Consider the following 273,221-nt stretch of genomic DNA (forward strand, 5'->3'; position numbering starts at 1 on the left):
ATGTTAACCTTTCTGGTGAGAACTTTTTTTGGCAAGACATCTTCCAAAGGTGGTGGAGTGGCAATCTTTACCAAGGAACACCTTCAGTGCTCTGTGTTTCCACCAAGTCTGTCCCCAAACAATTTGATTTGCTAGTTTTAAGCAATAAGCTTTAAAATAGCTCTTTGTTGACTGTTATCGTCCACCACCAGCACTGACCTGCACCCTACCTGCCCTAAGCTCTCTCCTGGCCCCTTACACGAAGTCTGAATTTGTCCTGCTAGGTGACCTAAACTGGGACATGCTTAAACCACCTGACCAAGTACTAAAACAATGGGACTCCTTAAATCTCTCTCAGATTATTACCAATCCCACAAGGTATGACTCCAAACACCCAGAAAAGGCTACTCTCCTTAATGTTATCCTCACAAATAATCCTGATAGGTATCAGTCTGGTGTTTTCTGTAATGACCTTAGTGATCACTGTTTTACAGCCTGTGTTCGTAATGGCTGCTTAGTTAAACGACCTGTCCTGATTTGTCATAGACACTTGCTAAAAAACTTTAATGAGCAAGCCTTCCTTCATGACCTGGCCTCTGTAAATTGGTTTAGAATCAGCTTGATCCCCTCTGTCGAAGACGCTTGGACCTTCTTTTTTGATATTTTCAGTGGTATTGTTAACAAACACACCCCCATAAAGAAAATGAGAATTAAAAACAGGTTCAGCCCCTGGTTCGACCGTGATCTGACAGAGTTACTCCACCTCAAGAACACCATTTGGCGAAAGGCTTGGCACACAAATACTCAGGCTGACTGGCTGTCATTCAGGCAAATGAGAAATAAGTGCACTCAGGCTATCCGGAAGGCCAAAGTTAGTTACTTTAAATAGCAGTTCTCTCTCTCTGTGGGTCTAACCCCAAGAAGTTCTGGAAAACGGTGAAAGACCTGGAGAATAAACCCTCCTCCTCACAGCTGCCTATGTCCCTTATTGTTGATGATGGGGTTGCTACTGACAAGGAGCGTATGGCTGAGCTCTATAATCACCACTTCATTAAGTCAGGATTCCTATTTGACTCAGCCATGCCTCCTTGCTCGTCCAACACTTCCTCATCTCTCAGCCCTTCTAACGCGATTAGCCCCGATGCTCCACCCTCTTTTTCCCCTGCCCCGCTACACAGTTTCTCCCTGCAGGCGGTCACTGAGTCTGAGGTGCTAAAGGAGCTCCTTAAACTTGACCCCAAAAAACCCTGGGTCAGATGGTTTAGATCCTTTCTCCCTTAAGGTTGCAGCCCCTATCATCGCTGTAACGCACAGTGGTTTGCGAAAGTATTCACCCCCCTTGGCATATTTCCTATTTTGTTGTCTTACAACCTGGAAATAAAATGGATTTTTGGGGGGGGTTGTATCATTTGATTTACACAACATGCATACCACTTTGAAGATGCAAAATATTTTTTCTTGTGAAACAAACAAAAATAAGACAAAAAAACAGAAAACTTGAGCGTGCATAACTATTCACCCCCCCCAAAGTCAATACATTGTAGTGCTGTACAGCTCCTTCAAGTTGGATGGGTTCCACTGGTGTACAGCAATCTTTAAGTCATACCACAGATTCTCAATTGGATTGAGGTCTGGGCTTTGACTAGGCCAGTCCAAGACATTTCCCCTTAAACCACTCAAGTGTTGCTTTAGCAGTATGCTTAGGGTCATTGTCCTGCTGGAAGGTGAACCTCCGTCCCAGTCTCAAATCTCTGGAAGACTGAAACAGGTTTCCCTCAAGAATTCCCCTTTATTTAGCGCCATCCATCATTCCTTCAATTCTGATCAGGTTCCCAGTCCCTGCCGATGAAAAACATCCCCACAGCATGATGCTGCCACCACCATGCTTCACTGTGGGGATGGTGTTCTCGGGGCGATGAGAGGTGTTGGGCTTGCGCCAGATATAGCATTTTCCTTGATGGCCAAAAATATCAATTTTAGTCTCATCTGACCAGAGTACTTTCCTCTATATGTTTGGAGAGTCTCCCACATGCCTTTTGGCGAACACCAAACGTATTTTTTTCTTTAAGCAATGGCTTTTTTCTGGCCACTCTTCCATAAAGCCAGCTCTGTGGAGTGTATGGCTTAAAGTGGTCTTATGGACAGATACTCCAATCTCCGCTGTGGAGCTTTGCAGCTCCTTCAGGGTTATCTTTGGTCTCTTTGTTGCCTCTCTGATTAATGCCCTCCTTGCCTGGGCCATGCGTTTTGGTGGGAGGCCCTCTCTTGGCAGGTTTGTTGTGGTGCCATATTATTTTATATTTTTTTATAATGGATCTAATGGTGCTCCGTACAAATTTGTCCCTGACCTGTTTGGAGAGCTCCTTGGTCTTCATGGTGCCGCTTGCTTGGTGGTGCCCCTTGCTTAGTGGTGTTACAGACTTATAATATAATAATAATATGCCATTTAGCAGACGCTTTTATCCAAAGTGACTTACAGTCATGCGTGCATACATTTTTGTGTATGGGTGGTCCCAGGGATCGAACCCACTACCTTGGCGTTACAAGCGCCGTGCTCTACCAGCTGAGCTACAGAGGACAGAGGGCCTTTCAGAACAGGTGTATATATACTGAGATCATGTGACAGATCATGTGACACTTAGAGTGTACACAGGTGGACTTTAACTAATTATGTGACTTCTAAAGGTAATTGTTTGCACCAGATCTTATTTAGGGGCTTCGTAGCAAAAGGGGTGAATACATATGCACGCACCACTTTTCCGTTATTAATTTTTTAGAATTATTTTGAAACAAGTTATTTTTTTCATTTCCCTTCACCAATTTGGACTATTTTGTGTATGTCCATTACATGAAATCCAAATAAAAATCCATTTAAATTACAGGTTGTAATGCAACAAAATAGGAAAAACGTCAAGGGGGATGAATACTTTTGCAAGGCACTGTATACACTGGGAGTCAAGAAGCAGGTGCAGAAGGTGAGTTTAATGATAAGAATAAGGCAGATTAACAGAACAGGAAAAGCGTACTGAACGTGACCAAAACCAATACTGCCTGATGACTGAGGCTACTAAGGGCTAAATAAAGAGAGAGTAATCAAGGTGATGATGAGGTCCAGGTGTACGTAACAATGGGGAACAGGTGTGCGTAATGATGGTTGCCAGGACCGGCGGTTAGTAGAACGGCGACGTCGAGCGCTGGAGCGGGGTAGAGGGAGTACTGTGACAATCGCTGAGCCTATCTCTCACCTTTTTAACCTGTCTCTCATCTCTGGGGAGGTTCCCAGTGCTTGGAAGGCAGCCACGGTGTGTCCGTTATTTAAAGTGGGAACTCAAGCTGATCCTAACTGTTATAGGCCAATTTATTTCTATCTTGCCCTGTTTATCAAAAGAGTTGTCAATAATCAACTGACTGGCTTTCTTGATGTCTACAGTATTCTCTCTGGTATGCAATCTGGTTTCCGCACAGGTTATGGATGTGTCACTGCAACCTTAAAGGTCCTAAATGATGTCACCATTGCCCTTGATTCTAAGCAATGTTGTGCTACTATTTTTATTGACTTGGCTAAAGCTTTTGATACGGTAGACCATTCCATTCTTGTGGGTTCGGCTAAGGAGTATTGGTGTCTCTGAGGGGTCTTTGGCCTGGTTTGCTAACTACCTCTCTTAAAGAGTGCAGTGTATAAAGTCAGAACATCTGCTGTCTCAGCCACTGCCTGTCACCAAGGGAGTACCCCAAGGCTCAATCCTAGGCCCCACACTCTTCTCAATTTACAACATAGCTCAGGCAGTAGGACGCTCTTTCATCCATTTATATGCAGATGATACAGTCGATACAGTCTTATACTCAGCTAGCCCCTCCCCGGATTTTGTGTTAAACCCTCTACAACAAAACTTTCTTGGTGTTCAACAAGCTTTCTCTGCCCTTAACCTTGTTCTGAACACCTCCAATACAAAGGTAATGTGGTTCGGTAAGAAGAATGCCCCTCTCTCCACCGGTGTGATTACTACCTCTGAGGGTTTAGAGCATGAGGTAGTCAACTCATACAAGTACTTGGAAGTATGGCTAGACGGTACACCGTCCTTCTCTCAGCACATATCCAGGCTGCAGGCTAAGGTTGAATCTAGACTTGATTGCCTCTATCATAATCACTCCTCTTTCACTCCAGCTGCCAAACGAACCCTGATTCAGATGACCATCCTACCAATACTAGATTACAGAGACTTAATTTATAGATCGGCAGGTAAGGGTGCTCTCAAGCGGCTAGATGTTCTTTACCATTCCGGCATCAGATATGCCACCAATGCTCCTTATAGGACACATCACTATGCTCTATACTCCTCTGTAAACTGGTCATCTCTGTATACCTGATGCAAGACCCACTGGTTGATGCTTATTTATAAAACCCTCTTAGGCCTCACTCCCCACTATCTGAGATACCTACTGTTGTATGTGCATCCTCCACATACAACAACCGTTCTGCCAGTCACATTCTGTTAAAGGTCCCCAAAGCACACATCCCTGGGTCGCTCCTCTTTTCAGTTCGCTGCAGCTAGCGACTGGAACGAGCTGCAAAAAACACTAAAACTGGACAGTTTTATCTCCATGTCTACATTCAAAGACTCAATCATGGAAACTTTTACTGACCCTTGTGGCTGCTTCGCGTGATGTATTGTTGTCTCTAACTTTTTCCCTTTGTGCTGTTGTCTGTGCCCAATAATGTTTGTACCGTTTTTGTGCAGCTACCATGTTGTGCTGCTGCCATGTTGTGTCGCTACTGTGTTGTTGTCATGTTGTATTGCTACCATGCTGTGTTGTCATTTGTTGCTGCCATGCTGTGTTGTTGTCTTAGGTCTCTCTTTATGTAGTGTTGTGGTGTCTCTCTTGTCATGATGTGTGTTTTGTCCTACTTTTTTTTATTTTTATCCCAGCCCCCGTCCCCGCAGGAGGCCTTTTGCCTCTTGGTAGGCCGTCATTGTAAATAATAATTTGTTCTTAACTGACTTGCCTAGTTAAATAAAGGTTACATCATTTTTTTATAAAAGTAAAGCCAGATTGCTTCAGTTATGCTCTCCATGATAAATCAAAGAATCTCTGCAACCCTAGATGGACTGTACTGATGTTTGTCAAATTGAATTATTAATAGACCTAAAAGCACCCACAAAATTAGAGTGATCACGATGACAAAGCTGATAAATGGAAAATAATTATATGAAACAATGGGTCTCTGCCATGAGCCTGTGTCTCACTCATTGTATTCATCAGAGAGCGCTACTTCAGGGCTGCTCACTCAGCCTCAAGCATACACTCTGGGCTGCACAACCACGCATAGTGGCCTTGTGCGTATGAGCCTCTACCACAGACCTACGCAGAGGATCACTCACTCATAAACATTATGCATTAAGTGTCTCATGATAATGAACACACACGTTGAATATCAGTGTAATTACAATAAGACAGTTGTAGGGTTGACAAAACATAAACTTCATTATGCAAAGACAATAATAACCTTTACATTTTATGGAAGCACAGTATATACTTGTTTTTTGTTTTTGTGTGTATTTACTGTCCCGTGTCCATTGTTTTTACTATGAGCTGCCTCCCGGGGGTTAAAAAAACTACTCTACAACATGCATTCACACGTGTTTGACCAAGAAGATGCATCACAAAGCAATTGGGGGCTAGCACATTAAATAATAAAAATGTGATTTGAGATCCATAACAGACAAAGTACCAGGGAGGCAGAGACCAAGTGTGTGATGGATCTAACTTAAAAGGAAAGTGAGAGAAAAAAAGAGTGCGTGAAGTTGGGTGTCTTTTTGGTGTTCTTCCTCATTTTGTAGTTGAGGTTACTGCATAAGTACTGATATACCCTCACACAGACACTACTTTTCCGGTACCTACCTCAGACTGTAAAGATCAGAACAGCAGATAATTACATTCTCATAAGAAAGAGAGAAGGAGAGAGAGAGAGAGACAGACAGACAGTAAGAGAGAGAGCGAGTGAGGGAGAGGGAGAGAGATTATAAATGTGAACCTGAGCAATAATATTGGAGACCTAAAGTTCCATTAGAGTTTGACAGACTGCTATTCTGAGTGAGAGACACTGTAACCAGGCAATGGATTGTGCAGCAATGGATCTAACTCATGGAGCAGAGAGACAGAGTGGACCCCCAGTGTTGCCTATCAAACAGCGCAGGTGAGGCAAAAACATACAGTACAGAAGTTGCATAGCACTTACATAGACTCTATGCAGTGTCTTGACAGTTTCTCTGAACCTTTAAATGTGAGCTTTATCACAAAACTATCAAGACTGCATAGAGTCTATCTGAGTGCTATGCAGCTTCTGTACTGTATGCACTTATTTTAGGTAATTAGGTCAAAGGACAGCAGATCAATTAATGAATATGATTGTGTGTGTGTGTGTGTGTGTGTGTGTGTGTGTGTGTGTGTGTGTGTGTGTGTGTGTGTGTGTATGTCTGTGTGTGTGTATGTCTGTGTGTGTGCGTGCGTGTGTGCGCGTGTGCTCAGAAGTCTCTACTCGCGAGGCTCTAGTGTGGGTTCCAGTGTGGACCTGGAGTTGGATGGGAGTGTCTCTAGCTCATTGGGACCCCATCAGCACCAGGCCTCTACCTGCACAGATGTGTTCTCTGCAGCCACTGATTGCCATGCACTAAAGTGTCCCATACACCAGCGCTATGGTGAGTACAACACACATCTAACTTTATCAGACACTGTAGTATTATATTATCCAGTTGATTTCAAAGATTAAATATAAGTTCTTTAGACATTTGCTTTTTCCCACCTGAAGTAAAAAATAAAATAAAAATAGAAGGCACTTGTATTTTAGTCTCTCATTTTCCTTCCTTGCCTTGCTTCCTTTTTCTCATGTGAAATGAATGCGAGGAAGTGACACCTGAAACCAGGTCTGTGCTGATAGAAACCGCCATAGCCACAACATTTACGTGTCCACGTCTGTCACAAGCTCAACTAAATACAGTAGCTCCTGTCTACACATCCAACAACAGTTTGAGACAAACATCGGCTGAAATGTTCTTTTTTGTGGAGTTCAGTATTACTCTTCTGTAATTTCTCTTCCTTATTCGGAAGAAGTTCTCGATAATCATAGAGTCAAAGCGTGGAACTAGGCAACGACTTCTCTGGAAAGTTTATTACATGTTTTGTATTTCCCTTTATTTTTTAGACCCCTCTTACTGTCATCAAGAGAGGTTTTTCTCAGATAGCACCACCCCACCACCAGTGCCCAAGAAGAGGCTGGCTCGGACCCTGTCCCTACCAGGGGCCTATCTGTGTCCCCTTTCCCCACTACCCTGCAGTCACCAAAACTATGACAACCCTCTCTACATGTTGGTCCCCATCACAGGCACTCAGCCCCATGTAGAGAGAAACGAAGAAAGACAAGTCCAGAAAAGCCCTCTCCACTTGCAGCCCCTATCTCAACTGGACTTCGATACACCTGACGAACAGCTTACCTACTTCTTCAGCAGTTTCTACAACCAGGGGGACATTTCTCAAGGCATTCAGCATCGCCACCTACTATTCCTGAGGAGTGTGGCACAGCGCATGGAGGCTGGGGTTCTCCTGATGAGAGAGTCCAGTGAAGGCATTGGTGCATTTCAGCCCCAAGATTTTCTGCTGTGTGAAAACTACCAGTCCAAGCAGATAGCAGGTTCACTGTACTACCGCCTGCATAGCCCAAAGTTTCCAGGGAGGATGCTCGCAGCTAAGGTAAGGTTATGCTCATAATATATGGCCTATTCTCAGGGTATTAGCGACATAGGGGGCCCTCGACCCAAATTATTTTAAATGTTTTTAGGAACTCTGTTGAGAGTTAGAATAGTAGAATACACAACGTGCAATTTCGCAATTTGGTTGTTCAATAGATTGTAAGCTAGTCTAGCCAGCTATCTAAACTTGTAGCTAGTAATCATGGTTGAATTACCGACAGGACATGTGCCCAGGGACCCTGACCTCCAGGGGGCCCCGATTAATTTTGTTAGTCACTCTCACTCAGATATCATAAGCCATGGCAAAATGTGCAGGAATTTCATTTTTAAACTGCTCACATATCTCTACACCCTATGGTAAAATTTGTAGAATTGCAGGAAGTTAGCTGTAAAACTGCTAATTTTGCTCTCCGCCCCATGGCAAAATTGTTAGAATTGCATGAAATGAGTTAGAAAATTGTAAAATCTTCTCTCCACCCCATGGCAAAATGTATAGAATTGCAGGAAATTAACAATAAAAAAATCTCTGCCATCAAGAGGGGGGGCCACTTAAATGTTTTACCCCTACCCCCAAAAGGCAAGGGCCAGCCCTGCCTAATCTATGTGTAAACCAGTTTGTGCATCATGCTCAAGCAGTATTCATACTTGAGTTATGTGCACAATGCAAAAGTCAAGCAGAATACAAACACAGCTGCACCAAATGCGAAAAGCCACGATAAGGCCAAAAGTAAAAGATAAGAGGGCACATTTCTATGCTCTACCTCAAGCAACAGTCGTGTTCTGCACCCTTATATGGCAAGTTTGGCAACCCCCAACTCCAGTGACACACATTTCCTCTGAACTGCCAAAAGGTGTTGAGCAACCCAACAGACTGCAAAGATAACAGCAAACATCCATGGCTTAGAAAGGCTTTATAGCCTTAACTTTAAATGTGACTAAGCCTTGTTTAGGAAAGGAAAGGTTTTTGGATGTTCTAATTTCCTCCCTGGTTTTATTCCCAGGTAAACATTGAACTTGGCCCCTTGTCTCAACCTACCTCAGTGCCGCCCAATGTCAACATCCAGCAGGTCATTGCATCTTTCCCATCATGCCCAGCACAAGAGAAAGAACTTGGAACCAAAAACACAATCACTTCAGACTCCTCACAGTCTGATCAAACAATGACAGAATCACCAGATGGGAGCAGAATTGAGGCAGATAAAAGTCAAGCGGAGTCTGGGGAGAGCAGTGGGCCTACAGTTGTTTCACTATTGCTCAAGGGATATGCAGTGACTATTGAGAGAGACTTACCACAGGCTACTTTGGAAGACTTTGTACAAGAGGGAAGGTTCATGCAGAGCTTTAAACCACTTGTGTATGAGAGGCGACTGAGTATTCTGCTGCTACAGTTAGCCTTTGGGTTACAACACCTGTGCAGTAATGCAGCCACCTGTCCTGTGCTGAAGGCTCAAGGCATCTTACTGGTATGGCCGATGGAGAGGGGGGGGGGAACAGAGGCAGACAAAGCAGAAGAAAGTGGAAGAAGTGAAGAAATTGAGTTATTGGAGAATGAAAAGGAAAAGATAAAGGGAGAGATTCAGGAGCTATGGAGAAAGTGTGGAACCCCTCGTGTGGCATTGACCAATCACCCCAGTCACAGTGACCCCAGTCTCTTTCAACCTGCTCATGCTGCTCCATCCATACAGTCTCAGTTCGGAGCGTTGCTAAAGTACTGCCTGTACCTCCCTGACAATGCTTCCTCTCAACATACAAAGAGTTCAGATGGCGTTATCCAGAGCTCCCCATATCTACCAGGGCTTCTCCAGCTAGCCTCCTGGCTTCAGGATGGGGGTAGTGGGCTACAGATAGCAGACGTAGTGGGGGTCCTGCAGGCTCTGCTCTGGGGTCCACGTGCTGAGCTCTTCAGGGTAAATCCCACTGTGCCTTCCACTCTGCACAACTGGCTGTCAGTCAAGCAGGCCCTCATGTTGCTGAAGCTGGCAGAGAGAGGGCTGATCCAGGACCTGCCCAGTCTGGACTGGGAGCACTGCCTGTGTCTACAGTACCTGTCCTTCACTGACTCTGAGACAGTGATGAGGACCACGGCACTACTAGGCCTCCACAACACAGTGGACTGGAAGTTGTGATTACTCGTGTCTGTTTCATATCTGTTCATTGAAGTCCACTCCCCCCCCCCCCCCCCGGTTGCACGTTTTGTTTTTTGCCCTAGCACCACACAGCTGATAAAAATAACTCATCAAGCTTTGATTATTTGAATCAGATGTGGTGCTAGGGCAAAAAACTAAACGTGCACCCAGGTGGGGCCCCAGGACAGAGTTCGGGAAACCCTGCTCTAATCGAATGTACAATGTGGAAGATATTAAACTTTGTTGACAGAATCTATCTAGAACAGGGGTGTCAAACTCATTTTAGCTCAGGGGCCACATGGAGGAAAATCTATTCCCAAGTGGGCCGGACCGGAAAAATCATGGTATATATAACTTAAAAACAACAACTTCAGATTGTTTTCTTTGTTTTAATACGATCAACATACAACATAAAGCTGGAGCCTGAGGACAGTGTGTCCAAAATAGTACAAGCACAACATCACTATTAATCATAAAACACGTCAAGTTTATTTGAAAATTCTAAAGAAAAAGAACACACAAACACACAATGCCTCAGTGATTAACAGAACTGTTTCACAGATCACAGAACTATATCAGGGTGTCATTTCTCAGGCAGAAATGTAGATAAAAATAATGAAATCCTGTTCCCCAAACAAGTGCAAGAACCACAGAGTCAAGAATAGGTTAAATATACAAATAAAATAAAAACAATTAAAAACAATAGCACATCAACATAAAAACATATAAACATAAAGCTGGAGCCTGAGGACAGTGTCCAAAAGCACAACATCACTATTAATCATAAAACACCTCAAGTTATTTGAAAGTTCTGAGGACAAAGAACACACAAACACACAATGCCTCAGTGATTCACAGAAGTATATCACAGAACTATATCAGGGTGTCATTTCTCAGGCAGAAATGTAGATAAAAATAATGAAATCCTGTTCCCCAAACAAGTGCAAGAACCACAGAGTCAAGAATAGGTTAAATATACAAATAAAATAAAATCAATTAAAAACAATAGCACATCAACATAAAAACATATAAACATAAAGCTGGAGCCTGAGGACAGTGTCCAAAAGCACAACATCACTATTAATCATAAAACACCTCAAGTTATTTGAAAGTTCTGAGGACAAAGAACACACAAACACACAATGCCTCAGTGATTCACAGAAGTATATCACAGAACTATATCAGGGTGTCATTTCTCAGGCAGAAATGTAGATAAAAATAATGAAATCCTGTTCCCCAAACAAGTGCAAGAACCACAGAGTCAAGAATAGGTTAAATATACAAATAAAATAAAATCAATGAAAAACAATAGCACATCAACATAAAAACATATAAACATAAATCTGAAAGCGTTGCTCAAACTTCCGTAACAGTCCCGTTATTTTATCTTTGAACCGCTTCATGTCTGCCACATGTTGGGTCGCGCACACATTTTTCAGACAGGGGAAGTGAGCTGCATCACCACCGGCAAGTTGCGTCTCCCACAATGACAGCTTCAACTTGAAAGAACGTATGCTGTCATAATACTGCGTGACAACTTTGTTGCGCCCTTGCAGCTGTTTGTTCAAGTTATTCAGGTGCTCTGTAACATCCACCATAAATGCAAGGTCCTGCATCCATTCTGCGGAATGAAATTCTAACACTGGTTTGCCCTTTTCTTCCATGAACTGTTCAATTTCTTCTCGTAAATCAAAGAAACGCCTCAGCACAGCACCTCGGCTTAACCATCTTACCTCAGTGTGGTATGGCAGGCCATAGATGTGGTCTTTCTCTCTGAGAAGGCTGTCAAACTGACGGTGATTCAGGCTTCTGGATCGGATGAAATTAACAGTTTGGATGACCACCTTCATGACGTTATCCATCTTTAATGACTTGCAACACAAAGCCTCCTGGTGCAAAATACAGTGAAAAGTCAAAAAATCACATCCTCCATTTGCAGATTGCACTTTCTCTCTGAACTTTGTCACAACGCCTGCTTTTTTCCCGATCATTGAGGGCGCACCATCTGTAGCCAGGCTGACAGCGCGGGACCAGTCCACTCCGACCCTGTCCAGCGCGCAGACGAGTGCAGTAAAAATATCAGCTGCTGTCGTTGTATCTGTCATCGGCACCAACTCCACGAACTCCTCGGTGACGGTCAATGTGTCATCAACTCCGCGGATGAAAATGGCCAGTTGTGCAACATCTGTAATGTCCGTGCTTTCATCAATTGCAACCGAACGCAATAAATGACTTTACTTTTTGCTTCAACTGGCTGTCCAAATCCACTGAAAGATCGGAAATCCTGTCTGCAACTGTGTTTCTTGTCAGGCTGATATTTGCAAAAGCCTGCCGCTTTTCAGGGCACACAATCTCCGCTGCCTTCATCATGCATGTTTTTACAAATTCACCCTCACTAAATGGTTTTGAAGCCACTGCGATTTCATTAGCAATGAGGTAGCTAGCTTTCACTGCAGCGTCACTGATGTCTCGGCTGTGAGTAAACACAGACTGCTGTTTCTTCAGACCCGCCAACAGTTCATTCACCTTCTCTCATCTCCGCTGTCCTTGAAAGTTGTCATATTTGTCGGCATGAAGACTCACATAGTGGCGACGAAGGTTATATTCTTTCAGCACTGCAACATGCTCTGAACACACCAAACATACAGCTTTCCCATTCAATTCCGTGAATAAATAGGATGACCATTTTTCTTGGAACACTGCACTCTGCGTCCACTTTTCTCTTTTTTGACAGAGACATATTGGGGCAATGAGGGTGCCAAAGCACATAATGTTAAAAGTAGAAGCCGTAATAAATATCGCGGGCAAAACAAAGTAGCTCATTGGCTGCACGTGCTTGACCTACTTGCTCTGCCCCGGTATAAACAGTTTGCTTGCTTAACACAATTGCTATTGCGCCATCCAGTGGACGCAATTGGAACAGCAGTTTATTTTATTGAAAAATTGCAGCGCATTTTTATACTTTACAAAATTATTATTATTATTAATTTTTTTTCAAAATCATCTCACGGGCCGGATTAAACCCGTTTACGGGCCTGATCCGGCCCGCACGTTTGACACCCCTGATCTAGAACATCTGGAATTCATAAAAGGTTTGCTTTTTTTGATTAAATGTTTTTCCACAGCATCGCTTTCCAACAAGGATATTGATCAAATGTATACGCACTATGCTCTATCATTAACCTTTCATGGATGCAAAGAGCCACATTAGATCACAGTAATGATTATAAAATATCAACTTACAGTACATTAGGTATAATTCAACATCGGCTGATCAATTTTAAACAGATGCTTCTACAACTCTGGTATATCCCGCTGGTCTGCGTTCCCACAAAAATGCAACTTCTTATAAATCTTTACACATATTTCAAGGCCCTTTCCCCAATCCCGACACGCAAAACCATAAGGCAAAATCCACTTGTTAAGGTGAGCACTTTTATTTGCGCACTTGTTACAACATGCAGATTTCAGTTAAGTGAATCAAAACTAGAAATCAAAGTTCATGCACACATTAAAAGAAAGTCAATATAAAACATGAAAATCAACTTGAAATAGTCAAGAAACATAACTAATTACATGAATATGCAGCATGGACATTTTCACCATAAATATTACATCCTAGTGATGATCATTGTGGTGAATGGGGAAAGGGGAAATCAGCACTAAACATGGAAATTAATACAGCGGTGAGGAAACATTTCCCAGATTTTATAAGGGTACATTCTTGGTTTAACATTACACACTAGTTAAAATGTTGTTGTAATACATCACATCAAAGGAAATAAACAAACTATTTCACAGGAAACCTCAACCTTATTGAGTTTTGATATTTATTTTCCCTAAGTGATTAAGTGGATGGGGAAGGGTAGGTAAATGCTAACATGTGTGTTTGTGGCATGTGTGTGATCCATTATTCATCGTCGAAGGAGCCTCGTTCGATGCTGTAAGCCATGAAGAAAGCATCGGGGCGGGTAGGGACGAGTGGATGACCTGGTCTCACAATCTCAAAGCCCAGGAAGCTGAAGGTACGCAGCAGAGATGCTGGAGAGAGAAAGAGAGAAAAGGACAGTGAGAGAACTGCCTCATAACAAAGCATTAACAGAGGGGTTGACTGGAAGCAGACGCAGACACACACATAGGGACTTACCTCTGTCGTCTCGGTTCTTGTGGAAGCAGATGAAGACATGGTCAACCTGCAGCTTCTCTTCCGCAAACTCCAGCAGGAGAGCAAAACTGGAGAGATGAAGTCAATGAGTTATGAAGGTAGTGCACTGCAGTCAGCAAGCAATAGAAACAACAATGTCAAACTAGTAGAAAGCGCAATATGTATCTTTGTGCGCGACCTGACCAAATTCACATAGAAATGTGAGTTATAGATCTGTCATTATCATTGTAAGAAAGTCTGATAAGCGATAGATCCATTCTATGTGTGCTATTTCTATGCTTCCCCATCCCAAATTTTCATTTCTTTGCATCTTCTTACTTTTGGTTTTGTACTCCAGCTTCAAACAGCTGGATATACTATATTTTTGGTTATTGAAAATATATTTCACAGCGGTTTAGATGGTACAATGAATCTCCACACTAGTTGTCACCTGAAATTTGACAAACATTTCGAATTTTAGCAACCAGGCAATGGTGGAGTGATTTCTGCATATTGCGCCTTTAAAACAGTCTAAAGTGGAACTAAAGGACAACGAGAGGTTGTACTTGCATTGGATCACTGACCTGTCTTTGCTGCCCTCGGGCAGAACTCCAGGGGGGATCTCGATGTAGATGTTCCCCCCTTTCAGTGCCCCCCTCCAGACACAGTGCTTGCCCTCTGAGCGACGGGGCTCAAAGAGCAGGAAACGTACTCTGCCATTGGCAGGGGGCGGCTCCTCAAGAACCAGCAACCGAGCATCCTGCAGGAGAACGGATAAATTAGCAGGTTTGAAAAGAGGTTTGATACAGGTAGCTTAACACCAGAGGATGTGAAGGACAAAGATAAGAGAGTGGACTCACAGAGTAGAATAGCTTAGCTGAAAGATTGCGATCCCGCTGGTCATCCCCTCGCCCACCTGGGATCTTTAGGGGTGGGTGAGGGGCATCAGGAACACCACAGAGGCCCCGGACACGGGTTACTGCAACAGTGGGAACACCGCCTCGGACTGGAGGTGCTGGAGGACACAGAAGTACGGAGCCATTATTACTCAAGGATTCACTGACTATGAGCTGGCCTAACTGGAGACCAGGGAAAATGTCCCTTTGGATGTTAATGTATCGTCATTCCAGTCCATGTAACTCACATTACTAATATGGTAAAACATTGTCCTGGTTAGGGTATATATTCAAATAACAAAGGGTTGAAGTTCAAACTATTCCGCTGACTAAATCTTTACACGTCTGAATGGAACACTTTGCTCGAGGCAAAATAAGTAACAGGCAGGAGACATTTTATTTCCTTTGTTGGCAACAAAGCGCATTGGGTAACAGGATGTCCCAATGAGTGATGACAAACAAAATGACTGCTTTCACACAGGTTGATTGCTCCCTTTGTGATTGATTCACAGTTGACGTCACACTGATTAGTCAGAGAGAACTGTCACAGTAGGAGTAGCCTATGGGGGAGAGATGACTGCTGCTTGTGGGCAAAAATTTGGCAACAATGTCAATGGAAAAATACTGAGAACATTTTCAGCTACCAGGCAAAAAATTAGGGTGGTAAAAATAGTGTCTCGTTTTTGGCCTAATACAAGTCTGCACTAAGGACAAAAACGCCAACCTCTTACATCACTGAGACGTGCCGGATTACCCACTCTACCGATCAGCCATTTTGCTTAAGCCACAACGTGAGTGTGTGTTCTAGTTTAGATTCAGAATAAGCTTTTGTGTGGGGGTTGCGCTAGCAGAGCAGAGTATGCCTATTCTCAAAGCTCAAAAAGTGAATAACCCCCATTAGGGGTGACGTTACTGCTCACGGACGCTCTCTTACGCAAACACCACTCCAGCTTTATATGTGGAGCAGACATGTGAAAGCAAAGTAAGAAGCATTGTGTCAACCTTGGAGCTCAACCTCAGAGTAACAGTGATATACCTCCTAGCCTCATCACTTATAATTTGTGCGGCATATTGACTGGAATCCCTAATAAGTGGTTCTAGTGAATAAGGTTCCTTTGGAAACTGCATGATCAGATTGCAAATAATATCCAACTAGCATCCTTATGTCAAATCCCTGTCCGTTTGCATTCCACCTGCATGTTGTTCCTGCAGATTCAACGGCACTGCTATTCTACGCCATTCACAATACTCCTTAAAATCCCCATACACTCTGCTACACAGTAGGCAATATTCATGAAGAGGCTTAACTTGTGACAGCTGGCTTAGTCAGGTGGGAGATGAGTCTCCACCACTTGCGTAACAGCCTTTAACAGTTGAATGAATCTGATGTGGAAAAATACTGTCTCGCAGAACAATACACTAGATATTAGGCCAAAGGGGAATCATTTTGAGGCATTTATGGACACCTAACCTCTCCTCAAAGCACTTAAATGGTGGGGCCTCTTCCTCTAGTAAACAGACTGCTCCTCAATGCCCCACCAACATAACAGACCATAAATAACACAGCATTGGGCACAGACTTGACCAATAAAAAATGTGCAAATAGTGCTGCGTCTGTGTCCCTTCTGATAGAATACTATAACCTTACTACACAAGAATAGTTGTATTCAAGATGATTTGCAACCATTGAGAATAATCAATGAAAGAGACTCCATGGTGAGTCTACTTGTGTTAGGGGAAGTTTTTTAGTGTCGTCTAGGCTTTATTGGTCTACACTTCATTTTACACTGCTCAAAAAAATAAAGGGAACACTTAAACAACACATCCTAGATCTGAATGAAATAATCTTATTAAATACTTTTTTCTTTACATAGTTGAATGTGCTGACAACACAATCACACAAAAATTATCAATGGAAATCAAATGTATCAACCCATGGAGGTCTGGATTTGGAGTCACCCTCAAAATTAAAGTGGAAAACCACACTACAGGCTGATCCAACTTTGATGTAATGTCCTTAAAACAAGTCAAAATGATGCTCAGTAGTGTGTGTGGCCTCCACGTGCCTGTATGACCTCCCTACAACGCCTGGGCATGCTCCTGATGAGGTGGCGGATGGTCTCCTTAGGGATCTCCTCCCAGACCTGGACTAAAGCATCCGCCAACTCCTGGACAGTCTGTGGTGCAACGTGGCGTTGGTGGATCCGAGCGAGACATGATGTCCCAGATGTGCTCAATTGGATTCAGGTCTGGGGAATGGGCGAGCCAGTCCATAGCATCAATGCCTTCCTCTTGCAGGAACTGCTGACACACTCCAGCCACATGAGGTCTAGAATTGTCTTGCATTAGGAGGAACCCAGGGCCAACCGCACCAGCATATGGTCTCACAAGGGGTCTGAGGATCTCATCTCGGTACCTAATGGCAGTCAGGCTACCTCTGGCGAGCACATGGAGGGCTGTGTGGCCCCCCCAAAGAAATGCCACCCCACACCATGACTGACCCACCACCAAACCGGTCATGCTGGAGGATGTTGCAGGCAGCAGAACGTTCTCCACGGCGTCTCCAGACTCTGTCACGTCTGTCACGTGCTCAGTGTGAACCTGCTTTCATCTGTGAAGAACACAGGGCGCCAGTGGCGAATTTGCCAATCTTGGTGTTCTCTGGCAAATGCCAAACGTCCTGCACGGTGTTGGGCTGTAAGCACAACCCCCACCTGTGGACGTCGGGCCCTCATACCACCCTCATGGAGTCTGTTTCTGACCGTTTGAGCAGACACATGCACATTTGTGGCCTGCTGGAGGTCATTTTGCAGGGCTCTGGCAGTGCTCCTCCTGCTCCTCCTTGCACAAAGGTGGAGGTAGCGGTCATGCTGCTGGGTTGTTGCCCTCCTACGGCCTCCTCCACGTCTCCTAATGTACTGGCCTGTCTCCTGGTAGCGCCTCCATGCTCTGGACACTACGCTGACAGACACAGCAAACCTTCTTGCCACAGCTCGCATTGATGTGCCATCCTGGATGAGCTGCACTACCTGAGCCACTTGTGTGGGTTGTAGACTCTGTCTCATGCTACCACTAGAGTGAAAGCACCACCAGCATTCAAACGTGACCAAAACATCAACCAGGAAGCATAGGAACTGAGAAGTGGTCTGTAGTCACCACCTGAAGAACCACTTCTTTATTGGGGGTGTCTTGCTAATTGCCTATAAGTTCCACCTGTTGTCTATTCCATTTGCACAACAGCATGTGACATTTATTGTCAATCAGTGTTGCTTCCTAAGTGGACAGTTTGATTTCACAGAAGTGTGATTGACTTGGAGTTACATTGTGTTGTTTAAGTGTTCCCTTTATTTTTTTGAGCAGTGTAATTCCCACAGAGGAGAAGGGATGGGAATTATGATAAGGTTATGTCAAAATATAAGTAAGCCTCAACATGTACACTTCTGTCCCTCTAGCTAGGTTGTTTTTAACTAAATTACCTACTTTTAGAGACTGTACATATCCTGTAGTTTGGTTTTTAGGCACACTAGCTGTCACTCATGTTCTTCTTAAACTAGGATAACAGTCAGTCAAGCCATCAAGGCTTTTAATTGGCAAAACAAATATTGGTTAATAAATCACATTGAGTGAACAGATATGATCTCGATACCTGCAGGTGAGCAGCTAACAAGTGTTTAAGTGTTGAAAGTAAAATATTTGCTGCAATGGCTAGTACCTAGTATCCTTTTCATATACAGACAAAAATCTGTCATTAGTGAGTCCGCCAGATCAGAGGCAATAGGGATGACCTCTTGATAAGTGGGTGAATTGGACAATTTTCCTGTCCTGCTTTCAAAATGTAACTAGTACTTTGGGGTGTCAGAGAAATGTAGTTTAGTAAGTGGTCAAAAATATAATCAGTCAAGTAAGGTACAAGATAACCCAAAAAAGTACTATACACCACTGGTATTTTCAGACCCTGTGACCAAAATACATGTATCTTGTCTGTGTGAATGGTTCTCTGCTTTTTTCCCCAGGTAAATTAATTAATAATTCCATTTTTTAACACCTCCCTCATTTGAAATGTAAACAGCTGACTAAGTAGTTAATAACTAACGTCTCCTAGAACATTCGACGAAATAAAATGTGTCAGTCCATTTATTCCATCATTATTGAGAAACATATTGCAGTAGTTAATTGGTTTCTTAATCTGTCACACATGAAGCAAGTAAACAGTACTTTGACAAAGCTAGTTAACTAGGCAGAGATCTGGCTAGCTAGCATTAGCTAGTAAATTGGCGAGCTAGTGTAAACAGGCTAGCTAGTTAGTTACCTTAGCCAAAAACATCCGCAGAATGCGATATAAACCGCAGCCAACTGTAATAACCAAAATTATACAGACTTCGATTAAAACTAAATATACTTAGTCAACTTTGAGAAAAATAACGAAAGTCAGTTTAGCACAATATTGTTCCACGGACTTGTTAGATACATAGCTAATAACCCCTGTAAAAATAGTAAACAAGTTAGCAAGCTATGCTAACGTTAGCTGCGTAGGCCTCTGTGGCTAACTAATTAGCATAGCCCTTCTGGGGTTAGCTAGCTATAAATTAACTCACCTTTCACTTTCTGTGTTATTACTGGGCAGCAGTTCGATAACTGGCATTGTAGAAATGGTTTTCTCTTTTTCTCTTACAAAACAGTGGCTATTTAATATCGTCTTGCGTTTGGATTTAACCATAAGGCCAACGTCCAAGCCAGCAGATCCCTCTTGCTTCTTTCCTCACCAAATGATTTTAAGTAGGCTCAGGCTGCCAGAGCACAAGCGGAGGGCTGCTCGAGACAGCAGTCCCAAAGGAGAGGGAGTGTCCCAAATCCATGACGTTTGATGAATTAAAGGTCCAATGCAGCCGTTTTTATCTCAATTTCAAATCATTTCTTGGTAACAATTAAGTACCTTACTGTGATTGTTTTCAATTAAAATGGTCAAAAATAAACAAAACTAGCTTCTTAGCAAAGAGCAATTTCTCAAGCATTAATTTTGCTAGGACTATCTGGGAGTGGACTGAGTGGGGAGGGGAAAACTGAAAACTAGCTGTTATTGGCAGAGAGGTTTGGAACTCTATTTCTTATTTGTCTGTTAAAGGTAGCCTAGGCAGCCGATAGTGCATGGGCGCTAGATCTGCACTATTGTCTAGGCTTGATGTGCATTCCCAGTAATACACCTGTGTCCCCGTGGACCGGCTCGTACATAAAGCATCCTCATTATTTCCCTCCTTAACTAGCTTTAATGGCAAGAAGGAGAAAAGAACGGGGAAAATATGCGTACTTTATGAGACACCATTTACCATCAGCATATTCACATTTTTTGACAACTAAGGTTCAGAAAGGAAACACCAAGTGTACCTTTAACCATTTATTATAAATGTTACAATGCATTGTTTTGGCGTTAGGGCTCTGCTCTTTTAGGGTAGCTCATATAAAGATGATAAAATAACTACAGGCAGTGAGCACGATATTCTATACCAAATCCCCTGAAGGAAGAAACACAGAACCCAGACAGGTGGAAGCTGGGGTGGTGGGATATCAGAAAACAGCAAGCATAGTGAGTAACACCTAGTTAGAGCAGCAACGCAATGGCAGCAAGAGACACCAGCACATGCGTGTACATGATATAAGGCATTGAGGAAGCATGTGTAGAACTGGTCAACTTAAATAGACTACATCAGCATTTCCCAAACTCGGTCCTCAGGACCCCAAGGAGTGCACGTTTTGGTTTTTGCTCTAACACAACACAGCTGATAAAAATGATCAAACCTTGATGATTAGTGTAATATTTCAATATGCTGTGTAGTGCTAGGGCAAAAACCAAAACATGCACTCCTTGGGGTCCTGAGGACTGAGTTTGGGAAACCCTGGACTACATGTAAATAGAGTGAATCGAATTCCTGTTGAACGCAAAATCAGGGAGAGCTCGGTTTGTTGTTTTGGAAAGTTTGTTGTTTTGAAAGTGTATTGAAAAGTTTCTTATTAGCTTGCTAACTTTTACATTTGGATCCCGCAATGCAGTTGGCATCAGTTGCTGGGACTGCTACTCTCTGTTCAGTGATCCTGCCGACCAAGGCCGGGTCTGAGAAGTTATTTGGCGTAGCAGCTAGCCTAGCTCTTAGCTAGCTGCCTATCAAGCTAGCAGGGTTTTCTTGAGGGCTTGAACGCAGCCCGCGACACGGTTAGCCATTGTGGCTGGGACCGCGGATTGTCCCAGGTTTGTGGCTGTCTAGATCTCTTCTGTTTGTTGTTGTTTTCAATCTTCCCTGTGACCTGCCCTGTCTGGAACTGCGAGAAGTAACAGCGTAACCTACGTTGCTAGCTACCATGACAAAGACCAAAGCCGGCGGGTGTAGTTCTACAAGCAGTTGTTACAACAACAAGAAAATAGCTTCAAGTGTCTTTGTCCAAATATTGGTGGCGTCAACTAATAAAAGAATGGACGACCTGATCAGAGAGGTCCAGGACCTGAAGAACAGTTTGCAGTTCTCCCAGGGTCAGCTCGATGAGTTGAAACAGGAGAACGGCAAGATGACAGCAATCTGTAAGTCATTGAGAGAGGACATCAGTTCTGTGTGTGAATCCATGATAACAATGACGGAGAAATCAGATTATCTCGAGCAATCAAGGCGGAACCACATGGTTGTGGATGGAATTGCAGAATCTCCACGAGACCTGGATGGAGTCTGAGGACAAAGTGTGGGGAATGGTATTGGCGAAATTGAAGATGGACCACAGGAAGATTGAGGTGGAGCGTGCCCACAGAACTGTAAAACCCATCACCGGCCCAGGTGACAGGCTCAGGCCGATAGTGGTCAAGTTCTTGAGGTTCAAGGACAAGGTAGCTGCTCTGGAAAGAGCCAAGAACTTGAGAGGAACGTACAGTTGAAGTCAGAAGTTTACATACACTTTGGTTGGAGTCATTCAAACTTGTTTTTCAACCACTCCACACATTTCTTGTTAACAAACTATAGTTTTGGCAAGTTGGTGAGGACATCTACTTTGTGCATGACACAAGTAATTTTTCCAACAATTGTTTACAGACAGATTATTTCACTTATAATTCACTGTATCACAATTCCAGAAGTTTACATACACTAAGTTGACTGTGCCTTTAAACAGCTTGGAAAATTCCAGAAAATGATGTCATGGCTTTAGAAGCTTCTGATAGGCTAATTGACATCATTTGAGTCAATTGAAGGTGTACCTGTGGATGTATTTCAAGGCCTACCTTCAAACGCAGTACCTCTTTGCTTGACATCATGGGAAAATCAAAAGAAATCAGCCAAGACCTCAGAAAAACAATATAGACCTCCACTAGTCTGGTTCATCCTTGGGAGCAATTTAAAACGCTTGAAGTTACCAAGTTCATCTGTACAAACAATAGTACGCAAGTATAAACACCATGGGACCACGCAGCCGTCATACCACTCAGGAAGGAGACACGTTCTGTCTCCTAGAGATGAATGTACTTTGGTGCGAAAAGAGCAAATCAATCCCAGAACAGCAAAGGACCTTGTGAAGATGCTGGAGGAAACAGGTACAAAAGTATCTATATCCATAGTAAAACGAGTCCTATATCGACATAACCTGAAAGGCCGCTCAGCAAGGAAGAAGCTACTGCTCCAAAACCACCATAAAAAAGCCAGACTACGGTTTGCAACTGCACATGGGGACACAGATCGTACTTTTTGGAGAAATGTCCTCTGGTCTGATGAAATATAACTGCTTGGCCATAATGACCATCGTTATGTTTGGAGGAAAAGGGGGGTCCCTTGCAAGCCGAAGAACACCATCCTAACCGTGAAGCACGGCAGCATCATGCTGTGGGGGTGCTTTGCTGCAGGAGGGACTGCTGCACTTCACAAAATAGATGGCATCATGAGGAAGAAAAATTATGTGGATATATTGAAGCAACATCTCAAGACATCAGTCAGGAAGTTAAAGCTTGGTCGCAAATGGGTCTTCTAAATGGACAATGACCCCAAGCATACTTCCAAAGTTGTGGCAAAATGGCTTAAGGACAACAAAGTCAAGGTATTGGAGTGGCCATCACAAAGCCCTGACCTCAATCCTATAGAAAATGTGTGGGCAGAACTGAAAAGGCGTGTGCGAGCAAGGAGGCCTATAAACCTGACTCAGTTACACCAGATCTGTCAGGAGGAATGGGCCAAAAATCACCCAACTTATTGTGGGAAGCTTGTGGAAGGCTACCCGAAACGTTTGACCCAATTTAAAGGCAATGCTACCAAATACTAATTGAGTATATGTACACTTCTGACCCACTGAGAATGTGATGAAATAAATAAAAGCTGAAATAAATCATTCTCTCTACTATTATTCTGACATTTCACATTCTTAAAATAAAGTGGTGATCCTAACTGACCTAAGACAGAGCATTTTTACTAGGATTAAATGTCAGGAATTGTGAAAAATGTATGTATGTAAACTTCTGACTTCAACTGTATATCTTCCTCAACGAGGACTATCCTGAAGCTATGCGCCAGAAGAGGAAAGAACTTATCCCAGCCATGAAAGCTGCCAGAGCATGTGAGGACATTGCTTACATCCGCTATGACAGGCTCATTGTCCACCTTCCCTCCCAGAAGCCTGGATGGGATGAGAGAGCCAAGTCTATGGGTTCGTAGCTTCAACCCTGCAGCACACACACAAACACACACCAATTGATTAATGGACTGCCGAATGTATATATTTTTATCTTGCTTTGTTTGCTCTTTTCCATATTATGCCTATCTCTAATAAGCTACCCAGGAAAGGGCTGAAAATAGCCCATATTAACATACAGTGCCTTCGGAAAGTATTCAGACCCCTTGACTTTTTCAAAATTTTGTTACGTTACAGCCTTATTCTAAAATGGATTAAAAATATATATATCCTCAGCAATCTACACACGATACCCCATAATGACAATACATAAGTATTCAGACCCTTTGCTATGAGACTCAAAATTGAGCTCAGGTGCCTTCAGTTTTCATTGATCGTCCTTGAGATGTTTCTACAACTTGATTGGAGTCCACCTGTGGTAAATTCAATTGATTGGACATGATTTGGAAAGGCACACAACTGTCTATAAAAGGTCCCACAGTTGACAGTGCATGTCACAGCAAAAATCAAGCCATGAGGTCGAAGGAATTGTCCGTAGAGCTCAGAGTCAGGATTGTGTCGAGGCACAGATCTAAGGAAGGGTACCAAAACATTTCTGCAGCATTGAAGGGCCCCAAGAACACAGTGCCCTCCATCATTCTTAAATGGAAGAAGTTTGGAACTACCAAGACTCTTCCTAGAGCTGGCCGTCCAGCCAAACTGAGCAATCGGGGGAGAAGGGTCTTGGTCGGGGAGGTGACCAAGAACCCAATGGTCACTTTGAAGGAGTTCCTCTGTGGAGATAGGAGAACCTTCCAGAAGGACAACTATCTCTGCAGTACTCCACCAATCAGGCCTTTATGGTAGAGTGGCCAGACGAAAGCCACTCCTCAGTAAAAGGCACATGACAGCCCGCTTGGAGTTTGCCAAAAGGCACCTAAAGACTCTCAGATCATGAGAAACAAGATTTCTACCAGCATGTTAAATGTGCAACCAGAGGGAAAAAAACTCTAGACCACCTTTACTCCACACACAGAGACGCATACAAAGCTCTCCCTCGCCCTCCATTTGGCAAATCTGACCATAACTCTATCCTCCTGATTCCTGCTTATAAGCAAAAACTGAAGCAGGAAGCACCAGTGATTCGGTTAATAAAAAAGTGGTCAGATGACGCAGATGCTAAGCTACAGGACTGTTTTGCTAGCACAGACTGGAACATGTTCCGGGATTCTTCAGACAGCATTGAGGAGTACACCACATCAGTCACTGGCTTCATCAATAAGTGCATCGATGATGTCGTCCCCACAGTGACCGTACGTACATACCCCAACCAGAAGCCATGGATTACAGGAAACATCCGCACTGAGCTAAAGGGTAGAGCTGCCGCTTTCAAGGAACGGGACTCTAACCCGGACGCTTATAAGAAATCCCGCTATGACCTCCGACGAACCATCAAACAGGCAAAGAGTCAATACAGGTCTAAGATTGAATCATACTACACTGGCTCTGACGCTCGTCGGATGTGGCATGGCTTGAAAACTATTACAGACTACAAAGGGAAGCACAGCCGCGAGCTGCCCAGTGACACAAGCCTACCAGACGAGCTAAACCACTTCTATGCTCGCTTCGAGGCAAGCAACACTGAAGCATGCATGAGAGCACCAGCTGTTCCGGATGACTATGTGATCACGCTCTCCGTAGCCGATGTGAGTAAGACTTTTAAGCAGGTCAACATTCACAAGGCCGCAGGGCCAGACGGATTACCAGGACGTGTACTCCGAGCATGTGCTGACCAACTGGCAAGTGTCTTCACTGACATTTTCAACATGTCCCTGACTGAGTCTGTAATACCAACATGTTTCAAGCAGACCACCATAGTCCCCGTGCCCAAGAACTCTAAGATAACCTGCCTAAATGACTACCGACCCGTAGCACTGACGTCTGTAGCCATGAAGTGCTTTGAAAGACTGGTCATGGCTCACATCAACAGCATAATCCCAGAAACCCTAGACCCACTCCAATTTGCATACCGCCCCAACAGATCCACAGATGATGCAATCTCTATCGCACTCCACACTGCCCTTTCCCACCTGGACAAGAGGAACACCTACGTGAGAATGCTATTCATTGACTACAGCTCAGCATTCAACACCATAGTGCCCTCTAAGCTCATCACTAAGCTAAGGATCCTGGGACTAAACACCTCCCTCTGCAACTGGATCCTGGACTTCCTGACGGGCCGCCCCCAGGTGGTAAGGGTAGGTAACAACACATCTGCCACACTGATCCTCAACACGGGGGCCCCTCAGGGGTGCGTGCTCAGTCCCCTCCTGTACTCTCTGTTCACCCATGACTGCATGGCCAGGCACGACTCCAACACCATCATTAAGTTTGCCGACGACACAACAGTGGTAGGCCTGATCACCGACAACGATGAGACAGCCTATAGGGAGGAGGTCAGAGATCTGGCCGTGTGGTGCCAGGACAACAACCTCTCCCTCAACGTGACCAAGACAAAGGAGATGATTGTGGACTACAGGAAAAAAAAGAGGACTGAGCACGCCCCCATTCTCATCGACGGGGCTGTAGTGGAACAGGTTGAGAGCTTCAAGTTCCTTGGTGTCCACATCACCAACGAACTATCATGGTCCAAACACACCAAGACAGTCATGAAGAGGGCACGACAAAGCCTATTCCCCCTCAGGAGACTAAAAAGATTTGGCATGGGTCCTCAGATCCTCAAAAAATTATACAGCTGCACCATCGAGAGCATCCTGACTGGTTGCATCACCGCCTGGAATGGCAACTGCTTGGCCTCTGACCGCAAGGCACTACAGAGGGTAGTGCGTACGGCCCAGTACATCACTGGGGCAAAGCTCCCTGCCATCCAGGACCTCTATACCAGGCGGTGTCAGAGGAAGGCCCTCAAAATTGTCAAAGACTCCAGCCACCCTAGTCATAGACTGTTCTCTCTGCTACCGCACGGCAAGCGGTACCGGAGTGCCAAGTCTAGGTCCAAAAGACTTCTCAACAGCTTCTACCCCCAAGCCATAAGACTCCTGAACAGCTAATCATGGCTACCCGGACTATTTGCACTGCCCCCCCACCCCATCCTTTTTACGCTGCTGCTACTCTGTTAAGTATTTATGCATAGTCACTTTAACTCTACCCACATGTACATATTACCTCAACTACCTCAACTAGCCGGTGCCCCCGCACATTGACTCTGCAACGGTACCCCCCTGTATATATAGCCTCCCTACTGTCACTTTATTTTACTGTATATATAGCCTCCCTACTGTCACTTTATTTTACTTCTGCTCTTTTTTTCTCAACACTTTTTTTGTTGTTATTTTATTCTTACTTTTTTTGTTTAAAATAAATGCACTGTTGGTTAAGGGCTGTAAGTAAGCATTTCACTGCAATGTCTGCAGCTGTTGTATTCGGCGCATGTGACCAATAAAATTTGATTTGATTTGATGAAACCAAGATAGAACTCTTTGGCCTGAATGCCAAGTGTCACATCTGGAGGAAACCTGGCACCATCCCTACGGTGAAGCATGGTGGTGGCAGCATCATGCTGTGGGAATTTTCTTCGGTAGCAGGGATTGGGAGACTAGTCAGGATAGAGGCAAAGATGAACGGAGCAAAGTACAGAGAGATCCTTGATGAAAACCTGCTCCAGAGCGCTCAGGACCTCAGACTGGGGCGAAGGTTCACCTTCCAACAGGACAACGACCCTAAGTACACAGCCAAGACAACGCAGGAGTGGCTTCGGGACAAGTCTCTGAATGTCCTTGACTGGCCCAGCCAGAGCCCGGACTTGAACCCGATCGAACATCTCTGGAGAGACCTGAAAATAGCTGTGCAGCAACGCTACCCATCCAACCTGACAGAGCTTGAGAGGATCTGCAGAGAAGAATGGGAGAAACTCCCCAAATACAGATGTGCCAAGCTTGTAGCGTCATACCCAAGAAGACTCGAGGCTGTAGTCGATGCCAAAGGTGCTTCAACAAAGTACTGAGTAAAGGGTCTGAATACTTATGTAAATGTGATATAAATTAGCAAAAACCTGTTTTTGCTTTGTCATTATGGGGTATTGTGTGTAGATTGATGAGGCGGAAAAACCAATTTAACAAATTTTAGAATAAGGCTGTAACGTGAGGCAAGTATGAAAATGTATGCACTCACTAACTGTAAGTCGCTCTGGATAAGAGCGTCTGCTAAATGACTAAAATGTAAATGTAAAATGTAACGTAACAAAATGTTGAAAAAGTCAAGGGGTCTGAATACTTTCCGAAGGCACTGTATATAGCCTTAGAAATAACATCAGATAACATTAATATATTAGCCATTTCTGAGACTCACTTTGATAATTCATTTGATGATACAGCAGTAGCAATACAAGGACATAACATCTATAGAAGAGACATAAATGCTTATGGGGGAGGTGTTGCTGTATATATTCAGAGCCATAACCTGTAATGCTTCGATTAAATCTTATGTCAAGTGTTATTGAAATGTTGTGATTGCAGGTTCACTTGGCACATCTAAAGACTTTACATTTGGGGTGTTGCTGTAGGCCACCAAGTGCTAACAGTCAGTATCTAAATAATATGTGTGAAATGCTTGATAGTGTATGTGATGTAAACAGAGAGGTCTACTTTTTTGGGGACCTGAATATTGACTGCTTTTCATCAAGCTGTCTGCTCAAGAGCTAGCTTCTCACTGTAACCAGTGCCTGTAATCTGGTTCAGGTGAGAAATTATGTGGCTAAACTCAACAAGAAGAAGAGGATGAAGCCAAGATCAATGCTATAAAGAATGATGGAAAAAAACTTGAGTACTTTAAATGAAATTATGGGCAGAAAGACTAATTCAACTCCATCTTTCATCAAATCAGATGTCTTATTCATCACAAAACCTTTTTTCATTTTTTTTTTGTCATTTAGCAGACGAGCGACTTACAGGAGCAATTAGGGTTAAGTGCCTTGCTTAAGGGCACAGACAGAATTTTCACCTAGTCGGCTCGGGGATTAGAACCAGCGACCTTTCGGTTACTGGCACAACGATCTTACCCACTAAGCTACCTGCCGCCCCATTTGATGTTGCCAATTATTTTAATGATTACTTCATTGACAAAGTGGGCAAACGTAGGCAGGAAATGCCAACAACGTACAGTGAGCCATCGTATTCATGCATAAAAAAAAGAAAGAATGAAAGAAAAGCATTGAAAGTTAGAATTTTGTAAAGTTAGTGTTGGAGAGGTGGAAAAGTTATTGTTATCGATCAATAATGACAAACCTCCTGGCATTGACAACTTAGATGGAAAGCTACTGAGGATGGTAGCTGACTCTATAGCTACTCCTATCTGTCATATCTTTAATCTGAGCCTAGAGGAAAGTCTTTGTCCTCAGGCCTGGAGGGAAGCCAAAGTAATTCCGTTACCCAAGAGTGGTAAAGCGGCCTTTACTGGTTCTAACAGCAGACCTATCAGCTTGCTGCCAGCTCTTAGCAAACTGTTGGAAAAAATGGTGTTTGACCAAATACAATGCTATTTCTCTGTAAACAAATGTGTTATGGCTTTTCAACCTCTGCCATATCGTGGATTCAGAGCTATATACAGTGGGGGAAAAAAGTATTTAGTCAGCCACCAATTGTGCAAGTTCTCCCACTTAAAAAGATGAGAGAGGCCTGTAATTTTCATCATAGGTACACGTCAACTATGACAGACAAATTGAGAAAAAAAAATCCAGAAAATCACATTGTAGGATTTTTAATGAATTTATTTGCAAATTATGGTGGAAAATAAGTATTTGGTCACCTACAAACAAGCAAGATTTCTGGCTCTCACAGACCTGTAACTTCTTCTTTAAGAGGCTCCTCTGTCCTCCACTCGTTACCTGTATTAATGGCACCTGTTTGAACTTGTTATCAGTATAAAAGACACCTGTCCACAACCTCAAACAGTCACACTCCAAACTCCACTATGGCCAAGACCAAAGAGCTGTCAAAGGACACCAGAAACAAAATTGTAGACCTGCACCAGGCTGGGAAGACTGAATCTGCAATAGGTAAGCAGCTTGGTTTGAAGAAATCAACTGTGGGAGCAATTATTAGGAAATGGAAGACATACAAGACCACTGATAATCTCCCTCGATCTGGGGCGCCACGCAAGATCTCATCCCGTGGGGTCAAAATGATCACAAGAACGGTGAGCAAAAATCCCAGAACCACACGGGGGGACCTAGTGAATGACCTGCAGAGAGCTGGGACCAAAGTAACAAAGCCTACCATCAGTAACACACTACGCCGCCAGGGACTCAAATCCTGTAGTGCAAGACGTGTCCCCCTGCTTAAGCCAGTACATGTCCAGGCCCGTCTGAAGTTTGCTAGAGTGCATTTGGATGATCCAGAAGAGGATTGGGAGAATGTCATATGGTCAGATGAAACCAAAATATAACTTTTTTGGTAAAAACTCAACTCGTCGTGTTTGGAGGACAAAGAATGCTGAGTTGCATCCAAAGAACACCATACCTACTGTGAATCATGGGGGTGGAAACATCATGCTTTGGGGCTGTTTTTCTGCAAAGGGACCAGGACGACTGATCCGTGTAAAGGAAAGAATGAATGGGGCCATGTATCGTGAGATTTTGAGTGAAAACCTCCTTCCATCAGCAAGGGCATTGAAGATGAAAAATGGCTGTGTCTTTCAGCATGACAATGATCCCAAACACACCGCCCGGGCAACGAAGGAGTGGCTTCGTAAGAAGCATTTCAAGGTCCTGGAGTGGCCTAGCCAGTCTCCAGATCTCAACCCCATAGAAAATCTTTGGAGGGAGTATAAAGTCCGTGTTGCCCAGCGACAGTCCCAAAACATCACAGCTCTAGAGGAGATCTGCATGGAGGAATGGGCCAAAATACCAGCAACAGTGTGTGAAAACCTTGTGAAGACTTACAGAAAACGTTTGACCTGTGTCATTGCCAACAAAGGGTATATAACAAAGTATTGAGAAACTTTTGTTATTGACCAAATACTTATTTTCCACCATAATTTGCAAATAAATTCATTAAAAATCCTACAATGTGATTTTCTGGGAAAAAAAATCTCATTTTGTCTGTCATAGTTGACGTGTACCTATGATGAAAATTACAGGCCTCTCTCATCTTTTTAAGTGGGAGAACTTGCACAATTGGTGGCTGACTAAATACTTTTTTCCCCCACTGTATCTAATAGAACTCTAAGGGTTTTCTTGAATGGAAACTTCTCTAATGTCAAACATGTAAAGTGTAGTGTAGCTCTCTACTCTTTTCTATTTTTTACCAATGACCTGCCACTGGCATTAAACAAAGCATGTGTGTCCATGTATGCTGATGATTCAACCATATACGCATCAGCAACCACAGCTAATTAAGTCACCGAAACCCTTAACAAAGAGTTGCAGTCTGTTTTGTAATGTGTGGCCAGTAATACATCTCTAAAACTAAGAGCATTGTATTTGGTACAAATCATTCCCTAAGTTATAGACCTCAGCTGAATCTGGTAATAAATGGTGTGGCTGTTGAACAAGTTGAGGAGACTAAATTACTTGGTGTTACCTTAGATTGTAAACTGTCATGGTCAAAACATAGTCATGGTCAAAACATATAGATTAAATGGTTGTAAAGATGGGGAGAGGTCTGTCCGTACTAAAGAGACGCTCTGATTTTTTGACACCACACTCCAAAAAGCAAGACCTGCAGGCTCTAGTTTTGTCTTCTTGATTATTGTCCAGTCGTGTGGTCGAGTGCTGCAAGGAAAGACCTAGTTAAGCTGCAGCTGGCCCAGAACAGTGCGCCACGTCTTGCTCTTCATTGTAAATCAGAGGGCTGATATAAATACTATGCATGCTAGTCTCTCTTGGCTAAGAGTTGAGGAGAGACTGACTGCATCACTTCTTCTTTTTATAACAAACATTGTGTTGAAAATACCAAATTGTTTGCATAGTAAACTTACACACAGCTCTGACACACACACTTACCCCACCAGACATGCCACCAGGGGTCTTTTCACAGTCCCCAAATCCAGAACAAATTCAAGAAAGCGTACAGTATTATGTAGAGCCATTATTGCATGTAATTCCGTTCCATCTCATATTGCTCAAATGAACAGCAAATCTGGTTAAAAAAAACAGATAAAGCAACACCTCACGGCACAACGACTCTCCCCTATTTGACCTAGATAGTTTGTGTGTATGTATTGATATGTAGGCTACATGTGCCTTTAAAAAATGTTTGATGTAGTTCTGTCCTTGAGCTGTTCTTGTCTATTAATGTTCTGTATTATGTCATGTTTTGCCTTTTCAGCCTGAATGGAGGATGCTTTATGTACAAGCCAGTCCACGGTAATGCACATCAAGCCTAGACAGATCTAGCACCCATGCACTACCGGTTGCCTAGGCTATATTAAAGGTAGACTCAGCGATATGACATAGATGCAGAAAGTAAACAGCATGGTGGGTCAATTTCCGCAACTACTAAGAGAGTGTTGAAGCGCGAGGCTCAACTTCTCCGCTGTTTTGGTCCCGTAGCTACCATGCTCTAATAGCGTGAAGTGAACCCATGCGCATAAGCAGATACTGTGTGTGACTGTGTTTGAGCGAAGTCTTGCATCTATCTCATCTCAATATCTGCGGTACTCATGGCATCGTCATTTCGCTGAGTCTACCTTTAACTAATTTACCGCCTGGTGATGTCACACGGCAGGCCAAAATTCCATCCCACCAAAACAGGCTGAAATTTCAGGCACGGTTATTTCCATGCTAACAGACAAATCACAAATCTACAGCCATCAACATATTGTTGTTCTGCACATATAATGTGCTTCCTTGTGTCTATCGTCAGATACTTACATTTATTGTATTTTGTACTATTTTTGTCATTGTAATGATGGTTTGATTACAAAATACCCAGTCTGATAATTCATGCAAGCGACATGTAATGTCCAGTAATGAAAACATAGTTATCACATCTCTGGCATACAAACTGTAGCTATACTGCCTATTTCACCTCACCATAGCCTACAATGACACACTTCAAAGATAGGCAACATATCAAAATGGTATGGTGTTTATGAGGGTGGCCAGGCCATAGCATACAGGGTGTATAGCTGCTATAGTCTGTAGCAGCAATCAACAGTATAAACATCCCTCCAGTGATGTATTTTTATTTTTGTCAAAAGCGCTCAGCTGTGCCTGCCTGTCAGGGACCATGGCAGGCTATAAGACACTCTCCAACACCAGCGAACAGAAATCAATTGCCTTCGAAGGTCAACCCAGGTAAGACTCATTCTGTCATGTATGGGTTTTTAAAGGTTTGCATTATAATCTAGTTTGGGAATAATTTATTTGACAATCTGTATATTACTCTTCCTCTGTTGATACAGCCAGATGTCTATTTCTAGCAATGTTATATTGGTCTATGCCTCATGTGCTTTAAACCGGACTGAACATGTCCACTGCCTCAGCATAAACATGCAATGTAAGCCAATGCATGTGTGTACTCTGCTCTATCCTTGTAGCTATGTGGTTTTAGAGTTCATTTTCTGTTAAAAATGAGAGATTTAGTCATAAACTTCACTGGGATGTTGAATACACAATGTGTTAGTTTCCTCTTTAAATACCGCACAGTAGCAAAACCTCAATATTACCTAACTTTACAGGACGCAACAGATCCAGAGCATTATCATCTGAGCGCCTCAGCAGTAATACAATCATTTTCCAATATATTTCCATTTCTACATTCAGTAATAGTATTTCTTGTCCCATGTTGACTTACTACTCTCTCTGTTTACTTCTAGTGTCATATGAACGCATTTTGTCCATCCAAAGTTTGAGTGAGGTTGAGAACCCATGGAAAAGCATTACTCTGAACCGTTGCATTGTGTTGGCCATCATCATTGTGCTTGTGAGCTCAGGTGTGAATGAAATACATGGTGAGTGTTGAAACATTGTGAAACATTTGTCAATTTCTCATAACCTCAATGCACACAGACTAGCTCATGCACTATCTGTTATGGTTTAGGTGCTCTTGATGTATTTCTAGAGAATGATCTTACTCAGATGGTACTTGGAGGCACCGGTCTACAACCAGACAGCATAGCTCAGGTACTGGGCCTTATAGCTTATTTTCTTCACATGTCCCTCTTATAACTAACACAGTGAATAACAAATAATTAAGTGCTCGGCTTTGGAAGCTTATGTTGTGACCCTGGGTGTTTCCTGTTCTCTCCCTGCAGCCTGCAGCCTCTCTGTGGGACAGCTTGCTGAGTTGGGGATCAGACGATGGAAGAAAAGGAAATCCAAAGAGAAGAGGGGGAATCTTGAGGATCAGAAATAGAGATGTGTCTGACAAAGGGCTGTTAAAGGAATGATAGAGATAACATTATGGAGAATGGTAAAGGAGGGGAAAGAGGTTGAAGGAGGATAGTAAAACAAAATAGGCAGACATTTTCTGAAGGAATAATCAAAGATGTCAGTATGTGTTTATTATATCAAAATATAAGGATATATTGTAGTTGTACAAATTTTACTACAGTAAAAAAAAAGATTTACTAAACATACAGTACATCACAATGATCTTAAATGCACCATACAGTCTTATCTTCAGTCTTATCTGATCATGTATAATCTGTTTGCATAAATGTTTTTCATATTTAAAGGGCATACAGAAATCAATACAAATTAATAAGATTAGCTGGTTCCTATCTCGTATTTGATGATCAATATATTATTTTAGCCTTCAATATGATCATGTGGTGCAAATTGATAATGAACAAATTGTATTTGAAAGATCCAATATGTGCACCATGCCAATGAGTTTTCTATTTATATAGATGAGTGACAAAAAGTGTATTAAATCAGCTAATATTAGGCAGAACATAATTGAGCATATGTGGAGAACTATATGTGATGATGTATTTACAATAAACAAAATAAATGCACTCCATGAGCTAAAACATGCAATTCTACTTGACTTTTTCTGAGTAATAGTGCATCAATGCAGGTGCCCTTTAATACCAATCACTGAACCACATGGAGGAGTCAGCGGCATCCACACTCCTTGGCCACCATGTCTGGTTTGAAGGAGATCTTGGTTCCATGCTCATCCAACTCCACCACCTTGAGGTCCTCATAGTCCACAGGCACACAGCAGGGTGTGCGCTCCAGGGCCAGGCCACTCTGGACCTGGCTGTTAAGCAGGAAGGCATGGTTATTACCGTTGGTCAGGGGAAAGCTGCAGACTCCCTGGCAGTTGTAGATGGTGGCCTCAGGAGGAGACAGCAGGTATTTCTCCAGGGACACAGTGAGTGTGTGCAGCCGACAAAGGTGCCCGTTCCCTGGGCCCTCCTGGCCTGCTCTGGTGGCCCGCTGCCCCCTCTCCACATCCCAGGCTCCCACCACGGTCTGCAGGGCCTTCAGCAGAAGCAGGGCTCGGTACTGCATCTCACTGGGACTCCCAACACCTACATGAGTGAAAGAAAAAAAGGTTTAAATGACTTAACAATTAACTTAATGCACAGACATTTATCATGAATTTACATTGAGGCCTGCTCACCTGCTGGTGGTTCCTCGCCCTCTTTGGGAAGGACACTGAGTTCCTGGAGTCTCCTCAGTCTGTCCATCCCTGCTCTGCCCACCTCCTCTGCCCTCATCTGGACCACAACCTCCTCCAGTCTCTGCCTGAGCACCTCCAGTAGGGCAGGCTGCAGGGACAGCTCCCCTTGATGCCCCTGGAGCACAGAGCCCTGTGTGGGGAAGGAGAACAGGGTGGGAGCTGAGGAGTTGAGCAGCCTGGCAAGGAGGGTCTCACTGGACGACACCCCAAGGGACAGGGGGGGAAGAGAGTGCAGAGAGTACAGCGGGACCGAAGCAGCCCATAGTTGTGACTGCGTCGGTGGTGGCAGGATGTCACTGAGGAACTTCTGCAGCTCACACAGAAAAGTGTAGGTCCCAGAGGGCGCAGGGGAGGGACTCTGATTTTCTGTCACTCTGAGGAAGACAATTACACTCATTTAAGAATCTCTATGGCTTCAATCATTTAAAGAAAAAGAACAGTAATAGATGCCGCATTTGAAGAAAGACAAAGCTAACTGACCTTTCATCAGTTCCTCTATCCATTGAGAAAAGCACCAGGGGAATGACACTGACATCACTTCTTGTTCCTTCACCAATCAGGATACCTCGTAGCTCAGACAGCTTTTGTCCTGCGAAAGGTGGATAAGCTTGATACATGCTGATGGAAGGAAAGCATATTAACTTGAACACGATAAGCTGTACAAGATGTTCTTACCTGTATCTGGTGTTTTTGTGTCAACATTGAATCTCCATTTCAGGTGACTTTCGCCCTCTGATTGCTTTCCTGTTAGGATGAGGAACTGGGTTCCCTCTGAAATACATACTGTCTGAGAGAAGTGGGAAAAGGTGGGAGTCAGATAATAGCAGAACATCAAAAACCAAAGAAGCAAAGTGTCACCAGCCACATTATCATGATGAGAAATACATCATGATGACGATGTGGCCGGTGACACTTTGCTTCTTGAAAGCACAATATCTTGAAAACTTGACTGCTGACATACAAAACAGGTTGGGACTGTATCAACAGTGGACTAATGAAAAAAATACCAAAAGACCGTTTTTGAGTAGAGTTTTCCTTTAATGGTCTATAAACATCATGGTAAGACAAGACTTGTAAAAAGTGAAAGACAAGTAAGACGTTCAGGAATGTTGTTCTTGAGCAGGTAATGAGTTCAAACCTGTTTGTAAGGCTGCAGAGAGTGACTGGTGAAAGTGATGGCACCGAGCGCTCCTGTTCTGGGGTTTCTAAAGGCAAGGAGCAGTATGGGCTTGATCTTGGAGAGGGGAGGCCGGGGGAGGTGGAGGGTCAACACCAGACCCCCTCCCTCCACTTCACCCTCCATGAGCTCTGATAGACAAGACATAACATCCCATTTCAGTATATTCAGAATCAGATCCATATCTGCGCCATACTTTCAAAGCTGAAATCTGGAAAGAGACAAAAGTGTACCTTTGGTTGGGTGCCAAACATGTAGCCCATGTTTCTCTTTGTTGGCTTCTTCAGCTAGTGTGGATAAGGCAGGTATTGGAGCACCATCAGAGTGTGAGCAAACGCCAAACCGAGTCAAATCCTCCTTTCTCAGCTCGCTTTCCTGGCCCCAACCTTCAAGAAGTGCTGAAAACATATCCTCAATAACCTCTCCATGAGACAGTGTCCTTCCAAAACATGGAGTGTCCCCAGGTAGGTGATGAGGAGCGGTGGGATTGGAGTTTATGGTCCCATTCACTGTTAAGGCATTCTCTCCCAAACCTTTTCCAACCTCCATTGAACTGTTGTCTCCTTGGATGAAAGAACAGACTATATGTAGTCACAGAAGGCTGTATTCCCATAACCATTTTTTGACTAATTTATAATTTGATGGCCGAAAGAAGATGACCTAATTCAGAGATTATATTGCATCATTCAGAATTTGCAAAATAAAGTTACAGAAAATTCTAGTAAGGAGTTAGTTAATGTAATTAACAAATAGAGCATAAAGTAAGCACTGTGCATTACAATGCATACAATATTTTCTTGCAAATGCTAATGAATAGATTGCATCCATGTTTGGTGAAAGCTATGGCCAGGTCCCAGGCATACACATTCATATCAATACAACAAGTTACAAACAGCAGTACTGACAGTGTAATTGGGATGGTGAATAGTGTGACTGACCTGGCCCTGTTCCTGGGTGGTCTGGCGTGGGGTCCTCCTGACTCCGGCCAAGCAGGCTGTCACTCAGTGTGCCCTGGTGTGGCAAAGTGACCACAGTGCTGGGCAGCAGCAGTATCAAGCAGAATATGCACCACAGTCTCATGGCGACCCGGTCTGTCCAGTCACGTCTGGATCGAATCCTTGTTTTGGGTCAGGTCAGCGAGGGAGATGGGTTTTATGTAGTACACCGCCCCTCTCTCAGCTAAGGGGGACAGGCTGCCAAATACGCAGCTCATACTATGTGATGTGTCCTTGGGAAACTATCCTATCCTATGTTGTAAGATGTGGAGGAACAGTGAATGCTGTGAATACTACGGTGGGTTGAGATAAGGCTAGGGAAAGGAAGCGCAAGACAGACAACGGAGGGTTTTGTGTGTGGCAGACAGACACCTGCCCTCCCTGTGGGTGAGAAAATACTGGTGATTGAAGCACCTCAAAAAGGAAGGGAGGATGCTTGAAGGAGACAGAAAAAACATGCATGTAATGACATTTCTATAAAGGCCTTTCATAGGTAACGTCTGGTCTACTACAGTATGTCAACACTTATCTTATTGCTTCTGTCTCTTGCCATTTGTTATATACAGTCTTCTACATCAGGGATAATCGACTACAATCAGCAGCGAGACAATTTTTTTTGTTGAGCGGATGGTCAGGGGGCCGGAACATACACTAATTACAAATAACTTGACTGCAAATTACCCACAGAAGCCCAAACAGATATATTTGACTAAAACATAATTTCAAACTTTCCGTGGGAATACTTTACAGATTTCCAAAATAATCAATAAAATAAATTGCTTATGAAACTTGGGGGGCCAAATGAAATCACATGCTCGCCAAATTGGGCCCACCAGTTGGGGAACCCTGTTCTACATTGTCTTTTTTCTTCCACACAAACACTTATTGGAATGTTCCTCATAAAAGTAGCCATTTGTGATGCAATTCTAAGGATGTGATTGCAAATTGACGATTGATTCCCGACACATTGACTTTAGAAGGTCCTCTTAGCAGTTATTGGACTAAAGACAGTTGGTGGAGTATGGATATGCTGCATGCCAGATAGATAAGACAGATACAGAAGAAGTGTCGGCTAAATAAGAGCTCTTGACGGATTTAAGGATCTATGGACAGGCTATGAGATGCTGCTGTTGAGACCTCTCGGGTTGAGAAGTGCCTCACGGCCCTGGTTTCATGGAGAAATCCAACAGCTGCAGCCTTGTTTTGCAGACGATCAAGGTCGTTCAGTTCAGTCTGTCCTGCTTGGTGGACAACAGTGCCAAGTGATAAAGTCAAGGTTCCTTTACTAATTCCTGCAAGGATTCACAAATTATCCGCTAAAAATTACAATCATTGTTTATCATTTCTAATGGCTTGAAAACATGCACGTAACATTGCAAAACACTATTTCAGAGAGTATTCATAGAAGAGGACATTGAATGTTGAATTATTTCCCAATGGTGGACATTTTGGACTGTAATGTGCATTCCCCACTACAGACAGAACTGAAGAACAATTCTCAAAACACTACTGTCCATCTTTGGTCAAAACCATGATAAGCTTTTGTACAGAATGTACCAAAAATACTCTAATGATAGTATAAAATGGTACTCATCCCACCCCTACATAGTATCATTGTCTGACTCCTTCACTGAAAACAAACTAATAACTAAAATATCATACACCATAAACAAAGCCATTTTTTTTTGTTGTTGAATAAAAGTATAAATAAAATCACAGTTTCAACATGCAAAATATCACCAATAAGCAGAGATGCAAATGAAATACTTTATAAAAAACAATTTTATTAATAATTATCATAAAAGGCAAAAAAAAAAGTAAATTTGTCATTCATCATATTTAAGATAATAGCACCAACACCAAACAGCAAGAGTTCCCATGACAACCCAGGGCGTTTTGGAAAGTAGGTTTGCCGTTATTGCACCTCAAACCCGCCCTTAGCTTTACTGATCAACATACGGAGTTAAAATTCAGTCCAACTACACAGCATTCCCCCTATGTAGGGATCACAACACTGAACAAAGGACATGATTTCCTTTTCAGAGAGAGAGGGAGTGAGCGAGATTGAGACGAGGCATTTGTGAGAGTAGGAAGATGATTTTCCATGACATCCTCAGACTAGTCAAACACAAAACTGCAATCTTTTGCTGGAGTGGCTGGATGTGTGCGACAGTGAGAAATTCAGACAAACATACATCTCTGAGGAAGTTTGTCAACTCAAAGCACCAATATGAATGTTCAAGTTACATCAAAATATAAGAGAGGTCCCTGGTCCTGAGTTAGGAAAAACAATTATAAAGTCACAGTTTATAGATAAGTGTGACGTGTACAGTAGTTTAAGTGCTATATCATTTCAAGATATCTGATAGGTTCCTGAGTAAGACCTTTGGCAAGATTCAGAGTCTTATGTGAAACAGTCTTAACTGTCAAGTAAATAGAGCAGTATACTGCACTGCGGTGTTAAATATGTATCCAAATTTGCCAGAGATCATATATGTGTACTTCTTCAGGGGACATATTTTAAAATGGGGTACATTGAACTGTTCAAACCTGAAGTAACAATATTATTCTCTCTCCCACACACATTGCCACTCCAGCCAACTAGAAAGTATATTTTCAGATGGGACATTAATAAGTCAACAAGTGAGCTTGTGTTGAAGTTTATTAAATATTTTCCCTCCTCTAGCACAACAGGAGAGGAAGTGTATTAATCAATAGCTGCATTTTCCTTGTTTTAAGTGTAGGAGAGCACCATACTGTCTAAGAGTATTCCAACTTGATCTGAATCTTATGTCATAATAAAATAATCATTGATACCAACTGCAATTATATCAAACAAGAAAAAAAACAATGAAAACATCAACAACAGTAGTTACAAAATACCTGTCAGTACTGGTAACAGGGGACTAGCTTCTCTGGTCATGTCCGACATGAGCAAATCATTGTCCTCATTCCTGGTTACAAAGCACTGTTGTCTACTGGACAGCATTGTAACTATAAAGCTGTGATGTCTTATTTCTCCTTAAGGACACAGATTAAACAAACAAAACAATTAAGATAACTTAATGTCCTGCTTCACGTCCTCAATTAGTAAGGACTGCCAAATGACAATCAGATCAAAAGGAAGCCTGGTTGTTGCAAACCCACGTAACACATACTAGTTATTCTACTACCAGTTATATTGGAACAATTAACTTGTAATTACAACAGATGTATTATGTTCATACTATGGGAAGGAGGCGGCTTTAAGACATCTCCCAGGACAGGCAGTTGAAGTGAAAGATGAGATTTGGCTTTTGGATGCACCCAGAACATTTTCTGAAATAAGTTTGTATGGTTGAAACAGCACCTTTTCTTTTCTAGTTTAAAACCTTTTTTACAATGACTGAAAGGCATGGTGTTTCACAGAGTAGAAGTTTCTCTTTAAAAAGCATGAAGTAAATCTGATACAATCCAGAACAAAATCTCTCATCATCTATATGTGTTAACCACATAATAGTTCAAGCATTGAGTTTCTGTCTGTGTATATCAGAGGAGACGATGCCATGTGACTGGCATGCCCTCATTGACACTGAACAGTCATGGTGTTTCACTCACTCTATTAAGGCCCTGGCTTAACAACTCTCTGTACTGCTGTTTCCCTTGGGTCAAAGCCCAACCTGTTTGACAGGCTGTAGATGTGAGTCACACTTCAGCACCAACATAAAACAACAAAAACAAATATATATATATATATATATAATACCCCAAATCATTCTAGGCATTTCTTATTCACCTACACACCATTCTTAACACAAACGTATCTGTACAAAACAGTGTCACATGCATTTACAAATAGTCCTGAACAACTTGCAAGTTTCTGAAAGCAAATGGGTGTTTCGCAGTATGCCAAAAACACTGTGTGAAATCACATCTAATGAGAGCGTTACCGGTTTTCTTAACTCTGAGTCAGCCGCATGTTGAAAATAGCTTCATCAAACCGTGCAGTGTCTACAGTTGTACACTAGGCTTAAAACAATTCAATTGGATAATTAAATTTTAAATACGAGAAAGAATGCCAGAAAATTGCATTAAAATGTCCCTGGGTACAAGAAGCACCAAGTATTGACAGTTATTGATGTTCTTAATATTGTATAAATAATATTAGGCACAGTCCAGAGTTATAGAAATTGTAGCACCATTGTTTTCAGACTGTGAGTCAAGTACACACAAACCTATTGCATTCTACACTTTTACACATGTTTCAGGAGAACAAAAACTAAACTTTACAAATGGAGAAACTGGACAGCATAAATATAATAATCTACATTATACACAATTATACAGTCAGAGAATGTCTCCTATTCACAGTACAATATTGTTTACAAAAAGGATATACAAAATGAAATCAAAAGATGTGAAAACAGCCCAGTAGTTTTTGTTGTTATTCATGCATTTCCCAGTGTGTGAGCGATGTTTGTACAGTGCCTTGCAAAAGTATTCATCCCCCTTGGCGTTTTTCCTATTTTGTTGCATTACAACCTGTAATTTAAATTGATTTTTATTTGGATTTCATGTAATGGACATACAAATTACTCCAAATTGGTGAAGTGAAAAAAATAACTTGTTTAAAAAACATCTAAAAACTTAATAACGGAAAAGTGGTGCGTGCATATGTATTCACCCCCTTTGCTATGAAGCCTCTAAATAAGATCTGGTGCAACCAATTACCTTCAGAAGTCACATAATTAGTTAAATAAAGTCCACCTGTGTGGAATCTAAGTGTCACATGATCTGTCATATGATCTCAGTATATATATATATATATATATATACACACACACCTGTTCTGAAAGGCCCCAGAGTCTGCAACACCACTAAGCAAGGGGCACCACCAAGCAAGCGGCACCGTGAAGACCAAGGAGCTCTCCAAACAGGTCAGGGACAAAGTTGTGGAGAAGTACAGATCAGGGTAGGCTTATAAAAAAATATCAGAAACTTTAACATCCCATGGAGCACCATGAAATCCATTATTAAAAAATGGAAAGAATATGGCACCACAACAAACCTACCAAGAGAGGGCCGCCCACCAAAACTCACAGACCAGGCAAGGAGGGCATTAATCAGAGAGGCAACAAAGAGACCAAAGATAACCCTGAAGGAGCTGCAAAGCTCCACAGCGGAGATTGGAGTATCTGTCCATAGGACCACTTTAAGCCGTACACTCCACAGAGCTGGGCTTTATGGAAGAGTAGCCAGAAGAAAGCCATTGCTTAAAGAAAAAAATACAAACAGGTTTGGTGTTAGCCAAAAGGCATGTGGGAGACTCCCCAAACATATGGAAGAAGGTACTCTGGTCAAAATTGAGCTTTTTGGCCATCAAGGAAAACGCTATGTCTGGTGCAAACCCAACACCTCTCATCACCCCGAGAACACCATCCCCACAGTGAAGCTTGGTGGTGGCAGCGTCATGCTGTGGGGATGTTTTTCCATCGGCAGGGACTGGGAAACTGGTCAGAATTGAAGGAATGATGGATGGCACTAAATACAGGGACATTCTTGAGGGAAACCTGTTTCAGTCTTCCAGAGATTTGAGACTGGGACGGAGGTTCCTTCCAGCAGGACAATGACCCTAAGCATACTGCTAAAGCAACACTCGAGTGGTTTAAGGGGAAACATTTAAATGTCTTGGAATGGCCTAGTCAAAGCCCAGACCTCAATCCAATTGAGAATCTGTGGTATGACTTAAAGATTGCTGTACACCAGCGGAACCCATCCAACTTGAAGGAGCTGGAGCAGTTTTGCCTTGAAGAATGGGCAAAGATCCCAATGGCTAGATGTGCCAAGCTTATAGAGATACCCCAAGAGACTTGCCGCTGTAATTGCTGCAAAAGGTGGCTCTACAAAACAGAACGCTCAAGTTCTGTTTTTTTTTTCTTATTTCTTGTTTGTTTCACAATCAAAAATATTTTGCATTTTCAAAGTGGTAGGCATGTTGTGTAAATCAAATGATACAAACCCCCCAAAAATCCATTTTAATTCCAGGTTGTAATGCAACAAAATAGGAAAAATGCCACGGGGGGTGAATACTTTCGCAAGCCACTGTATATCAGTGTGTGCAGGTTGAAGTGGCTGCAGAAAGCGCCACTACAGTGTTAGTGGACAAAAGGTGACACGTACAGACAGCATTTCTACCCAACCCTGTGAACTCAGTGAGATATGATTCCAGAGACTTGCCTGAATACAACACAAACAACATTTGAGTCCCAAAATTACACCTGCATTTTCATCATATCAGTGTTTCGGAAGGGACATAAAACATAACAAAGAAGCTTAGGTTAAGAGTAGTTGAGATTCCTACTTGTGAAGAATGAACATTGCGTTGCAGGTCCCTACGCCCTAACACTCTCGCTGGCTCTATAAGTAGTGATTATAAACGGACTGTCTCAGTAACTGAATCCTGTTTCCGCTTTATATCCTCCAGTCTTTCTGCTGTTCACATCCATACGTGTTGACGCACAGCTCAGCTGGCAGCACTTAAGTGAATGAGACAACACCCTCGAGGCGTACTATTTCATTTCCAGACACTTTCGTTATTCACAAATGATACTTTGACTTGACACGGACCATGATTACACCAATATAACTAATCACTTTTTACTCTGGGCTGACAGCTTACTATAGTGCTGTCCCTGCACCAGGGATATTGTCACAGGGTACACATATGTTACCCAGTGTGTTTGAACCAACAACTTCCCCCGTTTTATACTGTAGCCAAAAGCTAATGTAGTCAAATCATATTTCATTCACTGAACAAATGATCAGGGTTCAAGGTTTGGTATCAGAGCGCTAGAGATGCAGTGAGGCACAGCTGCATGGTCCCTAGTCCTGATCAGAGCTGGGTTAGACTGGTCTAGCGTGTGTGTGATGGTGTGTGGGGGGGGATGAGGTCTAACATAGCACCTGGTGGTCAGATAATGACAGAACAAAGAGGAGAGTGCTGTCTACTGGGATGATAAGACCCACACGAATCTCCCACTATACACACTGTCTGCCTTTACTAATATAATGGCATCAGTAAGATGTAAAACTACACTGCTAACTGTGACGTCTTCTGTAGTCAAATGTGTGAATTGAGTCTTTAACAAATAACTATCTATATTGAATAAGTCTTATTAGCACCACGTTACATTGTGACAGTGATGTACCTATACAAGTTACTGCCATGGAAACAGTGCGTTTCATGTGTCACTATAATCTTGAGAGCAGGCAGCATACCAATTCATTAAGGATGAGATGTACACAACCCAGTGAATACCTTCAGCCTCATCCCATGACACAAACACCCCCGTGACCGCTCAACTCTGCTCAGGTCGCCATGCTGTGAGTGTGTGTCAGCGTGAGTGGCCGAAGCAGTGTGTGTGTGTGTTTGTGATCAGCTCTGTGTGTGTGTGTGTGTGTTGAGTCCCAGTACAGTGGCGGTTTAGCAGGCTTGGGAGCACCAGTGAGATAGTAGAGTTCATTGGTCCACACCTTTCCATTTGCATAGTTACGTTGGGTTGAGGTAGATATTCTTCAGTTACCTGCCAGGGAGAGGAAAGAGCCAGGGTCAGAAAAACAGAGAAAATTCAACCAAAACAAAATGCTGTCAATTAGCATATATAAAAGCATGACATGAGACTGCTCCTGAAGAGTGGATTTGTCAGAGTTAAAAAAGTTCTGCATCAAAAACATATGTGTAGATTTTAACAGGTTTCCTTAGGATTTATTCACAAACCTACAATAATAATAATAATAATAATAAATGCCATTTAGCAGACGCTTTTATCCAAAGCCAATTCTCTCCAAAGCATGCATAAATTTTTCGTATGGGTGGCCCCAGCAGGAACGAGGAGTATAACTTACCTTGTTAGAACTGAATATCAGCTTTGAAAGCACAGGAAAACCAGGTTGCCTGTGTGTGTCTCTCCCTACGAGTCTCTCCCCCTTATCCCTCTGATTGACCCACACCCGCTCTACCCCATCCCCCACCCGCCCCTCACCCCATGCCCTATCTAGGCCGGGAGCCGGGGTGCTGAGAGGACGACGTGTAGGAAGCAGGCAAGCCCAGAGTCCTCCACATGCTGACCCCACCTCCTGAGCTACTGGCCTGGGTTGGAGGGGGCAGGTGAGGGGGGTAGTGCACTGTGAAGCTACGAGAGGAAGAAGAGAGGGAGACAGAAGCAGCAGCAGACACATAAGCAGAGGAGGAGGATACCGTGAGAGCGGAGGAGGAGGAGGACTGTGCTCTCTGGTGCTGGAGGGAAGAGGGGACCAGTCGGGAGGAGAGGAAGGCCTCAGAGCGAGACGAGGGACTGGGGTCAGAGGACGAAGAGGGGACTGAGGAGGAGACATTGAGTAATGGTGGTGGAGGGGGCAGGGAGAGCGTGAGGGGTGGTTGGGTGTGCAGCACTGTCTGGGTGCGGCTGTGCTGGGCCTGGGAGAGGGGCAGCGGGAGGGAGGAGGATATGGAGGCAAGGAAAGAGGAGCCTGACTGGGGGGCAGTGTGTTGGTGCTGCTTGGAGGAGGAGAGACTGAGCAGAGAGCTGAGGCCTCCTGAGGCTGGCAGCGCAGCCCCAAACTGATGGGAGGATACTGAGGGCACCACATGGTGAAAAATACCTGTGGATTAAACAGCAAGAGACAGAGAGGTGGGGGAGGACACAGAGAGAGAGAGAGCGAGCGAGAGAGAGAGAGACAGAGAAACTCAGCCAGGATTTGCATAGCGCCAAGCGAGTCTTACAGACAGGCACACAGAAAGCAGACAAAGACATTTCACTATAAAAGGGTAGACTGAATCAGCTGTTATAGACTAAAGGCCATTCCTCTGAAATTAACTAATAGTTTTGTGCAAATAAAACAAGTCTAATCATAGTGAAATGTCTCTGAATTACACACAAGACCAGCAGCAGTAACACCAACACCCAAAGAAAATGCTGATCAAGTTTCTTTGATTAATTACTAATCACAGTAATTTCTCAACGTTTCAGAGATTTACAGTATAGCTAACCAACACAGAAAACAGTAGGCTATATCACAGTATACAGATTGAAGGGCATTGTCCATGCGCGTGGCCATGATTGCATTGACCAAGTACATAATTCTTAGGATCTGCTCTCTTCAAAATGTTAGGCATTTTCCAAGGGTGTCCAACTCAGCTTCTGTACAGCCAGTCCATGGCAAAGCAAAGCAGCGAGGGAGTTCAGACAGGCAGCAGGACAGGGCTCCCACTTACCTGTGTCCATCAGTAGGCCTCTCCCATTGACTTCCTCTGTACCACTGTCTAACACTCCCAATCTACCCCAACCCATACCCAATGGTGGTGTTGAATGGAAGGAGACTGTTTAGAGTGTGTGTGTCAGTGGGCCTCACCTCCAGCTGCTCCACCTGCCAGCCCAGCGCTGGAGAAGCTCCCCAGGGAAGAGTGTCCATTGACCAGGCGCGGGGCCCCGCTCACCGAAGTTCCGGGAGACTGGGCTCCGAACAGGGACTGGAGGACAGAGGCCCCCCCAAGGGGGAACTGGGACCCCATGTACTGTCCCACAGAGGCCCCTGAGGCTGAAGATACAGGGCTGCCCCCCACCTTGCCGCTCAGGATACCCCCGCTGGCGGCAGCAGAGATGAAGAGGTTCTGGCTGTTGCCCATGCTGCTGGATGTCTTAAGCTCCCGCTCACCCCGGGGCTTCTGTTTGGGCATGGCCTGCCTCTCAGAGCTGCTTCCTCCCTGGGCCCCTGCCCCCGGCCGTCCCCCAGACTCCTGGCTGAGGAAAAGGTTAAGGGGGATGTCCTGAAACCCTGAGGGCTCACCCCCGGCCCCCTCACTCCCCCTCCTCTGCTGCTGCGGTTTGTGATCAGAGTCTGAGTCCGTACCCGTGCCCAGGCCCCGCGGCTCTCTCCCCGTGCCGAAGGGGGAGCCCCCCTGCCTCAGCTCGGGCAGGGGCTGCTTGAGGTCTGAGATGGGGGAGAAGGTGGATTTCCACTTGCTGTTGGATGAGGAGGATGAGGAGGAAGATGAAGAGGAGACCTCACTTCCTGTGCTGTTACCGCTGCTGCCTCCTGACTTCCTTCCTGTTAACCCAATATTGAAAAAGTGAGATAGAAAACAAAAATAGAGCGAAGGAAAAAGCACAGTAGATAGCTGACAGTGATATCATGTTAATTATGCAGCTTCAGCATTTTTGGACGTTCCTTACCACGCTCCCTGTCCCCTGATCTGCCTGGTCCATCTCGGCTCTCCAAGGAAATAGTGGCAATCTTCCTTTCAATTCTAAAACAAGACAAATTAAAGAAAATGTACTCTGCTGTAGAAATGAGTCAGCAGCCACATGGCTTTTCGCTTCACCGTTTACTATACCTTGAGCTGGAGCTGTCAGCAGGGTAGCCAGAGTCGTCGTCAGAGCTGGGTGCGGAGGAGTAGCGTCCTGAGCCATTCATCTCCAGAGGGCGTTCTCTCTTCAGTACGGGGGGCTGGTCCATATCTGGACCACAGGAGCTACGGCCAGACTGCTCCGGGGAAGAGATGGCAGCGATCTCCAGAGGCTGGTTAATGTTGTTCACCTGACACGACAAACACAGAAAACAGGGTTAGCCCTAACCATGGGTTTCCCTAACTCGGTCCTCGGGACCCCAAGGGGTGCACGTTTTGGTTTTTGCCCTAGCACTACACAGCTGATTCAAATAATGAACTAATCATCAAGCTTTGATCATTTGAATCAGCTGTGTAGTGTTAGGGCAAAAACCAAAACATGCACCACTTGGGGTCTAACCCTAAAGCTACAATATGTCACTTTTGGGGCGGCCTGACAAAATTCACATGGAAATATGAGTTATAGATATGTAATTCTCATTGAAAGCAAGTCTAAGAAGCTGTAGATCTGTTCTATGGTCGCTACTTCTATGCTTCCTGTTTTGAAGTTTAGTTTTTTGCGTCTTTTACTTTCGGTTTTGTACACCAGCTTCAAAAATTCAAAAATACAATATTTTTGGTTATGGAAAATATATTTCACAGCGGTTTAGATGGTACAATGATTGTCTAACTCTATACTTGCTTGTTTTGTCACAAACTGAAATTAGGCAAACTATTAGAATTCTAGAAACCAGGAAATGGCAGAGTGATTTCTGCATTGTGCATCTTAAGCCAACAGTTAAAATATGTATTCAGTAGGGCCTAGATATAGAAGGAATCAAACATACAACTCTTGTAGCAAGTACTGCGCTGCAACCAAGCCATTGTAGCCGTGTACTACGTTTTAACGAACACGGAAGCAACCTGAATGTGGCTTGACTCACCATGGAGTTGATGTTGAGTGGGGATCCAGAGGGGTGATTGGTGGAGCTAAGCCCAGGAAAGGACCTCCTCTTTGGGGAGCCGCTGGCAGGTTGAGCCCCCGTTGAGCTGCGCTTCCTCCTCCCACGCTTGCGTTCCTCCTGAGACCCATGACTGTGAGAGTTTGTATGCTGGGAGCCCGGCGAGCGGTTGTGGTGGTGATTGTTGTGGTTACTGTGGCTCCCGTGGTGATGCTGGCTCTGTCTGGCCGAGCAGAGGTGGAGGCGAGACGCGGCGCCCCCAGAGGAGGAGGAAGACGACAAAGAAAAGAACATGCGGCGTCTGGACTCGCTGTCCTGGGGCTCCGAGTCAGACTCGCCCTGCCGCTCGGTCGCGTCCTCAGGGAGGATTCTGGGGGGGCCGTCAGCATACTGGAGGACCCCTCCGGTGCTGAGGGGGGGGCTGTGGCCTCGTGTTGGTCCCATAGGAGGGGCACCGTGAGAGGGAGGGGAGGGGGCAGCCCCATCCTGGTCCTCAGAGTGAGAGCCTCCATTCATCAGCCCTGAGCTAGAGGAGTACCCTGAGGAAGGACAGAGGGGGTTGGACACTGGCCAGTCATGATATGTTTCAACACATTGAGGATTCACTGGATAAGATCAATATGGTATACAAGGTAATAGTGTTTTGGGAGCTGCTTACCGTTGGTCTGGCCTGTCTGGGACACAGGACTTGGTGTGCTCCTCTACAATAACAAACACAGAGAGTTTGAGTCAACACAGTGGTTTATTACAGCACACATGACCTTACTACCCAGTCGGAAATCAACCTGTAGCCATTCTCTAAGCCAGTGGTTCCCAAACTCAGACGGGCTTTCAACCTAATCTTGAAAGTTGTAATAGTAGAATGCACAAGGTGCAACTTCGAAATTGGATAGTGAATCAACAGTTTTCCTCATCATGTCATTTATAACTTGTCAGAAATATCCAGATCAACTGTCCAGAGTGAAAATGTTTGGGAACCACTGCTCTAAGCCAGAGTTATATGAGCCATATGTACCCACCAGTCTCTCTGCTCGGCTGGGCAGCACCACACTGGCCAGGGGGATGCTAACGGGGAGCTTGCTGGGGTGCACTGTGCTGAGGGGGATACTGATGGGCAGGCTGGTGATGGCGTCACCCTGACTCCCTGCTGGACTCTTCTCCTTACCCCCCTGGACATCACACACACACAGACAGAGACAGGAGGGCAGTTAGGGAGGACCAGTCAGACAGACTGAGTACATACTGTGTGTGAGTCAGCAGGGTAGGCTATGTGTCATTGTTTGGGGATGTAGCTCAGTTGGTTGAGCATGGCGTTTGCAACGCCAGGGTTGTGGGTTCGATTCCCACGGGGGGCCAGTATATAAAAATACAATAATGTATGCACTCACTAACTGTAAGTCGCTCTGGATAAGAGCGTCTGCTAAATGACTAAAATGTAAAAATGTAAAATGTTTGGACAGACAGTTACCCTCTCAGCACTCCTGGGTGTGTTGTTCTGCTGACTGTCTGATGAGTTGGGAGACAGGCAGCTCAGTTTAGCACCTAATGGAGAGGTGATGGCACCCATATCCCCCCTGCAGGAATAGAAAAACACAGTCAGGAATACAGTACTCAACAAACATGTAACAAATCTCCATGTTTTCAGGACAATCTACTATGTCAGTCTGTTGATAACTAACCTGAGACTAGAGTCCTGCATCGGGTCGGATACCCACGGTTCCTCGCGGATGACCCGCAAAAAAAATCAGCTGGCGGGTGGAATGAAAACATTCTTTCAACCCGCGGGTCGGCTCGCGGTTCAGAACAATGATATTGCGTTTAACGTTTTAAATCAAGATCATATTTTTTAGGAGCTTGTTCTGTTGAATTGTGTTGCGAATTCAATTAGGCTATGTGAGCGGTGAGGCAGACATAGCCTAGGCTACCAGCCACGCAGCGAGAGTGGAGCAGGGAACTGTCCATTTCTTGTGTGGTGCTGAAACATTCCTAATTTGTCCACGTGCAGAGCTTATGTTCCCTTCCGCCACACAACAATACATTGGCAAGTTTATTTTCCCTGACTCATGGGAAAATGGCTAACGTAACAGGAGAAATAAAAAGGTTATGATGAATACACCATCGTGGAAACAGGTGCTGCACGAGTGAAATCCCCAGTTTTGGAAGGCTTTTGGAGTCAGTGTGGACAAGGAGGACAACAACCCAGTAGATGGATACACAGCCTGCAAAAGTGCAAGCAGGTATTTGTTTACAATAATTCAGTTAATTATTACATTAATTCAGGCTTTCGTGCATTTAGACCATACGCAGGCAATATAAAGTTCACACCTGTGCGGCTGGTAAAAGTTTGAGTAGCCAATAGCCTATTAGATTCTGGGAAATTTGTATTTAAGTTTCAATTACGGTAAACTATTTGATTATTGAAACAATATTGAATGTAAAGGTATTGTTTTGTTATGTCGGCTATAGGCTTTCATTTGTTAAGGAGGTTAATTAGAAGGCTTTTTTTCAAAGCGATTTGAGTTGTCAATGTGCCGCATCGCATTGCGCATGGTTTCCTTTTATCAACATTTTTAATAGACATAAATAGACAAATTAATTCATGCAGGGAATGGGAATACCCTACTACTCTGGAGTCATAAAAACTATTAAATAAATGGATGTTATTTGGCGGGTCACGGATCGATTCTCGGAACAATTCTATGCGGGTGGGTCGGGTTGCAGAGAAAAATCTGTCCTGATGTCGGATATCGGGTGGGGCTCCGAATTGATGTGGCCAGCGCGGGGCGGTTGCGGCTCCAAAAAACGGACCCGTGCAGGACTCTACCTGAGACCAGTGAAGCCCAAGCCTCTGAAGTGTGCAGTGCTAGAGTCCTGGTTCAGGTGTCTGCGCAGGGCGATCTTGGCCGGGGAGAAGCGGGTGTAGTCAGGGAGGGGGTGACCCAGCTGCCTGTGCCGGATGTCCGGGGTGGGGGGCACGATCTCGTGGTCAGGCGAGATGGGCAGGTAGCGGGAGAGGAGCTCTCCCTTGGTGCCCCCCCTGTCGAAGCAGGGCGAGGCGGTGCCGTTGATGGACAGCTCTGGGCTGAGGCCGGCCACGGCCAGGCTCAGTTTGGGGGTGTCGAGGTCCAGGCGAGGGAGGCCTTCCAGGCCGGGGAGGCCCTTGCGGTAGGGGGAGCCCTCACAGGGACTGTAGGACTTGAGCTGGAGCAGCTCCTGTTGCCTCTGACTCTTCTCCAGCTCCACGATGCTGATCTGAGAACCAACACCAGGGGGAGTCGTTACACAAGGTAAGGAATAGGAACATCACTTTGCTAACAAAAACCTGTCACAAAGTGCTTCACAATAACAGTAATGACCGATTCCTCCACTATTTCTAATTTTGTAGGTAGAGATAGGGGGAAGAGAGAGAAAGGTGCACAGAGAGGTGTGTACCTGTAGCTCGAGACAGCGGCGCTGTTTTTCTGAGATCTGTCTGCGCAGGGCCTGCTTCTCCTTCAGCAGGCTCTCAAGACACAGAGAGCTCCAATCCAGCTTTAGCTCTTCACACCGAGACTTCAACTGAGACAGACCGTTATAGTTAGTTACAGGTCACTGGCCTATATGTCTGACAGAATGCCCAACATGCAGATCAAGCCCAATGTGAAAAAGGCCAGAGAGATGGCACCCAGGAGTAGCGAGGTTGTCTCACCAGGAGCAGGCTGTGGTCCCTCAGCTCGGCCATGTCTCTCTCCAGCTGCTTGGTCTGCTCCTTCAGCTGATGGTTGTGGGCTGAGATCTCCTTCTGGGCCTGCAGTAGGTCCTCCACAGTCAGGGCCTTCACTCCCAGCTGAGGGGAACACAGACATAGCGTAAGACGTTTGGGGATCGAGTACTCCCCACCACTTGCTTCTCATTACCAACTGGTTTCATTAGACATTCACCACGTTACCACTGTCTGCCTACCTCATCAAGTTTGGTGTGGAAGAGCCCTTTGATCTTCTCTTTGTGGGTCTGACACACAGTCTGCAGCTGCTCCGCCTGCCCAGAAAGCTCTCGGTGTTTGAGCTGCAGAGGTGGAGGAGAGACAGGGAGAGACGGAAGGAGGAACACAAGAGAAAAGGGAAAGGTTTAGAGGTCGAAGCTAAATCAGAGGCAACATTCCCAGGGGGTTAGTCTCCTTCAACATGACTGATAAAGGGAGGGTTGAGAGTGGAAGTATGAGCCTAAGGGAGTGAATCTGAATGCAGTAATTTATGAGATCATCTATTACTCTTTAAGGAGGTGGCAATAATGTTGTCAAATGGATTATTAGCTTTTACAAAATGGATTGAGTGATTTGGACATTCTATTTACCTTCTCCTGCTCCAGGACTTGCTGCAAGTGAATACGGTACTGAGGTGTCTTCATGTAGGCCATGAACTGGAGGTACTGGACTTTAATGTTGTCTGTGGGTGGAGAGACCGAGAGGACGGTTATCAGGACTGGCCTTCAGCTCTGCTGGCTGTGACTGACAGACAGGTCTGTGTGATATCTAAGGGTGGGGTCAGGGTAGCGGGGCTCACCTAGAAGCTGTTGCAGGCCTGGAGGAGTGGGGCCCAGAAGCAGTTGCCCAGACGCATAGTGCTGAACTTTAGGAGGTAGCTGGTAGAAGGGACTTTGAGGTGACCTGTATGCATCTGTAGAAACAACCCAGAAAGTCAACTAAAAACATGGACCAAAATGTGTAGTTTAGGGCTAAATAAAACACAAATGCACAAGGGTATATGGACACAGCCCTCGGTAGGAATGTGTGTGAGTGAGCAGGTGGCTCACCCTGAGGGGGTGCTGCAGAGAGGGTCTTGGCGTGCAGCAGCTCCAGGGCACTCTGGCTCTTCTTGCTCTTGCGTTCGGCTGCGGTCACGGCAGCCTTCTTGGGACGCCCGCGCTTCCGAGCACTCAGCTTGCGGCCCTTGCTGAGGAGTTTGGCGCGGCGTGGTTTGGGTGACGCCTTCACGGCTGCCAATAGCCCCGGTTGCTCATCCTCCCCGCAGGAATCCTGAGACACACACAGGGAGAGGCCAGAGTGAGAGCGAAAACAAACCAAGATAGAGAGGTGATCTCATAGGGAAAAAGAACTGAGCATAGAGACGTGAAAGACGATGTAGGGATAGCAAGGCCACTCGTGGACAAAGGGACTTACCTTGTGCTCCTTTGCCTTGGTTGGGGTGGTGGTGTTGCTTTTACTGTCTTTACTGTTCTTTTCTTGTCGACGCCTAGCTGCTTCTTGCTCCTCCTAAAACAGATAGGAACATCTTAGTGTTGTTTACCATATGAATAGTTCAGCAGGGCATATAAACTGGGTGCAACTGCAAAGTGACTAAGATTGTCATTACTCGTACTCTGCGGGCAACATAAAATATAGTGACCAAGGGAACATAATGGAGCTTACCCTGAGTTTAGGATTTTTGAGACTATGAAAATAGTTTTCAAGCTGAAAAAGAAAAGAAGGTATCAAGTATTGCACAAGGACACAGAGGCATAGATAGCACACTTCACTCTCCCCTCTCTCTCTCTCTCTCTCTCTCCTTAGTGCAGTCACCTTGTGTGACACTGTCCATAAGCCCTCCAACATGTGCATGTGAGTGAGGAGATACAGAAACAATGCAGCGATGACCTCACCGTTTCCACTGCCTCAAGTGAATGGATAGGGAAAAAAATAACTTAGCCAGTTGTTTCACTTGCGCTTGACTCAGTGCTTGAATGCGCAAGTGAAACAACTGGCTAAGTTTTTAAGCAGACTGTTACGGACCGGTATAGACAAGGATCAAGACAAAACATAACCAAAGAGAGAATATTCAAGGTTCTATTGGCAAAATATGCCCCCCACAACTGACAGGCAGAAAGGTTAAGATTTTCTGCTTGCAGTTAGGCTAACTGTTTGCAAAAAAGTACTAAGTCTCGTTTTCAGTGTTTCTAAACTAGTTGAAAACACTCATGGTACAACATGTAGTAGTAATGCTGGTTGCTCCATCACCTGTCGCTGTACCACATCTCCTCTGTCCACTGCAGGGCTATACCAGCAGTTGCAGTTGTTTCCTGCAGGGATATGTCCGACTAAACATGTTCTGAGTACTGCTACCGTACGCATTTTCAGAAAATATCACGTGGGTGTGTTATTTACCATGGTATTGGATACACATATAGAAAAAGGACAGATGAACTGATGGAGACCTTTGAAGCGTGGGCCATTCAATTCAGTTCAAGGTTACCCTTCATTAAATGGAGAAACTGCCATTGCAACATTGTGTGTTGGACAGAGAAGATGTTTTGAGAGTATAAAAGAGGAAAGCAGGACTCACTATGGTGCGGTCTATCGTATGCAGGTAGTAGGAAACTGGCTTCCCTGTCCAGGACACTGAACCCCTCAATGGAGACAGCTCAACGACTCTCATTATTGTTCCAATGTCTAAAGGGAGAAACAAAGGAAATCAACTAAATGTTTTAGTTCATTGAAATACACTCTAGGATATGTAGCCCAAGGGCCACCCACCAAAAGATTTCTCAGAAAAGGTGTTTTGTGACCCAGGTAGAAGCGGAAATGCTAAATGTCAGCATCATTTGTTAACAGTTTATTTGGATAGTGCATCTGTAGACACACTACATCTTCAGACTATCAGTAGCCTCTCCAGAGTCCCCAACATCCGGATGTTCTGGCTTTCAGGGGAAATGGAAAGAGACGTTAACAAGGCGACACTCCATCTTAACTCCTCCACATTTACTGAATTGGTTGAACGGTGCAGAAGAGAATCTCCCCAGACAGTATTTTCTTCTTATCGTCAAGACCAGTAGGTAGGGGATCTACACTGAACAAAAATATAAACGCAACATGCAACAATTTCAAAGGTTTTACTGAGTTACAGTTCATAAAGAAATCAGTCAATTGAAATACAATCATTAGGACCTAATCTATGGATTTCACATGACTGGGAATACAGATATGCATCTGTTGGTCACAGATACCTTTTTAAAAAAGGTAGGCGCGAGGATCAGAAAACCAGTCAGTATCTGGTGTGACCACCATTTTCCTCATGCAGCCCGACAGAGTTGATCAGGCTGTTGACTGTGGCATGTGGAATGTTGTCCAACTCCTATTCAATGGCTGTGAGAAGTTGCTGGATATTGGCGGGAACTGGAACACGCTGTTGTACACGTCGATCCAGAGCACCCCTAACATGCTCAATGGGTGACATGTCTGGTCAGTATGCAGGCCATTTTCAGCTTCCAGGAATTGTGTACAGATCTTTGCGACATGGGGCCGTGCATTACTATGCTGGAACATGAGGTGATGGCGGTGGATGATTGGCATGACAATGGGCTCAGGATCTTGTCACGGTATCTTTGTGCATTCAAAATGGCCATTGATAAAATGCAATTTTGTTTGTTGTCTGTAGGTTATGCCAGCCCATACCATAACCCCACCGCCACCATTGGGCACTTCATTCACAACGTTGACATCAGCAAACCGCTCGCCCACACGACACCATACACGCCGTCTGCCATCTGCCCGGTACAATTGAAACAGGGATTAATCGTGAAGAGCACACTTCTCCAGCGTGCCAGTGGCCATCGAAGGGGAACATTTGCCAACTGAAGTCGGTTACAACGCCGAACTGCAGTCAGGTCAAGAACCTGTTGAGGAAGACGAGCACGCAGATGAGCTTCCCTAAGACGGTTTCTGAGTTTGTGCAGAAATTCTTTGGTTTTGCAAACCCACAGTTTCATCAGCTGTCTGGGTGGCTGGTCTCAGATGATCCCGCAGGTGAAGAAGCCGGATGTGGAGGTCCTGGGCTGGAGTGGTTACACGTGGTCTGCAGTTACAAGGCCGGCTGGACGTACTGCCAAATTCTCTAAAACTATGTTATGGTAGAGAAATGAACATTACATTCTCTGGCAACAGCTCTGGTGGACATTCCTGCAGTCAGTATGCAGGCTCTGTCGCCTGCAGTCAGTATCCAGGCTCTGTCGCCGCCGGCCGCGACCGGGAGACTCATGGGCGGCGCACAATTGGCCCAGCGTCATCCAGGGTAGGGGAGGGAATGGCCGGCAGGGATGTAGCTCAGTTGATAGAGCATGGCGTTTGCAACGCCAGGGTTGTGGGTTCGATTCCCACGGGGGGGCAGTATAAAAAAAAAAAATGTATTCACTAACTGTAAGTCGCTCTGGATAAGAGCGTCTGCTAAATGACTAAAATGTAAATGTAAATATGCATGCCAATTGCACGCTCCCTAAAAACTTCAGACATCTGTGGCATTGTGTGACAAAACTGCACATTTTAGAATGGCCTTTTGTCCCCAGCACAAGGTGCACCTGTGTAATGATCATGCTGTTTAAAAATCAGCCACACGTCAGGTGGGTGGATTATCTTGGCAAATGAGGAACGCTCACTAACAGGGATGTTAACAAATTTGTACACAAAATTAGAAATAAATAAGCTTTTTGTGCATATGGAACATTTCTGGGATCAACACTTTACATGTTGCGTTTATATTTTTGTTCAGTATAGTTTCAAGCATTTATTTTATGCCTGCTACATTAGGATAGAATATCAGTAACATTTCAACTAACTATGTACTACCCTTAACCCTTATTCTAACCCTAACAAGCAGTTGCTTATCAACAGATAATTTGTTAATAGTATGACCATCTGTAGAGAAAGTGTGACCCATCATTTTCTAAATAATGTTTTGTGTTCTACAACTTAAAGGTGCACATTAATTAAATATTATAAATCAAAAAAAGGTACAATTTTGAAATAATAGCACATTTTGGGTAATTTGGGTAAACCTCAACATTATGGAGGTTGCCATGTTATATCTTGGTTACAATTGTTACTTCTGTTGTCCATGCTTGCAGAAAGCAACACATGTACCGGACGAATTCCAAAATAATATAAGATAAGAAGCTGTTGAAACATGCTAAATTGATTTTTCTCAGATGCCAGAACAGTGCTTTATTTAGTTGTCAAGACCTTGATTGTTTTGAGAGCTGTGCTAGCTAGCAAACGTTGTGCGGTCTGTAGTTTGGCTAGCAGGCAAAAGCAATGATGGCCCTTGTGGGCTAAATAAAGCTGCGAAAACATCTTCTATTAACTGAGAAAACCACTATACATGGTTAAAACATACACTATACATTCAAAATATGTGGACACCCCTTCAAATGAGTGGATTCGGCTATTTCAGCCACACCCGTTGCTGACAGGTGTATAAAATCGAGCACCCCGCCATGCAATCTCCATAGACAAACATTGGCAGTACAATGGCCTTACTGAAGAGCTCAGTGGCTTTCAACGTGGCACCTTCATAGGATGCTACCTTTCCAACAAGTCAGCTCGTCAAATTTCTGCCCTGTTAGAGCTGCCCCGGTCAATTTTAAGTGATGTTATTGTGATGTGGAAACGACTAGGAGCAACAACGGCTCAGCCACAAAGTGGTAGGCCATACAAGCTCACAGAACGGGACAGCTGCTGAAGCGCGTACATAACGTCTGTCCTCAGTTGCAACACTCACTACTGAGTTCCAAACTGCCTCTGGAAGCAACGTCAGCACAAGAACTGTTCGTTGGGAGCTTAATGAAATGGGTTTCCATGGCCGAGCAGCCGCACACATGCCTAAGATCACCATGCGCAATGCCAGCGTCGGCTGGAGTGGTGTAAAGCTCGCCGTCATTGGACTCTGGAGCAGTGGAAACGTGTTCTCTGGAGTGAAGAATCACGCTTCACCATCTGGCAGTCAGACGGACGAATCTGGGATTGCCGGATGCCAGGAGAACGCTACCTGCCCCAATGCATAGTGCCAACTGTAAAGTTTGGTGGCAGAGGAATAATGGTCTGGGGCTTATTTTCATGGTTCGGGCTAGGCCTCTTAGTTCCAGTGAAGAGAAATCTTAATTCTACAGCATTCAATTACATTCTAGACGATTCTGTGCTTCCAACTTTGTGGCAACAGTTTGGAGAAGGCCCTTTCCTGTTTCAGCATGACAATGCGCCCGTGCACAAAGCAAGGTCCATACAGAAATGGTTTGTCGAAATCGTGTGGAAGAACTTGACTGGCCTGCACAGAGCCCTGACCTCAACCCCATCGAACACCTTTGGGATGAATTGGAACACCGACCGCAAGCCAGGCCTAATCGCCCAACATCATTGCCCGACCTCACTAATGCTCGTGGCTGAATGGAAGCAACTCCCCGCAGCAATGTTCCAACATCTAGTGGACAGCCTTCACAGAAGAGTGGAGGCTGTTAAATCAGCAAAGGGGCGACCAACTCCATATTAATGCCCATGATTTTGGAATGAGATATTCGATGAGCAGGTGTCCACATACTTTTGGTCATGTAGTGTATTTCCTCGTTTCGGGGTTCATCTGGATCAGTGAAGGTAACATGTTATTTGAGCTGGTGCAACGACGAACACCGAACGCCAGTTTGCAACAAAAGTAACCAAGGTTAAACATAGCAACGTTGCAAGGGAAATGACCCAAGATGCGCTGTGATTGATGCTAAATATCGCAACGTTGATGAAAGAGAAAACATTTATGTGCAACTTTTACAAGTTTTGAATCAGACAGTGTTCATGTTAATAACATTATCTACATAAGGCTGTTGACATTTCTGTAGTTCCGTTTCCGGGGTCTGCCCAGAACATGCTCCATGATGAAGACTTACCACTCAAGTTTCGACTGTTGATTCTAAAATGTAGAGGTGCAAAAGGTTTTGACGATACAATTTTCGCACCTAAAAGAGAGAAACAAAGATGACCTTTTCATGAAGGCACACAGATTAAAACTAAACAATACAAACACTGATCTATAATCAGTCCCAGATCAAACCATTGATCTATGTGTGTGTCTGCTATACATTATCAATGGTAGCATAGATCATCCTCTCATGTCTGTCTTTTAAAAGACGGGGTCATGTGGAGGAAAGGTCACACAGCTGAGGGGTCAGAGGTCAAGTGTGTGGTGTTGACACAGCTGCCATTAGCTACAGCATGCTACCCTCTCTCTTGTTTTTACTAATGAAAGCAGCTGAATCAATAACCTAATGAAATGATCACAGGTTCTTAATTTTCTGTAACAACAATATGGCAGGGTGTCCTTGACACTGGGTAACAAAAGGGCCATTTGCTACCTACCTTCCTTCATGTTAGCAAAGCGCTCCTTCAGCTGGTGATCCACCTCTGGACCAAAGGCAAAGTTGTTCACAAAAATAACACTGCTAGACAAACGGTGAACAGGAGAAAAGGGAAGAGGGTAAAAAAAGATTTAGACTTGAAGATGTGCAGATGTTTCTCCTCATGTGTTCAGACGTGTGTAAATACAAAGTGACATCTCAGTGAGAGTGGAAGCGTCCAGTCTATATAGAGGTACTGCACCTTGTGTTGGCTATCCTGTCCTTCCACACTTCAGACAGGAAATCCCCCCTCTCCAGCTTTAAAATAAAGAGGAACACGAGTTGCACATCGCTGACTCACGGACAATTTCTGAGTGACACGTCTGTCATTACAATACCACATACCGTGTACTCCCCGTGTTTCTTCCCATACCACTTCATCCATCTCTTAAATTCTTCATCCATGGACTTAAAGGAAAACAACATACATTAGTAATTCTAAAATATGTTCCTTCTTTGTTGACTGACAACCATCAAGATTACCAAGACCCTTAAGCTAGATGTGGGAACTTACCTCAGCATAAGTGGCTGGAATGTCTGCCTTCTCCACACCAAAGTAGTGTTTACAGTTTGTTGCTGCGGCGACCTGCAGCACCACCTGTCCCACTCCTGCAATTACAGATGATTACGAGTCAAAAATAGCACCAACCTGCTCATTTAGACACATCAACACAGAGACTCACATTGAGACTGCTTATCTCATTCAAAAGTAAACATAGACGTCATAAACAAACACAGACCGCTGCCGAGGTCTACAAAGGTGTCGTCCTCCATCATCTCCATCTCGTTGATGATCTGCGCCACCAGGTCGAAAGAGGTCTCGCCGTACACCTCGGGGGAGAAGGGCTCATAGTTGTTGAGCTTCTCGGGGTCCGTGACCGAGTGGTTGTACACCTGCTGCAGGATGTGTCTGAGCAGCCCATTGGACGGCCGCTTGTTCAGCTTCAGGGGCGGTGTTGTGCCTTTCCACTGTGACACACACAGAACAGGAGGTTTAGAATGAGTACATTACATAGCTAGGATATAAACATATTGCTGGGCTCAAGTGAGCTAGGTTTTACCCATGGTGGCAAAACATCTACAAGAAAGAAGTCTGTTTGAATTAATTGTGCGCACAAATAAGCTTTCGACGCAACTCCTCTGGAGATATTCCAACTCACCAGCTGGTGGATGCTGTCGATGGCTCTGTTGTATTTGTCACAAAGTCTCTGCATACTCTCGAAGCTGTAACAAAAACACACATAGAAATAAAGAAACAACATGGCTGGGGATGACTTCTATCAACATCTTATGACAAGAAACATGGACAAGGAAACCAACAGCCCATGACTTCGTTTGTGCTGATGTTTGTGAGTTTGTCCAGCACCGTGGACACAGGAATGCTAATTGCATATCAGTTTTACTCCCCTCTACAAGACTCCTTCTCATCTCTTTTGGGCTGCTGCCACAGGAAACAAAAATATTTCTAAATGAGCATCGCTGCCATTAATATCTTTATTACCTTCTGGGAATAATTATCCTTCAAATGTAAAACTGGATGTCTAAGTGTTATGTTATTATGGTATTTGACTGTGACTACAGGTGCTCTGGTAGACTGTGCTTCAGAGCAGCATCATAGTTCTTGTTCCTCATTGTCTGACCCTCAGCTCACCTCTTGGTGTCGTAGTCGATGAGGACATAGTTCTCCATGGCCAGTTTAAGGTCTGGGATCTCCTCACACACCCACCTGAGAACAATGGTCAATACAGTGTGAGTTTACTTAGATCTAGCCTAACTCAGTCAAGAAGTGCAGTCACTCACTGCACAATGCTTTTGAGATTGATAGGAGAAAGTTGGTAGTTACTTACCGAATGGTCTCAATGATTTCATGAGCAGCATCATGGTGTTTATCCTGGAGACAGAAAGTGAACACAGGAGAGAAGAGAGATTGAGTAAACTCTCAGTACGATTTGTTTATGCAAAAAGCATTTATTGACAGGCAATAAAAATACCATAGACTTATTACTACAGTATATAACAGACTGGCAGTAACCAAAAGCTAAATACGGATATCCGAATAATGTACACAAATATGCTAACAGCTACCAACACGAGTTCAGACAGCCGGGTCAGATAAGGCCAGCTGCACTCAATGACTTAATAATCCACACACAGTGCAAACCATAGTAGTTAGTGTGACACACTCAGTATGACTGCCAGCATAACAATTCAGGAGACACCACTGTGAGTGTATCACTTTTATCAAGCTAACATTCTCTAACTGGATGCGGTCTGGGAGACCATGTGCATGTGAAGCTCTCTGTCACTTAGGTTAGCTGGGTTTTGTCAGGGCACTGCTGCTACTGCTGCAGCATGGGAAGAACTGCAGGATTTCAGTCACACTGGCTGCTGACCCAGTGACCCACTTTCTGTGTCCTGCTCCAGCGCGGGGCCTGGGAGGGGCTCGGAGAGAGGGAAGGAGGGCGGGAGTGAGGGAGGAAGGTAGAGAACGAGCTCCAGCCAGCCAGGCCCAGCTGCTTTCAGCTGGACTGGCTTTGGCACAGTAGCAGCCTCCAGTTACTAGGCTCAGCTCTTCCCGCTCAATAGCACCACAACTCCCGCCATGGCGCCGCTGCCAGTAATACCAGGTCTGAGATTATAGCACCACATGAAATATGTATGAAATAAAATCTCCCGCCACAAGGGAAGCAAAGCGTTTCACAAGAGGAGCAAATGCTGCTATGAATAGCCTAGTAATACAACAACCACCAAATAAATGCAGCCAAAAGGAGGGCCCCAAGAAGCTTACTGTGCTACAATTGTGTAAAGGGTTAACGCGCTAGTCCCAGACAGACAGCAGTGTGTGCACATACAATCAGCCTCTTCACAGTGCGTGCGTGAGTGTGTGTGTGCGGAGGCGGTGGGAGGGGGGGTGTTCCTGCCGCTCACAGACGGCACGCAGCAACAACCACGCTGGTGCTAAAAATAAACTCTGGCTGAGAGAAAGAGAGCGTGTGGCACGTGAGAGAGGAGCTCTCAGCCAACCCCTGCGCTCTCTTCTCCTCCGCTCCTCCTGACCCCCTGCTGTGGGCACAGTGACTGAACTGACGCACCCACCCACTCTCTCCTTCCATCTCACCTCTCTTTCACACTCTCTTCACCTCACCATGACGCACGGCCGGGGCATAACGTCCGCTCCACTACGTATTACTAATGGCCAATAAAGGAATAACTAACCGAGTGCAACAGTGATCTCATTACCACAGAGAAAAATAACTGACTCCATCAAACCCCTTTTCATCAAAGCGCTGCCTGTCCTAGAACATGGTGACAGGCTTCTATAGCTGTTGGACTATGGTTCAGTGACGTATTGTCCTTATCAGTATCCGTTTTCACCCACATGTTTTTCAGTAGGTGAGGGAGGCGGGTGGAACTGCCTTATACATAAATGTCAGCTTTATCTTCTTCACTGATAACAACACAGGTCACGTTTGTCCAATGAGTGCTTCTCAAGACATTGATGAATGGTTATTGGCTTGTTACAAAGTTGAAATTCAAACACACTTGAGAAGAAAAAAGGAACACCATTAGCTAGGCTATCGACAACACAAACTAGGCAAGAAGACATTGAATCAAATAGTGTCTTGTTTAAAGGCATTCTGGCTTTAGTTAAAGCAACAAGAGAAAAAAAATCACAAAAGCCTCTGCAGCAGAAGAGGTGTACTTCATATGGAAGCAGTTACAGATGATTTAAATACGCAGATGGTGACTGTGTGTGAGAGAGAGTATTCAAGCATGTGGTGGTAACAGCTTCGGCGTGGGGAGACATGCAGGCGGCATATATTACAACTCTGTTGTTGTTCACTGCACAACATAAGAGAACAGTGTGCGTTGTTTCTCTGTGGGTGAATGGAGCGATTTGGGTTGCACTTCGGGAGTCAGAAGTATTGGAATATGTGTGATGTATCTTTGGTGGTGGAGAGCAGTGGGCAGCATTATTAATGACAATGAGCAAACAAAATACAACTCAATCTGAATAGTGACATATTGCACAGTAACACTCATGGAAATGAAGTTGTCTGCTCAAGAGTTATTACAGTCAGACAGTCCTCTTCAATAGATCAAACTGTGCAAAAATAGCCACAATGAAACATCCCAAGGGCATGTGATTTGCAGACTCAAGTAGAATCAAGTGCTTTTTAATCCTAGTCTTATTTTATGCCCCTCCCTGTCCTCAAAGTGCATATAGAGGAAAAGTGTAGGAGGTCTTTATTGAAAACAGGGCTAGGACTCCACACACACAGATAATGAGCACTGGCTGCCTCTTTACTCAGTGCAGGACATGCCTATGATATTCAAGTCTATATTTATGATATCAAGACACCAACTTCTCAACAGAATAACTGGAGGCACCAGCAGCTCTAAACAGTTTGCAAATGCCTTTGCAAAAGCCAGTCTCTGGCGTAATGGAGTGAAGTCAGCCAAGTCCAACTGTAGAGGATTGCGTCAGCAGCAGCACTGCCTAGTTCCTGTACTCTGACGTAAAGGAGCATTACCCAATGTGACATAACACTCCAACGTTCAGTTCTGAGAAATTTCGTTTCAGTTTTTTTTTGCACAGTCTCACCACAATTGACTATAAAATGAGAAATACACCTGAAACACACTTCAAGCCACCAGAGAAACCGCAACCATTTCATCTGCTTCCATTTCTGTTCCCCCTTGAACAACCATCTGCTAAACTTGAGCATTCAGCTAAAGGATATCTTCAAGGTATGCTGCACATTCAAGGACTAAACACAGTCAGCTCTGCCAGCAAATGTATTGTTGGAGTTGCACTATGGCCCAAACTAGGACAAATATTTTCAACATATGTCTAGTAAGTTCCACATAGGTTAAAATATTACAGCAGCATGTTGTGCATGCAAAAAAAAAAAATTGTTGATGCAAAATCTAAAGAGGCTTGGTCATGGTCCTAGAGCTGGGTGATATGGCCAAATGATGGTATTTCACGGTATTTTATGTTTTTGAATAATAAATGTTCTACATTTGCTTTATGAGTAGTGCGTGACCCTAGGGTGGCAACACATACATTCTAAGTGATTTCAATGGGTCTTTCTCCATTCTGATTGTTTTATACTGTTCAATTTAACATCAACCAAATATTTTGTTTTATACTGTTCAATTTAACGTCAACCAAATATAATTGTCAGTATTTTCTGAAATGTTACTTGCGATTTAGAGCAAAAAACTTGGGTGAACTGTTGGAATCATGGAAATATGATTATTCTAATTCTATAGTTAGAATATAATAGTGGGCACTTTGAATACAGTGTTGTTTGACATGACAACGAATGAAAATGCTAGGGAGGAGTTATTGTGACAGGGTAGGAACCAAAGTGTTGATAAGTGTTTCCTAGGGGACCCTATAATATTTGGCTACATTTAATGTTCTCGCTTAGCTACTTCATGTAGCTAACATTCATGCTTAATGTATTCCTCTATGATTAAGAAGATACTGTTGCACAAACAAAATGCTGATTTAGGTTTACACCATCACTGGTATTATCAGGCGTGGAAAAAGTACCCTAATAGAAGATACCTTAACAGAAAATGACTCAAGTAAACGTGAAAGTCACCCAGTAAAATACTACTTGAGTAAAAGTCTAAAAGTATTTGATTTAAAATATACTTAAGTATCAAAAGTTAATGTAATTTCAAAAATATGCCTAAGTATCAATCATTTCAAATTCCTTATATTAGGCAAACTAGACGGCACAATTTTCTGTTTTTATTTTATTTATGGATAGTCAGGGGCACACTCCAACATAATTTACAAATGAAGCATTTGTATTTAGTGAGTCCGCTAAATCAGAAGTAGTAGGGATGAGCAGGGATGTTCTCTTGAGAAGTGCGTGAATTGGACCATTTTCCTGTCCTGTTAAGCATTCAAAATGTAATGAGTACTTTTGGGTGTCAGGGGAAAAAATATGGAGTAAAAAGTACATTATTTTCTTTAGGAATGTAACGTTAGTGGAGTAAAAGTTATCAAAAATATAAATAGTAAAGTACAGATACCCCAAAAAACTATTTAAGTAGTACTTTGAAGTATTTTTACTTAAGTACTTTAACGTTACACCACAGGGGGTCTCGCTAAAACCATCCCACTGGGTCTGACCCACACGTTAAAAAAAGATTACTTGCTAGCTAGCTAACATAGATACATGGTTAGTAGTTAGCAAAGAAACTTAACGGTAACTAACCCATTTTTATGTATGCGCTAGTAAGTAGGTCCAGGTGCTAAAGTTAGCGAGCTAGCTAACGTCAGTAAAATTGTTTTGCGTAAGACAGAATTATAACGCGAGTCAAATAAAACTGTTAAAGCTAGCGTAACTAGCTAACTTAATGACCTAACAAAAACCAAAAATTGGAGTATTAGCTAACGAGTAACCGATGTAGTTAGCTAAGTGTGCAATGTTTATCGTGTGATTTGTCAAATCATCCTATCTAACGATGTCTACAGTAACGTTAGCTAGCCTTGGTTTTAGGTTCACAGTAGGCTGGACACAACATTTTTAATCATGAGAATCTCCTCTTTGTAGTTATAGAAGTCTGGGCAGCGAGCTCGGTTGTCATCAAATGCTAGGCCAAGAATAATCTTTGCCCTTGGAACCCTGAACTCCGCCCATTGTTTTCCTATGGAGAAGCATGCCGGTCTATTTGGCCAAATATCTCTCAATGTGTATATTTTGATTTTTTCAAGTCGGACACCATTTTTATCAGAAGAATCTCCTCTTTGTATTTATGTAAGTCTGGGCAGCGAGCTCGGTTGTCATCGATCACTAGACCAGAAATAGTCCGACGTTTTTATTTTTTCCCTACCTCCTCATAAGCACAGTTGACACCATCGAGGTGCAGATGTTTACTTTCTACACGAGTTTTTTCTTCTTCTTCAATTTCGTCCTAAGAACAGATTGTAGGGGTAATATGAAAAGTGATTTATTTAAATGGTGCCATTTAGGTGAAATTGAATTCTAAGCATAATTCCAGTCAAAATAGGCTCTGCGAACGTTCGATTCAATTCATTTGCTATGGGCTCGCGCTAGTGTTCCAGTTTAGCCAACGTTCTATTGCAGTTTTTCAACCTTGGGTGAATTTTGACTCGTTCTATTGTCCAGCCTATTCACAGTCAGTGTGGCCACATGAAGTGTCTATCCCACTTAGTTGATGGATATACTGTAATGCAATATCCACTTTATCACTTCACATCTGTCGCTTCTGGATAGCTCCGAAAATGAATTATCTATAATCTATATGCTAGCTCAGTGGTGGTGCACTGGTGGGCGGTCTGACTTGCATGGCTTGCCTTAGTAAGTAACCTTTGCTAGCAAGCGCATATTTAGCTAGTAGCTACCGTTAGCTAGCTACATTACACAGATTAATACATCCAGTACTGACTTGCTTGGCCAAGTTATACGTTAGCTGGCAAATTGTTTGGTGTGATTAAATACTTACGTATACTGGTAATGGCCACGGATAACCAGCCGCTTCGGCTCCAACCGGCGACTTCAGCTTGAGTTCTAGCTTCTCTCCCATTCTACACTTTCTCCGGCGTTTGCTACGGTGGTCGGCTAGCTAGCTACTACATTGTGATCATTTTGTCCGAAAAAAATGCTTAACACAATAGAGAAAATGATATGTCGATTAATGTAATGGAGTGAGAAGTAGTGCACGCCCCTTGTAGTCCGATGTTCAAATATTTCCGTTTGATTTTAATCAATTTATTTCAAAAATAAATGTTCATGCCGAGCGGCTGCTACACCTCGTCCTCGGCAGTACAGCCGCCATCTTGCTCCGCTCGGCGTGAAAAAAATGCAAAGCGGCCTCTACTAAAGTGACAAAAACGTCAGGGAGGAGGGACTCAGAACATGGGAAGTATACGGTTACCAGGAGTGTACAACCGGATTGTTTCATTTCGAACGATGACCATGACGAAAACAATGAGTCATTCTCTTCTGTAAGACAGTTTGAATTGGAATTTCCCGGGAGCAATAACGGCCAACTGGCGGGAGATACAATTTTACTCGATAACGAAAGTAATGTTTTTGTTGTTATGGAGCGGAGGGGCAGACCTCGAAGTAGTTTGCGTTCCTTCTTATTTCACGTTCAGAGGGGGTGATGAATCTTGTACAAGGGACACACTCTCAATGGGGTGCCATCCCACTTCTAACACCAGTGTAGCAAATTCGGGGTGGGTGGTGGGGAGGGCTCAACCATGGTCTCTGTCACAAAAGATTATACTGTATCTGTGCTGAAACTGCAAATTATGCCAAGAGGTCCAAACCTCTTGATGATGTCGCTTGACTTTAGGCGTTGTAAGGTACTACACAAATGCCTATGCAGTTTTATTGCTGCCGTTTACCACCATTGCTATTTTATTTTATTTAACCTTTATTTTAACAGGGATTCAAAACTGAGACCAAGGTCTCTTTTCAATATGAGCCATGTATAGCACAGACAAAATACACATCAATATACAATAAACACATTAAACTACACATTAAACTACACATTAAAATACACGTTATTATACAATACACGAAAAGCAAAACACAATCATTAAAAACACATTTTTCAGTAAAAAGGTCCCCTAACAACCATCTGAAATGCCCTAGAGGCACCAATTTCTCCAATTTTAAAGTGCATTGTAGATCATTCCACAAATAAGGCGCAAGGAAACCAAAGGCTGATCTACCTAACTCTCTAGACACCAAAGGAGTCTCCAGAGTTAACCAACCCTGTGAACGAGTTTGATAACTTGTCATTTTAAATATTAACAGTAATGTTAGGTAAGTCAGAGGTTTGTGGAGCAGGGCTTTGTAAACAAAAATAGCGTAATGATGTGATCTACGTGACTTCAAAGAGGTGCAGCCAACCTTTTGGTAAAGAATACAGTGATGAGTAATAAAACTGTCTCCTATGATAAAATGAAGGGCGCTATGAAAAACGGCATCCAGGGGTTTAGGAGTAGAGACATCTGCACTTTAATAAATAGTATCACCATAATCAACAACAGGTAGAAAGATTGACTGCACAATCTGCTTCCTGCTGACTAGAGAGAGACAAGATCTGTTTCTGTAAAAAAAAAGGCCACTTTAAATCTTAGTTTCTTAACAAGCCAAGTTATTGTATGCTCAGACTCGTTCAATTTTAGAACCATCTGATAGTGAAGATGTAATCCATCTGAGACAGTCTTACGAGAACTTGAAAACAACATGTATTTACACTGAACAAAAGTATAAACGCAACATGTAAAGTGTTTCATGAGCTGAAATAAAAGATCCCAGAAATGTTCCTTACGGACAAATTGCTTATTTCTCTCAAATTTTGTGCACAAATGTGTTTACATCCCTGATAGTGAGCATTTCTCTAGCTATAAAAAGTGATTGAGTAGACTGTATAGATTTCATGACTAGAAGCTCAAAGGACAAAAACAGTCATTTTCTTTTTTGTAAAAGGAAATTTGCTGTCGTAAATGTTAGCAACACCTCCGCCTTTGCGGGATGTGCGGGGGATATGGTCACTGGTGTAACCAGGAGGAGAGGCCTCATTTAACACAGTAAATTCATCAGGCTTGAGCCATGTTTCAGTCAGGCCAATCACATCAAGATTATGATCAGTGATTAGTTCATTGACTATGACTGCCTTGGAAGTGAGGGATCTAACATCAAGTAGCCCTATTTTGAGATGTGAGATATCACAATCTCTTTCAACAACGACAGGAATGGAGGTCTTTATTCCATTGAGATTACTAAAGCGACCACCGCCATGTTTAGTTTTGCCCAACCTAGATCGAGGCACAGACACGGTCTCAATGGGGAAAGCTGAGCTGACTACACTGACTGTGCTAGTTGGAGACTCCACTAAGCTGGCAGGCTGGCTAACAGCCTGCTGCCTGGCCTGCACCTTATCTCATTGTGGAGCTAGAGGAGTTAGAGCCCTGTCTATGTTGATAGATAAGATGGATGGAGTCCGTCACTCCTCAGTAGACCAAGCTTGGTCCTGTTTGTGGGTGAGTCCCAGAAAGAGGGCCAGTTATCTACACATTCTATATTTTGGGAGGGGCAGAAAACAGTTTTCAACAAGCGATTGTGTTGTGAGACTCTACTGTAGAGCTCATCACTCCCCCTAACTGGGAGTGGGGCAGAGACAATTACTCGATGCCGACACCTTTCTAGCTAATTTACACGCTCAAGCTACACTACCGGTGAAAAGTTTTAGAACACCTACTCATTCAAGCGTTTTTCTTTATTTAATTTTTTTTTTACATTGTAGAATAATAGTGAAGACTTCAAAACGATGAAATAACACATATGGAATCATGTAGTAACCCAAAAAGTGTTAAACAAATCAAAATATATTTTATATTTGAGATTCTTCAAATAGCCACCCTTTGCTTTGATGACAGCTTTGCACACGCTTGGCATTCTCTCAACCAGCTTCATGAGATACTCACCTGGAATGCATTTCAATTAACAGGTATGCCTTCTTAAAAGGTAATTTGTGGAATTTCTTTCCTTCTTAACGCGTTTGAGCCAATCAGTTGTTTTGTGACACGGTAGGGGGGGTATACAGAAGACAGCCCTATTTGGTAAAATACCAAGTCCATATTATGGCAAGAACAGCTCAAATAAGCAAAGAGAAACGACAGTCCACCATTAACTTAAGACATGAAGGTCAGTCAATACGGAAAATGTCACGAACTTTGAACATTTCTTTGAGTGCAGTCGCAAAAACCATCAAGAGCTATGATGAAACTGGCTCTCATGAGGACCGCCACAGGAATGGAAGTCCCAGAGTTACCTCTGCTGCAGAGGATACGTTCATTAGAGTTACCAGCCTCAGAAATTGCAGCCCAAATAAATGCTTCACAGAGTTCAAGTAACAGACACATCTCAACAGCAACTGTTCAGAGGAGACTGTGTGAATCAGTCCTTCATGGTCGAATTGCTGCAAAGAAACCACTACTAAAGGACACCAATTAGAAGAAGAGACTTGCTTGGTCCAAGAAACAATAGCAATGGACATTAGACCGGTGGAAATGTGTCCTTTGGTCTGGAGTCCAATTGGAAATGTTTGGTTCCAACCGCCGTGTCTTTGTGAGACGTGGTGTGGGTGAACGGATGATCTCCACATGTGTATTTCCCACCGTAAAGCATGGAGGACGAGGTGTGAAAGTGTGGGGGTTCTTTGCTGGTGACACGGTCTGTGATTTATTTAGAATTCAAGGCACACTTAACCAGCATGGCAGCATGGTTTGGGATGAGTCGGACCGCAGAGTGAAGGAAAAGCAGCCAACAAGTGCTCAGCATATGTATAAACTCCTTCAAGACTGTTGGAAAAGCATTCCAGATGAACGTGGTACCTTCAGGCGTTTGGAAATTGCTCCCAAGGATGAACCAGACTTGTGGAGGTCTACATTGTTTTTTCTGAGGTCTTGGCTGATTTCTTTTGATTTTCCCATGATGTCAAGCAAAGAGGCACTGAGTTTGAAGGTAGGCCTTGAAATACATCAACAGGTACACCTCCAATTGACTCCAAATAAATTCATAAAAAATCCTACAATGTGATTTTCTGGATTTTTTTTTCTCATTTTGTCTGTCATAGTTGACGTGTACCTATGATGAAAATTACAGGCCTCTCTCATCTTTTTAAGTGGGAGAACTTGCACAATTGGTGGCTGACTAAATACTTTTTTCCCCCACTGTATATCCACAGTAAAACGAGTCCTATATCGACATAACCTGAAAGGCCGCTCAGCAAGGAAGAAGCCACTGCTCCAAAACCGCCATTAAAAAGCCAGACTACGGTTTGCAACTGCACATGGGGACAAAGATCATGCTTTTTGGAGAAATGTCCTCTGGTCTGATGAAACAAAAATAGAACTGTTTGGCCATAATGACCATTGTTATGTTTGGAGGAAAAAGAGGGTTGCTTGCAAGCCGAAGAACATCATCCCAACCGTGAACCACGGGGGTGGCAGCATCATAGCTGTGGGGGTGCTTTGCTACAGAAGGGACTGGTGCACTTCACAAAATAGATGGCATCATGAGGAAGGAAAATTATGTGGATATATTGAAGCAACATCTCAAGACATCAGTCAGGAAGTTAAAGCTTGGTCGCAAATGGGTTTTCCAAATGGACAATGACCCCAAGCATACTTCCAAAGTTGTGGCAAAATGGCTTAAGGACAACAAAGTCAAGGTATTGGAGTGGCCATCACAAAGCCCTGATCTCAATCCTATAGAAAGTTTGTGGGCAGAACTGAAAAGCGTGTGAGCAAGGAGGCCTACAAACCTGACTCAGTTACACCAGCTCTGTCAGGAGGAATGGGCCAAAATTCACCCAACTTATTGTGGGAAGCTTGTGGAAGGCTACCTGAAACGTTTGACCCAAGTTAAAATTTTTAAAGGCAATGCTACCAAATACTAATTGAGTGTATGTAAACTTCTGACCCACTGGGAATGTGATTAAATAAATAAATACTCTCTCTCTACTATTATTCTGACATTTCACATTCTTAAAATAAAGTGGTGATCCTAACTGACCTAAGACAGGACATTTCTACTAGGATTAAATGTCAGGAATTGTTAAAAACGGAGTTTAAATGTATTTGGCTAAGGTGTAAATTGACCAATTCGGATAATGTGGGAAAACTCCTGGCAGACTTGATACAAAATATTGTGTAGTAATGTAATTCTTGACTGAATCAGTCTGAAACGTTGCACACACAATGCTTCCATCTTGTGGACAAAATTTAAATTACACCTAGATTCCTACATCACTGTCTGGCCTTTCTCTTGGATTTCAAAGATGATGCAAAAAAAATAGGAAGAAAACGCATGTTTTTTTGTTTGTATTATCTTTTACCAGATCTAATGTGTTATATTCTCCTACAATAATTTCACATTTCCACAAATTTCAAAGTGTTTCCTTTAAAATGGTACCAAGAATATGCATATCCTTGCTTCAGATCCTGAGCTACAGGCAGTTAGATTTGGGTATGTCATTTTAGGTGAAAATTGAAAAAATGGATCTGTCAGAGCTAATGGTGGGAGGCTTCGGCGGGTCAGACCCCGTAGCGGGTGGAGGAGAGACCTGAGAAGGCTCGGCCTCTGACTCCGAATCGTTGCTTAATGGGGAGAACCGGTTGAAAGTTTCTGTCAGCTGAATGAGCGACACCGGTTGAGCATGCTGACAGCATTTATTTCCAGAAGCCTTGAGAAAATTGTCCAGCTGTGGGGACTATGCAGGGGGATTTATATTACTATTTGTACTTACTGGTGGCACAGATGCTGTTTCATCCTTTCCTACACTTAAATTGCCCATGCCTAACGATTGCATCTGAAGGTCACTCTAAAATGTGCAGTTTTGTTACACAACACAATGCTACAGATGTGTCAAATTTTGAGGGAGCGTGCAATTGGCATGCTGACTACAGGAAAGTCCACCAGATCTGTTGCCAGGGAATTCATTGTTAATTTAGTTGTTTTAGAGAATTTGGCAGTATGTCCAACCAGCCTCACAACCGCAGATCACGTGTAACCACGCCAGCCCAGGACCTCCACATCCGGCTTCTTCACTCGTGGGACCAGCCACCCATACAGCTGATGAAACTGTGGGTTTGCACAACCAAAGAATTTCTGCAAAAAACTGTCAGAAACCATCTCAGGGAAGTTCATCTGTGTGCTTGTCGTCCTTACCAGGATCTTGACCTGACAGCAGTTTGGCATCGTAACTGACTTCAGTGAGCAAATGCTCACCTTCGATGGCCGCTGGAGAAGTGTGCTCTTCACGAATGAATCCCGGTTTCAACTATACCGGGCAGGTGGTAGACAGCATGTATGGCGTTGTGTGGGCGAGCGGTTTGCTGATGTCAATGTTGTGAACAGAGTGCCCTATGGTGGTGGTGGGGTTACGGTATGGGCAGGCATAAGCTATGGACAACAAACACAATTGCATTTTATCGATGGCAATTTGAATGCACAGAGATACCGTGACAAGATCCTGAGGCCCATTGTCATGCCATTCATCCGCCGCCATCACCACATGTTTCAGCATGAAAATGCACAGCCCTATGTCGCAAGAATCTGTACACAATTCCTGAAAATGTCCCAGTTCTTCCATGGCCTGCATGCTCAACAGACATGTCACCCATTGAACATGTTTGGGATGCTCTCGATCAACGTGTACGACAGCGTGTTCCAGTTCTCGACAATATCCAGCAACTTCACACAGCCATTGAAGAGGAGTGGGACAGCATTCCACAGGCCACAATCAACAGCCTAAACAAACCTTATGCAAAGGAGATGTGTCACGCTGCATGAGGCAAATGGTGGTCACACCAGATACTGACTGGTTTTCTGATCCACGCCCCTACCTTCTTTTAAAGCTATCTGATCATCAGATGCATATCTATATTCCCAGTCATGTGAAATCCATAGATTAGGGCCTAAGGAATTTATTTTAATTGACTGATGTCCTTATATGAACTATATCTCTGAAAAATCTTTGAAATTGTTGCGTTTATATTTTTGTTCAGTGTAGTTTTGCCCGTATTAAGTACAAGTTTTAAATCAGTAAGGGCTTCCTGCACAACTGCAAAATCGGACTGTAGTCTTGTCACAGCCAGGTCAGCAGTCGGGGCATTTGAGTACATAATAGTATGATACGCATATAAATGAAAAAATATATTTTTTAAACAGATTGACCAATAGCATTTATATAAATAATGAAAAGAGCAGGTCCTAGTATCGACCCCTGCGGAACACCTTTATGTACTTCAAGAAATTCTGACTTAAACCCATCAATCACGATGGTCTGAGTTCTGTCACTAAGATAATCATGAAACCATGAACAGGTGTCAGAGCTCAGGCCTATCGAGGACAATTTATAAATGTATGAAAAAATGTATGCACTCACTAACTGTAAGTCGCTCTGTATAAGAGCGTCTGCTAAATGACTAAAATGTAAAATGTAAAAATAAAATGGCATGATCAACAGTATCAAAAACGTCACAATCAATATTTTTCACATTAAGAATTTCTGGGTCCCAGGTGTAGGCCTACAGTATTCTCCATGGGACCATTTCTTCTTTCAACCTTTTTGACAGCCTCTGCATAAAATACTCTCTGAACTGCCCTTACTTTGGCAACCTTTCACCCTTACCTTCTTAAGGATTTTGTTTCATGTTCTCTGCCACAGTTACAACACTTTGCTCCTACAGTTACAACACTTTGCTCCTTGTCTATTCTCTTCTGCTAAATAGTCTCCATCATAGTGATCTTTCCCACATATCCCACAGCTTGGCTTCGCCTGTGTGCAGACACTCGCTACATGTCCAAACATTTTACAGCGGTTACATTGTAAAGGCCTGGATATAAAGGCTCTCACAGGATAGTACACATATCCCAGCTCCACTCGGGTAGGGAGACACTCGGGTAGGGAGGCCATTTACCACATGATTCATCCTTCGTGCATCAACAACTCCAGGAACGTTCTTCAGTAGAGCAATGTTGACTTCTTCCTAGACTCCAGAAATTACTCCTTTGACAGATGCCCTGCTCTGTAGATCAAAGCAAGACAAGTAAAATTCATCAATTCGGGTGAGACCCAACACGCGCCTTTTCTGATCCGCAGAAACACACGAAATGACAACAAGCCCACTTCTCGTGATCTTCACCGATTTCCCTTTACCCAAAGCATTCTCCACCATTTTAGATGCTTCAAACGGATTCACCAAGTCTGGCATACATTGATTTTCCAAAAACCGCACTCCTACCAGATATGATGGTGTATGATCCGAACTTGACATATTTTCCACAGCAATTTGGCTCCTTTTCCCATCATTTTGGACAAAAGTCGACTCATCCTTTTCCCACCGCCATCCGATTAAAGTTCCACATCTGCTTCCGCCATCCCATCCTACCCATTGCTCCTTGCTTGCAATTAGGCTCAATTTAACTTCTTGTTCACAGTCACAACACACAGAATCAGGGTCTGAGTGTCAAGGCCAGGGTAGCTGGGTGTCCAGGGCTCTAATCCTGACTTTTACTGCTCAGGTTTTACTGTGAGCCTCACTGTAATTTCAATCAAGTACAGGCTTAATTGAATGAACAACAAAGACGGAATGCAATATGACATTTTATTAAATAGTTTTGGGAATGGCGTCATTTCCGAGGGAAGATCCTCAGAGCCAGATGATGTGATGGTAGGTATCCATCCCTATGCGGGGCTGCTGGCATCGAAACTGCCCTGCTGGGTGAAAGGTGTTCTAATGACGGGCCTTAAGGTTATAGCTGGTGGTGGTGGGGTTGTCTAAAACTGTTGCTGATAATCAGCAAGTGAGAGAACAAGGGTAAATTGACATATAAATACATCCCAAGATTTACTCCTATTGGTTAAGAGTGAGGAAGGTGATAATTGCCAGAGTGAGCCCATAGGTTAAACAGCAAGCGTGAGGAAGGAGCATTATTGTGCCGTGCTTATAGACTATAAGGTAAAAAGGTGACATTCCACACATAGCTAACAGGAAAGAGGAGAAGAAACAAGATGCTATGCTGATGATGATACGTTTGTATTCATTCCCACTATGCCCCTAGAATAGGAAACAAAGTGAATTATGATATGCTTACTGGATGAAGTTAAGCGAGCTTTCAGACTTCCTTATTGAACTTCCATAAACTACATTACATTTTACATTGTAGTTCAGTGTATAGCCATCTATGTCTACATTGGGACTTAACAGTTCTCAATCACTGTTGAGTTGTTATATCACAGCATTTCATCATGGGAGAGCCAACAGAGATACCATGACCCAGTGCTTTTTGACCCTCAAGGTATACTTGTCATAGGAAAGAGAAGGATATTAACACCCAATGACAGTGACAGGTTAGTTATTTGCAATATAATAATTCATTTTAAACAGAAAAAACAATTACATAGTTTAGAGCTGCTAGACAAGTGCTCCCAGTGTCACAAGCGCTTCATCCGAAATTCTGACCTCATCAAGCACAGACTGGTCCACTCTGACCAACGACTATACTCCTGCCCCATCTGTGGCAAAAGCTTCAAGTTGATGTTAACAAGCATCAGGTGGTGCATGAAGACATTCTTCCCTTCGTCTGTGCCCAGTGTGATAAAGGCTTCAAGCAGGCAGCCTGCCTGACAAAGCATCAGAAAGTCCACTCCACAGAATATCCCTTCAGGTGCACCATTTGTGTGTGCAACTTTAAATGGGAGGTGTCACTAAGGGACCGTGTGCAGGTCCACAAGGAAGGGTTGAGCTTTATCTGCCCAGAGGAGGGCTGTGGAGGGAGCTTCACCCATCGTTCAACCTACCTGCAGCACTGTCGCACACACAAGAAGTATGAGGAGTACTCCTGTCAGTTCTGCAGCCGCGTCTGTAGTGCTGAAGCATGAACGCACATACACTCGCAACAGCACAGGGGCGAAATCTAGTCTGGCTGATACCAAACTTGAATTCTTCCTGACTTCAGAGTCTGGAAAGGCTCCTTGATGTTGTAGGCACAATGCGTCGATAATGAAGAGGGTTGTGCTTTTTTACTGATTGGTTCACATGTTCTCTTCTGTGTCTTTTTCTCTCAAGCACCCACATGGACAGCCACACACAGCCTCCGAGCATCGCATCCTTCTAATACAACTGTTGGACGTTCAAATCCAGACAAGAGGTCTCTCAAACCCCCAGAAAAAAACACAGCAAAGAACCAATCAAAGCTCTACCAATTTTTGCTAAAATATTGTACTAACAAAATGACTCCTGTCCAGACCAGTGTGTCACAGCTCTCCCTCGCTGTGTACCACATGAGTCGTGTCAGCCAGGCTAGGTGAAACCTGCAACTGAGACACATTCTAGAACAACATAGGACATGACTGTGTTCTTGATATTTTATTGTATGGAATATGACATTGTATAACAAACTATCAGGGACTTTTTGTTAGTGGAAATTGTCTTTACAGGGCCAATTATTTGAATTAATTTAGTTTGTTTAGCTTTTGTAAGACAGTCTACATTGTAAATTAATGTATATATCTCAGCAATGATTTATTAGATAATTTTTCTTTGGTAATCTAAGAGGCTTTAAAATTATTTGTTGATCATTTTTGGATGGCAATTGGGAGTCTATATGGTATGACGATGCCAATTAAAAAGGCCTGATAGTTGTTTATGAGAAAAAACTTGTTAAACTATCTTGCACTCACTGTAAATTATGTATTATTATGCACAATGTAAATAGTACAAATCATATACAAGATGCAACCCTTTACATTTAATATCCAGCAAAAATCATGTTTTCTGTCAAATTCCAACTCCCCAAAATCAGGTAGGCACATTCCTTCATATGATGTGGAAACGCACTGTGAGGTTTTTTACATGACACCTTTGTCGTGTATGAAGATTATGACTATTCTAGAGGGACAAAGGAAAGATGTTTATCTTAGTTCAAAAGTAGCCAGTGGTAGGGTGACGCTCCAGGGGGGATAGGTGATTGGACGGAAGAGGGAGCAACCCATATTTTGGCATTGTTTATAAGTATGAGCTAGACAAAGAGCAGAAGCATTCAGATTATTTTGGGACAGTGCTTCTCCAGACACTGCGGGTCTGTAAACTTATGCTGTAAACTTGTGATATGAATAAAACTTCTAATCAAGGTGCAGCCTAAGCGGACTCTTTGTTTGACAGCAATAACCACCAGCAGCCGACGCGACACGACACCTTGCAGTTAAATGCTTCTGGGACAAAGTTACAAAATAAATGTTGAAGTGCACAAATGTAAATATTCAATGCGTCGCGTCTACATATGTTACTTAACGATAAAAGCGAATTGAATCTCTCAATCAGAAACGATTACTTCTGGCAGGCAGCACTGCCGCAAAAATGGTGTTGGCTCTTAAATGGCAATCACCTCACTCTCTCCCAATTCGCCAATGGATACAGTTAGACGTTATAACATTAGAATTATGGACAGAGAAATTGAGACCTGGACATTCAGAAAGTATTCAGACCCCTTCACTTTTTCCACATTTTGTTACGTTACAGCCTTATTCTAAAATCGATTAAATAGTTTTTTCCCTCATCAATCTCATCAAGTATTCAGACCATTTACTCAGTACTTTGTTGAAGCACCTTTGGCAGCGATTACAGCCTCAAGTATTCTTGGGTATTTTTTTTACATTTTTAGTCATTTAGCAGACGCTCTTATCCAGAGCGACTTACAGTTAGTGAGTGCATACATTATAATTTTTTCATACTGGCCCCCCGTGGGAATCGAACCCACAACCCTGGCGTTGCAAACGCCATGCTCTACCAATTGAGCTACATCCCTGCCGGCCATTCCCTCCCCTACCCTGGACGACGCTGGGCCAATTGTGCGCCGCCCCATGGGTCTCCCGTTCGCGGCCGGCTACGACAGAGCCTGGATTCGAACCAGGATCTCTAGTGGCACAGCTAGCACTGTGATGCAGTGCCTTAGACCACTGTGCCACTCGGGAGACTTGGTATGACGCTACAAGCTTGGCACACCTGTATTTGGGGAGTTTCTCCCATTCTTCTCTGCAGATCCTCTCAAGCTCTGTCAGGTTGGATGGGGAGCGTCGCTGCACAGCTATTTTCAGGTCTCTCCAGAAATGTTAGATCGGGTTCAAGTCCGGGCTCTGGCTGGGCCACTCAAGGACATTCAGAGACTTGTCCTGAAGCTACTTCTGCGTTGTCTTGGCTGTGGTCTTTGTCCTGTTGGAAGGTGAACCTTCGCCCCAGTCTGAGGTCCTGAGCACTCTGGAGCAGGTTTTCATCAAGGATCTCTCTGTACTTTGCTCCGTTCATCTTTCCCTCGATCCTGACTAGTCACACCTACTCATTCAAGGGTTTGTAGAACAATAGTGAAGACATCAAAACTATGAAATAACACATATGGAATCATGTAGTAACCAAAAAAGTGTTAAACAAATCATAATATATTTTATATTTGAGATTCTTCAAAGTAGCCACCCTTTGCCTTGATGACAGCTTTGCACACTCTTGGCATTCTCTTCACCTGGAATGCTTTTCCAACAGTCTTGAAGGAGTTCCCACATATGCTGAGTACTTGTTGGCTGCTTTTCCTTCACTCTGTGGTCCAACTCATCCCAAACCATCTCAATTGGGTTGAGGTCGGGGGATTGTGGAGGCCAGGTCATCTGATGCAGCACTCCATCACTTTCCTTCTTGGTCAAATAGCCCTTACACAGCCTGGAGGTGTGTTGGGTCATTGTCCTGTTGAAAAACAAATGATAGTCCCACTAAGCCCAAACCAGATGGGATGGCGTATCGCTGCAGAATGCTTTGGTAGCCATGCTGGTTAACTGTGCCTTGAATTCTAAATAAATCACAGACCGTGTCACCAGCAAAGCACCCTCACACCATCACACCTACTCCTCCATGCTTCACGGTGGGAACCACTTGAAGCATTTATTTGAGCTGCAATCTGAGGTGCAGTTAACTCTAATGAATTTATCCTCTGCAGCAGAGGTAACTTTGGGTCTTCCTTTCCTGTGGTGGTCCTCATGAGAGCCAGTTTCATCATAGCGCTTGATGGTTTTTGCGACTGCACTTGAAGAAACATTCAACGTTTGTGAAATTTTCCGGATTGACTGACCTTTATGTCTTAAAGTATTGATGGACCGTCGTTTCTCTTTGCTTATTTGAGCTGTTCTTGCCATAATATGGACTTGGTCTTTTACCAAATAGGGCTAACTTCTGTATACCTTGTCACAACACAACTGATTGGCTCAAACGCATTAAGGAAAGAAATTCCACAAAATAACTTTTAACAAGGCACACCCGTGGCAGCCCACATAATTTGTATATGGTATCTGTAACCCCTCCCCCAACAAAGAAAATGACTAAATGAAAAGAATTGGTCAGAAAAAATATTCTGCCTCTGTGGTTCCTGGTTCCTTATGCTGTAAAATTTAAATCAACGCGGTACCTGTTGCTAGGTAAGCACTGCTATTATTTTGTCCTGATGGGTTGTGTACTGCCATGGATGCTGTTGTCAGGGGAAGTCAGGCATCCATTCTGCACCTCCTTCTTAAAATGGCCTGATAAACCATCCTTTCGCAGCAGCATTTCTATTGAATAATCAAACAGTGTTGAGTCTGTGCATATGCATGGACCTGTTGTGTAATGATGATCAAATATGGAGGTGTATAGAGGTAATTTTAATCAGCCAGTTACACTCAACCATGACCTACTTTCCCAAATTAGGGTGGTGATCTGTGCTTCAAGTCTACAGAATCTCTCAGCCCTATCTTTAGGACTGAGACAAATGAGAGGATTGTGCCTTACTGGCAGACCCATCAACACACAGGCAAAGCCCTTAATCTCTGGTGTGGTTGTAAACATGTCAGAGGCTCTGTGGAGAGGCTGAATAGTGTGTGGTGGTGTTGTATGTTGAGAGGAGGGAGGGGGCAAGCCTGGAGTCCACCAGGAGCAGATGGCAAGCTGCCAAACTGAACTCGCTGACACCCCTCCAGCTCCCTGAGCTGAGGCCAACATTCGGACGGGAGCCAAAGGCAGCTTAGCCTGGCCAACTGGAACAATGTATGGATTTCTGAAATCTTTCACACAGTGCGTCAGATTGCTGCCCTTCTGTTAGCCACACAGAGCAGTCTTCTGTACCACACAGCCATGCCAATGCCTTTTTTGGAGCCAGATTTCAAGTGTGGCAGGCAGGAAAACAGTAAACATTCCTGTGGGATATAATGAAGCTCAACAGAACCATAAATACACAGCATACATACAGCCTATGGAATGGTATTCTGATAAGTACATGATTGTGCTTTCCTGGGCTTCGCCGACCCCTGATATTGAACAGATTGAGATTGTGGTATTTTGTATAATGGAACCTCTCACACTAATGTAGCCTCAGTGTTCGCTCCAAGGCCGAATATTCTTGATGCTGCACATAGAAGCTTTCTCCTGGTTGACAAAGTCATGGACACAAACTGCAATCTATAAATAAAGTACTACTGCCCCCTAGAGGATTCTGAGGCAAGACATCTGGTTTCACTGTTGACATCAAGATCTACAATTTCTCATCAATGTCTACAGGGCTAAATATAGGCTTCCCGGCAGATTATCATGGGGAAATCATATTTAGAAATGGGGCAGGAAATACATTACAGTTACCAGTAAAACAAATGATGACCCTGGGCAATTAAAGTACCAGGAAGGAGGAAACATTTAGAACAGCTATAGAAAGTGACCTTTGTTTTCTGTATTCAGTAAAATCTCAGGGTAAGGAAAATCATGATCACTAATGTTTGGGATTTGACGGTTGTAATATTTAACAAATCATCCCTCAAACTCAATTCCTATTAATTAATGTGTGTGGTTTGTGTGTTTCAAATGCTATACAATAACAAAAGTGCAACAACTGCCTCAGAACATGACCCAAAATAAGGATTTGAAATAATTTTATTCAAATAAAGATCAATTTCAGTCCTAATCCCTTACGGTTTCAAAAAGCGTGCTTTGGGTTTAAGCGCCAACATCGCAGAGTCTCCTCCAAAGCCATCTCTTTGCTAAAACAGCACCATTTGTAGTCATATGAAAACCTATACAACAGGTCATTTGGCACATTCAACTCATACCATGGGGTTCTGTACTGGCAATTCATACTTAAACACAACTTAGCTCCATATCTGAGCCAATAAATGCCTTTACCATCTTTATTGATGAAGAGAATGGCATCAACATAGATTTGACCGCAAGAGAAATGTATACAGTAATCCTATCAGAATGTCTCTATAAAACAACTCACCCAGAGACCAGTGAAAAGTGACTTATTTAAAGGGTTCCACAGTAATGGGTGATGCTGAGAATTGATTCTGGTCACAAAACATTCATAAGACTGCAACGTCCTCTTTCCAGATGCAATCTCAAATCAGCCCCAATAATCAGCATTGTGATAAATGAATCTCTGAACGCTGGCCATGTTGTGTAGTGTTTGGATTTTAGGAAGTGATGATACAGTAAACATACATTACATTGAAACATCTGAGCAGAAGCATGGAGAGCCCATTTGAAGTGAATATGAGCCCCGCTCACGTCGTAACCAAAGACTAGATTAAATTTCGTAGGGCAAACACGGATTAAAATTACAGTATTTTCCAACTAAATCAACAATTCTTTATCACCAATGGTAAGTAGAAAATACTCAAATCATTTTGCCATTTGCTCAATTCCTGGGAGAGCATTTTGTTTTGGTATTAATGCTAGTCAGAAAGTTTCCATATTGAGGTCTGATCAGGCCTTTGCTTGGATTTGTATATCCTTAGGCAGCAGTTTTACGTAAAGATACAAATACAGGTCATAAAGCATGCACTCTGATGGACAAAGGGAAACGTCTCATTTAGACAAAACCCAGGTAAGAGTAACAGTAAGATTTGCTGAAAAAAAGTGCAGATTTCTCATATTTCACATAGAAAGGTTAATATCAGAAATGCATTAGTTGACTAGAACAAACTTGACTGAACAGTGATTTCGGGAGAGCTCAGTGACAAAGTTTACAAAAACATTATAGCGTTACTGATCATTTCAGGGGTTCGGGACACGTTGAAGCGCTGGAATACTTTAGCTTGGCAGATATACAAAGATAATAGTCATCCACTCCACTTGGAAGATCGGGGAGGCTGGTCTTGGGTTAACAGTCGTCTTAACAATCATGTTGATGAACAAAACACTAGATGTAGGAAATAAAACACTTGTTTAAGACCAAATTGTTTGCATGAATTAGAAGGAAATGATCCTACCAATATATTCCAGTACACTTTAAACAGTTGCAAAGAGAAAAGTTACAATGGTAAAAGCTGCTGCATGGGATATACGAATACTGTATCTTCCAACTTGTGATTAAACAGACTACATTATGTCAAAGCGCTGATTACCTCATCTTCCCTGTATACATTAGGTGATACAATACAAGGATCCAAATTTGCCTGGTGTGTACATGAGGACAGTGAGTCTGACACCATAGTGAACTGGTTCTGGATAAGAGCGTCTGCTAAATGACGTAAATGTAAATGTTTAACAACTGCGTAGGGAAAACAACCTTGCCCCATAGCACACAGGCATAGTCAAGTACCATCACTGTAACCATACGAAAAACAATCAGAGCTTGCCACGACTGATTGTGAAAAATACTTTCCCAGCTTGTGTTAACCCTTAAAAATTCAGTAAGCGCCTATCACCAGAGGCTGCGGCTGCTCTTACATGATGTCCTTCTGGTTAAGACATTTGAACAATATGTAAGAAAAGCCAAGCAGAGGCACCTATGCCTGACTGGAATTTTTATAGCATAGTCTTTATTTAAATCGATGGGGATAGGTGTATCTCTTTAAAAGGAAAAAAAAGTATGAATCGCAACAGATGGACAATATGATTGCCAAGGCAGTTTTTGCATAAAATACTGGTTGACATTCAAGATGTGAAGACAAAAACAAGAGACACTGCTTTGTAGTACTGATATTGAGGAGTGTAAAATTACAACAGAACTTGTTACTCCTATGGATGTCCAAAAATAAAACAATAAATAAAAGAAACAGTAAAATAGAGTTCAACATCAGAACCTTACATTTCAATATATGGGGAAAATGTGATACCATATATTTCATTACATTTTATCTGTTCTCAAACAAACTATTTGCATTTGGCATAATATCTGCCGACTCCATTTCAGTGTCACCACCACCGCCCAGTCTACAAACCAGGAAAGGCTGTTTGGAGATCTCCAAAGAATGTGGATTTTCCATTTCTACTCTTCGAGAGATCTCTGTGCACTTAGTGGGACTGGGAGTATGAGAAACGCCACGCAAAGCTTTTCTGGAAGCAGTGTAGCTACACAGAGATCTGGCCAAACATGCCACATCTTCAAAAAATATATAAAATAATATGTAGTCTGCTTTGTCCTCGCTAGTGCTTTTGGCCCCAATGAGGGGAATACTCCCTCCCTTCATGGCATCTTTAATAAGTACTTTTAGAGCAAACAGAATCCAGAGTTTCTCTGTCTGGTTTGCAGAGAGAAAAGAGAAAATGTCAACCAGTCCAGTTTTGAAGTTGCTGTTGATCATACTTAGCTATAAGTTTCTTTATATGTGCCAGTTTGCTGTGTAGATATTCACAGCGGTTCTTCTCTTGGCTATAGTTGGGATTCGTCTGTGAGGGAAAGTAAAACAATCAGTATTTGTTGAAAAATTACCTGAGCAGCTTTACGAGAAACAAATAGTCACAGATGCAAAGATCACCTTTTTTATTTTACGATACTCTTGGAGTATCTGATTGTGAATTGTCTGTAAAAGAAAAGACAAAATGACAAAACAATTAATGAGTCAGAACATTTACTACACCTGAATCCTGAAGTTGAACATTGGAACAATAACAACACAGGACAGCACCATATTGCAGCTTAGGTAGAACCATAGACAGTATGCGCCAGTGGGCTAAAGGGGTCATACCTTGTACTTGTCTGTGCCTTGTTGGAGCTGCTTAAGCTCAGTGTCGAGCACAGTGAACTGCCGGGTGATGCCCTCTATCCGAGCGTGGAGGCCCCGGTACTCACTATACTCAGTATTAAAGTCATTCTTGTATGTTTGACGCTGCTCGGAAGAGCCAATCACGGTATACTCCCTGTTCAGAATGAGGAAACAGAATGAATAACTAAGAGTGGAGTACTTCAATGAAATTCCTTCCAATTGTCGTCAGAATCTGTTGCGGGAAACAAAATGGTGGTCCTCTGTAGCTCAGCTGGTAGAGCACGGCGCTTGTAACGCCAAGGTAGTGGGTTCGATCCCCGGGACCACCCATACACAAAAATGTATGCATGCATGACTGTAAGTCGCTTTGGATAAAAGCGTCTGCTAAATTGCATATTATATTATTTAAAATGGTCATTTCATAATAAATGTATTGTGGTTTTATAAGAGGTAGGAAGTCCTTACGATAAATAGTCTGTCATCTCAGTTGATGATGAAGGAACACTGGTGTTGTTGCACATTCCATTGAGATCTGAAAGGAAGCACAAGGTTACTTTGTAAGATAAGTTTAACACTTTCTTCTAGGGATGGTGGGGGGAGTGATTCTTTAGAGTATTGCGATATATTTTTTTTACGATATATCGATTCTATGACCCCCAAGTATCAATTTTTTTGCTAGGTACAGTGAGGGAAAAAAGTATTTGATCCCCTGCTGATTTTGTATGTTTGCCCACTGACAAAGAAATGATCAGTCTATAATTTTAATGTTAGGTTTATTTGAACAGTGAGACAGAATAACAACAAAAAAATCCAGAAAAACGCATGTCAAAAATAATAAATATAAATTGATTTGCATTTTAATGAGGGAAATAAGTATATGACCCCCTCTCAATCAGAAAGATTTCTGGCTCCCAGGTGTATTTTATACAGGTAACGAGCTGAGATTAGGAGCACACTCTTAAAGGGAGTGCTCCTAATCTCAGTTTGTTACCTGTATAAAAGACACCTGTCCACAGAAGCAATCAGATTCCAAACTCTCCACCATGGCCAAGACCAAAGAGCTCTCCAAGGATGTCAGGGACAAGATTATAGACCTACACAAGGCTGGAATGGGCTACAAGACCATCGGCAAGCAGTTTGGTGAGAAGGTGACAATGGAAGAAACACAAAAGAACTGTCAATCTCCCTCGGCCTGGGGCTCCATGCAAGATCTCACCTCGTGGAGTTGCAATGATCATGAGAACGGTGAGGAATCAGCCCAGAACTACACGGGAGGATCTTGTCAATGATCTCAAGGAAGCTGGGACCATAGTCACCAAGAAAACAATTGGTAACACACTACGCCGTGAAGGACTGAAATCCTGCAGCGCCCGCAAGGTCCCCCTGCTCAAGAAAGCACATATACAGGCCCGTCTGAAGTTTGCCAATGAACATCTGAATGATTCAGAGGACGGCAGGTAGCTTAGTGGTTAAGAGCGTTGTGCCAGTAACCGAAAGGTCGCTGGATCTAATCCCCGAGCCGACTAGGTGAAAAATCTGTCGATGTGCCCTTGAGCAAGGCACTTAACCCTAATTGCTCCTGTAAGTCGCTCTGGATAAGAGCGTCTGCTAAATGACAAAAATAAAATAAAAAAACTGGGTGAAAGTGTTGTGGTCAGATGAGACCAAAATGGAGCTCTTTGGCATCAACTCAACTCGCCGTGTTTGGAGGAGGAGGAATGCTGCCCATGACCCCAAGAACACCATCACCCACCGTCAAACAGAGGTGGAAACATTATGCTTTGTGGGTGTTTTTCTGCTAAGGGGACAGGACAACATCACCGCATCAAAGGGACGATGGACGGGGCCATGTACCGTCAAATCTTGGGTGAGAACCTTCTTCCCTCAGCCAGGGCATTGAAAATGGGTCGTGGATGGGTATTCCAGCATGACAATGACCCAAAACAAATGGCCAAGGCAACAAAGGAGTGGCTCAAGAAGAAGCACATTAAGGTCCTGGAGTGGCCTTGCCAGTCTCCAGACCTTAATCCCATAGAAAATCTGTGGAGGGAGCTGAAGGTTCGAGTTGCCAAACGTCAGGCTCGAAACCTTAATGACTTGGAGAAGATCTGCAAAGAGGAGTGGGACAAAATCCCTCCTGAGATGTGTGCAAACCTGGTGGCCAACTACAAGAAACGTCTGACCTCTGATTGCCAAGAAGGGTTTTGCCACCAAGTACTAAGTCATGTTTTGCAGAGGGGTCAAATACTTATTTCCCTCATTAAAATACAAATCAATTCATAACTTTATAAACTTTTGACATGCATTTTTCTGGATTTTGTTGTTGTTATTCTGTCTCTCACTGTTCAAATAAATATACCATTAAAATTATAGACTGATCATGTCTTTGTCAGTGAGCAAACGTACAAAATCAGCAGGGGATCAAATACTTTTTTCCCTCACTGTAGTTAACATTAGCTAGAGCTAGTCTACTGTACCTGCGGCAAAGCTTAGGTATTTCTCCTCAAAGCTTGTCCTCAAATCTTTTTAAAATGGTGAGCCAACATGTTTTCAATACTTTTATTTCCACTGATCAAAACTTTTAATTATGTCGCTCTTGTCCCTCTGCAGCCAACATATAGTTAGCAAGATTTGAGGAACACCAAATCCTTATAGAATTGCAGAATTGAATTGAAATGCATATAGAATCGTGATACATATCGTATCTGCTCCTAAGTATCATGATAATATAATATCGTGAGGTCCCGGGCAATTCCAGGCCCTACTTTCTCAATTGTAATGCAGATTGCAGTAATATACAGTGGGGAGAACAAGTATTTGATACACTGCCGATTTTGCAGGTTTTCCTACTTACAAAGCATGTAGAGGTCTGTAATTTTTTATCATAGGTACACTTCAACTGTGAGAGACGGAATCTAAAACAAAAATCCAGAAAATCACATTGTATGATTTTTAAGTAATTAATTTGCATTTCATTGCAAGACATAAGTATTTGATCACCTACCAACCAGTAAGAATTCCGGCTCTCACAGACCTGTTAGTTTTTCTTTAAGAAGCCCTCCTGTTCTCCACTCATTACCTGTATAAAAGACACCTGTCCACACACACTCAAACAGACTCCAACCTCTCCACAATGGCCAAGACCAGAGAGCTGTGTAAGGACATCAGGGATAAAATTGTAGACCTGCACAAGGCTGGGATGGGCTACAGGACAATAGGCAAGCAGCTTGGTGAGAAGGCAACAACTGTTGGCGCAATTATTAGAAAATGGAGTTCAAGATGACGGTCAATCACCCTCGGTCTGGGGCTCCATGCAAGATCTCACCTCGTGGGGCATGAATGATCATAAGGAAGGTGAGGGATCAGCCCAGAACTACACAGCAGGACCTGGTCAATGACCTGAAGAGAGCTGGGACCACAGTCTCAAAGAAAACCATTAGTAACACACTACGCCGTCATGGATAAAAATCCTGCAGCGCACGCAAGGTCCCCCTGCTCAAGCCAGCGCATGTCTAGGCCCGTCTGAAGTTTGCCAATGACCATCTGGATGATCCAGAGGAGGAATGGGAGAAGGTCATGTGGTCTGATGAGACAAAAATATAGCTTTTTGGTCTAAACTCCACTCGCCGTGTTTGGAGGAAGAAGAAGGATGAGTACAACCCCAAGAACACCATCCCAACCGTGAAGCATGGAGGTGGAAACATCATTCTTTGGGGATGCTTTTCTGCAAAGGGGACAGGACGACTGCACCGTATTGAGGGGAGGATGGATGGGGCCCATGTATTGCGAGATCTTGGCCAACAACCTCCTTCCCTCAGTAAGAGCATTGAAGATGGGTCGAAGATGGGTCGTGGCTGGGTCTTCCAGCATGACAACGACCCGAAACACACAGCCAGGGCAACTAAGGAGTGGCTCCGTAAGAAGCATCTCAAGGTCCAGGAGTGGCCTAGCCAGTCTCCAGACCTGAACCCAATAGAACATCTTTGGAGGGAGCTGAAAGTCCATATTGCCCAGCGACAGCCCCGAAACCTGAAGGATCTGGAGAAGGTCTGTATGGACGAGTGGGCCAAAATCCCTGCTGCAGTGTGTGCAAACCTGGTCAAGACCTACAGGAAACATATGATCTCTGTAATTGCAAACAAAGGTTTCTGTACCAAATATTAAGTTCTGCTTTTCTGATGTATCAAATACTTATGTCATGCAATAAAATGCAAATTAATTACTTAAAAATCATACAATGTGATTTTCTGGATTTTTGTTTTAGATTCCGTCTCTCACAGTTGAAGTGTACCTATGATAAAAATTACAGACCTCTACATGCTTTGTAAGTAGGAAAACCTGCAAAATCGGCAGTGTATCAAATACTTGTTCTCCCCACTGTAGGTATATGATTAATTCATCCATTTTATCAATTTATTTAAAATTGGGACGGATATGTTGAGTACATAATGTCATCTTTCCATTTAGCAAAATGTCTGATTAATCACCAAGGTTGAAATTCATGAGATGGAATCATGCTTAACATTTCTCCCTTATGCCAATCATTCATCTAATTTTACAATGACACAGGTTTTATCTGTACATTTCTAGAGGGGTTGAGATCCACACCATAACTTGGACACGTCTCACCTGTGCTGCTGTGTGGAATACTACTGCTCTTCAGGTTTTCAGGGCTGGAGGGGATGTCACAGGCTTTTCTTGGCTCAGGAACAGGCTCCTCTGCTCCTTTCTTCTCCTTCTCCCTCACTCTCCCCCGTTCCCTCTCTTTGGACTTTTCCTTGTCTTTGTGTTTTTTGGACTTCTTCTTGGACTTGCCGTGCAGGGAGGGCGAGGTGCTCTTGCCCCGGGGCCCATCTAGGCCAGTGTGTCCAGGGGACGTGGGGCCCAGGGTTGGTACGGACAGCGCTGCGGGCCCAGAGAAGACTGGTGGCTGGCTCAGTCTCTCAGCCACGGCGGCCTCCTGGCCCTCACAGTCCCGGCCATTGTGGCTGGAATCGTTACTGACGTCGGAGAGTGGGTCGAAGGGCCGGTGGATGTCCAGTAAGGGGAGCTGGGAGCTGGACATCACGCCTTCTCCCATCGCTGGCACGGCGACCATGGCCCCACTCACCTCCTTTCCATTGGAGGAACTCTGCTTGCCATTTATTGGCACCGCTGCCTTGTTGGCCATGTGTGATATCCTGGGCTTTTTGTTGGCCAGAGGATCGATGAAATCCGCAGCAGGCCGTTTCTGGCAGAAACAGAGTTTTAGAGGCAGAAAATTACAACGGAAATATGGACTAATTTCACCTCTAAGGAGTCAGAGAAATAATTAGCAGATATCTATTACTGACATATTAAGATGAAATCCTGAGAATTAACTAACCTCCTGTGCTGTGCTGGTGTGAAGCAAAGAAGGTCAGAGTGAAAGGGATCTCTCAGCCACATTGGGAGTATTATGTCTAGGGATGGGCATTTTACTTTTTCACTATTCAAATAATATAATTACTTTTTCTTCAGATATCCGGATAGTCCCCTCCAAACAAATGCTTGTCTCTTGACCAATCAGAATTACACAAATGCACATGGTAGAGGTAAACAGCAGACAGGCTGCTTTTCTCCTAAACTTTTCGCTAAAAGCAACAGTGAAAGAGAAGTCTGATTTTAACCATGATAGAACTGATTCTGTCACAAAAAGGTGTTTTGCATTGATCTGTGTCAGGTCTTGTGGAAACTGTTAGGTGTGTGCCTGTAATTACCATCTGAAGTGGGGAAAATGGCATACCAATGTCAGGGCAGACTGGACTAGAGGGCTGTGAGCCCATTTATAAAAACTACATTCAAAAGTTGTTTTATTATATTAAGTATTTCAAATTTCATGGTTTATAACAAAGTTTTTGCATTGTCAAAATAGGCCTAAAAACTAAAATTCAGCAAAAATGAACACTCACTCAAGTAATAGAATACTAACGTCCATTCGGAAACCTGGATATCCGGATAACGGTGCCCATCCCCAAGGATAACCATCCCCTTTCCACACAACGCATGGTATTGTATTACTAACAGACTACATTTGACCCAACCTACACTAACAATTCTGGAAGTGGCTGACCTAATCACAGTGGAGCAGGAAGTCCATGGTTCTGAAATAACACTGAGCAAAGTTTGGAGCCCTGTGGACCGTCACGGCTCCATAACCTGTTTAGTTTGGTAGAACTCCTCAAACGTCTTTCACCAAACCCAGACTGGCCACATAAACCCACCAAGGAGCAGTTGTGTATGTTTACAGTGTTCCAAAACGCCCTCTTTTCAACGAACACCCAAACCAACTGTGTGTGTATGTTGTGTGTACGGAGGAGGGGGAGACTGGAGTGTGTATGTGCTAATGCGTAAGAAGGGAGGGAACGGAAGGGAAAGGACATGAGGCGTCTCAGGAAAACTCAGAGGGGAAGTAATAAAATCTAGAGTAACTCCTCTTAAATGGGACCCAGTGGAATGCCCTATGAGGATGCTCTGTAATGAGTGGGAAGGAAGTGGCTAAGAAAGAAGAGGAGGAGAAGGGGAGGAAGAGCAGGAGAATGGAGATGAGGAGAAGTGGAAGAAAAGGCTCACCTGCGACGGGGAGCTGCTAGCCAGCTCTTTGGGAGGGCTCACTGGGAGTGGGACCTCAGCTGGAGGAGCCACTGTGGTGGCAGTGCTCGGAGTCTGACTCTGGGCCTGACACATTTTCCTAAAACAAAACAAGTCAGAAGCTGAGTCACCACATAGTCAGACATAAATAATACATCGCTGTGAGCCCAATTCAGACATTCATTATTTTGGAGAAAACTTCCTGAGTTCAGGTTAAATCTAGTGCACAAGTACATTGAGTTGGCAAGTCTGCCATGTAACTAGTGCTGGGTGGGTGTGTTAATTCATAGCACCAACTCGACTCCCAGTTCCTGGGACCTGTAACATATTGGCACATGACCGTATTATGGTGGCCTTTCTCCACATTCTGTTATTTTCCTCGTCTCAATGCCACTCAGTCTCAGACAGAAATACAAATAAAACTGACCTGGTTAAACCCAAGTCAGACATCATAAACAGATCTCTGGCAAAGCCTTGGGAGAGATGCTAAGTTACAGCTGCTAAATAAAAACAGTATACAGAGGTTGTGTAATGTGTACATAAACAGAATACTATTTGTGTATGTTGGTAGAGTGTTGACAGTAGGGGGCAGTGGGATACAGTGGGGAATTCTCCAAGCCCCACCCCTACAGAGAGGGAGAAAGTGGTGGGGAGGAGAACAAAAAAGCAAAAGAGTAAGAAATAGTGAGTGAGAGAGGAACACTAGAGGGGTGGGGAGAACAGTCTAGGGAAGAGGCTGGCTGCTGTGCAGTGGTCCTGTCACAGCTGAAGCCTAAGGAGCCTAGGCTCAAGCACAGAGCCTGGACCTTGAACCAGTGCCATCTCACACATGGCTCAGCATGTGCTGGAACAGGGTTGCATCACAGGCCTTCCAATCATTTTGCTGCACTACTCTTGCGTGACCACGGCTGGTGTTCAAACATTGTGGGAGGGTGTTCAGCTGATAAGCTAGCCAAGGCTCAAAGTGCAGTCCAAAAAGACATCCGGTAGAAATCTCTTGCTTTCAGATGAGTTCCACAGAAACATTTAAAATCACTGAGAAAGTGAAATATTCCCTACTATATTGAGTCCAACAATTTTGGGTCGACTCAGTAAACCCAGCTTAGCACGCTGCAATGCCGGTTCGAAATTTAGCTGGGAGCTTCATTTCCTTACTGCCCCAGATCTTGAGAAACCAGATTTCTTCCCTGGACGCACCAGTAAAAAAGGCAGTTAGGTCTGTCAAGAGCACAGGGCAGAGAGAAAACCACACAGAGTGAGCAGTGCCTGGCTTCAGACTTGAGTCTGTACTGTTCCTGAGGATATCTGGAACTACAGCATTTGGAATCATATGGAAGTTTGTTTAAACTAACACACAAAGCAGAGGTGATAAAGTACAGAAACCAAACTGAGGAGGATTCCATTATTGCTGGTTTATGCCACTGATAGTTATTGACATGTGGAACTGCACACAAAATCATTGGTTGTAATATGGCATGCGATATAGTAATATAGCACCACCTAGCACATACCGAACAAGGATCCTCTTCAGAAGTTGCTGGTCTCCCTCAGTGTAGCCTGGCCAGTCCTTCTGAATGTCCTTGAATAAAGAGTCCTTCAATGTGAAGGTGTTGTCTCTCACATTTAGGTTAGCCACCTATAGACAGCAATCAATACATTACATTAATGCCATGATGCAGTATTCTGGAGAAATGCATTTTCTAAACCTATCCTCAAGAAATGCACCATTAATACCCTGCACCACTGGCAGTGACTGACTTGTTTGCAGTGGGCTGGAGGGCTGGCCTGTAACCACAGGCTAAGCCCCTGGCTCTAAGGGATTAATAGTAGGTGGTTTGGGCCCTGTGACTAACTTATCTGTTGAGGACACTGAGCTCAGAAGGGCCCTGGGTCTGCCAAGGCCCAGTATAAATAACTAACCTGTTGTGAGAGGCACTGTACCCTATGAGTGTGTCTGACTTAACTAACCTGTTGCAGAAGGCTGTCCAGAGAGTCCTTGTCAAAGGGCAAGAGGCCATCCTTCTGCAGGCGCAGGATGAGCTCAGGCTTCCTGTAGGGCTTGAGGGCCAGCAGGTGGGTGAGGCGCTCCCTCAGGGGCCTCTGCTGCACCGTGCTCTTCTTCACCACACTGCTGGAGATGATGACCGGCCGCGACGTCCGCCGCGATGGAGCGATGTCAGACAGCCCAGGTGCTGGTTTCCGGATCTGCACCTTCTTACCTGATTAGAACAGAGACATGGCTATGGGTCAGAAAGGTTGGGCCTTTGTGACATAACCATGAGAGGTTGGGGTTGTAATGAGAAGTTGTACTTAAGGTTGATCCCGAACGTCTTCAAAAAGGCCCTTGACAGCCATCAAAACGTTCTTGTCAACAGAGAGACGTACACATCTAGCAGTACCTGTTATAATATCAGGGTGAGCTTTATGAAAATGAACCCAACTAGTCTATAAAGTCAACAGTACAAATCTTTCTGGGAAAACAGCTACATTAAATCAGACATCTGTGAACCTATGATGGCGTTTCTGTGGCGACTGGGCAGTTAGTTCGGCATTTGGTTTGGTGCCAAGTCACAGGCGTGACGGTGTGAAGCTCTGAGCTCCTAACCATCCTGCCCAGTCAGCCCCTTGGGGCCCACACAGGGAACCATGAGCCTGCAATTATCCATACACTGTGAGCTCGGCCACTTTTCACCAGAATTAAGGTCATGTGGAGATAGTGTGAGACTAAGACAGCTTGGGACTCAACAGAAATGACACCACACCGTTCTAACTTCCTCTCCAACAAGTAAATTGCAGTGTATTCTAAAAGCTTAATCAAAAACAGCAATGCATAATAGCGATTATGCGGTTTGATTTCTAGGTACATTTCTTTGTTTCTATTCAGGGCTGCTATGGCCTTTCTTTACTGAACTGCAGCAGAACCAGTTTCAGTATGCAGCTCTCCTGAGACTAGTAAAAAGCCCACACAGTATGTTTGATGTTCACTTGAAGCAGCCCTGCCTGTGTGTGTTTTCAGTGTGGAAATGGCATCTCTACCCTGGAGGAGGCTGGATAAGAGGCTAAATCTCTCCCACTGGACAGGGCCACACTAGGAGGTTGGAGGGCTTGACTGATGTGGAAATAACCCACATCATCTTCAATAAGAGCGTGGCTGATGACCCTGGTACTGCTCAGACACCCTGGCGTGCGCCGCAAACCCAAACACACCCTGATATCAGACAGCTCACTGCGGGAGCAGCATTTTAATGAAAATGTCCCTCCTACTGAGTCAGCATTCACTCACCCTGGATGTAAACCGACATGAGGGAAAATTTCCCCTATAAAGACCTGCAAAACTTATTTCTAATAAGATTGAAAAACATAAATCCTGTATGCATCCATCCTAGACTAGGGCTCAATTAGCAGCCCATGTTCTGTTTGACTTGGTTGTGACCACAGCTCTCAGTGTAGACAATGTCTAAGGGTCTTACCCACGTATCTCCCGCCAGGCTTGATGACGATAGCACCCCTGCTGCGGGTCTCCTCCTCTGCCTGAGCCATGCTTTGCCTGGCCTTCTGGTAAGAGTCGTCCGTGGCACACACTGTGATCTTGTCTTGGATCCCACCCAGGCAGTCCAGCTGAATGCTCCCCTCACTGAGACAACACAGAGGAGAAAGGGTTAAACAGACACCAACAAGCCCAACTGGTCAACTAAGTGGTTGACCCCCCTACCCTTGCCACCACCTGCAGGAAAAAAAAAGATTAGGTGAAACACTGTACCGCCTATAAAGACTAGTGAGGAAGTACATTCGGTAAACATTTCATGCCCAACGCTCCTAGCCGGGCTAATATTCATGACATACCACTGCCTTGAGGGCATTATAACTTGATTCTCTATTTAACTGTGGATTCCCACATTAATGAGCCAACGTTGCATTAAATCCTAATCTTTCCTGGTTTTGACTGCCTTTGATTCATGCTCACTTTGATGATGGTTTGGCAGGGGATGAAATAGAGTTGGCAACCCTCAGTGGCTCTGCCTCTGGTTTATATTGGAATTAGGGGCTCATAATCATCCAGGGTGATGGGTGAACTCCAGCCAAACATCTCTCATTAGAAATGGTTGAAGACATGATTGGTGTTAAAACGCTAGACAGTCAGAGCCGGGACTTAGTTCCTCTCCTTACACCTCAATAAGCAGACATCTGACCCAGTTCAATACATTTGCTCAACATTAGTCTTCGATCAGACTCCTGAGGCAAATAGGCCAAAGAGAGCAGATGGCACTCTCCTAAAAACATCTTTCAGAACTCTCCTAATCCAGTTCAGCTCTTAACCATGTTAATTCCTCCGTATGCAAACCGTCACTCTTATCAATTTCATTTATCAAGGCCAGTCCAAATAGACACTAACACACTGACAAAGTGTGGCCATGGTACAGAAGCTTGAATCCAAAACAGAATAACTCTTCAAATAAACAGTGCGAAGGGTGTTTGCATGCATATTATGTGCGAATGTGAGTGATGAATTTCTGCGAGTGAATGTGTCATGTCAGAGGGGATGAGGCCAGCCTATGTCCAGTTCCTCTGTGGTCACTCACCTGGTGATGTACTGCTGGATGCAGTCAAAGCTGCCCTGTGGGTTGTCTCTACCCACATTGGACAAGTAGAAAGTAAATGTTCGCAGCTCATTCGGATTTTCCGACCGTGGTATTGAGATTTTCTGTGGACAGATAAAATAATAAATCAATGGCTGACATTCTTCCCCGAGAGTGCATTTAATGATAAATATAGGAAAGGTCATCCATAATCTGTTCCAATCAATACGTCCACCAGATGATGTGACAGGTTTATAGAATACATCTTACAACATTGTTTGCTGAATGTCTCACTGCCCTCCAGATGGTTTGGAGTACAGTAGGTCTCCATCAAGAGGGAACCATGTCAGCTTTAGAAATTAAACTACAAATATCTGCAATGCTCTAAACGCTAGTTGAACCACTAAGCATGCCCCAGGCCCATCTGGTGTTCTGACATTTCAGTGAATAAAGTCAGAGCATTACTTGCCCCACTGGGTGACCCTTTCAGATACAGTAAACCCACTAACCACCCTGTTACATATGAGCAACATATAGGTAACTGCCAAAATAAAGGGACCTCTTTCCATGACAGACTGACCAGGTGAATCCAGGTGAAAGCTATGACCCCTTAGATGTCACCTGTTAAATCTAAGGCTGTCCGTGACTAAAACAAATATATTGTTCAACCAAGAGTAGTCAGTTCTTTCAACCAATTGACAGGTTGAAATTTTAAAACCTGTATTTTTCCAAAACATGTATTTTTCCATCAGACGAGCTTGTCTGATATTTTAAGCATTCAATAATTAAGACACAAATGACTCAAGAGTGAGCCAGAGATCAAGAAGAACCAGAAAAAAAAGAGGTGGAAAAAAGGAGAGAAAAAAAACTGTTCCCAAACTGTTCCCATCCCGCTTCTGGTCTTCGCAGATTCTGCCATTACGCTCCCGAAGTTGCCGGTAATAGGCTACACCAGGGGTCGGCAACCTTTCCCATTAGGAGTGCTAATTTATTTTACCATTTCTACCGACCTGCGTAACAGTTATGATTTTCATATGTGCATTGTCATGGAAGAGTTTAATTTATTTTATAATAAAATCTTCCCAACTCAAAAGCATTGTCATATGATTAATAAAAATTATATCTAAATGAAAATTATACAAATCTAAAAGTAACTTCTATTGCCATGGCCTTGCCATCACATTGGCTACGCATGGCCTGTCTGCTAGGAACTTTAAACATTGTATCGACTGCCAACTTGGTCCAGCTTGAAGCTTGCCTTAAACTTGCAACATTGTATAAAATATTCTGGAACCTCAGAGTTTCCCTTGCCAGTGAACTCCGTACACAGACAGCTGTAGGCTATTTGCACACGGGATAAGAAGTAAATCAGGTAGGCCTATTTTATGACGTTTCCACTGGATCAGAGCATGACAGTTTCCCTTTCACACAGTGGTTAACGAAAGGAAAGATTTTTCAAATAGGCTCATTGAGGAACTATTGTCATTCTCAAAGGATGAAAAAACTGACTTTGTTTACTTGCTGTTTGAGGTGAAGAGAAAAGCTCCACAACTCAGTGGTGGTGAGTTAATACACTCAGTAATACTATCAGATCCCCAAATGGGCACACATAAGCCTACATTTGCACGCAGACCAGGTAGTCTAGTCTAGGAATAAGGGCATAAAATTAACTTTTTGGTCCACCAGCTACTGTGGCAGGTAGATATAAAAATCTTTAACAGCCAAAATATTTGTTTTCCGCCAAAATGACACCAAAAGAAATACACGGATGAGCATGCTTTGTAATGCTTCTAAAACCATAAATGTATTACCAGTAAGAAGTAATGTGGTATATTGTTTAATTTCATTTAACCAAAATATCACAGATGAGACAAACATTTTCACCTGCCCCTTTAAGGGCGAGAGGTTAGTCATGTTTGTGCCTGCTGTGAGATTGAGTCTGTCTAGTAGAAGCGTGTGTGTGTGTGTGTGTGTGTGAGAGAGAGCGTCTTAGTCACCAGTTCTCAACCCAATTGAACACTTATGGGGATACATTGGAGCGGCGCCTGAGACAGCGTTTTCCGCTACCATCAACAAAACACAATTATAATATTTCTCATGGAAGAATGGGGATGTATCCCTCCAACATAGTTCCAGACACTTGTAGAACCTGTGCCATTGAAGCTGTTCTGTTATTTTGGAAGTTGCCTGTATGTGTACTACACAAACAAATGTACAGTATAGGTGTGTGTCATTCATGCCTGCATGGTGGCGGTGTGGGATGATGAGTAACAGGGTGAGTCTTCAAGCTAATACAGGGGTGCATAGCCGAGCTAGGTTAGCCCACAACTCCCCACTGTCCTGTGCTGTAACATTCTGCCTGTTTAACTGGGGCTTTTGCACCCCTGTATTAATGCAAATTAATTACTTAAAAATCATAAAATATGATTTTCTGGATTTTTGTTTTAGATTCTGTCTCTCACAGTTGAAGTGTACCTATGATAAAAAATTACAGACCTCTACATGCTTTGTAAGTAGGAAAACCTGCAAAATCGGCAGTGTATCAAATACTTGTTCTCCCAACTCTGTGTGTGTATATATATACACACAGTGAGGGAAAAAAGTATTTGATCCCCTGCTGATTTTGTACGTTTGCCCACTGACAAAGAAATGATCAGTCTATAATTTTAATGGTAGGTTTATTTGAACAGTGAGAGACAGAATAACAACAAAAAAATCCAGAAAAACGCATGTCAAAAATGTTAAATTGATTTGCATTTTAATTAGGGAAATAAGTATTTGACCCCCTCTCAATCAGAAAGATTTCTGGCTCCCAGGTGTCTTTTATACAGGTAACGAGCTGAGATTAGGAGCAGTGTGCTCCTAATCTCAGCTCGTTACCTGTATAAAAGACACCTGGCCATAGAAGCAATCAATCAATCAGGATGTCAGGGACAAGATTGTAGACCTACACAAGGCTGGAATGGGCTACAAGACCATCGCCAAGCAGCTTGGTGAGAAGGTGGCAACAGTTGGTGCGATTATTTGCAAATGGAAGAAACACAAAAGACCTGTCAATCTCCCTCGGCCTGGGGCTCCATGCAAGATCTCACCTCGTGGAGTTGCAATGATCATGAGAACGGTGAGGAATCAGCCCAGAACTACACAGGATGATCTTGTCAATGATCTCAAGGCAGCTGGGACCATAGTCACCAAGAAAACAATTGGTAACACACTACGCCGTGAAGGACTGAAATCCTGCAGCGCCCGCAAAGTCCCCCTGCTCAAGAAAGCGCATATACATGCCCGTCTGAAGTTTGCCAATGAACATCTGAATGATTCAGAGGAGAACTGGGTGAAAGTGTGGTCAGATGAGACCAAAATGGAGCTCTTTGGCATCAACTCAACTCGTCGTGTTTGGAGGAGGAGGAATGCTGCCTATGACCCCAAGAACACCATCCCCACCGTCAAACATGGAGGTGGAAACATTATGCTTTGGGGGTGTTTTTCTGCTAAGGGGACAGGACAACTTCACCGCATCAAAGGGACGATGGACAGGGCAATATACCGTCAAATCTTGGGTGAGAACCTCCTTCCCTCAGCCAGGGCATTGAAAATGGGTCGTGGATGGGTATTCCAGCATAACAATGACCCAAAACACACGGCCAAGGCAACAAAGGAATGGTTCAAGAAGAAGCAAATTAAGGTCCTGGCGTGGCCTAGCAAGTCTCCAGACCTTAATCCCATAGAAAATCTGTGGAGGGAGCTGAAGGTTCGAGTTGCCAAACGTCAGGCTCGAAACCTTAATGACTTGGAGAAGATCTGCAAAGAGGAGTGGGACAAAATCCCTCCTGAGATGTGTGCAAACCTGGTGGCCAACTACAAGAAACGTCCGACCTCTGTGATTGCCAACAAGGGTTTTGCCACAAAGTACTAAGTCATGTTTTGCAGAGGGGTCAAATACGTATTTCCCTTATTAAAATACAAATCAATTTATAACATTTTTGACATGCGTTTTTCTGGATTTGTGTTATTCTGTCTCTCACTGTTTAAATAAACCTACCATTAATATTATAGACTGATCATTTCTTTGTCAAATGGGCCAACGTACAAAATCAGCAGGGGATCAAATACTTTTTTCCCCCTCACTGTATATAGAAGCATATATGGGTAAAAAAAAAAACTGATCTCTCAGATATAGGACCGACCCTTCAAAACATACTTCCTTTTTATAGATTTGACGATTTGTTTTGCCATGTATGAATATGCTCTTCAATGCTTTTCTATGGACTAATAGCAGTAATGCCAAATTCAATCAAATCATTTTTATACTAAAATTCTAAATCAAATAGCTAAATGATCCTTGGTATGACCATCTTAAAACAATTCCATATGTTAGCTGAATTCAATCTGGAGTGCCAGTGCGCTCTGGTCGTTCGTAAATTCAGAGCGTTTCGCTCTCGGAGCGTTTAGAGCACACACTGGACGCTCTGGCCGAGGAGTCGGGTTGATCCGAGCTTTTTGACCTCACAACGGCAGTCAAGCACACAAGCTAACTGGCTAACATTGACTAACTTGCTAGCTACTTCCAGACAAACGAGAGAACACCTCACTGACCATTTTACTTGCCCTAGCAGAGCTGGTTAGGCTGTTTTCACCAATTCATGTTATTGGTGACCAACTGTGCTGCTGAAAATTTAATTACGCTTTTTTGCCGACATTTACTGACACCGGCCATATTCAACGGGTGTTGAGCGTTCGTAAATTCATCAGTTATTCTGCGCTCTGGCACACAGACGAGAGTGCTCTTAAATCGGAGTAGATAGAGCGAATCTACAAACACACCCTTAGTAGAAACCCAGCCCCGGGGCCTTAGACCTTAGGTGTAAATGGACATAAGCATCCCTCCTACATTGGAAATAAATCAACTAATTTCCAGAATTTGATTATGGACCTATACCTGCTGGGGTAGAGGGTAGCTGGGTATGTGAGCTAGTCTGTCTCGTCTAACAGGAGAGGAGTGAGGCAGGGCAAGGGGAGAGGGCTGTGTTGGGGTTGTTGGCTGGCTGACCGACCCCTGGTGGCTCCCTGCAGTGTTGGAGAGTCGTGACTCACTGCTCTGTTTACCCAAGGTCCCAACACATGTGAAGCCTGCAGGTGGCCAACTATAAATAAACACTGTGTCCCCGCCTTTCTGGGAGCCAAGGGCTCTCTGTTACGTGAGATGCTCAGCCTCAGCTCCAGTACAACCCTGCCTTACATGCTCCACATGAAGAGTTCTAGCCTTTCACAGTGCAGAGTTATCAACGGAGTGCCTTGTATGTTTATATGAAACTCTGAATGGGATTAGCCCCATTTTCTTAATGTCCAATTGAGGTAGCCTGGATATTACATGAATCTTACTTTACAAGAACAAAACAAATACAAGAAAATAGTCATGCTTCCTCACTCAAAAAGGTTCCGCTGAATATTATCAACATTCACTGCTTCCTGATAACTGAGGTGACTCTGCAGGTGTGCACATACCACAGACACTTACGTAGAAATCCTCTTCAGCTGTAGGAGTATGTTAACCTCACACACACACAATGCATAATGAAAGTGTGTGTATGTGTTACCCGAGATGACTAAGAGGCAGCAGAACTCACTGGAAGGCAGAGGGGTGAGTCAGTCTGACACAGTACAGGATGACAGAGCCGGGCCTGGCCGTGACTGTAGGATGACTGAGACTTCACATAACAGATGCCCTGATCCCATTGCAGGCAGGGGCCAACCAAAAGTACTGCTGCAGTAATGGGCTACTGCCTGAGCCTACAGGCAGTTATCTACAGTGAGGGAAAAAAGTATTTGATCCCCTGCTGATTTTGTACGTTTGCCCACTGACAAAGAAATTATCAGTCTATCATTTTAATGGTAGGTTTATTTGAACAGTGAGAGACAGAATAACAACAAAAAAATCCAGAAAAACGCATGTCAAAAATGTTATAAATTGATTAGCATTTTAATGAGGGAAATAAGTATTTGACCCCTCTGCATAACATGACTTAGTACTTGGTGGCAAAACCCTTGTTGGTAATCACAGAGGTCAGACGTTTCTTGTAGTTGGCCACCAGGTTTGCACACATCTCAGGAGGGATTTTGTCCCACTCCTCTTTGCAGATCTTCTCCAAGTCATTAAGGTTTCGAGCATGACGTTTGGCAACTCGAACCTTCAGCTCCCTCCACAGATTTTCTATGGGATTAAGGTCTGGAGACTGGCTAGGCCACTCCAGGACCTTAATGTGCTTCTTCTTGAGCCACTCCTTTGTTGCCTTGGCCGTGTGTTTTGGGTCATTGTCATGCTGGAATACCCATCCACGACCCATTTTCAATGCCCTGGCTGAGGGAAGGAGGTTCTCACCCAAGATTTGACGGTACATGGCCCCGTCCATCGTCCCTTTGATGCGGTGAAGTTGTCCTGTCCCCTTAGCAGAAAAACACCCCCAAAGCATAATGTTTCCACCTCCATGTTTGACGGTGGGGATGGTGTTCTTGGGGTCATAGGCAGCATTCCTCCTCCTCCAAACACGGCGAGTTGAGTTGATGCCAAAGAGCTCCATTTTGGTCTCATCTGACCACAACACATTCACCCAGTTCTCCTCTGAATCATTCAGATGTTCATTGGCAAACTTTAGGCAGGCATGTTTATGTGCTTTCTTGAGCAGGGGGACCTTGCGGGCGCTGCAGGATTTCAGTCCTTCACGGCGTAGTGTTTTACCAATTGTTTTCTTGGTGACTATGGTCCCAGCTGTCTTGAGATCATTGACAAGATCCTCCCATGTAGTTCTGGGGTGATTCCTCACCGTTCTCATGATCATTGCAACTCCACGAGGTGAGATCTTGCATGGAGCCCCAGGGCGAGGGAGATTGACAGGTCTTTTGTGTTTCTTCCATTTGCGAATAATCGCACCAACTTGTCACCTTCTCACCAAGCTGCTTGGCGATGGTCTTGTAGACCATTCCAGCCTTGTATAGGTCTACAATCTTGTCCCTGACATCCTTGGAGAGCTCTTTGGTCTTGGCCATGGTGGAGAGTTTGGAATCTGATTGATTGCTTCTGTGGACAGGTGTCTTTTATACAGGTAACAAGCTGAGATTAGGAGCACTCCCTTTAAGAGTGTGCTGCTAATCTCAGCTCGTTACCTGTATAAAAAGACACCTGGGAGCCAGAAATCTTTCTGATTGAGAGGGGGGTCAAATACTTATTTCCCTAATTAAAATGCAAATCAATTTATAACATTTTTGACATGCGTTTTTCAGGATTTTTTTGGTTGTTATTCTGTCTCTCACTGTTCAAATAAACCTAGCATTAAAATTATAGACTGATAATTTCTTTGTCAGTGGGCAAACGTACAAAATCAGCAGGGGATGAAATACTTTTTTCCCCCTCACTGTATGTACACTGGAACTTCACGTAGACATGTTACTATCAGGTGGTGACTGACAACCCTCTTTAAAACCTTGTTAATCCACAAAAACCAGTGCACCTCCATAAAACCACTGCACTGCGTCTAGCCATAACCAGACAGTCTGGAAGCAGCGTTCTCCCAGAGGAAATGCTAAGACAAAATTATGCATTTTACTACTAAAACATGGAGCAAGCATTCAAATGAGAAAAAGGGAGCATGGAAAAAGGTAAGTTTATCCTTAACAAAAAGCTGAATGAACAGCACACTCCAGTGCACCCTCTGCCCCAGACAGACACGGTTCCCCACCCTACCCCCTCTACCATTTGAAAAGCAAGTGGATTTTAAACAGCCATTTCCAACCCCCTTCTCCCTCCAGCTCCTCTCATTTTGCACGGTGTCCAGCAAACAAAGGCTCTTTTCAGGCCGGTGGGACTCGGGAGGACTGGCCCTTCACAGCAGCTCCTCTGGTCTCATCCTCAGCACTATAATTAATGAAACTGCAGAGGGAGAGGCTGTGTAAAGCAGGGGGCCATCATCGCTGGCACATACCTGTCCTCGCCAAATACAGCCAGATACACAGCCTGAGGAACACTGACACAAACAAGCAGTATGTTCTTTGAGCTGGTTCTATTATGCCACCTTGACCCTGGAAGTGGCTGTGAATGAAAGCTCTGCCAATATGAATGAATGTTAATGCTATGGGTCTTACGGAGCAGCCGACATCATTTAGCAGCTTTCCCCCTCATTCATTAGCATTCCAGTGAACTCAGGAAAAAAGTTCACACCCAGCCCAGCCATGATTCAGCCATTAATCATAATTCAGCATGTAAAAACACCATATTTTCTAACCATCTGATCTCTCAAGTTGATAGGAGCAATTACTGATCCCTCCCCTCCCACTATAAGCATCTGAAATGAGAATAGTCAGGGAGGAAAGACGCAGGCATCTGATGGAGATATACGGCCATATGAAGAACGCAGCAGCTCCTTTAATACTCTCTAGCATGATCAAATATTACAGACTGAGGGTTATCCAAACAATATAAATTAGACACGTTAGCAAGATCTGTGGCACCGCTCCAGTTTAAGTTCTGACCTCTGACATGATAACAAATACATGAATCTAATCTACACAGTAAACACTACAGGGTAAAAGGCAAGACGTGAAAACTGTTTGAAAAGTGTTATCTTGTGTGATTCTGAAAATGGGGCCGCTCCACTGTGACCCAGTGAGCTTCGTTTGGTGGAGAAACAGACAAGCAGCGCTAAGTGTCTGGAACGCATACAGTGCTGCTCTTAATGAGAATGCAACAACACTCGCTTTAGAAAAAAAACTATTTTAATGCTACTGTAGAATGTATGGGTGAATTGTACAGGCTGATGCTGCTAGAACTGGAAGAGCATGTGATGGGTCTGGTCTGGGTCCTTGTCTCTCAGATAGGAGAGCTGTCTGTCCACCCTGGGAGGGGAACCTCTACTTGAGGGCTGCGAGTACAGCCGTGCTCATCCTGCTCAGTGCAGATGTAATTGTAGTCATGCTAAAATTACAGGAAAATCTTATCCTGCCAGTCACCCGCAGACAACAAATACAGCTCACTGCAGCTACAGAGGCAGTTTAGTCAGTGCCTGGTTATACGCACAGGACCCAGTCACTGAGTTAATCATTCTTTACTGATAGGAAAATGTAGTCTGTGGTGCAAACTAAACATATCATTTACTGACAGTGATCACAATTGTACTCGGGATAGATACAAATTTAAAAAGGTTTATAAAAACTACGAATGCACTTACCCCTTGGCTTCCAGTAAATCGGATCAGCGGTTGTGAAGACAGTCCCTGAGAGAAATGGACGAGGACAAATTAACACAGTCACATTGAAAAATTTGATAATACTGAACAAGTGGATTTAGTGGGTCAAAATTCATAGATCCTGCTTGGTGGGGTAACGTAGTGGAATGTTCAGTAAAGCCCACTCAAGGTGACAGGCACACTGAACAAAGCACTGCAATACTAGAGAAATCAAACCATATCAAAATTACCCTTGTTATGCATCTTCAAATAGTCTAGGCATACAAAAAAAGTGAGTAATCTTGATAATCTTTGAACATTATGGGACTAATCGGTCAAGCAGCTTCCCCTTTCCCACAGTAGTAACAGGTGAGGAAGCAGCCCCTTTCTTTCCCATGTGCATACTAACTCAGTGGGATCACTGTTAGCATGGAGCTTTTTAAAATGTCATTTTTGGATGAGGGGTAACGACCTTCTTCTGTATTTCACATCAACCACTCAAATTACGAGTTTATTCTGGACCTGCCCCTGTGCAGTGGAAATTGCCTCGCAATCCGCTCCAACTCTCTAAATGTTGAGGCCTTGCTATCGCTTAACCCATTAAACCATCCCTTTAGAGGGTGACAGGATTGAAATGCAAAGCAAACAGCAGGCAATCAACTTCAATCAGCTTAGCTTCCTTCCCCGTTTTCATGTTTGTGTTCGCCTACATAGACACATGAGCTGACAGATACACAGGCATATCCAGCAGAAAATCGGTACGCATAAAAAGCAGCATGCCAGTTGCTGGGCAGTAAATTGTGGTGTCCTCATTTGTTTTTCATCACAGGCTATTCATTGTAACAGCCAGCCAATCAGAATGGTGTTCCTGGTGATAACATTTTCTTTTTTTCTTTTCTTTTTAAGCTGTTAGCAGCCCCCAGATGAGGCTCATAAATATGAAGTTACGGGGTACAAACACTCAAAATCGGTGAATATGAATATTTGTAGCTACTTTAAGTAAATACCTGCAGTCAATTTGTGCAATACGTTAGGAGATAAACATTGCATTCTTCATTTCATCCGTCACATTATGTACAGTAGCTTACGGTAGTCCTCAGTCACGTAGTGTTTGTTTACAAGCACACAACGACAAGAGACCGGAGCCTTGTGAGCCACTCACTGTTGTGCAGCATGCGCCAGGTGATCTAATTACATTATGGAATTCACAGCTAAATGTTTGCCAGCTAGTTATCTTATAAATATTAAGTTAACGGTCTAAAATGTGCTAAATGCTCTGCAGTTGTGCATTTGGTTTGCTAATTTAGTAGCTAGTTATCTAGCTAAGTGGTTAGCTTCTTCCAAAATCAAGTATTCGCTTGGTAACAGCAGAGAATCCCCTCCTGGATCAAGAGCCTTGCTGGCTAATATTTGTTTTGTGCATGCAGCAAACTAAGTAGCATTTTTTAGTTACTTTTATAGTTTAGGTCAGAAACAGTACAAAATGTCCGCAATGCGCTCGTTAGCATTTAGTTAGCGTTGTCTGAGGATTCCTTAGTATTTGTTAGCATTTTGTTAGCATTCTGGTAAGTGACGTTTTTTGGGCTTTGAATATGAATCCTTTTAAAATAAATACCTGCAGTCAACTTGTGCACTACGTAACAGATAATGCAGATCACGTTCATCATTTCACCCACTAGATAATTTTTCATTATGAAGCCTACAGGTACTAGTTTCCCAAAAAACTGCAGTTTGAGCCAGTCACGTGTTTGTTTACAAAGAAGCAAAATGAGCAAAATGGGAGCATCTTGAGCGGAGTCACTCCTGCAGCGGAACTTAAGTGAGGTGATCAAGTTACACTTGTGTGAATTTCAATACTCCATTTTTGCCAGATATAAGATATATATATATATATAAATAACTATTACATTAACTCTAAGATGTGCCAAATACATTTTCTCCAGCTAGGTTTTGCTAACATAAGCTTGCAAGATTCTTGCTAACAGCAGTAGAGACAATCCCCTCCTGGATTAAGATCATTGCTGTCTAATATTTGTTTTGTGTGTGCTGCAAACTCCGTTTTGAGATACTTGCTTAACTTTATGAGCTGGGTTGTCGGTCCTCGTAGTAAATGTTCGCATGTGCTCGTTAGCATTTACCTAGGATCCGCTATGAGAATTCCTTAGTCCTTGTTAGCATTCTGGTAAGTGATGTTCTGTGAGCTTTCTTTACGTTAATTTTTTATTTATTTATTTTAATACATCCCTTGTGTGCACTACCGGTAATACCATATATATATATATATATATATATATATATATATATATATATATATATATATATATCCCGGGATGGCACAGGCACGGTATGAAGGTATGGATTTCTGGATACCACCCAACCCTAGATCACAATGTACCCAACAGCACAGCCAATTCATATCAAATGCATCATGACATAAGAAGACGAAAGAAACCTAAATCAGTTGTGTGAATAGCCATGAGAATTACTTCATCAAAAGCCTAATAGAACAATAAACAAAAAAAGTTGTGATCAAATCCTTTTTCAATGTTGTGAGCAAAATAACTTTGGTAAACAAGTTGTACACAAACTTCCATCCATAGCACATGAGGTTCTGGAGCGCCATCACAGTGTAATCATCCTTTCAACCTACAACAAAGCCTGACCGTGTCCGAATGTGTGGAAGAAAAATAAGATGGTTTAAGAAGAGACGCTGGTGTTTAACTCCAACAAGTGCCCCCTTTCACCTTAGGTAAAGCTTTAAACCTATTACACAATGGTGTACACTGCTAAAGAAGCCATGGTAGCAGCACAGCAGGGCACGTCAGTGAATAGCCTACTCTATCCAAGTCAAGCAGACCTAGCCATAAACATACCACTACTGAGGAAACTTTTGGTTGCATGATAGGAGACTTGACAAGAGCATAACATGACATTCTTGATAGGAGACAAAGCACAAAAGCTTGAATAAGTTAGCCTAGCCTGCCCATCACACATTAATGTAATGAATAAAAGGAACAATATTCTGAGGGAAAATGCTTGACAACTCTGCCAAGCAAGAGGAAGTCCCTCTAGTTTCCTTCCTCATTGACACGTCTGGAGATAACATGTGAACCATAAAGCGAGGCTAGCCTGCCCAGAACACAGAAGGGCCTTTGGAAAGAGCAGGGTCCCACTGCCACTGAGGGAATGCTGGCACTGCAGAACACCCAACCACTGACTACTGACACTGAACGAGGGCCCTATAAAATGTGCTTTATTTTGTGTCAGAGATGCAAGAGAGATCAGGAAACTTGATTTTTTTTTATACATGTATTTATCCCCTTATTTTAGGCACTAAATCTTTATATATACAGTCATGGTCAAAAGTTTTGAGAATGACACAAGTATTGCTTTTCAAAGTTTGCTGCTTCAGTGTATTTAGATATTTTTGTCAGATGTTACTGTGGTATACTGAAGTATAATTACAAACATTCCATAAGTGTCAAAGGCTTTTATTGACAATTACATTAAGTTTATGCAAAGAGTCAATATTTGCAGTGTTGACCCTTCTTTTTCAAGACCTCTGCAATCCGCCCTGGCATGCTGTCAATTAACTTCTGGGCTACATCCTGACTGATGGCAGCCCATTCTTGCATAATCAATGCTTGGAGTTTGTCAGAATTTGTGGGGTTTTGTTTGTCCACCCGCCTCTTGAGGATCGACCACAAGTTCTCAATGGGATTAAGGTCTGGGGAGTTTCCTGGCCATGGACCCAAAATGTCGATGTTTTGTTCCCCGAGCCACTTAGTTCTCACTTTTGCCTTATGGCAAGGTGCTCCATCATGTGGAAAAGGCATTGTTCGTCACCAGACTGTTCTTGGATGGTTGGGAGAAGTTGCTCTCAGAGGATGTGTTGGTACCATTCTTTATTCATGGCTGTGTTCTTAGGCAATATTGTGAGTGAGCCCACTCCCTTGGCTGAGAAGCAACCCCACACACGAATGGTCTCATGATGCTTTACTGTTGGCATGACACAGGACTGATGGTAGCGCTCACCTTGTCTTCTCCGGACAAGCTTTTTTCCGGATGCCCCAAACAATCGGAAAGGGGTTTCAGAGAAAATGACTTTACCCCAGTCCTCAGCAGTCCAATCCCTGTACCTTTTTCAGAATATCAGTCTGTCCCTGATGTTTTTCCTGGAGAGAAGTGGCTTCTTTGCTGCCCTTCTTACATTTACGTCATTTAGCAGACGCTCTTATCCAGAGCGACTTACACACCAGGCCATCCTCCAAAAGAATTCGCATCACTGTGCATGCAGATGCACTCACACCTGCCTGCTGCCATTCCTGTGCAAGCGCTGCACTGGTGGTGCCCCGATCCCGCAGCTGAATCAACTTTAGGAGACGGTCCTGGCGCTTGCTGGACTTTCTAGGGCGCCCTGAAGCCTTCTTCACAACAATTGAATCTCTCTCCTTGAAGTTCTTGTTGATCCGATAAATGGTTGATTTAGGTGCAATCTTACTAGCAGCAATATCCTTGCCTGTGAAGCCCTTTTTGTGCAAAGCAATGATGACGGCATGTGTTTCCTTGCAGGTAACCATAGTTAGAGGAAGAACAATGATTTCAAGCACCACCCTCCTTTTAAAGCTTCAGTCTGTTATTCTAACTCAATCAGCATGAGAGTGATCTCCAGCATTGTCCTCGTCAACACTCACCTGTGTTAACGAGAGAATCACTGACATGTCAGCTGGTCCTTTTGTGACAGGGCTGAAATGCAGTGGAAATGTTTTTTGGGGGGATTAAATTCATTTTCAATTAATTGCAACTCATCTGATCACTCTTCATAACATTCTGGAGTATATGCAAATTGCAATCATAAAAACTGAGGCAGCAGACTGAAAATTAATATTTGTGTCATTCTCAAAACTTTTGACCACAACTGTACACACTTCCATTATTTTTTTTAAACTGGTACCGGGGACCTTCAGACGAGTCGTGAGGCTTGTGGAGGTCCTAGAGCAAAACGGAGGACACCATCGTGTTCTTGAGAATCTCATCTTTCAATAGAGTGTAGTTTGTAGGCCAAACTGTTTGGACACTACATTCGATTATGTGAGAAGACGTCTCATGGTCTGACAAACACCGCTCTAGCTCTGCCACCTTTCACTGTAGATGCGGAAGGTCGATATCGGTGGATGTGGTGGATTGACACACAACCCATGTAGCTTAGACGGATTTTGATGGGGATTTTTTGATTATGTTAATTCGATTTCCGCAGGGGTGTGACCATTGTAGGCTAAGGGTTAATGCAAGTGAGCACTAGCAAGAGACCATTACTAGAGATCCTGGTTCGAATCCAGGCTCTGTCGTAGCCGGCCGCGACCGGGAGACTCATGGGGCGGCGCACAATTGGCCCAGCGTCGTCCAGGGTAGGGGAGGGAATGGCCGGCAGGGATGTAACTCAGTTGGTAGAGCATGGCGTTTGCAACGCCAGGGTTGAGGGTTCGATTCCCACGGGGGGCCAGTATGAAAAAATTTAATAAAAAGAAAGATTATGTATGCACTGACTAACTGTAAGTCGCTCTGGATAAGAGCGCCTGCTAAATGACTAAAATGTAAATGTTATTATTTTATATTGTCGAATTCCATTTTAAATGTCTGGATTCCACGTTCTCCGCGATGCAGATTTTATAGGGCCCTACTGAACACAGCCACAGAGCTCACACTGGCAGCTGAGGACATATCACTTTCAACAGGGTAGCCCCTGGCCTGCATACTTTCCCATTACTCATAATGTGAAATACAAGTTATAGCTATGTTTTTGTGTTCTCAAATCAAGGGTGACTTTTCTTGACACACATCAAAAAGGTAATATGTACGTGTTCAGGTTCCTCCTTTGCCACATCCTTCTGAGAATGAGGTGGTAACTTGAACACACTGTGGTGAATGTAGATTCAGTGCAATTGGGCATAAAGACAATACACAATACATTTATTAAAACCAACAACCGTCGTCAGATTTGAATGACAATACAACCCCTCCCTTTCCTGGGAAGAGATCCACTCTGGTTTTACCTAGACATGTGCTCAGTCCAACCAGCCAGCCAGACCTTTAATGGAGCCTGCACATTTAGTCCCCCACACTACTGCAATGTAAAACAGAGCACCGAATTTAGCTCCCCCATCCCCCTCCACCACTCTACTGACAGAGTGCAACACTCAGCCTGTTCATTTGAATGGGCTGCTGACATGTCACTATTCTCTGGGACTGGAGCCCAGAATGTTCTACAGAGCTAACCTTAGGAGAGAATGTGGCTCCTGACTAGGTCCGGGATGATACCAGTATTGCGATACTAGTTAGTGTCGCGGCAAGAAAACAAAACACGAAGCAGATTTAACTTCTTTAGGAAAACAGCCCTAATGTTGGAAACAAAGATCACGTAATCGAGTCACATTTATTTACTTTCCAAGCTATAGCACACAATATTATACATACAGTAGGTTTTTAAAGGACCAAAGAGTTGTCTGCTTTGTGTTTAAATTTTGCCCTACTTCTGACCGTGTCTCAATGACAGGGCGATGGAAGTTCACACAACACAGTGACAGGGCCATGGAAGTTCACACAACACCGTGACTCAGTGACAGGGCCATGGAAGTTCACACAACACCGTGACTCAGTGACAGGGCCATGGAAGTTCACAACACCGTGACTCAATGACAGGGCCATGGAAGTTCACAACACCGTGACTCAGTGACAGGGCCATGGAAGTTCACAACACCGTGACTCAGTGACAGGGCCATGGAAGTTCACAACACCGTGACTCAATGACAGGGCCATGGAAGTTCACAACACCGTGACTCAATGACAGGGCCATGGAAGTTCACACAACACCGTGACTCAATGACAGGCCCATGGAAGTTCACACAACACCGTGACTCAATGACAGGCCCATGGAAGTTCACACAACACCGGAGAATGGCCAAATGCTGGTGTCATGCAACAAAGTAAGAGACATCTGATCGAGTCTAGGCCCAAGATTTCTACTCTCTGGGGAGTACCTTTGTAAGACAAAGACTGATAAGACGAGGCTAGAATAGAGAGTTGAGCGATGGTGATCCTTCAACATTCACCTGTTGGCAATTTAATGAGTGGTTTGAACACTGGGATGTTATTGACCTGCAGACTAGTTGGCAAAGAGTCAGCTGTCTGACAGGTTATCTGCATGCGAAGAGAAGGCAGATATGCACAGATCCATTCCTGCCAAAGCAAAAGCACAGCACAATGGTTTTCACTGGTGCTTTCCCCTTTTAATGTTAGGCTACATTCTATTTGGATTACAGACCTGCAATAGAAGAGACAAGAATAGTTAGTCCTAATCCCCATCCACATGAACCTGCCAGTAACCAGACTAACCTATGACTAGAATGTCATGTGTCAGGGTCAGTAGGAGGGCTACTCCTAAAACATTGAAGGCCTCAATGTTCACTGTGCATTTTGCACCAATTCAACATCCCTATAGATAATTTCAACAGTGCCGTGGTGTTTCCCTCATCTCTCTGGGGAGATATTTGCACTATTATAAAACACTGGTTGAAAGTTTAAACACAATGTAACATAAACGCTCACAACTCAATGAGGGTCATTGTGTTGGCTTATTTGGAATCACGTCAAAGGGGTCTCAACAGTTCTTTGAAACAAATTAATTAAATAAAGTCAAAGAACTGCTAAACGTAATAAACCACATAGGCCTAAAACAACTTAAAATGAATGATTGACAGAAGAGGCTCAGTTTTCACATGGATTTTGAAAACTGACGACGTAGCACCATTGTTCCACTCTTTTGAAAACTAAATCAATACACTACATGAGTTTAGGCTAGTTTGCAACAGCCGTCTTTGTAGAGGAACGGAGCAATCAAATTGACATTTCTAAGAAGCTTCTACAAACAGCAGAAATTGGAACTTGAAATCAACGACGCCTATCAGCGTTCAACAACTCATCGTTCAACACAAGTCAAATCCAAGCGCGTCACCAAGCTCGGGACCCTGGGACTGAACACCATTCCTCTGCAACTGGATCCTAGACTTCCTGACAGGTCGCCCCCAGGTGGTGAGGGTAGGCAACAACACTTCCGCAACGCTGACCGTCAACACGGGCGCCCCTCAGGGGTGTGTGCTTATATCAGCGCATGTCAAATCACCCACATAATACCATCCTACTATGGGACATTAGCTAACCTATGACACAGGAACTAAGAGTAAGGACATATGCTGTTATGAGGATCAGGATCCTCCTGAATTTTCCAGGACTCATCTGTGGAGGTCGTCAGAGGGCAGTGGAACAGAGCAACTACCCGCGTGGGCCAATGGCCTCGGACATGGTGTTAAGATCCAACAGCTCATTTCCACACGCAGTGGTGGCACCAGACCAGCTCTCAGAAGGACAGGACTGGACATTGTCTGGGGACAGCTACCAACACTTGACTACTGGGTCATGTTTACATGGACTCTTTTATAGTGCAATGACTAGACAAGAGACCTAGCAAGAATGCAAGTTAGGTCTGCTCTGTACACATTGACACCAGGCCGTCCGGTGTGACTAGCCCACGGGAGTCATATATGGCTGTGGTTATGGTCTCGCTAATGCCCCATTTGTTCTGTTCAAACTGGGGAGTCAACGTTCCTTAAATATCCATGGCACCAGGGCTGGCTGACCAGCATGAAGCAACAAAATCTGGACCAGTCGCTGTTACTTCCCACAGGGTCGGAAACCTGCCCTGTATCATCCCAGATAGCATGATACAAAAACTTCCAAAGTGTGTTCTGTGTCAAATAAGAAAATGACATGAGTTTCAGATAACTGGACTACTGTTTAACAAATGGGCAACAAGTGGAAAGAATGTACATTCTATTTTGGCTTATTTCAACTGTTGGATTGAGCGATTGGGTGGAAATGGTGTGTTCCATCCTCATAAAGACACGTTTCCAGTGACAGCCAATCGAAGGCCTTCACCTGGAGAGGCAACAAAAGTGCATACTAAATAGGATAGAGGACAGCTCATTAAAGCTCAATCAGTCCCTTGTCTCTGGTGTCAAGGGGAAAAAGTAAACCCAGAGCACTCCTGGTGCCCGCCAGAAAACTCAAAGGGTTTAGCCAAGACTGAAAAGGCTCTCCAAAGACAGGATACGAGGCATCTCCTGTGCTAGTTTGTGAAGCTACTTGTATCAAGTATCTCTGTAAGCCTACTAGCAAGACTGGCTCACATGTGAGAAAGAAAACAAAATAAAAATATAAAATGGTAAAATGTTTTGGCTTAGCTTATCAATTGAAAACTGGTTTGAAATTAGAAACACTTCTCTTCACCCTTTTATCATAGATAGAGCTCAATGCTCTGGTATGCTGGAGGCTTTAGGGGTGATGTAGGCCTACTGCGTAAGGAACATACTGTAAAAATTCACACTGCCTGCACAGAAGCCTAGAATAACCTGGCCATTACCTCACCCATTGAAACCAAAAGGCTTTGGGCCAAAACATCATTGTCAATGATCCCAGAGGGACACCAAAAGTTCAACTATCTATTTTGCTGAAATATTGTAGGTGCCATCTTGAAGGTATTGACAGGATTTCATTCACTGGATACTTTTCTAAAAAAGGTTACTGCTGAAGTAACTGGAGGCATCTGGCGGCAAAATATACATCTCGATGAAAACCAGCAGCCGGTTGAATAAACACTACCTATCAAAAAACAACAGAAGAAGATGGTACAGCAATAGAATGTTGTTCTGAAAAGTTATTGGACGGTATTCAATTCTTTACAACCTGCGCTTGTCTGACAATTGGGGGATATGTAGGGTAGAGGACGACTGCTTCATCATAAAAAAGGCCACGTTTGAACACTTTGCGGTAGATTTACATCAAAGCTTCAAAGGATAAAATATCACATTAGGCCTTATATTTCCTAGTGTGTGTTAGTCTCCAGATTGGCAATCCCCAGAATGGAGCTCCAGTTCACTCTGTGCTTCCGCTCAGATGTGCAAGCAGAGGAACTGGCTGACATTGGCACTGCTCAAGTCAGACATGGATAACAGTCTGTCTGCCATGCTACCTGAGGACTATTGCATAATAAACGTAGACAGCACAAAGCTCTAAATGCTGTATAATAGGCTTGGGAGGTATAAAGTATACCCGGGTTATTTGGAGACAGCCACAGGATGGTTCTTCAATATCGTCAAAACTGTTTAAACTATTTCTTTGCTTTTTTTAAATTATAAAATTGAGTATTTGTATCTACTTTAAGTAAGTAACTGCAGTCAACTTGTGCAATACGTTAGGAGATAAAGATCACATTCCTCACTTCATCAGTCACAATTTTTCTTTATGAAGCTTGCCGGTAGTCCCGAGTCACGTGGTGTTTGTTTACAAGCACACAACGACGAGACCGGAGCCTTATAAGTCACTCACTGTTGTGCAGCACACGCCAGGTGATCTAGTTACAGTATGGAATTCAAAACAAAATATCTGCCAGCTATGTACCTTATCACTGTCTAAAATGTGCTGCATTTGTGCTTTCGGTTTGTTAATTTAGTAGCTAGTTAGCCATCTTGCTAAGTGGTTTGCTTATCCAAAATCAGGCTTCGCTTGGTAACAGCAGAGAATCCTCTCCTAGATCAAGAGCCTTGCTGTATAATGTGTTTTGAGCGTGTAGTAAACTGAGTAGCATTTAAGTTACTTGTACAGTTTAGGTCAGAGACTGTATAAAATGTTAGCAATGCGCTCGTTCGCATTCTCTATGCGATTTTACATGTACTTGTTAGCGTTGCTAACTTCCAGATTACAGAACCTCAGTGGAGTTTGAAAACAGTGCCCCTTGTTAGGCTTGGGCGGTATAGCGTATTTGGAAATAGCCACGGGATTGTTTTTCAATAACGTTGATACCGTTTAAACTATTCCTTTGAAGTTGTTCAATACATTTTAATATTTGTAGCTACATTATAGTCATTTAGCAGACGCTCTTATTCAGAGCGACTTACAGGCGCAATTAGGGTTAAGTGCCTTGCTCAAGGGCAGAGATTTTTCACCTAGTCGGCTCTGGGATTAGAACCAGCGACCTTTCGGTTACTGGCACAACGCTCTTAACCACTAAGCTACTTTTAAGTAAATACCTGCAGTCAACTTACAATACGTTAGGAGATTAAGAACGCGATCTGCTTTATTTCACCAGTCACATTATTTAACATTACAAAGCTTACCGTAGTTCCCCAGAACAGTTGAGCCAGTCACTCGACTTTGTCTTGGGCCTAACACCCGTGCCAATATATCCTCCAAACACCGGCTTCTCGGGCATTATCACTTAAACAGCACAACGGGAGAAAGTGGGAGCAGGTGAGTCCAGCTGTGTATTGACAGGGGTCCCATTTTATATTGAAAGCCAACAGTGTTTTTTGCTTCAATAGAGTGATCAGGGATATGCAACTATAGTTTTCCTTCACAGAAAATACATTAGTGCAACACATTCAGCAGAAAAATCGCTTAATTTTCATCAGATGACAGAAGTGCAACGCTATTTGGCTGGTAGCCACAAGTAAATGAGCTTACTATAAAAAGCAAAAACGCTGCATAGCCATCATATTTGTAATGTTTATTATAGAAAGAATGTGTTGCTTAAAGTTAATCTAGCATTTTACTGGAGAAAAGTAGCTACACACGTCAGAGTGCGGTCTGCTGATAGAATGCCATTCTGGAATTCTCATCTGAGTGGAGAATTGTAACTGAAGCGCGAAATTAGTCTGACGACGAGCAGAAATTACAATAAGAAGCATTTTACATCTGCGTTTACAAAATGCAGCAAGATATCTTACGCATTCTCTTTTTATCCCTGCGTGAAAAATGCAGAATTCTGCATTAACACAACCCCTAAGTTTAACTTGCAAGTTAATCTAAGTACGTGGCTGAATTAATAAGGTGACGGGGGCATCATAGTGTGTTCACTTTCTGCCGTGTTTGAGAAGCTAAAGCCCACTGGATGAGTTATTTGAACAGCTGCCACTATCTTAATTTCCTTAGGTTTTTTTTCTCCTCTCAGTTCTCGGCCTGTCTTCTTCGAGCAGAGCAGGCAGGCCCGTTGCCCTAGCGACGCCAGACTCCACACAGACACAGCGTGTAGCCTACACATTCTGTTCCAGAGCCAGTACTGTTCTTCCTTCAGACAAGCATGCACCAAAACTGTTAATTTGCACAATGTTTCTCGTTCACATTCGCTTGTAAATGTCCAAACTCACCAAAAATTACATTTGGTTGCGCCTACCTACACATGTAGAACTTTATGAGCTGGATTGCCTGTCTTTGCACTTCGTTTATTTTCGTTTGCGCTCGTTAGCATATTTAGCTAGCAGCCTCCATTGAAAATTCGCTAATACTTGTGCTAATTTTGTTAGCATTCTGGTCGTAGACACCCGTTTTTTGGCACCCCCTTGTGTACTAAGCCGGTAACACCGTATATCCTGTTATGAGAGATAGATGGTATGACGATTTGAAAATCTGATTACCACCCAACCCTACCCCTTGTTTTCTGTGCCGGTGTTTCGAATATCCTTGTATGGCACAAGGTCGGTATGAAGGTATGACAATCTGGATACCGCCCAAGCCTACTGTATAATACCATTCTCTGAGGAGGACTTGACCTAGACAAAAATAATGAATCATTGGAAGGTAAAATAGGATGTGTTAAAACAATACTTTTTATATACCATATATTATAAGTTTTCCTCCAGGTCAACATGAGGCCAGAGGTCTAAGTGAACTGGCAGTGCTTAACTCTGTATTCCATCTACAACGATCGTTTAATTTCACAAAGAAAGGAGCAATAAAATATGTCATTATACTGTGTGTTTGGAATAGACAGAACTCCCCAGACAGGGAACTCACTTCACAGCTGTTTATCCTGGACACAGATATCAAAACTGGAGCACAAGGCATTGTTTGTCATCTTAACTTTCCTCCCTTCTTTGCGGTGTCTGAGCTTTTTCAAGACGGATCTTATTTTGTCTGTCTGTGGCCAGCTGGCTACAGGACTGAGGGAAAACACCCCCTTAATGATGCAGGATTTACCTCTTACCCATCCCAGATTCAGCTTCCAACCCACTGTGCTCCATACCCAGAGGGGTCAAAAGGGGGTCAACGGCGCCCTCTAAGACGTAAACGCTGTCTAGCTAGGCCAACCTGTGACTTAAGGCATCAGCATGCTTCAGTTCGGCTAGCAGAACATGGCTAGGCGAACGAGGGTGCTCACATACTCCCTTAAAAAGACCTTCGCTAGAAAAACAAAGAGAAAAAACAGCAATAGTATCGTTTGTCCATTTTGAGACAAAAATATATGTTATATTGGAGATTCATTAAATAGCCACTCTTTGCTTGAGGACAGCTTTGCACACTCTTGGCATTCTCTCAAACAGCTTCATGTGGTAGTCACCTGGAATGCATTTCAATTAACAGGTGTGCCTTGTTAAAAGTTAATTTGTGTAATTTCTTTCCTTCTTAATGCGTTTGAGACAATCAGTTGTGTTGTGACAAGGTAGGGGTGGTATACAGAATAGTCCTATTTGGTAAAAGACAAAGTCCATATTATGGCAAGAACAGCTCAAATAAGCAAAGAGAAACGACAGTCCATCATTTCTTTAAGACATGAAGGTCAGTCAATCCGGAACATTTCAAGAACTTTTAAAGTTTCTTCAAGTGCAGTCGCAAAAACCATCAAGCGCTACGATGAAATTGGCTCTCATGAGGACCGCCACAGGAATGGGAGACCCAGAGTTACCTCTGCTGCAGAGGATAAGTTCATTGGAGTTACCAGCCTCAGAAATTGCAGCCCAAATAAATGCTTCACAGAGTTCAAGTAACAGACATCTCAACATCAACTGTTCAGAGGAGACTGCATGAAATCAGACATTCATGGTTGAATTGCTGCAAAGAAACCACTACTAAGGGATACCAATAAGAAGAAGAGACTTGCTTGGGTCAAGAAACACGAGCAATTGACATTAGACCGGTGGAAATCTGTCCTTTGGTCTGATGAGTCCAAATTGGAGATTTTTGGTTCCAACTGCTGTGTCTTTGTGAGACGCAGAGTAGGTGAAAGGATGATCTCTGCATGTGTGGTTCCCATCTTGAAGCATGGAGGAGGTGGTGTGATGGTGTGGGGATGCTTTGCTGGTGAATCTGTCTGTGATTTATTTAGAATTCAAGGCACACTTAACCAGCATGGCTACCACAGCCTTCTGCAGCGATACGCCATGCCATCCCATCTGGTTTGCGCTTAGTGGGACTATCATTTGTTTTTCAACAGGACAATGACCCAACACACATCCAGGCTGTGTAAAGGCTATTTGACCAAGAAGGAGAGTGATGTAGTGCTGCATTAGATGAACTGGCCTCCACAATCACCCGACCTCAACCCAATTTAGATGGTTTGGGATGAGTTGGACCGCAGAGTGAAGGAAAAGCAGCCAACAAGTGCTCAGCATATGTGGGAACTCCTTCAAGACTGTTGGAAAAGCATTCCAGGTGAAGCTGGTTGAGAGAACGGCAAGAGTGTGCAAAGCTGTCATCAAGGCAAAGGGTGGTTATTTGAAGAATCTCAAATATAAAATATTTTGATTTGTTTTACTTTTTTGGTTACTACATGATTCCATGTGTTATTTCATAGTGTTGACATCTTCACTATTATTCTACAATGTAGAAAATAGTAAAAATAAAGAAAAACCCTTGAATGAGTAGGTGTTCCGATAGTGTATATGCACAAACTCTTCCGAACTGTTTCAGCTGGGAAGCATGAGGACACCTTTAGGGTGTATTCTTAAAAACCAGTGAATATAGGACAAGGTTTATACTATGACATACTGACATAGCTTAAAAGGATAGTTCACCCAAATTACATATGACAGCAATCCATGCTTTGGTTTCCCTGGCATCTTTTCCAAATGCATTTGCACAAATCCCATTTAATATTTATAGCACAAATCCTATTCAAGTCATGACACCGATTTTAGCATTTCTCGCACATCATGTTCAAATCTATAAGTGACTGTTGCGCTTCAATCAATTTTAGATACTTTCAGATGATTTGGACATAATGCTAATATCGGTCCCATGATTTGAATTGGATTTGTGACAAATGCTAAAATGTTAGCATTTGGAATCAGTGCAAGGGAAATAAAACCAAAGCATGGATTGCTGTCATACCTTGTCCATAGACTGATTACAGGGTACGGAAATCAATATGTAATTGTGTAAATTCTGTGAATATCACTTTAAGGGCTTACTCGGCATGTCTGTACGGGAGGACTTGTAAGTGCCTTGCTCAAGGGCACAGACAGATTTTTCACCTAGACGGCTTGGGGATTCGAACCAGCAACCTTTCGGTTACTGGCCTAACGCTCTTAACCTCCAGGAGATACATTTCAAAAAAAAAAAACGTAATTCCCTCAGCAATTATGAAAATGTCCTAGTAAGGGGCTGTATCTTTAACCATGTGTGCATTTAGCACAGCAACAAAAAAGCCAGATTCCCACAATTTGGCAATTAGACAACAGTACACAATGGAGCCTGGGGATGAAAGGCATAAAAAGTGCCACTATTCATCAACTACAAGGCTCCGTAATGTCCGCATCCTCTGAAATCAGTGACAAGCTTGGGCAGGGCAATAAAAGAGAAAAGCTATCCTGCATTGCCACAGATCACAGCGGTCCAATCCCTCCAGCTGAACTATCGCACATTTCATGCGTCATTCAACAGAATTGGCCAGTTCTCCACAAAATAATTTGTCAAACAAATTCCATACAGATTCCTGTAATTTCAAACACTTAAATTGACAATATTGGTGTGTCCAACATCAACTGTACTCCTAACAATGTAGCCTTTAAATCAATGTTTGTTTAGTGGGCAAGAATATGCAACAGCATTATGATACTAATAGGCAATACGCTTCAAAGACAAGCACAGCAGGATATCATCTATGTTCTTATTACCTACATCAAGGACACTGTTTAGTGTTACCAGGGTAGGTAGCTAATGTTAGTTTTCTTTGTGTGTCAAAGCTCACTGGCTATGTTGGGCACTTCCTCTTCCCTAACTCAATTTAAATACAAATCATAAAACTACTTGCCATACTAACTATAAAACTAGTTTGTTATACTGTAGCTAGCTGTGCATGACCAGGCTTTTCTCCGTCAAATATATTATGACACAGCCTGCCAGCCAGCTCCCCAAGTAGAATCAAGGTAGGCAGGGGACCTTTTAGATTGCTAGCAAGCAATTCAAAACAACTCTCAAAGTCCGTAACTGACTAACATCACCACAATAACATTGTTATTTACTAGCTGCCATTTTTATTTTTACCAGTCATCGAAATCGCTGTGAATGGGAGATGGTTAAACTGACCAAAAAAAACTGCAAGCTCGAGCAGGCAATTTGGGCTACTGATGGCTAGCCTCCAAGATAGCTCACTTTTCAAGACTGCCAGAAGCAAAACAGCGTAACCTAAGGGTTTTGATTGCACTTTACTTGTGGATTACAATTCATACATAGCTGGCTAGGTAGCTAGCTGATAATGTTGAACAAACGACATTGCTCGCCAGAGTTTACTGTTAGTTCAGCAAACTTAGTTAGCTACTAAACTTTGCCAAATATAATCGATTGGCCAAGTTGATAGTTCAACACCACTAGCTAGCTGTCTAGTTAACGTAGCTAACTATGTTTTTAGCTATATACACACTATATGGTTGGTTGTTATGCGCCCCTAGTTCCATTACTGACCGTGAATCAAAGGTTTAACATCAAAGCTAGGTAACTAGTTGGTTAGTTAATGTTAGCTAGTTAGCTTACTTTGTTACCTAGCTAATGTTAGTTAATCAAGTTGACCGTTAGCTAATCGATTCCGACTAGTGGTGGTAATGGCAAAACTAGATAACTGAATTCCTACTAACTTATGTTGACAAACACTTGTTATGAGAGTTAGCGAGCCTAGTTCGGGATAAAGCTAGTCGGCGTTTTATCTTGAAACGCATTGGCAGCTAACGTTACCAGCTTCATTTGCGACTACGTTCAGGTTTAAAAAATATAACTAAACTGGAAAAAAAAGAAATTATAGCTAGCTAACGTTACCTAGCTTAAAATGACGAAATTAGCTGAGAGTAATGAGTTAGCATCTAACTCATGTAAATAAATTAGTAGCTAACGTTGGCTAAGTGGCTATCGAGCCAATTAAGCTTGCTGGCTAGTGGAGCTGGTCAACCATGGCATGGCTTGTCAGCGAAGTACTAGCCACTTGCTAGCTCTGTCAGCCAACCAACAAAATAGACCCACTTTGTAGTTAAATAACAATTTACTTGAGTTCTTCACTTACCTTGCTGCTTTGATAACCTTCAAATGCTCTCAAGGCGCTGTCAGTGAGTTTTACGTGAAAGACGGAGACATTACTACCATTGCTCACTCGTCCACAGGACAATCCGTAGCACTGCTCCTCCTTCAACGCCGCCATCTTGCTACCATTTCCTCCACGCTCACGCACGAATTGCACTCCGTGGTAAACGCACAAAAACTACCATTAGCTTTACAATGAATATTCATATTACGTGCATTGCGTGATGAAGTCACAATTTAATACATTGAAACACGCTAAATAATATAAAAACATGTACACGCGACATAAGGGCGTCACATTATCAGGAGGATTAATCATAAACTGCTTATTTACTTCAATATAATGAGGCTTTGAGAATAGAATATGAATCATAAAAAACATGAGACATGTCTGGCCAGTGGCTACCAGGGTAAAGCAGATACACAACAGAGATGTGAGTAGGAAGAGGGAAACATTAGGTCACTGGACTACCTCAACAAGAAGTCAATATCTGACTGAATCCATCAGTTGGGAATGTCCAGTCAATAACAAATTGGTAGAAAACAAATAGGACATGAGAGGAAATGTTCTAGGTTGCTAGCTGTCAGCAAACTAGCAAAATAGACCCAAACTCATTCCACAGAGGGCAGAGTGTCTGCAGGTTTTATCGCTCCTCCCTTGTACTTGATTGATGAATTAAGGTCACTGATTAATTAGGAACTCCCCTCACCTGGCTGTATAGCTCTTAATTGGACACAAATTGAAAGGAGAAATCAAAAACCAACACGGCACTCAATGGAATGAGTTTGACACCCCTGCTCTAAGCAAATGAGTACTTGTCTTCAGATACAGTTTATATAGCAAGGAGCCGAGTGTCAAATACAAAATAATCAGTGTTTTCTACCTCCTGTAGTACTATAAATCCATTTACTTTCTTTTTCAGTAACAGTGGCAAGCTCTCATTTGACCCAAATGTGTAGGCGTGGAGTCTATGTACTGTAACAACAGAGGTAAAGAAGTGCTCCCAACCTGTCAAACAGAGATTGATAGTTGTACGGGTGACAAGACAACTTCAAGATTAGATTCCAGAAGGTTGATAATAGAAAAGGTTGTGGCTCATAGTAACAGAATTGACAAACTTTTATTGAAATAAATACAAAATTAACAAATGAGGGAATGTGAGAAACTCAAAAGCAACCAATGTCCGCAACATTTGACTGTCTTTTTACATATGGTCTATTGTAGAGAAAACATGATATTTCTAATTTCATGACAAAATTATAGAAACTCAAATAAGCAAGCCTCACAACATAGAAACATCATTCACATTTAAAGGTTGTCAAAAAAAAAGACAGTTAAACTGACCAAACCTAAAATTGGTATTAGAAGGTTCAACCTTCAAGTTTGGTCTCAGAATTATCAAAAGTGAGGTATACTCCATTGACTTAGAGAATAAAATAAACTATACATTAAAGCGTGGGTTTCTTCTTTCTGCCATTCAAAGGAATGTGACAGTTTCCATTGACCAAGACTGTGTGAGTGTGGATCACAAGGCCAGATAATACAGCATCTAGATCAGGGGTGTCAAACTCATTCCATGGAGGGCCTAGTGTCTGCAGGTTTTTGGTTTTTCCTTTCAATTAAGCCCTAGACAACCAGGTGTGGGGAGTTCTTTACTAATTAGTGACCTTAATTCATCAATCAAGGACAAGGGAGGAGTGAAAACCCGCAGCCACTAGGCCCTCCGTGGAATGAGTTTGACACATGTGATCTAGATTAATCTCATACCCCTCATCGGCTCTATCCCAATAAAAGAGCAAGAGCAGAATACAAAGAAAAATAATTCAGCAATTAAATAATTGCACAATCATATGCTTTCAAAATATAGGACCATATCACATTAGCTCATTTTAAATAACTTTGACGGATCATTCATAGAATTCTCATTTCAGAGTGCTCAATCAATCAATTTATATTTAGAATCACTACCATAGAGCTCAAGACATTGGCAGCAATTAACAATTAGTGTCTGGCAATAAATAGACATACACACATTTAAAAAGTGGTAAGTACTTTTCATATATAAATGTTTATTGTATAGTATTTGTCACATAATTCTCCCAAGCAGTGACAGAACAGTGAGAAACTTATGGACAATCACACTAAAGAGGTGGCCGATAAAGCCATTTCTGTCACCTTTTTTTACCAGTTCCAAAAGGCGCTGCCAGATGTCCAGTTGCTTTTTGTGGGGTCCCACTTTGGAAGGTGCAGGCAATCACCAGAAAAAGTATTGGTCTCATCTAATTTCTGGCAGCTATGACAACTGACAAGGCGACACCTCCGATGGCTACAGCCGTGGCACCGAACAGCCATTTCCAGCTGACACCCTGGGAACAAAAGAAAACAAAATGAGGCTTTCTGTTGACTTGAAGACTGTTTCATCACTTTGACATACATTCAAAAGATAAGACATCCATGTACACCTCCGAAACATACATTGCTGATCCCTAGCTGGGTTAAAATAAAACATGTTGTCTCACCCATGACGACTTGGCCTGGTGTTGTTTCAGCATGCCACCGCTTCCTGGGTTGCCTAGCATCTTCTTGTACATGGCCTGCTCGGAGCCTTTCTGCTCCGAGTGCTTCTTCACCAGCTTGGAGAGTTCTGCATGGATGGTCTACCCCAGGAGACCGCAAAGTGTGAGAATAAGCTGCAGGCATACTACTCTACCCCCTTCCCACAATCACATAGCCTGTGTATATAAAACACATTCACTGATAACAACAAAACTTTCCCAATGGCTCATGGCATCATTTATGCACAATAATAGTCAGGTGTTCTGTTAACTGCAGGTGGCTTGATTATTGCCGATTGATGCTACTGTGAAATGAATATTCTTGCCAATAAAAATGGGGTAGTAAGTTAACGGCTTCCCTGCACGAGCAAACCCCTTCATATCAAGTCTCTGAGTCATTCGTCTGAAGGGTTTGTCAGTGGGCAATTTAGGACATTTTCACAGTATTGGCCAAAATGTCCATTACAGCTTCCAAGGAGCCACTTACAGGCACTGTGTTGTAGACAGAGGAGAGAGTTTGGGTAAGTCTCTGCTCTTTGGGTCTCCTCTCCCACTGCTGCTAAGATTAAATGGGGGCTTCACAATATCAGGTTTCTACAGGGCCCCCTTGGCATTCCCATGTTGAAATCAGCCGATACTTCTGGTCATGCACACAACAGTAATGTTTAAGGCCAGAAATTACATAACTGCTGCTGTTCTAGTCATCTTTCCCCATTTTACAAAAACATTTGTATTGAGAAGATAAAGGCAAATTGTGTTAATTAAATGAATGTATTCTGACAAGAAAACAATAACATCCATCAAAAATAAAAAGTAGGGAATGGACCACAATTTTAGCATCTAAATATGCAATGTTCTAATCTAGACCATTGAGATTCTATTTGTAATGGTTTCCTGCTCCTAATCTAAAACACTTCAGCAAAAACACCACCATAACCATTCCCAGGCAGCCACACTTGAGAGATTATGTAACCAACTCTCAGTGGTGCATGCTGCAGCCCAGTTCAGAAGGCAAGAGCTTGTCCAATGCTAATAGAAAATGTCAACATATGAACCACTGCCAGCCCAACACACTCGTGCACTACATTAGTGCCCAAGAAGAAGAAAAAACTGTAAGGGACAATTGCACAAGGCATTCTGTCAGAGCACGACTTCACATGTTGGTGTGTGGGACTGAAAAAAGACAGAGGCGGCAGGAGTGAATTTGGGGGGTTGGGCAAGAGTGCTAAGTATTAACATGCAGCTGGTCCAAGAAGCCAACGCGCGGTGGTGCGCTCAGTCAGATTGCCCTGTGCAGGGAGCCACATGTCTAAGCAATGCCTTAGATATCACCTGGGCACCGATAAACCAACCTATTTACAGCCTCAACACGAAATCAGATCCACCAAAATTATGAGTCTGCAGTCCACCTGGTTTCCCTCATCACCAATATTAGAGAATGTGGTACCACCTGGTGGATGTCAGAAAGAACTGCAACAACATGTGGTCCTGAGAATTTGTTTTCATTCTACATCTTTCTAAATAATGATTTTGTAAATGTTGAGTGCAGTACCTTGTTGCTTGGTTCCAGCTTCAGGGCCATCTTCAAATTCCTTATAGCGTCAGCATATTCTCCTTGCAAGGCCAATACCTACAGATACAGAAGTCCATGGTGACGCTTTCAGACATGCACACTCACAAATACACACATTCACAGATTCAGTTGTTCGAGACCTACCTTGCCTTTGCGGAAAAGGGCTTTGATGTTGTCTGGCTGGTGGGCCAGTACTAAAACACAGGACCGTAGTGCTGCTTCGTAGTGATCCAACTTGAGCTGGGAAGCAGCCATGTTGTTTAGACACTTCACCTTAATGTCCATCAGCTCCTCCTCTTCCTCCGGGCTAATGTCCACTGAAACAACAGTCACACACACCATCAGTAAACTACAGGGAGTCTTGTGCCCAGTCCCATCCAAAAACAGTGCTTTCACAAATAACACAAAAATCTGTCACCACGGTCACCTTTAGAGCTGGACTCAGTGATCTGCAGGGCGATGCCATAAGAGTTTACAGCGAAGGCGTAGTCCCCTCTCTGGTAGTAGACATTACCCCTCTCCCTCTTCTGCCCAGCCAGGGTGACCCTCTCCTGTGGGGACAGGAGCTCAAGGTCGGGGGCCTCAGTGGCATCCAGCAGCTGTACCTCCAGGGCCAGCTCAGCACTGGGAAGCACCTCAGGGGCAAGACTGCCAGTGGAGACAGTGGTGAAGGCCAGGGCAGGGAGCACACAATCAGAGAGCAAAGTCAGGCCGTGTACTATAAGCAGTGAGCTCAAGACAGCACCATTCCACTCACTGCTCTTTTTAAAAAGGGAAGAGTGCTGAGGAGTTTAGCTTTGCTCCCATTAAGAGGAGCACTTTCGAAGAATCCTATCAGGCAAAAGTTAACGATATGTACTCTGACGTCATGAAGCATAGCGAGCATTTCAGAGTTATCTTTATAGGTAATTACAATCTCAGAATAGATATCTTGTTTGGGTAACAACAACAAGACATGCCAGTGAAACCACAAAGAACCAGCAAGATTAAGAAACCCTCCATACCTCCCCAGGGCACCATATGCATATTTAGCATCGGCTTGGACGAGGGCCTTCTCCCCCATTTCCATGAGCTGCACCGTGAGATCCAGAGCCTGCGAGAGAGCACACCCGAGTTAAAGCCTGATAGTTACACTTCTCCTTATCCTAGATCAAAGTTGGAGGCATTGCAGGTGGATAAAATCAACACTGAACTTGAAACATACATTTCTCGTATCTACTAACATCACTACATTGTATGGAATCCGATAGATCGGATTTGCCTTCACTTAAAAGACTAAGTAGAATGTACCTGGATGACATCACCATCTCCCAGAGTGAAAGACAGCTCAGGTTGCTCTTCTATAAGAGTCCCATCAGCCAGTGAAGTCTTCAGGTGAATCACAACATTCTGGCCTTTTGTGGGCCTGCTGTCTGGCCCATTCCCTGCCCACAGAACTTTCTTCTTTAGCTGGCCATTACCTGCAAATAGATAAGTGAGAATAAGCTTAACCAAATGGTGATGACTGTCAGTAAGTGATCATTGTAATTATTTTGCACTATGGCCTATCTATTGCCTTACCTCCATAACTTACTACATTTGCACACACTGTATATAGATTTTCTATTGTGTTATTGACTGTACATTTTGTTTTTGTTTATTCCATATGTAACTGTGTTGTTGTTGTTTTTAAATCGCACTGCTTTGCTTTATCTTGGCCAGATCACAGTTGTAAATGAGAACTTGTTCTCAACTGGCTTACCTGGTTAAATAAAGAAATTAAAAAAATTTCCTTTCTCTTCGACCTAAAGTAAATATACCGGTAAGGGTAATTTTGTTACCTAGTATATCCATCCACTCATCTACTGGAGCTGAATGGCTAGTATCTTGGTCCGCTGCAGGCTTCTCTGTTTTAGTCTTCTTCCCACCCCCAGCATCTTCCAAAGGAGGAGGGTCATCATCAATTTCATCATCGTCTAACATCTCAAAGTCTTCACCACTGTCCAGCAGCGAGGCTTTCCCTGACTTCTTCCCTGTTAGAATCGTCTCTGGGTTATCACCTGCACCAGTCACCTCCTCTTTGTCAGTCATCTGTTGAAATGCCATCAATGTGCTTTAGAAATACAGAGGAGAATAGACAGGCATGTTTTTGTAAACAGCATTACCTGTGCCTTTCAAATAAATGGGGTGTTATTGGCTACACTGGAATTATACAGTGCATCTTGTTTGGAAAGAATGGGTTGCTGTAGTTTGACCAGATTCATCCATGATTCTGGATCTGGTAACGTTAGCTAGTTACGATAACAGTGAAGACGCATTGCGTTTCTTAGAGATAAACGTTAGAAAAGAGCCAGTTAGCTAGCTTGCTACAGTAGCTAGTTTAGTTAGTTCGCAAGCAATGTAGCTAGCTGGCATTGTGCATAACTATAGCCAGTTCGCTAGCTAGCTAACCATTTTGGTGATAAGAATGTTCAGGATTTCAGTGGGTGTTTCGAGAACTTTCTGAGAAGTTTGTTGTTGTGAGTTAGCTAGCTAGCTTGCCTGCTAGAAGGCTAACTAGCTAGCTAGTTGCTATCTTATACAAAATTACCCCTCTGTAATTGTGTCCTTCATATTTATTTGAACGATGCTACAGTGAGTACCTTACCTTACAATATGCTTGGTAAAAGGACAGAATGCCCGATTGAGGAAGAGTTTGTGATGATAGCTAGGTTTGCTTGATGCTTCTCTCATCCGATGGCAGGCTCTTCCTGAGTTCACCTTGGGCCTAAACCAATAACCTAACATAGCAGGCGTAGAAAGACTGCCTGACATCTTTTCTGTATTTCTATTGGCTCATCCTCTGTAAGCGATCACGCGATTGGTAGATCCCGATGACAGTCAAACAGACGAAGTGGCTGTTCAAACCAATGATGTATGTAAACCCTGGATTGCTGATGCTATGCATTGGCCAATGAGAGGTCAAACAGGGAAATGGTTCCATTCATTTTTCCCCATAGGGGATTTTTTTAAACACTTAAAATAAGGGCTGTGTTTCATGTAGGCTTACCCTGGCGTGACGTTTTGATAACCATGTAAATCTCTTTCGGACAAGGTGACTTTTATCAATATATTCGGCTCTATTTAATCTGATTCGAAAATGTTAATTAGCGTCAAAGTAGACATCATGCAAAACTACAAATCCCTGCAAGCTCCTACATGTCAAGACATCAGGCTATGTGTGAGGTGTCCATTAATAAAATAAATATACACACTGAAGATCAGAGGTGCACAGAAAAAAAAGACTCAAACAACGAGGAAAAATCAAATTACATTTATTATTGATGCAGTTGTTTCTTTTTTGATAAGCAAATTATCAGTTTTTCTTTCAGTCTAAAGAAACTTTACAATATAAAGAAACATACAAAGGACATATTTATTACCTACACAAGACACCTAACTCCCTAAGACAAGATCTGAACTATCCTACCATGAAATACAAAGCAAACCCAAGGGACAGACTGCTTCATATAGAATACTGCCATGTCATCAGAAAGGACAATGAACGGTACAGGAGAATATTTATATCCCCTCCCCTTGACCCCTGCCCCACACAACCACCCCATCACCCCCAAATCTTCCTAATGTTACAGTATTATACATCACAATAGAAGTACAGAGATGGCCAACAATTGTTATACACAGAGGACTGAGAGAGGATCAGTGAGAATCAATATATACAACGCTATTTCATCAGGAGTGAATAGCAAGGACACAGTTTTTCTGCATAAGCATTACTTTTGATCTATTCTTTAATTTAAAATGACGTTCTAAGTATTTTTTCCTTTTTAATGTTTTCTTAAATTGATAAAAATCCTTCATATTAAAACTGTAATTATGTGGTCACATGTTTTAATGAGACGATGGCCTTGGAGTAGACAACCATTCTTAGAAACCATTTGAGATTATTTATATTGGTAACAGAAGACAAGGACAGAGTGAGGACGCTCCAATTGCAAGACTAAACTGTATCATTGACATCATACATCCCCTTCACCGCCCTCTCTGTCCTTACAAGATAATAAATTGACACCTCAAACCCAGCTAAATGGATGACAGTTTATTTTCACATATGTATCCTGACCAGAAATAAGAGTGTTTTTTAGGGTGCAGTTACTGAATGTTAAAGTAAATGTTCATGCATATTTCATTTTTACCACAATTTTGTTTTGGCCAACTTAGATCAAATGTCAAGCACATCGTCTCTTTATTATGAAAACATGGACAGTTCATTTATAATTTACTTTCAGCTGTATTCATTGGTAGTGACTGACATATCAAAACATGTCAATGATATCAAAATGCATTATACAGTATTTACAAAAAGGAAATTAAAGGAAAGGAGGGCTCAAGAGTGTGAGGATGGGGCTGTAGGGGGTGGGTGGGTGGGGGACAGAGGGCTGTGTGCCAGTCAGTCTGCTAGAGGAACACTGGAGCTAGTCGTTCCTCAAGACAACCTACCCAGAAGATGTCCCTGTTTAGCTCAATCTGTGTAGCTCTGAATCCAAGCTACTCCATACCGTATCTGCCAACACTATAGCAAGGTCACTGGGAAAAGACCAATCACAGAGGCCAGAATGATATTAAATAAGAACAACAATATGTAGCTTGTTGAAAAATGACTTTTTGAAATAAACATATCTGTCGCTTAACTGTTCAGAGAAGCACAACACATAAGCAATTCATATGATAGTTTGAGGAACAGCCTTAGGTCAATTCATTCCTTAGGTGTACAGATTCGATGGCCTTTTTTGCACACAATTCCTTGAATACACTTCATAGAAATAAAAAAAAACTCAAGATAAAGAAATAGTTTGACTCACAATTAAGTCCAACCAGGTGGAATTCTCTAATTTCTCAAAGGACGTATTCAAGTGTGAGTAGGTGGACTAAAAGCTACTCTCTGTTCTATAGAGCACTCCTTTCTTGTAGCGGGAGAGTGAGTTAAGCCCCACCGTGCAGTCACTCCAGTCATTTCACACTCCCATCACCAGTGGTGCTACAGCCACCCCATACCCAGGATCTAGCAGCCCATGGACAGGCCCAGACCCACAGAGGGAACAGGTGGATGGGAGCTCTGTGGAGTTCGCCCCTCTCTAAACTATGGTTGCATGTGAGAGGGGTCAGACACCGGATCATAAGGATCTGTGAGGTCAACCCTAACTGGAAGGAAGCAGGTAGAGGTTTGTACACCAATGACATGGAAACCAATAGCAAGTGGCCTGTATGATGTAATCAGTAAATAAAGATTGAGCCTCGAGTTTGTATGCAGGGTAACAGTGAAAGCAATGCAGGAGGAGAAGGATCCATTTTCAGGATTCACAGACAAGTTGTATATCAAAACAACAAATAAACAACTACAATACAAGCTAAATATGTTGTATTTACAGGCAAGACCAAATCCATAGAAGAGCATAGAGGGTCTGTAAAACCCTTTCTGTCTTTACTGAATAGGAAGGACACAGGTTGCAAGACAGAATAATACATGTTCAAAGCCACCTGAACTGAAAGTAGAATTAGGAGCCATCAGTCCATCTTTGCACAGTAATGCAACAAGCCTGAATAAACACTTATATACACTGACTCAACATTTTGGGAGGGGTGCGTGTGACCAGACATGTAGAAGACTGACAGACTATTGAGTACCAAAAGACAAAGAAGTTTCTGAGATCGCCTCCATTTTCACATTCACGTTTTGGGGAACTCCAGTGCTAACATGGATGGCATGGATGAGAGTCTTAGGAAGGATCATTCCTAGATGAGTGATTTCAAGCAGGTGAACAGCTCTTCTTGTATTCCTATCACACTCTGCTTGAGTGTTTACATTTTGGTGCCATGATTTTCTGGTAGTAAAGACATTGGCTACAAGTTCTACGAAGAACAGAGAGGTATGCGTAGGGCGTTGAGACAAACAAAACAAACAAGAAACATCAAATACCTAAAATCATGTAAACAGAAGTATCATTGTGCATTTTCTGAGTGTGTGCTTATTCTGTTGTCGATGTTGTTGAGATACAATGTGCCCTTAACAGGAAATCATAACTACATCATTATAACAATATCAATTATGAAAATTATAACAATATTATTATTATTAATAAAATACAAACATATAATGAAAACTGTTCTTGCCCTAATACATCATGAGTTAAGCTTTTCATTTCAAAACAAGGACACATTAATTGAATGAAGGTGAGCCTGTTTTTGCTGCATTTCAATAAAATAAGAATAACATGATAAAGTAGAGTGGAGCCACCAGCCTTGATGCTGAGAGGACTGTTGCTGAGGAGGGTTCCTGCAGACGAGACAGCCAGAGTCCCCCACTCTCACTGTCCTGGGCCTGTGAGGAAGCCAGGCAGACAGGGGGAGTCACTGAGCTGGCTCTTCCTGTGGCTCTGAGACTGTTTCCTGATCTGAAGCCCCACTTTGCACACACTGGGATGGGTGATCTTGATGGGAGTCCTGCGCTCCAGTGACATCCCAGGGGGCTGCAAAACACAGCACGCCATCCGGGAGGAGGGGGGGGGGGGGTGGGGAGGAGAGGGCAATGCAAGATGCAGCGGGGTGGGAGGGTAAGGGGGAGAGATAAAAAAAGAAATAAAATAAAATAGAATAAAAGATAAAATAAAAAAGAAATCACACACTCATCGTCATGTTGGGTGAATACTGCAAAGAGAGAAGAAGGGAAGGGGGGAAATAGATGAGCCAATGCTATATTACACTGTTCATATGATGCTAATTCAACATGCAAGCAATAAGCAACTTCACTCAATGTAATTGTGATTTTGTCAACGTAAAAGTTTGTTATCAAGCATAACAAGCAGACTGCTTTATGAGATAGCCAGGTAAGAATTATGAATATTTTCTACGTTGACATTATAAAACAAATCTAATTTCGACAAAGTGAGGTAAAGACCGAAGGGAAAGTGTTTAGGATATACAGTGAGGGGAAAAAGTATTTGATCCCCTGCTGATTTTGTACGTTTGCCCACTGACAAAGAAATGATCAGTCTATAATTTTAATGGTAGGTTAATTTGAACAGTGAGAGACAGAATAACAACAACAAAAATCCAGAAAAACACATGTCAAAAATGTTATAAATTGATTTGCATTTTAATGAGGGAAGTAAGTATTTGACCCCCTCTCAATCAGAAAGATTTCTGGCTCCCAGGTGTCTTTTATACAGGTAACGAGCTGAGATTAGGAGCACACTCTTAAAGGGAGTGCTCCTAATCTCAGCTTGTTACCTGTATAAAAGACACCTATCCACAGAAGCAATCAATCAATCAGATTCCAAACTCTCCACCATGGCCAAGACCAAAGAGCTCTCCAAGGATGTCAGGGACAAGATTGTAGACCTACACAAGGCTGGAATGGGCTACAAGACCATCGCCAAGCAGCTTGGTGAGAAGGTGACAACAGTTGGTGTGATTATTCGCAAATGGAAGAAACACAAAATAACTGTCAATCTCCCTCGGCCTGGGGCTCCATGCAAGATCTCACCTCGTGGAGTTGCAATGATCATGAGAACAGTGAGGAATCAGCCCAGAACTACACGGGAGGATCTTGTCAATGATCTCAAGGCAGCTGGGACCATAGTCACCAAGAAAACAATTGGTAACACACTACGCCGTGAAGGACTGAAATCCTGCAGTGCCCGCAAGGTCCCCCTACTCAAGAAAGCACATATACAGGGCCATCTGAAGTTTGCCAATGAACATCTGAATGATTCAGAGGATAATTGGGTGAAAGTGTTGTGGTCAAATGAGACCAAAATCGAGCTCTTTGGCATCAACTCAACTCGCCGTGTTTGGAGGAGGAGGAATGCTGCCTATGACCCCAAGAACACCATCCCCACCGTCAAACATGGAGGTGGAAACATTATGCTTTGGGGGTGTTTTTCTGCTAAGGGGACAGGACAACTTCACCGCATCAAAGGGACGATGGACAGGGCCATGTACCGTCAAATCTTGGGTGAGAACCTCCTTCCTTCAGCCAGGGCATTGAAAATGGGTTGTGGATGGGTATTCCAGCATGACAGTGACCCAAAACACATGGCCAAGGCAACAATGGAGTGGCTCAAGAAGAAGCACATTAAGGTCCTGGAGTGGCCTAGCCAGTCTCCAGACCTTAATCCCATAGAAAATCTGTGGAGGGAGCTGAACGTTCGAGTTGCCAAACGTCAGCCTCAAAACCTTAATGACTTGGAGAAGATCTGCAAAGAGGAGTGGGACAGAATCCCTCTTGAGATGTGTGCAAACCTGGTAGCCAACTACAAGAAACGTCTTACCTCTGATTTCCAACAAGGGTTTTGCCACCAAGTACTAAGTCATGTTTTGCAGAGGGGTCAAATATTTATTTCCCTCATTAAAATGCAAATCAATTTATAACATTTTTGACATGCGTTTTTCTGGATGTATTTGTTGTTATTCTGTCTCTCACTGTTCAAATAAACCTACCATTAAAATTATAGACTGATAATTTCTTTGTCAGTGGGCAAACGTACAAAATCAGCAGGGGATCAAATACTTTTTTCCCTCACTGTAGGAATAAAGTCAGCAGTGAGATGAGAATTTCTTCACAGAAGCACACTGCCTGATGGTTGCAGGTTAGGGAAAAGAAGGACTGTAGCGCTGTAGAGTACTCACACTTTCACTTTGGAATGGGTTTAAAAAGTTGCCTGCCATCTCCCCATCATCCCGCGGAGTTCCCGGGGGGTTGTTCATGCCTGCCATGTTGTTGGGAGAATTCTACACAAAAGAAAGAAACATCTAGATTTAGCAAGACAGGCCTTCCCACTCTCATCAGCCATTTCTAGTGACTGGATGTCATCATAAAGTGTCATTACTGAATTTCTGGCAGCTTTGGGTACAAACCAAATCATCAGTATTATAAGCGCCTTGGATCAACTTTAGCTGATGGGTGTGCATTGAAATGAATGCAAGACAAGTCTATCTAATATGGAGTCTTTTATAGTCTCACCTTTGGCAACCCATCCATGTCACCAGAGCCTGAAAACAACAAGAGAGAGATTGACATGAGTGAAAAGCTCATCACTGTAAAGCTATGATCAACAGCTCTGGCTGGGGATCACATTCAACACTTAACACAGGTAATGTGCTTTAATTAAGCTATTTGTTTCAAATACAGATGAGACCCAACTTCATTGGCTTCATCGATCATGTCTCACCTGTCTACAGAATCAATGTGCCCGCTTGCTGCCCACATAATCTGTTTCCACTTCAATCAATACTACTATGAAGGGAGCATTACCTCTACCGTCCACAAGAGGGTATTGTCACACTAGGAAAGTGCTACCGGATTTCAACAATTTAAACTAGATGATCACATCAATATTCTACGGTAGTTCTAAATTACTGCCTAATATTGATACGCAATTTTCTGACATTTCAAATTTCCTGTTCATCTCAATGGTTAAATAAATTCCCAGCAACCATGGTTAAATACATTCCTGGCAACCAGTTCTACATGCTGACAGATGAGAAGAATTGTATAATTACTGATCAGCTGATAGCTGCTGTTAAAACTCACCTAGCGATCCGTTCATATGGTGTGGCTCCATGCTTCCCATTCCACCCATTGGGCCATCAGGGCCCGGACCCATTGGGAACTGTAAAAAATAAATAAAAAAATTACAACTTACTGATCGTTTTTATTATCATATTAAATGGCATAATCATTGCCTCTATCGATTTGAAAACAGGAACCCCATGAAAAACAAAGAGCCAGCTTACATTAGGTCTGTTACCACCAGGGCCAATAGGATTCATCATTGTGTAGATGTTTTCACTGGAATTTGTGGAGTCTGGTGAGAAAAAAACAACAGTTAGTCCAGCCTACAGTAACTACAGGCAATTCAGCTGCGGGATCGGGGCACCACCAGTGCAGAGCTTGCTCAGGAATGGCAGCAGGCAGGTGTGAGTGCATCTGCACGCACAGTGAGGTGAAGACTTTTGGAGGATGGCCTGGTGTCAAGAAGGGCAGCAAAGAAGCCACTTCTCTCCAGGAAAAACATCAGGGACAGACTGATATTCTGAAAAAGGTACAGGGATTGGACTGCTGAGGACTGGGGTAAAGTCATTTTCTCTGATGAATCCCCTTTCCGATTGTTTGGGGCATCCGGAAAACACCTTGTCCGGAGAAGACAAGGTGAGCGCTACCATCAGTCCTGTGTCATGCCAACAGTAAAGCATCCTGAGATCATTCATGTGTGGGGTTGCTTCTCAGCCAAGGGAGTAGGCTCACTCACATTTTTTCCTAAGAACACAGCCATGAATAAAGAATGGTACCAACACATCCGCCGAGAGCAACTTCTCCCAACCATCCAAGAACAGTTTGGTGACGACCAATGCCTTTTCCAGCATGATGGAGCACCTTGCCATAAGGCAAAAGTGAGAACTAAGTGGCTCGGGGAACAAAACATCGACATTTTGGGTCCATGGCCAGGAAACTCCCCAGACCTTAATCCCATTGAGAACTTGTGGTCGATCCTCAAGAGGCGGGTGGACAAACAAAACCCCACAAATTCTGACAAACTCCAAGCATTGATTATGCAAGAATGGGCTGCCATCAGTCAGGATGTAGCCCAGAAGTTATTTGACAGCATGCCAGGGCGGATTGCAGAGGTCTTGAAAAAGAAGGGTCAACACTGCAAATATTGACTCTTTGCATAAACTTAATGTAATTGTCAATAAAAGCCTTTGACACTTATGGAATGCTTGTAATTATACTTCAGTATACCACAGTAACATCTGACAAAAATATCTCATAACACTGAAGCAGCGAACTTTGTGAAGACCAATAATTGTGTCATTCTCAAAACTTTTGACCACGACTGTCGAGGTGACCTTGATCCGACATTGCAGTGTGGTGAGAGTAGGAGATACATGTATATAACAAATGAAGGGATAGAGAGAGAGAGAGAATGAGTGAAAGAGAGAGGGAAAAAGAGGGAGAGAGAATGGGGGCAAGAGAAAAAAAGAAAGAGAGAGTGTGGGGTTTGGCGCCTGTTTGTGGCCCTGGGTGTAGATTGTGCAGCCGTGACTGAGGGTGTGGCAGGGCGGGGGGGGTCTTGGCGACTGCAGTGTAAAAATGTGTTCCAGCTCTACGTGTAAGGAGCGCTGTGCACAGGTTGCCCAGGCAACGCATCACAATAGAGGTATGTATATAAATAATAAATAGTGGACACAGAAAGAAACTGCTCCACCCTAACAAAAACTGCACATCCACAGGATGTTAGTCCAGAGCAGTTTGTTCTGTCTGTGCTGTCCTCAACAGGAACATCAGACTGATGCAGCATCGCTGAGAACATCAGATGATCACAGCTCAATACTCTGCCAATTTACACAAGTCCACTGGTCCAGTATAGACGACACATAACTAGCTAAGGTTGTTTAACATACAAATCACTCAAAATGTCAGTGTGACTGTGCCCACAAAGTAAATGAGCACTGGGAGTCATAAGCAGAACCATGAATGAAACAAACAGCTTAAATAGAGTGGGCTGAGTGAGGAGTGACATGGAGACAAATAAGTGTGACCTACCTCCTGGGCTAGGCATGATGGGAGTTCCTGGTGGGCCTCCACCCCCTGGAGGACCCTGGGATAAAGACGAGAGGAGGAGAGAGAGATTTAGAGGATTGATATTCCCAAAACATCTAGACATACAGTTGAAGTCAGATGTTTACATACACTTAGGTTGGAGTCATTAAAACTCGTTTTTCAACCACTTCACACATTTCTTGTTAACAAACTATAGTTTTGGCAAATCGGTTAGGACATCTACTTTGTGCATGACACAAGTCATTTTTCCAACAATTGTTTACAGACAGATTATTTCACTTATAATTCACTGTATCACAATTCCAGTGGGTCAGAAGTTTACATACACTAAGTTGACTGTGCCTTTAAACAGCTTGGATAATTCCAGAAAATGAGAACATAAGCTTCTGATAGGCTAATTGACATCATTGGAGTCAATTGGAGGTGTACCTGTGGATGTATTTCAAGGCCTACCTTCAAACTCAGTGCCTCTTTGCTTGACATCATGGGAAAATCAAAAGAAATCAGTCAAGACCTCAGAAAAATTATTCTAGACCTCCACAAGTCTGGTTCATCCTTGGGAGCAACTTCCAAACGCCTGAAGGTACCACGTTCATCTGTACAAACAATAGTACGCAAGTATAAACACCATGGGACCACGCAGCCGTCATACCACTCAGGAAGGAGACGCGTTCTGTCTCCTAGAGATGAACGTACCTTGGTTCGAAAAGTGCAAATAAATCCCAGAACAACAGCAAAGGACCTTGTGAAGATGCTGGAGGAAACAGGTACAAAAGTATCTATATCCACAGTAAAACAAGTCCTATATTGACATAACCTGAAAGGCCGCTCAGCATGGAAGAAGCCACTGCTCCAAAATCGCCATAAAAAAGCCAGACTACGGTTTGCAACTGCACATGGGGACAAAGATCGTACTTTTTGGAGAAATGTCCTCTGGTCTGATGAAACAAAAATAGAACTGTTTGGCCATAATGACCATCGTTATGTTTGGAGGAAAAAGGGGGACACTTGCAAGCCGGAGAACACCATCCCAACCATGAAGCAAGGGGGTGGCAGCATCATGCTGTGGGGGTGCTTTGCTGCAGGAGGGACTGGTGCACTTCACAAAATAGATGGCATCATGAGGGAGGAAAATTATGTGGATATATTGAAGCAACATCTCAAGACATCAGTCAGGAAGTTAAAGCTTGGTCGCAAATGGGTCTTCCAAATGGACAATGACCCCAAGCATACTTCCAAAGTTGTGGCAAAATGGCTGAAGGACAACAAAGTCAAGGTATTGGAGTGGCCATCACAAAGCACTGACCTCAATCCTATAGAAAATTTGTGGGCAGAACTGAAAAAGCGTGTGCGAGCAAGGAGGCCTACAAACCCTGACTCAGTTACACCAGCTCTGTCAGGAGGAATGGGTCAAAATACACCCAACTTATTGTGGGAAGCTTGTGGAAGGTTACCCAAAACGTTTGACCCAAGTTAAACAATTTAAAGGCATTGCTACCAAATACTAATTTAGTGTATGTAAACTTCTGACCCACTGGGAATGTGATTAAATAAATAAAAGCTGAAATAAATCATTCTCTCTACTATTATTCTGACATTTCACATTCTTAAAATAAAGTGGTGATCCTAACTGACCTAAAACAGGGAATTTTGACTAGGATTAAATGTCAGGAATTGTGAAAAACTGAGTTTAAATGTATTTGGCTAAGGTGTATGTAAACTTCCGACTTCAACTGTATATACTTATTATTACATTTTACATTTTAGTCATTTAGCGGACGCTCTTATCCAGAGCGACTTACAGTTAGTGAGTGCATACATTTTCATACTGGCCCCCCGTGGGAATCGAACCCACAACCCTGGCGTTGCAAACACCATGCTCTACCAACTGAGCTACACGGGGCCTTATTATGGACACAGTATGCTTACATTATTAGTTATCTTGTTGTTATTAGTTGTTGTTAGTTGTTATTAGTCCCATCCTTCAACTCCATTCAACACCACCCATCTATCTCTTAACACCATCCATATTGGATTTCTATTTGCCATATATTTTTCAACTGTACTGTGATGTTTTACAAAAGTTCTGAACCTTTCTATATTCATTGTTTCTACAGATTATAAATTGAAAATAAACATTTTTGCTAAAAGTATTATTATATTATTGATCGATTGACTATGACTTTTCAGATCACCCAGTAGTGCTATCTGCAGGGTTAGCTCCAGGTAAATATTGCAATCCTTTAGCCATTCCTGGACCTGTGTCCAAAAACAAGCTACAAATGGACAGTACCAAAACAAATGATCTAATGATTCTGTCTTTCTAGGCTTGAGACTTACCACATAGTTGCCAGGAGATGAGGAGGAATAGGCTATCTATAGAGAGAACACAAAGGGGACAGAATCAGTAAACGTGTGACTTTCACAACAAAGAAATGCCTCTAAAATCAATGAGGCATTAGAGTGAGTGAGGTGGTGAGTGATTAAGAAGGTGAGTGATTGAGAAGGTGAGTGAACAGGACTTACTGAGTTTGCGTTGGGATTGGGCCAACCTCGACCTCCGGGACCCCTGAGACAGAGGGGAGGAGAAGAGGTTGTGTGAGAGAGGCTCACTGCAGAACAAATTAGAGCTTGTATTCCCTCAAATTGTTGCTTGTCAAATATTCTTACATCCCATCAGTGCTATTAATAGCAAATGTAATAGTAATTCAGATATTTGGACAAAATAAAACATCATAGTAAGTGCATGGAGGTGATTAAATGCCTTTGGAGAATGACTGTACTCACATGTTCATTCCTGGCATTCCTGGCCCCATCGAGTTGGGAGGAGGCCTCATTCCACCGCCATAGTTCTACACAGAGAGAGGAACACACAGCGTCAACCTTTCGTACTACCGAGGAGAATACATGCCAGGGATCACACTCTCATTTGTTCTGTTTAAGCCAGGTGCTGAGATTTTAATGACTCGATCCTGATTAGTAATGTAGGTGTGTAATGATAACAGGGGCGGACGTGTGTGTGTCGGCATTGTGATGTGATGACTGCACAGTGGGGGCTTGGCAGGACGGCAGCGTGGGGCAGGACACAGAGCAGCTCCACTCAGAGGTAGAGTTTTGTTCAGCAGACGATTACACTTGTCGAGCAGATGCCGTACCAGCTGCTGAATTGTTGACTGCCAAAGTCACACAGTAAGGGAGGCAGGGAGAAGGGCAGGGAAGCACAGGGGGCCATGATGCTCAAACTGACTGACTTGGTGATTGGAAACTAGACTGTGGAATTATACTCAACGAGGAGAGAGTGCTACTTGAGAGGTATTATGTCAGGCTTGCTTTGAGACTGATAGAAGTACAGTGAGGGAAAAAAAGTATTTGATCCCCTGCTGATTTTGTACGTTTGCCCACTGACAAAGAAATGATCAGTCTATCATTTTAATGGTAGGTTTATTTGAACAGTGAGAGACAGAATAACAACAAAAAAATCCAGAAAAACGCATGTCAAAAAATGTTATAAATTGATTTGCATTTTAATGAGGGAAATAAGTATTTGACCCCCTCTCAATCAGAAAGATTTCTGGCTCCCAGGTGTCTTTTATACAGGTAACGAGCTGAGATTAGGAGCACACTCTTAAAGGGAGTGCTCCTAATCTCAGCTTGTTACCTGTATAAAAGACACCTGTCCACAGAAGCAATCAATCAATCAGATTCCAAACTCTCCACCATGGCCAAGACCAAAGAGCTCTCCAAGGATGTCAGGGACAAGATTGTAGACCTACACAAGGCTGGAATGGGCTACAAGACCATCGCCAAGCAGCTTGGTGAGAAGGTGACAACAGTTGGTGCGATTATTCGCAAATGGAAGAAACACAAAATAACTGTCAATCTCCCTCGGCCTGGGGCTCCATGCAAGATCTCACCTCGTGGAGTTGCAATGATCATGAGAACGGTGAGGAATCAGCCCAGAACTACACGGGAGGATCTTGTCAATGATCTCAAGGCAGCTGGGACCATAGTCACCAAGAAAACAATTGGTAACACACTACGCCGTGAAGGACTGAAATCCTGCAGCGCCCGCTCAAGAAAGCACATATACAGGCCCGTCTGAAGTTTGCCAATGAACATCTGAATGATTCAGAGTAGAACTGGGTGAAGGTGTTGTGGTCAGATGAGACCAAAATCGAGCTCTTTGGCATCAACTCAACTCGCCGTGTTTGGAGGAGGAGGAATGCTGCCTATGACCCCAAGAACACCATCCCCACCGTCAAACATGGAGGTGGAAACATTATGCTTTGGGGGTGTTTTTCTGCTAAGGGGACAGGACAACTTCACCGCATCAAAGGGACGATGGACGGGGCCATGTACCGTCAAATCTTGGATGAGAACCTCCTTCCCTCAGCCAGGGCATTGAAAATGGGTCGTGGATGGGTATTCCAGCATGACAATGACCCAAAACACATGGCCAAGGCAACAAAGGAGTGGCTCAAGAAGAAGCACATTAAGGTCCTGGAGTGGCCTAGCCAGTCTCCAGACCTTAATCCCATAGAAAATCTGTGGAGGGAGCTGAAGGTTCGAGTTGCCAAACGTCAGCCTCGAAACCTTAATGACTTGGAGAAGATCTGCAAAGAGGAGTGGGCCAAAATCCCTCTTGAGATGTGTGCAAACCTGGTGGCCAACTACAAGAAACGTCTGACCTCTGTGATTGCCAACAAGAGTTTTGCCACCAAGTACTAAGTGATGTTTTGCAGAGGGGTCAAATACTTATTTCCCTCATTAAAATGCAAATCAATTTATAAACATTTTTGACATGCGTTTTTCTGGATTTTTTTGTTGTTATTCTGTCTCTCACTGTTCAAATAAACCTACCATGTCTTTGTCAGTGGGCAAACTTATAAAATCAGCAGGGGATCAAATACTTTTTCCCCTCACTGTAGGTTGAGACTGAATTTAAGGAATAAAGTAGTGATGTATAAAACCTTGTTCAGTGTGTTGTGCTGTAAAGGGACATGGGGTTCATGGATAGAGGGGTGGAGCAGCAGAGTTTAGGGGAGAGTGATGGTGTCCGTCTGTACCTGTGGGCCCATGCCGCCCATCCCTCTGGGGGGGTTCATCCGCATTGGGCCACCCATGTTTGGATGTCCTGGAGGAGGGATGATTGAGAGGAAGTTGTCAGCATGGGACAATTTCAGACCAAATACATATCCTTAAGTTATTAGGATGTTGCATGTTACAAAATGAATAGAAATTTGAGGTGCATACCCTGTGGTCTGGTGGGGTCCAGGCTGTTTGGCAGGAGTGGCTGTGACCCTGGGACTCCCACAGGTGGCTGAAGGAGGAAGAGAGAGAGAGAGAGAGAAACATTAGCACAGAGCATTCAACTCCCTGAAAATGTATGCCTCACATGTAAGACACAGACTTATATTAGAGGTCACCTTTTATTTGTGTGTGGGGTGAGGGGAGAGATACCTTACCTGATTTGGCATGCGAAGTGAGGGGCGAGGTCCACCTGGGTACCGTGGGGACATGAAAGGCTGTGGGGAGGAGGACAGATATTAACGTTAGTCCTATCCATCATGCTACTGTGTTACCTGCAGCTGTCAGCAGGGGGAGCTATTGTGCTGGAGAAAATGCTCAGCGTTTGAAGGAGCTTTGTTGCCATTCTACACAAGGCAAAGGTTGTGTCAGAGTTCTGAAGACCAGTCCTCAGATGCTGAAGACAAACAGAACAAGAGAGAGAGAGAGAGAGAGAGAGAGAGAGAGAGAGAGAGAGAGAGAGAGAGAGAGTGCGAGAGAGAGTGCGAGAGCGAAAGGTATAGCTGCGGGTGAACATGGTTGTGGGTGACGCAGCATGTTGAATGAGGGAACAGTTACGGATGAGGGTACAGATGGGTGGTGGATGTGGCTGGGAGGGTAGTTGAAGAATACACACACCTACATCTGTTTTTCCATATGCATCCACACACACACACACACACACACACACACACACACACACACTGTACTGACCAACGTACCACAGAGAGCTACAATAACATTTCTACAACATTTCTACAGTGTGATGCAACCACAGAAAATAGCTCAACGTATCTAACGAAACAAAAATAATTACTCTCAAAATACTTTAATCCATCAAGGGACAACAAACTTAAATATATCTAATCATCAAGAGTGCATTACACACACATTATCACGCTTACAGGCAGGCGAAACATGACGCCATGACTACAATGAAACAGGCTTTCAGAGACAATTAAACACAAGCTACTAGTTGGGCGAGGGGAAACGAGGCCAGCTGGAGGACAGCTTATATAATGACCAGGCCCTGGAGGGAAAGACTGCTGTTTCCCCTCCACCCTCTCTTCCCCTCGCTCTCTCTCCCCCTAAGTCCCTCCCTGTCTCTCTCCCCCTAAGTCCCTCCCTGTCTCTCTCCCCCTAAGTCCCTCCCTGTCTCTCTCCCTCTATGTCCCTCCCTGTCTCTCTCCCCCTATGTCCCTCCCTGTCTCTCTCCCCCTATGTCCCTCCCTGTCTCTCTCCCCCTAAGTCCCTCCCTGTCTCTCTCCCTCTATGTCCCTCCCTGTCTCTCTCCCCCTATGTCCCTCCCTGTCTCTCTCCCCCTATGTCCCTCCCTGTCTCTCTCCCCCTATGTCCCTCCCTGTCTCTCTCCCCCTATGTCCCTCCCTGTCTCTCTCCCCCTATGTCCCTCCCTGTCTCTCTCCCTCTATGTCCCTCCCTGTCTCTCTCCCCCAAATCCCCATCTCCTCTCCCTCAGCCTTTGTATTAGCCAAGTTGTGGCGAGTTTGTGTGCGAGCGCTCCACAGTCCCAGGCACTGCTGCAATATTAATGGGATATTGATGGGAGATGGGATAGTGAGTGCTGGGCTTAGGAAGAGGAGAGAGCCGGCCTGCTCCTCCCCTCCTCTCCTCCTCCTCTCATCCCTACAGCTGGGCCAACACAGCTGAATTATTTATCCCATCTACAGCATCATGGCCACTGTCTGTCTGTCTGTCCACAACTAGGGAGCAGGGCAGTTTGTATAGACATATGTTGTGGGGGGTGGGAGCCAGGTGGTGTGGGTAAGTGAGTGAATGAGTGAGTGAGTGATTGAGTGAGTGAAACAAAGAGAGAGAGACAGATAAGGAGTGAGTGGGTGTAGAAGAGGAAGTGACAGGGGGAGGAAGAGAGACAGAGGGAGGAAGAGAGACAGAGGGAGGAAGAGAGACAGAGGCCTCTCAGTGTGAGTGGATAGGCAGAGAGAGATAGTGAATGAGTGAGAAAGTGGAAGAGGGACTGCCTGCCTGTGTGAGAAACACTCTTCTCACACCACTTAAATACAGCTACGACCGGAAGTTACTTTTTTGTAGCAGGTTAGGAGAATTTACGCAGCAGATAGGGAAAATGAATGTAGCAGGTTAGGATAATTAGATTAGGGTTAGGAAAGGGTTTAGGGTTAGCGAAAATGCTCTCCTAACCTGCTAAGAAAATCACTTCCCGGCATAGCTGTATCGATGTGGCGTGAAAAGAGTGTATCCCTGCCTGTGCAGCAAGAGGCGAGGGAGAGGGGGCAGAGCAGAGTGTGTGAGTGTCTCTTACCTGGCCGTGAGGTCCCATCATGGGGTTGTTGGGGTTGTGTGGGGGTGGCTGTGCGTGGGGTGACGGCTGGGAGCCGGGAGGTCCCTTTAAGAGAGAAGAGGGAGGGAGATGAGTGATACAGTGAGGCTCGGAGGACCATGGACTGGAGGTGACCTAGCTGTAGCTGCTCCCTCTAACACACACAATAACAGCAGCAGTACAATACACCACACTACACCACTATGGCTAACTGTTCATAATGTCTGTACCATTTCACTGTGCTGTGCCCATAGATCACCATCACAACACATATGCATGTATGGATGGCCAATACAGTTATTTAAATGCATCATACATCTTTGTGTTGAATAATATGTCAGATGAAATATAATTCACACAATGAATCTCTTAAACTTAGTTTATAACCAACAGAAAGTCTCTCTCAGTGTAAAAAAAGATGAATGAGGGATGCCAAAAGAGCTGATCATATACAGGAACTTTGTAAATATATTACATATGGAACAACTGATACCTAACCTCCGATAACCCATTAAGCAACCACCTTCAAACCAGGACCTGTTCAAACTTGAACAAGCCGTATGTAAACCCAGAGTCATACAGTGTACAGAGACGGGACCACACACGTTCACAGCCACGTGTTATCAGCCAGTCTGTCAGAGCCTCCATGAGACCTGAAGCGCTCAGGTAACCATGCGGCCGCAGCAACGCACGCACACAACCCTTGAAGCCTTCAGGTAATGTTGCAGACTGGTAATCCTGCCCTTTCAAATCAGCAATACCAGACACACACCTGTATGAGTACCAAGTCCTTCCACACACACACACACGTCCCCATTTCACCTGAATGTCTTTCCACGGGAGCAGGGAGACACTGATCTTTTGCAGTTCTCTGCACCTGGCCAGGAGACAATTCCACTATTTAACGTCATCTCACTAGGAAGATCCGACCTGTCTGATGAAACCTAATTCCCATTAAATCAAACAAGCTCTCTTCAGTTCCAACAGACCAAGCAGCAGCAGCTGCACAGATACCAGCAGCATCTTCTCTTCTCATCCTCACCCACCATGAGAATCTCTGGCACAGGGGAGATGGTGGTGCGCTGACAGAGAGGAGAGCAATGAAAACCTGTGGGCACTGCTTGAGCAGAATAAACAAAGGAATAAAAGTCTAATGCATTCAAATGTTATTTTATGAAGATTCATTACAGATGCAGTACAGAAACGCTTCAGCCTGAGAAGTCAAGCAGCAAGCCAAACCTGGGTGTTGAGAGGTGTACAGTGTAAGTGGGGTATGCAGTCAGCCATTGTCCTCCTTAGCCCCCTCATGTATAGCCTTCTCCATGTGAGAGCCGTGTTGATAAAGGCACCTAGCTGTGGATCTATGAGGAGCTCTTGAGATGAAGTGTTTGCAGCGTGGTGTATTGAATCCACATAAATTGTTGCCCAATAGTCTTCACATGTGTGTTTTGTATATAAAACCCACTTACTATAGTGGCCTTGTGCTTTGATTCACAATTCTTACCAATATTGAGTAGAGACAAATAATTTCTGTTTAAACTGTAACAAATGTGACTGCAGCTATAGAGTGGTAGATCTGACATAAGTGTTATAGAAATGACTGAGGTGTCACGGTCGTGACAGTGCTGTGTTACGGACATGACAGTAGCGTTACGACTATGACTGAGCATGGTCCTGAGCAGCGTTTTGGGTGGTGGTTAACACCAGCTGCGCTAGCTGGCCTCAGCAAGTTAGCGTGGAGTGGTTGTGCCATCCTTCCGTCAGACCCCAGAGTTATTATTGTTGGGGTGTCTGTCGTAGCAGTGTGTCTAACAAGCCACCCCTGCTCCTCCTCTCTCTACCTGCCCCTCTATAATACCTTATAAAGGAGCTCCACTCGCTACTCTGGCCTTCCTCTGTCTCCATGCTATTAGGACTGAATGGGGAAGCATATGGCATTTATGAGGTTTGCGGTCCCTTCGATGTATGCCTGCAGAGAGAGAAAGGGACTAGGCCAATTCGCGTATGAAAAACAACACGGCAGGACTGCGTGTGGGTGTCTGTGCGAGTGCTTGTAAGAGTGTGTGTGTGTGTGAGAGAGAGAGGGAGAGGGGGAGCGAGGGAATGGGAGGGGGGGGTTAAATGAAGCAATTAATAAAATCATTTTCTACCCAGCTAAGGAGATAACAGCTTGGCAGCGTACCACAAACCCATCAACACAAACCCCTCCGACGTACTCTCAGACTCCCCCTCCCCAGATCTGCATTAGGAAGAACACAACACAACAGCTCTGCTGCTATCCCTGAAGGGGTAGTAACACTGAACACAGAACAGAACGGATGGCTATACTGAGCCAGTGACGTGTGTATGTCCCGTATATACAGTACCGTCCACCACCACAAGAGGGCAGTGTGGAACTACCAATAGAAGCAGGCAGAGCACAAAGCCAAACTGAAACACAACAAACAAAGCCTGGACAACAACAGCACAATGCACACTCATTGTCATTCCTTTCTTCCATTCCAGCGGCAGCAGCTCTACAGGCTCATGGTATGGCATGGCAACATGTCAGCTCGGTGGGGAGAGCCTGCCACAAGTGTTTTCTCCCCGAGGAGACTGGAGAACAGTGCGCTGATAGTCGTTTAGCATGTTACTGTGAGTCGCTGCCCTGTATATATAATTCCTACCTCAGCGGTCAGGAATGTCAGTCGATATGCTACTTCCAGACTAGGCTACAGACAGACAGTTGACAGAGTGAACAACAGAGTGGTTGGTAGTGGAGAGACAGAGAGAAAGGGTTGGCCCAGGAATGCCAACATTCCTTCTCCATTGGTCCCATTCAATCATCACTTCTTCTTCTACAAGGCATTTTCAAACTTTGACCTCTAGGATCCAGTCTAACCTTCTACCATAGAGACCAAGCCATCTCCAAACACAATGGGTAGTCCATCAACTCAACAGAGTTCAGCAACTGATTCTCAACAAGAGAGTAGCTACTATACCTAAACTAGACAAGTCTACCTATCGGTACCTCGACTCAGACACTTTTAACTGACCCCAAACTCAGTTAGTCTTGATTTAGAGTTTACACCCGGGCTACAGAACTACGATACGTTCCAACTGTGATCCAATTTCAATGACAGTTACCTGGCCATCTTGTTGACTATGGAGAGACATTCCTGTAACAGTACAAATAGATTAGAAACCAGCTCGGTTCCATTTATGACCACTGTTTACTCTTTCAGGATTTGTAAAAACAATGGATTGACATTGTTTTCTTCTATCCCCACTGGGCCAACATGCTGTTAGTGTGTGCCGGCAGTTTCTCCTTGTCCTCCCCTCTCCTCTCCTAGTGTGAGTTGGGCCTGCCCTCCCCAGAGGGGCTGCTGCAGTGGAGTTTTGGCGTGAGGATTATTAAGCGGGCTGACCCCTGCTATACCAGGGAGAATCGCAGATCCGGGCCAGACGCCAACACGCAGGCTTTGTGGTCCTCCTTCCACAAACGCTCCCTCCCTCCCTCCCTCCACACTCCTCTCTCTCCTCCCTCCCCTCTCCTTTGCTGCAGGAGCCTGATCTGAGTCCTGGCCTGCAAGGTACAGATTAGGGGAGTCTTGAGGCTGCGGGGGGCTCCCTCTACCCCCAGCCCAGTCCTCGCTCTCTGGGCTGCTGCTCTGCTACCACGGCAGTGCTGGGGTCACCTATGTTAATTACCTCTCTCCTCTGTATCTGGGAGGGATGCTAGAAAACACACTGCCTGCTACTACTGTACACACACACACACACACAGCCATGCACAAGCATACTGTTTGAAGTACTGTACACCCTAGCAAGCACATACAGAAATGCTCTGATTTATGCACTACTTTTGAATACTTTTCATGTACTTTCTTCCCTAACAGAAAGAGACAGTCAGACAGGTCAGGAGACATGAGGAGAGAGGAGAGAGAGAGAGAAGCAGGATGTGGAAGATTGATGAATGATGGGTAATGGTGAAAAAAGAGAGGAAGGTAGCTGAATCCTGCAAAAAGGAGAGATTAGCAGAAGAAAGAGGGGGCAGAGACAGGAGTCACTGAGTTTGTGTGTGTGTGCGCTCGAGAAAGAGAGAGAGAGAGAGAGAGAGAGAGAGAGAGAGAGAGAGAGAGAGAGAGAGAGAGAGAGAGAGAGAGAGAGAGAGAGAGAGAGAGAGAGAGAGAGAGCAAAAGAGAGAGAGCAAAAGAGAGAGATAGCAGGCACATGAAGGAGGGGGGAGAGGAGGAAGGTCATTAGTAGAGAGAAGACAGAGCTTGTCCATAACAGTGAAATGTTTATCATTTTTCACCGAGAGCTTTCAGAACACACGACTCCTCTACAGATGTCTAAGCTTGGATAATAAATACAGTAGTACAAACAGAAGAGGCACATGATTAGCAAGATCTTACTGTGCATAGACAACAACAACATTAGACTACATGACTGGGAGGGGCAGTCTGTCAGAGAGCTCTGTGTGTGTGTGTGTGTGTGTGTGTGTGTGTGTGTGTGTGTGTGTGTGTGTGTGTGTGTGTGTGTACACAGTACACCAGTGTAAAACAATGCCAAGGGAATAACTGGTGTCATCTTTGCTCCATACTATACTACTACACACTTATCCACAGCTTTGTTCCGGCCTCAGTGTCCACTTGCTGGGGGAATTTGATAGCACACATATGAAGCTCTGGAGGGAGCAGTGTGTGTGTGTGTTCTGCAGGCTCTCGTTTCACACGCCTTCCCTCCTCTCTCTTTTGCCTGACTGGCCGCTGAGCAGGGAGGGAATTGCTGCAGTGGAGAACACTGGAGCAAGACTTCCTCTCCCTCCCTCCCTCCCAGCCTCCCTCCCAGCCTCCTCTCTCTTCTCTCTCCTCTCTGTTCCTCTACCTCTTCTCTCTCTGTCTGTTCCTCTCTCTCTTTCAGTCCCTCTCTCTCTGTCCCTCTCTGCCTCCTCTCTCCACCCCCCCCCCCCCCCCCCCCTCTCTCTCTCTGTCCCTCTCTCCTTCGCTCTCCCTCCAATGCACGCAGCAGACTATTTATGGCAAGCAATGTCACTCACGCAACACCATCAGATAGCAGCTCCCTGCTCTGATCACTCCACATACATCATTAACATTGCCTACGACCCCAGCACGCACACACACTGTCCTGTCCTGTGTTGGTCCTGTTAGCACACACACACACACACTCTCTCTCATGGCTAACAGGACCAACACATGACAGTACAACAGTCAGCTCTGCAAAAACCCACACACCGAGACAACCTGGAAACCATATTTGCTTCATGACATTTACAAGAGTATATTTTCAGGATATTTTTTGCTATGGTGTGTGTGTGTGTGTGTGTGTTCGTGTGCGTATGCGCAGTCAGATAGGGTGTGTGGACCCATCATCAGGTGATCTCCCTAGCCTCCCAGACAGTCATCAGAGAGCAGTGATGACAGGAGGAATTAGCAGAGCAACACAACCCAGAGAAAAATCTCCCTCCCATCCCAACCTCCCTGTCCCTGGCCAGACAGACAGACAGACCTACTGATGGAGGGAGTATGGGAAAGAAAGCAAGACAGAGACAGAGAGACAGAGACAGCGAGAGCGAGATAGAGAGACAGCGAGAAAGAGAGAGCGAAACAGAGGCGAGGCAGAGAGAGCGAGACAGCGAGAGAGAGAGACAGCGAGAGCGAGATAGAGAGAGAGACAGAGAGAGAGAGAGACAGCAAGAAAGAGAGAGCGAGACAGAGAGGCGAGGCAGAGAGAGCGAGACAGCGAGAGCGAGATAGAGAGACAGCGAGAGCGAGATAGAGACAGCGAGACAGAAAAACAGAGAAACAGAGAGCGAGAGAGACAGAGAGACAGAGACAGAGAGAGAGCGAGACAGAGAGACAGAGACAGAGAGAGAGCGAGACAGAGAGACAGAGACAGAGAGAGAGCGAGACAGAGAGACAGAGACAGAGAGAGAGCGAGACAGAGAGACAGAGACAGAGAGAGAGTGAGACAGAGACAGAGACAGAGAGAGAGCGAGACAGAGAGAGAGACAGAGAGAGAGCGAGACAGAGACAGAGACAGAGAGAGAGCGAGACAGAGAGACATCTGGACAGGGATTAGGTCAGCTAAAGAGACTAAAAAAAAGGAGGCGGAGCGAGGGATAGGCTTAGCATGTTGTGGGTTTGAGGGGAAGGACAAAGAGAGAGAAATAGAGGTCTTACTTGAAAGAAGCCCGGGGGCATGGGTCCGCCAGGCATGCCATCGTTGGGGGGCATGTTGCCCATCACCGGACTGGGGGCAGCGGCTGCACTCTGTAAAACACAAAGGAAACAAACACACTTAGTACTCTGAAACACAAACACACACACACACACTCTACTCAGAAACACAGATACAAACTCTGTATTCACACAAGTCAAACCCACTCACTACTCCGAACAACACATACGTCATACTACACAAAGGCATTTATAGAAGTCTAGGCTTTCACCTCAAGAGTCTGATGTGGCCTAGTCTCCACTGCCTGGATTTTCATTCAAAATGAGGAAAGACATTAGCAAGCCATTGATTGTTTTGGGTGGTTTTGGCGTTTTCAGACAGTGGGAGGAATCGGCGGAGAATAACGACGCAGTTACAGCGTAACGTTTATCTGGAACATGAATGTCTGGCTCAGATTGCTTCTCCGTCACCGCATTAAGACGATATTAAAAAAGACAAGCAGCTGTCCGTCTATGAATCTGTAAACATTTATGCTTAGTAGAAATTAAAATACAGGGCATGGATGGAGTGTGTGTGTCTGGCTAGCTCTGGTGAAATCTCTCCTAAGCAGTTAAATGGGGTTTGGGTTTGGAGCCCCCTCCCCCAATGTATGTACTGTATGTAAGGCAGTGGCTGGGTCTGTTGTGCGTTTCCCAGGCTGTCTATTCACCAGGCAGCACCCAGTGAAGGGGATTACACAGCTGCCCAGCGCCCACCTTCTCTCCTCCCCCCTCCCCTACTGTAACCAGATCCTCCCCCCAGCCAGCCGCAGTGCAAACAGCCCCTCCATCCCTGACCCCCTCTGCCCAGAAACTCACTAACGGGCCCTGGGACCACAGGGTAGAGCGCATGCACAAGCACACACACACACAATGGCTGCTACCCCTGGTGTGAGGGTGTGAAGCTGTAAGCCCCACAGGCACCGTCAGGGACTGAGAGCAGAACACACCCAGAGGGGACAATGACACACAAACAGCTTCTCCTCCTTAGCGTATAAAAAAGGCTTGTGATGAGAGTGCAAGATAATGGTAGTGAGAAGCAAGTGTTTTCATTACATACAGTTGAACCAGGTGCCAGGGAACAGAGGCTATATACTTCCTGCTTTATTCAGCAGGCAAAGAAAATAGTGACATTATAAATGGTAGATTAAAATCATCTCTGCAGCTTCAAGAAAAAAAAAGAGAAGAGAGGAAGAGAGGAGAGAGAGGGGGTAGAGGGGACGGGAGTGAGTGACCGGAGGTGGTTAACTGGGTTTGTCAGCACGTATTTACTCAATGGCAGCAGTTAGTCCAGTACAGTGGCGCCATCATGTTGGCTGATTGGCCTTGTGTGCCATTTACACACTACTGCCATCGTGTTAAGGCTAGAAAACCATCAGAAACACACACGGCAGCACTCAGCATGTTAAACATGTCAGGGCCGAGCCACTGGAAGACGAATGGAGAGACAGACTGGACAAAACCAAAAAGAGGTATGATGGAGGCACATGGGAACTGCCATTGCAGACTAATGTCTCATCCAGACTACAGGTAGGTCTATGTCACTTAGTGCTGTGACGGTCATTACATTTTGGATGACGGTTATCGTTCAACCAAAACATGTACAGGTCACTGCGCAAGAAAGTTGCAAAGAAAAAGCCATATCTCAGACTGGCCAATAAAAAAAAAAGATTACGATGGGCAGTCTGAGATATGGCTTTTTCTTTGCAACTCTGCCTAGAAGGTCAGCATCCCGGAGTCGCCTCTTCACTGTTGAGACTGGTGTTTTGCGGGTACTATTTAATGAAGCCGCCAGTTGAGGACCTGTGAGGCGCCTGTTACTCAAACTAGACATTCTAATGTATTTGTCCTCTTGCTCAGTTGAACACCGGGGCCTCCCACTCCTCTTTCTATTCTGGTTAGAGCCAGTTTGCCCTGTTCTGTGAAGAGAGTATTGGATAAGAGCGTCTGCTAAATGACAAAAAAAAAAAAAAAAAAAAAAAAAAAACAGCGTTGTACGAGATCTTCAGTTTCTTGGCAATTTCTCGCATGGAATAGCCTTCATTTCTCAGAACAAGAATAGACTGACGAGTTTCAGAATAAATGTATTTGTTTCTGGCCATTTTGAGCCTGTAATTGGACCCACATTTGCTGATGCTCCAGATACTCAACTAGTCTCAAGAAGGCCAGTTGTATTGCTTCTTTAAATCAGCACAACAGTTTTCAGCTGTGCTAAAATAATTGCAAAAGGGTTTTCTAATGATCAATTGGCCTTTTAAAATTATAAACTTGGATTAGCAAACACAACGTGCCATTGGAACACAGGACTGATGGTTGCTGATAATGGGCCTCTGTACGCCTATGTAGATATTCCATTTTTTTTTTAAATCAGCCGTTTCAAGCTACAATAGCCATTTACAACATTAACAGTGTCTAAACTGTATTTCTGATCAATTTGATGTTATTCTAATGGACAAAAAATGATTTTCTTTCGAAAACAAGGACATTTCTAAGTGACCCGAAACTTTTGAACGGTAGTATATATATATATATACACTGCTCAAAAAAATAAAGGGAACACTAAAATAACACATCCTAGATCTGAATGAATGAAATAATCTTATTAAATACTTTTTTCTTTACATAGTTGAATGTGCTGACAAAATCACACAAAAATGGAAATCAAATTTAATCAACCCATGGAGGTCTGGATTTGGAGTCACACTCAAAATTAAAGTGGAAAACCACACTACAGGCTGATCCAACTTTGATGTAATGTCCTTAAAACAAGTCAAAATGAGGCTCAGTAGTGTGTGTGGCCTCCACGTGCCTGTATGACCTCCCTACAATGCCTGGGCATGCTCCTGATGAGGTGGCGGATGGTCTCCTGAGGGATCTCCTCCCAGACCTGGACTAAAGCATCCGCCAACTCCTGGACAGTCTGTGGTGCAACGTGGCGTTGGTGGATGGAGCGAGACATTATGTCCCAGATGTGCTCAATTGGATTCAGGTCTGGGGAACGGGTGGGCCAGTCCATAGCATCAATGCCTTCCTCTTGCAGGAACTGCTGACACACTCCAGCCACATGAGGTCTAGCATTGTCTTGCATTAGGAGGAACCCAGGGCCAACCGCACCAGCATATGGTCTCACAAGGGGTCTGAGGATATCGTCTCGGTACCTAATGGCAGTCAGGCTACCTCTGGCGAGCACATGGAGGGCTGTGCGGCCCCCCAAAGAAATGCCACCCCACACCATGACTGACCCACCGCTAAACCGGTCATGCTGGAGGATGTTGCAGGCAGCAGAACGTTCTCCACGGCGTCTCCAGACTCTGTCACGTCTGTCACATGTGCTCAGTGTGAACCTGCTTTCATCTGTGAAGAGCACAGGGCGCCAGTGGCGAATTTGCCAATCTTGGTGTTCTCTGGCAAATGCCAAACGTCCTGCACGGTGTTGGGCTGTAAGCACAACCCCCACCTGTGGACGTCAGGCCCTCATACCACCCTCATGGAGTCTGTTTCTGACCGATTGAGCAGACATATGCACATTTGTGGCCTGCTGGAGGTCATTTAGCAGGGCTCTGGTAGTGCTCCTCCTGTTCCTCCTTGCACAAAGGCGGAGGTAGCGGTCCTGCTGCTGGGTTGTTGCCCTCCTACGGCCTCCTCCAAGTCTCCTGATGTACTGCCCTGTCTCCTGGTAGCGCCTCCATGCTCTGGACACTACGCTGACAGACACAGCAAACCTTCTTGCCCCTGGATGAGCTGTACTACCTGAGCCACTTGTGTGGGTTGTAGACTCCGTCTCATGCTACCACTAGAGTGAAAGCACCGCCAGCATTCAAATGTGACCAAAACATCAGCCAGGAAGCATAGGAACTGAGAAGTGGTCTGTGGTCACCACCTGCAGAACCACTCCTTTATTGGGGGTGTCTTGCTAATTGCCTATAATTTCCACCTGTTGTCTATTCCATTTGCACAACAGCATGTGAAATTTATTGTCAATCAGTGTTGCTTCCTAAGTGGACAGTTTGATTTCACAGAAGTGTGATTGACTTGGAGTTACATTGTGTTGTTTAAGTGTTCCCTTTATTTTTTTGAGCAGTGTGTATATATATATATATATATATATATATATATATATATATATATATATATATATATATATATGGTCCTCTGTAGCTCAATTGGTAGAGCATGGCGCTTGTAACGCCAGGGTAGTGGGTCTGATCCCCGGGACCACCCATACGTAAAAATGTATGCATGCATGACTAAGTCGCTTTGGATAAAAGCATCTGCTAAATGGCATATTATTATTATATTATATTATATATAACTCAGCAAAAAAAGAAACGTCCTCTCACTGTCAACTGCGTTTATTTTCAGCAAACTTAACATGTGTAAATATTTGAATGAACATAACAAGATTCAACAAATGAGACAAACTGAACAAGTTCCACAGACATGTGACTAACAGAAATGGAATAATGTGTCCCTGAACAAAGGGGGGGGGGGGGGTCAAAATCAAAAGTAACAGTAACAGTCAGTATCTGGTGTGGCCACCAGTTGCATTAAGTACTGAAGTGCATCTCCTGCTCATGGACTGCACCGGATTTGCCAGTTCTTGCTGTGAGATGTTACCCCACTCTTCCACCAAGGCACAAGTTCCTGGACATTTCTGGGGGGAATGGCCCTAGCCCTCACCCTCCGATCCAACAGGTCCCAGATGTGCTCAATGGGATTGAGATCCGGGCTCTTCGCTGGCCATGGCAGAACACTGACATTCCTGTCTTGCAGGAAATCACGCACAGAACGAGCAGTATGGCTGGTGGCATTGTCATGCTGGAGGGTCATGTCAGGATGAGCCTGCAGGAAGGGTACCACATGAGGGAGGAGGACATCTTCCCTGTAATGCACAGCGTTGAGATTGCCCGCATTGACAACAAGCTCAGTCCGATGATGCTGTGACACACCACCCCAGACCATGACGGACCTTCCACCTCCAAATAGATCCCGCTCCAGAGTACAGGCCTCGGTGTAATGCTCATTCCTTCAACGATAAAAGCGAATCCGACCATCACCCCTGGTGAGACAAAACCGCGACTCGTCAGTGAAGAGCACCTTTTGCCAGTGCTGTCCGGTCCAGCGACGGTGGGTTTGTGCCCATAGGCCTACAAGCCCTCAGTCCAGCCTCTCTCAGCCTATTGCTGACAGTCTGAGCACTGATGGAGGGATTGTGCGTTCCTGGTGTAACTCGGGCAGTTGTTGTTGCCATCATGTACCTGTCCCGCAGGTGTGATGTTTGGATGTACTGATCCTGTGCAGGTGTTACAGGTGGTCTGCCACTGCGAGGACGATCAGCTGTCCGTCCTGTCTCCCTGTAGCGCTGTCTTAGGCGTCTCACAGTATGGACATTGCAATTTATTGCCCTGGCCACATCTGCAGTCCTCATGCCTCCTTGCAGAATGCCTAAAGCACATTCACGCAGATGAGCAGGGACCCTGCGCATCTTTCTTTTGGTGTTTTTCAGAGTCAGTAGAAAGGCCTCTTTAGTGTCCTAAGTTTTCATAACTGTGACCTTAATTGCCTACCGTCTGTAAGCTGTTAGTCTCTTAACGACCGTTCCACAGGTGCATGTTCATTAATTGTTTATGGTTCATTAAACAAGCATGGGTAACAGTGTTTCAACCCTTTACAATGAAGATCTGTGAAGTTATTTGGATTTTTACGAATTATCTTTGAAAAGACAGAGTCCTGAAAAAGGGACGTTTACTTTTTTGCTGAGATATATATATATATATATAAATAAACAAACGCACACAAAACATTAGGAACATGTTCCTAATACTGAGCTGCCCGCTCCCCTCCCCTCCCTCTCCCCCCTCCCCGTGCCCTCAGAACAGTCCCAATTTGTCGGGGCATGGGGATGCTGGCCCATGTTGACTCCAATGCTTCCCACAGTTGTGTGAAGTTGGCTGGATGTCCTTTGGGTGGTGGACAATTCTTGATACACACAGGAAACTGTTTAGCGTGAAAAACCAAGCAGTGTTGTAGTTCTTGACACACTCAAACCCCATTCAAAGGCACTTAAATATTTTGTCTTGTCCATTCACCCTCTGAATGGCACACATACACAATCCTTCTTTAACCTGTCTTCTCCCCTTCATCTACACTGATTGAAGTGGATTTAACAGGTGACATAAATAAGGGATCATAGCGTTCACCTGGATTCATCTGGTCAGTCTATGTCTTGGAAAGAGCAGGTGCTCCTAATGTTACACTATATTACATTTGAGTCATTTAGCAGACGCTCTTATCCAGAGCGACTTACAGTTAGTGAGTGCATATACAAATTAGTGGATTCGGCTATTTCAGCCACACCCGTTGCTGACAGGTGTATAAAATTGCGCACAAAGTCATGCAATCTCCATAGACAAATATTGGCAGTAGAATGGCCTTACTGAAGAGCTCAGTGACTTTCGAAATGGCACCGTCACAGGATGCCACCTTTCCAACAAGTCAGTTCGTCAAATTTCTGCCCTGCTAGAGCTGCCCCTGTGAACTGTAAGTGCTGTTATTATGAAGTGGAAACGTCTAGGAGCAACAACGGCTCAGCCGCGAAGTGGTAGGCCACACAAGCTCACAGAACTGAACTGCTGAGTGCTGAAGCGCGTAAAAATCTGTCCTCGGTTGCAACACTCACCACAGAGATCCAAACTGCTGCTGGAAGCGACGTCAGCACAATAACTGTTCGCAGGGAACTTCATGAAATGGGTTTCCATGGCCGAGCAGCCGCACACAAGCCTAAGATCACCATGCCCAATGCTAAGCGTCAGCTGGAGTGGTGTAATGCTCGCTGCCATTGGACTATGGAGCAGCGGAAATGCAATCTCTGGAGTGATTAAAAAACGCTTCACCATCTGGCAGTCCGATAGACAAATCTAGGTTCGGCGGATGTCAGGAGAACGCTACCTGCCCGAATGCATAGTGCCAACTGTAAAGTCTGGTGGAGGTGGAATAATGGTCTGGGGCTATTTTTTATGGTTCGGGCTAGGCCTCTTAGTTCCAGTGAAGGGAAATCTTAACGCTACAGCATGCAATGACATTCTAGACAATTCTGTGCTTCCAACTTTGTGGCAACAGTTTGGGGAAGGCCCTTTTCTGTTTCAACATGACAATGCCCCCATGCACAAAGCGAGGTCCCTACAGAAATGGTTTGTCGAGATCGGTGTGGAAGAACTTGACTGGCCTGCACAGAGCCCTGACCTCAACCCCATCGAACACCTTTGGGATGAATTGGAACGCCGACTGTGAGCCAGGCCTAATCGCCCAACATCAGTACCCAACCTCACTAATGCTAGTGGTTGAATGGAAGCAAGTCCCCGCAGCGATGTTCCAACATCTAGTGGAAAGCCTTCCCAGAAGAGTGGAGGCTGTTATAGAAGCAAAGGGGGGGACAAACTCCATATTAATGCCCATAATTTTGGAATGAGATGTTCGACGAGCAGCTGTCCACATACTTTTGACCATATATAGAGATACAGTGCCTTACAAAGGTATTCATCCCCCTTGCCGTTTTTCCTATTTTGTTGCATTACAACCTGTAATTTAAATTGATTTTTATTTGGATTTCATGTAATGGACATAAACAAAATAGTCCAAATTGGTGAAGTGAAATGAAAAAAATAACATTTCCAAAAATTACCTTCAGAAGTCACATAATTAGTTAAATAAAGTCCACCTGTGTGCAATCTAAGTGTCACATGATCTCAGTATATATACAGCTGTTCTGAAAAGCCCCAGAGTCTGCAACACCACTAAGCAAGGGGCACCACAAAGCAAGCGGCACCATGAAGACCAAGGAGCTCTCCAAACAGGTCAGGGACAAGGTTGTGGAGAAGTACAGATCAGGGTTGGGTTATAAAAAAAATCAGAAAATTTGAACATCCCATGGAGCACCATTAAATCCATTATTAAATTTTTTTAACAATATGGCACCACAACAAACCTGCCAAGAGAGGGCCGCCCACCAAAACTCACAGACCAGGCAAGGAGGGCATTGATCAGAGAGGCAACAAAGAGACCAAAGATAACCCTGAAGGAGCTGCAAAGCTCCACAGCGGAGATTGGAGTGTCTGTCCATATGACCACTTTAAGCCGTACACTCCACAGAGCTGGGCTTTACGGAAGAGTGGCCAGAAAAAAGCCATTGCTTAAAGAAAAAAATAAGCTAACACATTTGGTGTTCGCCAAAAGGCATGTGGGAGACTCCCCAAACATATGGAAGAAGGTACTCTGGTCAGATGAGACTAAAATTGAGGTTTTTGGCCATTAAGTAAAAAGCTATGTCTGGCGCAAACCCCACACCTCTTATCACCCTGAGAACACCATCGGCAGGGACTGGGAAACTGGTCAGAATTGAAGGAATGATGGATGGCGCTAAATACAGGGAAATTCTTGAGGGAAACCTGTTTCAGTCTTCCAGAGATTTGAGACTGGGACGGAGGTTCACCTTCCAGCAGGACAATGACCCTAAGCATAATGCTAAAGCAACACTTGAGTGGTTTAAGGGGAAACATTTAAATGTCTTGGAATAGCCTAGTCAAAGCCCAGACCTCATTCCAATTGAGAATCTGTGGTATGACTTAAAGATTGCTGTACACCAGCGGAACTCATCCAACTTGAAGGAGCTGGAGTAGTTTTGCCTTGAAGAATGGGCAAAAATCCCAGTGGCTAGATGTGCCAAGCTTATAGAGACATACCCCAAGAGACTTGCAGCTGTAATTGCTATAAAAGGTGGCTCTACAAAGTATTGACTTCGTGGGGGTGAAGAGTTATGCACGCTCAAGTTCTGTTTTAATGTCTTATTTCTTGTTTGTTTCACAAGAACAAATATTTTGCATATTCAAAGTGGTAGGCATGTTGTGTAAATCAAATTATACAAACCCCCTAAAAATCAAATTTTAATTCCAGGTTGTAAGGCAACAAAATAGGAAAAATGCCAACTCATTTAAGGGTTTTTCTTTATTTTTACAATTTTTTACATTGTAGAATAATAGTGAAGACATCAAAACTATGAAATAACACATATGGAATCATGTAGTAACCAAAAAAGTGTTAAACAAATCAAAATATATTTGAGATTTGAGATTTTTCAAATAGCCACCCTTTGCCTTGATGACAGCTTTGCACACTCTTGGCATTCTCTCAACCAGCTTCATGGGGTAGTCACCTGGAATGCATTTCAATTAACAGGTGTGCCTTCTTAAAAGTTAATTTGTGGAATTTATTTCCGTCTTAATGCATTTGAGCCAACCAGTTGGGTTGTGACAAGGTAGGGGGTGGTATACAGAAGATAGCCCTATTTGGTAAAAGACCAAGTCCATTTTATGGCAAGAACAGCTCAAATAAGCATAGAGAAACGACAGTCCATCATTACTTTAAGACATGAAGGTCAGTCAACATGGAAATTGTCAAGAACTTTGAACGTTTTTTCAAGTGCAGTCGCAAAAACCATCAAGCGCTATGATGAAACTGGCTCTCATGCGGACCGCCACAGGAATGGAAGAGAGAGTTACCTCTGCTGCAGAGGATAAGTTCATTAGAGTTACCAGCCTCAGAAATTGCAGCCCAAATAAAGTAACAGACACATCTCAACATCAACTGTTCAGAGGGGACTGTGTGAATCAGGCCTTCATGGACGAATTGCTGCAAAGAAACCACTACTAAAGGACACCAATTTGAAGAAGAGATCTGCTTGGGCCAAGCAATGGACATTAGACCGGTGGAAATGTGTCCTTTTTTGGTTCCAACCGCCGTGTCTTTGTGAGACGCGGTGTGGGTGAACGGATGATCTCCGCATGTATAGTTCCCACCGTAAAGCATGGAGGAGGTGTTATGGTGTGGGGGTGCTTTGCTGGTGACACTGTCTGTGATTTATTTAGAATTCAAGGCACACTTAACCAGCATGGCTACCACAGCATTCTGCAGTAATATGCCATCCCATCTGGTTTGGGCTTAGTGGGACTATCATTTGTTTTTCAACAGGACAATGACCCAACACACCTCCAGGCTGTGTAAGGGCTATTTTACCAAGAAGGAGAGTGATGGAGTGCTGCAACAGATGACCTGGCCTCCACAATCCCCTGACCTCAACCAAATTGAGAGGGTTTGGGATGAGTCGGACCGCAGAGTGAAGGAAAAGCAACCAACAAGAGCTCAGCATATGTCGGAACTCCTTCAAGACTGCTGGAAAAGCTTTCCAGGTGAAGCTGGTTGAGAGAATGCCAAGAGTGTGCAAAGCTGTCATCAAGGCAAAGGGTGGCTATTTGAAGAATCTCAAATATAAAATATATTTTGATTTGTGTAACACTTTTTTGGTTACTACATGATTCCATATGTGTTATTTCATAGTTGATGTCTTCACTATTATTCTACAATGTAGAAAATAGTAAAAATAAAGAAAAACCCTTGAATGAGTAGGTGTGTCCAAACTTTTGACTGGTACTGTATATATATATATATATAAAATCTCACAGACACACACAGATGGAGAGACAGACAGTGGTCTGTATGAACAGAGATAATTACAGGTGGCCTTATCTGCATTATCTGCAGTGTGATCAGAGGCATGCTGGGTAGCTGAGCCGAGCGCAGGCGACCGGTTGGTCAGTAGAAGCTGACATGGACGGCAGGCTGGGCTGCTCAGGGTGGGGAGGAGAGAGGAGGGGGGAGAGGGGGTTGGAGTGAGGAGGGGGGAGAGGAGGAGGGGAGACTGTTTCTGAAGCACACAGCCAGCTAGTCAGCCAGCCAGCCAGCGAGGCTCCACTGCACTCTCAGGTAATGCAGCGAAAGGCCTGTTCTCCTTGTTGCCATGACAACCCCGACCTCAGCTCTTGCTCTCCAATGCCCATTAAAACCCTCAGGCCGTCAATCATCAGCCTGGCCAGGGAGCAAGAAAGAGAGGGAGAGGGAGGGAAAGCGAGGGAAAGAGAGAGAGAGAGAGAAGCAGAGATAGAGAGTGAGAGAGAGAGAGAAGCAGAGAGAGAGATGGAGTTTAAAGGAGCCTGTGGCTTTTGATAGCTGGCCTGTTTGCCACCGCTAGCTCCCGCTCTCTCATGCACACAAACACATGCGCAGATACACAATACCCCCACAGTATTTAACCTTTTACACATCATTGTCTCTGCTCCTTCTCTCTCTCCTGTATTTCTGCAGCAGCACTGCGTCCTGCTTACTCTCCCTTCCCTCCCCTCTATCCATAAATAATACAGTTAATGATGGTTCCTTCCAGTGGGTCTGTATTTATATCTCCTCCTAAGAAGAACACACACACAACCAACCCAAACCCATTGATTGTTCTGTGAGCACTCTGAAGTAATTAGCTACCGCTGTTTTAATTATCAGTATCCATCCTGCTGCCTAGCTGGACATGAGGCAGTGAGTGAGAGTTGCAATCTGCCCCATTGATCTGGACCTGGGTTCCAGGGGGTAATAGATCCAGTCTTATCTGCTCCGAGACAAGCAGGGAAACACAGATCACTTGCTGGCTGGCTGGCTGGCCACAACACAAACACACACACAGAGACCGCTCGACTCCTGCAGACACTACTGCTATAAACGCAGTCCAGGAGTGGATTTAGCCACTCTGTTAAACCTACATTATTCACCAATGCTACGGCTGTTCTCTTTCTGCTACAGGAACAATAAATAGGAATATTAGAGCTGGAGATGAACAGCAGGCTGGCTGAGTTCATTAATGGTAAGACTAAGAAGTCCTGGTTTAGGTTTTTGGAAGATGGGAGGATTTAGAAGAAAGAAATCTGGGGTTGATGAGTAGGTGTGAGAGGATCCAGACAGGTTGGAATAAAATAATTTCAGATAGAGGGTGCTTCGTGTGTGTGTGTATGTCGTGGTGCCAGTGGTGAGACCATAGTAGCAGTCAGTAGAGCAGAGTGGAGCTGGCAGATAGACTGCTTGGCTGTGCATCTGCATGGGCTTGGACTGGAAGAACTGGAAAGCCTCAGTCGATCTCCATGACCAACCACTGAATTCATCGCCACGCGACTGCTGCTTGTCATCACCGCCCCCTCCCTCTCCCCTCTCCTAGCACCTCTCCAACTCTCCTCCTCTCTTCAGACCCAGCTTCAACTGCTCCAATAATTCTGTCACTGAAGTCAACTCCTTAAAGATTAACTGGAGAGGCTGCTGGCTGACAGATGTGCCTTTTAATCAATGGGAGAGAGAGAGCAGCGTGGTGCAGGAACTCAGGAACCTGACTCCAAACATGGCTACACGGGAAAGCCCTCCATGACAAGTGGAGAGAGGAGGCCGGCTCAGCACACAGCTTGCTTTCCTCCCACTGCTCCAGCAGCTGTTGTGTCAATCAGGTAAATTAATTACCAGTAAACAAATCTGCCAGGGAGGGAAGAGGGAACCCCCTCGCCCCGTCGTCCAACCCAATCCCCAGACCCCTCCCCCACACCCACACCTCTGCCTCGTCAGCATCCCACATCAGGGCCCCTGGAGCCTGGAGCCTCTAGCTGCCTCCCAGGCAGCCCTGTGAGCGGTCAGCCCAGGAGGAGGCCTCTCGGCTGGGGAAATGTCTCCACTCTACATCCATCCTGCCCTGGAGCACCTGCTTTGGCTCCTGCTGCTTTGCAGTCTCCCCATCACAGCCACACTGACGCATATATAATAACTGGCTGACACTTTTGTTGAGAGCAGACAAACACATACAGTAACCATTAATGTGCTAGCGTGCATCTGTCCGTGTCTGGCTAATTTATGCGCGATAGTGGTAGAGCAGCCAAACTGGCAGTTAGTAATACATGAGGTGGTAGTGTGTGTGAATGTTCTTGGTAGGGGTGACGTGTGACAGACTCTCTTGGGATGTGTGTGTGTGTGTGGCACATTACAGGTGTAAAAACAACAAACACACCTCTCTCCAGTCTCCCTGCATTGGCGTTTAGAGAGCAAGGAGCAGCTACCTCCCCCAGCCTGTGTGTGTGTCAGGGTTAAATTACACCTAAGTGAAACTGACACAAACACGCGTGAGTAGGGTGCAACACGTGTCCGGATTCTGCTGTTGGCCTTGACATGCACACACACAGGGCCGTGGAGGCCTTTATTGGCAGTGTCAGATGTTAATGACCAGCGGTGAGGATGCCCTGCTGTTCATTCCACTGACCCCCTTCCGCGAGTCCCCCCGCTGGCCCTGCTCTTTAATTACTAAGGGGAGAGGACAGCAAACCCTGCCGCCCCCCATAGTGTGAAGAACGGTGACCACCCCTCCTCTTCCTTCCTCATTAGGCCAGTGTCAGCCACTAGAGGAAGGTGCCATGATGGAGCTCCAGTCTAAACAAGGACAAGGCTCCTCTCTTCTGACTGCCACCAGCCACACACACACACGACTAATTGAAGATTATTAATGCCACTAATTAGGGAATTGCATGGCTGGCGCTAGGAGACTCCACTGTGTGTGTATTATACAGGAGCTCAGCGAGTGTGTGATGTTGATCTCCACCTCTCCTTCAAGTTCTTTACAGCTGCTTTCACACAGGTGTCACCACCGATCCGGTCTGCTCTGCTCTGATGGAGACTCTATAAATACACTGAGTATTGACTGAGCGACAGACAGACAGACAGACTTCAGTCAATGGTAGTATATGGTTTGAATGGTAAGTGTATGGTTTTTCTAAAGTATCTTTCGAAATGAAGGCATGATGCAATTCGGAGTCCCGGCATTGAATACCACACACACAGACAAACACATCAGTTAGTGTAGCCTGAATGAACTGTATAATCCCTGTCTGTCAATGAGATCATCACGGCAGTTCTGATGCACTGTTTCTTACCTGCAGGCTGCCTGATCAAAGAGCTCATTTTGTAGGCCTCACTCAGACATACTGCCTCTCTCTCCAACACTTAAAGGGCCAGCGTAGCTCCAAATCGGGATCCCAGTACCCCAACTTGGCCAGAAGGTTTTTATAAATATAATACACTTTATGGGCAAGACCTCCTATGGGACTTATTAAAAATGAAAAGAGTTTCTGGCAGCTTGGTTACCAATACCCCCCCCCCACTCTCTATTTTTCTCTTACTTTCCCTGTACAACTGGATTTGATTTTTGCAGGAGGGAGAGAAGGCTTAGACAGTGGGAGAATGAGGGAAACAAAGAGGAAGAAAGAGCAGGGAAGTTAGAGAGAGAGGTACACACATTCCACAACGCCAAAGGCGACATGGTTGGACCTTAAAAGCCTAAACGAGACGTCTATTGCTCACAACAATAAAATAATTACCATATATTATTCCTACTAATGTGGTAATATAGTCAAATGAGTTTTTTAAATATAGAGTACAGAGAGACGTAAGGGGGAAGAGGCGAGAGCCACAGCAGTCCTCTCAACCGTGCGGTTTCTGAGAGTTACTTTCGGGGGCGGCGGTGCCAGTATCACTTGCATGTTGTGGCCATTTTCAGCAACTCGGGCCTGTTGGCTGTGCTATCTGAGAAATGCTAATACAGTACTACAGAACTCATCTCCAACTGCACAACGCCACACACACACACACAAATTGGGTGGGAGATAGATGGGGGTTGAGGGGCGTGTTGAAAGCTGAGACATTTAAAAAAAGGTCCCAGTCAGTCCAGTCTGATCCAGTTCCAATCTAGCCACCCTATTTCAGATGGGGAGCGTTACAGGCCTGGCTGGCAGGAAGGGCATTCCCAGGGGAGCAGGCCACCGCTCCAAATCCAGAGGGGGGCAGGGCGCAGGGGGCCAACCTTTCACTCAGCAGCACCACTGCCGCCCACCCCCGACCCTCCCAACGGAGGCACCAGTCCTTTGTTGACTAACCCTCAGCTCATATACATAATAGTATACCATGTGAGGACTATGTGTGAGTACGTGGGCTGTTGTTGACTGTCTCATGTCAGTGTTGCTATGACATCTTGGTAAGTACACACTAGGGATGCACTTTAGAGTCTTCCACCTTTACAAAGTGATTTTAGAAAGCTATTGTCCCAAGTGGAAATCACCTAGTAGATTTTTTTTAAGGACCAAAGGAGCTAGAGGGAACAGGATTGAGACAAGGAGTTCACGGGCCATGAGAAAAAGGCAAATGTGCGACCTGCTAATAAACAGCATGTGTCTTTTTAGCGTACTAAGACAAAGGTTGCAGCGCCAACATTTCCCCATGTACACCCCCCCCCCCCCCCCCCCCCCCCCCCCCCCCCCCCCCCCCACAGACCTCCCTCTCCTCTCCAGGACTCTGTGCTGTTTCTCAGGTCAGAGTCAGTAACCTAGTGGCCATCAGGACCCAGGAGCACAGAAGAGCACAGCACCCCGAGCTCCTGCTGGAGAGGGGGGAGGAGAGGGGGGGGGGGGGGGGGGGAGACAGCAACCGCATTCCCAAGACAATGGAGGGTCTGTGGAGCTGCCTGAACCTTTGCGGGCCTGGGGCAAAGAGAGAAAGAACGAGGGAGGAGGGAGAGAAAGAGAAAGATATAGAAGAGAGAGAAAGAGGAAGCAGAGAGGGAGAGAGAAAAAGAGCGAAGAGAGCTAGAGAACAGAGAGGGAGTGAGAGAGAAAGAACGACTGCAGGAGAGTGTGGACACAGAGGAGGAGGTGTAAGAGTGAGGGAATGCTGGCACGGCTGTAGTATGGAACTGATAAGGATAAGATGGGATAAAGAGAGAGAGGAGGGTAAAAAAGGAGGGAACTCGTTTTCAGGAATACAGGGGGAGGAGAGCTGAGAAACAGAACAGCTCTCTCCCTCTCTTTCTGTCACGTCGCCTGCCTGTGCAGCCATTACAGAACTCGAGGAATTCAAACTGTTGTGTGCTGCACCACCAGGCACACACACACACGGTCATATGAAATGTCTCTGTCACGAGCTGCCACAGAGCACTACTTGAGTAAAAGGCAGGAGTTATTTGTGTATGGTAGGAGAGGCTGAGATTGGTCATAAACCACGTCTCTGTCCACCCACCCTGGCCCACATCCCCCGGACCACAGGCTGAGAGAGACAAACAGCCGGCAGCATACTCACTCTACCTAGCAGAAATCACTGGGCTGGTGGTGGGGCTGGACTGGAATACACAACACAGAGACAGGCAGGCAGGGAAACGCACACACACACACACACAGGTCAAACAGCCAGCACCCCGACACTTCCTGGGCCTGACCAACTGCCGTTTGGACACTATTGGGTAAATATTTACTTTGCAGGATGATCGTCATGGAGGGGGGAGGAGAGAGGGGGCAGTGCTAAGGTTTCCAGTAGTAAGGTTTCTCACTTTCTCTTAACATGAGCGTGCATGTAAGCGGGCTAACTCGCACCAGCATCACCATAAATAAATAAATACATCCTGACAGAAATATATTTACTAGCCTCAACCCGCATAGAGCATACCACTATCATGCTCCCTCAGAGAAAGAGAGAGATGTAGTTGGCTAAGAAGCCCAATAGACTCCTTAGCGGAGAGGATGAATTGCAGGAGTGAAACATGCTTACGGTTCACTCCTGTTTGGTTGTTCTCTGAGCTGTTTCCTCAGTGTTTTACCCCCTCTACCAGCACCCCTCCCCCAGTCAGGCACCCTCCCTCCCCTGGGCCTCCCCACCCCCCACAGCCTGTGCTGTAGCAGTGCTGCGACCCCCTCTCTGTGCCTCCTCTTCTCCGTCACTGCGCCTTTTTTTTTTTCAACTTCTGGTTTTGATTCAGTATCAACCGCCCTTTTGCCCCCTCTTCTCTTCCCCCACTCACTCACTCCATCTCTCTATGTGACACTGTGCATTGCTGCCTACTGGAAACGGATATGTTAACACGTGTGCATGCACAGCTAAAGATGTTTATTCCTTCTAGTGTGTATGGACAAACACACAAAGACATGAGCCCACACACACAAAGAGATCAACACAACACCCGGGATCATATTCATGGAGACATACTCCCCCTCCTCGATTAATAGTCTAAATATGTCAGTGATCACAGAGAGGCAGCCCATCCTGATCAGTCGATGAGACCCTCCCCCTCTCCTCCAGTCTCTCCCTCACTCTTTTCTGAGTCCCTCTTCCCCTCCCCCTTCCTCTCCCTCCGCCTCACCCTGCCTCTTCGCCACTCCTCTCTCTCCACTTCCTCACTCTCCTCTCCTTCTCCCTCCCCCTCCTCTTCTCTCTCACTCTCCTCAACTCCTTTCTTCTCTCCACCTATATCTCTCTTCTCCCCCTCTCTCATACACAGAGTTTTCATTAGCTATGTTCACTTAGAGCCGAGGCGGCAGCCTGTCAAACTACACATAAACATGGTGCATTGCATATCACAGCCTTTCTGCAGGTAATGCAAACACTGGAAAGATTTCAGCCACATCAGCGAGCACTGTATAGATGGGTTGGCTGGCAGCGTCATGAAAATGATGTGCGCGCACCGATGGGGCAGGAAGCCGTGCTTTGTTATGATTCTGAACGGTCAGACACTGTGCCTTCAGAAAGTACTCATACCCCTTGACTTATTCCACATTTTGTTGTGTTCCAGCCTGAATTCAAAATGGATTAAATATTTTTTATAAATCTCACCCATCTACACACAATACCCCATAATGACAAAGTGAAAACATGTTTTTAGAAATATTTGCAAATGTATTGAAAATGAAATACATTAATATCTAATTTACATAAGTATTCACACCCCTGAGTCAATACATGTTAGAATCACTTGGTAGCGATTACAGCTGTGAGTCTTTCTGGGTAAGTCTCTAAGAGCTTTGCACACCTGGATTGTACAATATTTGCTCATTATTCTTTTAAAAATTATTCAAGAGCTGTCAAGTTTAAGTCTTGCCATAGATTTTCCAGCCAATTTAAGTCAAAACTGTAACTAGGCCACTCAGGAACATTCAGTGTCGTTTTGGTAAGCTACTCCAGTGTATATTTGGCCAAGTGTTTTAGGTTGTTGTCCTGCTGAACGGTGAATTCATCTCCCAGTGTCTGGTGGAAAGCAGACTAAACCAGGTTTTCCTCTAGGATTTTGCCTGTGTTTAACTCCATTCCGTTTATTTTTATCCTAAAAAACTCCCTAGTCCTTGCCGATGACAACCATACCCATAACATGATGCAGCCACCACCATGCTTGACAATATGAAGCGTGGTGCTCAGTGGATTTGCCCCAAACATAACGCTTTGTATTCAGGACATAAAGATAATTTCTTTGCCACATATTTTGTTTTACTTAAGTACGTTATTGCAAACAGGATGCATGTTTTGGAATATTTTTTATTCTGTACAGGCTTCCTTCTTTTCACTCTGTCATTTATGTTAATATTGTGGAGTAACTACAGTGTTGATTCATCCTCAGTTTTCTCCTATCACAGCCATTAAACTCCGTAACTGTTTTAAAGTCATCATTGGCCTCATGGTGAAATCCCTGAGTGGTTTCTTCCTCTCCGGCAACTGAGTTAGGAAGGACGCCTGTATCTTTGTAGTGACTGGGTGTATTGATACACCATCCAAAGTGTAATTAATAACTTCAACATGCTCACTGGGATATTCAATATCTGCTTTTAAAATGTTTACCCATGTATCAATAGGTGCCCTTATTTGCGAGGCATTGGAAAACCTCCTTGGTTTTTGTGGTTGAATCGGTGTTTGAAATTCACTGCTCGACTGAGGGACCTTACAGATAATTGTAGGTGTGGGGTACAGCGATGAGGTAGTCGTTCAAAAACCATGTTAAACACTATTATTGCACACAGAGTGAGTCCATACAACTTTATTATGTGACTTGTTAAGCACATTTTTTACTCCAGAACCTATTTAGGCTTGTCATAACAAAGGGGTTGAATACTTATTGACTCAAGACATTTCAGCAGTTAATTTTTTCTATTAATTTGTAAAAACACAATTCCACTTTCACATTATGGGGTATTGTGTGTAGACCAGTGAAACGCAATCTCAATTTAATCCATTTTAAATTAAGGCTGTAACACAACAAAATGTGGTAAAAGTCAAGCGGTGTGAATACTTTCTGAAGGCACTGTAGCTAGCAACAATGACAAGAAGCTGCCATGTGGGAAATCGTAGGTGGCTCGTTTCAGCTAGTCTTATCTTGTTCTTGACACCATGCCTTGTTTTGAAGTGTTTTGACTGATTTCATGTCAATGCTAATGTGCCAAAGATTTGCTAGCTAGCTAACCAACAACTGTGGATTTGAGAGATAACCAGTGCTCATTGTGCAAATGTGTTTATCTTTTCAATAAACATTTGGAGAGGAAATATAGTTTACATGTTGTCAACAATCTAAGCTAACCCTGTCTGTTTTGCCCCATAGTTACGCACGTGTCGGTTTTGTTGCTAAACAACCAACCCATCTATATCATTTGGAACCATTGCCGCTGTGTGCTTTCAGATTTAATCTTGTTAGATCAATTAGAATGTTTTCATGAACATGTGAGTTCATTTATAGCACAAAATAATATAATTGAAAATAAGTGTTAATTTCTAGATCAAATTCAAACTGTGAAATGTAAAACTAGGGCTGGGCGGTAAACCGTAAAAAAGCTATACAGTGTATTCGGAAAGTATTCAGACCCCTCCACATTTTGTTACGTTACAGCCTTATTCTAAACTGGATTAAATTGTTTTCTTCCCTCATCGATCTACATACAATATCCCATAATGACAAAGCAAAAACACGTTTTTAGAAATGTTAGCAAATGTATTAAAAATAAAAACTGAAATATAACATTTACATAAGTATTCAGACCCTTTACTCAGTACTTTGTTGAAGCACCTTTGGCAGCGATTACAGCCTTGATTCTTCTTGGGTATGATGCTACAAGCTTGGCATACCTGTACTTGGGGAGTTTCTCCCATCCTTCTCTACAGATCCTCTCAAACTCTGTTAGGTTGGATGGTGAGTGTCGCTGCCCAGCTATTTTCAGGTCTCTCCAGAGATGTTCGATTGGATTCAAGTCCGGGCTGGGCCACTCAAGGAAATTCTGAGACTTGTCCCGAAGCCACTCCTGCGTTGTCTTGGTTGTGTGCTTAGGATCGTTGTCCTGTTGTTAGGTGAACCGTCGCCCCAGTCTGAGGTCCTGAGTGCTCTGGAGCAGGTTTTCATCAAGGATATCCCTGTACTTTGCTCCATTCATCTTTCCCTCGATCCTGACTAGTCTCTCTGCCACTGAAAAACATCCTTACAGCATGATGCTGCCACCACCATGCTTCACCATAGGGATGGTGCCAGGTTTACTCCAGACGTGACGCTTGGCATTCAAGCCAAAGAGTTCAATCTTAGTTTCATCAGACCAGAGAATCATGTTTCTCATGGTCTGAGTCCTTTAGGTGCCAAGCGGGTTGTCATGTGCCTTTTACTGAGGAGTGGCTTCCGTCTGGTGGAGTTCTGCAGAGATGGTTGTCCTTCTGGAAGGTTCTCCCATCTCCACAGAGGAACTCTGGAGCTCTGTCAGAGTGACAATCGGATTCTTGGTCACCTCCCTGACCAAGGCCCTTCTTCCACGATTGCTCAGTTTGGCCGGGCGGCCAGCTCTAGGAAGAGTCTTGGTGGTTCCAAACTTCCTCCATTTAAGAATGATGGAGGCCACTGTGTTCTTGGGGACCTTCAATGCTGCAGACATTATTTGGTACGGTTCCCCAGATCTGTGCCTCGACACAATCCTGTCTCGGAGCTCTACGGACCTTTGACCTCATGGCTTGGTTTTTGCTCTGACTTGCACTGTCAACTGTGGGACCTTACATAGTAAGGTGTGTGCCTTTCCAAATGATGTCCATTCAATTGAATTTACCACAGGTGGACTCCAACCAAGTTGTAGAAACATCTTAAAGATGATCAATGGAAACAGGATGCACCTGAGCTCAATTTCGAGTCTCATAGCAAAGGTTCTGAATACTTATGTAAATAAAGTATCTGTTTTTTATTTTTAATACATTTGCAAAAATGTCTAAAAACTTGTTTTCACTTTGTCATTATGGTGGATTGTGTGTAGATTGATGAGGAAAAAATATAATTTAATCAATTTTAGAATAAGGCTGTAACGTAACAAAATGTGGAAAAGGGGAAGGGGTCTGAATACTTTCCAAATGCACTGGTATTCATACATGGACCAGTTGTGATTTTTACTTTACCTTCTATAACAGTATTTTAAATGTTTGATTTGTTACATTAAATAATTCAGTAATGACTCAAAAAAATGATGGCAACCTGTTTTTATCGCCAGTAAAAAACTGTAAACAGCTGAGAACTGCTAGCTAACTAGATAGCACAACAAGTTAACAACTTCGAGAGGGCAATCCTGCCAAATAGAGACCGCCAGAAATTGGCAGACTACCCCTAGTGGTGAAAATAGGAAGCCGAAAATGCACAGTCAAAGAAGAAAATAATTATTCTGTCAAGGAAAATATTTTTGGGACAAAATAAGGTGACACCGTGTGTAGATGATAAAAAATTAGTGCAGGAAATAAAGAAATTGATTAAAATGCTGGAAATTAATGCTGGAATTAAACAATTAACAATGCAAATGGAAACCATTGGTCAAATACCAGAGTTAGAGGCTAGAAAATAGGATTTTGATTCCTATGCAATGTTCTATAAATAGGACTACTTCACTGTCAAGTTTGGTTAATAAGTATGAAGCAATGGAGAAAGCCCATTAAAACCACTTAGAATGTATTTGTTGCCATCCTAGGGACATGCACTACCCATAAAGCATATTTAGAACTTTTATTATTCAGAAACATCAAATACCGTTGAATACCGTCAAAAATGAAAAAAATACTGTGATATGACATTTTGGTCATATCGCCCTGATGGAAACATAAATCGTAATGATTTTAATTCAGGAATGCCCACATTCAATGGCTACAGAAGTTTGTTTACTATAAACTCTCATATAGAACCAGAGACATTCCTTGGTTTATGGCCACTTGTCACGTCAAAACTATGGTGATGTTTCAGAAGTCAAGGCTTCCATCTTTTCTTAATCAATGAAAGTGAGATCTTTGAATTGGCAGGCGCAGCACATTTAACCAAGGTAACAAAACCTTCACCCAGAACATTGGGTTTTTTACTTTGAAAAGGAAGAGACAGTAAAGCATGAAACACACAGAGAATCTCACTGCCGATAGGTACTTATCACAGTGGGAGGCCGTTCCTTCCCTTGCTAAAACAAAAGCGGTACCTGCTGCGTGGCGACCCAGTAGCGACCAACCTGCCGTTTCTACTTGTAGAATCGCAATGCTCGTCAGTGGCCAACAACTTGGCTTGGAGCCAATCAGAGAGCACAAACCACCACGTGGGGGAGCCAACAGGAGTGACAACAAAAATGAAAATAATAGGGCATTTTCTCCGTACATCCACGGTTAAATGTCATGAGCCAGTCACACTTCATATGCAATGTAGGCTATGGGATGGTAGCCAGCTGAGTGTGCAGAAGCAATGCACACAACACTAAATACTTCCTCCAAGCTTGCTAACCACTGTAGCTAGTATTGACATGATTATTAAATCACAATGGAGTAGTTTCTATGAAACAGCTGCCTGTGTTAGCTAACAGTGTCCTTAGCTAGCTAGCTATGTTGTGCTAGATAGCGAATATGCTAAAGTTAGGTAGATAGCTAAACATTTGGCTATGGGCTGGCACTGGCAGTATGGGATTATGGAGAGTGAATTACATTTTCTTCATCATCTTGCTAGTTAGTTATCTAGCTGTGGCCATCTGTATCAGTATCAATAAGGGCTTTCTACAAAATAGCAACATTAGCGCAGCTAGTTAACATCAGAATCTAGACCATAAACTAAGCAACACATGAGGACATGCATTGCCAAACAACACTACTGCCACCTTCTTGATTGGAGTATTTTAACAAGGCTGAGTGGCTGACGGCTTCAAAGTCTTTGCGGTGTGAAAACGAAAGAGATTGACTGCCGACACTGTTCAGAGGTGTACTGTCGGCAGGCAAACATTCGACAATCCTACCAGTGTGTCTAAACTACAACAGTGTGTGATGCGTAATCCAGTAAATGTAGATCTGATTCCAGATGCTTCTCCAAAACGGGTGTGTGAGAGGGATGATGAGGAGGGCTGATCTGAGAGACTAGAGCAGGTAGTTTTGCATGGTATACCGAAACTTCAGTACTTTTCGATACTAGAATATGAAAAATGGTTTGGTACTAGAATTTGTTACTTTCGGTACTTCTATCAAATGTGTCTCACGTCGTATACTGATTGAGAGAGGATCAAGTCTGTCTATCAGCGCAGCCGTTGTCCCCTTATTGCGCGAGCGCACCGTGCATTTCTCTTGCCTGCTCCACTTACTCATTGCTAGAGCTAGCTCTCTAGCCTGTTCTGATGAGGAACCACTTGCACTGGGAGTCTGGGCTGCATCATGTTAGCGCCCACTCATGCTGCACAGAAGTTAACACACTTGAATAATAAAACACGGCATGTAGACATTTTGAAACTGTTAATTACTGTTCGCAAAACAATGTCCATAAAAGCTAGAACACTTCACAATGCAAGAAGATACAGGTAGTGTCCAGCTATGTAGGCTACTTTCCTTGCTAGCTTACAGCTGAAACTAACATCAATTTACAACGCTAGTACTTTGTTTGTGACCATAATGCAAAATATGCAGATTTTCACAACTTAATTAATTCACTTAATCGTCTCCCTCACGCAGAGATACTTCAGAAAAGCATCTCTGCCTCATGTCCCGTGTGGCTCAGGTGGTAGAGCATGGCGCTTGCAACGACAGTGTTGTGGGTTCGATTCCCACGGGGGACCAGTACGAAAAAATGTAAGTCACTGGATAAGAGCGTCTGCTAAATGACAATTTTTAAAAATGTAAACGTCTCCTCCTTCACTGAAACAACTGACTCCATGTGCAACGCTTGTGAATGACGTCATTACTGGGTTAGAGACAGCGCGCACTTTTATAAAAGAAGAGATTGCTACTTCTGTACAATAAAATAAGTCCCAAATGTAAGGGAAACAGATTGTTTGTCATCTGTAGCCCCATGAAATCAATCAAAACAAGCTCAATAACTCAATGCATGCACACACTGCTATTGAATATACATTCACCTGTATTGTGAACAGGCCTAGGCTACATCTTGATTTACCCAGTTTATCAAGAGATGTACCATTCAAATAAATGATTACCATTATGTTGTTATGTAGTTAGATTGGTAAAAACAAAGTAAAATTGAATGTATGATTGCATAATTGATTCATTAATGAATACATGATGTCTCAAATATTTACAAATAATGTCAAATGTAATGTTATTGAACTCAAAAGATGCCCAACAATTGAACAGCAGTAGCTGAGTATATCTGTCTGGATCAAGTGCCATTCTGTGACTTTGGCCCCCAATTTTTTTTTGCTGCGGTATTGTTTTGGTATTGAGTATCGTAATGGTATCGAGTATTTTGATACTAAACCTAGCATTGGTACTGAAGTCAAAATTCTGGTATCGTGACAGCACTAAGAGAAGGGCACGCTCCCCCATTCAAAAGCTATTGTTATTGTTTGTGTTTACAAGGCACTGAGAGTACCATTTTACAGTATAGTGAAACTGATGTATGATTCACTATGCCTACATGAAATGACAACATATCATAAGTTTTAAAATGACACTGCAGGCTTCTGGGGTTCAGTCTGGCCAAGAACAGGCATGGGCACTAGGACCCAGGGGAGATCCCTTATGCATGTGCCCCCACACCCTTTAACACACAGTGCCCTGGCTGCCTCCTGTTCTCCCTCCTCCTCCCCCTCTCTCTTTATGCTAATTTTGCATGTGAACATGAGCAGGCCGCAGAGTCCCTGGAGGAGAAATAGAGTCCCTGGAGGAGAAATAGGGTCCTCTGCCTCCGCTCTTTTCCCTCTCCCTCCTCCTGGCTCCTCCTCCTCCCCCCCGCTCCCTCCCCCCAACACCCCTCAGCCAATAGAGTCTGGGTGTCAGGCAGCTCACAGAAGCCGTTGTCATGGTGACAGGTCCTGTCTGTGCTCTGTCCCTGAGGCATCTCAGATCGAGAAAGCATCGTGTTTATGAGAGAGAGGAGAGAGAGAGAGAGAAGAGGAGAGAGAATATGTGAGCGCTGGAGAGAGCGAGAGAGAGGAGGGGGGGGGGTAGAGATGAGGGCAGACAGAGAGAGAGAAAAACAGAGCTAGAGATAGACGTGAGGGACTGAAAGGGGGAGAAGGAGGGATAAAACTGGCCTACTTTGACCAGCTATTGTTCTGCTTATGTGGGGTTGGGGATGGCGGAGCACAGTGGGTGGTGAGAGCGGTGTGTGGGCCAGGTCGGGCAGGCCTCCCTGCTGCGGGGCTCACATGGCCTGCAGACACCCAGGCATCTCACACCCCTATTCCTGGAACCTCCACCCAATCTCTGACCTTTCCTCAACTCCAGCAGACAGACAGGGCTGACTCAGTCACAGGGCCAGTCCCACATTTATTCCTCCCTCTCCAAGGGCCGCACATGGACCCCTCTGCAGATTCGCTCCGGATCATGTAACAAGCCAGAAACACCCTGCACCTGGTGTTGCCTAAAATAAGGTACCCAGCCGCTGATCCGTGGCATGACAACGACGACGGGGCCATGGCTCCATCAGTCCTCCTCACCCACAGACTGACACCATGGAACGTCACAGACACACAGACAGAGACAGCACCAGGAAGAGGAATACAACACACAGCACTAACATATGGCAGCAACACCATAGCCTAACCATGCCAAAGCCATCATAGAACATCTAGCCAAGCCAGATATGAACTAATAGCTGCTTGGCCATTCTCCTGGTTTCTCTATTATTGTAAGCTATGGTAATAGTGATATTATTGCACAGGTGACAGGGAATATGGCTTCAACATACAGTGAAACCAGGGAACATTATTTCCAAGAAATTCACACTGCTTATTATTCATCCACTGCTACAGTTTTGCTGCCATCGCTACATAGTAAGAGCATATGAGGAACACAGAGCAGGCGATTGCACCAGTGTCGACATTTCAACAACAGATACCCAGTGATCTGGCCATCAGTGTGGACACCATTGCCAGAGAGCAGGTGGTGGGGATGGGGCGAGCCATGCTACCCCTCCCCATAGGACTCAACATAGTCACCACCCTCTCTGTGTTACTACTATAGTCTACCTTTTGCAATAGGCGACGTAACCTAACATTTTAAAACTGAAGTGAGAGTAATGCATATTGTGTACACTTGACTCTCCTTGGCGAGGTCTTTCCGAGGCATTAATTTCAAGGTAAACAATTGGAGAGGCACATTACTCCCACAGGAGCCTCTTCTGAGGCTGGAGGTTAGTTAAGCCCCTTTTCATCAAATCAGAACAGAACAAGTACCAGTTGGAAGCTAATCCCGTTTGGCGACCGGACCCCTCCACTGACACGGCACAGCAGGATGTGCTGATGAAAGAGGGAGTGATATGAGGCACATGAAAGGCTGAAGAGGCTGGGGCGCAGCCGCCGTTTAGCCAGCATTGTGTTGCGCCACTGTACAATAAGCTAGTTAGATCTTTAAATGGTAAAATATGGTTCAAGTCATTTAGTTATTCAGAGAAGGGCAGCCGTCCAACACATCCCTGGATACGAGGCTCTGCTGTGAATGTTTAAAGCCACCTGATGCAGCTATTAAGACAGACCTCTCTCTATAGGAACCAATGTTCTTCTACTGCTGTTCATTGTTGTTGCCACCGAAATGTCCAAAATAAATAGTTCCAACCTTGATTCACGTCATTATAAATTATTTGGAAAAACAACAAATAAAAAACATGTTTGACAGATGTGGAATTGGAATGATTCTGACAAGCCAACAATTTTTGATATTGACGTATATATATCTAATGGACTATTTAAAAACTGGGGTAGGTTTTCATATCTATCAAATCAAAGTTTATTGGCCACGTACACAGATTTGCAGATGCTATCGCAGGTTCAGCGAAACGCTTGTGTTTCTAGCTCCAAAAGGCAGTAGTACCTAGCAAAAAATATATAATAATAATAATAATAATAATAATAATAATAATAATAATAATAATAATAATAATAATACACAATCCTCAAATTTCTAAATTAAGAAATATCAGAACAAGCAATGTCAGAGACCGGAATATAAATATATATACTGTATGTATATAAATATTTATAAACTGGGTGGTTCAAGCCCTGAATGCTGATTGGCTGACAGCTGTGGTATGTCAGACCGTATACCACGGGTATGACAAATCATTTATTTTTACTGCTCTAACTACGTTGGTAACCAGTTTATAATAGCAATAAGGCACCTCGGGGGTTTGCGCTATATGGCCAATATACCACGGCTAAGGGCTGTGTCCAGGCACTCTGCGTTGCGTCGTGCATAAGAACAGCCCTTAGCCATGGTATATTGGCCATATACCACACCTCATTGGGCCTTATTGCTTAAATATACACTGAACAAAAATATTAATGCAACATGGAACAATTTCAAAGATTTGACTGAGTTACAGTTCATATAAGAAAATATGTCAATTGAAATACATTAATTAGGCCCTAATCTATGGATTTCGCATGACTGGGCAGGGTGCAGCCATAGGTAGGTCTTTATTACAGACAGAAATACCCCCCCGCCCCCCCCCCCCCCCTGCAAAATTCTCTAAAACTACGATGGATGCTTATGGTAGAGAAATGAACATTCATTTCTTTGGCAACAGCGCTGGTGGACATTCCTGCAGTCAGCATGCCAATTGCACGCTCCATCAAAACTTAACACATCTGTGGTATTGTGTTGTGTGACAAAACTGCACATTTTAGAGTGGCCTTTTATTGTCCCCAGCACAAGGTGCTGTAATCAGCTTCTTCAGTTAAACAGTTGATGTTGAGATGTGTCTGTTACTTGAACTCTGAAGCATTTATTTGGGCTGCAATATCTGAGGCTGGTAACTCTAATGAACTTATCCTCTGCAGCAGAGGTAACTCTCAGTCTCCATTCCTGTGGCGGTCTTCATGAGAGCCAGTTTCATCATAGCGCTTGATGGTTTTTGCGACTGCACTTGAAGAAACTGTCAAAGTTCTTGACATTTTCCGGATTGACTGACTTTCATGTCTTAAAGTAATGATGGACTGTCGTTTCTCTTTGCTTATTTGAGCTGTTCTTGCCATAATATGGCCTTGGTCTTTTACCAAAAGGGCTATCTTCTGTATACCCCCCCTACCTTGTCACAACACAACTGATTGGCTCAAATGCATTAAGAAGGAAAGAAATTCCACAAATTAACTTTTAACAAAGCACACCTGTTAATTGAAATCCAGGTGACTACCTCATGAAGCTGGTTGAGAGAATGCCAAGAGTGCGCAAAGCTGTCATCAAGGCAAAGGGTGGCTATTTGAAGAATCTCAAATATAAAATATATTTTGATTTGTTCCACACTGTTTTGGTTACTACATGATTCCATATGTGTTATTTCATAGTTTTGATGTCTTCATTATTATTCTACAATGTAAAAAATAGTAAAAAGTGTGTCCAAACCTTTGACTGGTAGTACACACACACACACACACACACACACACACACACACACACACACACACACACACACACACACACACACACACACACACACACACACACACACACACACACACACACACACACACACACACACACACACACACACACACACACACACACACACACACACACACACACACACACACACACACACACACACACACACACACACACACACACACACACACACACACACACACAGAGTGTACAAAACATTAGGAACACCTTTCCATTACATAGACTGACCAGGTTAATCCAGGTAAAAGCTATGATCCCTTATTTATGTCACTTGTTAAATCCACTTCAAATCAGTGTAGATGAACGGGAGAAGCTAGGTTAAAGAACAATTTCTAAGCCTTGAGACAATTAAGACATGGATTGTGTGTGTGCCATTCAGGGGGTGAATGATCAAGACAAAATATTGAAGTGTCTTTGAACGGGATATGGTAGTAGGTGCCAGGCGCACCGGTTTGAGTGTGTCAAGAACTGCAATGCTGCAGGGTTTTTCATGCTCAACAGTTTCCCATGTGTATCAAGAATGGTCCACCACCCAAAGGACATCCAGCCAACTTGACACAACTGTGGGAAGCATTGGAGTCAACATGGTTTCGCCACCTTGTAGAGTCCATGCCCAGACGAATTGAGGCTGTTCTGAGGGCAAAAGGGGGTACAACTCAATATTAGGAAGGTTTTCCTAATGTTTGTACACTCAGTATATATAACGGTGTATATAAACAGTACGGACAGTGTGTGAATGGAAAAAGTGTGTTCAGCAGTAGTTATATAGGATGAGCCATGACTAGAATACAGTATATAAAGTGGGTAAAACAGCATGTAAACATTTGAAATGCTGTGATTTTTAATTACGGCTTTAATTATGGGTGTTGTAATAGCTGAGCAACGTAGAACCACAGACGGAACGTAGAACCACAGACGGAAGACAAGTTGATAACAGATGGATATCTTAACCCCTCCACCCCAACACCCACCACTCCCCCAGCTCGCCAGCCTGCCTGCCACCGACCCCCATCCCTCCCTGGCCCGTCCCGGTGTGCGTGTGTGTTGCGGCGCTCCGCCTGGCCTAAACAGGAAGAACACTCCAAACACAGCCCCTTCCCCCAGTAGCCCTACAGCCTCACAGGAAAGTAGAAAGAAATCCCTTGGTGGGTCGGCCAGATTAAACTGCCACTGTAATCCGCTTGGCTTTCACCTCCTTGTCCTCAACCGAAGAGAGAGAGAGAGAGGGATGGAGGGAGAGAGAGGGAGGAGAAGGAGGAGGGGGCAGAGAGAAAGAGCAGGAGGAAAAGGGAAGAGAGGGGGAGGGATGGAGGAAGAAAAAGAGGATGAGACAAGGAAGGGGGAAGTAAATGACAACGGCACACAGAGAAAAACAGATGCTAAAAAATACAGAGGGCAAAATTAAGAGAATTGAAGAGGACTGGTTAAAATACTGAATGCTATATAAAAGAGATATGAAGGACAGAGAAATGTAGTAGAGAAGAAGCAAGACGAATACTGGAAACGGAGGATACATAACAGTTGTGGACCATGTAACAGAGTGTCCAAGCATCCAAGAGAGAAATACTGTCTCTCCATGGCAGGGTTGAAAACTGACGTCCGTCCTTGTCAAGGAGTATATAGATTGATACAGCACTGGTTACAATAAAACGCTGTAACTAGTACCAGTCAATAAACAGTCTATTCTAGCCCCTCTCAACCAGCCATGTTCACTGTCATAATTTACAACAATGATGAACTGCATAGATGGGCCCAGGTGGAACAAAAATAGACCTTCAATAGAAACTAGAGAACTAAGGCAGCTCCTTCCTACTAGCGTAGCCCAGACATCTCACCCAGACATCCTCTGTGTGTGGGAGCGTGTCCGCAGGGTATTTGGGAAGAGTGCTAAAGTGTGGAGAAGAAATAGAGTTAACAGGTATTCCCCTCAGCCCCCACCCCTCCATACCTCTATCCCGCCTTGGCTGAACAAGAGAGTGGAGGGGGGAGGGGATAGGGGGAGAGAAAGGAGAGAGAAAGGAGAGAGAGAGGAGAGAGAAAAAGAGAGCACTGGGAGAGTCAGACAGGAAGTAGGAGGATATCCTGTGAGAAAAAGGTCTGTGATATACGAGCAGGGCCGCTTCAAAACAGGCAGAGGGAGGGGGATGCTCCTTCTTTACACCAATAAAACCAGGGGTGGTGGAGCTAGGAGAGGAGGAGAAGAGGCCAGGGAGCTAGAGATGAACAAGAGTTAATGTTTCTAGGGAGGAAGGGATGGTCCCCTATAGCACGCTATAAAAATGCCACTTTGGAAAAGCCACTCAAAGTACAGCTGTTTGTATAGGAGGGGGCACCTATAGAACGAGGTCAACGGGGTGCCTTTTATGTTGAAATGAGGCAAGTCAGGTTCCGCCAACAGTGCTGGAAACACACCACAGCACATTAAGACACACAAACAGATGTGCAGGGCAGCTTCTCCTGTTTAGTGGATAAGGACTGGTGTGTTGATGGGTTCTCTTCCCCCCCTGCTAGGCTGTAGAGCACACACACACACACACACACACACACACACGTGTCAGTGATTGATGGGTTCAGGAAAGGGCTCTTCAGCTCAGGAAGTCCAGTCTGGGTCTGTCACAGTTCACAGAGCCCAGCCGCGGCATGGGCACCATCTGCACGTACTCAGAGGGCCTCTACCTCATCCACACACGCATACTCTCCAGCACTTAAGAGACTCAAGACACACACACACCACTTTTTTTATATGTTAAACTACTTTCATATAGTACATTTCCACCAGAAAGCATACATTCATCATTCCGTGACTTAACATATTCAAATATGCACACACAGGCTGACACACACACTGACACACGTCAGTAAAGCGGTAACAGGCAGGCATTATTGGTCGATACATGTATAAGGAAAGGGGTGAGGAGGCATAAGGAGAGGGTGAGGAGGGGTGCACACAGCACACACATTCCAGTTTGGGGAAGGAGGGTGTGTCTGTCTCAGGGCTGCACGAGGCCGTTTCTGACGGAAGCCATTACTGTGAATAATTGACTGACAAATGAAGACAAATTATATGATAGCACTGCGAGCACAGTAGTCAATCCCCTATCTTGGAGGTTCCCATTCAAACGCATTGATCAGCTTTGAAGCCTAAGTAGCTGGCCAGGAAACTAAATGGTGGCGATCAATGCCATTTAACAGATTATTGACTGTTGACTGGTTCTTCCAGGGATCAAAATAAAAAGGAATGAGAGAAATAAGCAAATAAAATAATGAAATAAACAAATGAAATTGGAATCTGTTCCTTTGGATCGCTGATGATGAATGGGATAGGAAAACACTGAGGCAGGACAGAAAATAACTAAGTGTCTGTCTGCGTGCGTGCACCCTGTGCCTGTGCCTGTGCCTGTGTATGTGTGTGTGTGTGTGTGTGTATGTATGTGTGTGTGTATGTATGTGTGTGTGTGTGTGTGTGTGACCCCAAATTTTGCAGGTTTACAAATACCAATTGGATTAGAAGTTCAGTCCTGCCCATGAATCAGCATCTACATACTATAGTGCATGTGGAGCGATAGAGAACTAGTGTGCTGGTTCAATACTGTTTAAAGACTCTTACTAACCACAATATAGCTGATGTAGATAGGGAGTCCAATAATGAAGACCACCTTGCCAACACAGCTTTATACCTCCTGGGATCTCATACTGACACATACTGTACACTAACATACAGCCTCAGCGGCTCTGGATCATATCAACTCCTTATCATAGGGGCATTGCTTAGAAAGGTTCCAAAACACAAAGGAGCACTAGCAGAGAGAAGGGGGAGAGAGGGGGAGAAGAGAGGCTGCTGAGGAATGAGAGGGGTGTGTGTGTGTGTGTGTGTGTGTGTGTAAGGGGGGTTAACACCCTCCACTGATCCCAAAGCACTGTAGTGTTTTACATACCCAGCACAGTGTTACCATGGTGACTAGGCCCAGTTCTGGAGCCTGACCCATGAGGCAGTGCCTGCCTGTGTGCATGTATGTTACTGTGATCTGAGCCTGTGCATGTATACTAGTCAGTACTCTCAGAGACTCAGCAAATGTAGGAATCATCATTAGGCAATGCAGGGGTTCTATGTGAACGTATTAGTCTTCAGGTTTACTACAACCCATCTATACACATGTGTATATGTGTGTGATTGATATTCTTTCTCCAATTTTGTATGCAATGTGTATATTTACTAACTTTTGGAGAAATAATATATGTGAATATAAATTGTATTGAGCATTCAAGCATCAGTAAGAGTCTGTTTGCATGTGCATATGGGAATGTGGATTTGGATATGTAGGAGATTGCATGTACGTGCGCACATACTGGTCTTTAAATGCTGTGTGTGTGTGTGTGTGTGTGTGTGTGTGTGTGTGTGGCTTGCCATTTCTCAGTTCAGCAGAACCTCATTAATTCAGAAATTGAAATAATTTCTGCATGAAGTGCACAGGAGACGAGAGATGGAGAGGAAGGGTGCACAAGAGAGAGAGAGAGAGAGAGGGGGGTTGATAGAAGGTGGTGTAATCAATTCACATTTTTGTATAATATAAAAGTATTGGGTGAAAATATATTTACAAGATAGAGTATAGGATACAGTGAGGGAAAAAAGTATTTGATCCCCTGCTGATTTTGTACGTTTGCCCATTGACAAAAACATGATCAGTCTATAATTTTAAATGGTAGGTTTATTTGAACAGTGAGAGGCAGAATAACAACCAAAAAATCCAGAAAAACGCATGTCAAAAATGTTATAAATTGATTTGCATTTTAATTAGGGAAATAAGTATTTGACCCCTCTGCAAAATATGACTTAGTACTTGGTGGCAAAACCCTTGTTGACAATCACAGAGGTCAGACGTTTCTTGTAGTTGGCCACCAGGTTTGCACACATCTCAGGAGGGATTTTGTCCCACTCCTCTTTGCAGATCTTCTCCAAGTCATTAAGGTTTCGAGCCTGCCGTTTGGCAACTCAAACCTTCAGCTCCCTCCACAGATTTTCTATGGGATTAAGGTCTGGAGACTGGCTAGGCCACTCCAGGACCTTAATGTGCTTCTTCTTGAGCCACTACTTTGTTGCCTTGGCCATGTGTTTTGGGTCATTGTCATGATGGAATACCCATCCACAACCCATTTTCAATGCCCTGGCTGAGGGAAGGAGGTTCTCACCCAAGATTTGACGGTACATGGCCCCGTCCATCGTCCCTTTGATGCGGTGAAGTTGTCCTGTCCCCTTAGCAGAAAAACACCCCCAAAGCATAATGTTTCCACCTCCATGTTTGACGGTGGGGATGGTGTTCTTGGGGTCATAGGCAGCATTCCTCCTCCTCCAAACACGGCGAGTTGAGTTGATGCCAAAGAGCTCGATTTTGGTCTCATTTGACCACAACACTTTCACCCAATTATCCTCTGAATCATTCAGATGTTCATTGGCAAACTTCAGATGGCCCTGTATATGTGCTTTCTTGAGTAGGGGGACCTTGCGGGCACTGCAGGATTTCAGTCCTTCACGGCGTAGTGTGTTACCAATTGTTTTCTTGGTGACTATGGTCCCAGCAGCCTTGAGATCATTGACAAGATCCTCCTGTGTAGTTCTGGGCTGATTCCTCACTGTTCTCATGATCATTGCAACTCCACGAGGTGAGATCTTGCATGGAGCCCCAGGCCGAGGGAGATTGACAGTTCTTTTGCGTTTCTTCCATTTGCGAATAATCGCACCAACTGTTGTCACCTTCTCACCAAGCTGCTTGGCGATGGTCTTCTAGCCCATTCCAGCCTTGTGTAGGTCTACAATCTTGTCCCTGACATCCTTGGAGAGCTCTTTGGTCTTGGCCATGGTGGAGAGTTTGGAATCTGATTGATTGATTGCTTCTGTGGACAGGTGTCTTTTATACAGGTAACAAGCTGAGATTAGGAGCACTCCCTTTAAGAGTGTGCTCCTAATCTCAGCTCATTACCTGTATAAAAGACACCTGGGAGCCAGAAATCTTTCTGATTGAGAGGGGGTCAAATACTTATTTCCCTAATTAAAATGCAAATCAATTTATAACATTTTTGACATGCGTTTTTCAGGATTTGTTGTTGTTATTATGTCTCTCACTGTTCAAGTAAACCTACCATTAAAATTATAGACTGATCATTTTTTTGTCAGTGGGCAAACGTACAAAATCAGCAGGGGATCAAATACTTTTTTCCCCCTCACTGTATATTACCAATTCGTATGCCAATTTCTGGAAGGACTTTAGATTGCATTTTGATTACTATCGTCATTAAAATGGTCATATTCTAAAAACTAAGCAATTAATTATTCCGTTATTCAGAGGTTACAGACGTATGAACATCCAACCTCAAGAGTGAGGTTTGAATGACTTTCACATGCCTAGTATGACACATATTGTACATCAACATAGGTATAATCGTGGCCATAAAAATACAGTATCACCGTTGTCATTGAAATGTACAGATGTGAATGTTTTACTGTTGCTTCATTAGTGTACCAGTCACAGTCGGTTAATAGCTACACGTTAACAGTGTTTATGTTTGGATGAACCTTCAATCACCATCCCACTTACTTTACATCCACTACTATTGATTGGCGCAAACGATGGCGAAAGTCAAGGCAATATTCAATGTCACGGAAACACTGAATATGGGACCAGGGGGTAACCTAAATTGTCCAACTATAGGCTATATAACCTATATGATTTTTTTGAATATTTGATGTGAAGTCAACATGTGCATTAGGGTTGGGCGGTATCCACATTTTCATATCGTCATACCGTCCTTCACTCGCGCCAAGATTTACGATATTACAGGTTTAGTACACAAGGGGGCGCCAAAAAACGAAGAAAAAGAAACATTGGGTGTCTATTACCAGAATGCGAACAGAATTACCACAATAGCGAATTTTGATGGAGGCTGCTAGCTAAATATGCAAACGAAAATAAATTAATTGCAAAGACAGGTGATCCAGCTCATAAAGTTATACATATATAGGTAGGAGATACCGAATGTCATTTTTGGTGAGTTTGCATATTTACAAGAGAGATGAAAATGGACAAAGTTTATAACAACAGTACTGGCTCTGGAGCAGCATGTGTACACGCTGTGTCTGTGTGGAGTCTGGAGTCGCTAGGGCAAAAAACGCAAGGAACTCAAGATCCAGATAACTCATCCAAAAGGACTTTGACTTCTCAAACATGGCAGAAAGCTAACACAATATGACGCCCCGTCACCTTATTAATTAAGCCACTTACATTAATAACTAGCAAGTTAAACTTAGGGGTTGTGTTAACGCATCAGACACATTTTGTGATTCAGTTGCACTTCTCCACTCGGATGAGAATTCACAAACGGCCATTTTATCAGCAGACAGTGCTCTGACTGAAATGTGGCTTCTTTTCTCAGTGTAGCCAGCCTACTTTTCTCCAGTAAAATGCAAGATGAACTTAAGCAAAACATTAGCAAATGTAGCTAGCTACATTCTTTCTATACTGAACTAAAATAAACACAACATGCAACAATTTCAATGATTTGACTGAGTTATAGTTCATATGAGGAAATCCGTCATTTGAAATAAATTCATTAGGCCCTTCACGACTGGAAATACAGATATGCATTTGTTGGTCACAGATACAGTGGTGGGAAAAAAGTATTTAGTCAGCCACCAATTGTGCAAGTTCTCCCACTTAAAAAGATGAGAGAGGCCTGTAATTTTCATCATAGGTACACGTCAACTATGACAGACAAAATGAGAAAAAATAATCCAGAAAATCACATTGTAGGATTTTTATGAATTTATTTGCAAATTATGGTGGAAAATAAGTATTTGGTCAATAACAAAAGTTTCTCAATACTTTGTTATATACCCTTTGTTGGCAATGACACTGGTCAAACGTTTTCTGTAAGTCTTCACAAGGTTTTCACACAGTGTTGCTGGTATTTTGGCCCATTCCTCCATGCAGATCTCCTCTAGAGCAGTGATGTTTTGGGGCTGTCGCTGGGCAACACGGACTTTCAACTCCCTCCAAAGATTTTCTATGGGGTTGAAATCTGGAGACTGGCTAGGCCACTCCAGGACCTTGAAATGCTTCTTACGAAGCCACTCCTTCGTTGCCCGGGCGGTGTGTTTGGGATCATTGTCATGCTGAAAGACCCAGCCATGTTTCATCTTCAATGCCCTTGCTGATGGAAGGAGGTTTTCACTCAAAATCTCACGATACATGGCCCCATTCATTCTTTCCTTTACACGGATCAGTCGTCCTGGTCCCGTTGCAGAAAAACAGCCCCAAAGCATGATGTTTCCACCCCCATGCTTCACAGTAGGTATGGTGTTCTTTGGATGCAACTCAGCATTCTTTGTCCTCCAAACACGACGAGTTGTTTTTACCAAAAAGTTATATTTTGGTTTCATCTGACCATATGACATTCTCCCAATCCTCTTCTGGATCATCCAAATGCACTCTAGCAAACTTCAGACGGGCCTGGACATGTACTGGCTTAAGCAAGGGGACACGTCTGGCACTGCAGGATTTGAGTCCCTGGCGGCGTAGTGTGTTACTGATGGTAGGCTTTGTTACTTTGGTCCCAGCTCTCTGCAGGTCATTCACTAGGTCCCCCGTGTGGTTCTGGGATTTTTGCTCACCGTTCTTGTGATCATTTTGACCCCACGGGGTGAGATCTTGCGTGGAGCCCCAGATCGAGGGAGATTATCAGTGGTCTTGTATGTCTTCTATTTCCTAATAATTGCTCCCACAGTTGATTTCTTCAAACCAAGCTGCTTACCTATTGCAGATTCAGTCTTCCCAGCCTGGTGCAGGTCTACAATTTTGTTTCTGGTGTCCTTTGACAGCTCTTTGATCTTGGCCATAGTGGAGTTTGGAGTGTGACTGTTTGAGGTTGTGGACAGGTGTCTTTTATACTGATAACAAGTTCAAACAGGTGCCATTAATACAGGTAACGAGTGGAGGACAGAGGAGCCTCTTAAAGAAGAAGTTACAGGTCTGTGAGAGCCAGAAATCTTGCTTGTTTGTAGGTGACCAAATACTTATTTTCCACCATAATTTGCAAATAAATTCATTAAAAATCCTACAATGTGATTTTCTGGATTTTTTCTCCTCAATTTGTCTGTCATAGTTGACGTGTACCTATGATGAAAATTACAGGCCTCTCTCATCTTTTTAAGTGGGAGAACTTGCACAATTGGTGGCTGACTAAATACTTTTTTTCCCCACTGTACCTTTTTAAAAAATGGGCCTCACAATGGTCCTCAGGATCTCGTCATAGTATTTTTGTGCATTCAAATTTCCATCGATAAAATGCAATTGTGTTCATTGTCCGTAGCTTATGCCTAACCATACCATAACCCCAACGCCACCATGGGGCACTCCGTTCACAACGTTGACATCAGCAAACCGCTTGCCCACACAACGCCATACACATGGTCTGTGGTTGTGAGGCCGGTTGGACGTACTGCCAAATTCTCTAAAACGGCGTTGGAGGCCGCATATGGTAGAGAAATGAACATTCAATTCTCTGGCAACAGCTCTGGTGGACATTCCTGCAGTCAGCATGCCAATTGCATGCTCCCTCAAAACTTGAGACATCTATGGCATTGTGTTGTGTGACAAAACTGCACATTTTAGAGTGGCCTTTTATTGTCCAGCACAAGGTGCACCTGTGTAATTATCATGCTGTTTAATCAGCTTCTTGATATGCCACACCTGTCAGGTGGATGGATTATCTTGGCAAAGGAGAAATGCTCACTAACAGGGATGTAAACAAATTTGGGCTCAACATTCTAGAGAAATAAGCTTTTTGTGCATATGGAACATTTCTGGGATCTTTTATTTCAGCTGAAACATGGGACCAACACTTTACATGTTGTGTTTATATTTTTGTTCAGTGTATGATAAACATTAGAGATATGATGGCCATGCATTGTTTTTGCAAAAAATACCTTGTTTATTCATTGTAAGCTCATTTACTTGTGGCTACCAGCCAAATAGCGTTGCACTTCTGTCATCTGATGAAAATTAAGCTATTGTCTGCTGAATGTGTTGCACTAATGTATTTTCTGTGCAGGAAAACTATAGTTGCATATCCCTGATCACTCTATTGAAGCAAAAAACACTGTTGGCGTTCAATATAAAATGGGACCCCTGTCAATACACAGCTGGACTCACCTGCTCCCACTTTCTCCCGTTGTGCTATTTACAAACAAACACGTGACTGGCTCAACTGTTCTGGGGAACTGCGGTAAGCTTCATTATGAGCATTCAAGCATCAGTACGAGTCTGTTTGCATGTGCATATGGAAATGTGGATTTGGATATGTAGGAGATTGCATAATGTGACAGGTGAAATGAAGAACATGATCTGCTTTATCTCCTAATGTATTGCACAAGTTGACTGCAGGTAAAAAAGTAGCAGAAAATATTAAAATGTACTGAAAAACTTCTAAGAAATAGTTAACGGTATTGACGGTATTGAAAAAAACATCCCTTGGTTATTTCCAAATACCCCAGTATACGGTATATATGGTATACTGCCCAAGCCTAATGTGCATAAATAAACAAACAAATAAAGCAGGATAAATAAATAAAGAGCCATCTTCCCTTGTGGAAGGCAGATCCGTGCTGAGCCTTTTAGCGCAGCCTCCTCCCGCCCCCAGACAATATGGAGCAGAAAGTAATCTGGCCATGCACTGAGGGGATTAGAGCCTCCACAGCGCAGCACAGCAGTGTAGCACAGCACAGAGTAGAACAGTACAGTGCAGCCCCGCACAGAAGCCCCCAAACCAGGCAAGACCAGCCTGGCCTAGTCTGGACAAACCTAGTTCAGTCTAGCCCAGCTAAGAACAGCACAACAGTCCCCAAACCAGGTCAGGCTGGTCCCAGCATAGCACAGAGACGGATAGATCAGCATCAGTCCGACAGGCCATAACACACGCAAAGCTTAGTCATGCAAAGGCTCAGTCAATAACATGCAAGAATGCCATGTCCTCAGGACTCTAAATTAACATATTTCATTTGTAGCACTGGTGCTCCCAGCTTATAAAAAAGTTAGGAGCACCAGAAATATGTTTTAATTGATTGAGATACAGCCTACATTGGGCCTATATGAATTCTAGCTACCTTTGAAGCACATGTTGTCCCCTAGAAACTAATATCTAACACTGTAAAGACTATTTATTATAAACGCTAAAATGTTTATACAAATACCTGTCATTGAAATTACAAAGTCATTTGTGGAATATTAGGTTTCTACATTGTGTAAAAGTACTATTTTCCTATTGAGATGCATTACATTGAAAATGGTATACTGTCTGGTTTGTGATGATGACATGCAAGAGATCTGTCATTCATTCATTGCTATGATCATAGATCTCTTGAAAAAGCTTTTCCTTTCTTTCTGTGCCCCCAAATGTTTGGATATACTGGTAAAGTTACCAGGTGGTTAGCTAGCTAGCCAATGAGGTAACATGGCGGAACAAAGTGTAAACAAATGGTTAACGACGCACAAGTTGTTTAAAAACGGCCCACGACATGGCTTATGAATGTAAAATGCGGTCCTGGCGATCCGCTATATAGGAAGATAGAAATGTTGTGCCGGTAATATGGGTCAGGGCCGGTTTCCCACAATGAACTTAGCCTTAAGATCGGGCCCAGATCTTTTGACCTGGTTGGGCTAGAAGCAAGCTGTTTTTCGCTGTAGTAATGGTGCAACCATGACACTAATGAATCTGCACTCGCTTTGTTCTCTAGGGCACTCGGAAACAACGGTATAGTGAAGCCTTATCATTACAACAGTTATTATCTGGCAGATTCTTTTCCTAGATGCACATGGTGCTCACAAATGTGAATTCCAGGTCGCACAGCAACATATTTTAGGAGCATTTTCGACCAAAGTGGTCGCACTTTAGAGACCTGCATGTCCTACTGTATACAGGCATCATCCTATACACAGTATAAAGAACATTATCTAATCTAAAGCTTTCGCAACTGCATAAAGTTCAGGCAATGTACCACCGAGGACATGGCAGAGTTAAAGCAATGAGTGATTTGGATTCCAGTCCTTTCAGAATTTGAATAATTAAGATTAACAACGGGACAGCTCTGGTCTGACCCCTAGATAACCCCTGGCCTGCCTGCCTGCCTGACGACACAACAGAACAGAACAGCAGTCAACGCCACATGAAACGCACACACTGGGACTGACTGCACTGAATGACAGATGACTCTTTACACAATGCAACAGTGCTATGGAAGTACTTCAGTACAGTATGCACTCTCATAAACACCACCATGTGAGATAAACAACACTGATAGTTTTGTATTAATAATACTACTGTATATCTAGTAAAAATCTGCCATGGTTTGTTTGATATCTAATCAATCTTCTATCACACAGAATGTCACTGAAGAAAGAGAGCAAGTGAAAGAGATATGTCTGAGCTGTGTTGTGCTGTGCCACCGGGAGATGGTCTGAGCTGTGTTGTGCTGTGCCACCGGGAGATGGTCTGAGCTGTGTTGTGCTGTGCCACCGGGAGATGGTCTGAGCTGTGTTGTGCTGTGCCACCGGGAGATGGTCTGAGCTGTGTTGTGCTGTGCCACCGGGAGATGGTCTGAGCTGTGTTGTGCTGTGCCACCGGGAGATGGTCTGAGCTGTGTTGTGCTGTGCCACCGGGAGATGGTCTGAGCTGTGTTGTGCTGTGCCACCGGGAGATGGTCTGAGCTGTGTTGTGCTGTGCCACCGGGAGATGGTCTGAGCTGTGTTGTGCTGTGCCACCGGGAGATGAGGCAGCCTGCTATCTGTAGTCAGCAGCATTTGAACACAGTGGATGACTTTACAGGGAACGGTACACAGTGCTTTTAGCACAGAAGGCGAGGACAAATAAGTACCATGCTGGTGAGAGACTGTTGAGGTAGTGCTCTCACTCGGTGTGTGTGTGCTCATGTGCTTGTGTGTGTGTGCTCACGCATATATGTGTGTGTGTGTGTGTGTGTGTGTGTGTGTGTGTGTGTGTGTGTGTGTGTGTCCTGCCAGTCTCACATAAGCCCAGCCCATAGAGAGATTCTATGTGATCTGTAGTCTGGGGGGAGAGGAGTGATGGGCGGCCATGACAGAGACCCGGAGAGAGACTCTCTGTGCTGTGTCAGATGTGTCCCCCTCTCATCTCCTACACGTCGGTACAGGCTCCAGGTCACACCACACAGATGAAAACACACTGTTATGTGGGTAATGAGTACCGGTTCTTACTGAACAAGGGGATTTAATAAAGAAAATAAAAACATTGCATGTTTTTGTGCTATTTTGGCATGAATTGGAGCCAAAGCTCCTCAAAAGGTGCTTGCTCAAACACCCACTCTTGAGAGTACACAAACACCACACACACACACACACACACACACAAACCCAGCCCAGTGACTCCCACAGGCTGTGTGTCTGCGTAGGGACAAGGTACTGTGCTGTTGGAAGCTGTGCCCCGGCACACGTGTTCCTTTACTGCTATCCTGGGCATATTTACAGACAGTGACTTTAATGCACAGTAATGATTATTTTTATACCATGTACTTCCCCAGCCTTTCACTGAGAGTGTAACGGCTTCCCACTGACCCAGTGATTACTTCTGTGGCTGCCAAAGCACCTGGCTCCCCCTGGCTTCCTCTTTACCTACTGGAGAGACACCTCGCCAACAACCCCAGGTTCTCCTTAAGGCTGTGTGTGTGCGTGTGTGTGTGCACTAGCATTTTTGGTGAATGGTGTGTGATGCTGTAAACATGAGTGATGAGGTGCTCACTTCCCATCCTGATTCTTTACATTCTTTCCATCATTTTGACAAAACCCTTTAACAAGGAAAACGGTGTTTTCCAAATATAGAAAAACCTAAAAGCACAACCGTTATCCACGATAACTTCTAAATGTTAATCAAGCTAAAAGACATCCAGACAGAGACTTGAATTGGATCTTCCTGCGTTTATTCTGCCTGTAAAGAAAAAAAAAAATGGGGGATTAAGTCTGCATTTAGGGAGAATTTAAATTGCAAATAAGACTGGAATTGTTTTTGTCTTTAATCCTAGCAGGGAGGGCGTCAGTGTAATGCAAAGTTGAGACAGTTGCACGTCTCAGCCATTCATTCTCAGAAGGAGTGGGTTTGTCTCGCCACTTGACTCAATGAGACTTAATAAGCATGATGTCCAACTGACACACACACACACACACGCCCACATATACACACCCGACACACACGCATTGATATTAAAAGAGGCAGGTTTATTTTCATTACGAGTTGGGGTGCCCAGCTGGTACTTGAGACTGGTACAATGGCAGGCCTTGGGTGACAGAGCCCGGCCAACGCAGGCAGCACTAGCAGCAGAGCAGACACGCAGTCTGCCAGCAGCACAGCCTGCCAGCCCATGCTGCCAGCTACATGGCTGCCCACTGACTCCTCTCAGAGAGAGAGAAGGAGAGAGGGAGAGAAAGAAGAGAAGAGAACAATGAACACAGTGAAGTTGAAACAGAAAAAAAAACAAAAGGATGCCGAGGTCAGAATGGGAAAATTGGGTGAGTCAAAAAGCTAACATCAAAGACGCTTGTTAGCTCATTTACCATCAGCAGCAAACCACTACTTCATACACCTTCATATTCCCCTGCTCATCATTTGAAAACACACACCTAGCTGGATTGTGATGTGTACTCTTGGACCAGTAAAAGCCCAAGCAATCAAACTTGTGTTATATTAACCGTGGCAGTAGCTCAAACGTGAGTAGATTCGATTGGGGATTTGTGTAGGAGAAAATAAGGCCTCCCTCTACAACTCCCAACAGCATTAACAAATGTGTACGTTTGGAGATCCATTTCAGTCCCGTGGAATTAACTGACAAGCCATATCACCATCAGTGTTAGCTCTCTAATGAGCCTCGCTGTAAGAGGAGAAACAAGCTCTACAGGTGTTGGAGTGACTATATGACAGGTTGACCATGGGTCTTCTAAGAGCTGGGGTACACTCACCACTATCCTAAAACAGCTCGCCCTCTCTTCCCATCTCCCTCCTCAGCGAGGGGGGGAAAAGTGCACTGTAATAAAAACAGCCGGCCTGGGTCGGAACGTCGCCTAGGGAAATGTGAGGCTTCCCAAAAGCAGACGCAGCAGCATTATTTGTGTAATGTCAGTAATTTATGCCAATTTCTGCAGGCAGGGTATTTTTTCAGAATGTTGTGTGTGGACGTGGTTGGAGTGTGGCCAGCCCTCGGACTTCAAAGCATTGTGTGACTGTAGATCAAACAGTGCCAGGAGAGGAGCGGAGCTGTGATTGGGCTGCTCCAGACAGGATGGCACGGATACATGCACACCTCTGACTCAGGGGCAAACTTGGACCTCGCCAACCTGTGCCCTCCACTCCCCTTCCCCCCTCACAGGGGACTGTGGGAGCTTCCTCATATAGGATCAACTCCACACCATATCAACCGTCCCACAGAAACTTCACACAATTTCGCTACTATACTTACAACAGCATGTCCACAGACAGTTTGAGTAACACTACTAAACTCCTCCAAAACGGGACACCAATCATTTAGGGATGCATCTGTGCAGCTTCTTAGAGGACTATTGAGACCAAGCTGATAATGACCCAAATAAGTCATTGTGTGGCATGTATTAAAATGTGTAATCTGCAGAGTGAAAACCTAATTTAGCACCTCGCCACCTACACCCCTACCTCCTAGAACTATTGAGATGAAATACCACCAACCAACCGCATGGTTAAGCGTGCCCAGAATCATCCTGCAAGGAGGCAAATGATAAACAAAAGGGAGCCATAATTCTGTCACTTCCAGACCCACAGTCGACCATACAGCTTGGGGGCAGAGATTTCAACCCTTTGTTCTGAGGTTCAGCTAGGAAACGTCTACACAGAGATACATAGAGAGACACGAGATGTGGACTGGCCCTTTCATTCCAGGCAGAGAGAAGAGAGGATGGGAGACAACAGTAAACACGGAGCAGAAAGACAGCCCCGCTCAGTCACGGGTGTCAGCCCGCAGCCAAGAGACACAAACGGTCTGATAGCTAGAGAAAACAGTGGAGAGGAGGAGAGGAGGAAACATGCCAGAGAGAGGGAATGAGAGGGAGAGAGAGAGATGGAGGGAATGCGTAAGAGAGCAAGAGAGGGACAGAGCTGGCAGGAGGGAGAGAGAGAGTAAGAGAGAGATGGGGCATGCCATTACAGTGTGTACATATCACCATAATATGAATAAGATATGGCGGTGCCAATCCTGCCTCCATTACACCTCATCTCTGCCTGTCCCCTTCCCCCTCTCCTCTCTCCATCCATACATACATCGTCTCCCTATATGGTATTATTATTCCTCCATGTCGTCATTCCGCCCCCGCTTGTCTCCTTCCCCTGAGCGGAGCGGGCACCGCTGGCACACAGCCAGATTACCCAATCAATCTCCTCTGAGAGAGAAGGAGGGAGACGAGAGGAGAGGGGGAGGAATAAGAAAAGAGGGGGCAGAGACGAGGAGGAGAGAGGAGGGGAGGGGGTGTTCGAGTGAGACGAGGACTGTGCACCAGACCTAAGAGAAATCGAGGCAAGAGATAGGCGTAGGATGAGATGGAGATCTTTTTTTAAAGGACAGAAGGTGAGACGAAGGGAACGGTTTATTGAACTGACTCATTGAAATTGGGAAAGTGAACACCTGTTCTAGATGACAGAAACGCACACAGTTAGACAAAGTACACACAAAGGATGGCTTCTCAATGCTTGTTGTTTACAAAGAAACGCTCCAGCCCCGTGCCACCTGTTTCAGCCCTGCTGGACACTCCAGTCTGCCACAGTTTGGCTACATCTCAAATGACACCCTATTCCCTCTCGAGTGCACTTCTGACGACCCGCTATAAAAGGGAATAGAAGAGTGTCATTCGAGACACATCCCACACCATTTCACTGTCCTGACACAAGGCAACCCCTACATTATACCATCAGCTCTATTCACTGCCTCTATTCGTCTGACAAGAGGTTATGACACTTAAGTATTCAAGTCAGCGCAGGTGTCAAAGTGACATTTTACAATAGAACATCATGTCACACAGACCAACATCCTGAATGTCATTATACCTGATGCAATAGGACCTTTGAGGCTCACAGCAAACAAAGGAGCGTTCTGGAGTTCTTTGTGTAGCTGGGAAGGAGTTCTGGTCATTACCAAAAGGTCCAGGGAGAGGCCAAATCAATGCTTAAAAATGTAAATGGTTATTCATAAGCAGACAGGCCAGTTCTGTTCAATGATCAGCAGTTGCTATTTTTCATAACATGTTGAAAATGATCAGAGACAAAACAAGAACTTTACTTTTAGACGATCATCTGCCTTTACGTGTCCCCACTTCCATTGACAGGAGAGTCTCCATCATAGCTGTCTGAATGATCATAGTCAATCCAGACAAATCATATAGACAAGCATGGAGCTCATCCAGAGAGGAGTATTAAGACACTGCTTTGTGAATGACGCACTTCTGTCACTAAATCAGTGACACTCGAGGCGCTGATGTCACAGTGGCAAGAATCGCAGATGTGTGGGGTCACGACCTCTAGCTTGTGCAAAGAACAAAGTCTACATCGATGGAGCATTATTATTTCCTGAAAGTGTTGGTTTGTGTATGTGCGGTGTGTATGCAGCAGCGTCATGCCCGTAGGGGGCACGTGCCCCCCCAGATTTGTCCTGTAATTTAGAAAAATGGTATGTTACATTTTTGCTGTTGTTTCTCTATAAAAATAATATGCCATTTAGCAGACGCTTTTATCCAAAGCTAACTCTGACGACCCCACTACCTTGGCGTTACAAGCGCCGTGCTCTACCAGCTGAGCTACAGAGGACCACATAATACTACTAGCCACCAAGCAATTTTGTGAAATTCATTAGTAGCTATCTCATAACTAGCTACCAAGAAGCCATTGCAGTCTATCAATCAAGTTAGAGTAGCTAGCTTATCCATCTTATCTGGTATGCCTGCTGGCAAGTTTGGTAGCAATTACTAAATGTACTGAACAACCACCAGTTAGGTACAGACAGCTCAAGGGGTATGAGATATGCAGAAAAATAAACATATATTTTTTACATAGAATTAAGCAGAATGATTATGGCTCTAGATTGCAGGAAAAAGCTATTTCAGGTGTTTGAAAAATGCTAAATTCTCCAACTTCATCCTCACATACTTTGTGCCCCCTAAGACTTTTGGGGTGATTTACGCCCCTGTAAGTGTGTGTGTGTGTGTTTCTGACTTACTTAATCATTCATGCTGCTATTCCTTTCATAATTAATTCTGAATTACCAAAAGAAGTCCCATGTTTAAATAAATAAAAGCATTTCCTCACTAAACACTCCTCTTTTGAGGAACATTCAATTCAAGTAGGAAAGAGAATTATGAATGTGGATTTCTCTCAGTAAGTAAACTTGATTTGAAGACAAAATAGGAATCAATTAAACAGTTTCAACAATAAGGAATAAAGGAAAATACCACTTAAACACATTGATAAAAGGCTGTGTTTTTTCTGTTCCATGCATCTCCAGTGTGGTGTGTTTCAGGTGTGTGTTTATGAAGGTTTGTACCATGTTGGATCTACCATCCAGGGGTGCAGAGTCTTTCAGTTCCAGGAGCACAGCCAGAGTCACAATCCCACCTAAATCCAGGGATTAGTCATGAACCATCCCCCAGATTTGAAGATTAGCACATTATATTCCCCAATCTGGAGGGCCTATAAAGTCTTCCTCCCAGGCCCCAGGAGAAGGAAACAGGAGAGGGTTTGGGTCATGGTGGATCCTTTCAAACCCAGCCAGGGCCACCATCATGTCCTTGGACAGTGGACACAGTACCCAACAAAACACTGAACCAGTCAGTCGGAGATCATCTAAATGTGTGGACCCATACAAACCCAGAGTCTTTCACCAGAGACAGAGTCTACTGTTCCCCCTGGGAGTGTGACTCATGGGAGTCGTGTTGTTTTTCTCCCTGTGATCCTGGGAGACACGGCGGGGGATTAAGGCTGTTATCAGTCGGGCCACGATAGCGACTTGATCGGGCCACTGGTCCACAGGGATCGGAGGGACTGGAGTTAATCAGACAGACAGGTCCGGGGGATTCACGCCTCCACCCCCACCCTGGTCCCCCCGCCACAGCCCAAGGTAAGGTTCTTCACACAACATTAACCCTGTGTCCTGTGTCTGTCGGTAACCCCAAACACACACAGACACGCCGGGTCCACCAGCAACACAGACAGAGTTATGGAAATGAACATGACTGAGGGATGGGAAAGATTTGACTATAGACAAACTTAATGAAAAGCATGCATTTTCATACAGTTCAACCAACCTGCTCAATCCATCCAGTAGAAATATAAAGATAAACGTTAAAATGATAACATACTCTCATGCCACCAACAACAATTTATTGTCAAATGATATTGGTGATCAGCAATATCGATGTACTTCTTGTGAGGAAGACACACGGCCACTTCACAAAGCCCCTTCTCACACACAGAGCCCCCCCGATCCCTAAACCTGGAGGTCGCCAAATGAGTGGATACACTTTGACCCTTTGAACTTCAGCCAGGTCAGGGGTCAAGGGAAACTGGACATTAATCCTTGAACTAGAACAAAAAGGAGCAGGACATCTGAGCCCCCGTGGCAGTCCCCAGAGCCCCACAGCGTCCACACTGAGTGACCACACTGAGTGACCACACTGGGCTGACCACTGGGTAGGACAGATCCCCTGAGAGGACCTTGAACTGGAGCTCCACATCTGGACACTGGAGCTGAGGGAGGAAGTCTCAAGGACATATGTGTCTTTAGGTGTGTGGGTCGTGTGGGTTAGGTGCCTTACGAAGACCATGTCGGATTTGAAACGTTGTGTGTGCGCGCGTCACTAAACGCTTCTGAGCAGACATTGCTTTATTTCTTTGTTCAGCTCCTATGTCACGTTTAGATGTAGGTAAGAACTCTTTTCTAAGAAGTCCTAACCACCAGTCCAGCCATCAACTCAGCGAATGGGTCGTCAGAGTTAGCGTGGAGGGTAGCTGACGGTTGAGACTAGCTAGCTACCTCAGGAGTAGTGCTGAGGGATTAACCAAAATGTCTGTTCTTTTTTGTTGTTGTATTTTACCCCCTTTTTCCTCCCCAATTACGTGATATCCAATTGCGATCTTGTCTCATCGCTGCAACTCCCCAGCGGGCTGGGGAGAAGGGAAGGTCGAGTCATGCGTCCTCCGAAACATGACCCGCCAAACCACGCTTCTTAACACCCACCCGTTTAACCCGGAAGCCAGCTGCAAACACTGTTCAATTGATGACCGAAGTCAGCCTGCAGGCGCCCGGCCCGCCACAAGGAGTCGCTAGAGCGCGATGAGTCAAGTAAAGCCCCCCCGGCCAAACCCTCCCCTAACCCGGACGACGCTGGGCCAATTGCGCGCTGCCCTATGGGACTCCCGGTCACGGCCAGTTGTGACACAGCCTGGGATCGAACCTGGGTCTGTAGTGACGCCTCAAGCACTGTGATGCAGTGCCTTAGACCGCTGCGCCACTAGGGAGGCTATTTTTCGTTTTTTAAACAACTACTTTACCTACTTCAATTATTTGAATTACATTTCGTTCAGTTTTTTTATGAGCTCAATGCGCACATTGCAGTTTCTCTAGAGATAAATCAGATCCAGTCAGAACTGTGTGATGTAGTAGGAAGTTGTAGTTTCCAACAGGCCAATATTCTACATAGTTTAGTGCATAAATAAAAAGATAATTAACTACAATGACCATAATCCATTGTACATCTACTTGTCCGGTCGGTGTTTCTTTTACACCTGCTACGGAATAGACAGAAGAATTAGTGATGGGAAGTTCGGCTCTTTTTACTGACTGATTTTCTTGACTCGTTCATTCAAAATAAATCATTTGACTCATTTCGTTCATTTGAATCAGTAATGCCCTGACCACGCAGGACCCACTACTGGGGAACGATTAACTAAAAACGATAAATAATCATGATTCTACAAGCATTTCGTTCACCCGTAATTTGTGATTGCTAGGGTATCGTTCACGAACTGCAGCAGCCACCCAAACGATTTGTTCTCGAGTTCGAGTGTTGAGCAGCAGAGGCAGGCTATGCATGTTTTTGATCTACAAAGTGGTGTCCATCAATAACATTCAATAATCAATTGATTGCATTCATTCTTGTGCCATGCTATCATTTATCAGTTCTGAACATGTATTTTCCTTCTCTATGCTACCTGCAGCATGATCTATCTTTCTGCGCACACAAGACTGTTGGAGCACGTCTCCGGAGCCGCCGGAGCGCATATTAATCCTGCTGTAGAATTCATTGCGGCCAGCAGGTCAAACGAAAATAAATGAATCACTCTGAAAAACTAATCCTGACTCTCGAGTCATTAAAAATAGTAGTTCAAAAAGAACGAATCTTTCACGAACTGCACATCACTAAGAAGAATGCGCGATCGTGAGGGGATATAGAGAGCAGCTGTTGCTTCGCAAGGTATCTCTACCTGAAAATACATGATCTAAGTGATTGATAGTTGGTATTCAGCAGTCATAAAAGTACGCCTTATTTACTTTAAAAACTACAAAATAGTGATTTTGTCAGACAGCATTGGCATCAGCTCTATAGAGATGAGATGATGACTTGGAATGAAATAATAAATTCATCAAATAATACAAACGTAATATACACAACCGAAATATTTTATGTGAATAAATGGCTAATAAGTGATAAGCAGTAATGGGCAGTCACTACCACCATTGGACTTTTATTAATTGTTTTATTCTGTGTTTTTACAGCATTCAACCGACATAATGCATATTGCATTTCATGTAAAAAAAAATATATAGAAATAAAGAAATGTGATTAAAATAAATAATGAACCCAAACCGAACCGACCTCAAAAAGCACTAATCGCTCAGCACAACCTCGGGAGATAAGTGTTTGGAATTATTAGGCATATACACTGAGTGTACAAAACAATAAGAACACCTGCTCTTTCCATGACATAGACTGACCAGGTAAAAGCTATGATCCCTTATTGATGTCACTTGTTAAATCCACTTCAATCAGTGTAGATGAAGGGGAGGAGACAGGTTAAATAAGGATTCTTAAACCTTGAGACATGGATTGTGTATGTGTGCCATTCAGAGGGTGAATGGGCAACACAAAAGTTTTAAGTGCCTTTCAACGGTGTATGGTAGTAGGTGCAAGGCGCACCAGTTTGTGTCAAGAACCGCAACGCTGCTGGGTTTGTCACGCTCAACATTTTCCTGTGTGTATCAAGAATTGTCCACCACCCAAAGGACATCCAGCCAACTTGACACAACTGTGGGAAACATTGGAGTCAATATGGGACAGCTTTCGACACCTTGTAGAGTCAACTTTAGGAAGGTGTCCTTAATATTTTGTACACTCAGTGTGGATTAATTGGGGACACTTGTCAGCTTTAATTAAGCATGGGGTTTAATTAACCATGTAATTAACCCTTTAGACCCCAATAGAATTCTAGAATGCTGCTGTACATTACTGAGAATTTTCAAGATAAAGCTAATTTTCTCACATTTCAAACAAACAGACATAGCTCAAAAACAAAGAACAAATGACAATTACAAGTTAAATTAGTTTTAAAGAGCACAACCTCTTCTTTAATATGACGCCACATTCATGTCAATAGGAATACCACTCATTCTGTCCTCCATTGTGTAAAAACACTATCAAAAAACGAGTAACACTCAACACAACAAAAAAACCTAAAGTATTTAAATTGTAGTAAATTTGACTAAATTACTCACTCAAAATGTACCAAGTATAATATATTATACTTATAAATATTATTTACACAGAAATAAAATATCCTAAATGTGACCAGAGGACAATTTCAAAAACCCACACAAAGTAGGCTATTTGATTGACAACGATTCATACTTCTGTAACAATGTAAAAATGCAAACAACTATTCAGAGACTATTTCAAAATGTATGTAACCTCTCTCAATAAGATTTAGTACAGACCAGGCCTGACACAAAATGTAGAAATAGTAGCCTACTTTGACAACAATTCAGTGAATGCAACAAGTATTAGATAGAGACAGATAAAGAGAGAAGATACAAACACAACAACTGTTCAGAGACAAAAGATTTATAAGACAAATTTCACACTGTCACTTTAGTGTTTGCATTTAGCCTACAACATGTCATGGAACTTCTGGAAGCACGGTCCCATCCTGCAAAGTGGCACAGAACACGAAGAACAACCAAAGGGGGTTTCTACGCATCTCCCACTCTTTGCCCTGCGTCCACTCCATATGCACACAATACACCCTCTCGTGTCCTTCAAACTTCACCTGCTTTCAAATGAGTTACAACTAGGTCCACACGCCCTGGTGCCACACTCTTGGCTCCCCTCTTCCTGCCACATCACAAAGTGAATGCACAAGCTGCATTCTGCTTCGTCATCTCCCTCCTCCTCTTCCTTTCCCTCCTCCATGTTCCTCTCCCTCCACTCTCCTCTCCCCCCTCTTCACTTTCCTCTTCCGCTCTCCCTCCACATCTCTATCCTTCCAATCATCTCTAACTCCACTTCCTCCCTGCCTTTTGCTGCTGAGCCCTGACTCTCCACATCACTTCCTTTGCTTTCACTGACCTAGAGGAACATAGTAACAGAGGAAGAGGAGCAACAAATAGGATACAACTGTAGTCAGGAACATCTCTTTCTTCCCATCTTTCTTTTTCTCAACCATACACACACTCTTCCTAATAAGGGGTTTCCATAATAAATTGTGTGATACAGTTACACGCCTCCCATTCCACACACACACACACCCTCTCTCTCTCTCCTCCAATCAAATCTTGCTTTCTTGCCTGACAGACTAACTACAGAGTCCGCCAATGTTAGATGATTAGTTACGAAGCTGGGACAGTTTCCAAATAAATTGCATAGGTAGAAACAGGACAGAACAAGCAACTTGTTAGCTGGTTATGTAAACAAATATCCAACTCATCATATGAGGCCCACTGCGCAGGCATCTACTACCCTAACACGACAGCTAAGCTGTCAAATAATAGGAAAACGAGGCAATGCATAGCCTATGAATATCTGCACCTAGCAAACATGACAAACCATAACCTAAGTCCAACAGATAAACACAAATTACTCTAGCCTTAATTTCGGTGGCTAGTTAGCTGGTTGTCTGTATGGCTAGCTAGTGAAAGCTGAGGTTGACGCTTTGTGAGCGCAGCCGAAATGTACCGCTACACACAACTTTTCTTGCCTGACAGACTAACTAGTTAGCTATAGCAAGCAGCTTGGGCCGTTTCCATATGAATTACATCGGTAGAAACATGATAAAACAACCAACTAGTTAGCTGACTATATACAGCTAAACACTGCAGCTATTTCCACGAGACAGAGAGCAATCATTTAAGCTCCACCGCTGATGTGCTCGCCTGTACCGACCAAGTTATCATGACTTGCTAATCTGTGAGCTATTCCCCAAGTTTCACAGCATCAAACATATAACTGCTGTTTACTTATTTCACTCACCTCGACATCATCGCTTTTCAAAGTGCAAGGACGTGTGCGAATCCTTATCACCAACCAACATAGATAAAACCTCTATCACAGTGAAAAGTCGTGTCTGCATCGGCACTGTCATTTTGAGTCAACTTTGAAAAGTCGAAAGACAGCATACCCTGTTTCCGGTTGGTGACAACAGCCACGTGTATACGACAACAGGCAGTTAGCAAGTTATTTTTGCGATATTGACAAAGAAACTATTGTTAGTAGAACAAGGCCGTTCACGGCCGCTGTAGTAATTTAAAGAAAGGCAGTCAACGGCCACTATGGGTTCTAAAGGGTTTTAATCTTATGCTTGTGTAATACACACTCACAACAAATGAGTCTGTTCTGATGAGGTCTGGTCTGTTCATACTTGTCCGACTACATGGGAGTACGGAACTTAAATGTCTACTGCAGGAATAGAATCATTATAATCCAGCTCCAGAGCTCCTTTCCTAACTGCCCAGGTGAATGACAAGCAAGTAGTAATACAGTCTGACAAACATATCCTATTAGCCGCATAAGCCTTACTTTAAAACATTTGAAAGGGTATGTAATACCACTATTTAGCATAGCCAAAACATGGACGAAAATGAGAATTGGTATGGCGGTGATAACAAATAAAAGGCATTTGCCTTGAGTGAGGCTGATGAAGTCCGAGGGGACTGCAGCTTAACCTTCAAATGATTCAGGTCCAGCCAATGAGCTAGAGGTCACAATCAGTGGGCACATTAACATGGTCATTTGCAGTCCGAGATCGGCGTCAACAAAGAGCCTCCTTTTATAGGCCGGCCACTCGGAGGCCCTCCACACATGTTTAGGCAGCACATCAATGCCAGTGTCAGGGAACATCCAGCTCTTCTGCAGATGAGAGGGTCAGGGAGGGCAAGCCCATGACCCCTAGGCCACCCCAACTGGCCCCCCATGCATCGGCCCCAGCACTGCACTTAATCTAGACCAACAGCTCACCCAGTTGCTTTATTTGCTCCCACCTTTATTGAAACCATGAGAAGGCCAATAAAAACCTTACAGCGGCCTGACATTTCACCTTCAGCAGACAGTTTAGGTAAGGCTCTGAGGTCAGGGTTCACAGGGAGGAAGCAATAGAGGGAACCAGGACACTCTGTTTAACTAAGCTTAGGAGGATAGAACATATTGCAGTAAGAGTCGCTACGGAGACCAAGCAACACTACATTCATATCGTGACCAAAACAATCATGTACGCAAATGTCTCAATTTGATGTTGCAAAATTAACATAGATAACAGTTAGACATTCAGTAGCCCACACACACACACACACACACACACACACACCACGTGACGACGGCCACTGTGCCTCTGACACAACACCAGTGACAGGTTGACTCACATAGTCATGGAAAGCCTTGGCCTCGCTGGAATGTTCGCATGTCTCCCTCCGGTCCGGAGCAGCGCAGTACAGATCCCAGAATACACTGTGGGGAGAGAGAACATGGTTGGGCATAGACATCAGAGCACAGCAAACATGCAGATAGTTTCAGTTTACACAACACTAACAACAGCCGGGCATGGTTCACATGACCGAGTTGGTTGGAGCATGGTGCTGGCAACATCATGCAGTTGTGGGTTTGATTCCCTCATGGGACACATGCATGAATGTATATACAGTATGTGCATCTGTGTACCGTAAGGCTACATTACCATCTATCCATGGAGACCACATCTATGACAAAGTGAAACTTGATCAAGCTGAAGTTAAACAGTTGCCCGAAGTGTCTTAATTCGAACCCTGGTTATAAAAGGGTATAAGTCTTTCCAGTTTATTTTCCTAAACTATTCCAATCCAACCCGCTGCTCCGAGCTACAGCAAAGCAGTGTCATCGAATCGAATCATCTCATGTAGCGCTCATTCTGCTGGGCCAGAACTGCTGGTTACTGATCAATCAGGTATGATATTTGTTAATTAAGGCAAATCCAGCCCTTAAGGGCTGCAGAGGGCATCAGGTTCCAATCCAAATTCTCTCTTAATTACTTAATTGAAATGAAGTACCTGTTTAACTGGTCCCCATTAAATTGTTCTTGCGCCTAAGATATTGATTTAATGGATAGCACATAAAAGCTGCTGATCTGACTGGGGCTCAAGAGTAACATTACACTTTTTCCAAAACATTCAAAGCCGAATACTCCACAATATGCATTCTTTCTGCTGAAGCGGCAAAACCAGACTTCTAACAATGTGTGAAACGCCTGATACTTGATATGACAGACTGCAAAATGGAGCAGAAAATATTAGCTGATCACCCATAACTGTGCGTGTATCAGATAATCATTCATTGCCTCAGTTTGGTAACATATATTGTACAGTAAAATACAATATTTACCGTACAAGGTAGGTACATTCATATGTACTGTCTTATTACTGTGTAAGCACAGTGAAGTATAGCAAAGATATATTTTTATATAATAACAAAGCACATCTGCTAAAGAAATGTTTCTTTCTACAAGCCCCTGGCCTCTGATCTCAGGTGTGCACTGTCTGGGTCAGCTGGACAGGCTGATGCACAGCACAGAGAAACAAAGTAGAGAGAGCTGGAGAACAGAGAAGGGTGTATGCGTGTGTGTGTTCATGCGTGTGGCTCTATGCATGTGTGCGCGTGTTTATGCGAGAGTGTGTGTGTGTGTGTGTTGAGGGGGCCATGAAGCCTGCCCCTCAGTCACTTGACAATAAAGCCAGGAGCATTATCATATCTATCAGCTGCCGTTAAAGAGATTGCAGCTTGGTCAGAGCCGCTCTTGCCGAAGGGAGACAGAGGGACCATCGCAAATCCAATCAGCTCTCTGGGAAATGAAATAAGACGCGTGTTACAGTTTGTTACTGAAAAGCTGCAACTAGGTGCAAACCAGGGGAAGGGGACAGGGGAGCAGGGTTATCATAACCTGACACCCTCCAAAGTTTCAAATAGTAAAGTCGATTTGTCTCAGTGAGACTGCACATGCAACACTGGAGCATGTCTGAAGGTACGCCAAGACTAGTTTAAACTAGCTAGCTATAGGATGAAAAAATCAAGACCTTTTTGTCAACTGGACATTTTCATACTGTGGATGCACGCTCTCCTTTAAAGATGCACTGTTGAACTTTTGTATAATTTCAGTCAGTTGTTTTTGAATGTAGCGCTCACAAGAATGGTTATTATGAGGGCAAAACAGGGTGCAACTCAATATTAGGAAGGTGTACACTTGGTGTATTACATTTACGTCATTTAGCAGACGCTCTTATGTTTGTGCATACATTATTTATTTATTTTATTTTTTCATACTGGCCCCCGTGGGAATCGAACCCCACAACCCTGGCGTTGCAAACCAACTGAGCTTCATCCCTGCCGGCCATTCCCTCCCCTACCCTAGACGACGCTGGGCCAATTGTGCGCCACCCCATGGGTCTCCCGGTCATGGCAGGCTACGACAGAGTCTGGATTCGAACCAGGATCTCTAGTGGCACAGCTAGCACTGAGATGCAGTGCCTTAGACCACTGCGCCACTCGGGAGACAATGTGCAGATATGTGTGTATGTGCAGATATGTGCACCACGTCATTGCTCTCTCTCTCACTCTGCTGTGTCCACCGAGATGTTGGGCCCGCCCTGCAACCTCATTCGATAACGCTGGGCAGGCCTTTTGCTAGCTGTCACTCAAATAGCGACGGGCCGAAGCTCATTGGCTAAAACTCGAATTACTAGGGGGCTGGCACACATGGGGGAAAATGTAGGGATAATGGTGTTGCACAGCTTCCAGAAAACAGTTGCTTTTAAACTACGGATTTCGTGGCTAATTGAGGTAAGACCGTAATTCTGCTCATAGATTACATGCATGTATGAACTACATACACAGACACATCCAGCCCAAAGCGGGAGGTTTAAACTAGTCGCCAAAGTACCGTTCAATCTTTAAATAAATTAACTTGGCTGTGTGGAATCCCTAAGATTAGTCTGGGTGTGAGATTCATACTCCAGCTTAGAGGGCATGCAAATTCTGCCATATCTAAAATTAAAATGCCAGTCGAAACAATGTGGAAATGTGGACTGGCAGCATAAACAGGCCACACACACACACACACTTTCCACAGCATCAACATTCACAAGACAATTACAAAAATTAAATGGCATTGTGATAACTATTGCAATTAACTGTGTTCTAACAAAGCCTGGTGGTAACAATGTGCCTTCTGCCATAATGGGCAGAGTAAACACAGACAAGTGGTTGTAAGGGCCTGGGCATTCATCAACAGTGATGTGGCTGGAGTGAGTTCCTGTCAGGCCACAGAGCAGCCAGGCTAAGGAGAGGAGAGGAGGGGATTGGACAGGAGAAGAGAGGAGCCATGTTGACTATGGCTGCTACTACTCTTATTATAGAGCTGAGCTGCTCTTAAATGGGACAAAACCCTGCAATCAGAAGAAGAAAGGCAGAAGAAAACAAAACCGTTCAGTCTTTATTACCCCACTGAAGTTTTCTATTCCCCTGGTACCAATGTGATGCCACAAGAGAAACAGGCACTCCCCATCTCTTAAAAAAACACGCCATGTAAATCATCTGTTCTATAATTCCACAGGAACGCTCCCCTCGGACTTCACAAATAAATTCAACATCTGAAAAGGGGCAAAGAAAGAGAATAAAAAGAAAGTTGATTTGTGCTTATTGTTAAAAATGAGACAGATAAATAAAGGAGTCATCTGTTCCTCTAACAAGAGGAGGCTCAGGCCAGATGATCTAGTGTCTATCTCTGTCAGGTATAGTAGCTCTACTCTGCCTGACACAGACGGGCTGAAAGGAACCACAAAGCCCCAGCTTCCTGCCTGATACCTGCTTTTATAAAGAATAACCAGAAGCTTTAGGATGGGGCAAGTCTGTTTTGCTGGAGTGTTTTCTTTGCCCCTCACAAGGAGGAATTTCAGCTGGAAGCAATTTGAGGGATGATCCGTGTACATAGTATTGTGGTGAGGCTCTCAGAGGATGATAGAGTGGATGTCCAGTGAAAACTGGCTAAAACAATTGATTTGGCCGACCAATGAAGAGGGCTAATGACACAATCAACACCTGCACCCCTCTCGGAGCCCTGGCTTTATCTCTGCGTCCATAACAACAGATGTGGATGACTGACCGCCTCCCTCAACCCATTCAGCCCTGCGCGGCCCAACAGGAAACTGTTTGAGACAGAAGCAGGGAAGAAAACCCAGGGTGGGGGATTTGGCTGTTTAACACAAAGGAGACTGGAATGTAAGGAGTTAATCCGTTTGGGGTCTCTTCCGCAAACAAAGGACAGGCCTCCAGACAAAGGTTGAGGGAGGGGGAGTGGAGGGGGAGGGGTTGGCTTTCCCTTACCATCTGGACCTTTTGTTTGGGGGAGGGGGTTGACGTGGGGGGGGTGGGGGGGGGTGGGGGGGGGGTGCCCCCCCAGTGAGCCTTCCCGTCCACGTGCTGCAGCCCCAGACAGACACTCCTCCGCTGGGTCACACCACACTGGGGCCCTGTTCGGCTAATAATCTTACTCCTCTGCAACTGCTCACACACACACACACACACACGGGGCTCCCTCAAACCGTGCCTCAGCACATCAACAAACTCAGACTTTAAAACTTCTCTTGAGGGTTAGGCAACGTGAAAGTACATTTTGTCCAAAAACTGTATGTTTGTGTATGTCAATCTGTCTACACTTCTGGTAGCTTTTCAAGTGAAATCTGTCAGACGGAGGGAACACCGGCTCTCTTAAGGGCCATTATGAGCTGTGTAAACATGACTCACAATTAAAACATGTTGGCGATTCAGGGGGAAGAATGCAGAAAAAAGGCCCCTGTTCAGCGGTGGAGGGTAGAGGGGCTTTTCAGGATGAGCAGCGCAGGACAGAGCGTAAACAAAAACTGCCTGTGAACTCACTCCCTCCCTCCTCCTCTCTCCCTGTCTCTCTCTTTCCTTCCATCTCTCGCTCTCCCACTTCCTTGCTCTCTCCATCTCTCGCTCTCTCCATCTGTCAGCTGGAGGGGAACCCAGGCATGGGCGTTTCCTTCTCATCCAGTGAGACAGAGACAAATACATGTCAGCCTGTCAGTTCAGAGGCGACTGCATCCAGATAGCGAATATACTGAAGTATTTATCTGGTATTAAACACGTCTGACAGGACCGCTACAACAAGAGGAAGGATACAACAGTAGCTGGTTCCACGAATACCATAGATAGAGACCATAATGGGTTAGGTGTTTTTATCTCTACAGCCGGAAACTCTAAAACCTATTTACAGTACCAGGTACACTTAGCTTAACTTTTAAAGAAATACCGACTCTGTTCAAATTTTAGGTAAAAAAAAAGAAATTGATTTGGGTGAAATGTTACTACAGACATTTGACATTTTAGTCATTTAGCAGACACTTATCCAGAGCGGCTTACAGTAGTAGTAAGTACATACATTTGTTCTACTTTTTCGTACTGGTCCCCAGTGGGAATCAAACCCACAACCCTGGCGTTGCAAGCGCCATGCACTACCAACTGAGCCACACAGGATCAGGACAAGTGTAGTTCATCATCCAGTGAAGAGAGTACAGTGTACACACACACACAGCACTGACATCAGAAGACGTTGTACCTGGCGTTTCCAGCAATTACCTCCCCCACTCCTACACATTCATGTTGTGAATGGCGAATCTACATAGAAGACAATGTACGTACCACCACCATGAGTGTAGGAATCCAGGGGGCTCCCCCAGTGTAATGTTCTTCTCCCATCGGATCTGAGAGAGAGACAGAGAGAGAGAGAGAGAGAGAGAGAGAGAGAGGAGTTAGATTCTGTCGCATGTGCATCCATAATACATACACACCACGTCTCACTCCACTTCCACCTCAGACAGACACGCTGTAAGAATGGAGTGCAGAGTGTGGATCTGACACTACAAACATCTCAGGAGCAGCTCCTCACACTTCATACACCTCTACTCCCCATATCTGGCCACTGAGATAAGATCAACCCAGAGATAGCTGGCTACCACACTCTGCCCTTTTAGTGCTGACTCCTACTGCCCCCGTCAGTGGCCGCTGTGTGAGCTACAGTACAGGTAATGTATGTAGCCTCGCTTGAATGCCAAAGTTTCTGGAATTCTCCTGTTATGAGTAGGACCCAGGGTTTTGACTGTGAGTTGACCAGGAACAATTATGTAACTAGGGCCAGGACTTTTTCCTGGTCAGGTCACATGGTCAGGGAACAACTCCTGGCCCTACAGGTGAGCCTTGAAACGTGGCATGTAATGGAGGCTAAATGCAAAGCATTGTAGTTCTAAGGCACATTGCTGGTGATCAGGACTATATTGTTGGTGTGCCTGTTTCCAGTTTTATAGGCTCTCCTACCCACGGCTGATGGATGAGACTAAGTTACATGTGGGACAGTGGAGGCTGTTCAAGTGTTCTGCTGTGCATGGGAGCAGGGAGTGACTGTGCCCACAAAGGAGATGGGCGCGTTTGCAGGGGGAGGACGAGGGGTTAATTGAGAGGCAGAGGCAGGAGGAGAGGCCAGGTGATAGCTCTCTCATTAGGTGGCATTGAGCAGGTGTGTTTTGCTTCAGCGTATCTGTGGGGACTGAATTCCCTTATCTGCGCAGGTGGGAGACGGGAGGGAAGGAGGGGAAGGAGGAAGGGGAGGACTGGAATGGGACGAACATGCTTTGGAGAGGTCCTGAGATTGACAAGCTTATATTAGCGTAGTAATTATATTGGAGTGATGTGGCTGACTGTAGAACTGTTGACATGTATATGTGATGAAGAGACACAACCATGAACAGAGAAACTTTTAAGACCCTGGTGGCTGTAGTTAGGAGTATTGTTGAGAGTAAGGGAGCTATAAAGGCATTTTATTTTGAATATTGTGTACTTACTCTGCTATCATAAAATATGAAGGGCAAGCAGAGAGTACCAGAAAGCAGGAAATAATGGTTTGAAAACATCACTGATCAGCATCTCTGCATTATACTGTGTATGATATTTCATATATTCAAAACACAACTAAAGTACAAGCAAATTACCTGGAAAAAGGCCTCTGCATGCCTCATGGAAATAGACTGTGTGAGGAGCAGAGCATCTCCCTCCTGTTGCCTGTAACCCATAACTTAACCTCTATCCAGCAGCACACAAATAACACTCCATCTCAGGGAGGAGATTCACCCAGGAGGGTTCTGCAATCAGCAAGCCTCACTTCAGCCTCGCTACTTAATCTCTCCGAGCTGGTCCCAGATCTGTGTATAATATTTTAGTCCAGTTCTGTGCCTTGGTGGCAGTTAGTCGAACACTGCTGCCTGCACTGAACCATTTAGGGCAGAGGGAGGGAAAAGCTTTTGGGTAGGTTAGGTGATTGATGAATGGATTTATCAGCATTGTAATAGACTAGGTTACAGTATGACTTTCTGTTGTGTCAACCTGGACAGGTTGTGGCTTGATTTAGCCTCCCAAACACCCTGAGATAGAATATAAACAGAAGACATTGTATAGCCTGATATCCACCCTTTTAAATGATCATTTACATGAGTGACAGATTATTTCAGTCCCATTAAAAGGCTGCTCTCTCATTACAGGTTAGTTATATTTCGATAACACTTCCACATACAATGCAGTCGGAAAGTATTCAGACCCCTTGACTTTTTCCACATTGTTACGTTACAGCCTTATTCTAAAATGGATCCAATAAAAATAAAAAAAATAATCAATCAACACACAATACTCCATAATGACAAAGCAAAAACAGGTTTTTAGAAATATTTGCATATGTACACTACTGTTCAAAAGTTTGGGGTCTCTTTGAAATGTCCTTGTTTTCCATGAAAACATATATGAAATGAGTTTGAATAGGAAATATAGCAAAATGAATAGGAAAAGTAGTCATTGACAAGGTTAGAAATAATGATTTTTAATTGAAATAATTTGTGTCCTTCAAACTTTGCTTTCGTCAAAGAATCCTCCATTTGCAGCAATTACAGCCTTGCAGACCCTTGCATTCTAGCTGTCAATTTGTTGAGGTAATCTGAAGAGATTTCACCCCATTCTTCGGTCAAGCTGCACCCACAACAGCTCAATAGGGTTGAGATCCAATGACTGTGCTGGCCACTCCATTATAGACAGAATACCAGCTGACTGCTTCTTCCCTAAATAGTTATTGCATAGTTTGGAGATGTGCTTTGGGTCATTGTCCTGTTGTAGGAGGAAATTGGCTCCAATCAAGCGCTGTCCACAGGGTTGCAAAATGGAGTGATCGCCTTCCTTCCTCAAGATCCCTTTTACCCTGTACATATCTCCCACTTTACCACCACCAAAGCACCCACAAACCATCACATTGCCTCCAGAACAAGAATAGACTGATGAGTTTCAGAAGAAAGTCCTTTATTTCTGGCCATTTTGAGCCTGTAATCGAACCCACAATTGCTGATGCTCCAGATACTCAACTAGTTTCAAGAAGGCCAGTTTTATTGCTTCTTTAAATCAGCACAACCATTTTCAGCTGAGCTAACATAATTGCAAAAGGGATTTCTAATTATCAATTAGCCTTTTAAAATGATAAACTTGGATTAGCAAACACAACGTGCCATTGGAACACAGGACTGATGGTTGTTGATAATGGGCCTCTGTACACCTATGTAGATATTCCATTAAAAATCAACCATTTCAAGCTACAATAGCCATTTACAACATTAACAATGTCTACACTGTATTTCTGATCAATTTGATGTTATTTTAAATGGACAAAAAAATGCTTTTCATTCGAAAACAAGGATATTTCTAAGTGACCCCATACTTTTGAACGGTAGTGTATATAAAAAAAAGTTAAACAGAAAAAACGTATTACAGAAGTATTCAGACCCTTTGCTATGAGACTCGAAATTGAGCTCAGGTGCATCCTGTTTCCATTGATCATCCTTGAGATGTTTCTACAACTTGGAGTCCACCTGTGGTAAATTCAATTGATTGGACATGATTTGGAAAGGCACACACCTGTCTATATAAGGTACCACAGTTGACACTGCATGTCAGAGCATAAAACAAGGCATGTGGTCGAAGGAATTGTCCGTAGAGCTTCTAGACAGTATTGTGTAGAGGCACAGATCTGGGGAAGGGTACCAAAAGAAATTCTGCAGCATTGAAGGTCCCCAAGAACACAGAGCTTGAGAGGATGTGCAGAGAATAAATGGGAGAAATTCCCCAAATACAGGTGTGCCAAGCTTATAGCATCATACCCAAGAAGTCTCAAGGCTGTAATCGCTGCCAAAGGTGCTTCAACAAAGTACTGAGTAAAGGGTCTGAATACTTATGTAAATGTGATTTAAATGTTCTAAATAAAATCTAAAAAACCGTTTTTGCTTTGTCATTATGTGGTATTGTGTGTAGATTGATGAGGGGAAAAAACAATGTAATCCATTTTAGAATAAGGCTGTAACGTAACAAAATGTGGAAAAAGTCAAGGGGTCTGAATACTTTCCGAATGCACTGTAAATGGCAGAGAACATATGGAATGTATGATTCATTGTGAAAGATAAAGAGCAACAATTTAAGTTTAAGGCTCAGGGGAAAACACATATAGCCTGTGTATAATAGTATGCTGTTTATTCCAGGTCATGACTGTATCTAAGGAAATTAGGCTGTTTTAGAAACTCCTGTGTGGTTGATAAGGGACACCCAGCTGAGGCAAAAAAAATTGTGCCTGTATCTTTCAAAATATACCATACCATACACGTAGGCCTGGGCCATGTGCCAGACATGTACTTCAAAGCATTTCTGAACGTTGTGACACACAGGTACAGTCATGAACAGTGGTGGAACATCAATGCTGTAATACATGATAACAGCTGAACAGATTATAATACAGGAGGGAAAATGTGGAAATGTAAGCTGGGTGAATCACACCACTGAAATAGTTCTGTGCTTGAACACGGGCCAGAGTTTTTTTATATGAAATAAATAATGAGAAAAATCACAACCTTTCATTGCACTTGAAAAGAATCACTTTAGCAGGTCCAGGGGTTAAGAACACTATTATTAACCAATTGTACACATTCACCCATCTAACTGAACATATTAAATCTGACTTCTAACACATGGGAGTGTTTAAGAGCAGTTATGAACCAAATGAGCATATACACCACTCCAAAGGTGTAAGTAGAGCTCTCACTGCTGGCTAAATGAATGGTAAAGAATATAGGAGCTAAATAGACTAGTATAAGCATCCAGGGTATCACTGAGAAAGGATATTGGAGTTTAACCTCACTTTTTCAGAAGGCACATAGAGCACTATAAGTAGGGCCAGGAATTTGTCCTGAAGAAGTAACCTGGGAAGGAAAATCTCATGGCCCTAGTTATGGTTTACTGCACAGGTTAAGTGGTCAGGAAAAACTCCTGCCCCTAGGGAAAGGGCACAGCTGACACATAATAGAAATATGTTTGTTTTTAACAATTGTCTTTATCATTATAGTCCACCATTATTTGCATGCCACAGCCATACTGGTACAGTATTAAGTGAGCAGTTTAAAAGGGGTCTACACACACTAAAGAGACAGTAGATACGGAGCGTAGCGTAGTAGTTGCAATGTCGTTTTTAATCACAAAAGGGGCGGGTCCTTGTAATACGCTCCGGCATTCTACGCACTTTTGTGCAACCTGAAAATTGAGACGCGCCATATCATTCCTTACGGCGCCGTGAGGGCAGTGTTGTCGCTTGGTTCCTTGAAGAAGGATGGCGCCGAAGAAGATGGCAGCCGTTTTACAGCCCTCTAACCAATTGTACTATTATGTGTGTTTTTTCACTTTATTTGTAATTTATTCAGTACATTATGTTTCTGCCACCGTCTCTTATAACCAAAAAGAGCTTCTGGATATCAGGACAGCGATTACTCACCTCGTATTTGACGAATATTTTTTATTCAACGAGTCGGATGCGAAGGATATCCTACAGACACCCGACAAGGCCCAAATCCCTGTCATTCGCATGAGAAAGAGAAGGAGATATCGTGGAAGTAGGTCGGGCTGCCTTGTAAGGATACGACGACGAGCAAGTAAACTGCCTCTTCCATCAATCCTATTAGCCAATGTTCAATCATTTGAAAATATATGAGACAACCTAAGATTACAGTTATCCTACCAACGGGACATTAAAAACTACGACATGGAAAACATATATGGTACATCGGCAGGATTGAACGGCTGACTCCGGTAAGAGAAGGGGTGGCGGTCTATGTATATTTGTAAACAACAGCTGGTGCATAAAATCTAATACTCAGGAAGTCTCGAGGTTTTGCTCACCTGAGGTAGAGTATCTCATGATAAGCTGTAGACCACACTATTTACGAAGACAGTTTGTCTATATTTTTCATAGCTGTCTATTTACCATCACAAACCGATGCAGGAACTAAGATTGCACTCAATGAGCTGTATAAGGCCATAAGTAAATAGGAAAACGCTCATCCAGAGGCAGCCCTCCTAGTGGCCGGGGACTTTAATGCAGGGAAACTTAAATCCGTTCTACCTAATTTCTACCAGCATGTTAAATGTGCAACCAGAGGGGAAAAAAAAAACTCTAGACCACCTTTACTCCACACACAGAGACACGTACAAAGCTCTCCATTTGGCAAATCTGACCATAACTCTATCCTCCTGATTCCTGCTTATAAGCAAAAACTAAAGCAGGAAGCACCAGTGACTCTGTAAATAAGGAAGTGGTCAGATGACGCAGATGCTAAGCTACAGGACTGTTTTGCTAGCACAGACTGGAATATGTTCCGGGATTCTTCCGGTAGCATTGAGGAGTACAGCACATCAGTCACTGGCTTCATCAATAAGTGCATCGATGAGGTCGTCCCCACAGTGACCATACGTACAGTTGAAGTCTGAAGTTTACATACACTTAGGTTGGAGTCATTAAAACTTGTTTTTCAACCACTCCACAAATTTCTTGTTAACAAACTATAGTTTTGGCAAGTTGGTTAGGACATCTACTTTGTGCATGACAAGTAATTTTTCCAACAATTGTTTACAGACTGATTATTTCACTGTATCACAATTCCAGTGGGTCAGAAGTTTACATACACTAAGTTGACTGTGCCTTTAAACAGCTTGGAAAATTCCAGAAAATGATGTCATGGCTTTAGAAGCTTCTGATAGGCTAATTTACATCATTTGAGTCAATTGGAGGTGTACCTGTGGATGTATTTCAAGGCCTACCTTCAAACTCAGTGCCTCTTTGCTTGACATCATAGGGAAAATCAAAAGAAATCAGCCAAGACCTCAGAAAAAGAATTGTAGACCTCCACAAGTCTGGTTCATCCTTGGGAGCAATTTCCAAATGCCTGAAGGTACCACGTTCATCTGTACAAACAATAGTACGCAAGTAGAAACACCATGGGACCACGCAGCCGTCATACCGCTCAGGAAGGAGACGCTTTCTGCCTCCTAGAGATGAACGTACCATGGTGCGAAAAGTGCAAATCAATCCCAGAACAACTGCAAAGGACCTTGAAGATGCTGGAGGAAACAGGTACAAAAGTATCTATATCCACAGTAAAACGAGTCCTATATCGACATAACCTGAAAGGCCGCTCAGCAAGGAAGAAGCCACTGCTCCAAAACCGCCATAAAAAAGCTAGACTGCGGTTTGCAACTGCACATGGGGACGAAGATCGTACTTTTTGGAGAAATGTCCTCTGGTCTGATGAAACAAAAATAGAACTGTTTGGCCATAATGACCATCGTTATGTTTGGAGGAAAAAGAGGGTGCTTGCAAGCCAAAGAACACCATCCCAACCGTGAAGCATGGGGGTGGCAGCATCATGCTGTGGGGGTGCTTTGCTGCAGGAGGGACTGGTGCACTTCACAAAATAGATGGCATCATGAAGAAGGAAAATTATGTGGATAGATTGAAGTAACATCTCAAGACATCAGTCAGGAAGTTAAAGCTTGGTCGCAAATGGGTCTTCCAAATGGACAATGACCCCAAGCATACTTCCAAAGTTGTGCCAAAATGGCTTAAGGACAACAAAGTCAAGGTATTGGAGTGGCCATCACAAAGCCCTGACCTCAATTCTATAGAAAATGTGTGGCCAGAACTGAAAACGCGTGTGCGAGCAAGTAGGCCTACAAACCTAACTCAGTTACACCAGCTCTGTCAGGAGGAATGGGCCAACATTCACCCAACTTATTGTGGGAAGCTTGTGGAAGGCTACCTGAAATGTTTCACCCAAGTTAAACAACTTAAAGGCAATGTTACCAAATACTAATTGAGTGTATGCAAACGTCTGACCCACTGGGAATGTGATGAAAGAAATAAAAGCTGAAATAAATCATTCTCTACTATTATTCTGACATTTCACATTCTTAAAATAAAAGTGGTGATCGTAACTGACTTAAGACAGGGAATTTTTACTAGGATTAAATGTCAGGAATTGTGAAAAACTGAGTTTAAATGTATTTGGCTAAATTGTATGTAAACTTCCGACTTCAACTGTACGTACCCCAACCAGAAGCCATGGATTACAGGCAACATCCGCACTGAGCTAAAGGGTAGAGCTGCCGCTTTCAAGGAGCGGGACTCTAACCCGGACGCTTATAAGAAATCCCGCTATGCCCTCCGACGAACCATCAAACAGGCAAAGAGTCAATACAGGACTAAGATTGAATCGTACTACACCGGCTCTGACGCTCGTCGGATGTGGCAGGGCTTGAAAACTATTACGGACTAGAAAAGGAAGCACAGCCACGAGCTGCCCAGTGACACAAGCCTACCAGACGAGCTAAATCACTTCTATGCTTGCTTCCGAGGCAAGCAACACTGAAGCATGCATGAGAGCATCAGCTGTTCTGGATGACTATGTGATCAAGCTCTCTGTAGCCGATGTGAGTAAGACTTTTAAGCAGGTCAACATCCACAGACGGATTACCAGGACGTGTACTCCGAGCATGCGCTGTCCAACTGGCAAGTATCTTCACTGACATTTTCAACATGTCCCTGACTGAGTCTGTTATACCAACATATTTCTAGCAGACCACCATAGTCCCCAAGAACACTAAGATAACCTGCCTAAATGACTACCGACCCGTAGCACTCACGTCTGTAGCCATGAAGTGCTTTGAAAAGCTGGTCATGGCTCACATCAATACCATTTTCCCAGAAACCCTAGACCCACTCCAATTTGCATACCGCCCCAACAGATCCACAGATGATGCAATCTCTATTGCACTCCACACTGCCCTTTCCCACCTTGACAAGAGGAACACCTACGTGAGAATGCTATTAATTGACTACAGCTCAGCGTTCAACAACATAGTGCCCTCAAAGCTCATCACTAAGCTAAGGACCCTGGGATTAAACAACTCCCTCTGCAACTGGATCCTGGATTTCCTGACGGGCCGCCCCCAGGTGGTAAGGGTAGGTAACAACACATCTGCCACGCTGATCCTCAACACGGGGGCCCCTCAGGGGTGCGTGCTCAGTCCCCTCCTGTACTCCCTGTTCACCCATGACTGCATGGCCAGGCACAACTCCAACACCATCATTAAGTTTGCCGACGACACAACAGTGGTAGGCCTGATCACCGACAATGATGAGACAGCCTATAGGGAGGAGGTCAGAGACCTGGCCGTGTGGTGCCAGGATAACAACCTCTCCCTCAACGTGATCAAGACAAAGGAGATGATAGTGGACTACAGGATTTAAAAAAAAGAGGACTCTCATCGACGGGGCTGTAGTGGAACAGGTTTAGAGCTTCAAGTTCTTTGGTGTCCACATCACCAACAAATTATCATGGTCCAAACACACCAAGACAGTCGTGAAGAGGGCACGACAAAGCCTATTCCCCCCTCAGGAGACTGAAAAGATTTGACATGGGTCCTCAGATCCTCAAAGAGTTCTACAGCTGCACCATCGAAAGAATCCTGACTGGTTGTATCACCGCCTGGTATGGCAACTGCTCGGCCTCTGACCGCAAGGCACTACAGAAGGTAGTGCGTACGGCTCAGTACAACACTGGGGCCAAGCTTCCTGCCATCCAGGACCTCTATACCAGGCAGTGTCAGAGGAAGGCCCTAAAAATTATCAAAGAATCCAGCCACCCTAATTATAGACTGTTCTCTCTGCTACCGCACGGCAAGTGGTACCGGAGCACCAAGTCTAGGTCCAAAAGGTTTCTTAACAGGTCCTCTGTAGCTCAGCTGGTAGAGCACAGCGCTTGTAACGCCAGGGTAGTGGGTTCGATCCCCGGGACCACCCATACACAAAAATGTATGCACGCATGACTGTAAGTCGCTTTGGATAAAAGCGTCTGCTAAGTGGCATATTATATTATATACTCCCAAGCAATAAGACTCCTGAACAGCTAATCATGGCTACCCGGACTATTTGCATTGCCCCCCCACCCCACCCCAATCCCCTCTTTTACGCTGCTGCTACTCAGTTTATTACTATTGATGCTTAGTCACTTTAACTCTACCCACATGTACATATTACCTCAATTACCTCGACTAACCGGTGCCCCTGCACATTGACTCTGTACAGGTACCCCCTGTATATAACCTCCCTACTGTTATTTTATTTTACTGCTGCTCTTTAATTATTTGCTTTTTTTATTTTTTTCTTAACCTGCATTGTTGGTTAAGGGCTTGTAAGTAAGCATTTCACTGTAATGTCTACACCTGTTGTATTTGGTGCATGTGGCAAATAAAATTGGATTTGATCTGATCTATAGGCTATGCATCAAATTAGCATATTCTGCATAGATAACCAAATATAGACCCAAAAAGGTATTTTGTTGAGAAGTAATAACTACTTCTAGACAGTAAAAACAGCTGGTAGCCATATGCCTTTTCTCTGTGATATGACGACTTATTTTTTTGCTGATATGGGAGCGAATACATTGAAGCAGCATATCAAATTGGGATAATGATGTAGGTCACACTGGTGAGTAGGCTATAAGAATATTTGCCAGGGCAAATTATTTATAAATTGTATTATTTCACATGGGGGAAGATGTGGGAAGCTAGGTTACTGCTAGCGGAGTAACCTACAGCCTACTGGCAGGCACAAAACGAGGTAATGTAAATCAAACCTAAACTTTCATAACGTGTAGGCCTAGCTATTAATTAAACATGTAGTTGGTTTTCTTTCAAATTAGCTTACAGTGGTGATGAAGTTCAACACGATTTTTCTTTGGCTATCTCAAAGGGGAAGACAACAGAAAAATCTCTGTTATTGCCCCCTTATTAACGTTGCTATTTGGGAGTCTAGAAATGCATGGAATGGCATGTAGATATATATGCAAGTGAAGCTTGTAGCAAGCTTAAGGCATGAAGGTGTTAGAGAGGGGAAGGCCTGAATACTAGGCCATTTTGAGGAAGGATGTCCATTAAGGAAGAGGATGCAACATATTAGAAGGGCTTTACCTCATTGACAGTTCAGGGGCTATCAGACTAATAGAGGCAGGAGCGTGGCCTAGGTGTTGATATGGAACGCCAATAGAACGGCCAACATTTTGTATTGTCCTTATAGAAATCTTAAGACTAATACTGCTGTTTTTCATCAACTTATAGCTTAGTCTTGGCCCATTACATTCATATCATTGTATACAAAACTTTGGGATCCAATTACTTGTGTTACAAAGCAGAGATGACCAAATTGGTTCTTGACCCCAGGGCTACCGCTAATGTAAATTCCATCCCTCGCTATACAATGGAGAGGAATCCCATTCATCCGTTCACCTCAGGAAGTTCTTCTAAAGCCATTTCTTACCTCTGACAGGAAGGTCTGTGCTGATTTCTGTGCGCCGACGTGCAGCAAATACTCGTACACATATAAAGCTAACCTGGAAAACAAAGAGAAAAAGGTCAATGTTGAGGCTCCATCTCGCACCTCCTCCATCCCCTCCTCCTCGCTCTGGAGAATCTGTCCCCCTCTCCCGGACTAACAGGCAGCCTATCCAACTGGTGCTCAGGTGCAGTTGTACTGAATCTCTCCTTATAGACCAGTGGGGTTAAACAGGAGAAAGCAGGCTTTGTCGTAATCAAAAACACAATTGTATTTTAGGTCAGACCTGTTGTACGTACACAGTATTGACATTTACAGTAGGAGCCAGAGACTGTTTCACTATGAGGATAGCCAGATAACATGCTGACTCTAAGGAGAAGCCATTGGGAGGCTCTAGAAAATAAAAAGAACATTTGTGGCACAATGCCACATCTGTGGTTTAAGTAGCTCCTCCTTTAACATGGAGGCTGATGAAAACAAGAGGAAAGCAGCGACAGCCAAGCGTGGGTCGGTGTCACACTATCTGACAAGCCCACACTGCCTCATGCATTTTTGTCATTGTTGGTATCCATTATGACTGTCATTTAGCCGCCTGTGCTGGCAATTACTGTGCTCCTGGACTAGTGCTGAACCCACACTCTACTAAGAGGGGAAAACATCCTCTGTTCTCCACAGCTAGGCTGAACAGAGGGACAACCAGGGAGCTCAGTAACAGTGTGGTTTTAGAGAGGACAGGGAGCTCTGTCAGTCTGGTCACATCCAGTTAAGTCTACTGTGGGGAGCAGAGTCTCAGAAACACTTGGGCTGATGTTGAATTGATGTTGAACCAAGCACCAAGGATATTGTCTCGAAGTAATCATTCATTTCGATATGCCCGCATTATACAAGGGATACATTTCTTCCACCGACTGCCAAAAGCCAGTTCTGACTAACGTTAGACATTAGTAAAAGGGGGCACCTATCTTCTTAATTATTTCTCAGTGTTACATCAGACGTATTCATTTCACCGCTAATTTCAGTAATCTAGTGTAAACAAATGGTTCTGGAAGCAACGAACAATCATGGCCACAGTGTTTCATCTGGTCTGTCTCTGTTTTATGGCTGTGTATTTGTTATGCTGGAGTGACTGCTTAGAGCAGGGGTTCTTATATCAGGGGTGTCGAGGTCTGGAGGGTCGCACATAATGTACATTTCCTCGCTGTCAAAATGGGCAAAAAAAAAGTCCTCGATCCATCACTTTTGTAATTTTCTTTTACACTTGATTTGTAAAGTCTGGATAGTCCATCTGTAGAAGCTCTACAGATGGTCATACTATCAACAAACTATCTGTTGATAAGCAACTGCTTGCTAAGGTTACGGTTAGGGTTAGAGTAAGGGTTAGGGTACGGGTTAAGGTTAGGGCAAAGGTTAAGTTTAGGGTTAGTAGATAGTTGAAATGTTACCGATAGTCTGTGTAGAGCATCGGATCCGGCCCGCATGTTTGACACCCCTGGCTTACAGGGTAGGTCAAGGGAGATGGTAGAAGAGAAGGATGGGCAGAGCAATGGGTTATGGGTAATGGCATGATATACAAATGAATGACACGGTGGAGTAAACCGCTGGCGGCAATATTTTCATACTCATCTCATGAGAAGGGAGTGTGTCACACTACACTACACTACACTACCTGGTAACACTGAAAATGTTTGGTGGTGTTTGTAATCAGATCTCACCTGAGTTTAATTCAAACCAGCCAGTGAGAACTGAGTGCTGGGAATGTACTCTGAATGAGCTTAATGCAACCAGTCAAAAAAGAAGGTGCTCCTTTAACCAGGAAGTACCTGTGCTCTCCCTGTCTGAAAACTCCCCAGGTTCCTGGTACAGAGGGGAGGTGGCTGGTGTAAAATGTAAGAAAACTACCTCTTGGCTGTGTGTAATACCCAGCGGCATGCGTCGACTTATATAAGCTTGTCCACGCTGAACTGGATCGAACAGAGATTCCCATGAGTGTCCTGATGAAATTTTCATGGCTACATTGGTATGATCTGAGGGGTTCTGTGCCCTGGTGATGGGCACCTGCCCCTGCTCTAATGCATTATTTAAAAACACTCATTCAATCCTGGCTTCGGGGGACACCTTTTGTTGCACTGTCAGTAGCACTGAGTGTAACTCCGCCAAGGGAAGAGGGTTGTGGAGACTCTCCCTGGTAGAGATGGCGTCAGCAGAGGAGAGGGAAGGAGATTGAGAGAGAGAGGGAACATGCTAGGTGTTAAGACAACTGTGTGATGGTGTGATGAGAGAAGGGAGATCTACAGGCTAATGACCATAGTGGAGACCACAGGGCCACAGATGACAGGAGACAGACAGAGCACTGACACCAAGCACAAGGCATACGTTCATACAATAAGCTTCTCTGAAACTAGACTCCGTCTGACACACACACGCACCATGTCCTCTGACCTCCCAAGGGGAACATCTCCATAAGAATATATTTACAACCCCTGAGTATCAAGAGTGGTGCTGGTTCATCTCCTCTGTCATTTTTAGTGTCGTCTCAGCTGCCTAGAAAATCATCTCAACATCCTAATCCATTGCACTGCTGGTCCAGTCCACCCCTCTAACCCACTGCTCTCTGCCGTGCCAGACTCCAGGTAAAGAGCTCAGAGGCCACTGAATCCCCATCATCATGGATAATGGTCATACAAATGACACGCTGTGGAAAGGTTAGGAGACCAGAAGACTTCTCTCAGTTAGAGAACTACTGTTGAGTGGGTGGTTGAGTTTGATCCTCTCTGTAGTGACTAACGTTAGAGGCAGGGCCGGAGAGCCAGGCAGCAGCCCCCGGCTCCACAGTCAGTCCGGTGTTTTGCACCGTGTCCACACTTCAAGGGGAGATCTTCCACCTCATCCAAGGTACACTCCTGACATCCCACCCCAGGCTATCAGACTACACTCCCGCAAGACATGAAAGCACCTCTGCCAAGTTTAGCCAGCTAAAGCACAGACAGTTAGCAAATTAACTTTCCTGTCTTGATTTAAATAATTCAGCAGCGAGAGCATGGGCTAGGTTAGATAAGGTATGCATGAGAAGTGATGGAGATGGGAATTGCGGTAAATGCAAGATAGTAATTGTATCAGTTTTCATATGTCCTTTTAGTTTTTTCTTGTTTCACAAAAGCCTAGGACTACAGGAATTAAGATCGTATTCGCAAGTTGATGAGTACTGACATGTCTTGTAAGTAAAGGAGGATGCATAGATTAAAAGGACACCTCTGGAAGCATTTAATTATCCAAGTGTTAGGCTACCTGTGTATGGGATGAAAGATTAAATGACATTTTCATTGCACTGCTGGCCATTTTCTGTCGTCACAAAACAGTGACAAAAGGCTGTACACACGCATGGCTTAAACCAGCCATGGGTTAATCCACACACACACACACTCACACACTCACACACTCTTCAGCTTAATAAACTCAAAAATGGATTCCCATTTCCAAAGTAATCTCTGACTCTTTACCAGGAGCTAGCCTCGAGCTAAATTGACTCCACAATTATGGACATGCTCCGCTTGAAAGGACGCCATTGTATTCTAACCTGAGAGTCTTCGTTTTGGAGAAATTGATCCATTTCAACAAAGTTTGATTCTATGAGAGAGATAGAATCCCATCAGGATACCAAGCAAACATGGTTTACAAATGGAATAAGCAGCTAATAGGTATTGTTATCAGTTAATAATAAATATGTACTACTAGTGTGCTGAAATAACAGTAATTTGGACTTCTCCACACTGTCTATACATAATAATAAATTAGCTACATAAGACTTAAAAAGGTATCATGTCGCTATAACATTTATATAATGTGTGGGCTAGTGTAATCAACAGCATACAGTTAAACTTCATGAGTTTGTCTGTGCTGTGACCAACATGAATACTGACTTCATGCACGTAGCCTCAATATTTATACTGTCTCACTTATTTAAAAAGTGAGAAAACTAACAAATATGTGCGGATGCACCAATGCACCAAATTAACTCTGACACCTCTGAATATGAGCATATTCATCCAAAGCAAACGAGAGAAAATCTGGAGGTTCTTTACGAAATAGTGGCATGTTTTTGCATACGTGAGTATGTGGTTCTTATAATGTCTTTCTCAAAAGGCCAAAATGCATATGGCAGTACCATATGTGTGACATCAAAACCGTGCATTCAGACCTCAAGAACTCTATTAAACTCCATGGGAATATAGGGAAGGGTGTGGATGTAAAGAAACACATTCAAATCAAACTGATTAACCATCAAACTTGAGACACTTTATTCAAGATATTCAATTACCCTCTGAATATTATAGAAATGTCTTATAGGCTTAACCTATATGTATAGAGTATGCACTGCCGTAAATGTAAAGACTACAACATGTGTGACAGGGTCAAGCACTACCAACTACTGTATCATGATGAAAAACAACATATTCAATTTGATGAATTCCATGGAAGGGCCCTGTGATAGCGATAGCGGATTCCTCAGCACATTCAAATGAAGTTGTAATTAACAAACAATAAGGTCATATTAATGTTGGAGCCTCTATTTCAACCCCGTTGAAATCAAATTAAATCAATGCAGAAAGAGTGAGTGTGATGTAATTAATTCCTCTCGTCACAAGGGCACGAGTTCTTGTTCTAAATTTTTTCCACAGGCATCTGACGCTTCTCCTCAAGGACAGGTAAACAAACAAAAACGAACAAACATCTCTTCCATTCTATACCTCTCTTCTCTACGTCGCTCTTGAACTCTAGGTCAAGCACTTCCTCGAATGACACCCTCATCAGCCATCAGATTAAAAATCAGTGATTTTGTAGAATTTTGTATTTATTTCTAAGGTACCAAGCTCAGGTTCAGCCTTTCTTCTCCTAGATTCCTCCAAGGCTTTGATAAGCCATTATACCCTCCCCATCCTTGGTACACTTTTTATAACTTCCATCTCCTCTCTTAGTGGTTCTGTACTAGACACCTTTACTCTACGGTCTCCCCTCTGCTGTACCAAATCCAGCAAGTACTCTAAACATGTTGGTGAGAAATGGACTACCTCCACCTGCACAGAGAGAGACCATATAGGTATTTCATTTCAATTTCCAAATTAAGTAGGAGTTAATCTAACAAGCCTTCAGACAACATGGGCAGCGTCCTGACTAACCATAGCATAAAGAGAAACATCCGTTTGCCTCATGGTGCATGGCAGAGTCATTAGTTAGGTGAGAAGGTAAGTGCCTCCTCACTCTGGCCATCACCTGCTTACCTGACTGAGAACACACACAGAGACAGAACACACACATGCAGAGGTGTGTGCCAGAGGGTTCACTGCTTAAACTGATGCCAATCAATCATATAAATTCATTTCTCTTGTGAGGGAAACTTCTTGTGTGGAATGGTACATACAAGACAAAGGACATACGGGACAACTGTATCTTAATTTCATTTTACATCAAGGTAAAACTTTAAGGGATGGGGTGGAGGGAATATTGTTCTACTGTCACTGCATGTCTCTGTAAGTGAGAAAATATTCTGTAAACACTACATTTTAAGAGCACTTGTGTCGAATGGATCTGCTTTCGATTGTAAACAAATAAGATGAGTATGTAGGAATCCACAAGTTTGTAAAAGGATTCCATAGAGAATAAAATCAGGGAATATCTGGGCATCACATGCCCATTCAAAATGCATTATTCTTGCTGTATTTGTACATGAGCCACATGGAATTGTTTTCAGTTAGGATTCATACTCCCTCAGCACACAATGCTGCCTCAGTTTATCAATACACAGGAAATATTTTCTCTAACAGAGAGAATATGCCATTTACTTCATACATTCAAATTTGGGTGAAATTAAGACATGTAACTGAAGCCTACAAGTAATACTCATCATCATGATCCCCACACAGTCAGCAATAGGATGAAGGAAACTTTGGCAAGCAAGTTGAAATATTTTTTTATTAACACTAACTACATAATATAATTCAAACATCTGGCTGAGCATCAAACGCAAAAAAAGTTTGAAAATTGGTTATTTTAAATAAGTATTTATTCATACATGAGAAAAAAGCAACATGCACAGCTATCCATGTGCCTGGATCTAATAGTCTCCATAGTATTCTTTGTGATCTTGGGACAAGAAACTCTGTTCATAGTTGTGTCAGTCATCGGTTACACCATGTGTGAAGGGTAAATATGGAACAGTGTTTTTCATATCACAACCTCCTTGGAATCATGCTGTACCATGAAGGAAATGGTGCTACTCTTATCAGAATCCCAACACAATAGTTTGTGTAGCATTGAAAGCAACAAAGTACATAAGATGTTGCCTTCTTGTAAAGCACTGGTTTAAATCTGTCTCTCCACTTATGATCAAAATCGTTCATTTGACACTTTAAAAAGTTGTGGCAGTTTCTCTGCTTTCCACCAAAGAGGATACAGGATTAGTCTGAACTGATATAGCAGTTATTAATATTCAAATCATCATCAATGAGATACTCTGATATTTGGACAAATTATTTCATCAAAAGGATTGAGATCATTTGTTAGTCCAAGGTTTTTAACATGTATCAATTCGATATAATCCAAAAATGTTACAGTAAATGTTGAAGTAACACTCCAACATAGATGATACGTCGCTTATACCATGCTTAAAAGTTTATGTAGGTATAAACTTCCTTCACCGTGGAGTTTAGTCCGCTAATGTAGGTATAACTAAAGACAAGTACAAGCTTAATTTAACAGACAAGACAAAGTCCTCTTCATTTGCTCATGTGGGATGTCCTTAACAAATCCTTAATAAACACGAATAAGGTAAGAAAACATTTATCATAGACGTCTAGAAAATATCTAGTAGACCTTCTGTATGGGTCGATTGCATTTTGAAAAGCCCCTTGTAACACGTCTCAAAACTTTACACATTCAAACAATGAGAGTCAGCGTCCATGCAACTCCATCTAGAAAGACATCAGACATATTCCATATTTTAAAATAGAATTTCAAGCAGTAAATCGTTTTTCGCAGTAGCAATTCTGTAACTTGCATGCGCGCTACATTGGATCTTTAAATTCCAGAAAGCGATACATTTGTAACCCCAAATGAAACATAGCTCCAAAAGACTGAACAACTCTTCCGTGCGTTGCGTTCACAGCGTGCGAGAATTTTGTAATAAATATCCTCTAAAAAGAACGAGAAAGTGCTTACTAACATGAAAAAAAGTTAAAGAGACGTGCCACCGCAGGAGCAAACAACACTCAGGAGAGCGAGCGAGTACTGTACACACCTTTAAATAATGGTAGCTATAGTTTAGAAAGTTGGAGTTTCCTTTTAACCATGTAAAACTCTTAAATGGTGCATAATTCACTTACTTTTCTCTCGCTTGACTATCGGAAGGGACGACAGCTCCTTTACCTTTGGCGTACATGCTGGATTCTGTTTTAAGACTTTTACCCCACTCAACACCTGTCAAAGAAAGCAGCCAGGAAAACGTTCTATCTCCATAGCTACCCCTTTAGTGTTTTTCCTCCCCCCCTCCTTTTTTTTTTTTTTTACATCTCCAACATTGGCCACAAATCAGGCACAGTTTCTATTGGGGGGACTTGAAACAGACCGCTGGTGGATTTTTTTCCCCCTCTTAACCGCTGTTCGAGAATGTATTCTTACTCCCTCTGCTATGGACTGGTGGGGGCTTCTTAAAGGGGAACGCACACTCTTCTTGTTTACTGACCTCGGAAACATGTAAAAGATTGAGATACGAAAAACAGGCTAACTGAAGCCCTCAGCTTAAGGCCTTCGTACTTGTTTGAATATAAATGTTAAAAATTGCAATTTCGTCTGATCATGATACAAAAAGTATTTACTTTATAGATGTTTCTTTTTTCTACCAGGTTGCAATGAATGGACTCAACTGAATAATGTACCCATTAGAGAGCTCTCAGCAATACAATTCTGACTGGGAAAAAAGGAGACTACCATGGGTAACATACATAAGACATCATCATAATCAATACAAATAAATGGCTAGGTTTCGCAATGAATAACTACAATTCAGAAGAGGTGGCAGGTAGCTTAGTGGTTAAGAGCGTTGTGCCAGTAACCGAAAGGTCGCTGGTTCTAATCCCTGAGCTGACTAGGTGAAAAATCTGTCGATGTGCCCTTGAGCAAGGCACTTAACCCTAATTGCTCCTGTAAGTCGCTCTGGATAAGAGCGTCTGCTAAATGACTAATAATACAAATAAAAAAAAGAACATGTCTAAGAAAACTGGGTAGGCTATAGCAAACTTTATTTTGAGAGGCCACTAACTCAGACCTATACATAATTTCATAATTTTCCAGTCCCGGAAAGAGAAACATATGGATTGTGCTCACTAACTGCGAGAGTACATGAGCTTTATGTATTACATTTCACTGTCAGCTGATGGTTTACATTTCTCAAATCATACATTCAAAAGGGCTCTACTGGATTGACCAAAGGCTCAAACCCAATTTCGCTGCACTCCAACATAATGGAGCAGTCTGAGCAGTCCTAAGGAGATGAGGGGCTGGACAAATATATTTCACGGTAGCTAATTGAATTACACAAATAGCCAAACTGACCATTGTGTGAAAGGCTACTACCTGCATGAAAACATATCAAAATAATGAGTCACAGTCTCCCCAAAATGTATCAGTTTAAGTGTTGTGCTTCACAACTGAGTCACAGATTTGTATATTTTTTTTGCTTAGTGTTCTAGCAGTTGTTTAGCAATTCATAGGTTCACATAATGAGGAACCTTCAAACCTTCAAAACAATCATCATCTCCGAACCGAAAGCTAGTTGGAGTGGTGAGCCTTAACAGCCAGAGCGTAAACCAGTCAGTTACATTGGTGCCTGACCTGTATCAAAGAGATGAGGTCTGGTTCTAAATTAACATGTTTCATTGGTAGCACTGGTGCTCCCAATTTATAAAAGTTAGGAGCACAACATAAAATGTAGGAGCACCAGATTTCTTTTTTAATCAATTGAGATATAACCTATATTGGACCTATATGCATTCTAGCTACTTCTGAAGCACATGCTGTGCCCTAGAAACTAATATGTGACCCTGCAAATACATTTGTTTATTATAAAAAGCTAACATTTTACAAATTCCTGTCATTGAAATTACAAAGAGATTTGTGGAATATTAGGTTTCTACATTGTGTAAAAGCATTATTTTCCTATTGAGATGCATTACATTGAAAATTGTACACTGTCCCTTTAAGAACATCACGTTTGTGTGTGATGACATGCAAGAGATCAGTCATTCATTAATTGCTATGATCATTGATCTCCTGAAGAAGCTATTTCTTTTCCTTTCTTTCTGTGCCCCCAAATGTTCAGATATAGCCTACTAGCAAAGATTGTATAGTATGAAGATGCCTAGAAATTGCTTCTCCAAAAGATATCCCTGATCACACTTGTAGGTGATGTCATGGCGACATTAGCTAGCTAAGCTCATGCACAGAAACATGTCATCGGGTCTAACGGTCGTCTCGCGCCGAACTGCGCATGTGTAGGCGTCAAATCAAAGGCACTTCTTCTATATAAGGTTGCTTTTGATGAAAATGAAAACGTGTCAGTTTGGTACTTTCACTAAGTTGGAGTAATAACATGTACAGCTACTTAAGGCATTGACTCAAATCTAGGTGTGCCTTTAGATCTCGAGAAAATGAACAATTAAGGAATATTTTTTCACTTCTCCCATTGATTTACCAAACCCCTGTCTGGTCTGTCAAGTCTGCTTCGAGAAGAATTTGAGATGTTGGTCCTCTGGGTTTAGAAACTCTATACTACTAGTAAAGTTACTAGGTTGTTAGCTAGCTAGCTAATGAGGTAACATGACTGAACAATAAGTAAATAAATGGCACGCAAGTTGTTTTAGAACAGCCCTTTTAAACAGGTTAATACTCGCAAGGCCGCATGACCAGACAGAATATCCAGGCGCATCCTCAGAGCATGTACAGACCAGCTGGCAAGCATCTTCACTGACATTTTCAACCTCTCCTTGTTCCAGTGTGCAATCACAACTTGTTTCAAGCTGACCACACTTGTTCCTGTTCCCAAGAATTCTAAAGTAACCTGCCTAAATGACAATAGCCCTGTAGCACCCACAACTGAAATTATGAAGTGCTTTGAACATCTGGTCATGGCACGCATCAACAACATCATCCCAGATATCCTGGACCCACTATAATTTGCATACTGCCTTGCATAGGAACCCTGGGACTGAACACCTCCCTCTACAACTGGATCCTGAACTTCCTAACGGGCCGACCCCAGGTGGTGAGAGTAGGCAACAACACCTCTGCCACGCTGACCCTCAACAAGGGGCCCCCCCCAGGGGTGTGTGCTAAGCCACCTCCTGTACTACCTGTTCACCCATGACTGCGTGGCCACGCACGACTCCAACACCATCAAGTTTGCTGACGACACAACGGTGGTAGGCCTGATCCCCGACAGCGACGAGACAGCATACAGGGAGGAGGTCAGAGATCTGGCAGTGTGGTGCCAGGACAACAATCTCTTCCTCAACATCAGCAAGACCAAGGAACTGATCGTGGACTTGACCCCATCCACATCTACAGGGCTGTGGTGCGAATGGCCCAGTGCATCATTGAAGCCGAGTTCCCAGCCGTCCAGGACATTCATACCAGGCGGTGTCTGAGGAAGGCCTGTAAAATTGCCAAAGACTTCAGCCACCCCAGCCATGAACTGTTCTCTCCCCTACCATCTGGCAAGTGGTACCGGAGCATCAAGTCTCGCACCAACAGGCTCTGAGACAGCTTCTATCTCCAAGCAATAACACTGTTGAACAGCTAACTCCTGCTCAGTGCTCACCCTCATCCACGGACTATCTGCACTGACTTCATCTGCACTGACTCTATGCACACTCTCAGGTCTCGATCCACAAATCTTGGGTGAGAACCTCCTTCCCTCAGTCGTGGATGGGTATTCCAGCATGACAATGACCCAAAACACATGGCCAAGGCAACAAAGGAGTGGCTCAAGGAGAAGCACATTAAGGTCCTGGAGTGACCTAGCCAGTCTCCAGACCTTAATCCCATAGAAAATCTGTGGAGGGAGCTGAAGGTTCGAGTTGCCAAACGTCAGCCTCGAAACCTTAATGACTTGGAGAAGATCTGCAAAGAGGAGTGGAACAAAATCCCTCCTGAGATGTGTGCAAACCTGGTGGCCAACTACAAGAAACGTCTGACCTCTGTGATTGCCAACAAGGGTTTTGCCACCAAGTACTAAATCATGTTTTGCAAAGGGGTCAAATACTTATTTCCCTCATTAAAATGAAAATCAATTTATAACATTTTTGACATGCGTTTTTCAGGATTTTTGTTGTTGTTATTCTGTCTCTCACTGTTCAAATAAACCTACCATTAAAATGATAGACTGATCATTTCTTTGTCAGTGGGCAAACGTACAAAATCAGCAGGGTACTTAATCTACCACAGTATGAGTTATAATGCCCATAAAACCTAGCGGTCAAGCACGGAAATGGTTCCAATTGTTTTTCCACCATTCATTTTATCCATTGTGGATTTTAGAGACTCTTCAAATAAGGGCTTTGTTTCGTGTAGGCTTACCCTTGAGTGACGTTTTGATAACCGTGTAAAATCTCTCTCGGACAAGGTGACTTTTATCAATATATTTACCTGTATTTACGCCCCCAAAATGAAATGCTAATTAGCTGCTAATGTGGCTATCATACAGAACTACAAATGCCTGTCTCAAGCTTCACGTCACTCACAAGAGCCATGATGATCTGGACGAGACAGCCGAATCGAAGCAAAGGTAAGAATCTCTGGATTAACTATCTAATGTTAGCTACATTTAGTAATGAATAATCGCAGTGCTAGCTGTGCCACTAGAGATCCTGGTTCGAATCCAGGCTCTGTCGTAGCCGGCCGCGACCGGGAGACCCATGGGGCGGCGCACAATTGGCCCAGCGTCGTCCAGGGTAGGGGAGGGAATGGCCAGCAGGGATGTAGCTCAGTTGGTAGAGCATGGCGTTTGCAACGCCAGGGTTGTGGGTTCGATTCCCACGGGGGGCCAGTATAAAAAAATTACAAAATTAAAATGTATGCACTAACTAACTGTAAGTCGCTCTGGATAAGAGCGTCTGCTAAATGACTAAAATGTAAATGTAATAATTTGGCAAAAGTTGTTTAAATTGACAATTCTGTGAACTTTCTTTGGAAAGTTTTAAATTGAAAAGGCTTGTTATCTAGCTAGCTAGCTAGCTAGCTCATGTCTAGCTAGTTAGCAACATTAGCCTAGCTAGATGGCTACATTAGCCGTCTACTTGTCTAGCCATTTAAATGCATGAGAAATTCATAAAAAATTGTTTAGCTTTCTTTGGCTTTTATAAAGCAACAGTCTAGCTTGCTAGTTAACTAGCTAGCTAACTTAGATGGTGAAGCTAGGGCTAGGTGTTCTTGATAATGTTTGTTTGTGTCTGTGGGTGAGGGGTGGGTAGCCTACTTCAATTACTACTTGACATGTAGCTACCCTAGCTAGTTGTATTATTTTAGTCTGGCTTTTTAAGAGGTTTCAGAATGGACTGATTATCATCCTCTCTTGAGTCAACAGTGTGCTTATTTGATATGTTAGCTGTTACCCTCTGGACAGCAGATCATTTGTAGAGCTAGTAGGCAAGGTTATGTAACCTTATTTAATCTTACCTGCTATGGTGGGTGTTAAATTAATTGGTATTCACACGTTTGTTTTTGAGGTAGAATTGAGGGGGTATTGATAAATAACGCATGCTCCACTGTCAAGTTGATGTTTAACTTGTTGACTGATGCCAAGGCGGCGGCTGCTAAGAAGAAGGGAGCAGCTGCGAACCAGAAGACTGCAGCCAAGGCAGCACCAGTCCACACCTGCCCTGTGTCGGGTGAGTAGTATTGCTTAGGTGCTGAATGTGCCTTTAGGTTCCTCTCCATGTGTAGGCTATTGGACTGGCCTGTGTGGTACAGTCTTTCATACTGTATGTGTAGTAGTTTGTTGCATCGTATTGCTTAGTTTATCAGTTGTGTCAACTTTGAATTCAATCTAAGCCACAGATTGCTAACTTCCTCCATTTTGTACTTGACCTTTATAGATGCAGACCCGAAGACATTCAAGCAGCACTTTGATGGCAAGCATCCCAAGTCTCCAATGGTCCCAGTACTGGTTGATGTGCAGGCCTAAGTAACCACACACACTCAAATGGACCTACAGCTGGGGTAAGATTCTTCCATCATTCACACACAGTAGACATGGTGTAAACCACCATTTTGTCAACAGAATGCTGTCCTCAATGCTTAAATTGTATTGTCTATGGCTCAATTTGTGGAAATGCTGTATTTAATGTTGTGATTCACAGACACACTATGACCACGATTTGAATGCTGCAACTGAGACGGAATGACGTCGAGGGACACACGCTGAGACCCCGAGTATGACTGGACATGGACCGGATATTTGTGACAACGACCTAAAAGGGGTGCAGAAGCACACCAGCACCCCATTTTATTTTATTCCATGGCCAACCATCTCTCTAGCTACCCCTTATTCCACACTATTCCTTTTATGGTCCCTCAACTTCGGACACTTTGGAACTCTCCATCTTATCTCTATAAACCCACCCAATTTCCCTATGCTGCTTCCTTCAACTGTTATCAAATCACGAGAAGAACATCTAGACTCAGTAACATGTTTAAAAGTGTTGTTGCTACCTTTGTTGCACCTGCGTAATGCTGTCCTCCTCCAGCTTATTCTGGGGCTTAGACCGAATGCAGTGGTAAATGTGCTGCTCACAATTGACAGCAGAAATATGGACTTAAATGAACCTAAATTGACAAGAAGGATGTTGATATAGCTGCATTTAGGCATGGCTTCCTTGTTTTGAGTCTGTTAAGTGTGTTTCTCATTCTGCTGGAGTTGACCTAGTATTCTATATTAAACCTACCTTACGCATTCAGTTTTGCCATTTATAACTCACCCACCAAAATCACAATATGCTGTTTTACATTTTGTGTTATTTGTGCTGGTCTAATTCCTAAAATGGAAAAGCAGAAGAACGTGTGCTTTCGGGTAGTAATAATATTTCATATGGTGCTCTTCGATGTCCCATGTTTGTGGCATTGATGAATAAATAATTTTATATTTACTTAAATTAAAATGTTTATATGTTATGTATAAAAGGCATATGTAAGCGTAGTTTACTATTTATTTCAAAAAATGTAATTGTTAGAGTTCAGGTGTTTGACGTGATTGGGTGACTAGGTGCATTGATGTCAAATAAATATTATTATTCGTTCATGGTTATGGATACATTCTACAATGAGTTAATCTGGCTTTGAACAGAACATGTCAACAAGTTAGTTCTGGATTGTTTAATACAGCACTGCATTCTGACACCATGAATTGAAATAGATTTCACCTTGTTCATATAGTTGGCAGAAATGATAAGGGATAAAGACCTCCATCAGCTGAAGGAGAAGAGGATCTGGTAAAAATAAGGGTAGGCTGCTAGTATCATCTAGGTGGGTAGCTAGCTATATAGTGTCTTTGCAAAAAGGTAATCTAGTATTCATGTCACATTATACATATCTGACTGCTACTAGGATAGTATTCTGTACAAGACAAGACCAAATGCATAAATAAGACAAATATTAGTTAAATAAAATATGGAACAGTAAATTAAAAAGTTCAATATATTTTGTTTTGGATCAAGGTAGCTAGTAGCTAGTTATCTGACGGAAAAGGTGTCAGCTAGAGATGATGTGAAGGAGCATGCAGGGATTTGTATTTTTATTTTTATTTTTTTATTTCACCTTTATTTAACCAGGTAAACCAGTTGAGAACAAGTTCTCATTTACAACTGCGACCTGGCCAAGATAAAGCAAAGCAGTGCGATAAAAACAACAACACAGAGTTACATATGGGGTAAAACAAAACAAAGTCAAAAATACAACAGAAATACATATATATACAGTGTGTGCAAATGTAGCAAGTTATGGAGGTAAGGCAATAAATAGGCTATAGTGCAAAATAATTACAATTAGTATTAACACTGGAATGATAGATGTGCAAGAGATGATGTGCAAATAGAGATACTGGGGTACAAATGAGCAAAGTAAATAACAATATAGGGATGAGGTAGTTGGGCGGGCTAATTTCAGATGGGCTGTGTACAGGTGCAGTGATCGGTAAGGTGCTCTGACAACTGATGCTTAAAGTTAGTGAGGGAGATAAGTGTCTCCAGCTTCAGAGATTTTTGCATTTCGTTCCAGTCATTGGCAGCAGAGAACTGGAAGGAATTGCGGCCAAAGGAGGTGTTGGCTTTGGGGATGACCAGTGAGATATACCTGCTGGAGCGCAGACTACGGGTGGGTGTTGCTATGGTGACCAATGAGCTAAGATAAGGCGGGGATTTGCCTAGCAGTGATTTATAGATGGCCTGGAGCCAGTGGGTTTGGCGACGAATATGTAGTGAGGACCAGCCAACAAGAGCGTACAGGTCACAGTGGTGGGTATTATATGGGGCTTTGGAGACAAAACGGATGGCACTGTGATAGACTACATCCAATTTGCTGAGTAGAGTGTTGGAGGCTATTTTGTAAATGACATCGCCGAAGTCAAGGATCGGTAGGATAGTCAGTTTTACGAGGGCATGTTTGGCAGCATGAGTGAAGGAGGCTTTGTTGCGAAATAGGAAACCGATTCTAGATTTAACTTTGGATTGGAGATTCTTAATGTGAGTCTGGAAGGAGAGTTTACAGTCTAACCAGACACCTAGATATTTGTAGTTGTCCACGTACTCTAGGTCAGACCCGTCGAGAGTAGTGATTCTAGTCGGGTGGGCGGGTGCAAGCAGCGTTCGGTTGAAGAGCATGCATTTAGTTTTACTAGTGTTTAAGAGCAGTAGTCTTGCATGATGTCTACTTTGATGCTAATTCAAATCTGAGATTTAATCGAGCCGAATATATTGATGAAAGTCACCTTGTCCGAGAGAGATTTACACAGTTATCAAAACGTCACGCCAGGGTAAGCCTAACACAGCCCTTATTTTAAGTGTTTTTAAAATCCACAATGGATCAAATGGCTGGTGGAAAAACGATTGGAACCATTTCTATGTTTGACCACTAGGTTTCATGGGTATTATGACGTGTGTACTGTGGGGCTCTATTCTCATGTGTTTTATGTCTCCTGTGTTTTTATTTTTATATATCTGACCTAATATTGATTCTGTGGTCTTTAAGATCCTATTCTGGATACTCTATTTTCTTACCTTTGATATTAAACACTGCATTGCTGAGGAAGAGCTTGTAAGTAACCTGTGCACGCAACAAATAAACGTTTATTTTATTTGACATGGTTTATGAATGTAAAATGTGGCCTGCCAATCCACCATAGGAAGAACAATCATTGCGCCAGTAATATGGGTGATAGCTTTTGAACCGTTTGGGCTAGAAGCAAGCCGTTTTCGCTGTAGTAATGGTACAACCATGATGCTAACCATGATGCTAACCATATGCACTCCCAAATTTAAATTCTTGGTCGCACGGCAAAATATTTAGGAGGATATGCGACCAAAATGGTCAAACTTTAGAGCCCTGGCTGAGGCTGATGTTAAGAGGACGTCAAAAGGGGAGTGAAGAGAAAGTCCGTAATGTGGCGAGTTGTAGCCTTGCATGTTGAGCAACCTCAACTGAGCAACCCCCCCCTATTGACAGTTTCATCTCATGATCTAATTGAATACCTAAATTCTGCCTCCATCGTTAAGAAGTGGCTGGGGGTGGAACTACTCAGGTTCAATTATTTATTGTCTTGATGTGGTAAAAATAACCTTCATAGACCACTACCCTGCACAGAGCAACCTTCCTCGGGTAGTAAACATGTTATATCTTTGTTATACAACAGGGGTGTCAAACTCATTTTAGCCCAGGGGCCACATGGAGGAAAATCTATTCCCAAGTGGGCCGGACCGGAAAAATCATGGTATATATAACTTAAAAACAACAACTTCAGATTGTTTTCTTTGTTTTAATACGATCAACATACAACATAAAGCTGGAGCCTGAGGACAGTGTGTCCAAAATAGTACAAGCACAACATCACTATTAATCATAAAACACGTCAAGTTTATTTGAAAATTCTAAAGAAAAAGAACACACAAACACACAATGCCTCAGTGATTAACAGAACTGTTTCACAGATCACAGAACTATATCAGGGTGTCATTTCTCAGGCAGAAATGTAGATAAAAATTATGAAATCCTGTTCCCCAAACAAGTGCAAGAACCACAGAGTCAAGAATAGGTTAAATATACAAATAAAATAAAAACAATTAAAAACAATAGCACATCAACATAAAAACATATAAACATAAAGCTGGAGCCTGAGGACAGTGTCCAAAAGCACAACATCACTATTAATCATAAAACACCTCAAGTTATTTGAAAGTTCTGAGGACAAAGAACACACAAACACACAATGCCTCAGTGATTCACAGAAGTATATCACAGAACTATATCAGGGTGTCATTTCTCAGGCAGAAATGTAGATAAAAATAATGAAATCCTGTTCCCCAAACAAGTGCAAGAACCACAGAGTCAAGAATAGGTTAAATATACAAATAAAATAAAAACAATTAAAAACAATAGCACATCAACATAAAAACATATAAACATAAAGCTGGAGCCTGAGGACAGTGTCCAAAAGCACAACATCACTATTAATCATAAAACACCTCAAGTTATTTGAAAGTTCTGAGGACAAAGAACACACAAACACACAATGCCTCAGTGATTCACAGAAGTATATCACAGATCACAGAACTATATCAGGGTGTCATTTCTCAGGCAGAAATGTAGATAAAAATAATGAAATCCTGTTCCCCAAACAAGTGCAAGAACCACAGAGTCAAGAATAGGTTAAATATACAAATAAAATAAAAACAATTAAAAACAATAGCACATCAACATAAAAACATATAAACATAAATCTGAAAGCGTTGCTCAAACTCCCGTAACAGTCCCGTTATTTTATCTTTGAACCGCTTCATGTCTGCCACATGTTGGGTCGCACACACATTTTTCAGACAGGGGAAGTGAGCTGCATCCCCACCGGCAAGTTGCGTCTCCCACAATGACAGCTTCAACTTGAAAGAACGTATGCTGTCATAATACTGCGTGACAACTTTGTTGCGCCCTTGCAGCTGTTTGTTCAAGTTATTCAGGTGCTCTGTAACATCCACCATAAATGCAAGGTCCTGCATCCATTCTGCGGAATGAAATTCTAACACTGGTTTGCCCTTTTCTTCCATGAACTGTTCAATTTCTTCTCGTAAATCAAAGAAACGCCTCAGCACAGCACCTCGGCTTAACCATCTTACCTCAGTGTGGTATGGCAGGCCATAGATGTGGTCTTTCTCTCTGAGAAGGCTGTCAAACTGACGGTGATTCAGGCTTCTGGATCGGATGAAATTAACAGTTTGGATGACCACCTTCATGACGTTATCCATCTTTAATAACTTGCAACACAAAGCCTCCTGGTGCAAAATACAGTGAAAAGTCAAAAAATCACATCCTCCATTTGCAGATTGCACTTTCTCTCTGAACTTTGTCACAACGCCTGCTTTTTTCCCGATCATTGAGGGCGCACCATCTGTAGCCAGGCTGACAGCGCGGGACCAGTCCACTCCGACCCTGTCCAGCGCGCCGACGAGTGCGGTAAAAATATCAGCTGCTGTCGTTGTATCTGTCATCGGCACCAACTCCACGAACTCCTCGGTGACGGTCAATGTGTCATCAACTCCGCGGATGAAAATGGCCAGTTGTGCAACATCTGTAATGTCCGTGCTTTCATCAATTGCAACCGAAAAAGCAATAAATGACTTTACTTTTTGCTTCAACTGGCTGTCCAAATCCACTGAAAGATCGGAAATCCTGTCTGCAACTGTGTTTCTTGTCAGGCTGATATTTGCAAAAGCCTGCCGCTTTTCAGGGCACACAATCTCCGCTGCCATCATCATGCATGTTTTTACAAATTCACCCTCACTAAATGGTTTTGAAGCCACTGCGATTTCATTAGCAATGAGGTAGCTAGCTTTCACTGCAGCGTCACTGATGTCTCGGCTGTGAGTAAACACAGACTGCTGTTTCTTCAGACCCGCCAACAGTTCATTCACCTTCTCTCATCTCCGCTGTCCTTGAAAGTTGTCATATTTGTCGGCATGAAGACTCACATAGTGGCGACAAAGGTTATATTCTTTCAGCACTGCAACATGCTCTGAACACACCAAACATACAGCTTTCCCATTCAATTCCGTGAATAAATAGGATGACCATTTTTCTTGGAACACTCTGCACTCTGCGTCCACTTGTCTCTTTTTTGACAGAGACATATTGGGGCAATGAGGGTGCCAAAGCACATAATGTTAAAAGTAGAAGCCGTAATAAATATCGCGGGCAAAACAAAGTAGCTCATTGGCTGCACGTGCTTGACCTACTTGCTCTGCCCCGGTATAAACAGTTTGCTTGCTTAACACAATTGCTATTGCGCCATCCAGTGGACGCAATTGGAACAGTAGTTTATTTTATTGAAAAATTGCAGCGCATTTTTATACTTTACAAAATTATTATTGTTATTATTATTTTTTATTTTTTTTCTTCAAAATCATCTCGCGGGCCGGATTAAACCCATTTGCGGGCCTGATCCGGCCCGCGGGCCGGACGTTTGACACCCCTGTTATACAATGTCAATAGAAACACAATGGATACGTGTAGTGTAGCAACCATTTCAACAGTGCAGTGTGTCCTTGTGGTGTGTGAAGGTATACTATTGGAAATGATTTGTATTCCCAAATATTAGACTGAGTTGGAAGAAAAAAAACAATAGCTTGCCGTCCAGCAGAGGAATTCCCCCAGCTCCTGCCATTGTGGCGCCAAATGATAATTAATCACAGGTTGAATAATTTAATGCAGAGCCAATGGATGCTTTTCTCCCGATTCTCAGCACCTGCCTTAGGAGTGTCCCTGGGGCTGATGAGGGGTGTGTGTGTGCGTGTGTGTATGTTTGGTGCTGGGGCCTCTTTTGGGGCCAGAGAGAGGGAGAACAGAACCCAAAACAACCAAACACAGGGCAGTACTGAAACCTCCGCCCTGCTATCCTCTGACTCAGCCCTGACTCATAAATGGCGCCCTGATCCTTCTCTCTCCTTCACTTTGGAGACTCTGACTCCTTTTTGTGCTTGTAAAACTACAAACCTGAGGGCTTAAATAATGGAATCCGCGGAAGGGGGAAACAGCGCCACTGGCCGGCCCACCACCGTTGTTATTGTTTTTGTTGCCGAGCTGAGGAGCATCACGCAGCTTGGTAAAAAAAACTGCAGTACATACTGTATTGTGCTGTTCTATCGCGCGTGCAATGATGTCCGAGGGGAAGAAACGGTGTTCGTTGTTTGCAGTAACTTCTTTGTTGTAATATCGCAAACGGACGTGACTGTTTCTCCATTTAGGATTCCAGCTTTAAACAGCATATTCAGGCATACTGTCAGACATGCTCAAAGTTATGTAGACTATACTTTACTCAAAAGATCAGTGCACATACTTGGTGACATACTCAAGTACAACACTTGGGGTAACAGTGCATGTAAAAAAATATTAATTATCATGCTGTTTTGAATGTACTATGGCTGTTTACAACATATGATCACAGACTAAAAAAATCTATCAATTGTGGATTCAGCCCCACAGACACAGTACAATAGGAGCCAGATTGGGCTGAATTATATCTGGACTGACATTCTCTTGCTGATTGGATTAGGAAGTCAGAAGATCCCTGTCACATGTAGAACCCTATAGGACCATTTCACCAGAGATGTCTCTACCGTTCTACAGTATACAGTAAGTACATACAGTAGCTACATAAGGCCTAAATACTAACCCTAGCCCCATATACTGTATGTAACCATGAAAATATCTGACTATAGGCCATCTGTAAATACGATGTTTCTTTAAGTGGTGTTTAATGCCCTAAGCATGTCTTATATAATGCCATGATGCAGCCTATAAACCCAGATGTGGACCAGTCTTCCCCTCCTCTTGGGTTGATTTGATTTGATTCTCTGGTTCGTCTTGGTCACCGAGTTCATCTGTGGCACCTCACTCTAAACATCACCCGTCCATCTGCCCCCTCCATGTGAAAGCCATTGGCACTGTGGTGTCTAGAACAGGAGGCCTGGGAGCTGCTTGGCACACTGTGTACTGTGGGGCAGAGTGCTGGGTGTCACGGTAGCTCCTCCACTCGCTCGCCAAGCGGCCGCCTGTTCCTTTAAGAGGCAAGGAGAGCCGGGGTTGGGGAGAGGCGCAGAGAGGCAGCCGCAGCAGTGGTAATGTTCTCATGTGTTTTCTTTCTGTGGGAAGTGCCACAGCCCCACCACAGCACACACACACTTGCATACACGCATGCACAAACACATACACACACACGCAGGCATGCATGCACACAGACACACACACACACACACACACACACAGAGAAACATACACACAGAAACACAAGACGTGCACACACAATCACACACACACACACACACACACATGCACAAAGACACACACACACACACACACGCAGACACGCATGCACAAAGACATACACACACACACACACACATAAACATACACACAGAAACACAAGACGTGCACACACAATCACACACACACACACACACATGCACAAAGACACACACACGCAGACACGCATGCAAAAAGACACACACACACACACACACACACACACACATAAACAAACGCTGTGTGTGTTAGTGAGAGGTTCTACCCTCTCACAGCCAGAGGAAGGAGGTTCATGTTATTGATGACTGTATTCCACTGCCGTTTTCCAATCAGTTCACTATAGGAGTCTGGAGAAGGGGAGGAGAGCAGAGGAAAGAAGAGATGGGGTTTGGGAGAGATAGTTTGGTTTGTTCGTTGGAGAGAGTGAATAACACCATATGGACTGCTACTTTGGCTGCTTTCAGGAAACATTGCAGTAATGACGCCAAAAGACCCCCGTTATTTTCTGTGATATTTGAGAGGAAGAATTTCTAGTGTTTTCAATTGTGGCTTCCTGCCCCTGTGTTAGATGGGGACTGCAAACAGACTTCCAGCTCCATACAGTGTACATGTCCAATGCCTGCTCAAAAGCCATTAACCATTAGACTATTCCAGGCTGCTCCCCCAAATATATTGGCATTTCTTCTCTCAGACAGAGTCGAATTACCATCTCAATGCTCACGGAAAGCAGACCACAATAGCAGCTCTGAATGTGGCAGCATTTGTGGCTTTGCCTGTTCCTTTAATAAGCTTTGTGCTGCCGAGATGCTCAGGCGCACATAAGCCGGACCTGGAGGGCCATGGCAAACCGCAGTCAGAGTCTGATAAGGAGCGCTGGTAAAACATGTAGCATGGTAGGCACAGAGGCATGGTAAATTGCATCATTGGCAAAAAGGCAACCAGCATCCAAAATGTCTCTGTAGAACCCACAAGATCTGAATGGTGCCAAGTTTCCCCCTTCTTTCTCTCTCTGCACCCCCCTCTTTTTCTTCCTCCCTCCCTCCCTCTTTCTCTGTTTCTGACCCTCTCTCTTCCAAAACATACACATGACCACACTTGCCAGCACACGTGCCCACACAAGCGCGTGTATACATTCCTCACCACCATGGCTGTCTCTACTGCATGTCTCCCATGTGCCCTATGCACTGCTGCCAGCATAGAGTGCTATGACCTCCCAGTGCCCGGAAGGGTGTGTGTGTGTGTGTGTGTGTGTGTGTGTGTGTGTGTGTGTGTGTGTGTGTGTGTGTGTGTGTGTGTGTGTGTGTGTGTGTGTGTGTGTGTGTGTGTGTGTGTGTGTGTGTGTGTGTGTGTGTGTGTGTGTGTGTGTGTGAGAGAGAGAGAGAGAGAAGGGGGAAGGGAATCCGGATTCCGGTTTTTAGCAGACGGATAATGGGGGTTGTCACACCAGGGAGTCAAGGATAGACTCTTGTCTGTTACTACTGTCCCACAGAGAGCACTGGTATTGTATTGGCACTCTGCCTCTACCATTTATTCTCACTGTTCACCAGTATATACTGTAACACATCCATCCCATACAAACAGTCAGGGGTCATTCTCAGCTTCAATCAAGTCTGTATGATACTATATTATAAATAAATAAATAAATATGCCATTTAGCAGAAGCTTATATTCATGCTTTTTATGTTATTGCATTGACCAGGAACATGTCCTCCATATGTGTCACGGTTTCTGCCGAGGCTGCTCCTTCTCCTTGTTCGGGCAGGCTTCGGCGGTCGTCGTCCCCGGAGTACTAGCTGCCACCGTTCATTGTTTCTGTGTTTGTTTGGTTTGGTCTGTTTTGGTACACCTGTTTCTCATTTTGTCTTGATTATGTGTCCTTTAAGTTCTCGTTGTTTCTGTCTTTTGGTTGTGTGTAGTTGTTCCATGTCATCAGGTGTTGCCAGTCAGTTTGTGCTCTATTCTTTTAGAGAGTCCGCACTGTTGTGCGTTTGTTGTATTTTTACGCTGAGTGCGTTATTTTTCGGATGCCTCCGGCTCTGTTTGTAGCCGTTCATTCTGTGGACTTTATTAAAGTAAATTTTGGACTTGCATCTGCATCCTGCATTTGATTCCACACCACACCTACGCCCGTCTCTGACAATATGTCCTTACACAGCTCATTATAGTACACATACCATAATAGCACATACTGTACATTGCCTGGGTGGATATTTTGGAAACTTTTGAATGATCAATTTCTATTCAATAAACACATGACCAACATTGACAAAAAATATTTCTAAAAAACATGTTTGTGTATGAATGTAGTAGTGAAGACAATGGAGGGAGATGGATGTGTTCTCAGCTGCTGTTTGGTGTACAGAAGTCATCAGCTGCTTGTACTGGAGTAACTTGACTAAAGTGCGTGTGATGCAAAGCGGGGGTCAACAAAGGGACAGTATAAAAGGCTGGGAGGGAAGCAAGCAACATTGTTATCCAGCCAGAGCTCTGATATGACTAATGCTCTTTAAAGTAAACAGCAGTTTTTTTACAAACACCTACACAACTGGATGACAGTTGAGCTTTGTAATCCAGACTGTGGAGACTGTGGAGTGTAAAAAAAAAAAGATTAAACAAAATACATCCAGAAATAGAATTCAAGGATAAGACCAGCATCTTACACAGACCATTGCATGGATATACACTATATATACAAAGGTATGTGGACACCCCTTCAAATTTGTGGATTCGGCTATTTTAGCCACACCCGTTGTTGACAGGTGTATAAAATCAAGCACACAGCCATGTGATCTCCATAGACAAACATTGGCAGTAGAATGGCCTTACTGAAGAGCTTAGCGACTTTCAACGTGGCACCATCATAGAATGCCACCTTTCAAACAAGTCAGTTCGTCAAATTTCTGCCCTGCTAGAGCTGCCCCGGTCAACTGTAAGTGCTGTTATTGGGTTTCCATGGTCGAGCAGCTACACACAAGCCTAAGATCACCATGCGCAATGCCAAGCATCGGCTGGAGTGGTCTAAAGCTCGCCGCCATTGGACTCTGGAGCAGTGGAAACGCGTTCTCTGGAGTGATGAATCACACTTCACCCTCTGTCTGTCTGATGGACGAATATGGGTTTGGCGGATGCCAGGAGAGCGCTTCCTGCCCGAATGCATAGTGCCAGCTGTAAAGTTTGGTGGAGGAGGAATAATCGTCTGGGGCTGTTTTTCATGGTTCAGGCTCCTTAGCGCCAGTGATGGTCAATCTTAACGATACAGCATACAATGACATTCTAGACGATTCTGTACTTCTAACTTTGTGGCAACAGTTTCCTGTGTCAGCATGACAATGCCCCCATGCACAAAGCAAGGCCCATACAGAAATGGTTTGTCGAGATCGGTGTGGAAGAACTTGACTGGCCTGTACAGAGCCCTGACCTCAACCCCATCGAACACCTTTGTGATTAATTGGAACACCGACTGCGAGCCAGGCCTAATCGCCCAACATCAGTGCCCGACCTCACTAATGCTATTGTGGCTGAATGGAAGCAAGTCCCCGCAGCAATGTTCCAACATCTAGTGGAAAGCCTTCCTAGAAGAGTGGAGGCTGTTATAGCAGCAAAGGGGGGACCAGCTCCATATTAATGCCAATGATTTTGGAATGAGATGTTCGACGAGCAGGTGTCCACATACTTTTGCTTCTGTATCTACAGTAGTTACTCTGCAGGAAACAACCTGTCATATGAACCTTTTCCTCTTACACACATTCATAACATAAATCAGGGAGGCAAAAGTAGGGGTATAGGAATATGCTCTTGTCTCATTGCGAGGATTTGAAAAGTAAAAAGTGAAAGCTGAGATAACACCATGGGAATCCTTGGGACCAGCAGCACTGGGCCCCACGCTGGGGTGGAGGCTTCACAAGATGCTGTACTGTGTGTTTTTTTGTTCTCTGTGTGAAAGCATCCTGGTGTGTGCCAGAAAGGTAGTCATTGCTCCAGCATCAGTGGAACTGGTGTAAACTAAAAATGGGTATCTAAGGAAGCGAGGGAATAAGGAGAGGTTTTAGGGGCTTGCGTCTGACTGTGTGTGTGTGTGTGTGTGTACGTGTGTTTGTGTGTGTGTGTCAGAGGAGGCTGGTGGGAGGAGCCATAGGAGGATGAGCTCATTATAATGGCTGGAATGGAATTAATGGAACGGAGTCAGACATGTGGATTGATGTGTTTGATACAGTTCCATTCCAGCCATTACAATGAGCCCATCCTCCTATAGCTCCTCCCACCAGCCTCCTCTGGTGTGTGTGTACTTGCGTGTGTGTGCTTGTTCGTGTGATTGTGCGGAGCATGCGCTAGTATGTGTGTGTGTGTGTGTGTGTGTGTGTGTGTGTGTGTTCTGTATCTGTGTTGTGTAGAGGAGGAGGAGGAGGAGGGGGGTGGAAGCCTTGTGGAAAATAGGTTGATGTGACCTACATATCCACATGGCTGCTCATTAGCATACACACATAATTCTGAGGCAGATAATAACCAGTGACTTGTGTCACAGAGACGGGCAAGAAGAAGGCTATTTACATTATTTGCATTGTGCCCTTTGTTTGCCTTTAACCGTCTCACCTCCAGGCCAGATGGTACGCACTCAAATAAACCTCACCCGCCCATAGTGACATGCTGAATTGACAAATTAAACTGACTGACTGGAGAGCTCTCCATTTTGGGAATTGCATGACAAAAATTTACATGATGACAGTAATATTATAATGGCGGAGGTCGATAACCCGTTTACACTCTAGGTGATAACAAGTCTACACCCAGCAAAGCATGAATGTTCCCAGAACATTTAATTAAGTTGTGGGAAAGGTATAAGACCATTCCCCCTAAAAGTTCTAATAACACAAAATCTGTCAAGTTGTGTTGATGATTAAACAATGTTGGTATTAGGGTGATCTGATATTGCAAGAATGTTAACCGAACATATTTTTTTATGTTCTTTTAACTTTCCCAAAACATTTCATCATGTTGTGAGTAATAGTGTGGAGACATTACAGGAGATAGGTTCCCAAAACACAAAATCTGTCCAGTTGTGCCGACATTCATAAAATGTGTGTATTATGGTGAACAAAACATTCCCCTAATGTTAAAAAAATGTTCACAGAACACATTTCTTTCTGTTATTTAAAAGTACCCAAAACATGTCATTAGGATTGTGGGGACATTACAAGATAAAGGTTCCCAAAACACAAAATATGTTCAGTTGTGATGGGAGCTTTGGAGTGTCATCCCTGGAATTAATCCACTGCACCACTTGGACGGAATTACATACATAAAAAGCTGTTCACACCTTTACTCTGACTTCCAGGTTGTGGTCTTTGTCTTTGCAGAGAGAGGATAACTACATATAGAAAAATAACAACATATAGAAAATGTCACACCCTGGTTCTGGGACTCTATATGTTGAGCCAGGGTGTGTTCATTCTATGTTGTTGTTCTATGTCGGGAGTCTAGTTTTGTATTTCTGTGTTGGCCAGAGTGGTTCCCAATCAGAGGCAACGAGTGTCAGCTGTTGCTGGTTGTCTCTGATTGGGAGCCATATTTATACAGGCTGTTTTCCCACAATAGTTGTGGGATCTTGTTCCAGTTGGTTTGTGCCTTTTGGTCTGTACCGTAGGACTGCACGTATCGTTTGTTGTTTTGTTTGAGTGTTTACTCTCTTTAAATAAAGTATGTTTGCCTGCAACGCTGCGCCTTGGTCTACTCCGTCTAACGATCGTGACAGAAGATCCCACCATACCAGGACCAAGCAGCGTGTCCAGGAGCAGGCAGCCTGGACATGGGAGGAACCGCCGGGAAAGGAGCTGGAGAGGTTGGCGATGGCCCAGGTGGGCAAAGTGTGGTCCTGGGAGGACATGCTCGGGGGCAAAGGGCCATGTGCTAAGATTAAGGCCCTGGCGAGAGAGGAGCAACGGCGTCAGCAGTGTCGTCATCGGACGGACGAGAGGCAACCCCAGAAAATGTTTAGGGGGGGGCACACGGCATGGGCGACTGGGCAGCAGGAGGCTGCCACAGGGCGAATTGGGAGATTTGGAGAGGAGGCCACCGGATTTGGGGGGCCAGAAGGCAGGTTGGCGGAGCCTGGATGGAGAGCAGAGCCAACTCCCTGTACTCAGGCATGGCAGCATGAGACTGGGCAGGTTCCGCGGTATGCGGAGCTGCGTACTGTGCCACGAGTGGTCCGGCATAGTCCGGTACGTCCTGTGCGAGCACCCCGCAAGTGTCGTGCGAAGGTGGGCATGCAGCCAGGACGGAGTGTGCCGGCTCAGCGCTCGTGGCCTCCAGTGCCTCTCCTCGGTCCCGGATATCCTGCGCCAGTGTCACGTGCTGTTATGCCAGTACGGTTACACAGCCCTGTACGTCCTGTGCTGATGCCTCACACAGAGTGTGTGAAGGTAGGCATTCAGCCAGGACGGGTTGTGGCAGCTCTTCACTCCAGGCCTCCTATCCGTCTCCACAGCCCGGTCCGGCCTGTTCCTGCCCCTCGCACCAAGCCTATGGTGCGAGTCGTCAGCCCGGCCCGGCCTGTTCCTGCTCCTCGCACCAAGCCTACGGTGTGCGTCGCCAGCCCGGCCCGGCCTGTTCCTGCCACTCGCACCAAGCCTACGCTGCGCATCGTCAGCCCGGCCCGGCCTGTTCCTGCTCCTCGCACCAAGCCTACGGTGTGCGTCGCCAGCCCGGCCCGGCCTGTTCCTGCCACTCGCACCAAGCCTACGCTGTGCATCGTCAGCCCGGCCCGGCCTGTTCCTGCTCCTCGCACCAAGCCTACGGTGTGCGTCGCCAGCCCGGCCCGGCCTGTTCCTGCTCCTCGCACCAAGCCTACGGTGCGCGTCGCCAGCCCGGCCCGGCCTGTTCCTGCCCTTCGCACCAAGCCTACGGTGTGCGTCGCCAGCCCGGTCCGGCCTGTTCCTGCTCCTCGCACCAAGCCAGGGGTGCGCGTCGCCAGCCCGGCCCGGCTTGTTCCTGCCCTTCGCACCAAGCCTACGGTGTGTGTCGCCAGCCCGGTCCGGCCCGTTCCTGCTCCACGCACCAAGCCAGGGGTGCGCATCGTCAGCCCGGTCCGGCCCGTTCCTGCTCCACGCACCAGGCCAGGGGTGCGAGTCGTCAGCCCGGTCCGGCCCGTTCCTGCTCCACGCACCAAGCCAGGGGTGCGAGTCGTCAGCCCGGTCCGGCCCGTTCCTGCTCCACGCACCAAGCCAGGGGTGCGCATCGTCAGCCCGGTCCGGCCCGTTCCTGCTGTGAGCTGCTCCACACCGGAGCTTAAGAAATCCGCTCCTACGATGTCCAGTCCAGCTCCAGCCAGTGGGGCCAGACCGGACCAGTGGCGCTACGGGGGGAGTATTGGAGGGTGGTGGGCGAGCCCGGAGCCGGAACCGCCTCCGAGGAGGAATGCCCACCCAGCCCTCCCCTGTTTGGTCTATGTTGAGGCGCGGTCGCAGTCCACGCCTTTAGGGGGGGGGGTACTGTCACACCCTGGTTCTGGGACTCTATATGTTGAGCCAGGGTGTGTTCATTCTATGTTGTTGTTCTATGTCGGGAGTCTAGTTTTGTATTTCTGTGTTGGCCAGAGTGGTTCCCAATCAGAGGCAACGAGTGTCAGCTGTTGCTGGTTGTCTCTGATTGGGAGCCATATTTATACAGGCTGTTTTCCCACAATAGTTGTGGGATCTTGTTCCAGTTGGTTTGTGCCTTTTGGTCTGTACCGTAGGACTGCACGTATCGTTTGTTGTTTTGTTCGAGTGTTTACTCTCTTTAAATAAAGTATGTTTGCCTGCAACGCTGCGCCTTGGTCTACTCCGTCTAACGATCGTGACAGAAGATCCCACCATACCAGGACCAAGCAGCGTGTCCAGGAGCAGGCAGCCTGGACATGGGAGGAACCGCCGGGAAAGGAGCTGGAGAGGTTGGCGATGGCCCAGGTGGGCAAAGTGTGGTCCTGGGAGGACATGCTCGGGGGCAAAGGGCCATGTGCTAAGATTAAGGCCCTGGCGAGAGAGGAGCAACGGCGTCAGCAGTGTCGTCATCGGACGGACGAGAGGCATCCCCAGAAAATGTTTAGGGGGGGGCACACGGCATGGGCGACTGGGCAGCAGGAGGCTGCCACAGGGCGAATTGGGAGATTTGGAGAGGAGGCCACCGGATTTGGGGGGCCAGAAGGCAGGTTGGCGGAGCCTGGATGGAGAGCAGAGCCAACTCCCTGTACTCAGGCATGGCAGCATGAGACTGGGCAGGTTCCGCGGTATGCGGAGCTGCGTACTGTGCCACGAGTGGTCCGGCATAGTCCGGTACGTCCTGTGCGAGCACCCCGCAAGTGTCGTGCGAAGGTGGGCATGCAGCCAGGACGGAGTGTGCCGGCTCAGCGCTCGTGGCCTCCAGTGCCTCTCCTCGGTCCCGGATATCCTGCGCCAGTGTCACGTGCTGTTATGCCAGTACGGTTACACAGCCCTGTACGTCCTGTGCTGATGCCTCACACAGAGTGTGTGAAGGTAGGCATTCAGCCAGGACGGGTTGTGGCAGCTCTTCACTCCAGGCCTCCTATCCGTCTCCACAGCCCGGTCCGGCCTGTTCCTGCCCCTCGCACCAAGCCTATGGTGCGAGTCGTCAGCCCGGCCCGGCCTGTTCCTGCTCCTCGCACCAAGCCTACGGTGTGCGTCGCCAGCCCGGCCCGGCCTGTTCCTGCCACTCGCACCAAGCCTACGCTGCGCATCGTCAGCCCGGCCCGGCCTGTTCCTGCTCCTCGCACCAAGCCTACGGTGTGCGTCGCCAGCCCGGCCCGGCCTGTTCCTGCCACTCGCACCAAGCCTACGCTGTGCATCGTCAGCCCGGCCCGGCCTGTTCCTGCTCCTCGCACCAAGCCTACGGTGTGCGTCGCCAGCCCGGCCCGGCCTGTTCCTGCTCCTCGCACCAAGCCCACGGTGCGCGTCGCCAGCCCGGCCCGGCCTGTTCCTGCCCTTCGCACCAAGCCTACGGTGTGCGTCGCCAGCCCGGTCCGGCCTGTTCCTGCTCCTCGCACCAAGCCAGGGGTGCGCGTCGCCAGCCCGGCCCGGCTTGTTCCTGCCCTTCGCACCAAGCCTACGGTGTGTGTCGCCAGCCCGGTCCGGCCCGTTCCTGCTCCACGCACCAAGCCAGGGGTGCGCATCGTCAGCCCGGTCCGGCCCGTTCCTGCTCCACGCACCAGGCCAGGGGTGCGAGTCGTCAGCCCGGTCCGGCCCGTTCCTGCTCCACGCACCAAGCCAGGGGTGCGAGTCGTCAGCCCGGTCCGGCCCGTTCCTGCTCCACGCACCAAGCCAGGGGTGCGCATCGTCAGCCCGGTCCGGCCCGTTCCTGCTGTGAGCTGCTCCACACCGGAGCTTAAGAAATCCGCTCCTACGATGTCCAGTCCAGCTCCAGCCAGTGGGGCCAGACCGGACCAGTGGCGCTACGGGGGGAGTATTGGAGGGTGGTGGGCGAGCCCGGAGCCGGAACCGCCTCCGAGGAGGAATGCCCACCCAGCCCTCCCCTGTTTGGTCTATGTTGAGGCGCGGTCGCAGTCCACGCCTTTAGGGGGGGGGGTACTGTCACACCCTGGTTCTGGGACTCTATATGTTGAGCCAGGGTGTGTTCATTCTATGTTGTTGTTCTATGTCGGGAGTCTAGTTTTGTATTTCTGTGTTGGCCAGAGTGGTTCCCAATCAGAGGCAACGAGTGTCAGCTGTTGCTGGTTGTCTCTGATTGGGAGCCATATTTATACAGGCTGTTTTCCCACAATAGTTGTGGGATCTTGTTCCAGTTGGTTTGTGCCTTTTGGTCTGTACCGTAGGACTGCACGTATCGTTTGTTGTTTTGTTCGAGTGTTTACTCTCTTTAAATAAAGTATGTTTGCCTGCAACGCTGCGCCTTGGTCTACTCCGTCTAACGATCGTGACAGAAAAATAAGTATCCTATCCTATATTATTTCTTACTCTACTAATCCTCTTTATATACTGTAAAGTTGGGATGTTTTGAATTTTATTTTCCCTACGAACTTGATTTCAGATATTATGTTAAATTATTGCCTGATAGATTGTGGTGAGGTGTACATAGATGTGCATATGTACTAAGACATATAGCCATAGTTTGAATCATAATTTAAGGATTGCAGAACAAAGGGAAATCCACTACAAACATAATCATCCCTGTGGCGCAGCAGACTAAGTTGCAGTATGTTCTAAGAACATTACAGAAACATTGTGTTATTATATTCCCTGTGTAACAGCGTTGCTTCCGTCCCTCTCCTCGCCCCTACCTGGGCTTGAACCAGGGACCCTCTGCACACATCGACAACAGTCACCCTCGAAGCACCGTTACCCGTCGCTCCACAAAAGCTGCGGCCCTTGCAGAGCAAGGGAAACAACTACTTCAAGGTCTCAGAGCGAGTGACGTCACCGATTGAAACGCTACTAGCGCGCACCGCTAACTAGCTAGCCATTTCACACCGGTTACACTGGCAATATAATGATAACCTTATTGAAATGTTCTGTGGCAGTTATTACAGACGTTGTGAACAACTTTTTAGTGAATGTTAGGAGAACATTCCAAGGATATTTGATTGAAAACATTTTCGAGAAAAATATTTGGTGATCGAAAACATTATTTGAATATTTGTGGGACGTTATCATCCTAATGTTAGCTCAAACCTAACTAGAACTTAATATGAATGTTAGCTAATGTCCTGGGAATGTTCCCGGGTTTGCTGGGTAGACTATAGTGTCAGTGCTGAAGATCGAATCTAGCATGAACAATTCCATCTCAATTTAGACCACATACATTTACATTTACATTTTCGTCATTTAGCAGACGCTCTTATCCAGAGCGACTTACAAATTGGTGTATTCACCTTATGATAGCCAGTGGGACAACCACTTTACAATTATTATTATTATTTTTATTTTGTTTCTTTGGGGTGGGATAAGGGGGGGGGGGGGGGTAGAATGATTACTTTATCCTATCCCAGATATTCCTTAAAGAGGTGGGGTTTCAAGTGTCTCCGGAAGGTGGTGAGTGACTCCGCTGTCCTGGCGTCGTGAGGGAGCTTGTTCCACCATTGGGGTGCCAGAGGAGCGAACAGTTTTGACTGGGCTGAGCGGGATCTGTGCTTCCGCAGAGGTAGGGGAGCCAGCAGGCCAGAGGTGGATGAACGCAATGCCCTCGTTTGGGTGTAGGGACTGATCAGAGCCTGAAGGTACGGAGGTGCCGTTACCCTCACAGCTCCGTAGGCAAGCACCATGGTCTTGTAGCAGATGTGAGCTTCAACTGGAAGCCAGTGGAGTGTGCGGAGGAGCGGGGTGACATGAGAGAACTTGGGAAGCTTGAACACCAGATGGGCTGCGGCGTTCTGGATGAGTTGTAGGGGTTTAATGGCACAGGCAGGGAGCCCAGCCAACAGCGAGTTGCAGTAATCCAGACAGGAGATGACAAGTGCCTGGATTAGGACCTGTGCCGCTTCCTGTGTAAGGCAGGGTCGTACTCTACGAATGTTGTAGAGCATGAACCTACAGGATCGGGTCACCGCCTTGATGTTAGCGGAGAACGACAGGGTGTTGTCCAGGGTCACGCCAAGGCTCTTTGCACTCTGGGAGGAGGACACAACGGAGTTGTCAACCGTGATGGCGAGATCATGGAACGGGCAGTCCTTCCCTGGGAGGAAGATCAGCTCCGTCTTGCCGAGGTTCAGCTTGAGGTGGTGATCCGTCATCCACACTGATATGTCTGCCAGACATGCAGAGATGCGATTCGCCACCTGGTTATCAGAAGGGGGAAAGGAGAAGATTAATTGTGTGTCGTCTGCGTAGCAATGATAGGAGAGGCCATGTGAGGATATGACAGAGCCAAGTGACTTGGTGTATAGCAAGAATAGGAGAGGGCCTAGAACTGAGCCCTGGGGGACACCAGTGGTGAGAGCACGTGGTGCGGAGACAGATTCTCGCCACGCCACCTGGTAGGAGCGACCTGTCAGGTAGGACGCAATCCAAGAGTGAGCCGCGCCGGAGATGCCCAACTCGGAGAGGGTGGAGAGGAGGATCTGATGGTTCACAGTATCAAAGGCAGCAGATAGGTCTAGAAGGACGAGAGCAGAGGAGAGAGAGTTAGCTTTAGCAGTGCGGAGAGCCTCCGTGACACAGAGAAGAGCAGTCTCAGTTGAATGACCAGTCTTGAAACCTGACTGGTTTGGATCAAGAAGGTCATTCTGAGAGAGATAGCAAGAGAGTTGGCTAAAGACGGCACGCTCAAGAGATTTGGAGAGAAAAGAAAGAAGGGATACTGGTCTGTAGTTGTTGACATCGGAGGGATCGAGTGTAGGTTTTTTGAGAAGGGATGCAACTCTCGCTCTCATGAAGACGGAAGGGACATAGCCAGCGGTCAAGGATGAGTTGATGAGCGAGGTGAGGTAAGGGAGAAGGTCTCCGGAAATGGTCTGGAGAAGAGAGGAGGGGATAGGGTCAAGCGGGCAGGTTGTTGGGCGGCCGGCCGTCACAAGTCGCAAGATTTCATCTGGAGAGAGAGGGGCGAAAGAAGTAAAAGCATAGGGTAGGGCAGTGTGAGCAGGACCAGCGATGTCATTTGACTTAACAAACGAGGATCAGATGTCGTCAACCTTCTTTTCAAAATGGTTGACGAAGTAATCCACAGAGAGGGAGGAGGGGGGGGGGGGGGATTCAGCAGGGAGGAGAAGGTGGCAAAGAGCTTCCTAGTGTTAGAGTCAGATGCTTGGAATTTACAGTGGTAGAAAGTGGCTTTAGCAGCAGAAACAGAGGAAGAAAATGTAGAGAGGAGGGAGTGAAAAGATGCCAGGTCCGCAGGGAGTCTAGTTTTCCTCCATTTTCGCTTGGCTGCCCGGAGCCTGTTCTGTGAGCTCGCAATGAGTCGTCAAGCCACGGAGCAGGAGGGGAGGACTGAGCCGGCCGGGAGGATAGGGGACATAGAAAGTCAAAGGATGCAGAAAAGGAGGAGAGGAGGGTTGAGGAGGCAGAATCAGGAGATTGGAGGGAGAAGGAATGAGCAGAGGGAAGAGATGATAGGATGGAAGAGGAGAGAGTAGCGGGAGAGAGAGAGTGAAGGTTGCGACGGTGCATTACCATCTGAGTAGGGGCAGAGTGAGTAGTGTTGGAGGAGAGCGAGAGAGAAAAGGATACAAAGTAGTGGTCAGAGACTTGAAGGGGAGTTGCAGTGAGATTAGTAGAAGAACAGCATCTAGTAAAGATGAGGTCAAGCGTATTGCCTGCCTTGTGAGTAGGGGGGGACGGTGAGAGGGTGAGGTCAAAAGAGGAGAGGAGTGGAAAGAAGGAGGCAGAGAGAAATGAGTCAAAGGTAGATGTAGGGAGGTTAAAGTCACCCAGAACTGTGAGGGGTGAGCCATCCTCAGGAAAGGAACTTATCAAGGCGTCAAGCTCATTGATGAACTCTCCAAGGGAACCTGGAGGGCGATAAATTATAAGGATGCTAAGCTTGAATGGGCTAGTGACTGTGACAGCATGGAATTCAAATGAGGAGATAGACAGATGGGTCAGGGGAGAAAGAGAGAATGTCCACTTGGGAGAGATGAGGATTCCTGTGCCACCACCCCGCTGACCAGATGCTCTCGGGGTATGCGAGAACACATGGTCAGACGAGGAGAGAGCAGTAGGAGTAGCAGTGTTTTCTGTGGTAATCCATGTTTCCGTCAGCGCCAAGAAGTCGAGGGACTGGAGGGTAGCATAGGCTGAGATGAACTCTGCCTTGTTGGCTGCAGAACGGCAGTTCCAGAGACCTGGAACTCCACGTGGGTCGTGTGTGCAGGGACCACCAGGTTAGAGTGGCAGCAGCCACGCGGTGTGAGGCGTTTGTATAGCCTGTGCGGAGAGGAGAGAACAGGGATAGACAGACCCATAGTTGACAGGCTAAAGAAAATGGCTACAATAATGCAAAGGAGATCGGAATGAAATGAACTAAACATCTGGGAAAGCGAGAGAGCGGGGCCTCCCTCACTTACGTTTCACTGAAACACCCAAATATAACTCTCCCAACTTCCACCTCAGAAACTATAATTGTTGTAAACTACAGCGGTTCAATGTTTTCTAGGAATAGACTAACTTAGTTTATTCAGCTAGCTAACTTGGTACAATATTCTTCAGTGAAAACCGTCCAGGGCACCGAATCCTATGACGCCACAGCCAATTAGCATGCCAGCCTCCAACAACACGGTTTAGCACCAATACTCGGCCACAACAAACCACCAGTGTGTCAACACGCCAAGCAGATCATTCGTGTCTGTGTCTAACGTTGTGTAAATTTCTGGGTTAGTCCCGACAGCTTGAGCGAGTCCGTCGTCAATTTATTCAGCCAGTTAGTTAGCTAGAATAGCTAGCATACTAGCTAGCCAATGCTCTCTGCCAACTAAAAAAAAACCTCCTCCCACGGCACGAACACACAGAGAGAGCCAAGCTAACGTTAACTAGTCACCCATGTCCCGAATTCCCTTGAACGACTCTGGTTATCAGTATGTAAAAACAAAACACAAATGTAGGTTATAACTTACCCCTAGCAGCTACTGTTAGCCAGCCAAGTGCAAAGCTAGCCACTGAATCGACTCAGCCAGTTCGCGTCTGTTCTCTAGGTCGTTCCAGCTATTGTTTAGTTAGCTATCCAGGTAGCAACAAGCTAGCTACATTTCGAGCACAGTAGCTACTAACTACCTAACGCCAACGCTTCAGACAATGAGGTTAGAAAAACAGCTGAATGGTTGGCAGCTAGCTGGCATAATTACAGGTACTCTCAAGCATGAAACAACTATCAACAGTAAAATATCCACATAAACATAGCACTAAAAATGTATCTATACCAATTTTAAACAAAAGCAGATGTCGTCCCTTAGTGTTTTGTTACTCTAAAAACACACCAAAAAAAGAAAAGAAAGAAGGGTAAAATAAAAACCTTAATGGCTCTATAGTTCAAAAAATTAAGTGAAATGGAGGAATCTCTGTTTAACAATAGTGAGTCACATGATCCTTTACAACTTTGAATTCCAATATCTTATAAACGCACAAATACCACAGAGCCACAGGACACATTGAGAGATGTTTGAACTTTGCCTAATGTTACCAGCCCCCTGACCACGGAAGGTATTTGCTGTTGTCTATCTTTTTGCCTGGCTCTATGTGTCTGGAGTTTGCAGCAGTCATCCCCAGGACAGCTATTAATCACAGACTGAAATGATAGATGTTCTGCACACCAGCAATGCAATCTATTTTGCCTAAGTACAGACAGTAGATGTGCCATGCATATTTATCACCAGTCGTGGCTCGAGGACACGCACACGGCGTGCGCACACACACACGCACACACACACCTATTCTTCACCTCTGCCTGTAAACAGCATCAGCACCACAATGACAGTGTTCAGAATGAAATATAACAATTATTGCTCCTATGTAATGGCACATTGCTGACTCTCATGAGCCATTTTGATTAGGCGCTGGAGGAATACTGGTCAGTCTTTGGCGTGGGGTCTCTAAATTACTTTTCTACAGGCTTTTGTGACTCAGAGGACCAGTGGATTCCAATTAATATGAATAGAGGGTCGTTAACCCAGCACTCCCTGTCCTCTACTAATGACAAATCACTGGGTGCTGAACACATAAGACCACATAACTTTTATATTTTATAAACATAGAAGTGGCTTTATGCAACATCTTTCATACAGTACTGTATGACGTGTCTTTGGATGGGGGTTGGCAGAGATGATGATGAGGAATTAGCTGAAACAAAGAGGGACATCGGAACCACAGTGGCAGAGGCATGGACGCAGACACCAATGCCTCAACAGCCTTCTCCTGAGAACGCCTGGGTCCAATGTGGTTTTCAGTGTACAACACCAAAAATTACACATGCTCCCTGTACTGAAAGAGCTGTGTCAACTTACTGCTGACTGATGGTTGGGTGAGAGAGAGCAAGAGAGAGAGAGAGAGAGAGAGAGAGAGAGAGAGGAGAGAGAGAGAGCGAGAGAGAGATTATGACCCATGGAGATCTGGTGGCTTACGCTACATTAAAAGTGAGAGGCCATGAATGGTTAAGGGCCATTCCTGTGAGATCACACACACACAAACTCTGTCTTCCCTTCATACCTACCCAGACCAAGCTTCCACTATTTCTAATGATGGAGACTTACAGTATTCAGGTTCTATGCCACTCACTTTATTGGCTCCTTCTTCTTGTCCAACCCCCTCCTAGAACAACAGGGCAAAAAGTTTATTTATCTCAAATTTTGTGCACATATTTGTTTACATCCCTGTTAGTGACCATTTCTCCTTTGTCAAGATAATCCAGCCACCTGACAGGTGTGGCATATCAAGAAGCTGATTAAACAGCATGATCATTACACAGGTGCACCTTGTGCTGGGGACAATAAAAGTCCACTCTAAAATGTGACATTTTGGAGGGAGCGTGCAATTGGCGTGCTGACTGCAGGAATGTCCACCAGAGCTGTTGCCAGAGAATTGAATGTTCATTTCTCTACCATATGCTGCCTCAAACATCGTTTTAGAGAATTTGGCAGTAGGTCCAACTGGCCTCACAACCGCAGACCACGTGTAACCAGGCCAGCCCAGGACCTCCACATCCAGCTTCTTCACCTGCAAGATCGTTTGAGACTAGCCAGCCGGATAGCTGATGAAGCTGAGGGTTTGCACAACCAAATAATTTCTGCACAAACTGTCAGAAACCCTCTCAGGGATGCTCATCTGCATGCTCGTCGTCCTCACCAGGGTCTTGACCTGATTGCAGTTCAGTGTCGTAACCGACTTCAATGGGCAAATGCTCACCTTCGATGGCCACTGGCACGCTGGAGAAGTGTGCTCTTCACGGATTAATCCCAGTTCAACTGTACTGAGAAGACGGCAGACGGTTTTGCTGATGTCAACGTTGTGAACAGAGTGCCCCATGGTGGCGGTGGGGTCATTGTATGGGCAGGCATAAGCTACGGACAATGAACACAATTGCATTTGATCAATGGCAATTTGAATGCACAGAGATATCGTGATGAGATCCTGAGGTCCATTGTCGTGCCATTCATCCACCGCCATCACCTCATGTTTCAGCATGATAATGCACGGCCCCATGTGGCAAGGATCTGTACACAATTGCTGGAAGCTGAAAATGTCCCAGTTCTTCCATTGCGTGCATACTCACCAGTCATGTCACCCATTGAGCATGTTTGGGATGCTCTGGATTGACGTGTACGACAGTGTGTTCCAGTTCCCACCAATATCCAGCAACTTCGCACAGCCATTGAAGAGGAGTGGGACAACATTCCACAGACCACACTCAACAGCCTGATCAACTCTATGCGAAGGAGATGTGTCACGCTGCATGAGGCAAATGGTGGTCACAACAGATGCTGACTAGTTTTATGATCCACGCCCCTACTTAAAAAAAAAAGGTATTAGGGCCTAATGAATTTATTTCAATTGACTGATTTTCTTATATGAACTGTAACTCAGTAAAATCTTTGAAATTGTTGCATGTTGCGTTTATATTTTTGTTCAGTGTACATTAGTGTAGTAACAATAATGAGGACACAACCCTCCTCTGGAGTCTGGGCCACGAGCGATGAAATCAACTCAGTATGTCAGGAAGTGTCCAAGTAAATAAATCAAAAATAATTGCATGGTGCCCCTACATTCCCCAAACTGAGTGGCAATGAAGAGCCACAACCGGATAGGATTAGACATCAGTCACTTCTCTGCCTTCACAGGTCACTGCCTAAAACAATACGAATCCAACTATAATTGTTTACCATATTTGGGGGGGGGGGTTGTATTTTTTTTATTCATATCAAGATCATTTAGTCCATTTTGGATCACGGCTAGATTATGGGCTATGTAAAAAATTATCATAATTATCAAATTCTCTCTCACAAGGCTTTCTGAAATGATTGTCAAAAGCGAGTATGGCATCCTTGGTGAGGTTTGTGTTTTGCGAGCGCATGCACTATTTAATTGTCATACTATTATGCTATCATATCATCCTGAACAGTTTTAAACTGAGTTGGATCCAGAATAAACCTCGGTAGTACACAACAGCAATGCCATAACGGCAACATTTCCTCACTTTGTGTTGTGGGGAACATCAGTCTATGTTTCCATTCAGGTAGACAAGATTTAGATCTGCACAAAATGTACGACCACAGGAAGAACCATAAACAAAAAGAGAAAGGGTTGAAGAACAGGGGGATAAATGGTGTGTGGAGGTCTGAAATGGGGTGAATCATTCGTTACACAGTGCTGCCTCAATGCCCTTGGCCGATGGGATTATTTTCCTAGGCTTCAGCAGATCTGTCTGGGTTCACAGGGGCAGTGGATGAGGAACATCCAGACAGCATATCGACAATGTAAGGCAATGATCCCCTGGCAGACCTGGATGGTCACAGGTTCTCCTTCATATAACCTGTGGAGCTTTATTGTCCCTATACAACACACCCATAAATATCTTGCACACACAGTTTATTGAGTAAATAGCTGTAACCGTTAGCAAATCACCTGCAACATAGTTCTGCATGAAAATGTGCAGTTAGACACCACTAATCACTACAGAGTCCACCCATCCCCATACATTAGTACAGGTACTGTATGTTGACTTTAAGGTTTCACTTTACATTACAGTGCCCTTATTACTGTGCAATTATGTACAGTGTAACAAGTATTGTAGGGTTGAGCCTAGGGTTAGGGTGGAACCGGGACATGGACATGAAGCTAGGGTTAGGAGTACAGTGTAAGTACTGTGTAACAATGAGTAATAACAATACTTGTACTTTTTAGGAATAATTACACATTAATAAGGGCAATGTAATGTTTCCAACTTTACTGTACTATACTTTACTGTACATCTATTACTGAAGTAGTGAAAAGCTATTAGATAATCAAGCAACTAGTCTTGGCTGCAGTCAGGATGCTTCTAGCCCAACTAGTCCAACCTGTTCTGGTGTTCCTGCCTGGCTGAGCCTGTTGCTTGATAACTATGGAGCTTGCTGCTATTAGCATATTGTCAGTACTTTTATAACACCATGTCAGACCTTGCGGAATTCCATGCTACACTCATAAAAAAAACGATTGATCATTTTATTAACCGTAGACCACTTAAACTGGTACAACACTTCCACTCACGGGTGGCTAACTGAAAGTCACACCCCTACCAAGCCACGCCTCCAATATACACTACCGGTCAAAAGTTTTAGAACACTCCCATTTTTCCAGTTTTTATTGAAATTTAAGCAGTTCAAGTCCAGTGAATAACCTGAAATGGTACAAAGGTAAGCGGTAAACTGCCAGAGGTAAAAATAAAATAAAAAAGGTTTAGGTTACCAAAGACTGAAAAACAATGTACATTTCAGAGTTATAAAAAAAGGGCATTTTCAGGGAACAAGTAATGGGTTAACAACTTACAGCTGTTCTGCAGCAATGGAAGTCAATTAAGCCTTGAAAGTTGATGCTAACAATTCCTACAGGTGTCCCAACTTTTGTTAATTACTTACAGTCTGTATAAAAGCAGTGTTGGAACAGACTGTGTTACTACACCCTCTTAAGCATTATTTGGACGATATTGTACTGCAGGACGTAGTATATTGCTATCATAATGGCGAGAAAAAGGTAATTAACAAAGGAAGACAGACCATTATAACCCTTATAAGCGTAGGTCTTTCCTTTAGAGAAATTGCAAAGAAAGCCAAGGTGTCAGTGAGTACAGTTTCCTACACCATCAAAAGGCACTTGGAAACTCTGACAGGAAGAGGTCTGGCAGACCCAAAGCCACAACAGAGACAAGTTTCTGAGAGTCAATAGCTTGCGTGATAGGCGGCTCACAGGACAACAGCTTCAAGCACAGCTTAACACTGGTCGAATTAAGCAAGTCTCAGTTTCAACTGTGAAGCGAAGACTTCGAGCTGCAGGTTTAACAGTTTGAGTGGCAGTAAGAAAGCCATTGCTAAGATGGCAAAATAAGAAAAAGAGGCTTGCCTGGGCAATGAAGCACCGCCAGTGGACTACTGAAGACCGGAAGAAGGTCTTATGGACCGATGAATCAACATTTGAAATCTTTGGTTCATCACACATGCCGTCAAGTAGGCGAAAGGATGGTTCCTCAGTGTGTGACACCAACTGTCAAACATGGAGGAAGAAGCATGATGGTCTGCGGCTCTTTTGCTGGATCCAGGGTTGGCGACTTGCACAGAGTGAGTGGCACCCTGAACCAAAACGGCTACCACAGCATTTTGCAGCGCCATGCAATACCATCTGGTGTACGCCTAGTTGGTCAGGGCTTCATCCTACAGCAAGATAATGACCCAAAACATACCTCCAGGCCATGTCAGAACTACCTTGGAAGAAAATAACAAGACGGTAGGCTTCAAATCATGGAATGGCCAGCACAGTCTCCAGACTTAAACCCCATCGAGCTGGTTTGGGATGAACTGGGCAGAAGGGTGAAAGCAAAGCAACCTACAAGTGCAACACATTTGTGGGAACTTCTGCAACAGTGTTGGGAAGAACTTTCCGAACAATATTTGATTTCCATTGTAGAAAGAATGCCACGAGTGTGTTTGGCTGTTATGTCTGCAAAAGGTGGCTACTTTGATGAGTCAGAAATGTTGATTACATTTTGTTAAACAAAATTTGTCTCCAATTGTTTATTTGTTCTATGCTTTAATTTCAGAGTACATTAAACATTAAACTGTGTGAATTTCAATAAAATCTGGAAAAATTGAGGTGTTCTTTTGACCAGTAGTGTATGTGTGATGATTGTACCTTTATATTCAAAATGTGGCATTATACTAGATTATCTGCACATGTACCCCAAAAGGTAGCTAACAGTACCATGTCAGATCCTATGTGTACCTCTGAAGGTACGTTATGCTACAAACCATGTTACTGTACACTTTCGCTAGTTTCATAAGATATAGGAACAAAAGGTGTTCTTCTCTCTACTCCTAAAAGAACACCTATGTTTATTCAGGACTTTCCTCCTGTAAATTACTTTTTGTGGTACTCAGTGAATGTCTGAGGGTGAGAGGGAGAGACTGACTCCATAGATGTGAATGTAAAGTAGCAATGCTCAGTCCAATAGTGCTCCAGCCGACGGGCCTGTGCAGTGGTGTAGCCTACCTCTGGCTACTCGTTAGCACTGTGCTAGCTAATTAACACTGCCAAAGGGTGTAGAATTTGAGGGGTGTAGCCAGGGTAATTACGGATTAAACAGAGGTTGTTATGTTGTTTCCTTTTGATGGGATTATTTACATGCCGCTCACTACTGCTTTAATGACTCCCGTCCTGATGTCATTGAAAACATAACCTCTAACCACTGTGTGCTGCCCAGAGTGGTGGCTCTGGGCTGGATGGATGGATGGAGGGAGCGCTCCCCTCTGACACCACGGCACTGGTAAATTAACCCTATACACACTGCTGCACTGAGCTTTTCGTTGTCTGGAAGTCAGAGTTAAAGTCCATTTAGGGATCAAATTCACCTGGTGTTCATTTGAATGTATACCCACTTGTGTGGAGTTTTGTGATTGTTTGGTCCTGGGCAGATTAAATAGTGAATTGATCCTCATCAACAACCCTGCAAAATGAACTGCTCCTTCTCTTCAGCCCAACACAGCTCCATGTGTACCTGTACTCCACGACATTGAGGTCCACCCAACCAACGAGACCAGCCCAGTACTGTTGCCCTGCAGTAACATTAGGCTGTGGTGCCATGGCAACCGTGGAGTGCTGCGTACCGCATATAGCTCCTCCCCATCACGCCCTCCCAGGGCGATGATCAGCCTCCCTGGCCATGTGCCTCACCTGCCTGCCCAACCTGTCTCCAGATGCCACTGTTTGTCAATATTTGCATTAGTAATGTCGCCTCTTTTCTCTCCCCTGGCATGTATCACGTGTCAATGACAAGCTAATCCGGGGAGTAAATTTGCCTCCTTGTTTTGTTTGGTGGCTCTAATTTCGCTGCCGTTGGAAAATTACACATAATTGCAGCCTGTAAATGCTTATGCTCCTTTCTCTCCTCTCCAGCGACTATCCTCCCCCTCCGCCCTCCTCCACTTCCCCACCCCCCTACTCATCTGGGCTCTATTCTACTCTCTGCAGCTTCAGTAAGATGGCTTCTGCTGGAGGATATGGCACCATGTTTATCCATGTTCACTGAGACACACACATACAGGAGCATGTTCACACACACTTACATGCACGCACACACACACTTAGGCCTACAGGCCTGGGGTTGATAATGTGGCTGAGTGAAGCTTATTTGGTTTTATCATACAATTTAATTGCTTTAAATATGGTCTTAATTTATTATGATATGTTCACTAATATGATTTGGTTCAGATGCCAATGAAGTTTCCTTTAGACCTCAAGGTTTTAAACATATCATGTCACAAGGCTAGATGTGCCCTATAGAGAAAGAGTAGGCCTACCAAAGGAGTTACACATTCATGTCTATCTCAGTAAAAAAAATTATCATGCCGGAACACATAAAATAACACGTTGGCTATAATACCTGTGTAGTGTAGCGCTACTCACATAATCCATGAATCCACGCTCTTTATTCCATGGTCATTTTGTAATGTTTGTAGTCGGGAAAGGCCTACTGGCATGCATTCATTTTGGTGAGTGCATGCTCGCGCAGATCATTGTTAAATCTTATAAAATCAAAGTTTATTGGTCGCATACTCAGATTTGCAGGTGTAATAGCTGCTTATGTTACTAGCTCCAACAGTGCAGTAGAATGTCTCGCAAATACAATACAAATACACGAATAATCTACAAATCTAAACAAGAAATCAAGAAATTACAGAACGGGTCAAATTAACAATCCTGAGTAGATATAGAGTGAGCGTGTGTCAGAATCCAGAATATTAATATGGTGTGCATATAGACAGTATATATTTTGGAAATAAAATGGTAACGTACAGTAGTAGGGACAGTGGTTTGCGAAAGTATTCACCCCCCCCCTCTGGCATTTTTCCTATTTTGTTGCCTTACAACCTGGAATATTAAAAGAATTGGGGTTTGTATCATTTGATTTACACATCATGCCTACCATTTGAAGATGCAAAATATATTTTATTGTGAAACAAACAAGAAATAAGACAAAAAAACAGAAAACTTGAGCGTGCATAACTATTCACCCCCCCAAAGTCAATACTTTGTAGAGCCACCTTTTTCAATTACAGCTGCAAGTCTCTTGGGGTGTGTCTCAATAAGCTTAGCACATCTAGACACTGGGATTTTTGCCCATTCTTAAAGGCAAAACTGCTCCTTCAAGTTGGATTGGTTCCACTGGTGTACAGCAATCTTTAAGTCATACCACAGATTCTCAATTGGATTGAGGTCTGGGCTTTCACTAGGCCATTCCAAGACATTTAAATGTTTCCCCTTAAACCACTCGAATGTTGCTTTAGCTGTATGCTTAGGGTCATTGTTCTGTTGGAAGGTGAACCTCCGTCCCAGTCTCAAATCTCTGGAAGACTGAAACAGGTTTCCCTCAAGAATTTCCCTTTATTTAGCGCCATTCATCATTCCTTCAATTCTGACCAGTTTCCCAGTCTCTGCCGATGAAAAACATCCCCACAGCATGATGCTGCCACCACCATGCTTCACTGTGGGGATGGTGTTCTCGGGGTGATGAGAGGTGTTGGGTTTATGCTAGACATAACGTTTTCCTTGATGGCCAAAAAGCTCAATTTTAGTCTCATCTGACCAGAGTACCTTCTTCCATATGTTTGGGGAGTCTCCCACATGGCTTTTGGCGAACACCAAACGTGTTTGCTTATTTTTTTCTTTAAGCAATGGCTTTTTTCTGGCCACTCTTCCGTATAGCCCAGCTCTGTGGAGTGTACTGCTTAAAGTGGTCCTATGGACAGATACTCCAATCTCCGCTGCGGAGCTTTGCAGCTCCTTCAGGGTTATCTTTGGTCTCTTTGTTGCCTCTCTGATTAATAATAATAATATGCCACTTAGCAGACGTTTTTATCCAAAGCGACTTACAGTCATGTGTGCATACATTTTTGTGTATGGTGGTCCCGGGGTTCGAACCCACTACCCTGGCATTACAAGCGCCGTGCTCTACCAGCTGAGCTATTAAGGACCACCTTAATGCCCTCCTTGCCTGGTCCGTGAGTTTTGGTGGGCAGCCCTCTCTTGGCAGGTTTGTTGTGGTGCCATATTCTTTCCATTTTTTAATAATGGATTTAATGGTGCTCCGTGGGATGTTCAAAGTTTCAGATATTTTTTTATAATCCAACCCCGATCTGTACTTCTCCACAACTTTGTCCCTGACCTGTTTAGAGAGCTCCTTGGTCTTCACAGTGCCGCTTGCTTGGTGTTGCCCCTTGCTTAGTGGTGTTGTAGACTCTGGGGCCTTTCAGAACAGGTGTATATATACTGAGATCATGTGACAGATCATGTGACACTTAGATTGCACACAGGTGGACTTTATTTAACTAATTATGTGACTTCTGAAGGTAATTGGTTGCACCAGATCTTATTTAGGGGCTTCATAGCAAGTTATTTTTTTCATTTCACTTCACCAATTTGGACTATTTTGTGTATGTCCATTACATGAAATCCAAATAAAAATCCATTTAAATTACAGGTTGTAATGCAACAAAATAGGAAAAACACCAAGGGGGATGAATACGTTTGCAAGGCCCGGTATATTAGGATGGGCTAGGTCGAGAATACAGAATATACAGTACATACACAGTGAGTAAACAACAGTATATAAACAGAATATGAGCTGACCAGCATTCAATGACTCTATATACATGGGGCATTAGTCTCAAGGTGCAGGGCAGAGTACCGGGCAGGTAGCCGGCTAGTCTGATGGCCTGAAGATAGAAGCGCTTTTTCAGTCTCTTGGTCCCAGCTTTGATGCACCTGTACCATCTCTGTCTGCTAGAAAGTAGCAGAGTGAAGAGACCGTGGCTTGGGTGTCTGATCTTCTTGGCCTTCCTTTGACACCGAGTGCTGTAAATGTCCTGGAGGGCAGGCAGTGTGCCTCAATGCGGTTGTGGGCGGTGCAGTTTCCGTTTGATTTGGAATTTTAGGACCCCTGTAGGTATAAAAAAAATACATAAAAACATTATTTGATGAAACATTGAATATGGCCTTTATTGCTATAGCCCATAGAAACACATTGAATAGCACATTTGTACATGGCAAAACAGACAGTCAAAAAAATTTATCATCAGGAACAAGGTTCTGAAGTGTCTGTCCAAAATGCTTATGTTCCTAGTGCCAACAGTGCAGTAATACCTAACAATACAAAACAATACACGCAAATCCCAAAAATGGAAAGAAAGGAATTTTGAAATATTAGAATGAGCAATGTCAGAGACTGGGATATAAATATATACAGTATGTATATGATGGTGTGTCTAGACATTATGGACAGTATACAAGAAACGATAAGTCTGTAGCATAAACACACAGGGACCTATTCAATATTCAATATGACGTCACAGTGTGACGCACGGGTGCGTCAATCGACTCTATGGGGTTAAGATTCAATCCGGACCACAGAAGATCTGTGCTATAATTTATAGCGCGCCTGACATTTGAATGTAATTTCCGATTGAGCCGACATATGCAGCGTGGTGTCTCCGCACCGCTGCCTCTGCTCTAATGCTTTCAAGCCTCCTATTGCTGGGCCAACCCTACATATCCCTTCACAGGCATATAGAATATGACCTAGATATCGTAAAGGACATTGCACTGTAGACTGTAGTTGTAAAATGCCAATAACCCTGACTAGATCATATTTTGAACTGTCTTCAATAGAAGCTCAAGTCTATAGGCTCAAGTCTATATGGTCTCATTCTTCTTTCTGTCGATCACAGACGAAGGGTATTTTATTCATTCTGAGCAACAAATTAGACCTGCAGCAGAACAGAACCCCAGTGCCACTCTGGGCCACCACTTCTAATCTGGACTGGGACTGCTGTGGCCTACAGGGAGAGAACGGGCTCAGCTAGAAATGGAGGAAAAGAAAGAAAGAAAGAATGACATACAGGGAGCCGGGGCCTTGTAAAGGAGCAGAAAAGTGGGGGGGACGCTATATAACGGCTGAATAGTGTGAAGAGAGAGGGAGCGCGTAGAGAAGAGAATGAGAAAGAGACAGAGAAGAGAGAGAGAGAGAGAAGAGGGAGAGAAGAGAGAGAGAGAAGAGAGAGAGAGAAGAGAGAGCGTGTAAAGAGGTCATGAAGTGGTTATGAAACCAGCTCTGACCTAATCTGGCGTGTTTATGGCTTTTTTCAGGCACAGAGATGCAGGCTGGAATTAGAATGGGTGGGGGCTTAGGATCAGATCAGAGAGAGAAGAGGGAGAGAGAGAGTGGGGGGAGCGAGAGAGAGACATAGAGAGAGAGAGAGAGAGAGAGAGAGAGAGAGAGAGAGAGAGAGAGAGAGAGAGAGAGAGAGATAGAGTAGAGGGGGGAGAGGGGGGTTGCAAGAGAATTCATTCAGAAGCACGTCGTTGCACCTCACCCCAAATAACAGTGGACCTGTAATTATTAACCCTAGAAAATCTATAGAGCAATAGAGGTGTCCCCATTTGACAGCTGCAGAGAGAGAGAGGCAAGGGGCATCTGAATGGCAAAAAACACCATTCATCATTAAAAGGGTTCTTCAACCTTTCGATCATTCAAAAAGTATATTTCAAAGATCATATGATTAAATGTAATTGTCAAGCGCTGTTCTTCACCACGTACCATTCTCTGGGCTTTTGTATTGCTCTTATCTGATACTAAAATGCTGATTTCCCCTGAATTATAGATTTTATATCATATTCCAGGTTTGACCTTTCATGCCTTCATCATGACCAGACCACCACAGAATAATGATATCAACAATGACAGTGAGGGGAAAAAAGTATTTAATCCCCTGCTGATTTTGTATGTTTGCCCACTGACAAAGAAATGATCAGTCTATAATTTTAATGGTAGGTCTATTTGAACAGTGAGAGACAGAATAACAACAAAAAAATCCAGACAAACGCATGTAAAAAATGTTATAAATTGATTTGCATTTTAATGAGGGAAATAAGTATTTGACCCCCTCTCAATCAGAAAGATTTCTGGCTCCCAGGTGTCTTTTATACAGGTAACGAGCTGAGATTAGGAGCACACTCTTAAAGGGAGTGCTCCTAATCTCAGCTTGTTACCTGTATAAAAGACACCTATCCACAGAAGCAATCAATCAATCAGATTCCAAACTCTCCACCATGGCCAAGACCAAAGAGCTCTCCAAGGATGTCAGGGACAAGATTATAGACCTACACAAGGCTGGAATGGGCTACAAGACCATCGCCAAGCAGCTTGGTGAGAAGGTGACAACAGTTGGTGCGATTATTCGCAAATGGAAGAAACACAAAATAACTGTCAATCTCCCTCGGCCTGGGGCTCCATGCAAGATCTCACCTCGTGGAGTTGCAATGAGGAATCAGCCCAGAACTACACGGGAGGATCTTGTCAATGATCTCAAGGCAGCTGGGACCATAGTCACCAAGAAAACATTTGGTAACACACTATGCCGTGAAGGACTGAAATCCTGCAGCGCCCGCAAGGTCCCCCTGCTCAAGAAAGCACATATACATGCCCGTCTGAAGTTTGCCAATGAACATCTGAATGATTCAGAGGAGAACTGGGTGAAAGTGTTGTGGTCAGATGAGACCAAAATGGAGCTCTTTGGCATCAACTCAACTCGCCGTGTTTGGAGGAGGAGGAATGCTGCCTATGACCCCAAGAACACCATCCCCACCATCAAACATGGTGGAAACATTATGCTTTGGGGTGTTTTTCTGCTA

At 44.1% G+C, this 273,221-nt stretch overlaps 7 protein-coding genes, 1 long non-coding RNA gene and 1 pseudogene across 10 annotated transcripts; 2 read left to right on the top strand and 7 right to left on the bottom strand.

Moving 5' to 3' along the window:
* Positions 1-6,110: 6,110 nt before the first annotated feature.
* LOC311131034 (uncharacterized protein) lies at positions 6,111-9,881 on the top strand (the record flags this gene model as incomplete). Its single annotated transcript, XM_084163859.1, has 4 exons — positions 6,111-6,175; positions 6,508-6,677; positions 7,181-7,725; positions 8,726-9,881. The coding sequence occupies 4 exons, from the start codon at positions 6,111-6,113 to the stop codon at positions 9,848-9,850; spliced, it is 1,905 nt and encodes a 634-aa protein (XP_084019985.1). The 3' UTR covers positions 9,851-9,881.
* A 3,382-nt stretch (positions 9,882-13,263) lies between these two features.
* LOC311131641 (ornithine decarboxylase antizyme 1-like) lies at positions 13,264-19,700 on the bottom strand (annotated as a pseudogene). The gene is made up of 5 exons (XR_014615340.1): positions 19,486-19,700; positions 14,855-15,000; positions 14,579-14,754; positions 13,998-14,083; positions 13,264-13,891 (listed from the first exon to the last, which is right to left on the bottom strand). The product of XR_014615340.1 is annotated as an ornithine decarboxylase antizyme 1-like (transcript).
* A 14,457-nt stretch (positions 19,701-34,157) lies between these two features.
* On the bottom strand, positions 34,158-37,429 carry amh (anti-Mullerian hormone; the record flags this gene model as incomplete). The annotated part of the gene is made up of 7 exons (XM_084163477.1): positions 34,158-35,020; positions 35,113-35,546; positions 35,653-35,761; positions 35,848-35,959; positions 36,311-36,480; positions 36,583-36,912; positions 37,288-37,429. 7 exons carry the CDS (start codon positions 37,427-37,429, stop codon positions 34,599-34,601), a joined length of 1,719 nt encoding a protein of 572 aa, XP_084019603.1. The 3' UTR covers positions 34,158-34,598.
* Positions 37,430-43,076: 5,647 nt separating this feature from the next.
* On the bottom strand, positions 43,077-71,469 carry dot1l (DOT1-like histone H3K79 methyltransferase). The gene is made up of 28 exons (XM_084164582.1): positions 67,348-71,469; positions 61,701-61,744; positions 61,505-61,579; positions 61,014-61,077; positions 60,594-60,822; positions 60,368-60,462; positions 60,199-60,261; positions 60,056-60,111; positions 59,816-59,895; positions 59,347-59,415; positions 54,987-55,093; positions 54,077-54,118; positions 53,828-53,920; positions 53,461-53,683; positions 53,211-53,324; positions 53,002-53,093; positions 52,612-52,713; positions 52,358-52,495; positions 52,102-52,227; positions 51,494-51,921; positions 50,138-50,243; positions 49,689-49,838; positions 49,328-49,370; positions 48,652-49,208; positions 47,717-47,919; positions 47,556-47,629; positions 46,735-47,430; positions 43,077-44,906 (listed from the first exon to the last, which is right to left on the bottom strand). The coding sequence occupies exons 1-28, from the start codon at positions 67,426-67,428 to the stop codon at positions 44,899-44,901; spliced, it is 4,158 nt and encodes a 1,385-aa protein (XP_084020708.1). The 5' UTR covers positions 67,429-71,469; the 3' UTR covers positions 43,077-44,898.
* LOC311130321 (uncharacterized protein) lies at positions 45,374-46,673 on the bottom strand (the record flags this gene model as incomplete). The annotated part of the gene is made up of 2 exons (XM_084163053.1): positions 45,374-45,984; positions 46,598-46,673. 2 exons carry the CDS (start codon positions 46,671-46,673, stop codon positions 45,374-45,376), a joined length of 687 nt encoding a protein of 228 aa, XP_084019179.1.
* LOC311131540 lies at positions 64,495-78,564 on the top strand. Its single transcript, XR_014613432.1, has 2 exons — positions 64,495-64,605; positions 77,501-78,564. It is a non-coding gene; the product is annotated as an uncharacterized lncRNA (long non-coding RNA).
* Positions 78,565-84,236: 5,672 nt separating this feature from the next.
* Positions 84,237-123,360, bottom strand: LOC311130487 (RNA polymerase II elongation factor ELL-like). The gene is made up of 12 exons (XM_084163236.1): positions 123,204-123,360; positions 105,830-105,874; positions 96,615-96,736; positions 95,505-95,668; positions 94,003-94,253; positions 93,546-93,670; positions 92,017-92,134; positions 90,055-90,655; positions 85,891-85,957; positions 85,408-85,579; positions 85,198-85,242; positions 84,237-85,108 (listed from the first exon to the last, which is right to left on the bottom strand). The coding sequence occupies exons 1-12, from the start codon at positions 123,336-123,338 to the stop codon at positions 84,989-84,991; spliced, it is 1,965 nt and encodes a 654-aa protein (XP_084019362.1). The 5' UTR covers positions 123,339-123,360; the 3' UTR covers positions 84,237-84,988.
* A 962-nt stretch (positions 123,361-124,322) lies between these two features.
* LOC311130638 (peptidyl-prolyl cis-trans isomerase FKBP8-like) lies at positions 124,323-130,110 on the bottom strand. Its single transcript, XM_084163428.1, has 10 exons — positions 129,976-130,110; positions 129,170-129,419; positions 128,640-128,809; positions 128,354-128,442; positions 127,777-127,997; positions 127,494-127,666; positions 127,329-127,406; positions 125,741-125,878; positions 125,092-125,587; positions 124,323-124,806 (listed from the first exon to the last, which is right to left on the bottom strand). The coding sequence occupies exons 2-9, from the start codon at positions 129,417-129,419 to the stop codon at positions 125,501-125,503; spliced, it is 1,206 nt and encodes a 401-aa protein (XP_084019554.1). The 5' UTR covers positions 129,976-130,110; the 3' UTR covers positions 124,323-124,806; positions 125,092-125,500.
* A 516-nt stretch (positions 130,111-130,626) lies between these two features.
* On the bottom strand, positions 130,627-231,259 carry ssbp4 (single stranded DNA binding protein 4). 2 transcript variants are annotated; one of them, XM_084164400.1, is made up of 18 exons: positions 231,129-231,259; positions 223,738-223,810; positions 212,664-212,725; positions 207,341-207,425; positions 152,740-152,829; positions 146,537-146,620; positions 144,417-144,476; positions 144,205-144,271; positions 144,018-144,085; positions 141,739-141,803; positions 141,478-141,520; positions 141,292-141,327; positions 138,934-138,988; positions 137,124-137,194; positions 136,921-136,999; positions 136,351-136,379; positions 136,017-136,118; positions 130,627-133,855 (listed from the first exon to the last, which is right to left on the bottom strand). In XM_084164400.1, exons 1-18 carry the CDS (start codon positions 231,182-231,184, stop codon positions 133,694-133,696), a joined length of 1,287 nt encoding a protein of 428 aa, XP_084020526.1. In that variant the 5' UTR covers positions 231,185-231,259; the 3' UTR covers positions 130,627-133,693. The 2 variants fall into 2 exon arrangements, with proteins under 2 accessions (XP_084020526.1, XP_084020527.1); XM_084164401.1 differs by lacking the exon at positions 130,627-133,855 and adding an exon at positions 133,940-134,033.
* Between the last annotated feature and the right edge of the window lie 41,962 nt (positions 231,260-273,221).

Source organism: Coregonus lavaretus (genome assembly GCF_964263955.1).
Source record: "Coregonus lavaretus genome assembly, chromosome: 6".
Classification (NCBI taxonomy): domain Eukaryota; kingdom Metazoa; phylum Chordata; class Actinopteri; order Salmoniformes; family Salmonidae; genus Coregonus; species Coregonus lavaretus.

Excerpts from the sequence above, each read along its gene's own strand:
- dot1l (XM_084164582.1), bottom strand. The coding sequence starts at position 67,428 with ATGGGAGAGAAGCTAGAACTCAAGCTGAAGTCGCCGGTTGGAGCCGAA. Across the intron at positions 60,823-61,013 it reads TCGACAGCATCCACCAGCTG|TGGAAAGGCACAACACCGCC; the intron begins GTGAGTTGGAAT and ends TGTGTGTCACAG. Across the intron at positions 59,896-60,055 it reads GACAGGATAGCCAACACAAG|TGTTATTTTTGTGAACAACT; the intron begins GTGCAGTACCTC and ends TTTGTCTAGCAG.
- LOC311130487 (XM_084163236.1), bottom strand. The coding sequence starts at position 123,338 with ATGGCGGCGTTGAAGGAGGAGCAGTGCTACGGATTGTCCTGTGGACGA. Across the intron at positions 105,875-123,203 it reads AAGGTTATCAAAGCAGCAAG|GGACTGTCTTCACAACCGCT; the intron begins GTAAGTGAAGAA and ends CATTTCTCTCAG. Across the intron at positions 85,580-85,890 it reads GAGATGACAGACTATTTATC|GGAGTATACCGTGATTGGCT; the intron begins GTAAGGACTTCC and ends CATTCTGAACAG.
- LOC311130638 (XM_084163428.1), bottom strand. The coding sequence starts at position 129,419 with ATGACTGACAAAGAGGAGGTGACTGGTGCAGGTGATAACCCAGAGACG. Across the intron at positions 128,810-129,169 it reads TGAGTGGATGGATATACTAG|GTAATGGCCAGCTAAAGAAG; the intron begins GTAACAAAATTA and ends ATCTATTTGCAG. Across the intron at positions 127,407-127,493 it reads CCCTTTTCCGCAAAGGCAAG|GTATTGGCCTTGCAAGGAGA; the intron begins GTAGGTCTCGAA and ends CTGTATCTGTAG.
- ssbp4 (XM_084164400.1), bottom strand. The coding sequence starts at position 231,184 with ATGTACGCCAAAGGTAAAGGAGCTGTCGTCCCTTCCGATAGTCAAGCG. Across the intron at positions 141,804-144,017 it reads TGGGCGGCATGGGCCCACAG|AACTATGGCGGTGGAATGAG; the intron begins GTACAGACGGAC and ends CTCTCTGTGTAG. Across the intron at positions 138,989-141,291 it reads CATCTCCTGGCAACTATGTG|GGTCCTCCAGGGGGTGGAGG; the intron begins GTAAGTCTCAAG and ends TCTTTATCCCAG.